General features: G+C 33.2%; 24 protein-coding genes, 1 long non-coding RNA gene and 1 other non-coding gene across 41 annotated transcripts; 11 read left to right on the top strand and 15 right to left on the bottom strand.

Moving 5' to 3' along the window:
* Positions 1-4,136: 4,136 nt before the first annotated feature.
* On the bottom strand, positions 4,137-6,832 carry LOC126843673 (complement component 1 Q subcomponent-binding protein, mitochondrial). The gene is made up of 5 exons (XM_050581344.1): positions 6,453-6,832; positions 6,237-6,390; positions 5,511-5,692; positions 4,581-4,669; positions 4,137-4,509 (listed from the first exon to the last, which is right to left on the bottom strand). Exons 1-5 carry the CDS (start codon positions 6,619-6,621, stop codon positions 4,369-4,371), a joined length of 735 nt encoding a protein of 244 aa, XP_050437301.1. The 5' UTR covers positions 6,622-6,832; the 3' UTR covers positions 4,137-4,368.
* A 5,472-nt stretch (positions 6,833-12,304) lies between these two features.
* On the top strand, positions 12,305-23,631 carry LOC126842788 (sialin-like). 4 transcript variants are annotated; one of them, XM_050579936.1, is made up of 10 exons: positions 12,306-12,395; positions 12,503-12,833; positions 20,092-20,273; positions 20,490-20,720; positions 20,803-20,887; positions 21,006-21,226; positions 22,006-22,152; positions 22,259-22,547; positions 23,158-23,243; positions 23,311-23,631. In XM_050579936.1, exons 2-10 carry the CDS (start codon positions 12,827-12,829, stop codon positions 23,485-23,487), a joined length of 1,425 nt encoding a protein of 474 aa, XP_050435893.1. In that variant the 5' UTR covers positions 12,306-12,395; positions 12,503-12,826; the 3' UTR covers positions 23,488-23,631. The 4 variants fall into 4 exon arrangements, with proteins under 4 accessions (XP_050435897.1, XP_050435893.1, XP_050435894.1 ...); XM_050579937.1 differs by having other exon boundaries at positions 12,339-12,395; positions 12,506-12,833; XM_050579938.1 differs by having other exon boundaries at positions 12,382-12,443; positions 12,506-12,833.
* Positions 23,632-23,965: 334 nt separating this feature from the next.
* Positions 23,966-26,995, bottom strand: LOC126842789 (glucoside xylosyltransferase 1). Its single transcript, XM_050579941.1, has 7 exons — positions 26,032-26,995; positions 25,819-25,975; positions 25,627-25,758; positions 25,362-25,554; positions 25,140-25,289; positions 24,894-25,066; positions 23,966-24,808 (listed from the first exon to the last, which is right to left on the bottom strand). The coding sequence occupies exons 1-7, from the start codon at positions 26,187-26,189 to the stop codon at positions 24,671-24,673; spliced, it is 1,101 nt and encodes a 366-aa protein (XP_050435898.1). The 5' UTR covers positions 26,190-26,995; the 3' UTR covers positions 23,966-24,670.
* Positions 26,996-28,398: 1,403 nt separating this feature from the next.
* Positions 28,399-30,012, top strand: LOC126843635 (cytosol aminopeptidase-like). The gene has a single exon (XM_050581282.1). The coding sequence runs from the start codon at positions 28,399-28,401 to the stop codon at positions 30,010-30,012; it is 1,614 nt and encodes a 537-aa protein (XP_050437239.1).
* Positions 30,013-31,267: 1,255 nt separating this feature from the next.
* Positions 31,268-40,279, bottom strand: LOC126842645 (lysocardiolipin acyltransferase 1-like). Of its 4 annotated transcripts, none has more exons than XR_007686369.1 (8): positions 39,627-39,985; positions 34,371-34,551; positions 33,939-34,256; positions 33,707-33,857; positions 33,473-33,590; positions 33,167-33,365; positions 31,853-33,044; positions 31,268-31,541 (listed from the first exon to the last, which is right to left on the bottom strand). XR_007686369.1 is itself a non-coding variant. In XM_050579699.1 (7 exons), exons 2-7 carry the CDS (start codon positions 34,530-34,532, stop codon positions 32,883-32,885), a joined length of 1,110 nt encoding a protein of 369 aa, XP_050435656.1. In that variant the 5' UTR covers positions 34,533-34,551; positions 40,009-40,279; the 3' UTR covers positions 31,268-32,882. The 4 variants fall into 4 exon arrangements, 2 of the variants coding, with proteins under 2 accessions (XP_050435656.1, XP_050435655.1); XR_007686368.1 differs by having other exon boundaries at positions 31,268-31,538; XM_050579699.1 differs by lacking the exon at positions 39,627-39,985 and adding an exon at positions 40,009-40,279 and having other exon boundaries at positions 31,268-33,044.
* On the bottom strand, positions 35,520-41,966 carry LOC126842646 (regulator of microtubule dynamics protein 1-like). 2 transcript variants are annotated; one of them, XM_050579700.1, is made up of 8 exons: positions 41,840-41,966; positions 37,816-38,020; positions 37,450-37,608; positions 37,224-37,377; positions 36,575-36,689; positions 36,289-36,503; positions 35,974-36,207; positions 35,520-35,874 (listed from the first exon to the last, which is right to left on the bottom strand). In XM_050579700.1, exons 2-8 carry the CDS (start codon positions 38,004-38,006, stop codon positions 35,809-35,811), a joined length of 1,134 nt encoding a protein of 377 aa, XP_050435657.1. In that variant the 5' UTR covers positions 38,007-38,020; positions 41,840-41,966; the 3' UTR covers positions 35,520-35,808. The 2 variants fall into 2 exon arrangements, with proteins under 2 accessions (XP_050435657.1, XP_050435658.1); XM_050579701.1 differs by lacking the exon at positions 41,840-41,966 and adding an exon at positions 41,190-41,207.
* Positions 41,226-44,706, top strand: LOC126842647 (programmed cell death protein 2-like). Of its 2 annotated transcripts, XR_007686370.1 has the most exons (7): positions 41,226-41,444; positions 42,400-42,571; positions 42,632-42,789; positions 43,054-43,342; positions 43,599-43,831; positions 43,892-44,347; positions 44,407-44,706. XR_007686370.1 is itself a non-coding variant. In XM_050579702.1 (6 exons), the coding sequence occupies exons 2-6, from the start codon at positions 42,467-42,469 to the stop codon at positions 44,163-44,165; spliced, it is 1,059 nt and encodes a 352-aa protein (XP_050435659.1). In that variant the 5' UTR covers positions 41,226-41,444; positions 42,400-42,466; the 3' UTR covers positions 44,166-44,706. The 2 variants fall into 2 exon arrangements, 1 of the variants encoding a protein (XP_050435659.1); XM_050579702.1 differs by having other exon boundaries at positions 43,892-44,706.
* An 8,420-nt stretch (positions 44,707-53,126) lies between these two features.
* On the bottom strand, positions 53,127-62,785 carry LOC126843077 (uncharacterized). The gene is made up of 3 exons (XM_050580389.1): positions 62,506-62,785; positions 62,231-62,380; positions 53,127-53,396 (listed from the first exon to the last, which is right to left on the bottom strand). Exons 1-3 carry the CDS (start codon positions 62,570-62,572, stop codon positions 53,179-53,181), a joined length of 435 nt encoding a protein of 144 aa, XP_050436346.1. The 5' UTR covers positions 62,573-62,785; the 3' UTR covers positions 53,127-53,178.
* Positions 62,786-62,977: 192 nt separating this feature from the next.
* On the top strand, positions 62,978-73,807 carry LOC126843283 (uncharacterized). Of its 2 annotated transcripts, none has more exons than XM_050580700.1 (9): positions 62,978-63,144; positions 70,120-70,264; positions 71,130-71,209; positions 71,328-71,511; positions 71,574-71,632; positions 71,870-72,032; positions 73,096-73,154; positions 73,214-73,415; positions 73,635-73,807. In XM_050580700.1, exons 2-9 carry the CDS (start codon positions 70,201-70,203, stop codon positions 73,739-73,741), a joined length of 918 nt encoding a protein of 305 aa, XP_050436657.1. In that variant the 5' UTR covers positions 62,978-63,144; positions 70,120-70,200; the 3' UTR covers positions 73,742-73,807. The 2 variants fall into 2 exon arrangements, with proteins under 2 accessions (XP_050436657.1, XP_050436656.1); XM_050580699.1 differs by lacking the exon at positions 62,978-63,144 and adding an exon at positions 69,758-69,937.
* A 798-nt stretch (positions 73,808-74,605) lies between these two features.
* LOC126842940 (uncharacterized) lies at positions 74,606-78,808 on the bottom strand. Its single transcript, XM_050580183.1, has 3 exons — positions 78,561-78,808; positions 75,622-75,894; positions 74,606-75,535 (listed from the first exon to the last, which is right to left on the bottom strand). Exons 1-3 carry the CDS (start codon positions 78,607-78,609, stop codon positions 75,318-75,320), a joined length of 540 nt encoding a protein of 179 aa, XP_050436140.1. The 5' UTR covers positions 78,610-78,808; the 3' UTR covers positions 74,606-75,317.
* A 2,555-nt stretch (positions 78,809-81,363) lies between these two features.
* On the bottom strand, positions 81,364-85,432 carry LOC126842941 (uncharacterized). The gene is made up of 3 exons (XM_050580184.1): positions 85,278-85,432; positions 83,891-84,073; positions 81,364-81,931 (listed from the first exon to the last, which is right to left on the bottom strand). The coding sequence occupies exons 1-3, from the start codon at positions 85,360-85,362 to the stop codon at positions 81,720-81,722; spliced, it is 480 nt and encodes a 159-aa protein (XP_050436141.1). The 5' UTR covers positions 85,363-85,432; the 3' UTR covers positions 81,364-81,719.
* A 3,304-nt stretch (positions 85,433-88,736) lies between these two features.
* LOC126843305 (uncharacterized) lies at positions 88,737-91,971 on the top strand. The gene is made up of 5 exons (XM_050580730.1): positions 88,737-89,026; positions 89,779-90,523; positions 90,557-91,180; positions 91,423-91,563; positions 91,786-91,971. Exons 1-5 carry the CDS (start codon positions 88,737-88,739, stop codon positions 91,912-91,914), a joined length of 1,929 nt encoding a protein of 642 aa, XP_050436687.1. The 3' UTR covers positions 91,915-91,971.
* Positions 91,972-92,685: 714 nt separating this feature from the next.
* On the bottom strand, positions 92,686-94,833 carry LOC126842989 (WD repeat-containing protein 18). The gene is made up of 5 exons (XM_050580262.1): positions 94,422-94,833; positions 94,254-94,347; positions 93,749-93,966; positions 93,042-93,668; positions 92,686-92,969 (listed from the first exon to the last, which is right to left on the bottom strand). Exons 1-5 carry the CDS (start codon positions 94,740-94,742, stop codon positions 92,775-92,777), a joined length of 1,455 nt encoding a protein of 484 aa, XP_050436219.1. The 5' UTR covers positions 94,743-94,833; the 3' UTR covers positions 92,686-92,774.
* Positions 94,834-95,120: 287 nt separating this feature from the next.
* LOC126843338 (ER membrane protein complex subunit 1) lies at positions 95,121-99,547 on the top strand. 2 transcript variants are annotated; one of them, XM_050580780.1, is made up of 16 exons: positions 95,121-95,370; positions 95,440-95,555; positions 95,614-95,935; positions 95,999-96,296; positions 96,443-96,644; positions 96,729-96,845; positions 96,929-96,952; positions 97,168-97,349; positions 97,426-97,599; positions 97,662-97,716; positions 97,785-98,011; positions 98,080-98,272; positions 98,330-98,527; positions 98,626-98,754; positions 98,859-99,083; positions 99,195-99,547. In XM_050580780.1, the coding sequence occupies exons 1-16, from the start codon at positions 95,273-95,275 to the stop codon at positions 99,353-99,355; spliced, it is 2,721 nt and encodes a 906-aa protein (XP_050436737.1). In that variant the 5' UTR covers positions 95,121-95,272; the 3' UTR covers positions 99,356-99,547. The 2 variants fall into 2 exon arrangements, with proteins under 2 accessions (XP_050436737.1, XP_050436738.1); XM_050580781.1 differs by lacking the exon at positions 96,929-96,952 and having other exon boundaries at positions 95,123-95,370; positions 99,195-99,546.
* A 2,163-nt stretch (positions 99,548-101,710) lies between these two features.
* Positions 101,711-108,156, top strand: LOC126843061 (syndecan). Its single transcript, XM_050580367.1, has 4 exons — positions 101,711-102,449; positions 103,047-103,532; positions 106,480-106,678; positions 106,772-108,156. The coding sequence occupies exons 1-4, from the start codon at positions 102,396-102,398 to the stop codon at positions 106,939-106,941; spliced, it is 909 nt and encodes a 302-aa protein (XP_050436324.1). The 5' UTR covers positions 101,711-102,395; the 3' UTR covers positions 106,942-108,156.
* A 1,995-nt stretch (positions 108,157-110,151) lies between these two features.
* On the bottom strand, positions 110,152-121,158 carry LOC126843108 (uncharacterized). Of its 3 annotated transcripts, none has more exons than XM_050580434.1 (19): positions 120,911-121,158; positions 116,571-116,923; positions 116,293-116,480; positions 116,126-116,219; positions 115,885-116,050; positions 115,550-115,790; positions 115,356-115,403; positions 115,067-115,266; positions 114,656-114,942; positions 113,825-114,100; positions 113,510-113,743; positions 112,951-113,433; positions 112,707-112,864; positions 112,217-112,643; positions 112,005-112,143; positions 111,714-111,922; positions 111,162-111,647; positions 110,697-111,075; positions 110,152-110,607 (listed from the first exon to the last, which is right to left on the bottom strand). In XM_050580434.1, the coding sequence occupies exons 2-19, from the start codon at positions 116,898-116,900 to the stop codon at positions 110,414-110,416; spliced, it is 4,539 nt and encodes a 1,512-aa protein (XP_050436391.1). In that variant the 5' UTR covers positions 116,901-116,923; positions 120,911-121,158; the 3' UTR covers positions 110,152-110,413. The 3 variants fall into 3 exon arrangements, with proteins under 3 accessions (XP_050436391.1, XP_050436389.1, XP_050436390.1); XM_050580432.1 differs by having other exon boundaries at positions 110,153-110,607; positions 112,930-113,433; XM_050580433.1 differs by having other exon boundaries at positions 110,153-110,607; positions 112,023-112,143; positions 112,930-113,433.
* A 5,610-nt stretch (positions 121,159-126,768) lies between these two features.
* Positions 126,769-129,918, bottom strand: LOC126843302 (uncharacterized). Its single transcript, XM_050580726.1, has 5 exons — positions 129,728-129,918; positions 129,212-129,404; positions 128,698-129,005; positions 127,036-127,144; positions 126,769-126,880 (listed from the first exon to the last, which is right to left on the bottom strand). The coding sequence occupies exons 1-5, from the start codon at positions 129,835-129,837 to the stop codon at positions 126,806-126,808; spliced, it is 795 nt and encodes a 264-aa protein (XP_050436683.1). The 5' UTR covers positions 129,838-129,918; the 3' UTR covers positions 126,769-126,805.
* Positions 129,919-131,678: 1,760 nt separating this feature from the next.
* LOC126843778 (zinc finger MYND domain-containing protein 10) lies at positions 131,679-134,906 on the top strand. The gene is made up of 11 exons (XM_050581536.1): positions 131,679-131,860; positions 132,314-132,422; positions 132,762-132,875; positions 132,935-133,068; positions 133,313-133,456; positions 133,644-133,765; positions 133,847-133,995; positions 134,059-134,196; positions 134,252-134,355; positions 134,417-134,536; positions 134,600-134,906. The coding sequence occupies exons 1-11, from the start codon at positions 131,778-131,780 to the stop codon at positions 134,646-134,648; spliced, it is 1,266 nt and encodes a 421-aa protein (XP_050437493.1). The 5' UTR covers positions 131,679-131,777; the 3' UTR covers positions 134,649-134,906.
* LOC126843779 (uroporphyrinogen-III synthase-like) lies at positions 134,651-136,869 on the bottom strand. Of its 3 annotated transcripts, none has more exons than XM_050581537.1 (5): positions 136,618-136,869; positions 136,094-136,288; positions 135,560-135,760; positions 135,044-135,291; positions 134,651-134,837 (listed from the first exon to the last, which is right to left on the bottom strand). In XM_050581537.1, the coding sequence occupies exons 2-5, from the start codon at positions 136,275-136,277 to the stop codon at positions 134,715-134,717; spliced, it is 756 nt and encodes a 251-aa protein (XP_050437494.1). In that variant the 5' UTR covers positions 136,278-136,288; positions 136,618-136,869; the 3' UTR covers positions 134,651-134,714. The 3 variants fall into 3 exon arrangements, with proteins under 3 accessions (XP_050437494.1, XP_050437496.1, XP_050437495.1); XM_050581539.1 differs by lacking the exon at positions 136,618-136,869 and adding an exon at positions 136,456-136,531; XM_050581538.1 differs by lacking the exon at positions 136,618-136,869 and adding an exon at positions 136,371-136,483.
* On the top strand, positions 136,669-142,776 carry LOC126843777 (palmitoyltransferase ZDHHC8). 2 transcript variants are annotated; one of them, XM_050581535.1, is made up of 10 exons: positions 136,669-136,776; positions 136,838-137,550; positions 137,617-137,735; positions 137,803-137,960; positions 138,042-138,214; positions 139,068-139,262; positions 139,333-139,504; positions 139,575-139,765; positions 141,307-141,456; positions 141,598-142,776. In XM_050581535.1, exons 2-10 carry the CDS (start codon positions 137,459-137,461, stop codon positions 142,157-142,159), a joined length of 1,812 nt encoding a protein of 603 aa, XP_050437492.1. In that variant the 5' UTR covers positions 136,669-136,776; positions 136,838-137,458; the 3' UTR covers positions 142,160-142,776. The 2 variants fall into 2 exon arrangements, with proteins under 2 accessions (XP_050437492.1, XP_050437491.1); XM_050581534.1 differs by having other exon boundaries at positions 136,708-137,550.
* Positions 142,777-142,868: 92 nt separating this feature from the next.
* On the bottom strand, positions 142,869-145,820 carry LOC126843780 (derlin-2). Its single transcript, XM_050581541.1, has 6 exons — positions 145,455-145,820; positions 145,305-145,370; positions 145,047-145,214; positions 143,525-143,647; positions 143,208-143,371; positions 142,869-143,131 (listed from the first exon to the last, which is right to left on the bottom strand). Exons 1-6 carry the CDS (start codon positions 145,545-145,547, stop codon positions 143,011-143,013), a joined length of 735 nt encoding a protein of 244 aa, XP_050437498.1. The 5' UTR covers positions 145,548-145,820; the 3' UTR covers positions 142,869-143,010.
* Positions 145,821-148,454: 2,634 nt separating this feature from the next.
* LOC126843634 (uncharacterized) lies at positions 148,455-156,098 on the bottom strand. Its single transcript, XM_050581281.1, has 11 exons — positions 155,639-156,098; positions 155,220-155,358; positions 154,731-155,116; positions 153,029-153,382; positions 152,649-152,917; positions 152,272-152,497; positions 150,630-150,822; positions 150,145-150,530; positions 149,725-150,072; positions 149,362-149,630; positions 148,455-148,688 (listed from the first exon to the last, which is right to left on the bottom strand). Exons 1-11 carry the CDS (start codon positions 155,699-155,701, stop codon positions 148,457-148,459), a joined length of 2,865 nt encoding a protein of 954 aa, XP_050437238.1. The 5' UTR covers positions 155,702-156,098; the 3' UTR covers positions 148,455-148,456.
* A 2,258-nt stretch (positions 156,099-158,356) lies between these two features.
* On the bottom strand, positions 158,357-166,192 carry LOC126843214 (innexin inx1). The gene is made up of 3 exons (XM_050580590.1): positions 165,208-166,192; positions 159,919-160,271; positions 158,357-158,876 (listed from the first exon to the last, which is right to left on the bottom strand). The coding sequence occupies exons 1-3, from the start codon at positions 165,715-165,717 to the stop codon at positions 158,672-158,674; spliced, it is 1,068 nt and encodes a 355-aa protein (XP_050436547.1). The 5' UTR covers positions 165,718-166,192; the 3' UTR covers positions 158,357-158,671.
* LOC126843215 (uncharacterized) lies at positions 161,772-165,197 on the bottom strand. Its single transcript, XR_007686398.1, has 2 exons — positions 163,555-165,197; positions 161,772-163,493 (listed from the first exon to the last, which is right to left on the bottom strand). It is a non-coding gene; the product is annotated as an uncharacterized LOC126843215 (long non-coding RNA).
* Positions 166,193-177,154: 10,962 nt separating the features above from the next.
* On the top strand, positions 177,155-179,370 carry LOC126842856 (innexin inx7-like). The gene has a single exon (XM_050580052.1). The coding sequence runs from the start codon at positions 177,319-177,321 to the stop codon at positions 178,480-178,482; it is 1,164 nt and encodes a 387-aa protein (XP_050436009.1). The 5' UTR covers positions 177,155-177,318; the 3' UTR covers positions 178,483-179,370.
* A 24,367-nt stretch (positions 179,371-203,737) lies between these two features.
* On the top strand, positions 203,738-203,810 carry Trnak-uuu (transfer RNA lysine (anticodon UUU)). Its single transcript has one exon. It is a non-coding gene; the product is annotated as a tRNA-Lys (tRNA).
* The last annotated feature ends 6,556 nt before the right edge of the window (positions 203,811-210,366 follow it).

The following is a 210,366-nucleotide window of genomic DNA, read 5'->3' as shown; positions in this document are numbered from 1 at the left end:
ATAAAAATTAATAACAAAGTTGCTCGACTTAAATCTCATCGAGAGTTGAATTCACTCGTTTTTTAATAAAAGGGTCGTTTTAATGATAATAATATTTCGTTATTTTTCAATATAACATCCTATAATACGTTTTTAACATTAATCGTGACAAAATAACAACTTTATTTTTATATTAGGCATGTTTTATTTGTTGATTTTTGTCATTTTTAGCTTTTCAAGATATTTTACCCGGATAATTGTAGCTTTTTGATTTGGCTCGACATTTTTACTCGAGTCGGTGGTTCTTCATACGGGTGGTTTTTAACAATTAAGGCGATTATCGAATTTCGATTTCATAATCGTATTGCCGCTAGCAAACACTACAAACGACAAGACTAGAAATGTAGAGGAAGTTTTACTCTCGATTTTGTTAAGGAGTTAAGTATAGGCAATTTTGTTGCAAAGTCTTAATTTCCAACGTTAAACTATGGTGTGTATGATGTGTTCTGGAGTAATTAGGACTGTTTTTTTTTTTTTTTGTAGTTAAACTCAGGCACGTGTGTACTCAGGTGGGTGTGTTTTGGGTGTTCAATCACCCCCCCCCCATCCCATCCCTGAGATTGTCAGCTGGTCCTGGAGAAGCGTTAAGTTGGATAATTTAATAAAAAAAAATATGTCTACTATTAAAAGTTTATACCAACATTTTTTATCTTTTGAAAACTACCATTTTTTTTTTTAATAATTCTAAAATAATATACTATAACAATTTTTATAGGAAGCCAAGCTCGTTAATGATAATTATCAGGGAATGGCAACGTTACCAAACTAAAATTTACATTAATCGTTTTGATGACTACGGTACAATATGTTAGATTAATATAATATTATATTCTGATAAGTCCGAGTTTGAACTTGTAAAAAATACTCAATAAAAAATAGTTTGCAATTAATTTATGCCGTTTGGAACGGTGTAAACGTGTAATTATAAAAAATTTTTGACATTTTCGGTGTAATTTTGAAATTGCACCATTTTTGATCTTTTTATATTTCTCATCTTATTCATCTTTTTTATCCGTTTTATATTTTCACATCATCTCTGTACTGTCTCTGTACACAAAATTTAGAAAACGAATTATTAAATATTATGCCGCAATTACTAAAAATGTTTTTGAAAAATAAACCAACCCGAACTGTGCGAGATAAAATTTCGAATTTCGATTCTTTAAAGTGCTTTCAATACTCCATGTTATAATATAATTAAAACAAATTGTTACATTTGATTATTATTAGTACTTATTTACATTGTTATCGAGAAAGCTGTTTGACTAAATACAAATGTGCCTACAATAAAAATGTGTGTAAATAATGGAGTAAAGATTTTATAGTTAAAAAATGTAATTAAAATATAAACTATAAATCAAATCATTTCACTTGTACAAATTAGTATTGTTATCAAAATATATCGATAACAATGTATCCATATTATTTAATGGCAACTAATATTGTTATCGAGTGTATATTTATTAAATCTGTGATTTACAAATTATGACTTCTTATACAGCGCTTGACATCTTGTTTTCAAAAATTCTGATTCTTATGGTGATAAAAAGCTTTTAAATACTAAAAATTTTATTTAAGCAAATCCTAATGTAGTAAGTTACTTTTTTTCAAAATAATTAAAAAAAAATAATTACTTATTTAGAACTAAATATATATATTATTTACACATCTTTGTCTGTCAATTTCAATTAATAAACCTGTTATTTTAAATATCTATTTATAAACTGAAACTTTCTTTTCTTTTTGCGTTCATTAGTCGAATAAGTTAAGCCTGAAATAATTAAGTATTATTTCCATTGGAAATAAATTGCTGTTTGATAGAAAAATAAAAGTAATCCATTATATTATTAGTATATCATTTTTTTTTTTTTTTTTTTAATAACCAAATTATCACTCAACAAATTTCGTCGCCTTTCAACACTGTATTTTGTAATACATTTTATAGCAAAATAAATACATATAAAACAATTGAGGATTACAAAATATAAAAACGACAATTTCTTAATTACATTAAAATATAATATTAAGAACAACAAATATAAGTATTGAACTTCTGTGTTGAACATTTATTTTTTGCTTTTTTAGTCGACTTGAAATACATGTTATTTTTGTGTTTTTTTTCTGAAAACGTTTTTTTTTAAATTAGAAATTATGATGTTGATGTTGTTTCCGGTTAACAGCGAGGAGGAAGGCGGAAGCCATAATAATATAGTAATAAAAAATATGTTTTACAGTGACTTACCGCATTGATCTATGATAACAAGAGATATTTTACATTCTGATCAGACTTTTTTCCTTTTTTGGAAATATTTCATGGTCGTTGCGTTACAGTGGAAAAATATTTGTGATTTTTTTTTTGCCATTTATTTCCCTTAAGGCCAATATAATGTAAATCGCCCATCTATTTTTCGTGGCTCTCAAATACTATTTAAAGTACACCGAAAATACCTGAAAATAAAAATTTGACAGACCCAATAATAATAATAATAATTAGGTATGATCGTTGAAATACACTAATAATGACAAATAGAAGCACACTGCACGCATAAACCTTGAAGTCTACTTTCGTCCAAAATACCGATTAGCATATAACGCTGTCTTTGATAGTGTTTTTTTTTTTTTTTTTTTTTACCATTTAGATTTATCACGTAGGCAGTATGTACAACAATATGTTTATACTTACTTCCGACAAGCAATATTATAAAAATTAAATGTAGGTATGACATGAATATGAAAATAAGTGTATAATTAGGTATTTTATGACAACTGCGTTGGATAAGGTTGCCTACTTATATATATATATATATATACGTTGACTTATGACTTTGGCACACTCGTTTAATATTCATACCGAAATCTTTTAGAAAAAACTAAAAACGTATTAGGTATTGTAAAATTAGTATACTTTAGTAGCATAACGTTTATTTCGAAAAATCAAACCGTAGGTACATATTAAGACGAAGAGGTTAAGCCTCAACATTTTTATCTTTTTTTATTGATTTGTATTTTTTAAGAAAAAAAATACTACTTACAAAACTGCTAATAGAGACTTAAACAATATTGTTAGAGTTATATTAATGAAAATTGTACTTTTTTTTTATTTTTTAAATTAAATTTCAACAAAATTTATTTGGGAATAAATACTATATAGAGGTTGTGTTAGTATTGTAAACTCACCAATTTTCATAGAAAAATTATGACCAATATTCTTTTGGTAAATCAAAAGGATTGTATTCTATGAATTTTTATTATTGTTCAATAAATTATAAAAAAAAATTATTAGATTGAGTTTTAGACATTTTTAAGCATACGTAGATAAAGTTTTCCTCTGTTCTGTGTTAAAAAATACAGTGATAAAAAAAGTATAGCCAATAAGGAATCTTCACTGCTTTAATAATTAGAATACACAATATTTTACTCATTAATAAATCGACAGTTAGCGTACTCTACAATAGAATTTATCACGGCGCATTGTATAGGCAATTTTCAATACATCCTCAATGTTAACTCAAGTTTCACTTGTGGGAACAGACATTTTTTGATTTAAAAAAAAAAATGTAGTTTTTCAAAATATGTAACGTGTTTTATTGTCGACTTCGTAGTGTGTTTACTAATAACTTGTTATACCATTTTATACTTAAAATACTAAAAGATAGGCAATTTCACCATCTAATTAATTTATATTTTATAATACACCATAACTTTTTTACACGCGAAAACATTTTTTATACTCCTTGAAATTGTGAAAAAGTACATATTTTTTAATAATCTTACCTTTTTTTACATTATATAATTGTTACTTGGGGTTACATCGAGTGTAATACAGTATATAACAAGAATAATTATAAATATTCATAGTATATTTAGTAATTTTAATTTCTTAGCACTAGTTGTACTAATAAGATTTATTTTACCACTTATCATGGTATAAATCGCCTGCAAAAAAAAAAATCAATTTCCAAAACATAACTTATAATTATACTTCTACTCAAAATAAAATCATACTTGTAGTATTAAAAAAAAAAAAAATGGTTTTTATTGTTTACTTATTATATGAATAACGCTAATCACTAATGAGAATGAACTAAAGCCACCGCTTACTAAAAGTGTTTAAGAAAACTACTTGATAACTGATTTATTAACATAAATACACATTTGTAATAAAATATAATAAAATAACAAATTGCATTTGCACTTTACATTTAAGTGTATCTGCATAAACCAGTCAAAACGGCTATAAAGTTGAATAGTGCGTATGTAAATATTTATCAGACTATAAGTTTACAAAATAAGCAATTAACAATCGGCATAGGAATTATAATTCAGGTATTAGAAAAATTTTTTCAAGTCGTTCAAGAAATTAATATAGACGCTTTGTTCATATTGTGTGCTTAAATCTGATAGTTTCTCAACAAATTCGCTGGTAACTCCTTTATCGGCCAAGAATGACATTAACAAGTCGTACAGATCCTGTCGAAATAAAATTATACGTAACATGTATTTTCGCATTCAATTTATTTTTATTTATTTCGTAAACTCACAGCATCTAACGTATCGCCACTCAAAGCGTAATTATTTTCGGGAAAATTGTTTTTGTACACGGTTAATTCATCAATGTGGAATACATCGTCTGAAAAATATTTGAAACATTTATTTAAACATTTTTCTATTAATAATTTAAATAATAGTTTTGTTCGTTACATCTGAACACGGATCTACAAACAGCACTTTATGAAATGGATGACATTTTTTTTTTTTTTACATACAAATTACATATATGTATTTATAAACAACTTTATTTGAAAAAAATATAAGCGGACTGCTCGCTTTGCGAGTTGCCTTTACCACACAGTTTGCCCTTATCAATACACAGCGTACATAGTAAACATAGAATAGAATAAAAGTAATGGTACGTAGTAAACAAAATGAACCCCTAATTAATACATCCCTTAAAGGAAACAGAATATAGCAAGTAAATCAATTTCAATATTTGGGAATCATAATAAGCAATGATGGAAGATCAGAAAAGGAAATAAAAAATAGAATAAGACAAGCAAAAAAGGCATTTCTATTTAAGAGTAAATTACTAACATAAAAAAATGTGGATCTAAGAACAAAAAACGTTTAATTAAAACTTATGTACGAAGTACAGTATTAGATGGTAGTGAAACGTTGAACAAAAAAAGATGAAACCACTCTAGAAGCTTTAGAAATGTGGTGTTGGCGAAAAATGGACGGGAATGAAGACAAACGAAGAAGTGTTTGACTTAGTCAAAGAGAAAAGAACCTTGCTAAGTACTTTAAGATCAAGACGATGGGTCATACTGTCAAAGAATCAAAGATGCAAGAGTCGATTCGTACAAGCAACTCAAGGATAAAGCGCAAGACTGTAAAACATGGAGAGAACATTTATTGTAGACCAATCTACGGATTGAATATTAAAAAAAAAAATTATTAATATTTAATTTTACCATTTGCTTCTTCTAGTTCAGCGCCATCAAATCCACTGGCGTATGAACAATTAAAACCAAGCGTAACATTTCCTCGGATAATATCTACTTCAAAATCTGGCTTAGACCTCAGTGAAATTTTTTCTGAACCTTCAATTTCTTCTTCTTGTACTGAATGGTTTATATTGAATTTTACGGTTATGCTATAAACAAAAATATCCAAATAGATAAGACGAGTTGATTGGTTCGCATGTAAGGTTTTGGTGATGGAATTTTCATGCCAAAGAATAAGTACGTAATAAATCTATAAAATTTGTTTTGTAATTATTTACATGCATCGTCATATTAAGTACTACACGTATAAATACTTGTACCATAGGCGTAAACGTAGTCGTTAAATCTATATTTGACTAAAAAGTAATTCAGTGTTTGTGGACATCCTCTACAACACTCTTTCAAATCCCACAATTATTTTTATTATTAAACGTACCAACTGCTATTTTTATATAACTAGTAGAATTATATATATATTTATTGGTGTAAAAACTATAAGCCTTAACGTTGTTAATAATCCAAGCATTATAATCTGTTGTAGTCATAACATTGATTCATTATATTTTAATTAGCCATTACTTAAATGTTTTTCGCCTTGGCGTTGTTTAGTTAAGCTTATTAATCTGCCTAAGAGTTAACTATTGAAATTAATATTAATTAGAAATATAAACTAGTTAATGTGGCAGCTATTACGTTTCATCATCGAGCGTTTCCTTAACAAGTTCAACTTCGGCAACGTTGAATAACACTTTAAATCCTTCGAACGTACTGGGAAGAGCTCTTTTATCTGACGTCTGTTCTTCAGTTTTGATTTCATTGTCCAAAAATTGATGGAGCTCTTTCTCCACTACAAACCCAAGCCTCACATGAATACAAGTAGGTAATTTTAACAAGTTTTAACTGACTGACCTGACGAGTGTGCGTTACGCGCGCCGTTTCTTTGTAACTGGACTAATCGGCTAGCGTTGGTCCAAAGTGACTGTCTAACGGTAGTTGATGACATTTTTCTGGCGAAATTATTCGTTACAATGTTTGACATTTGAGAGACACGTCCTAGCGATTTGATAAAGTTGTTCATGTTTAAATACTTGAAGTGACAGTTCGGGAGAGCAATAAAGACAACAAATTACAGATTGTATTTGGTATGTAAGAAGTAAAAAGTAAAAAACAAATTATTCAAAACGAGATTTCCTTTGGCAAAGAAAACAGTAATTCAGAGCACTTGCAAGTGAAATGTGTGCAATACAAATGTGATTTCGCAATATACGCTAACTAAATGGACAGTGTTCATGGTTTATCAACATAACCTCAAACTGTTGTTGTTAGGGATGGCAACGATATATCGATATGTTCGATATATCGATAACTCTTTTCGATATATCGATATTTTTTTATCGTTCGGGGACTTAGGTTAAATATCGATTATCGATATCATTTTACGATATTATCGATATATCGAAATTCGCACATGTTCATAAAAAAAATTTATTTCATATTAATAACATAATATGAACTTTTTTTTTAAACATTTTAGTGGTAAAATGAATTTTTGTGCTCTCTGCTAGAGATCATAATATATTGATAAGAGCCCTAGTGATAGTGCTTTTTGGTTTCATAAGTAGCGGAATGGTGTTTACGAGAAATGGCCACACTGGCCCGGAGTGTTTTTAAATTTTAATTTATAGCTTTTTAAGTTAAATAAATACATTTGAAATAATGTGAACTATGATTAGTAGGTGTAGATATTAATAAACGATGATGTATGATGTTTTCAATTATTTAGGTCGAAAAATATTAGGTAGGTACTCATAAATTATAACTATTTTTGAATTTCGGAGGGCTTTAACAATGCCTATAAACAAGAATACACGTCTATGGCAGACGGTTATTACGTTACACAATTATTCTAAATTGTCAATTGTCATTGCTCATATTTCAATTTTCATTTTCATTTAGCACCGTTCGGGATGGTGTGCATAAATTATAATTTTTTTTACGCGTTATAATATATTTTTTTCCAAAAACATTATGATGTGGACGTACCATGTATGTACTTACATGATACAGACTGGTAACTGGTAACAAGTAACTGGTCAAGCTTCGGATTGTCGGTCGGTTTGGTCGCGGGACTCCTCTTCGGCCTGTACGGTGGTAGACTCTGGTTGGCCATTAACCACCGTGGTCATGTTAAATTGTTGGAGTGGGGAGGATAACGGGTCCGTCATGTAGAACCTCCTGCTCCTCGTTGATAGTCAAAAAGGGTAATTGGTAAATAACGGCTTATAAATCTCACGTCCTTACAAAAAAAAAAAAACATATTAAAATCAGTGTATATTTTCATTCAGTTGTACAAAGATGCGTTTTACAAATTATATTTGAATAATACTTTTTTTCAGATAGATAGTTTGGTTAGGTTTTGTCAACTTGCGACATTTAAAGTATTCACTACATGAAAGTGCGACGTTAATAATAAAAAAAGTGTCTGTATTTTGGGAGAAAGCACGTATACCGACGAAGGAGTCCCATCATTGTGTTACACAGCTAGACAAATTGTACAATGACTTGAGAAATTTATAAAAAAAGTGCTTTAAGATCCACTAATTCTCAGAAAGAAAATGTATTTTCTTCGAGACTCAAACAATTACTCGATGTGGCTCGCAAAGATGCAATGGCGATGATAATAGACGATAAAGGGAAAAAGTTTTTAAGAAACCAACGAAAGGATGTGCGACTAGGATGTATCGGTGACATCGAGTCCTGGTACGATGTAGAAGAGAATGCCCGACTCCAGGGGGAAGCTATTGAATTGGAACGATTGGAAAACAGGAGAAAAAGGCAAAAACTTATTCAGGTAAGTTTTTTAAAATTAAAACCATAAAAAATAATCATCTCTGTCAGCAGAAATCTACTTAAACGGGCGCCCTTTTTTTAGATTTTTATTTTTTTTGAAACCTAAGTATTTCAACGTTTTAAGTACGATGACGCAAAAAAAAGTTGCGGAAATCATTAGTTTTTAAATTACACGACTTAAAAGTTCAATCAATTGAAATTATTTTATGTTAAATACCCAAGAATTACCACTCCAGTAAGTACGTTTAGATAGCGTAATGGTCAATAACATGTGCTATAGATCAAGATGTTGATGGTTCATCAAACGAGGGGCAATTCAATTTTTTTGCATTTTTTTTTTTGTTTTTATGCAAAAAACACATATGTTCGAAATAAAATGCAACTTACATGGGATGAGGGCTCGCACACGATATTTGGTATAGTTTTTCTACATGTTTCATAGGGTTTATATTTTATTGTATTAACGAATGTCACTTCAATTATCTTTGTATATCGATGATTATTGTTAACTATTGGGTATTGGAAGTATTTGCCTGTATACAATTAGGTTATGCCCGCTCGTGCGTTTTCTTTTGAATGAAACGTTTGCCAAATTTCTACCGCTGTCGAATATGTACCTATTTCAGTATTTGATTGTTAAATTGTGCTAAGCCCGTACAACTAGTGCATCATACTATATGATCTAATTCTGTACAAAAAATTTCAAGTTTCAAGTGTGTCTAAAATTCGTACACAACGTGTAAGGGGCTCTATCTATTGCTTTATATAACTTAACCTAGAATACCTAGAATAAAAAAAAAATGGGTTTTTCATCATCATCTAGCTTAATAAAATAGAATGTGAGTACCTTATCCTAACCCAATTCTGATCAAATATCTTAACAGCTTTTATCTTTTATCGTACACATTTAATGTACGTTGACATTTTCACAACTTTGAATTGGCCTTAATATTTTTTTATTGTCTATTTTGTCCCTCTTGGTGAACCATCAACCGATTTCGACAACATTTGTTAATGATTTGACTGATCGTTAATTATATTTTACAATAAGTTAGTGGAAATCGGGTTTCGCCGAAATTTGTTAGCCTTAAGGGGGGCTCCATACAGACCATTTTTAAGGAGTTTTGTATAGGCAATATTTAAGAAAAAAATTGGTTTCAATACATTTCGACCATGTCAATAAATTTACCGGTTAATTTGTATAAGCTTCGAGGTATTACTTTTAATTTAAATCATTTTGTCTATGAGTAAAAACCATTTTAGTTAATATAATAGTAAATTTTTTGTCAGGTTAAGGGGATTGCATGCAGTTGGTTTTTAAGGAGTTTTGTATAGGCAATATTTAAGATAAAAGTGGTTTTAATACTTTTCGATCATGTCAATTAATTTACCGGTTAATTTGTATAAGCTTCATAGTATTATTTTTAATTTAAAACACTTTGTCTATGAGTAAAAACCATTTTAGTTACTATAACATACATTTTTTGTTCCATCGCACAGGCTGAACCAGTGATCCGATAAGTTATCTGAAAACAGATTTGAATTCGTCATGAAGTTTACTCATTATCATCGGCCAGGGTGACTTTTTTGATATCTTATTCCTACCATGTATGATAAAACACGTTTGAACATTATATAAAATTTCAAATTTGGAAAGGGTTAAAGTTAAAAATTGAAAAAGTGCACTGACCGATCACAAGTAAACTCTATGGTGAATTCAAATCTGTTTTCAGATAGCTGTGCAGTGGAATAAAAATGATGTGTTTTGACTGAAAAAACCGACCGCGTGCAGTGTATTCTGTTTTGTAAAATAAGTTTTTATTCTATTATCCTACCAGGATCCTAGAGGCTAAGAGCCGCCGGACCGCGGCTGCGGGCCGCCGGGCCGAGGCTACGGCCATCACCGCCGCTGCGTGCTGGGACCCTGGTACCGCGAGCCGCAATGAGAGAACATCGGGCTGAATGTTGAAAATTTCATTCACATTGATACAAGCGACGTCGAGAACAAAAATCTTTACTTTTTTTTCGGTTTTTTTTTTTTAATTTTTAAATTTATTCTAAAATTTAAATTTGACTGTGACGTCACAGAAAAAAAAATTAATTTTTTCTAATTATTTACAATATTAATCCTCACGGTATAAGGTTTCGATTATGCAGCCCTTTGTAAATCTAACGGTTCGTCGTAGATCGTGTATTGTTTCTTTGTACCGTACGAGTATTGTATGAATTACTTTGATATCGCAGTTTATGCATGTCGCGCATCAATTGCAATAGCAAAAGCAGCGTGACGAACAATAATACATATATATATCTTTTATCGAATTGAAACGGCAGGTTGTTTTCAAATGCACGGTAAATTTCGGATAGGCGATTGGGTACCGGCCTTAATTAAGGAGTTGTGGGTAGGCAATTTCTGGTTTTTTTTTTTCTGTTACGCGTTGTCGTTGTGCATGTAGTACATGAACATTAGCGCGAGTGTTGTTATCTTAACCTCCCGTCCTTGCACCCGTCTATTGATGCGATAAGACTTTTGAAAATCAATTTGAGTTCAGCGTCAAGTCTACTCGAGATCGGTCAGGCCACTTTTCCAGTATTATTTAATAGTATTTTTTCAACACTACTACAAGGTTTAACGTTTTTTTCAAAAAATTTAAATCAAACTTGTGGAATTTTGAGGACAAAATTAAAAAATGTAAGCCGACCGATCTTAAGTAGACTTCGTGCCGAATCAATGTATATTTTCAGAAGCCTTATCGCATCAATACGACGATCGGACTGATTGAAGTAAAAATGGGTAGTTTTTGACGGAAAAATTGGCCGGTACCCAATGGCCTTAATTTCAACGGTATGTCATAATATCACTCAAAATTATATTGAAACGCGCCGTTTTGTTGGTAATATTCAATAAATCGAAAATTTATCTAAAAGTTAAGGCTTTTTTGGACAGTTTGATTTGAAGTTTTGGATGATAGAATATGAGTTTAGCCATTCCGCTAAACTGTGTCTTTGATTCTCTTTCTGTATAATACTATAATGATTTCCTGATTTCTATTTAACTTTATTTGTTGTTCAGTAACTATACACTATACATGTGTATTTTACTCGATATTTTAATTAATATAATTTGTATATATTAAAATGTTTAACAAGTCACCCGCCACGTATGTATTTATGTGACAATGTATGTATAATGCATAAATTTATACATTCATAACTTAAATTATATGTAATAATGAGAAGGATAATGTTTTCAATGTACCTACCTAATCAGCGGCGTCAGGCGTTTGTGTAGGTAAATATAAAGTTTACAATTTCGTATTTTATCTTAACAATCAAATGCAAAACGTTAAGTACCAGTTTAGAAACGGATCTTTGTACTCGAAATAATCGCCCGGCCAATTTGTCGGCGTTCGTGCCAATTATTTTATTATTTTATTTTCTTTACCTAGTCCCCCAACACAGGTCCAAAACGAATGTAAATATTTTGCTTTTGACCCAGTTGCCACCACAATGTTTGATTTCTGTAATATTTCCAGACAGATGCGCCAACGATTTCAAAAGTCCGCAGCTTTCAAATCGTTCGATCCAAGTGCCTGCATATACTTCATATTGTGTTAGAGAAACTTATGTTTTTTTTTTCCCCCGTACAATCCTTCTGTGCTCGTGTCCACATACGACTACCGGCTGACCATTAGCCTCTCTTCTTGGCGGGTAACCGCGCATTAGGTACGCGGTATCACTACCTATTATACCATACTTAAACATATGTTATAAACTGTTCTAAAGGCGCGGGCCTTAGAGATTATTGGCCGTGGCACCGGGTATGATTAATATTGCACAACTCATATTATTCACTCACTTAATATCCCCTCCACCTATGTGTTTTGTGTGAAGAAAAAAAAGTAATAATATTGAATGCTGTTATCGGAGTTATTTTTAATCTATAGTCCGTTCAGTGTTTGAACGAGAAACGTACACCATCGGCAAACACACACGCACAAGGTACAGACGTTCAATAATTATCACTTGTGTCGTCCACACTGACTTTCCGTGTGTGCTAATAATTGTGTGTTTATTTATTATTATTTTTTTTTTTTGTTCAATTACAGCAGCCGCCGCCGCCGCCGCAGTCGTCGTCGTCGTTTTGATTGAGAAATAATATTGTTATTATATTGATAATTATATACAACATCACACACTTCGGTCTCGGTCGCGATTCGATAAAAAACCAAACCGAAAAACCAAACCGAACCGACGACAAAAGTATTAAAACAACACCGTCGTCGTCGTCGACACTATGAGAGTTTTTTTTGTTTGTTAATTCGCTGGCATAAAAAAAACACCACCTCCCACGTGGTTTTCGTTGCATACAGGACACGACGACGGATTATTCTTGATCTTCTTCGGACAGGTGGAGAGTGAAAACAACAAAAATGCGAGGTAAGTCGCCGTAAACGTTTTTTTTTTAAATTATTATTATTTTCCAATAAACGACCCATCGAAAGAGAGCGAAAAAAAAAACGGAACGCGTTCATAAAAAAAAATATTTCTAGTAAAGCGCCGCCGGTAGATGTTTAGCAAACGGCACTTCTTTTGACGGGCTCCACTTTGTTACTCAAGATGAGAAAAAATTCTTGCAATATTATATCGATTCGAAAATGTTTATATTATTTATCAACAAAATTACCTTTTTTTTTTTTTTTTGTTTTCATTCGCTTACATCAGATATCCTGACAGAATTAGATAGAATATTTCTGCCGGTTCAAATATTGACTATTTTACTTATCATCAAATTACCATGCAATTCGCTGCAAATTTTCACTTCCTAGTCTTTGTCCGGCTTTATTCATTCGGTAAACAAGTTTTGGCCAAACATATTTTACCTGACCATTTTATTTGTCAATTGTGTGTGTGTGTGTCAATTTAATAAAAATATAACAGTAATTATATTTTTTCTTATTTTATTGCTTCGATTTAAAGCCAAAATTTTATTGGTTTTAGTAAAACTGCAATATTAAAAAAAAAAAATAAATAAATAATGAAACATTATAAGCTGTTATTAAAGAGCAAAATATATAGGTGACATTAGATAACAAAATGAAGTATTTTTTCTAAAATTTATATTATTATTTAATTATATCTCGTATGTATATATATATATATATATATATACATTTTTTGTAAACTTAATTTTCTAAAGGGTGCATAACTTCATGAATATTAACTTTTTTGAATTTTTTTCTCCAAATTCGTATAGTTATTTACGCTTAAAAGAATTATGAAAACAGAAATTGGATACATGGTTACTTTTCACTTATTCATATACTTTCAACCTATTCATTACAAATTTGAGAATTACAAAAAAATATTTAACATTAACACGCCTCATAAACTATTTTCTTAATTACATTTAAACGTCCTCGATGAGGTGTACGCAACACTGAAAACACTGGTGGTATAGATTAATTGCATTGTAAACAAATAACAGTTCAGTGTACAAAATATTCAGCTAATAGCTTTATATATTATTATTATTGTAAATATAAACTTTACACGTTGAAAGTTACGGGCTAAGCACGCAAAAGAGTTTTAAATCAACATCCGCATTGTAAAATATGCTGATGGAGATCAACATCCACAATGCGGATGAGTCTACACAGTTTATTAGATAAACATTAAAAAAAAAAAACCAATAACGATGATAAGCGTAAAGCAATAATTTCAAATGTACGTCGAAAACGTCAAAAATTATTTTCACTGAACACGATAGCGGTGGCGCATAATGTGTACAGACAGATATGAATTTTGTGTAAGAAATAAAATATACATTAGCATAATATAGAATTAAAAAAAAAAAATATTCAAAAAATTCGGATATTCTTGAACAATTTTGACATTTTTGTATAACAATTGTGGTGCAAATCAAAAGCAGACGATATTATATCGAGTGTTGTTTTTCCAAATTGCATAAATTACCAATTTCAACGTTTCTCATCGGTGGGCGAAATTCAAACCGATAAGGACCGTGTGTCACCGGCTGTGTTGGGCAGTCGCTCCGTTAAACATAAAATATCTTAGGTTTGCGGGCTACACGGTCTAGAAGGAGGTTTAAAGTTAAGCTAAAAAAAAAAAAAAAAAAATACACTATAAGAAACTTATCATTGCAAAAAAAAGTTGGAAAAAATGGCCCTTGGTTCGCCGTATATGTTTAGTGTCAGTTCAGTGCGCATAAAGGTAAATCTTAAAGGCATTCGAGCTTTGTGCCGGTAAAATGGTATAAATATGGTTAGATATTGTTGGTTAATAGATATTGTGGTTAGATATAAAATGGTTAGATATTGGTTAAACCTGTTTGTAGGCCGAGTGCATTTAAACGTCACGATTGACGATTAGGCTTGTGGTGACAAACTGGCCGGGTTACAATCTGTGTGTAATTTATATTAATTAAAAAACTAATAATAATTGTTCAACATTCTGAACCGAAAATACTTTGATTTTTCGCCGACCGTCTGTTCAATCTGGTTATTATATTGAAAGTCGGTGAGTCAAACCGGTGATCTCGCTCATGGAAATATTATATTATAATATAGTCTATATATAATTGAACTACCAATGTATTAAGAGTGTGCCCATTTCCAAGTACTGATAGCAGCGGCAGTACCTACCGTAATATTAAGTATTGTATAAAACGTGTTTGAATGGTCAAATTTGTTCTATTGTACGGCTAAATTTATTAGGTCATAAATACACCGAACTTCTAAAATGTTTTATTATGGGTATGTAGATTATTTTTATGGTTATCTGAAAAAACCAATACTGTACATTACCATATCGGCTTATCGGTTAGTAAAAATATATATATTTTTTAATTTAACGATAAGGGGAATTCCGAAGTTTTAAAATTTATCACGTCTTGTTACCCTCATTAAAAAAAAAAGTCACTGTAATGTAGGTTTTATATGGAGTGGAGTCATTGTAGAGTTTATAAGATATTTCATAAAGTTCTCAGATTTTATGAAAAACACTTGCCCTTCTACCATTTGTTAAACGGCGTTGTTAGTTGTTTTCAGGTTTTTTTTAACCAGTAAAATACAAGGCCTTTTTCACGTGTAGTATTAATTTAGAGCTTGTATAGTTTAAATTATTAATGCTATAATTGGTAGTTATTTTTTTTTTTTTTTCGTTAGACTATTACTATTAGTATAGGAATTTCTTTACCCATAACACCATGGTCCTGTTTAATGTGTTGTGTATTTCTGATTAGACCTACGACAAATTACGTTTGAAAAAAGGCCTAGTTTACTAATGTTAATTAATCATGTTTCCATGAGTCATTTTTTAGTAAGCATGTGTGTGCTCTGTGAAATCAAACCTGAACCATAAAGTTGTCTTTCACGTTTTGGTCGGTGTATAATAACAAGTTTTGAAGAAATAAAAAATAATTTGATAAGATACAATTCCTTTATGCAAACCGTGTGAAGTATTTTTACCACTCGTTTGAATTTGTGTTTATTATGATGACACATACTGCCAATTTTTATTTATTAAGAATCACGTTTCTTGTTACACGTGCGTTCATAATAACAACGCTATGATTGTAACAAATTTCATTTTACAAAGCTAAATAGCTTTAATATAAAACCTCAATAAACATCTTATGAAACTATCATTGAAAGAGAACTTGTGCCAAATCAACGGATTTGAACGATAAGAACGCAGCGACTTCAAAAACACTCGAAATGCTATCTATTAGCTAAATAAAAAATTTTAATCAGTGATTTAATTACAATTTTGTTGGATATCGTTTTATTTGAGTATAAGTAAACATTTTAAAATTATGGGACCTTAAATAAAAAACCGTGTGAGCCGTAAAAAGTACTCACAATAGCTATGTGTAAACATCTTATTTCGGATCCTACATAAAATACAAATTAAAAATAGAGCTGAGCTTATCATATGCGAAGAAACTGATTTTGACGTTAAAATGTCCACTGATTAACCAAGGCGGAATGTGATAGTTATTTTTCAAAATACCTGTCGCCTCTTTTGTGTGTGACAGTACCTAGTACAAAGTGGAGAAAATGTATTACTGATTGTACATGTTGGTTTAGGGAAATGTATACAACAATCATAAGTATTGGTTTACCATTTATATATAGTATACACATATAGCTAATAGGCCTTATGGCGCTCTTCATATTCATTCTATTTAGTTTATAAAATAGGTACTTACTTATATTATAAGTCTTACATTGTAATAACAATTATAATTATTAAATAAAAAAACTTTACACTTAACCCTAGTCTCGTTGTCCGCCGTGGTCACTCAACATACACCCCTAGTGCCATTGGACATGTATCCGAAATGTTTACTTCAGTTTGCCGGTCAAATTCAGCTCCGTCAGTCCTACTTCCGTTACCCTTACTTCCGGTATTTGCACAAATTTACTACTGCTAGCCAAAAAATCATACATCAAAAATAATAATAATCAGGTTTTAAGTTAAATATCAAAAATATGAAGAATCTATTTTTATAATAATTATTATTTTTTATTTTAAATGGAGTAATTCTAATATTTCTAAATTATCTCAAAGTACTGTAATAAGGAATAATTAAAAAAACTTTTTTACTAGGACTTGTGGGTTTGACATAAATGAGCACAGAATGCAACAATTATATTGAAATCCCGTGGGAAAACTCCTACTAGAAATACAAATTGAGGATTAATTTTTTTAAATATATCAGTCCACCAGATACTAATAATAATAATAAATTAACACCTACTTCTAATAAGTTATAAATTTTGTGACCATTGTTTGCAACATTAATAGGTCTAATTGAATAATAAACTTATCACTATAATTTTGTTATAATAATTTGTATTGCTTTAATGGGATCTATTAGAGTACAGTACATCATATAAGACTATAGTATTTTATTTCTCGTTTCAGAAAATTGCTATTAGGCACAGCAAATTGCAGTTAGATAAGTGATTTTATTTATTTATTCATATAAACACCCGCAAGTACAGTAAAACAAAATTGGTAAGCACAGAAAACAAACAAAAAAAAAAACAGTATGCAATAAAACATAATTTTTGGACATTATCATGAAACAAATCAAATTCAGAGCAATACTCTTACAATATTTAGGCAGGCGATATAATGCCTTGTGGACTATTTTATAGGTAAATAATAGAACAGCAAGGATTAGCTTTAGACTTGAGGTAAAGTTGGGGATTCTAAAAGCAATTTTTGAGAGAAGCTCGAGAATCAATTAATTCATTGATTAGTTTATAGATAAAGACCACATCAATAAACTTAAGTCTCACAGTAAGAGGTGAAAAATCGCAAATTTTTTTTGATTTATATGCAATTGTAGGTTCCCAGTTTGGTTTAATACTCTTTGTTTTAGGTATTATCTCAATATCACAGTAAAGATGTAACTATTTTGTTTTGTTCATTGGAGACAAATTTTCGGATATTTTTTAGGTCTGTTCAAATGTTGTGTGTGAAATTCTTAAAAATTTCATATTGTAGTCGCACTTGGCTTGGAACAATACAAATTTGAATTTCCACAAGACTCATTATTTTGGCAACATACAAGTCTTATTACAACTCATTTTACATCCAATTTTTAGGGTATGTGTGCATTTAAATTGAACATGTTTAGGTACTGTACACAATAATAACATATGTAGTTACTTGGGCAGTCAACACCGCAGAGTAGTTTGAAGGATAGTTTTGTATTTTTGGTTGACAGTTTTTTTTCAACAAAATTCGGGTAAACTCGTTTTGGTCAATCTCGAGGAGGCTTTAATACATTTAAATGTGCTCCCGGCCTTTTTAATTGGTATTATTTTATTTTTGGAGAGCGGGCAGGCCAGAGCCTATATGGGTATACTCAATTCTATCAAGTGGCGGCTATATGACACTGAATGGCTAATTGTTTATTAATTGCGCGTTAATTGTAGTGTCAGAAGTCAATATAAATTGGCACAAACATTACCAGCACTCTAATAGTATCTTAAAAAAAAAAAAAAAAAAAAAAAACGATAGTAGAATTCCTTTTGAATTTATGTTCATTGTAGTAACGTTTGGATGTAATATTTATCTCTTGTGATGGTAACACTAGGCACCGGAAACTTGTATAGGTGCAAATCAGTTTTAATCCTAGTCTCGATTATGTCAAGGTGTGTCGAAAATTATTGTTTTGTACCAACTGTATACACATTTTCTATTCTATTAGTCATTGTTTAACTTATAAATGGGATTATTGTTAATTCGCAATTATATAACACGGGTAGTCAAATAAAATAAGTATTATCTACTCCTTACCTAGCAATTTATCTCTTTTATTGTTCTTTGTTATTAAAGTGTGACATTAATATATATTTTTTTCATTGTGTAAAAGATTAATTTATCGAGTGTGATTTATGTAATCAAGCGAAACTCATTATTTGGATAGATAAACTAATAATAATGGTAATAATTGTTTTTGTAGAATACCTGTGAGTTTACCTTTAACGGTTTTCAAGTGATATTTATTAGTCAAATACCAAGTGGGTTCCGGTAATTTTTATCTGTTTACATGTTGGCGAATAGTGTGCGTGTGTTAATATAATCTATTTTTTTTTTTTTTTTTTAGGTAATTTTATTTCACTTGTCTACTTAACACGTAGAAAAATAATTACGCAAGCAAGCACTGATTAAGTACAAAGTACCTAATCTGTAGTACTAAGTGTTGATTCCACTTTAATTTCCACAACACCTTAATCATATTACAATAACATCCGATTAAGTGTTACATAACATTTGAGCATTTTCGTGAAAAAAATTCAATTAAAAAAACCCAATAAAACAACGTTATCCAACTCTGATTCAGATCTGATAGCAAGAACTATGGTTATGAGGAGCACAATATAATATCAAAAACTGCTTATGTACCAAAATCTAATATTGATTTTGTGATCTTAATGTTTTGTGATAATAATATAATGCTTTAATTTTTTCTGGAAAATGTCAATTTATAATAATTTATTTAAAAAAATAACCCGCGCATTATTTTCCAACCAAAAATATATTTAAAATGTAACCTTATTTATAAAAATATATATCTGATTATGTGCTCGTTTTAATGTTAATATCTGCAACCATAATTTTACAATACTAATCAAAATGTATTGTCTACATTTCATCAACATACTCTATTTTTTACCTGCAAATTAATTTCGTGTAAGATAAATATATATATACTGCCTGACTATTTGATCATGACATCATAAAATCGTTCGTAACATTAATTATTATTATTATTACTTATCGAAGTTGCAACAATAGGAGTGAAATTTAATAACCAAAACGTTTACCATTAATAATTATTATTGGTTTATTTAGCTTGCGTCCGACTGATGGGTTTCAATAACTTGACACAACATCATATTATAAAGCACTATATAACAACATTTACCAAATATAATTCTAATTTCTATAATTATTATCGTAATAATTAATTTGTTGTCGATAGAGATAAACTGGAAATTTTAAATAAATATCCGAAAAAAAAAACAGTTACCTATTATATTTTGTCGGCGTCTAAACGAAAACAATGTCACTGCAGGCATAAAACGTGTTATTATTTTAAATATCTTATTTGTGTGTGTGTGTGTTGTGTGTTGTTTTTTTGTTCGTCTATTAGCTACCTTGGCATTGTGGTTCCTGGTGTTCTCCGGGTTTGCGTGCAACTACATGATCCGCATAAACCTGAACATAGCCATCGTGGACATGACCACGGTGCGAAGCAAAACCAGCGGAGCGCACATGTGTCCAAATTCCACGGCGTTCAGTAGCATTCGCCCGGCGGATTCGTCAAGTCGCAAAGTAATATTTCAAAGCTATCAAAAAAAAAAAAAAAAAAATCGAATAACATAGTCAGTTGTTAATACAGTTTGTATCAGAAATTGATACCGTGTCTCTCGGTTGGGCCTGTCCAAAGAGGGGGGGGGAGAGGGGGGGAGAGAGAGAGAGAGAGACACCTCCCTTAAAAACGAGTGCACACAGTGGACGGTGGACTTAGATATTTTCCATTGTTGGCAGACAGAATTTCAATGGACCGACCGAGAGAGAGCGATGGTACTGGGCTCGTTCTATTGGTTGCACTGGGCAACTCAACTGCCGGGAGGCATACTGGCACGGACTTACGGTGCTAAACGGATTTTCGGGTTCAGCAACTTGTTCATGTTCGTCATGTCGTTCGTCATGCCTTTCGCCGCTCGATGGGACATCAAAGCTCTGGTGGCCGCTCGGGCGTTGCAAGGTCTAGTCGGGGTAACGTGTGTCAACACAATCGCGGCTAAATTATAGATTGATTTAACCGGTGGTTTTTGTTATTGTTGTTGTTGTATTGCAGGGCATGGCGTGGCCGTCGGTGCATCATCTGACCGCACACTGGATACCGCCGAACAAGAGGAGCAATTTCATCACCGCTTATTTGGGTCATTATTATTATTATTATTATTTTCTGCGCCGATATCGGTTACGCCACCCGACCCGCGCTGTACGTGATAATCGTATTTACTACGGCGCTTAATTTGTATTATCTCGATTTAAAAGGCAGTTCGATCGGGGTCGCTATCACGTATCCGCTGTGCGGTCTCATCATGGAACAATGGGGATGGTCTTATGTGTTCTACGTGTCGGCAGTGGTCGGCGTGCTGTGGTTCCTCGCCTGGTGGCTGCTGGTGTACGACACGCCGGCCGAACATCCGTTCATTTCCCCAAACGAGCTGGCCCACATCACCAGCAGTCTGACCAGCATGGTGTCGGCAGAGCCGGTAAGTCGATTACGTCCGGTCTACCCTTTCTGGACGACGGGCGAGACGGTGCGTTTTTATAAAAAAAAAAAATTCTTGATTTTTCGAAAAGTCACAGTCGTTTGAAAATGTCAAAATAGTCGTTATTCCTAAACCACGTATTGAGCGTTATACTTGGAATAACGATGGAAAAAAAAAACGCACCCGGTCTTGCCCTCCGAAATATTGTTACCTTTTAATTTTTACAACGGGCGCTTTTATTCTAAACCCAAAATTATTGTCGACTTATTTTCAGTCTGCTTAAACACGTCGAGACGGAAAAAACAATTTTTAAATCGCTTTCGAGGATGCACCGTGATGGTGCAAATAATAAATTGACTACCAAAATTGGAGTCCTAGTCGTTGAACTAATAATAATTGCACATCGCGGTTTAACGTTTAAATTAAGATTTTCTAAAAAATTGCCTATACTTTACTCCTTAAAAATGGGCGCTGCGACGCCGTACAAAAGTCAAAACTGTATGCAAAACGCTCGATAATTGAAATATAATTAAAAATAAATTATTATTTATCATATTTCGTTTACTTCAAGTTTGTAAATTACTTCAGACAAGTAACGTTGTAACAATTATACAATAATAAACCTATAATATATCGGTTTTTCGCAATTTTTTCTTGGCTCGGAGGGGCGAGTGGGGGGGGGTTGAACCCGAACCCCCCCCCCCCCCCCGTAAGTACGCCACTGCTTAAGGGGGTGTGAAATCTCGCGGTCTTCTTTATCGTGTTAATTTTTTTTCCAGTTGCCGATACCTTGGAAGTCCGTTTTGACGTCTCTGCCCGTGTGGACGGCCCTGTTCGTCCAATGGGGAACCGGATGGGCTCTGCACACGCTCATGACACAAACGCCGACCTACCTGAACCTGATGTTCGGCTGGAGCCCACAAACGGTCAGTCCGTCCGTCCGTCCGGCCCGCCCGACTGGAGCGGAATATTTTTTATTTTTTTTTTTTTTTTTGTAAAGCGTAACGACCACCGGTTCCGTGTGTTTCTCAGGTCGGCATGTGGTCGGGAATACCGCATTTCACCAGGTTTTTCTTCTCGCTGTTCCTGTCGTTCGGCATCGACTCGCTCATGTCCACCGGCCTGTACAGCCGCACGTGTGTCCGCAAAATATCCACCAACATATGCACCGTGGCGCAAGCCCTACTGGTGTTGGCCGTCGTGTACGCGGGCTGCGATCAAATACTGGTCAACGTGTTTTTGACGTTGGCCATGACCGCCAGCGGAGCTTCGACGTCCGGCCCGTTGTCGATGATGGTAGACCTGGCGCCCAATTTCGCCAGTACGTACAGAGAGAGAGAGATTACCGAGTTTATTATTATTTCCGTGTTGTAAAATATGATGGCAACAAGGGGTTGGTCCTCCAAGTGGGGGGGGGGGGGGAAGGTGCTGGTCAGGTCAGTTAATTTCACACTACTTGTCTATAGGCAATAGGCATGACAAGTAAGAAGCGTTGAAAACGGTATTTTTGAAACGCTGTTCGTACCTCTAAAAATTAGATTCTTCCAGTTTATATTATAAAATAACTAATTATTTTATGCTTTTTTTTTACTTATCGACAATTAACCCGATTGCTTTGGTCAAACGTTTATTTTTTTTTTTCAAATAAAAGATAGTTTGATTAGGCTGAAAAAAGGGTTTTAACGATATTTTTGTTTTCTAGTAAACATAAAAAAAAAAAAAACCAAAAAAATCTACAACACGAAAACCGACAACCTTAACTTTTAGTTTAAAGGAACAGAAATTAAAATTTTTGTTCAAAGCCCCCTTTTTGTTGTTTTTTAACTACTGCGAAAGCGCGCCGTACAAACAGTATTTAGCGTTTTGTACGTACGATAAAACAGTATAACAACGTCAACTATGACAATATCGTTGGGTATTCTGCCACACAGGTGTATTGCAAGGTTTCAGCGGCATAATCGGAGTAGTCCCAGGAATGATATCGCCGTTCGTGCTGTCGTACTTCACCAACGATAACGTATGAGTCCGCTTCAGTGTTAACCGTTTAACTAATCGCCCACTGACAATGCGTTTTGTTTGTACAGAACACGGTCGAGTCTTGGCAACACTTTTTCGCACTCTCGGCCGTCATCATAGCCATGCCAGGATTGATGTACAACTTTGTCGGTTCCAGCGAACTCCAACCGTGGAACGCACCCAACGGCGCCGTGGTCAACCAAGAGCTGGCCATCACCGCCAACGGGCTAACCACCAAAAAGTGATTGTTTAATATTTATTGTACTTTTTTTGTTGTTGTTAATTTACACTTTATGTAAAAACAACGTTTATATTTTGTATACTGTTTGAGTCGTCATTTTAAATTATTGATTTTTATCCAATAATAATTGTTGACGTTTTGTTTCAAACCATATAATTTACTTTCACACCTCGGGGGGGAAATCTGCAGTATTACAATTAAGTTAAGTTTACGAGTCCACAATACAAATACCGAGAAAGGGTATATTATTTAAGATAAAGCGAAGAGAAAAAAAAAAAAAAAGATAGTTAGGTATTAACTCTTATCGGGTCTAAGTATAAAGTGTTTACTACAGCAGATGTTCGTTTTTCGTAAGTACAAGTGATTTTAAAAATAGTGTCAAAATATAAATTACAAAATAAAAGAACTTTAAAATACAATTACAATAAGATGTAAAAAAAAAAAAAAGTGTAATAATTTATTAAAGATATCTTTACAAGACGTATTATGTATAGTGTATATATAAAAAATGTAAACATGAAAAACGGTACAAAATCAAACAACATTTGTGCATATAAAATATATTTACATTAGCAGAATATTAGTATATTGTATGTGTTAATTATAATAAATAAATTATTATCACAGAAAGATAAGTATAGAATAAAAATTGTAAATAATTTACCATTAAAATTAGATATAAATAATTTCAAAATAAACGCATCTAAACGAAATAAAATTTTAAAAAAATAGTTGGTATAACCGCCAAAAGTAGGTTTTTTTTTTTTTTGTTTAAGTCCAGCAAATTTGGTGTTCAACAAAAAAATATAGGCGGCTTACTGTTTTGCCAACTCCGCGGCACAATACCAATAACAATTGTAATAAAATATTAATAGATTTGTAACAAATAAATATTAGAATTAAAAAATATATAATAAAAGTCAGGTATAGATCTTTTACACTGGCCGTTCAAATTTGTTCAGCGTCAACACAAATGTTTTTTAATCTTTAAATAGTTCTATGTAAAACTAAAACAATATAAAATCGTCAAAAATGCAATCACGGTGGTTAATGATTTTCTCATGATATGAGATCTTAACAGAGTTGTGTGTTACAACACAGCGGCGGCGACAATTACAAAAATCGTATACACTGTAACATCAATAATTATTTGGTATTTTTAATCGATTCTCGAGTCATGACTTCTGTCATAGAGTGCGAAATAAAAGTCTCATGTTGTGCGTGAATATCGAAGCGAGACGACCGCAATTCGTATTGATTGTCCTGTTTAATAGGCTCGCAGTCCGTTCCAGAAGGTATTTGGACGGGTCACTACCGAGTTCATACTGTAATACGTACAAAAAAAAAAAAATACTTTAGATGACAACTAGCGAAACAATTAAAAAAAAATAAATCGTTATTATGACTTACCTGGTACATGGCGGTATACACAGCTCGGAACGCGGGTTGTTTGTCCGTCCAGAATGTAGATCGAGAACCGTGGAGAACGTCGATGCCGTTTTCTTCAGCCGATTTGCAATTGCTCATGTACATACAATGATCTGATCGGTAATTGTAGCGACACGGATACACGTAAACTTTATCTAAGATAATAATAACAATAATAATAATACGAGTATTTTTTGTGGATAGATAATTCATTTGGAAATTCACTACCTGGATGGTCGTGGAAAATTATATTAATAATGTCCTGATCGCCCCACGTAAGTTGTTGTCTGTATTTTTCTAAAATTGGAGCCAGTTTACCGATCCAATCGAATTCTCGCATTCGCGTAAGGTTCATCAACATGACGCCGGAATTAAGTCCTAATTTTTATTGTTTATCGTTATAAAAAGTAAATTATGCCAAGTTGTCTACAATCATGTACAAGTAAATACCTAATTTTCCGTAATAAGGATGTTTAGCAAATCGATTATACCATCCAACATTCATATCCTCGTGTTCCGGCACTAAGGCGGCCAATTGAGAAGAGTTCATCAGCGTAAAATGTCTCCAAACGTCTGCTACGTTGTTCAAAAACAATGTATCCGTGTCTACGTATAGAATAGAATCTAAATGGCTCAGAACCGACTGCAACGTTTTCAATAGATTTATAATCAGACGACGTTATGACTGCGTGTTACTTTGTTTTTTATCACTTACTGGTAAAAAAAGTCGTTCTGATGCACATGGTTGAAACAGTTTTCTCCATTCCTCCGAGTGTTCTTTGGGAAAAGTAATACTGTGTATCTCGTACGAAAACGAATCGTTTGTCAACAGTTTCCATTCCCGCAGCTAAAACGAGTAATAAAATTAATAAGAATTCACAATAACTTTGGTGTAGGTAAGTAGTACAGTTTCATCGAATTCTTGTTGAATATTTTTTTCGGCAATAATCACTATCTTCAGATCCGAATCACCGCGAAAAACTATAGCGGATTTAATCATGACCAATGCTTCGGTTGTTAGACTACCGCACACGACGACTGCCACGACTACTTGGTCGTTTTTCCTGTAGAATTTAACATTTTATAAAAACACATAAAAAATCAACTGCAATCAACTTACTTAGTTTGGAATAGCTCGACAGAACGATTCAGTGGCGTCAGCACCGACTGTTTACCGGTGTATCGACTTAGTGATTTTTCAGGTAGACGTAGAAAAAATAGAAATATTATAAGTCCAATCGTTAGAGAGAGTATGTACGAACATTTTATTCGAACCATAGTAAATAATGGAAATGGTCATACATATAAATTGCAAACAATCAGATCCGATCGGTTTACAGACTTTTCAGATTAAAATATACAGATCAACAATGTAATATGTACAAAACGTATTGAATATTTTAATTATTATTTGTATAGACATTTTGAATATTGTTTCGATTTCGTCAACAAATAAATTATTGTGCACAAACTACAAAGCGTTTAGAATAATGATAACGTACCGTTTGATACGGCCGTCTGATAACGTTAACCGTTAATATATAACTCTGGTTGTGGTCATGCGGGGTAACCACTAACCAGAAAAAAAACAATTTATTGAAAAAAACTTCTGTACAAGCTATACCCATATCTTAAAGTGAATTTATTAATTTTATACATATAACCATATGTAGAAATTGCGTTACGAATTTTTGTGTCTTGTCCTACCTCTAACTTGTCTGCTGCGAGGTCTTTTTCAGTCTTAAAAAGAGTCAAGTCCTATTCGAGATCAAGTACTACAAACAAAATGCTAATTCTTTGGCTGTTTTAACTATATAGTCAGATTTAACAAAGAAGTTAGATTATGATGATATCATTGATACGCTCGGCGTAAATTCTACTGCTTTTGCTCGCCTTTTAATGGCGTTTTTTATTGAAAAAGCTCGTCGTAAACATTTTTAATATTCTTATACATATCGGGAATTGTATACATTAAGGGATTTTTTTTCTAAACGTTGTCATTTAACCTATTACATTTAGGTTTTTTGTATAATTAATAATAAATATACCTACTGTAATTATGTAATATGTACTTCAATAAATGTATTTTTACTTGCTTTTCTTTAGCTCGCTAAGCACGTACGTTTGTACGGGTATTTTTCAAATCTTGCAAAATTAATTTAGTAATCTATTCAGCAGTTATTAAATACCTTAATAGGACTAAAAAGTAAAAAAATAAAATAAATAAATTAAAAAAAACTTTTTTAAAAATAGTAAAAAGTGAACTAAAAAGTAAAAAATAATTTTATTACAAGAACAGTTTACCAATCGATTCTAGCATATTTGATTTAAAATGCCAATTACTTTGAAAACAACCGAAAATTAATTTTTGACTAAAAAGAAAAGCGTGGGCCCTGTTCAACAAAGTCCCTAATAAATTTATCGGATAATGTTTTTTGTACTGTAGGTTTTCTTGTAATTTAAATTTGGTTGAATATTAGTGTGTGACACGTACATCTCTTAATACTTAACTCAATAAATTTGGACTTTGTTGAATAACGCCCACGCTTTTCTTTTTAGTCAAAAATTTATTTTCGATTGTTTTCAAAGTAAATGACATTTTAAATAAAGTATGCTACAATTGATTGGTAAAAAAATGTTCTTGTAATAAAATTATTTTTAGTTTTTAATTCACTTTTTACTACTTTTTTTTTTTTTTTTTTTAGAAAAGCATGTTTTTAAAAACTTTTTTTTTTTATATATACCTAATATATACCTTTCAGATTATCTGCGAACTTCAAACGTCCGTAACTTCCAAAGTAAGTGCGAGCGGCCCAAAATTTTTGCAGATTCGATTTAATCACAGCATGCAAAATACTATCGATTAAAAAAAAAAAAAATCGAAAAAAAAAAGGTGTCCGGTAAAGTAGATTTGTTCCTAACTTTTTATTAACGTTTTGTAATAAATATGTTTGACGACAGTTTATGTATCAGTGTAAAAAAGTAATATCGGTGTAAATTACTTGTAAGTTTTTATAATAATAATTTTTTAGAGTAATTTTAAATAGATTTTGTAAATAGTATAGTTTGGTTGATAACTACTAGTATTCATACGAATAAAATCTTTTTAGATAAGTACATATCTATATATTTTAAAACTTTGTGTCAAAAGAAAAATTGCTCGAAACGTTTTTGCACGTGTCTTGAGACGGATGCTTTTTCACTGTAAGTATTTCCGAGAAACCAATAAAAAAAAAACGTTAAACGCACGAATGCGCACAAGAACGATTGATCTTCTCGCGTCCAACACCTTCGTATCACCAGCTCGAGAAAACACGGTTTTGTTTTATTATTATTATTATTATTTGCTGGCCAAGAAAAATATTTTATAAAAAATCGTTTAATACACATGGGCGCCACTGACCATTCGAGTAGGACCCGTCTAACAGACGACAGTGTCGGCATAATTTTAGCGAAGTATACATTTTTTTTTGTGACTTTTATCGACATGATTTTAAATAAATTGTTGCCTAAGCACAAACGGCTATCGACAAAACAACAACTCGTCCTCCGAAGATTATACGCCGACCTCATTCCATGCAGCCCGACCGGTGTTTCGCCGTCTCTCCGAGGTCTCGTGCTCGGGTGTTTCGCCCAAAAAGGCGACACGACCGGCGAAACTCTGACGTTCACACCGACGGCCAGCAAGTTCAACGATTCGCTCGGCGGCAAGTTGATGGAACAATTGCGGTACGCCAAGCCGCCACCGGCCCGCGGAGACGTGCGCACTTTCTACGGGCTCGACCAAACTTACCCTTACGTGTCCGTGGTCGGTCTGGACGACGGGTGTCTCGGCTACAACGAAAAGGAGGGCATAGACGAGCAAAAAGAAACGGTGCGCAACGCCGCGGCATTAGGTATCAGATCCCTGCAAAATTTCGACGTGCAGAAAATCTACTTGGAAAGTTTCGAGTCTGCGGAGAGCTCTGCCGAGGGCGCGTCGATGGGAATGTGGGCGTACCAGGACCTGAAGTGTCGGCGAAATTGGCAGAATATGCCGAAGCTCGAGCTGTACGACAGTTGCGACTGGACCGGTTGGCAAATCGGTCTGCAAAAGGGCTCTGCGCAGAACTTGACGCGGCAGCTACAAGAGATCCCGGCTAATCTGTTGACGCCCAAAGCGTTCGCCCGAAACGCGGTCGCGCTGTTGTCCAACCAGGGCATCGATCTGCAGGTCCGCGGTAAACACTACATGGAGTCCCGGCACATGAACGCGCTGCTTGCCGTGGCCGGCGGGTCTTGCGAAGAGCCACAGCTCCTGGAGGCTACATACGAAGGTTGTGACATCGACGTGCCTCCCGTGGTGCTGATCGCGCCGGGTCTGACTTACAACTCGGGCGGCCTGGGATCGCCGAGGTCGTGCGAAGACCAGAGACACTCCCGCGGTGAAATTTCAGGCGCCGCCGCTCTAGTGGCCGTCCTGCGGGCGGTCAGTGCGCTCAAGCTAGACATCAACCTTAAGGTGATCATACCCTTGGCCGAGCACGTGATCGGTTCAGGCTCGTTGGAACCGGGAGCGGTGTTGATGACGAAAAGCACGAAGACCGTCCTGGTGACCGACACTGTAAAAGCTAACCAACTTATCGTTGCCGACGTCATGTCCATGGCGGGCATGTCCGACTGTTACAACGCCAAAATGATAATCGACATCGGCCCGTACGTAGACTGTTCGGAAATATGGTCTTCCCTGGCGTTGGGAGTATTCACGAAAAATCCGTCGTTAATGGAATCTATAAAAGCGGCGGCCATGCACACCGGCGACCGAGTCTGGAGACTACCGCTGTGGAAACAGTCGACCGTGCACGTCCAATCGGCGGACCAAGCGGACCTTGTAAATTCCAGCAAGCATTTTGGCGCAAACTCCATGCAAGCCGCGGCTTTCTTGCAAGAATTCGTGCCCAGAGACGTGCCTTGGATGCACCTGGACATCAGCGGGCTCCTAAAGACAACGGGTCGCGATGCCGCGTATCTAGCCGAAGGCATGTCCGGTCGACCCACGAGGACGCTTATAGAACTGTTGGCGCAGATGACATGCCAGACAGCGTCTTCGATAACCGCATAAGCCCGAGCCAAAATTGTCGAAAACAAAATTGACCCAAATATAACCGAGTGTTTTTTTTTTTTATCATTATTTGTTGGCGGGTTCAAATATTTCTAATCGAAAATTTGATTGAAAAACAATTTCCAACATTTCGGTTAATGGTTTTTGCACTAGTCGCTACCCAATGCCTCTGAATGAACTGTTTATTTACAGCGAGAAATATTATTAATCAAATCGACCCGCACAACAGCCTAGTAGCTAACAGCCTGACAACAGCTGTTGTTACACGTGTACTGTTGTCGACTAAGTGATTAGTACTGAACCGATGGACTTGGGATTGAAAAAATAGACTATTAGTCCGTTTTGCTACGTGACAAACACGTTTCAAGAACGACCCCCACAGCCATAAGACATGTCCCAATGTCAAAAAAAAAAAAAAACTCCATTGATATTAAAAAAAAAAAAAATACAGTCAGAACGATTGAACCTGGTAACTAATAAAACGAACCCTAAACAGAGGGTGGGCAAATAATATGATTTTTTTGTCAGACCATCACAGCCATGTCTATAGGATAAATTACAATATTTTCCCCATCAAAACTGATGGATTAATTTTTCTCGAGCTTCGTGCATAGTTAAGGAAAGAAAGTCATACGTATTATTTATGACATAATTATCTGTGTTTCATCGTCCGTATTTTTTCGATATACCTAATACAACCAACGCTGTATAATTTTTAAAAAGTCAAAAAGGTTTTTTTTAAATTAATTAATTATTCATCAACTGGTTGAAATATTAATAAAAGGGCAATGGTAGAACACAGACTATGTTGTTGTCTATATTATGTAAAAATTTGGTTTCTTAATTTTTAATATAGCCTTTGTAAAATCAAGTCAGAATGTTAATACTGTACGCGACCACTTTGGGAAAAAACTAGGACAGTTATTTAGTATTCATTTATTTTTACTCCATCGAACAACAGTGTCCAATTAAGAAATATAATAATAATTATCATTGTATTGTTTTCACATTTTTAATAGTGACTAAAGTATATTTTATATTCGTTTGCAGTTGGAACCAGAATGAGGCGGAGTTGACAATTCTGAGTTTATGAATTAAAATATGTTTATGCATTTTTAGCGCGATTGCCGTTATGTTAAGTTGAAAAAAACGATTTACGAGAAATTAAAATCGTTGTTTGTCTATTTCAACTATTATATTGATATGCTTCATTCCAATATTTATAAAGCATTAGTTTTAACTTTTTTAAAAAAAATCAAATTTTTTTCTATAATTTAAGTAGAATTACTTTAGCTTACCCGATCTTCGGTTTCGCCCATTATTATTATTATATTTTTTGCATACGCTGCCATCGCCATATTTTGTTCTCCAATTATTCCAGACCTATGGAGTCTCTTTGCACTTTCCTTATGACCGATTCCCCAGGGCAACGTCGAAGAGAATAGGTGCATCCCCTCGTCTAGAACCAGTTTCTACTGGAAAATCTTCTGACATTACAGAGTTGAATTTTACTTTACATTCCATTCCTTCTGGGAAACAAAATGTTTGTCAGCGCATGTTGTTAGCATTATAATATCATACACAAGTTTGGAAGTAATTGGGATAGTTTTTTTTTTTAAAATATAGTGCGCCGCAATTTTAAATAGAAGTATTTCTACATTTCGTGGGGGTTCTTTTCGATTAAATTAGGGTCTTGGGCTAATAAGCTCACCATTCGGCTTTCTAGGTACGATCATTAGTTTATCGTTTATCGAGTTTCTACATAATTAAATCGGTTCAGCGGCCAGGAGATAATGGGTGTGGGTGCAGACAAAAAAATAAAAACATAATAAACAATTACCATAATAAATAGCTAGTAATAGCTATGGCCAATCAATCGAAGCTAACGAAATAAATTACAATTGTTCTTTTTCAAAAATATTCGTCCAAACACTGTGCACTTATTACAGGGTGATCCATCTGATGTAACATGTTTGTGTATACAAATTTAGTTATTACGGATATTTTCTATACGGTAATTATTCTTTGTATTGTTTTTATTTAGTGATAGGTAAGTATTTATTGTGTTAACTTTTGAATTGCGAAAACTGCGCTTTTAACGGCATTAAAGTGAATATTAGCACTGGTATATACTGGCTTTCGTTATTAATTAAATGAAAATTTACTCTGATCTAGTCTTTGTCCGTCACCGAGGACAGTTATTACTTATTTACTTGGTTATTTTAGCTACTCTGCGAATATAAAGTGGTATATACCAATACTGATTTACTCGTCAGTATACATAGTCATAATTTCTAGTTCTCAGAGAATAATAGAATAAAACAAAACGTAAAACTGTAGTAGAGCAATTGCCAATAAATCTAAAAGATCTACGTTAATCAACGAATGTCACTCGTAAAAATGAATAAGATCAACAAATGTAGACGCAGAATATAACTAATTATTGGTCATGTAAATATCATCCCTGGGAACACACCACAGTGTAGAGAATATACTCTTGCTCGTCCCTAGCAATTTCTATGTATGGTTGGGCTTGAATTGGGAGGTTCATTAAAGTGAATAATAATATCCACCTTACACGAGCGATGCTTATTTTTCTGTGGACAATTTTCAATGGAAAAATAATTAAACGTCCATGGTAAATACAATAACGACCCTCTCTCGATAACAAGACAAGAAAGAAAAAAACATACTTCAGACATATTATATATCAATTTCGAAGATCACGTATTATTTTTTATTCGAATTAAATCTAATTGGTTTTTGGCAGCTATTCGTCGACGACGTAAAAAAATCCGATTAGAACAGTTGAAATATTTTCAAGGTTTTAAAATATGAACTATGTAAAAAAACTTAAACAATAAATATTCTCATGCCGGCTTCTTCTTTGGGTTCCTCGTGTAGTTGTACAATTTCACTTCCAACATCTGAAAACCGTCGTCGACAAACGACAGTCCTACAAACACAACACAACAAAATAAACACCAAAACCGAAACAACGTCGACGTGACGAGACCGTAGACGGCGATGAACTGGAAAAAAAAAAAAAAAAAAGTTAACAAACTCAATTATACTCGACAAGTCACACACTTTTTTTTTTGTCTGGTATTAAAATCGATATAAATAATAGATCAATTCACAAGTTTGTGGTCACCTCGATCAGTGTCCAGAACAGAAAAGCCAAATACAGAGCGTTGTGTGTTGGCGTGTTGTTGTCATTTACAGATGTGGGATCGCGTACAAAAGACGATGTAGCCGCGAAATCGGCTAGTCTCGTTTCTTTTTGGCGCCAAACGTCCATCAACCAAATTTTCAAACCCTCTGCACTTTTTGGCAATTCGGATACGCCGTATCTGCAACACGACGGACATAAACGTCGTCATATATATATGTTTAGATCAAATACACTATAGCCGCCGTCAAAAGGAATCGTGAAAAATGTTTCAAATCAAACACACACCGTTTTATGTGAAAGTGTACGTTTCTAGGAAAGACGCCGCACAAAGCGTCTAATTCGTTTTGGGGAATTGAATCGGGATAGCCGATCGTTAAGTCGTACACCGCGTCGATTTGTTTGTCTAAAAAACAAAAACGTCGAGTTTACACGTTCAACGAGAAAAATAGTCAAACGATTGAGATAAGTCAAACGATTACACTCTCGTTTCGTCGTTGTTATATTGATTTGTTTTTTTACTTTTTTTCATAATATCCGTGAGAAACACAAAACCCGTGGTTTTCGGATGAAGAACGTGCGCGTACTTGGGAAAACCGTTTTGCTCAGCATATTTATCGCTGCGCTCCACGTTGCCACGTGAAAGGTCCGTCCCTTCCGGGAACAACAGTATCTACGGGCGGCACAATGTACGTTAATTTAAAATACCATCGACCGCCGTTGACAAAAAATACGCGTGCGTCTCAATAAATACTTGGTTGGTGTCGTTGACGTTTTTGAAATACTCCAGTTGGTCGGCCATTGAACTCTGATCGTGATCCCAACGTCGTCGGATGTACAGGAATCCCGACATCTGCATCACCCAGCCGGCGAACGGAACGTGGCGGATGGCCGATTTCAGTACCATTTTCAATTTGTGCGCTTTCGGTTCGGTGCCGTAGTACATACCGGCCCACAAAAAATTCCAATCCAGCCGGTTGCGATGATTCATTATCAACAGTGCGCCGTCCAGTGGATTTATAAGGTCGCCGGTCACGACGAAACGCGTTTTGAACAGTAACCGCATCAAGATCTTGGTAAAAATATTAAAAAAAAAAATTAAAAAAATATATATATATATATATATATTACTCGGTCGAGTACAAACGAGTAGACGAAATATCGAAATGAACGTGTAAAAACTCACAGTAGGATACATTTCCCACGCAGAGTGTACGACGCCAATGGCGTAGCGAAAAACTTGAGGACACGCAAACATCAACGGCGTCATGGGACAACACAGTACGAGAAATCCGCTGGCTATGCTCAAGTACCACAAGCCGATGTACGCAAATCCTCGCCACTCCATCGTGTTCGTTTGGTTTTCACTGAGAACAAACGTTCGTACGTTTACAACGATGAGCGGCGTGATCGTCGGGTATAGCCGAGTGTGTACCCTACGACAACGCCACTGCATACGCTGTGTACACAATTATTAATTAGTCAATGGTACAAAATTAAATAACTAGTCGCAAGCGTAAGAATATGACACCGGAACCAAATACAAAAGCAGAATTACAAAAACACACACAGGTTAGATACAGCAAAAAAAAAAAAAAAACACAATACAAAGGTTTGACCATTTAACGCAAATAATCGTAATCGACTGTAAATATTCATATACATTATAAACAGCGTTAGTACTTTTAAAGTTTTTTAGTTAAAAAAAAAAATTACAAAAAAATATACCAGGTGACATTTTTATTTGTACATAACGTGCAAGTTAAATGTTCATCAATTAATTAATAACACAATTAATGAACATTTTTATCGTCTCGATTCCTCCCATTCTTCTCTCCCTTCGCAAGCCTTATCTCAGTTTTGCACTGTTCTACCCATTTATGATAAAAACTGTTGGATACAATAAATATTTGATGACAATATTTTCTTCTTTTGAGTAATTTTTATGACAGATAAAATCGAATAAAAAATGACATTGTTTTACTCAAGAAACCAAAGACTAAAATGTAATATATATATATATATATTAACTTACAATAAGACATGGTTTACAATACTATTTTTTTTCTTTTAATATAAATGCATTTCAAAAAAAGGTAACATCAAAAGGGTTCTTATGGTAAATTCTGACCACTGGAGAGAAAACAAAAAAAATGAATTTACATTAAGTTGTTTTGGAATTATAATCACTTAGTACCTATAAGTTAATAAATAAATATTTTCTATTATAATCAAGCAATAGTGTTTAAAGAATTTTCAATTCAAGTAAAATAATTAAATTTTTACATAAACAAAAAAAAAATATATATATATAAAATTACATTAATAAAACCCAACGTCTAGTTTTTAAAATATATAAGTAACTTAAGTCTAATATTGTTAGAGTTAACGTGTATAAATAAATCATACATACATATATTATATCCTACTTAGGTTTTTCAAATAATAAATTGAACTCCACTTTAGGAATTTTATTTTTAATTAAAAAAAAAAAAAAAAACGTATCATTTAAACTACACCAAAATATAAACAGATAACATGTCTGAAGAATTTGAGTAAAAAAAAAAAATCACATAGTTTAAATGAGTATAGAAAATACAAAAATTTGAACACATAAATAAAGCCTACGATTTCTTGTATTTTAAATACTTCTTAAGCAGTTGATCAGCGTCTGCATCAATTTCTTTGTCCTTAAAAAAAAAAAAAAGTGACGATATTGTAGTTAATTAAAAATGTTTTTTACTATATAATACTCATAAAAAAAATATATATATATGTATATTATTAACCTCTGAATCTTTCGTAGGGAGTTGTAATGCTTGTTCCAACCACTGTACGGCCATTTCGTATTCTTTCGTCGCAATAAAACACTTGGCAAGATGGAGGCGACAGTCTTTTAATTGAATCGGCGATTCTTTTTCAAATTTTAAGAACAATTCAATCGCTTCTGGCACTGTACCTTTGGGAACTTCTCCGTACAACCAGCTGGCGATACGCCGTTCAAACGAAGTCAATATAGCGACCTAAATAAAACGAACAATTAACGTTAATTGAAATTACTGAATATTTGCCATAAACTCGCATAAATAAAAACAAAATATTACTTCATATTCGAGTTTTCCTTTTAAAAAATACAACGTAGGATCTTTAGGATTAATTTTTATGGCTTCGTTAATATGACTCTGGAAAACATATCCACCTTCAATTCTTTCTTTGGTCGATCCCAATTGTCCTCGTGCTCCGCTGCATATGGCAAACCATTTGTGAGCATTACAATTTCCTGGATACATTTCTAAGGCATATTTGGCCCATTTTACACCTGAAAAAAGACACAATTTAGAAAAAAAAATAAACGTTTAAGAGTAAATTTTACAGAAGTATAAAAATTACCTTCGTCAATAACCATTTTGCTTTTTTCCAAATCCTTTTTTGCTGCGGTATAATACTTGGATACAAATTGGCAAGATTTCGCCAATCTCCATAACACTTCGATATCATCGGTTCTCTAAAATTATATTACTAGGGTTATAGTAAAAATCATATAGGGTTTATATATATATAAATCTTAATATATCTTATACATAACTGTCTATAAAAAAATGTTTTTCTAATTAGCCCCTTAATTGATAGTAGCCTATTCAAATAATACATCCCTAAAATTTCAGTTATAAAACCAGACTAGGGAAATTGTGAGTTTCGTGTGCCGCAAAGAATTAAATAAACACGAGACGACAACAAATTTTTTTTATTAGATTTCTATAAAATACGTCATGAATAATCAGAAAATATACACACAATGAGTATGTAAATAAAGTAAGTTGTTTGTGTTTAAACTTTTTGTCTGTACTGTATATACATATAAATAAATAGGACTGACTCAAATTTTTTTTATTGCAACCCTCTCATTTATTTTATTCTGACAAATAAAAAATATTCAGGAAATGGCAAAAATGTTTTCTTCTAGGAAGGTAATAATAATGTATATAGATATATGATAATACATAAAGAAATAAAGACAGTATTATAATATAAAATTTACCTCTTCGTTGAGTTTTACTAAGATGTCATAAGCCTTAAGTTTGTCCTCGTCACAACCTTCGAAGAGTTCATCGACTTGATTAAAAATATCGTCACACAACAACGTAGCACTATAGTTAGAACTTAGATGCGTTTCGGACATTTTTTCATCCAAACTAACAAATATTCAGTCAGATTGATATACTTTTTTTTTTAAAAATTAATTAAATTTAATATTGTATCAGTACTTGTCGGTGAATTGAGGAGAATTCTGAGAATCTTCGTTTTCAGATGACATGTCGTGAAATTCGTCGTCCGTTCCAAGAGCTGTATACAAACTGGCTTCGCTAGTAACACTAGTACAGCTAGACAAGGTTGATCTACCACCAGCCTTTATGACCTTCTTTCTATAATTAAATATATATATAAAAAAAAATATATATATATATATATACTTTTGAAATGATACATCACAGTTATTAATATTTTACTCTATTAATTTTGTTATACACACATATACATATATAGTAGTAGTTGTTACGTTTATATATATATATATATATATATATAAACGTAACAACTACTACACATAAACGTAATAACTATTAATTTACTTTAACGCTTTCAGTTCCGTTTGAAGATCAAGGACCGCAACGTTTAACTCATCGACTTCCTGTTTAAGTAAAATTTTTTCTTTCTTTTCCAATAGTCGAGTTAAAAATACAACACCGACCGAACCGACTGTAATTCCAATGCTAACAGCGACAGCGATTACACCCCTTAGCCAACGCGGATCTGTTGACATTACATTCGGCGCTCCTATACAATAGAACAATGACAAGACAACAACAATAATGATTTCTCTTTGGCATATTGATAATTAAAACTCTGCAAAAAGCTCTCTCCGATTTATTAATGTAGAAATGAAATTTGTTTGAAAATTTTAAACACAAAAGTATTTATTGGAAACTAATTTTTATATGACGTAATATAATTATTACTGGACACAAAACATTTAAAAAAATGTCAAAAATATTTATATCGATTTCGGCCTTGGCCCGAATAATAAGTAAACAAACGAAATGTTGCTGAACTTGAGAATGCAAATTAATAATCTCAAGAATGTACTTTCACTAATTTGTATCAGTAATTAAAATCATATTTATTCAGTATGTTATAAATAATAATATTTTATAAATAAAAATTACATTTAAATATTACAAGTAGTGTAACTATGGTGTTATGGTACAACTAATTTGTATTATTTTCTTTTACGATACATAAATATATTTATATTCAACTATTAAGTTACAATGACAAACCGTTTACATAATAAGTGTAAAGATCGATTTCAAATTTCATCCAAATTAAAACAAAATAATCTATTTAACAACTTTTAATGTTATATAATTTAAATATATATTATGTAAGTCACACAAAAAAAAAACTGTTATGCAATAATGAAGTCTATTTTGAGTTTGATAATAAAACTAAAAAGGTGAAGAGTTTTTTGTATATATAAATTCATAAAAGAGAATGCTGGCACGTTGTTTATATACCAAAAAAAAAAAAAAAATGTAATAATAATATAGTAGATCACTTGAACTTCCTATATAAATTTAGAGATCAAATCATCGACTTAAACTTAAAATGAACATTAAATGTATTTAAGCAAGTTCAGACAAAAAATAAAATGTTAGTATGCAATTCTTAAGTAATATTGAGTCGATCAAGAACGTTAGTATTGATGTCCACGCAATTTGTTATGCTAGAAATAAGCCAAGTCAAATCACCAAATTATATATAAATATGAAATTTTTAAAATTACAACAATAGTTTTAAAGCAAGTACATAAATCATCAGTAAAAGTATACTTATTTTTAATTAATCGATACTCACAAATGTTAACATTGAAATAATATTATTAAGTATATAATATATGTATAATACCACATCCATAGACAACACAAAACATTGTTACAGTTGTCGCCAAATTATTATTATCACAGTATGTTAATTATTAATCAAATAATAATACTGCATTGGTATACATATTCTAAATTCCTTTCCGCCTAACTACCATACTTAATTTTTATCAATCGATAAATTTAATCACTTAGATTTAGATCAAATTTGAGAGCGTACTTTAACATTAATACGTTAGTCCTTTAACTGCTAATCAGTTTTCTTGTGAAATTTAATAAATTTAAAATACGATAGAGCAGTTTATTTTGGTTTTCTATGTTGAATAGATTTTGAATTAGAAATAACGTGTTTACACATCTACATCATTGATGTCCGTACATGTTTACGGAGCTGAAAGGGTTAATTTATTTTGAAGCATGCGCATAATTTACTAATTAACATGTGTACTGTAAAATATGCAAATGTATAATAATAGTATATTAAAAACAAAGGCAACTACCTGTTCAGCATAAGTTTCCCACGCCACCGACATGGTAAAGTCGCTATTAAAATACTTTTGGGTAAATACAAAATATAGCAAAAAAAAATTCTCAATAGATTACGATAAACAATACCTAGAGGTTAACGTATAAAGCTACTGTGGAAAAAACCAAAACGAAACGGTATATTATAATAGTTGGTTATTATATAAAAAAAAAAAAAACTAATGGTTGGTTAATTATACAATTAAATGTTCCGATAGAAAAAAAAAACAATGCGTCAAACCGATTACATTATAAACGTTAACTGTTGTTGTGTTTATGGTGTTGTTAAAACTTAAAAGCCAAATTAGAAATAGACAATAGTTTTATCTGTGTGTGTGTGTTTGTTTGTACACTTACGGTAACGTCCGTTAGTTGAAACGTCCAACGGGCCAAAGGTCGGACCGACACAACAGTCAAGTGTCGACGGGAAATTTGTATTTTAAAAGACTATTTTAAACGAAACAAATCGGGATGTGTTGTAATAAAACGACGGAAACTATCGCTTTTGGCTGCGGATAATCACAACTGTGGCTAAAACTGAAATATCTGACGGCTGACCAATTCCGATTTCTGACTGATAACAGCCGTGATAACGACAATGGCGGTCTCATGATACAATACCATATTGCCCGGTCACTGACCACTGACCAGGGGCTACCGGCTCCCCTCCCCCTTTCACCGGGCAAACGGTTATTGTTATTTAACCGTGTCAGTTGTCACCTGCTCGGCCGGTCAGTTTAAAATTTAAAAGCAAAATGCGAAATATTATTGTTTGGCCGAAATCCGCAGAAATTTGTAAATAAAACGAATTGTAAAAATGCGCCGGGCTGCGTTAACCAACGATAAAAATACAAACGGCGACAAAATACATTTTTCGGTTAAAAAGCTCTCTCCACTTACCGTGGGAGAAACCCCTGTTAATAGTTATGACGACGAAATACAATTTTAAACATATATTATGCAGCTCTGCGGGCTACGTGTAATTAATTAGATAGTTGTCCTTATCCGACGTCAAGATTGAGCTGTAATAAAATATAATATTCAGTATTTTGTTTCGTTATAAGTTTATAGCGTGTAAATAGTAAACGTTGTTTTTTTGTTTACATTGTAAATATACAAGTATTGATGACTATTTAACAATTAAAATATTATAATATATTTTAATGTCATTTCAACTCTACGAGAATAGAATAGAATAAAATATGTAAAAACCCTATTAGTGATCGCACTTTTTAATTACCACATTGGGTATAATCGGATAATATTTTACATAAAACAGTTTTGTTTTCCAAGGATTTTCTTATGACAGAAGCAAGTGTTGTGTGGTAGGCGGTAGCCAAATTTAAGGGTAATTATAGTGGTAATGTTTCTTGCTGTGAACACGTCAATAGGAAAAGTAAAACGTGTACAATTATTATTTGGGTATTTTATTTAAATTAATAATTACCAAACGGTCCACCGTGTGAATTGTAAAATAAATGAAAAATATTTTCAAATTAATAATACTGTTAGTAGCCACCACTTGGAGCGTTGCTTACCCAATAGACGATAAGACTGAAGTGATGATGACACATCTTATCAGGGTAGTCCAATTCCTTATTGTGTGCTTGTCTATATTGTGCTTACACTGCTTAGTATGCTTACAATATTGGAAATCGTATATTTTGCTACTTGCTAGTTTATAGACAAAACTCAAAAGTTGGAATAATTAAAAATCCTGTTTGGTTACATTGGACGTGACGTGCAAGCTACTTTGGAATTACAATGATTATTACTTAAAAGCTGTTAAATAGGTGCGTATTATAATTTTTTTTATTGGCGTTTTATGTTAAATAATACCGAATTGTTCTAAAAGTTATTCTCTCGTTAAACCAGTTTTGACTTTTTACTATAAAATTATTTGCCTATTATTTTTTTAACTACTTACAATCGCAGTTATTAGGTCTATTAATAATTATTTCTTCTAAAATGTCTTCTACGTTAAATTATTTTTCGCAGTTTCAATTACTTGTTTTTACACAAAAATATTATACATTTTATCTGTTTAATAAAAATTATTATTCATTGTACTTGGTCAACTCGTTTATGGGTGTGTTTTCAACTACAAATTTTCATTATTAGGTGTATTATTTTAATTTTAATTAAAAACGCATTTTAGTGTAAACTAGATGAATAACATTATGCTTACCATCTGAGTCATTTTCGGTGATAATTCCTCAACTATTGGTTGTGTTTAACACGTAAATAAAATTATATACTACACTGTCCTATACTGTAGTACAATATAAGTAACACACTTCTTAACAATACCATAGAAGTCTATGGTTTAATAATAAACATTTTGATGATGTACAAAGTAGACGTCCTTGATTTCTCACACTTATGAAATCTTAAGTGGTAGATGGTAAGGAATCAATTCCATAATGAGTTCAGTTTATTTTTTTGCCAATGAAATCTACGAGTCAAAACAGTTGTTGCAATTTTTTTGTGGCATTTTTAGCGATTAACAAAATAATTAAGTTTGTTAAGAACTGCTTAAGCCAAAATAAGTCCTGTTTTTTTGAAGGGGCATAAGAAAATAAAACTTAATCGAAAAAACAATGCTTCAATAGGACATGTACGTTATGTGTGTCGATAAAAAATATTTATGATAATCGATAAAGATTTGTACCTGTTGGCTCCGTTTGTATAGGACAAAACAAAAACAATAATTTTTGTTACATATTATATGCTTCTTTTTTTTTTTAGGTGTTGAATAATATCAATATAATTTATTTGGTATCAAAGTACAACTTAGTGCAAATATATATTATCAATGGCTAAGGCGACGAATAAGATTTTACTGGGTTTCGTGGACGAACCGATTACTGACAATAATTCTGACGATTCATACACGATCAATAAAATTGGAGGATTGCCCGTAAGTTCATTAAGTTGTCTTTTATAATTTCGGTTATTTCATAATACATAATATTTACAGGATTCATCGAATCAGGTTACTTTGCCTGAGTGTTCTCTGTGCGGTTTTCAAACGCCTCTCTTAGCTCAGATCTACGCACCCCTTACCAATTCTAAATATCATCGAACGTTGTATATACACGCTTGTGTAAATCCTGCGTGCTGGAACAAATCCGAAAGGTAAAGGAATTTATTTTAGAAACGTGCAATGAGCCGAAAATTGCATCGATTGGCGGATCGACGGAATGTTAACATGAGTGTCCAAGATGGCATCACAGGTTGCTCAGTGGTCAGTGCAGCTGCCTAGCAAGCCGAAAGTCTGGGTTTGAATCCCAAGGCCGGGTGCTAAATTTTCGACTTGTTTCGGCGTTTCTTACATGTATTATATATATATATTAATTTTTAAAATCGGATTTATATAACAGCGGTTATACTAATTTTTAGTTGGCACTGCTTGAGAAGACAATGGGTGGCTTTGGACAGCGATGTCGAAACCAAACAAACTTCGACATTTATTGAGTGGTGCGACGATGCAGATGATTGGGGCGACACACCTATAGTCGAAGAAAATGGAAACGTCAACGGTGTAAGTCAAGCAGCAGTTGAATCATGTGCAACGGCGAGTGCGGAATTAGAAACTCCTGATGGAGATAACAATGTCGTAGTCGAGAGTATAGAAACTCCAGTCGTCGACGTTCTCCAGTTATTGGATACCAGAAAAGAAATACCGGTTGTAAGTATATTAGAATTTAGTTGTTACAATAATAACTAACATAACTTGTATATTTGTTACTCATTATTTATGAAAATGTATGTTGTTGGCCTTGTTATCCGAATTTGTTGAAAAATTGAAACTTTGTGATATTGAACGATCAATAGTGTAAACTTGTATTCAAGACATGTGCATTTGAAAAAAATGAATGTTTAATATGTAATTTACTATTTAACTATAAGCGTTTAAATAAAATTAATCGTACGCATATTTATAGGCGTTCCACAATGATGTAATGCAATTTGAGCCTTTTTACATATCGGTGGCTTTTGAAGAATCGACAGACACAAAGAAAGCATTGACGGAAAATACTTCAAATAGTATAAAAAATAGTCATATGCTTGTCGAAGACAACAATGAAGGATACGAGAAAAGTGTACCCATACACGGTGACAAATTATTTGAGTCGTTTTCTTCTGCAATAAGAAAAACTCCTGGTCAAGTATTAAGGTAAACTGTAACAAATAAATTTAGCCAAAATTAGTTGAACTTATCTAATGACTTTGATAGGTATTGTCGAGATGGAGGAAAACCATTATTTTTATACGAACAAGAGGAACCACTGAAATGTCGAAATTGCCAGGGAAAATTGAAGTTTGAACTACAAATCCTTCCGTCGTTGATTACGTATTTAAAACTTATGATCGGAAAAGACCAACACGGGAGTGGCCACTTGGAATTTGGAACTGCTTTAGTATACACTTGTGAAAAAAGCTGTTGGACAGAAACAACGGATACATTTAAATACGAAACAATTTTAGTTCAAGAAGAAAAACTCTTTTAAACCTTGTTTCAGTTTGTTCCTAGTTACTATTATAGCACTAATGAAACGTGATATTTCTATAGCATAAGTTATTGATTAAAATAGGCACTAGCGTCCTAACTTTTTTATTGTTGTTTATTTGTTGCAGTTACTTATGAAATATATAAATTATGAAAAAAAGCATAAAGTCATTTTTTTACACCGTGAGTGATTTATTATCTAAACAAATTGTTTCACAGAAAAAATAATATAGTATTTCTAGATAATAAATATTGCCAAGTGACAAGAGACGATTCTCCTAATCATTTCTTGAAACATAACCGACTGTCGGAGAAAAACATCAGCTATGCTTTTGCAATGTTGTTACACTAAACAAAGTACAAAACGACCATTCGCCTGTTTAATTTGTCATCTAGAATAATTTTACACCGAGATATTTTTATTTTATTTTAAAGAAGTCGATTAAAATTGTACTTAGTTAAAATGATGAATCGTATAACTCGAAAGTATATTTTTAGTAACAATCGCATGTTATTATATCAATTTTCTTTTTTTATTTAAATTGTTTATATTGTATTTTTTTTTTTAAACTATCATCAGGTGTTATATACCTTTTAAATACCAAGCAGATCAACAGTATTACTTTTTTTTTGTACATGTAATTGAGACTTCTGTAGTTTTTCATCTGGCAATACGTACGTTATGGTCCTGTAATCATTTAAGTCAAGTATATCGTGTAAATTATAATATTAATTACATATTTAATTAAAAACAAGTTAGTAAAAAGTGACCACATTAACCTCGAATATTGTCATTAAATATTACATCAATTGTGAAAAACAAAATAAACTGTAATATGTGATGGTTTAATAAAAAAAAACTACTATCTATCAACAGAGAGCGCTCGCTCATTGGTGTACTTAAGAGTTAAAATGTACGCTTTTAAGTTTAAATTTAAAAAAAAATTGCTTTTATCGAGCGCCATAACAAATTTAAGGACTATGGTCCTTAACGTTAAGCTTTGATGATGATCATTTGTACCTACAATTTATAGATATGTATTTATCTAAATTTAAAATATTTTCTGAAAAAGATGTTATAAAGTTAGAATTCAATGAAGAAATCTATAAAATTCGAATTGCAACGATTTTTCCGGGTCGGTATAAATTTTAAAACAATCATGTTTGTTTCATATTACTATTGAGGCATTTGCTTAGTAATATTTCATATTTAACTTAAAAATTTTAGGCATTTACATCAGGTTACTCTCGATTTTAAAAGTCCCACCTTAAACCCTAAATCTTAATCTAAAAAGAAAAAGTTTCCACCCCAAAATATATTTACACAAATACCTAATAATTTTGGTCCAAATGCTGTTTATTCAACTGTTTAGGATCCTAATTAAATTACCAAAGTAGTGTTAATTGTAGGTATTACATATGTAATTATTATTGTTGTTACTATGGTAGGTACTAGTTCAATATAGGACAGTATGTATGCAATTATTTTTATAGTAAAATTGTTGGCTAGTTCAAATAAAACATTTTTACTAAGAACATAATATATTAAGTATATTTTCTTTGTGATTAATTTGTCAAGAAAGAACTTTAGCGAGAATGTGCGGTGCTATTATTTACAAATATATAAAGATACAACAAACAGGCGATGAAAGCAAATCATCAGACGCATATACAATTGTGGCGCAGTGATTTATAACAAGGTTAGATTTTCTTTAAGCTTCTAGTATATTTCAAATAAGTAAAATTTGTAATTTTGATTTAAATGACGGTAAGAATTCTACCCTGGAAAGCGATTATCTTAACAAATGGTTAATAACTTTTTTGGACGCAACACCGTTTGGCAAATGGTTGTGGTCACTACAACATAGTAGAAACATTATTTAAATTAAAAAAATGTAAATGAAATCTTTTGTGTTCAAAAATTTGTGCGTATACCAAATTAGTTTACGATTTAACATTTGTTTTATAAAATTCCAATAAAATAAGTCTCCTGGAAAGAAGAGAGACAGTTTATGTTAGGCGGGGTTAGGGCGAGAGTTGAATTTATTATGAAGTTTAACATTACCTATTGTCAAATATTAGTTACTCGATATAATTGGTAATAGGTAACCGAAAAATGCACAGTGATTTCTCTAATTGCTTTTGATACTTATTTCTGTTTTCCTGAAGCACTATTAGAAAGATAAGTGATTTGTAATTTGTTAAATAATTATACCAACAGCGCGCGACAGAATACATAAAAAATTGCAGACGATATTCGAGTTCCAAAGACGCTCTAAAATTCTATGCTGTTTAGTTCGTTTCCAAGGAGATACTTGTTAGACGGTCAAATGTCAGCATATTCTGTGGATTTTTCGTTTTAATATAACACTGTTACCAATAAATACATTTTGTTTGATTCCTAAAAATTAATGACGTTTGGTTTTGATTTTGTGACCAAAAAAAAAAAAAAAAATTAGCTACGCGAAGAAAATCTGCCACCGACCAATAAACTTGTCTTACTTGGTGAAAGATGTGGAAGCCAATTTGCGTTGAAGAATAATTATACGGTAGTTGTTCTACGATACAATTCGAGTTCGATTGTCAGGTCGGATTTTTGTAATACTTAATATTTTTTTTCTAATTTAATAAGATCAGAAAAATTCAGAATTTTAAACGTTAGTGTCTACACAATAATTACATATATTACCCGCTTGGAAAATTGATGTATTCAAATTCTAAAAAATCGTAGATTGAAAAATATATTCTTTCACAAACATACAATTTTAGAATTTTTGTGCACAGATATTTTATAAATAAATATTTTACAACTGACGTTTTGAGTATTAACTAAAAAAATATGTCAAATCTTTTATAAAATAACGTGCAAGAAGTATGTAAATTGCACACGTCTTTTTTTTTTATTAAAAATTGAATACATTTTGTTTTTTTGACCATGCCGTGTACCTAATAAAATTTTAAACAATTGTGAATTTTTTTTTATCTGCTTAAAAACAAATCTAGGTAAAACAGCATTTTATACGAAATGTCATCTTTTAAAATCCCAAAAATCAAATACTCGCAGATTTTAGTTTTCGAGTACAGAATTGTTTTTTTTTGTAAATATATTTAATTGTTGCTATGTTTATTCTCAATATATTATATTTGTCACCTTAGTAAATCGTCTTAAAAACGGGTTGTTTATTTAGAGTTGTATTGATGTTTTGTTTGCAATTTTAAGAAAATTATTATTTTTATTTCTCAGCGATTTTGAACATGATATTAATGCTTAATAACACGGTCAAAATGATAAATTGTATTGGATTAGAAATAAACTAATTCAAACGCGATGTATTTGTTGAACAAGCAGTTAACACAAAGCTTTAAAAATAGTTGTATGGAATAATTTAGGTTAGTTTAATAAATATTAATGATATTGATAAATATTAAGATAATGTTATAGCAAGGCGATTAAATAGTGTTTTAAAAGCCATTTTAGTTGTTGTTGTAAATAATATGGTATATACCTAAATATATAATCATTTATAATACATTTTTATATTGAATTTGTATAATTTAATTATTTTTATTTTAAATGTGAGCTAAGTGAACACAAAAAAACAAATAAATGTTGCCATACTATTTTTGAATTTTGGCGGGCTCGGCAAGTCATCGGTAAAATAATTAGTCATCTTTCCGATGACTTCGGTTAGGCTCGTCTGGTCTATGGCAACGGTTGCTACGTTTTAATATTAATAAATTATAATAGTTCTCATTTTGCATAGTGCATTTTCATTTCATATTTTGTATATGAATGGTGTACATTTTTAAGTTTTTAACTTATTTCAATTTTTTTGTTTTTTTCCCAAACGGAATTATTATCGATGTCTATAAATCCTATACTATATCTTAAATTAAACTTTTATACAATTAAACTGTTTGTCACAATTGACAATGTTTCTCTATGAACATAATACATAATAGGTACTTATTAACCAAATGTATCATTTGTATTTTAAAAATTTTTTATTTCGACCGACTCAACACCGCCCCATCGCCAAATACCAGAGAAGATAAAATGCTGACTCTTCGAAATGGCATAATCGCAAAAGGAGAGCTTTAATCGTTGGTCCCTCTCAAGCCATCCAACAGTAATTTAATTAATATCATTCTATCACTTTTAATTTTTATCATTACATAATGAATTTTACAAATTTCTATAATTATATAAGTCTTATTTTAACGTAATATTGTAGAAAATATTAAATTACCAGCTACTTTCTAACGTGTTATATTATACTAATTACTGAATACTAACTTACTTTAATAAACTGTCGTCCCTTATGGCTATCTAGAAATACACACAACAGACTTAAATTAGTAATTATTAATGAGTGTTATTTTACCGCCAATTGAATATGTTGTATTATATGTTGATTGATATGTATTGGAACCAATTATGACAAATTTGATAGTATTTGTGGATAGAATATGGTTGTCAATTTGAATACAATTTCAACTAATGTTCTTAAAGTTTGTTAGAATAGAAAAAAAGGGTGTTAGATAATGTTTTAGAGTAACCCATGAGTTTTTAAAAAAAAAAAAACAATCGCTTTGGCCTATGTGGGTTTCAGTCTGTAATATCGAAACTAATAAGCTATAGAGTCTGTTCCCCGGGGTAATTGTTACAATTTAGACAAATTATTCAAGTGCAGTTAAATTTAATAAAAAGGTTCATCGGTTGTATGTATTTTTATATAAGTACTTATATTTATGTATGTATAAACTTTTACCTTTTAATTTGAAAGTACATGTTAATGTTCTAATTAATAATTTCTCAGCTTCGCATCGGAGCCAATATTTTTTGGCTTCTGCGTTAATAATTTACAATATTATAGGTGTACACAATAAATTTAAATATATTATATAAAATATACGGTCATATTACGTAATTATATGTTATTATATTATGTGTTTCCTCGTGTTAAAAACATTGAAAGGTGTATGTAATAAAATATAAAAAAATTTAAAAAAAATTTCAAAACCCTTTTATTAATATTAAAATTTGCACAACAATATTTAAAAACTTTACAATCTAAACAATTTATTTTACAGTAATAATATATAATATATTATATTATTCAGGCCCTCCAAATGATTGTTGATAGAAATTTGACATCTTCGTTCTGATTAGTGATCCTTTTTGTGCCATTCCAATACTTAGAGTCAATACTTATAATACCATACAAGTGCGCTAAGCTCTTTTCTTAGTAAATTTACTCATGTTATGCGATCACATATACACATATCGACGGAGAACTCTTCCTCACAGCTCCGTCTTCTCCAGCACCGCCAGCGCACTTAGAAGGGTGACAGACATTGGTTTCATAGAAGCCAGTCTCGGTTAGGTTGGATACTCACTTCTGGTTAAAGGCAAGTTTGATTGCCTTTAAAATGTTATATACAATCTTTGCGGGTTTGATTGGTTTTCTAAATTAAAAAAAAATCACAAAATTAATTATGTTATTTTATCTGGGTTAGGTTAGATACTTACTTCTTCTGAACTTCATCTCAATACATTTATTCATCGATGATAATATGGTACGCAATATTTCAGCTGATGTTAACGGTTTTCTAAATTAAAAAAAAAATCACAAAATTAATTATGTTAACAAAAGATGCGCCAAATTGTGCTACCAAATCGACATTAAGTACAATTGACTTCTTGGATAGCCTCAATTTAAATTATACATATCTCTGGGCTGTCTAAGGATTACACGGCACTGAGAAAACGAAAAATTGAAATCCGTCCAATAGATTTCTATGCTAACACGTACATTGAAGGTGCAACATGGTATAAATGGTAATAAATTGTCAAGTTTTAATATTACATTAGTCGGCAACACGTGGAGAATGTCTTTATTTTATTAAATATCAATTACACACATTTGGGGTTTTCTACGAGTCTATAAGACGAAGATCTTATAGGGTCATAAGTTTAATATGTTTGTTAACGGTTTTTTTTTTTAAATTGAAGTTGCTTAAATGAGTTAATAGTTGTTTAATACTATAAAGTTTACAACATAAAGTACTATTGTAAAACGCAAAAAAAGCTGGCAGTATTTGGTCAGGTATGTTGGAAATACATACCGTCCGATGCGCGCTGATTAATTTGCTCAAATAAAAACATCACAAGAGTAATTATGTTTTTTACATAAATTTTATTAGTTTATATTGTGGAATACGAATATTGTTGAAAAAAAAACAAGTGTTGTATACATCCGGTCATTTATGTTGAAAAACATACATCCGTTGTAAGCACGCAACAATTATTATTAATTACTTCCATACATTATTGGATCTTTTCGGCAATAACTAGTCATCCTAACAATATAACCACTAGAAAATTCAAAAATCGCATGTATTTTAAATGGAAAACTCTAACTGCTTACAGCAGAGCAGGACACATTTCGTCATCCACTCTTAATTCAGTCGAGCCCAAAAAGGTTGACCTATTATTATACATAATATTTTCATATCATCAGTAGAACTGTAATATACTTACTTAACTAGACATATACAATTATGCTTGAGTTATTCTTATAAATATAACTTTATTAACTGCCTTCTCTTCGTAGATATGACCCCGTAATAGTAATGGACAAACTGTCTATTACCGTAGATTAAAGTTAATTTGTATAATAATCATTATTCACTGTGTCTCCTATTATTTAATCGATGGGGCATATCATATGGGTAGTCATCGTTTTAATTTCATAATATCAAACAGAAGGATATCATATTATTATATGGGCGCTATTAATATTATTAGGAGGTTAACGTTGTTGGTAGATGTAAAATAACTAATAACTCTTCAAACCATTACACATTGTGTATAGTTTCCAAAAATAATAGCAATTATATTTCGAGTAGAAAAAACACAAAACTATTACTTACCCCTTGCTTTATAAATATAATAATTAATAACAAATGGTACTCGAAATAAAATAATTAAAAATTAACATATATATTTTTTTAGAAACTGTTTACATAGGTGTAGACGATATGAAATGTTTTTTTATAGTAAACTGTATGCTACTTCCTGATCTATCTAAGTAAAATACTACCCAGTGCTCTAGTGTATTATTTACTTATTAGATAAGACAACAATAAAACAATCGTTTAGCACACAACATAACTGGCGATTAAATTATTTTGTCAACTAGATTAAAATGATTAATAATAAATTGTAAATTAATATTAATCAAGAAGAAAATAACAACTTTTTGAAATTTATAATAAAAACAGAACAAATTTTTTTTTTTTTTGGTAATTGTATATTGTAGGTTAGTGTAGAACATAAAAGTGCATTTTTGCTGCAGGAAAATACTAAGTTATAAAATTTATTAGGACATAAAAAACCGGTCTCTGTACAGTCATAAAGTCAAAAGTCCTTATTCATAAGATAAATTTCAAGTAAAATATAGTTTTAACTTTATTTTAAATAATAGGAAACAATATAATATGTTGTATGAAAAGTACCTAATTGAGTTGTCTTCAAAAATCGCTGGTTATCTCGTATCCTCAATGCCGTCGGGCTTGTGTTCTTGAAAGCATAATAATAATAATAATAATATGAACGATGCTAATGGTAATTAACATTATATTATCGTAACGTGCATGTCATTTATAATGCCTATTATATTATTATTTGGATATATTTTGTTTTTGTGTAGGCGCGACATTCAACTTTTTGAATACATTTTTTTTTTCTACACAAAACCAATGTACTTTAATATGCTAAAAACAGTTTACACTTATACACAATACACAAGCGTTAGGAATAATGATTTTTTTCACACACTTTATTTTCTATACACAATTTATATTATATCAAGGCGCTTCTGGTCGACATAAACATATCATCACCGGTAGCACCCAATAATGTTTTTGGACGGATATCTGATAAAAACGGTCACGGCTCTCTCTCGGTACGGGAAGAGACGCGAATATAATAGTATATTATAAAATAAAAAAAAAATTACACGATATATTTATAAGACAAAAAAAAAAAATGTATAAAAATCAACGAATAAAATAAACGAAAGCCAATTTTAAAACAGCGGTACATTACTACTATAATATGAGTGTAGCCAAAACATAATTGCCGTGGTCCTATTATTTATACACTTAAACAGGACACATTTCGAATCGGATACACTTTCCCTGCGGTTCATAACGATTCTGCGGAAAAATTAGAAAATAATTGATCAAATAACGCTGTAATAAATAATCGTTGGTCGAAGTAATATAATGTCTTATTATACTTCTTGACGCAATAACTAAATTTCAGTCGGTTCGCTCGACTGAACCGTAAAATCAAATGATAATATAAATTGTTCGTGAATCAAAACTGAAACCTTACAATACTTTGTAATTCGGACAAACAGAGAGAATATCATCATAAATGTATAATTTTTAATTTAATAGACAAACAAAACGCAATATAAAAAATATAACTACATATTAACACACATTAAAAAAAAAAAAGGTTTTTATAGCTACATTTTTTTTTTTTTTTTTTTTACTTAACCGACTATAAGTTTTATGAGATAATTATTGTATAAAAATAAAAACATGGTATCGTTTTTTTATAATATTATATAGCTTAACTTAAACGCGAAAGATATTACATATAGGTGTATTGTAGGTAGGTGGTCTCTATGAATTATAATAATATATTATGGTAAATTATAGTGTGTTGGTAATTAACAAAAAAAATAACAAAAAAAACGTTACTCGTTCGATAAACCTTATTAATTACTTTAACGCACACAACACGACTCGTCGACGATAAAAAAAAAAAAAACGGATACCACGATAATACAGATTTATATATTTTATTATATTATTGGTATTGTGTATTGTGGATTATATCTTAGTGGGATTTTTTTTTTTTTTTCCCATAAAAAAAAGGAATATTAATTCGACAATTAATAATAGGATATGCATTTCTTTCGGGGGGGGGGGGGTTATCAGAACAGTCGGGGAATGAGTTTCACCGATAAGGCCATTATCGAGGACAGGAACACCGTGCTTCCGACGTCTGTGGCAGCGTTGCAATAGTCTTGGTCGCATGTGCTGCAGTGTTCGATGCGGATGTGCGCCGGTGTGTTGATGGCGCAAGGGCCGTCGTCGTTGCGGCTGTCGGCCGACCAAGCGCACGACCGCATGATGACCAATTCGCCGTTGACTGTAACCAAAAAAAAAAAAAAAAAATGATACCGTACTTAGAACCACGCTATTCTAATAACAAAATATGTATTTACTCGAACAATCTAATGACGTAATTAATAAAAATAAATGGCATATATTGGTATCAGTTTACTAAATGCCAAATAATGTAAGCCACTACTTAATATCAATAATTTTTGGGCAAACTAATTTGTACGTGGTCGGTTAGCGTAAGCCACAGCGTAACCCTACAGTAATTTTACTCGAATACATAGTTTTAGCCTCTTTACGAAAATTCATAAATTTTCATTGATTTTAATTACAACGTTTGTTCAAATTAAAAAAAAAACGTATATTTGTTGGAAATTAATATTTAAACTGCAGTTATCAATGTTTTTTTCAACGTTGTGGTTACAGTTTTCTGTCAACAAAACTTTACCACTAATTCTATCTTACCTATCACAATAAATTAAAAAAAAAAAAAATTGTTTTGTTATAGTTATAGTAGTTAAACATAAAAAATAAATCGTATGTGTTTTCGGTTTTAGTTTAAGACGCAGCTTTAACAAAATAAGACATTCATATTGACTATTTTTATGGTGTGATTTTAGACATTGGGCATTATTAAAACATAAAAATCAAATATTAATTTCAAATCATTTTCTATTTTTGTCGTTTAATAAACGATTAATGTGTGAAAAATTGAATCTGCGACCCACCCGCCCGACTCTAGTTTATTAAAAAAAAAAAAAAAATTAAAACCTAAAACTGGTACTTAAGTACTCAAAACTTAATAATAGCATCACTCTAAATAGATGTCGATTGTATTTTTTTTTTTTTTTATCACTGATGTTTAAAACGATGCGTTTTTCATTTTACCGAACAATGAGCATCGTCGGCGCTTATCGAGCTACCAGGGTCGCATGTCGATGGCGCACGTGCAAGTGATTGCCGCCGTTCAACGTCGGTGCCGCGGCGGCGGCGGCGGCCACAGAGTACAGCCACAACACCGCCGCGCCGCTGACCGCGTGTTTTCTCATACATTCCTGGTACCTTTTATACATGTTTCGTAATCGTATGGTTTTGAAACTGCACATGCCGTTGTCTAAAACTGCACATGTCGGTTTTTGTCGAAATCTTTATAAAACTTTTTTGTTTTTTTCATTATGATTAATTTCAGATACACTTTTTACGATAAAAGACGATCAATTTTTTCTTTTAACTATATCTTTTTCAATTTTGAAGCTACAAAACTGAAATTTCGTTTCGGGCTTGTTGGAAAGATGATAAAAAAAAAAAAAAGTATTTTTTATGCGGTCGCTATTCGATGGTTTGCAAGGCTCTATTTACTTTTGCAAGTAGTACATTAAATTATACTCAAACTATTTTTGAATCTATTAAAAACAAATTTAACTTTTTAGTCCATAAAATCAATATGCACATGCTATTTTAGTGTCTCGTGTAAAATTTTAGTTTTGAGGGTTCAACCATCGAAGGAATTATTAAGTTTAAAGTGTAAACAACAATCAGTTTAAACATTTTCGTAGAATATGGCAAATATAAGTGAATTATACTTTCAAGTGTGAGGCGTATACGCTATAAAGGGATGAGATTGTACAAATTTGAACTTTATAACAGTCATCCAATAAAGGAATTGATAATACTACTATAAAATAAAGCTATTGCAAAATTGTATGTAATTAATATTGTATTAATTCAAAAATTGAAAGTGTTATATTTGATGACGTTGGTCCAGTTTATACAGTGTACCTACTTTTGCCCATATTATATTCCTACTATATGCATATAGTCCCCAATGTACACAATACCGTGCGGTGTACTTTTCATGTACTGTCGTCGGTACCTAGCACACCAGAAATACCGTATATTATTTCAGAAACACGACTCACCACGGTCACACCGGTATGCATAAGGTACAAACATTATGAAACAATAAGGTTACACCTATTTATGATTTGACTATACACAAGTTTTTTGGGGGCAATGTCATAACCGTGGCTAGAATAACTGAATCACATAATATAAAAATATCTTTTGCTCGCTTGAAGGTATTATAAACACGAGGCGCGCCATTCGTGCAACACGAATCTGCCGCTCTACTGAAGTCTGGATACTAATTTATACCATTAATAGTATTACAAAATAAAGAACACACCGTAGTATAGAGTTTCAATAAAATATTTCATTAAAAAAAAAAAAACCTAAACAATTAGAACAATATACCTATATATATATATATATACAAAATAGTAGGTAAAATATACTAATCTGTGAAAAAGTGCAAAACTCTATAATCACAATTCACTTTTTCCGCAATAAAAAAATATTGACGTTCTTAAGCATATATTTTTAAATGAAAATCAGCGTGTCGCTTGTCAGACATTAGCCAATAAAATGCATTTTGTTCCATAAAAAAAGTTTACCGTCATTCAAAGAAAAACTGTTCTAAGAAAAATAATATAATCGCGGTGTACCTACAACACCTACTTTGTACCGTTTTGCCGTAGACAGTTTTTTCACTAGTCGAGTATTTTTTATTTTTCACTGTAGTTAAAAACGGTGTATTTCAAAACCAACCAAATAAATGTATGGCATATATTTTTCGTTATTATTGTTTTCAAGTAGAACAAAACACGTTAATAGAAGTTAAATACACGCGTTTTGCCGAGTCCCCTTCACAATTGGCTCTATAAATCAAATAAGGTAGACTTATTCAGTACACCGATGAACTAATTATTCCGATTTGTGTAATTAGATTCGTGGGATACTTTACTGTGGTGGGTATTTTGTGCGTGAATAATTAAAACAAACACAAAACGGTAAGGTAAGATCTATGTAGCGTGTATGATCAGACATCACCGAGCAGTTTTTTATGATATATTGATTATTTAAAATATCTTATTTCCCGGCGGCGAAGGTTATACCTATGTATAGACAGTCGTATACGCATCAGTGGATTGTCTAATGACCAAGAGGTTTCACAAATCTCGGACGAACACAAAAACAATGAAACAAAACAAACTGTGTGCCTGTATTTTTTTAGTTTCGCTAACCATATACAAGTTTACAAGTTTATAATAAGTATCGATGTCAGAGAAGTAAGATAATGCTTGATTTTGAACAAGCTAGCATAAATGCTTAAACAATTTTATTTTCTACTGCACGATTAATTAAAGGATGCTTTTTTCACTTTCCACAATCTGTGCGGCGTTATATCAGAGATTCCGGACTTGCAAAACGTTATCGCGAAGACCAAGACTTTGCCTTAAATTTAAAAATGTCAAATGCCTTAGCCTATGTTCCAATCGATTCTGTGGTAATTGCTTCGAAGCACTCTTAGAAACATATTTTTGTCAGCAAAACGAAGCAATCGTAACTCCGTTATTAGATTATTTTGAAAATACACATTTAAATGGAAATAGAAAACGGCGAACTCCTAAATTCCCAATAATATTATGGAACTGTTTTGAATGAATTGAATGAATTAGACACGCGCTCAGGTGTCGTAGATCCACACGGTGGCCGTTATGGGGTTAAAACTATTAAAAAACCTGTACCATATAGGATCAATAATTGAACGCACATTTTTTATTTTTTATTCCGTTAGCTATGTCGACACTACGAATAGTTTTATTTATTTTTTCTCGGCGAATATATAGAACGTTAAAAAAAAAGAACTTGGAGAGAGACGGCCGGTGAGATTGGGCTATCGAGTTAGTCGTTTCGGGTGAATTATTTTGAAGGGGCATGTGAATAGCCGACTCCCCCCCCCCTACTTGGCCAGTTTTATCTTTGTCGGATTTTCTTGTGCGATGCACCGCCGTGTAATCGACCGACGGTTGTGCCGCAGCCCAAGACTGGTCTGTCCGCGTCTAATCGATTTCGATGGAAACGGTGTGAAGAAAAACAAAAGGGGAAGGGAATACTATGTGCAATAACCCAACATCAAACACCACCACGGCAGACGCGCAATACAGATATAATAATAATATTATGGCATTTTTTTTTTGGGCAAATCAACACCGTCGTCGTCGTCGTCCAAGTGACTGGGCGAAATTTATCGTATCGCAATAACCCGAGAAGGAAATGGAGTTGTCGCTGGCAAATCGAAATCGGAGAAAGCGCCGCCGTGATTCCGGAGTCCCGGGAAATCCCCGGGGGGGGGGGAAGGGGGTTTACCCGCCGACAGTTTTGCACTGAAAACCCGGCCGGTGTCTCTAGCCAAGCGATCAAATGAAAACCATAATAATACCTGTATGCGTTACTTTGTTGCATATCTACAAAGTCTCATATTGATGAAATATATTGTATTATGGCAGATCTACGCCAACGGTTTTTGTCTGTCTAGACTCGGCATGGATCAGCGGCACCGTTCGATTTTCATCATCGTTAAGACACGTTGAAAAATGTGCAGTTCTCGATTTTATAAGATCCGTCTTGGTGCCAGAAAGCCAAGCTATTCTCAAATTTTAGTGTCTGGTACATATATGTATATATTCATTATTCTTATATTAATGTAAAAACTGATTTAAGCTTTGTGCGGTTACTAAGGTTTTGTACAGGTTTTGTATCATGTAGTAAAAAAAAAAAAATACCATCACAAATAAGAAAGTAGCCAGGTTTTCTGTTACGTTTCGAAATTGTTGATCTCGTCAATGAAAAATAAAAAAAAATAAACGATGGAGGTTGGACACAATGCTCGACAAACACTATTTATTATAACCGCTGTAGACAAATATACATGTAAAATGTCAAATGATCTGACCGTCACCCTGATCGTCTCCACACGTTCATAGCACCACCTCTTAGAACTAAATAAAAATGTTTTATCGTTTTATTTGTTAGAAGATGTACCTACAGCTTTGATCTCTTGTTTTTGGACCATGTCCGCTGCCCATTCCTTTCGCATATCATAACACTGCTTGCCATAAAAGCGATTCGCCGCATTAAATCTTCTCTATCACTGTAAATATTTGTACCCTATCTTCGAAAATAGCTGAACCCGACTACCGACCATATATGTGTGTGTGTGTGTGTGTGCGAGAGTCATGCTTGTTGCACTTGACGGATTTGAGTTATCAGCAGAAAGATGTGCACTAGTGGTCAGGACTCGAGTGCACTGAACAGGATTGCATAACGTCGCTCACGTACCGTGGAGCATGCTAAATCGAAAACTGTTACCCAAATACATTCGATTTAACAAATGTTATTACATCAAAACCGCTAAATCCAAACGATTTACCATGCGAAGCGCACGCACAAAAACTACTCGTCGATTTAGCGGTGTCTATATTATATAGTTTGGTAATTAATTATAATAATTAACATAGAAACACTGTAATGAACGTCCGACACGGTCTTAGATAGAGGTCCAGTCCGAAAAAATGCAGGCCTATCTTTTTCACGGTTTTCGCGATGGATATTTTTTCATAACGTTATGTGGTATACATATCATGCTAATATAATGGCCTATTTTCTATGCGCTTTTTTTTTTTTACCATAACAATGGAAATCAATTCCGATTAGTCGGTCGGATTAGAAATTTTGCATTTTAATATTATTATTATTATTATTCCCATGACGATTCTTGTAAAACACATTGAACGTATTTATATAACGTACCTATGAAACGATAAAATGTATGCACGTTTCAACCGTTAACAACGCTGTTGTGGTACACAATATCTGCTTAACTGGGAACCTAATATAATAGGTATAAATAATATTACACAAAACACGTATAATATTGTGGTTAATTGATACAAAAAATAACTAATCTGTTCTTACTGGAACAAAAAATTAGATCATGAACATGTCTTTTGGCGTTGCAGTGATCATCACAAAAAAAATGTACACACATTTTTGATAAACATTATCACGTTAACGGGCACATACAAATTGCCTCCGAAAAACTTTGAATTGCCTCCCTTTTTTATCGTAACTTTTAGGGTCATAAACTACTAGTTGCCTCCCAATGGTATCCGAATTGCCTCCGGTAACCTTTATTTCTTTCGAATAAAATGTTTTAGTTGCCTCTCAAGAATATCTGATTTTCAAAAAAATGTCTACTAACAATTTGTTTATAATAATAGTATTTTATACTGTAATATTTTTTTAACCCAACAATTAACAAAATATGACAAATTAACCACGTTTGACGGCTGTCGGCGTAAATGTTATTTGTGAGTACTGAAGAAAGCATGTCGGATCAAAATCATAAAGCTCTGTCAGATGAAGTATTAAAAAGACAAATCATGAGAAATTTTCTCAAAAGAAAAGCTACGTCGGAAATGGTAATATATGAAATTTTGCGCCCATCAAAAAAAAGGTAACTTGTATTGCGTTAAAATAAATTTTAAAAAAAAACTATTATTTTTTTGATAAATTAATTTTTTAAACTTCAACAATTGTGTCGATTGTGACAATTTTTTTTTAATTTTTAACTTATTTTGTGTGATACAAATATTGTTATGACATCATTGTTATAATGTATATATAATAATAAAATAATATTTTATTTTCTTACAACAACCGACAACACTATTGTCTATCGGTTAAACCACGACTTGGTCACCGCCGTTGTGACAAAAAAAAAAATTTTAAATATATTTTTTTGACAATCGACATACTTGATCCTGAAATTGAATGTAATAAATTATGTCAAGCATAATCTATTAAAATAAGTAAGACTGCTCCCAAGACCTAAGACCGAAATCTCTCACTGTAATAGTAATTCTTGTGTCGTTCGTTGTAAAAGTGAATTATCTCTTTGTAAATGAATTTTGAAACAACGAGCTTTTTGAAAATTAATGCGTAGCAAAAAAAAAAAAAATAGAAAACACTGAACAAATATTTGTACCTATTTTTATTTTGTTTATTACAAATCAAAGGTTATACAAATTTATAGTGACTTGTATATTGAAACCACTACATCACTTTTACAACGAACGAACCAATTTGTAATACAGTAGAGTAAAATAATAGTATGCAGATTTCGTGTAAATGAACACTCCTTATCAATTTAATCAATAGTCTGACAACTACTCGCACCTTAAATAAGTGTGCCTAATGAGTTAAAGATAAATGTCATCGTTCTCATCATCGTCACCGTCGTCTACTTAGTTATGACAAGTAAAAAAAACGCAAAATCTATACACGTAAATAATGAAACAAAACAAAAAAACTTGTCAACAATGATATTGTATCACACTGCGGATCACAGATACAATGGGTTGATAATTTACCTTATATATATATATATTATTATGTACCTCACATAAGGTATTGAATGTTAACTACGCATTATAATTAACAATATTATTACCCATAGATTGTCATCCATACAAACCGAAAACCGTTTTGGTCGTTAAACGGCGACGATACACGCCTTATACATATTGAGTATGGATAGTTTCTATACTCAATGATATTATATTAACAAGTTGTGTACAATTTAAATGGGTTTTCACGATCTGAGCGCAAAAACTGAAAAATTAGTTTTACACTTTAGGTATACCAAAATAAAAACAATCTGATGTATTTTTCATAGACAATTTTTAATTAAAATAAACCGAAGAACCAAATTAATCCGTGCTCGCGACTTCCACCAGACTTTTTGTTTATTAAGAAAAAAAAAAATACCTAAGAGTATACAAAAAACGGCAGGTCTCATGTGAATAATAACAACAATTAAAGCATAGCGTGCGGGCTGGGCACAAATTCGAATTTCCGGTATGTCTCATCTGTTGTCTTCGCAGAACCACAAAGACTGTGGACCGAAAGGTTAATAACAATTAAACGAGCAATTAAACGATGGCCATTATATTCCAATTCTCTATTGAAAGAAGAATACACCGTTGAAATGCAGTGGCGCTGCAATCGTTTTAAGACGAAAACACCGCATCTAAAGAATCACGTGTGTTGTCCGAAACGTTAAAGGATGATCGAATTAAGATCTTAATTAATTCTCCCTTTAGGGATACTATAGGTCCCCTAAAAACAAAATGTCTATAGAATTGAAAATATATAATAACAGCTAAAACAAATTATGATTATATTCCAAATGTTTTCTCATTAATACTTATTTCGACTCAATCTACCATAAACCAGACAAATTTTACTACACACGATAAAAAAAATGGAAATCAGTTAAATAAAAATCGCGTTTGATTTGATACAATCATCATTTGGTATTGGTCCTATACATTTTTTCATTACTATAAAGAATTTTTAATAAACTGACACATTATTTAAACACTTGATAAAACATTTAACACGTTAATTAATAGTACATACTTCTACACTTTATAGTAATATACCTATTACTAATTTGTTTATATTGCAATAGCAATAGCTTAGACGATAAAATTATGTGTACAAATAATACGTGTGTATTTATTATGTTAAACAAACCGACAATAAAAAATTGATTGTGTTGCTAAAATGCGTAAATTGCATAAATACAAATTTGATAAATATTTTACTCGACATAGCACACATAAAATTGGGCATATTAATAAAATATGTTTATTAAGGAAAACATATCAAAGTGGGTTGAAAAAATGGACAAATCATTTTTTACTGGGTATGTGTTATTATAGTACAATATAAACCATGTTGGCTCTTAAGAGTTATGGCCATACAACAGGTGATGACTGTTTTTTAACATCAGAACACATAGATTAATTGACCGATTACCGAGGCTAGTAATATTGACTATCACTATAGTTGCGTGATATCTCACGTATTGTTAAATGCACGCGGTTTATTATAGTATATAATATACATAATAATATATAATGTCTCGAAATGATGAGCAAATATTTTGTTTACCTCGCTGTACTTGTTTCTTGCATACAGGCTGCAAAAACGCCGAATGCGGTGCCCTGCTACAGTCTTCCAACGCTCCTCTGGACATGTTGAAAGGGTTTCCACAACGAGGATCCGTGTCGGTGGAACACACCCAACAGTTGACGGCTTGTCCTGTTTTTTGTCAACACAATGCGTTATTATGGAGCGACTTTATTTTAATTGTAGGTGCACGCGTACAAAGTGCGTGTAATCCGTTAAAATATAATAATAATAATAATAATGAAATGCAATTTTACCCGATTTCGGCAACAGCGCCAGACAGCCGAACACGGCGATTGCGATGAAAACTTGACGGCGGATCATGATGATGGATGATATGTCGTCGTCTGTGTAGTGTTCGATATATAATATACTATATAAACGCGGGTCTAAAACCGACTCGAGACGATATATCCAACAGCCGAACGGCGGCGATTTTCGAGATTTGTTTAAAAAATGATTATTATTATTATTCTTCTACACAGACACTGTGACACACTCACTGGTTGCACTCGGCGCAAGACTGATCGGTGACAGTGACAGTACACAATAGCGGAGATGGCACGAGAACCGCGGAGGAAAGCTCTTCGCCGACTCCCCACCCCACCCCACCCCCCCCTTCCGCCTTCCACTGACCCCTTTGTCCCCGTCGACGACACTGACCAGAGTCCTTCGGGGGTATACACCGGCCACAGCGGAACACGCATTTAATATAATATAGGACATGGGTGTATACGATATCGGTACGCGCTGTACCTGTGTGTTTTTGGTTTTTTTTTTTCTGCGATGTGGTCTGTTCAAAACGTCATGTACACGGCCGCAAAACCGTTTTTTAACCGGAGCAACGGTCTTGAGTAGAAGTCTGCCTGCGTCGAAAACGTCCAACGGCATTAACGGTAACCGCTTGTTGTTTGCATTGGTTTTTTTTTTTTTTTTTGCATCACCTTTTAAATTTCAAATTCGGTACAAATGAATCAACACAATACAAACGACAAAGTACAATATTAACTAGACGGCAGACGGCGGGCGTCCGGGCAAATATAGCTAGGTCGCCGGCTAAGACGGTGTACTTACATTATACATATAACATGGTCTGCACGGCACCGAGAAAGGGATGAAATATAATTGAAAATTTCAATTTGACTCTGATCGGCTTTTATACAATTTGATCACAAAATACCGTTATAATTGTTTTAACGCGCGTTGGCATACACCGTACATACAATGTACACGACGCAGCGTTTATACAGTTCCACCTCTTTTTTTTTTTTTTAACGCCTAAAATGTTTCAAAACATATGTGTTAACATTGTAATGATGGAATATAATTAAGCTAAGTAATTTGTCAGTGTGTTGACGTTAACTGTCAATTTTCAAGAGAGATTACAATACAACACGGTAGTTCGGTAAACATAATTTTTATACGCGAGCACGTATAAAAAGAGAAGTTACCTTTGCGTTAAATTTCGTTTTCAATGAAATATTTACGAGCACGTGTATTTTTTGTTTCCAGTTTCTTGCACATTATTGTATTATTATTATTATTATTTGTCTCTTTTTACGACGACGCTGTTATTTGTCCAAAGCCGATAAATACCCCTATGCCGGGGACACGTGACGAATTATCCCCGTGGTATTTAAAAGCGGTTAGGAATAATGTACATAGTGTAATAAAAATTCACCGTCTAAACGATACCCGGGTGCTTGTGCACGGTGTAAGCGTGCACTAGATAGGAATACGGGCACCGCAGCTATATGCAACCGTAGAATAACAATAATAATAATAATAATTATTGACCCTGCCCAATTGAACCCAATCGTGAATAAGCTACCGGATCCCAGAGGTGCGTCTTTTGAGTCATACATAAAAGCCGTTTAATTTCCATTAGCATTGCCCTAATTAAAAACACTCTTACGTCCAGGACTGGGCGACTAATCTGTATTATTATTATTATTTCTTTTTTACAAGAGGAAACTCGACTATACACAGAATGCGCGTTTTGACCGCTCCGTAAATGATTCCTTACAAAAACACTATTATTATGTGCATGACATAAAATAGTACAAAAATATATGCACTTTTTTAAAAATATTTCCTAGAAAAACGTTATGGCTGTTATGAAATAAATGTTTTTTTTTTTAACATTACACATCAATCTTAACAGTCGGTTATTGTCTCCAAAATGTCATCAACAAGCATTGGGGTAATGGCGTAATGTATATTAACGGGTTAATCTGATATTTAGCAACTTTCGGTAGGGTTAGATTGAAAAAAAATTACATTTATCAGTTAAAAAAAAGGGTATTAACGTTAGACTCTCGTTGTTATTACTACTTCAGAATACTTCTGGCGTTGCTAGCCGAATGGAACTGTGCGCCAAAGAGTTTCTAAACAAGTACATTACATATTATACAAATATTAATGCTTAGACCAAACGAATTACCAGAGATTAGACATAGATAAAAATATATGGAATATGCCGAGCATATTCTAGGTAGTGTATTTTTTGGTCCTCGAATTTGTACACTACAATCAACCCACAAACGTTTCAAAACTAACAGGTTCGGCTTTCATCACAAGTTGAAAAAATAACGTATGCGTTTGCTAACGCAGGAGACGTTGTGTGCATTCCAAAAACAACACTTGAGCTACTTGGCATACATATGCATAGATAATATACTAACTTGTCTTAGAATATTTTACAAAACAGAGCTTTTTACAAACATCGATTTGTTTGTTTTTTTTTTTTTTGTCTTTTAAGAAAGTCTTCGAAAAGTGTATAATATTACCACCAAACCGGCGTCTTCGGTATAATATTATATTGATTGATTCATTGTTTGAAATATTTTTCCTTCCTTCGCGGCTTTGTACTAACGTTTGCGCGACGGCGGACGTGATGATGACTAGGACGCAACAGCTGATGATCCGTGACAGAATCTTTTTTCTTTTGCTTTATTGTTTTACTGCTGTCACGTTTTCACACATTTGGAATACTATCTACTGAAGCCTAGTTTTTTCCGAACCCACCGGACGTGAGTTGTGCGTTTATTCCAACATAATACAACAAAAAAAAAAAAAACCGTCATCTGGGGCAATCTTCGCCTTGCTAACGTTTTCAGTTAATTATCCATGGTAAAAGATGATCGACGGTGTATTTCATATTTTGCAGATTATTTTTTTTTTTTTGATTTTATTCATATCAAGGCTGTAAACGAATCGCACTATTTATTATATTTCCAACGTCATTAGTCCTTTTTAATTGGAAATTTTGAAGTGAACTCAAAAGTAAAGGTGGATATCAATATCCAGGATTAAAAAAAGACAACTGCTACTGTCTATAAATAGATTGGATCGAATCCAACAATTACCTTTTACGTAAAACAAATTTGCTATAACAGTTTATTTTTAATATTAACAAATAAAAACTAACGTTGAACTTAACGTTATTTTTTCTTGCAATTCGTTTGAAAACATATGCAATTCTATTAGGACTTTAATAAGTACAAATAATACAATAACGGTCATACAGGGATTTTTTACTTTTAAAAATTGCTTTTTATTTAAAATTATTTATCACATTTTTTTTTAATGAAAGTTATTTTAGGAATTATTATAATACCTAACGGAACTTATATTTTTAAAAATTCTTAAATAATAATTGTTTTATTTGTTCCTATAGAGCCATTAAAATTTCTGTAAAAAAAAATGTATTTTTTTCTAGGATCTTTTAGGGCAGTTGAAATGAAAATTTTTAAGACATTTCCAGAACCTCAAAAGTCTTGAAAAATGACAATAATTAATAAACAAATGTCCAATTAGTAAAAAAAAAAAAATACCATACAATACTATAGTTTGAAAATCCGTTTTGTAAACATTCTGCAAAGTCACTTATAGAGTTTTACTATATTTATTATTATGTGGATAGTTTAAAATGCCAATAACAATATTATACTATAAGACATTATGAATTATCAAACATCGAGTATAATATATAAGTATATAAGACAATATTTAAAATATGTACAAAAAATAAATAAAACTCACATTAACATAGACAAATAGGTGTAATTATATTTCATTGCTGTGAAATTCAACAAAATATGAACACTTCGACGGTGTACAAATTAGGTATTAGGTACACGTCCAAAATTTTAAGTAGTCAATTTTAATGGTGACACCTTTGTGAGTTTTGAATAATCAAAGTATAATCAACGCTAAGAATGTACCTAATTTATGCTTTTGTTTTACATGAACACTCGGACGACTTAATATTTTAAATCTTTATGGTTGTCTGTATAATGTTTCCGAGGTACTGAAGTTTTCGGCCAATTAATTAATTTTGTATTCCCAAAAAAAAAAAAACAGATCTACAAGACAACAGAATACGGCCAGTAATTTCCAAAGAATTATCATTATAACTTAATTTATATTTCGAACACTATTACTATTATACTAATAATAGCATTGCTGTTATATCCATTGTTATGGCCTATGTCTACAAAAAACTATTTTTTAAGCATTTTTTTAGATGTAATATGATTATTGTAGAGCGCTTTTTTATTTTTATGACGTTGCACCTGTTGTTCACCCCGCCTTTAGGACATGACTGCACGTGTACAGACATATTTTATATTGTGTGTACAAATCTAATTTGACATAATATTTTGGGACTTAACCAGCGTAGGGCGGCATTAAACGAACCAGCCGGTATATAGTTTTGCCTTTTTTAAATAAAAAAAATATAAAATGATTATTCACGTCTCATCTAGATTCATCGACTAATAAGACAACGCGGTTTCGAGTCCTTGGTCACACTTAAATTGTTTTCTTATTGTCCTTCCGCCATTGACCACAACGCGACGTGTTCAACCTGTAAAACTACAATAATATACATAAAGGACAAACCCATTTGGTTGTTCTGGACCGAAAAATGGTCTTGTAAAAAGATCAACCAAATCACATGACATGTTTGTATATATTTATGCGTTTTTTTAACTAAATAAATTTGAATAACCTTATCGTAACAATAGCTTTAAAAAAAAAACATATATAATATATTAGTTGCTGAAATAGGTATTAAACTTTCTTTTCATAGCTGTAAAATCAAATTCTCCTGCTTCTCATCCACTGTCTAAATCATTGTCGTTATTTGATTTGGATTTACTTTCTTGAAGTTCAACGTCATCCTATAATGGAATGGTTTGTTGTTAATAGTAAAATTTTCAGTAATTTTACATCTAAATAAAGTACTGTAAAAAAATAAAATCGAATGAAACTCGAGTAGTCTCGGTCCAAAGTAAATACATTTGTAATGGCTCTTTCAAAAATTAATATTATTTCAAATGAAATCTAAATACAAAATAATTTGTTTATAATTTTTTGTTTAAATAATTAATTTATTAAAAACATTATGTCTATTTGTATTTAAATTAAAAAAATAACTTAGTTAAAATCCAAAATATCCTCCTGTTGGAGAAACTCCCAAACTGTCTATGTAAAATGTATATAAATTGAATTAATTTAACCACATTTTATTTTCAAAAAATTAAATGAGTTGATCAACAAAATGGCGTTAATGGTTTTTGGTTGTAATCGTTCCGTTCTGTCTGCGTTTTACCTGCGTTAATATCTAATTGTTTTCACGGTGATTCGGCAGATAACTTAAACACCTATTGTCGGAAAAACTGATTTTCCTAAGATTAGGAACATTACAAAAAAAAAAAGTTAAAAGAAAAGAAAATCTAAACAAATCCTATCAAATTATTTTCACACTTGACCGTACACTGTGATCACACACACAATGATCGATGGGTGGAATAAAAAGTTATGTAACTTATTACAATATCAGCAGTTTTTCCACTTCAGTTAGGTACACTAAAACATTGTAAACAGTGTATTTCGAATACAAGTAAAATACATATTTTAGTTTGTAACTGCTGTACACACTCTCGACTGTTGCACCGACGGTAATAACAAATTACCAAAATAATTATGAACTTAACATACACTTCCAAAAAAAAAAAACAAGGCCACATCACTGGGAAACAACAATAATGTTCAAGTACAACAAAGAAAATTATTAGCTGTACTCAATTTAATAACCGCGTTGTTTTTGACGAAAATCAAAAAAACAAAATTACCAAATAGGTAAACCAAAAAAATTGAACAGCCAAACAAACTGAAAGGTACTCTACTTGACACGCCATAAACACTTAAAAACTAAACACTCTGATCTGTTGTTCTATAATATATTATTATGGTAATTATATCATTGTTGTTTTTGAAAATACAGACTTTAGATGACAAAATTTATATTTTTGAAAAGTAGCCTCGACACGTTGGTAATATTTTTAACATAAATCATTTATTATTGCACGTTTTTATTGCCTGCGGTTAGGTTTCCACAAGCTCATGATTTTCCTGCTCATCGAGTCGGTTGCTTATGCAAATATTTATGCACGTTGGTTTATTTATTGCCAAATTTGAAGGCGCAAAATAGTTATCAAAAGATTGAATGTATATTCAATCTTTTGATATCGACGAGAAGACCTCTCAATCGAAAGAGATATTTTCAAAGTTATTCTCATCGAGATAGATAATAATACAATATGGCGCATAGTTATTTTACCTATTTTTGTTTAAGCTGATGTTGATAAAGTTAGACAGATTTCAAAACCTACCGTTTTCCTGTGTGATGTTGATTTCAGACATTGGATATTATTAAAATATTAATTTTTAATCAATTTTATTGAAATCAATTTTGTATTAAAATAAATGTTTAATAGTATAATATATAAAGCACAGCTCATTCGTCAGCTGTCTACAATTGTTATTATCACAATATATATATACATAGTAAAAAAGTTAAAACTATATAGTTTTTTTTTTTTTGAAATTGACAAAATTATTTTACTTTTTCAAACTTGACATTATTATTTTAATCATTTTCATTTAGTAGGATGTATTTTTAGTTACCCGGCTATATCAATATATGGATTTTTAACTTTCCAATCGATATGAATACATATAATAATATTTTATATATTATTTTAAGCGAGTAACACCGCAGACACTCTGTTTTTTAGTCGGTCATTTCCGTGTAGTAATTTTACTAGACTATTTTGATCCGTTTTTGCCGGCTGCCACCTGATTGATTTCAACTGGAAATGCTCTTCAACGCGATGCTGTTGATGGTAGAATAATTGTTAACATTGAGCATTGCAAAAGGCAATAAAGTTATTAAAATTGTATTTATTTAACGGGTTTCCTCAATAAATATTGTTCTCGTTGTTGTTATCCGTGTAATAAGCAATACAATAAAGGTTTGTTTCAGATACATGTTCAAGCTGTTATCAACAGGTAAACAACACAAAATCAAAAACACATTTTTTTGTAAACAAGAAACCAACCAAAAAAAAATACGTGTTAATGTATAAATATAATAAAGCTGCAAAAAAATCTGCAGTTGTGTGTATCCAGCAAAACAGCTCTTCCACCTTGCACCAAACATTGTTTTTTACACTTGCACCAGAATCCGAAAAACATGTAAAAAATACTTATTTGACTGTTTTGACCCGTAGACGTTTTATTTTACACGTACTCGTTTGGATTTTAATCGTCTAAAAAGTTACTATGCATTTTAAATGTGCCGTTATACTGTGCGCGTTGCATCTCTTAACGTCAGCATGGGTAAGGGTGTTCAGATATTTAATTATTTATCTCAGTTGGAATGTCTAAAAAATAAATATATACCTGTGTAGACTATATTATAACGTTGGTTTGACACAACGGCGTATAAAATATGTGTAAATCTGCCACGTCGTCGCAACACACGATTAATTGTAACTGTAACTGATTGTATTTTATTTTAGAGCTTTGGACTGAACATTAATCAACTAAATGAATTTATTGAGCTGGGCAAAAATCCCCATGTGCTTGCAATCGCACGAGTTATGCAAGAATCTTTTGGAATCGAAAAGCCCGAGGCACTTTTTCATAGCGATTCAAGTAACATAGGTAATATTGTTTAAATTGTCCATTCATTATGTTATTATCTACAGGCAATCAAAGTAGATTGTCACTAATTATTATTACTGAGGTACACATACTAAGATACATTATAGCACGTCAATGATATTCCATAAAATTGAGTGTATTACAGTGTACAATTAACATTCAACTGCTAAGTATTGTTGGAAACTTTTATACAGGGTGATTCATTTCGGGCGAGGCACTCATTTTATCATTTTAATATGAATATTTTGAAAAATATTTATTCTCAATAGTCTATATATGCAGTATACACGTATTTTACTATACCTATCAATACTTAGACAATTTTTTTCTCCATTATGAAAACTAACAACTTTTGTAGGAAACAATTTTCGGTAAAATCGCATAATTTGCCAGTTAAGTCTGTTAAACTATTTTCGGTTTTGTTATTTTATTTTGATGCATATCTTGTTTTATTATGTTATGTATATCTGTGTACGCGTGAAGTATATCACCAATATGTGTTATCAATACTCAAACTTTAGTCAGTAAAAACCACCGTTACAATTTTTTATAATAATACCAACACATATTATTATACTATTAAAGCCTGTGGTCAATACATTTTGTATTATTCAGTTAGAATTCAGAAATATAAACAAGTTCAAAACGATACGATACAGATGTAACTGGCTATTGCTATTAATTAGCTATTTATATAATATAATATACCGAATTAAATTTTTAAATGTTCAAATTTTTGCCCATTCGATGATGAAATACAAAATTCTACCTCTTTAAAAGTTACATTTTTTTTTTTTTGCGAATTTCACGATTATCCATAACGGATCACTCTGAAACGAATTGTGTACTCAATCAATTTATATAGATGGGGCCGATTCTGTGGATTTGAAGAACCTACTGTTGGCGTTGTCGTATAACGATGAGAACAGACACGAATGCTTCAAGGTAAATTCGGTGTGAAATATCTTTTTAAAACTAAAAACAAAAAAAATCTACATCAACTGTAATTTTAAATATCATAACATTCTAAATGAATTGATTTTGTGTGTACATTGGGTCTTAGACTGAAATGCTCACGCCTTTGGAAGTGGAGTTTTTCCTCAACGTGTTCGTGGAACACGCAAACGATTCTGACCAAGATGGATGTCTTGGTCTTGAACAGCTGCGAGGTGTATTGAAAGAATTAAAATTAAACGATAGGGATATCGGAAGAGTAGTCGGCAAACTTCAAGCTAAAAAAAAAACGGGTAAAAAAACGTATGCCGGTACTTTAAGGCGTCGATAATTTTAATTTTCAATTCAATTTTAGACGAATTTGCTGTTAAAGAAGCGGATTTCTTATGGACATTAATGGAAATTAAACCAAAAGTAAGTAAATTATATTATGGGCGAAAAAATGGAAAAAAAAATAATCTCTAGCGGATTAATAATAAGAGAATAATGCTAAACAAAAAATGTTTTCAAAAAAACCAAATTCCTTGTTTTCTACATAATATGCGAATTTCCATAATAATATTAACAGTGTACTATATATATATTTCTACCGGTGAGAATGTTCATCTTTAAGTTGTCGCTTTCTCATATGAATACTTATACATATTATAGGGTAATGGTCTAAGTCTAGAGCAAATAGAAGAGTTGAATGATGTGTACAATGGTCCCAAAACCGATACCGGTGGTATTGAACCCGAGGAAATTCAAAAAATCTTCATAGAGTTCAATATGGCCGACCCGAAACATGAATCGAAAATGCTTTTCAAATCCAACCGTGAGAATATAATATTATGTTAACATTACGATGAATCCGGATTTTACGACGGAACCCTTCAACTAAATTACCATAAGTTTTATGTTTCTAGTGAACATATTAATTCTGTAAATCTATATATTAACAGTCGTACACGATACGAACAAAATAAAGCGAGTTATTTTCAGTCTGCTTAAAAATGTACAGATGAAAAAACATTTTTAAATCGCTTTCGAGGATGCTGTGATAGTCCGAAAAATAAATTAACTATCGAAATAGAGCCCTAGTTATTGAACTAATAATTACACATCACAGTTCAACCTTTAAATTAAGATTTTATTTTAAAAATAGCCTATACTTTACTCCTTAAAAATGGGAGATGCGACGCCCTCTGAAACAGAATATAACAAAGCGTGGTCGAATAAAAAATTATTTTACTTATAGAGGAATTGATTTATTTGTTAATTAAAGCAAAAATTGAAAAAAAAAACTAAATACACAGAATACTGGATGATTCATTTAAGGCGCTACACTAGTTTTCTCTTAAAATACTAATAAATTTGTAGTTTTTATTTTTTTACAATATTAGGCAATATTCAAATTTGTATTCTTTTTCTAGAAGTCTATCGACTTTTAAACCTTAACTGGCTAATTAAATTAAATAAATTAATAATTTAATGAAAATTTGACTGGTCGATAACTAGTTACGGATAATTATTTTTTAAGACTTAGAACGGGAGTAAACACAACCGTGGTAACCCAGGTAACAATCATTGTGATAACCTAAGTAACCACAACCGTAGGTAACCACTACTGTGGAAACTACGGTAACCATTACCACCGTTGTTATGTTAACTTTGGTAGATAGTAAATTGTAACCATTGGTAACTTTGGTAAATGTATTGAAAATTTAGCCGTACGCGTGTACGATTAAATCTACGGATTTCTAACGAAAACTCCCAAGTCCGGTTTTCGGAGTTTAAAACTCCGGTTTTTTGAACTTCGCAAAATCCGGATTTTCCCGGATGTCTATTGTTAATGCACATTCGAAATAACGCTAATATATTTAAAAAAACCTGCACAGGTGTCGCCGAGAAAGAGCTGATGGAGTTGGCGTTGCTTACGGCGGAACGCGGTAGGAAGGTACGGTTAACCGGTCTTGCCGGTCTGGACAATTTGTTTTTACTTTGAAAATTCTTCAGGTACACGTTGAAGACAGCGAGGAAGACACGGAAGGAAAGTTCATGGACCCGCCTTTAGTCCGGACTTTCTTGAGCGATTTCGTCAGCTATGACTTGAATAATGATGGTTTCGTTTCCAAGCAAGAGTTGTCTACTTGGTCGGAACTCTTGAAATCTATTTCGCATCCCATGCCAGATTCCGGATATCCTCAGAACGACGACGGTAATATGTTTCTCCGATAATTTGTACAGGATGTACAGTAAAGTTCTACCGAATTTCAGATTTTATATTAAATTATAAATTATCTATTGTACCCATAGAGCATCCCGGCATGTTCTCATTTGAAGCTCGGTAGAACTCAACTAACACCCTCTGCGTGTTAACCGCAATAATTATATTGACCGCGGCTCATTAAAATGCAATTTTTTTTTTTTTGTTTAGATAAAATAAACTTTGCGGAATTCTTGAAAATGATGTTTTTATACTATAAAAAATTAGAAGAGGAAACTGAGCCAATCACTGTTGACGCTGATAGTGATGACGACTGACACGGTATTGTATTCATTTTATCTTGTGCATCTCACAATAATAGTAATTATATTAATTGAAATTTCAAAATAAGGAGTACCGCCGCTCCTTTATGTCGAATATAATTCGAATTTTTTTTTTTGACATGAAACTTGTAGTAATATATAATAACAGTTGAAATATTTCTGTAGTAAACGTTTTATTATTTCAATCACAAACCCATTATACACTGTTAACACGTTTAACCACACAGACATGAGTGTGTAAGCTCTTCTAAGCAGTTTTACTCATAATATACAATTTATAAATCATACATTGAACGCTATCGAAGACATTAGGCGTTATATAATATATTATTATAACGGCTTCTGTGGATTTTTTTTTTTTTGATATGTACCTTCTCCAGAGTAGCATACTTTCAGACAAGTAATCTTTATTTTCTATAATTTTTCTTTTCTTTCTCTCGAAGAAGTTTACACGGCGCGCTAAACAAGTAAACATTACCGTTTTGAAACAAAATTGTTAAGACATATTGTTTTTGGACACCGTTAGTCTCATTATAATAACATCACGGTCGGTCGTTGTATCTATTCAAGTACATTATTTACATAGGTATTGTCTTATTGGGATGTTCCGCCCACGACAAGGTGTACGACCGAAATTTTCAACGTTAATTGACAGGCCAGTCAAAGTGTTATAATTTATGCATACCCATTAGCTTGGACATGTTCAACACCACAAATTTTGCCATGTAGTAGTTATCGTTATGTTTATTAAATTCTAATATATGTTTTTTTTTAATATTGTTCATACTCGACGTCAATCAAACGGCGCTGAAAATACATAAAAAAACAAAAGTATGTTTCATAATAATTTTTATTAGAGTGCAACAAACGTAGAGAATTTTATTAAAATAAAAAAAAATTAAAATATATATTTAGTAACTATTAAACAAACGAAGTATAATGAAAACTCAACAGCGCGCTTTTTCGTTTTCTCATAAATTTACAACAAAAAAAAATTCTCATAAATTTTATCAGTTGAAATAAAAAAAAAACAAAAAACTTATAATAACAACAGTTGTGCTAAAAAAAAAAAAAATTGATTTTCCCAACTATAAACAGGCGAGCGGATTGCAATTTAATGGTAATGTGGACATAATATATTATATCTGTTTAGTAGCAGAAACACATAAGTGTTGATTAACAATATCGTGCGAGTGTACTTAAGACTTTTTTCGATTTTGACATTTTGTGCACAAATTGTTTGTTTTTTTTTACAAAATACTCGAATGTATATATATATATACACATATATAATATCAATTATTGTTTAATATATTTTCATGTGTATTACATACATGCTTGCGCACACTCAGTATAAATCATTATAATTATAACATACCGTATAGTAATATAATATATTGAAATAAAAACAGAGTACTTAAGGAAGAACATAATAACTTAACAAAAACAAAAACATAGGATCAGGTACTAAACGTAGATTGTATATATAGGTATATAGGTATTGTGTGTGTGTTTTTTTTTTTTGTTTTCTTTGGGGGAACTTTTTTTTTCTCTCTCGAAAAACCACCCTTCAACGGAGTCCGTAAAACAAACATGTGGCCGCGGTGGTGAAAATCATGGCCACGGTGGACGGCGATTGCACAGACTCGGCGCCGTTACAGTAGTCGCCGTCGCAAGTGTCGCAGAACTTGAGCGTTTTGATCTCGTCGTCGATTCTTTGCATGCTCCTGCACAAGTCCGCCTTGTGGTACACGCATCCCCGGGCCACCCTGACCCTGTTCTCGCCGCCTAACGCAACGCAATAAGATATATATATATATATGTATAAAAATGTTCAGGATCGCGGTCGGTGTACTATTGTACACTGTACTTACTTTTCAATACGATTTTGGCGCAGCCCACCGAATCCTCGTTGATGTTGGGCAAGTTGAAGTTGTTGTTGCTGTTTTGATTGTTGAAGTTGAAGCCCACCTGGTTGGCGAAGTTCTGCAGGGCGTTGTTGGCCGTGTTGACGGCGTTGCCCAGGCCCTTGTTGAAATCGTTGATCGTTCTAGTGTTGCACTCTTCCAGTATGGAGTCGTGCTTCACAAAAGGATCGTCGCAGTTCTTGCTCCACCAACTGCAAGTGTAGCATTTCAAACCCGAGCCTGAAACGTCAAGCATTGTCAATGTTGTGTGTCGCTTGGAAAAAAATAATAACCTAAAGGGGCCTGGTTTGGTTATAAGGGTACACGGGATTTTTTGATTTTTTTTTTGAAAATGCCATTATAGCTGTGTTTTTTTTTTTGATCGGTTCTAATTAAAAAACCCATTAAATCACGTTGATATTATAAATCACCTGTCAATATGTTAATTTCATCCTTTTGCCTATTAAAATAACAGTTATTTATTTATACAGTTAATATTGATTTTATAAAAAGCTCATAAAATTACACAAAAAATATGATAGCTCGACGATTGTACAATATTACATTATAATATACGGTAACAAACACTGATAATTTTAATGAATAGACTATTTTTAGCATGTGTGTCATACGCTCTTCACAACCCCCGTCTATCTCTTGTACACATTGGTAAGTATATTTTAATATAATTTCAACGATAAAATACTAAGTCCTATTGTTATCAATTGGCCGTTGACTAATAGTAAGTAGTGTAAACACAATAATATGTAAATCTCTATGAAAGTTTGTATTTTGTCACATTTTTAAAAATTTCAAACACAATACGAGAAACAACGCTAATTGTTATTGTTATTATTATTATTATTATTATTCATTTAAGCTGTTGTTTCGCATCCAAGGACATGCCGAAAATTAACAATAATATATAATCTCGCCGAGCAAACGTCATTCGACAATAATAATTATAATTTGTTTTTCAAAGGTAAATTTTTTACGACACGTGCAATTTCATTACCGAACGTTTTTGTTATGTATTTTTGGGCGTGAGTGAGTGTAAAATTGTGCGTTTTTTTTTCACTTTTTATGAACGTTTACTGTTACTCATGAAAAATAACGTCCTCGACACACCGCATACTGAGACAATATAATAATTAATAACGTACCTACTACATACAAAATAATACGTTTCAGTTTATTACACCCTAGTTGCGCCCATATATATATATATCACTCACTCACACTTATGTTTAATACTGCCATTGCTACAACGGCGACGAAATCCAAATTAATTACTGCTCCAATGTTCTCTTGTTCGGTTTGACTGAATGTATAACAACAGTAGTAAAACAACATTTTTACATTTTCGTATAGCGCTTAAAATAATATTATTAATACGAGTGGCGTGTACCAAAAAAAAAAAAAACAACTTTAATAAAAACACACAATTTGCACGTGAAATTCTCCAAACAGCCATAAATTTTTATTACTTCTTTAGGTACGACTATTTGACGTTTCGAAACAGAACTGGGCAAAATCTAATGAAAATATATATAGATAATTCTTCAATTCTTTCGCTATACAAAACCAATTAGACCCGTACACGTGCACACTTCATTCGAAAACAATAATTCCAGTGAAATTGCACAGCGACCGTAATATGTATACCTATACCGTCGTGTACGCAAGCGTTTCTAAACGCATTTAATATTATCACTAAAAATTAAAACCTACAACAATGCAATAATCGGTGGGTTAACAAATTAAGTCGGGTCGTGCGTTCCGACACAGTGTTAATATTACAAAAAAAAACCGTTATTGGAACGCCGTGGGTACCGTGTTGTAATTACCAAGACGGTAATACGGATTATGGCGGTATTTAATTTTGATTTTAATTTTTCATCACACAAAAATAGGTCAGAACACCGTGAAAATCGCCGTAACCGACCATAGCCTTCCGCAAGACCTTGTCAACTGTGCCCACTCGTCACGGGTCCAATTACAAAACAAAACAAAACAACAACAACAACATAACCTGCAGATTATCAATATTGGTATACTCTTTATGCGGTGGGTACCTGATATATTATAATATTATATGCAGTCACGGTCCGTGGCTGGATCGCTCGGCGTGCAAGTCTGTGGATCTGTTATCTGTTATCGATCATCATTAATCATTAACCCGCCGGCGGCCTATATTGTTGCAATTGATTTTAGACACTAGCGTGTACAATGATAACATGCAGATCCCGCTATAGATAACTATATGTCGTAACTCTGCTGTGCATTCGTCCAAACTCAACGCAGAGCTGTTGTTTTGTTTTAACAAAGTAATAGAGATTAAGTTTCTAGATACCCGGAGAAAACCACAGCGAGAATCCAGTACGAATACGCACATTTGCCCAAGAACAAAATTATTTAGGTAAAAAAACGGCAAAGAAAAATCGTCAAAATGTATTGTCAAAATACATTCAACGCGAGAATATGACAACATTAATGTGTTAAATATAAGATACCTTCTACGCCGTAAGATATTGTCGGTGAAAGTCAAAAAAACAACCTGCACCTCACGCCGTTAGTCTGGTCGGTGTACACAATAATAATAAAATATACTCCGTCAGGTCACAACGTAACTGTACATAACACATGTATGTACACTATAATATTATAATTGCCATAATAATATTTAAACATATTTACACGCTGGATTTGGATAAAAAAAAAAAAAAATTGGCAGTCCAAAGAATAATCATTCGGCGCGATAAAAAAATTGTTGTACATTAAATTCGAAAATTGACAGATACGATCAATTTGGGAATAGTTAATTTAAAAAAAAAAAAATATATATACATATACCTATTACAGTGCATTTGCACTAGTATTAATTAATTAATTTTCGTTGTACTCACTGTATCCGAAAACTGCGACGAGGCACACCAACAGCGTTGTCGCTCTCATATTTTTCGCTTTGGGTGGGTGTTTTTTTTTGTGTGTGTGTGTACTTAAAGACACGAGATTTGAGAGTGTAAAAAAAAACACAAAAAAGCAAAGTATAAAATATATATATATATATATCCACAACAAACTGCGGTGTGCGGCAACGACGGTGTCGACGGGTGGACGTCTGTAGCGGTTCTGGCCGAGTTCTGTGCCTGACTATAGTATACCTACTACATCATAGTACACAGCTGCTGCTGCTCTGCTGGCCTTGGGCTTGTCCGCATTAAAAAAAAAAAACATAATACTCGAGAGTTGCGTTTTCACGGAGATTTTTTTTCAGGTTCCTCAAGTATAATGAATAAAACTAAAACATTAAATTTAAAAAAAAAAAAAAACCGTCTATCAATACACGGTGTACACGTACAAATTCGCGCGTTAATGACGTTTAATAAACTCGACACAATATTGTCCGTATAATACATATGTAAAATACATCATACAACTTCATCAGAGTATAATATAATACTTACCTGTGTGTGTGTGTATGTACAATACGTTTGGGACAATGCGGACACGGATTGTCTAAGGACTAAGGAATTAAGTGAACACTACTATTAACTCGGCAGAGGAGACCTTGCTCGATAATAACGGCAAAAAAATGAATATATACATATTATATATTTGCACCGGACAATAAAATACATATATATTTGTTGGTTGTTTTTTATTTTTAATGTTTTTTTTTCCCAAGTTTTTTCCTCGATTAACCGTCAGAGGATGTGTTTGTAGGAAGTCAACACGATTGTGAATTTTCCAAGGACTGCGAAATAAACAGTGTAAACCAAAAAACGGTGAGAAATTACAAAAAAAAAAATAATTTGTTTTTTATAAAAAAAAAATATGTATATATTCTATTATTGTAATATTACTTACCAAGCCTGAAGGTTATAGCAGCTACATTTTTAAATAAAACTTGGAACCCGCCAAAGTCGTCCGCTAACTGCGCGGAATAATTACCTATTAGCATTGTTATAAAAAAAATCGTCTAAAATAAAATTTTAAAAGTAACAGAGATCAAATTTTAATTTCTAATACAACTTTTACTATTTCAAATTAGCCGAAATCGAACGATCTGGCAAACTTGTTTGAGTAAATAGTACAATTTTTATTTTTTTAACCGTTTCTTGTTTTTTTAGAACTTTTGTGATCTAAGTTTCCGCACAACGGTTGATTGATTAGAACGTCATATTTATCATTTACAGTTGTAGATTACAATATATAGTTAACACTGTACAGTTTTAGTTAAACTTATTCAGGCTAATTTATTTTAATGATGATACAAAATAAAGGAATACATCACAAATACATAGGTACATTTTTCTTTTCTTTATTGATTTATTAATGCATGTTTGCATATTTTATCTCCAACGTTTTTTTAGAAATTACTATTCCAATAAGACTTGTTAGAATTTTTTTTTCTTTTTTGTCACTTTTATGAACAATATATATATATAGTAGTGCTACACAACTACATAAGTAGTTAAAATTCAAATGGCCGTAAACAACAATTATAGTAGGTAATTACAATTATTCCAAGGCAAAAAATGATATACATAATTAGTTCTAGCACAATGAGTGGAAATCGTTTGTATTCCGAGGACACGATGAAATAATTGTATCGTTATACCGCAGGGTGGCATCACGGTTTAACAGTGACTGACGATTAATGATTGTAAATAATAGTTACGGTAACGATTTTTGGATAAATCAAAACAATATTGGAAAAAAAAAACAGCCAGAACGAAAAAAAACGTTGAACATTTTTGTCGACATTTGCGGCAAGACGCAATATAATTATTATTGTTTCGGATACTCGTGTGTTCGAGTATGAAAAACCCCAAAGTAATGTGTCCCAATTTGGGAAATTTGGGAAATTTTATGAAATTTGTGTGGCCACTATTTGAAACAACGCAGTAGCTATATTGCCTATTCAAACGCACTGTGTGTACCCGCAATAGGTGTTTTTGTGTAATATATAATTAATATTGTTGAATGTTACAATAATGTAAAATAAAAACGTTTGGCCAATTAAAAAGATATAAATCAAAGAAGAACGTGGGGCGTTATTGTTATATTTTTTCGCGATTAAAACATTAACGTTATTCCTTATGACGTACGTAGTTCTTATATACTTGTAATTTTACCAAAAAAAAAAAAATAATAACAATATTAATTACACTCGGTACAATAAATAAAAAAAATGTGTACAACTACTTAAATTTTCCATACATTCATCGCAAAGTCTAACTATTGACTTAAAGTGAACAAAAAAAAAAAAACGTTTCATACTAAGATTAGACCTGGGAAAAACGGTTGCTTAAAACTGCAGAAGATGTTACTATATTGTAATCGTCTAATTCGCTGTCTTTTTCATAAATATTATAACTACATCATAAGCGAATAATGTAAAATGAGTTCCAGATAATATGCTGCTGATCTGTACGTTGTTTGAGGGTATTCTGCGATGTTCCTACTGGAATACACGGATATGAGTGACGACAATCAATTTCTTATTATTAACACATGATACTTGGGCCATCAAACCAAGGCCTAGTGTGCTAAAACCAAAAAAAAAACGCCGTGTAAGCCACGTTATGTACGCATAAGATCAAACAATCTATAAAATTTACATTTGCAAGCAGCTGTGGGTATTGTATACCCACAACGTTATTATGCGTGTACACCGATTAGGAAAAATAAATCAACAGAGCGTTTTTTATGGATTATAAATCATTTATTTACGGACAACACACAAACGCTTTAGCACGACGTTTAGGTCATCCTTTTACAGGCAAATTTTGCGGTTTTTAGACGACCACGTGTACAACAACAACAACGACGGTTAATAGACATGATAAATAAATTAATACCTTATATAATTAAATTAAAAAAAAAAAAAAAACTGTCGTTTTTTACCCGACGACTTCGCGGAACAGTTTTATTCGTTTTCCGGCGTACCTAATAATGTACACGTTGTACGCGTGGTCGCACGTTCGTTACGGTTGAAGTGTTTAACGGTAAATTATCTTATATTTATATATATATATATTTGTTTTTTTTAAAGCTCATTACAACATTGAAACGACCAGCAAGACTGCTGCGGACAGAGCCGAGGCGAACATCACATTCATCCCGGCCTTGCCGGCCGCGTTACAGAAATCCGTCGAACAAGTGCACACGTCCTGCTTGCCGCCGAAACCAGATCTATGGTAACACTTGTCTTTGTAGTTGGAATCGTCCCAGCCGCAGGTCCTGATGATGCGGTTCTTGTCGGCTTTCACTAGAACGACACACGTATCATTGTGAAAATCTCTTTAAGAACATTTTTTTTTTTTCTTTTGAACATTTCTCTTAAGGTTTAAAAAGTTAAAAAATTAATCATAGGTAAACTACCGGCGCGACGGCGCGTTCAAAATGTATATGTTTGTTATTTTAAACAAAGTAAATTAATTTTGTTGAAACACACAGGATTCCGATTTTAAGGTATAATGTAATATATCAAATATGTATTATTTGTATGCAATACGCATAAAACTAAAAAAAAACGTGCCCAAGGGAGTAAACTCTGTAGTCTGTCTCTAGAACTATATTGTTTATTTCTAAAGAGTAAATATCCAATTAAACAATCGACTCTAATTAAAAATAAAAAAAAAAATTGAATTGGTAAGTATTTAGTAAATATAGGTAATATATTTTTTGAAATTTCTACCTAATCATATAATATATATATACTATTAGTATACTACTAAATTTTGTTTAAAACGTTCTAAATAAATATAAAAAAAACAATGTTTTTAACACGTAGTTTTTAAATTATATTAAAAACAGTTTAAACATTTTTTTTTTTTGTATTTTTTTTTTAAAAAAACTGTTTATTTTGCCACTCTGCCGCACCCCACCCTCTTTAAGCCATTGTTGGCCAAATGTCATATTATTATCACATTCATATAGTGTGTCGCAACTGTGCACACATATTATGCACTTGGGGGGCTGTTAGCGCGTGCCCCGCCACAACGTCACGGTTAGGTTTAAATGTCAATGCACTCTCATTCGCCTTTCATGTTCAAAAAAAAAAATAACGTTCAGACTCATATATTGTAAACGGGTTTCGACAAAAACAATGTGTTTTTTTTTTTTACTTTTAAAAAATACTACTATTACCCAACCGTACGTACCTACAATGTACCGACTTGTGTTGTAAAAAAAAAATAAATAGGTATAGTTTTTACTTGGCCTCTCTAGAAAATCTACCGAGTTCGGAGGCAATTTGAAAAATACCTAAATGTGCTAGCAAAAAAAAAAAAAAATAATAAAGCCCTAATAAAATATATCAAGTATTTATCATGTAGCTCAACATGCCTTATAGGCCTAACGATGCCATCGCGGTGTGATTAATACTGAACGAATTCGGTACATTTAGAAATAATAACTTAAAAAAGCTTAACTATTGATTTTCCTTTGGTCGGCGAACACATAAACCGAGTAAACGAAATTAGTCGCGTTTTGCGATTGAATATCCCCAAAAATGTTATCTAATTTGTTTTAACGATAATATTATACATGTTTCGAAAGCTTTGCTAATTATTATTATAGACTATAACCATTACCCGAGCGAAGAGAAAAGTTATTGCGGTGTAAACACAATATCACCTGGTTTTTTTTTTAAAGCCAACTGTTGTAAAAACAAAGCCTAATGGCCAGTCGTTGTTGACTGATTTGATCAATGTTAGGATTTTACATTTTTTTTTAAAACATTTTTTGGCTAGCTCTCAAACGGACGGCGACCGTTGTGTGGCGAATGTGTGTTGCTGCAGTCTAAATTTAAAATTACACTCCAAACGTCGGATGAAAAGCAAGCAAATTATTTTTCATCTAGTCGCGTTCATAATCCCAAAGTCGAATGTCAAACTAAAAAAAACCAATCGGATATTTTCAATATATTCCCTAGACATATGAACCGTACAGCGTTCATGGTATTGTTTCAACTTTACAGTTTACGACACATCGATAAGTGAACATTTTTTTATTGTTATTTTTTTTTTTTTTTTGGCTACATTCTGACCCATTTATGAGTGTAGGACGCGTTCTCGACGGTATTGTATGTTTGAATTATAAAATTGTCTGCCTGGATGTTTATTTAAATAATTGCCAAACGAGCTCGACCAATAAATAACAATCTGATCTCCCCTTCTGAAAATTGAACACCGGTTTTTATTAGACAACATGATCATTCGCTTACATCCGTTGACCTCTTTTTCAATTGTCTGTATGGTCTTCCTGCACAGAGTGTAGTTTTTAGTTTCATCCTCTGGCACGCCGTAGTTGAGTTTCGAACACTCGGTTTTCAGATATTCCGGAAGGGCTTCTTGGGCACAGGCCGTGTCGTTGTGACTGTTGCACACAAAACATTGTATGCTTTCCACTGTAAACAACACAAAATGCAAAACAAAAAAATATACCATTTATCAAAAGTCGGTTAGCGAGCAATAAGTCTTCTTATCGTTTCTCTGTATTGTGCTTGCAATTTTTTTATTTCGTTACCTTGAAAAATTCAATTTTTTTTTGAACCTAATCATTTTTTTTTTCCCAATGCGATTTAGTATTGTCATGGTAAATGATGTCTGAGAACGAATAAATCCTAGACAAATGTTTAACATTGCCACAAATGTCTGTGTAATGATGTACTATGAAATGGCATTTTTTATTTCAGTTGTTTCAAATTCATAAAATTATTTTTGTTTACTGTTAGTCGATTAATCTTTTTCAAATACAGTTTAAAAAAATTAAAAACCTTTCACACGCTCGCCCTCGTTACACATAATTTCTCAGCTTTATATAAATATTATACAATATACATGATCGATATAATATTGTTATGTCGTAGAATAATATGAGAGAAGAGCTGTTAGACTTTTACCGTGTAATTTACAGGTTTTCGGTTACTAAACTTGATTTTGACCTGTTTAGAGTTTTTTTTCCCCGGATCAAGAGTCTAAATAATTAGTTTGAAGGTAGATCGAGTTTGTGGCTACAATGTGCAGGTATATCGCACATGAAAATTATACCGTTGTAACATAAATTGGTAGAAACATATGTTTTGTAAAAGTAATGTTTTTGTTTCAAAAATTGTTCTCAAAAAAAAAAAAAGAAAGTATTTCAAAGAACTTTTTAATTTATTAGGCATACCAGTGTTTTTTTTTTTCACAAACTAGAAACTTTTTTTCACTAGTACTTTTTGACACATTTCCACAACTATTTCGAACCCTGATTTCAATTTCCATCAAGTGTACAACACGATGAACCATTATTGACAAACAAACAGAGACTCGACACACCGATCACGTGCTTGCTGCCACCAGTTTTTTGGTGGACGGCCAATATGCGGTGTGGACCGTGCATGGGGCTCAAATAAATATATTTATTATTTCAATTTTGCATATTTTTTATTCTACTGACAAATTTTCGAAGAGGGTTTCAATCGAACGAATGAATGTACCTTTTTTCGCTAATTTACGGACATTCACGTGGGAATACTACATTAGAGGTGTTTTAGAAAAACCAAGAAAACCCCAAGGGTGGGTGGGTGGGTGGGGGGGGGCGGCGGTCACTTGCACTCGTGCACTTACCGGTGTGTACGTTGGACACGACGATGGCGACCAGCGCAACGGCATAGCAGCAGACGGCGGCGGCGGCGGCGGTAGACGTGAACATGGTACGACGGTGTGTGGCGTGGTCGGTGGCGAACGACGGCGGCTGCGGCACGACTCGGTCACCGGGACGGCGGCGAATCTATACGCGGGACGCGGCGAGCGCGCAAAGGCCCCGGATCCGGAAAACCAATTAGGCCAATTGGCCGATGCCGTCCGGCCCCTCCTCGGCAAACCGTAAACGTGTATATATATATATATATATACACACACAAGCGTATATTTTGCGCTATTATTATGATTGCGTTTATCCTGTGGGTTCTACCGCGGGTCCCCCTTTGGCCGCATTCGCCCACGACAAACAATATAGTACATTCAATTCGTAACAGTCACACCGTGTCGTTTTTTTACAGATATATATATATATATATATATATATATATATATATATTAGAATCGAGGACGCGAACCGTGTGATGCGACGGCGAGGAACGCAAACGACGCTTTTGGCCGCGGGGGGGAAGTGTGGACGGTTTTTTTTCCGCTAGACCCTAATACAATATGTGGAAGGCAGAGGGGGGGGGCTAAGACCCTGAAATTAAATTCTATTCGTGTCCGTCATGGAAGATCTGGCACGCGCGTACACGGTCCGAGGGAATGGGCGAATTTCGCTTGTGTACGGTATTTTTTATAACAAATACACACGGGAGGGCACCTTAAATCTAAACACGACCAAGCCGTCGTACAAAATTCCCCCAATTTTAGCTTCTTATTCGCAAAGCTGATGATGCACGTTGACGGTTATTGACGGTAAAAAGATGCCTGGAAGTTTCTGAAAATAAAAGCACCGTTTTATTTGGAGAACATTCGACAGCAGTTCTCGAGTACATTAAAAAAAAAACAGTCTCGCAGAAACTTTTATTGATAAATTAAAAAAAAAAAAAGAAACCAGTTTTATTAATAATATCTAAAAAAAAAGTATTTTATTACACGTGTTTTTTTTTTTTGTGAAAATACAAATTTCTTAGTGTTAGTATAGACAACGTTTATTAATACAAATTCTATCCGGAATTTCATATTATTCTCAAACATAATTACTGAAAAAAAAATATTCCGCTAGCGTCTATTTTTTCAAATAAACGAGTTTAAAAAAACTTAATACAGTACACTTTTTTATAAATTGCGCATACATAAGAAATAACTATTACATTTTATTTTTATATATATGTATATGTATAAACTTTTACCATTTAATTTGAAAGTACATGTTAATGATCTAATTAATATTTTTTCAGCGTCGCATCGAAGCCAATGTTTTTTGGCTTCTGCGTTAATAATTTACGATATTATAGGTGTACACAATAAATTTAAATATATTATATAAAATATACAGTCATATAACGTAATCATATATTATGTGTTTCCTCGTGTTAAAAACATTGAAAGGTATATGTAATAAAATATAAAACAATTTAAAAAAATTTCCAAAACGCTTTTATTAATATTACAATTTGCACAAAAATATTAAACTTTACAATCCAAACAATTTATTTCACAGTAATAATATATAATATATTATATACCATCAAGTTTATAATTTTTATACTTATATACTTTTACTAAAAAAAGGTGTGGGTTGTCTAATATACATTAAACACCTCAAACTGGCCCTGGAGACCCTTCATCATTAACTTTATTAAGAAGAGGAGTTCTTTTTATTTTTATTTAAGGGCTTCTTCTCTATTTTCTAATGTAGAGTCAATTGTTTCTTTTGTAAATAGATTTAGCTTAGTACCTGCGGTGTCTATAGAATAATTAAATTTTCAATACATATTTTATAAGTGTATCTTATTTTGTAAATATTAGTAATAGTTATTTTTTTTAATTAATAACTACTGTATTACTAATCGGTAGCATACATTACATACGAAGTGTGTTAAAAAAAAACCCCAGACTAAAATTCCTACCAAAAAATTATTATGTTATAACACTCTTATTTTATAGAAATTAGATAGAGATAATTTTCAATACTCAAATGTATAACCAAAGTCATTATCTCAAACAGAGCGTATTTAAAGTTAGTCATATTGTACAAAACCGCGATTCTATATTGTTGGTTAGAAGTGTTGATCACACATAAATAGTCAACTTAACACACCATTTTAGGGCACATCGTTATTTTGATTTCTCGCTTAGGTATATAGATGTCTTATATTTTTTTTTATTCAATCATTTTTCTGATTTTATCATTTGTTTTGCTTGCCCCACAAAGAGTTATAATATGTTTATTACAAGTTCACAATTGGTTAACAGTTAGTATTTATAACAATAAACGAATATGTTTTTATTTTTATTTTAAAATATCACCAAATAATTGTAATTCAATGTTATCCCTTAAAATACCTTTTTTAATAGGTACCTAACCTAACCTATGTAAAATAATATTATTTGTATTAGTACTATAAGCGTTAAACTCTTCTTAGTCGCTTTGAATAAAGATGCTAAATTATTAAGTACTTACTTTTTTTCGTTCTTCGGGTAAACTCTGAAACAAATACACGCATACAGAATGATTGACATATTAAGTGTTTTTGTTATAAATTTCTTGGCCTATCTTAGACTTCAGTAGAGCCGCTACCAAAAGCCTCATAATCTGGAAAATAAAAACACGATTTATTTTAACACCGAAAAATAATAATACATATCAATTCAACGAGATTTTGTCGGTATAACTTAACATTACACCCTGTATATTAAAAAAATAGTTAGTTAATAATTTTTAGGTAAAAATTAAGTAAACCAATCTAAAGGCAACATTCATAACCAAATTGTGTTGTTCGATACGGTCGGACGCGTTATCGTGTATCGATGGCCGGCGGTCAACGCGGTCAACAGCTGTTTGTAACGTCTTTGACACTCAACGATGGATCGGCCATCTGACACACCGCCTTACCTGTTGCGTACCGTACGGCGGCCATCGTCGTTCGCACAGCTCAATCGCCAATCCCTGGTTTGGGACGATTCCATTTATTTTGCCATCGCGTTCCTGTCGAAAAAGTCAAAAATCATTATTGCAAAACACTCATTCTGCGCGATTTCGTTCACGTGAGTACCAACACCGATTTTGCCGACACATTTTTTACAACACCGCCAGTCTTGCGCATCTAGCGTTACATTTTTTTCTTCATTAAAAATGTCCGTCGTTTTATCTATAGCCGCCGCCGTTGTTGACTGCGGTCATTGAAACCTGACAATACACGCTAATTATTACAACCCGTCGGGAATCGTCGTCGTTTTTTTTCAATTCTTTTTTTTTTTTTTTATACAATATCTCGATTATTGATAACTTAACTCTACTATACACCGCGGTCGCCGTATCGGTATTGTGCATTATTCAACGGTAATATATAATATTTTTTTTTTTTATAGTCGACTATTATGACAAAATTCAACATGAACGTCGTTTCGTCCGACATGAGAGCTAGACTCGAGTTCATGATGAACATTTACAACCGACTTATATTGTCGAATCCGGGTGGCGGCGCGACCACCAAAAACGGTACCGACTATTGCTCGTTGAACGGTTACATAAAACTCATGCAATGCGCGACCAACAGCAAGAAACAAAAGAAACCCAACAAAATAAGCCGTTCCAGTCGTCCGCTGGCCTACAGGAACATCAACATCACGTCCTCGACCAGTCACAAGAGCTACAAGAATTACAGCAGGTAATGTTTGTAACCGACATGTCAATTCGAGTAGTTTGAATCATTTTGTTTTAATTTACCATTTAAATGGTCGGAACCAAAAAAAGGGAGTAAGTGAATTTTTATAAAATTTCATTGTTCTAAGTTTAGTTCTAATGTTGGCTAATTTTTTTATTTTCTCTACGTCTTAGAAAATGTAAGAAAAATTGTAAAACAAATACAAATAGAAAAAGTGTCGATTGACGAATATTAATAGGGAACTATTTCATTTCTTCAAAATTAAAAAAAAAAATAACAGTAATCATTTTTAGCATTCTTTATAGAAAATATACGTCAAATGTGAAACTGTCAATAGTATACATATAAAAAATTATATAATTTGGCACTATCAGACAGGTTCACGAATAATATGGAAGGCTAGTTTTTTTCTTTAATAGTTTAGCAATGGGATAGAATTAACAAAAACCGGGTTAAATGAAATAACAAGAGAAAGCATTATTTTTGTGTTGAAAAATGCATTTACTATTTTTTAAAAATCTTAAAAGAAATATTGCAACAAAGGAAAAAAAAATTTCCAAGCAATAAGGAAATTATTAAAAATTAATACAATTCTACACATTTTGAAGTTTTAGAATAATTTTATTGATTTTTTTACCACACTTACACGAACCGCTTATTTTGGAATGATAATAAGTACAAATGACAACTCCTCCTGTTCTAATTTGTACGAATATAAGCAATTTAAACCAACTTTTTACGGTTTTTTTTTTTAGCACATCGTCTTTGTCTTCGCGTCCCACGATCAGCCGTTCACCGTCGTCGCTGCTGTTCGATTTCGAGAACAACCCGATGTCCACATGTTTCGAAGAAACCAAACGGCTGCTGTGGATGGGTTGCAAAACGGTGGACGACGCGCTGGACGTGAACCGCGACCTGCCCATGTGGGTGCAAACGGTCGATTCGAACAACATCGTCAAACAGCTGCTGGCGTCCGTGGACGCTGGCCGCGTGGATAAAGGCAACGTGCACACGCTGGTAGCCGTGTTCATAAACTTCAGCATCACTATGATCGACATGTTCGCGATGAACGCTAACGTGGACAAACACTGGTGGAAGCACTCGTACAAGATTATGGAGCAGCTGATCGACGACATTAACGTGCACTGTCGGTCTAAAGAGCCGCTAAACGGTACGCTGAAGGTGAAGGGCAAGAGCGGCGACCGGATGCTGAACAAGGCGCTGTCCACCATCACCCAGCTGAAGAAAATCATCCCGTCAGACAAGCCGGAGAACGGCGTACTCAACAGCAACAACAATAACAATCATTTCTTGCACAACCCCGTAACGCCGCTCGTGTCGCCCGTATCCCAACAGCCGGCCGCGTACCAACCACCGCCCATGCCGCCCGCACCCGTCGACTTCAACGGCCCGGCCCAGCAGTACGTCAACTACAGCTACAGCCCCAACCAGAACTACATGAACGGCGGCTACAACTACCCCGGCCAGTACCCGACGCCCGCCCCGCCGCCGCCGCCTCCGCCGCCGCCGCAGCAGATGAACAGACCTCCTTACTGCCCGTTGCAGTACCGTCCGCCGTACCAGCCGCCGCCGCCGCCGCCGTACCAGCAGCAGTACGCGAACCAAGTGCGCGTCAACCAGCCGCAGTATTATCAGTACGTGCAGCAGCAGCAGCAGCAACAACCGCCCAACCCGTGGCCGAACAGCTACCAGAAGCCGGCGTATCCGCCCGTACACAACAACACGCCGCCATTCCCGGCGGCCCAGTTTGCGGTGTCCAATCCGCAGCCGAAGCCTGAAGCCAAGTTGGTCGAGGTGGTCAAGGAAGACGACGAGAAAAAGTGGCTGGAAGCCCAGAAGGACGCCAAACAGCTGGTGAACAACGCCATCGGTCACAGCGCGTTGACGACCCGGTCGACGACGGACAGCAGCAACACGTCGCACGAAAGCGAGGAAGGCCTGATCAACTTGCATGCGACGTTCGAGCGCGTGTCCGACCGGGACAGCGGTAGCGCGCCACTGCCCGACGACACGGACCGCATGTGGAACTTCCTGGCCAGAGAAGTGGACAAGAAGGTCCGGTACAAGTTCCAAAAGATGATCAGAGAAATGCAAGACATACCCAAAGACGAATTCAGCAGAGAACCCGAATTATACGTAAGTTAAACGAGTTTATCAATATTATGCGTTATGATTTACGAATGTATCAATTACGTTATGAAAACGATATTATATTTTTAAAATTGTTTATTTATAAAAATAAAAATATGTTCGCCCTCTCTAATCGAGTGACCGGCTTTTGACAAATATACATATCAATATATTGACGTACATGAAAAATGATAACTTGTCCTCTCGGACTCGGAAGTATAAAAAAAAATGCTGTGTAATTTTTTAAGGACACTACCTACCAGAACGTGGTCAGAATACAACTGTTCGAGCCCATTAGATGTAAAATGATCAATAAAAAATACGAAAACGTCCAGGCTGTCGTCAGAGATTTTCGCTTGGTGTTCAGCACATTTCGTCACATATCTCAGGTACTATAAAAATCGAAACGTATTATGATATTTCATCATTTAACCGTATTGAATTTTTTATCACCGGACCACCGTTTGTTTTCGGTATCCAGTCGTGTCAACTGTCACGTATTTATCTACCTCCTTATTAAAAAAAAAAAAAAAAAACAATAAGAAACTTTATAGGCGATTCGTTTTTAACTTAAACTATTAATAATTTTCAATTTGTTTTTCCCCCGTCAGCAGTCCAACGACATTAAATGTAAACTTATGATGGACTTTATGGAACGCTACTTCAACGAGTGTCTCAGAAAGTATTTCCGCGGATGGAACTTGGACAAGTATCGTCCAGGTGTGGTTGATGTTCTCTGACGGTACAAGTCGAAATGTTAAACTTCCTGTTAAAATAATTCATGTACATTAATAATTTCAAGATGGTTCAAATCTGGATGTATAATATTTCAATTTTTGTATATAAAATAATTAGTGTTTAAGAGTTAGTCAAGAAAAGACACACTATTACTGTGATAATTTTTTTTTTCTTTATGAAATTTTATATTTGTTTTATAACGAACTAATTGTGTATAAATGATGATAGTTACTATTCTTCTTTATATATGTTTTATACGCACTGTTGTCTGTCAAGACAAGAAATAGTACAATTTAATGTACGTTTTTATTTTTTACAAACAAAATTTGTCTCTTTTATTATGGAATCAAATTCATGTAATGATATCATAAACAGTTTTTTTCTTAAATGTTAACAGTTTGTAAATTTAATCTACTAGTGTTCATAATTGATGAATTGTTTTATTTTTTTTGTAATGGAAAAATTTAATTAGTAAATATTATAAAATAAATCATTAGCTGGCATGGTATACTTTGTTTTGTAATTTCAAGTTAATTATTTTAGTCTTTTAACCAAAATGTATGTAATTGTCATTTTAAGCAACGCTATGATCATTCGACAATTTATCCCTTCAATAGTTTTTAACGATAATAAATAACATCTTCGTTTAGTTTCCTTTTTGAGACCATTAGTTCTAAAATCGAGATGTCAAAATTTGTGTAATTAAAAGTTCTTTAATAAAGTCTAATAATTAAACATCTTATATATATTAAATATCCAATAAAAATTATAACTTATACAAAACTTAAGTAAAAAAAAAAAACAATTTTATTCTTTTCTTACAGTACAAGTTACAAGTACTTATTTTCAAGCACAAGAGTTATCAAGAATATTTATAAATTGTAGTATCAGCCTTATTTTTCCTGCCGCTTCTTCTTCTAGATTTTTTCTTCTTGGGTGTTGTATCGTTTGCGTCTACTATTGACGATTTGTCTTCGTCTTCATCTACATTGTGATATCCATTTTGTTCTTTCACATCATCGAAATTGACCAACGAAAAACTGTTCATATCGATATCCTAAAAACAACTATAATAATTAAAATCTCACAGATATTTTACTCCAGTAGAGATTATAATGACAAAAATTACCTCTTTTATATTCAGTCCGTCGTCCTTTAAAATATTATTGACGGCAAATTCGTAAAGCCGTGCGTTAATTCCTAATACTTTATCTAATTCTTCACGCACAGTAAAATCTTCTTTCGCAGTAAGTATTTCATCTTCTTCGTCTTCATAAAGGTCATTATTGCAATACACTTCAATTGTATTACTCTCTTTTTCTTCTTCTTCGTTTTTTTTGAAACTCCTAACGATTACACTGGGATCTAGTTCGTTGGCTGTTAACTGACGAGGGATCAACGTCAAGAACATGTTGACTACAGGGCCTTTGAGCTGTATGGTGCGCAAACACTGCCGACTAGCTATGTGCCACGTTCTCACCGTACTGTCTGTAGAACTAGATACCAACAAATCACCAAACACGGATACACACAGTGACGTCACCGCCTTTGAATGGCCAATAAACTTGACGGCGCTTTCTTTGTCCGACAAATAACATTCACGGGTGCGTGGTGGTGACGTCAGATCAAACGATCGAATGGGACCCAAAGTGGTACCGACATAAACCGCTGTTTCAACAGAATCTACAGTAAGACTCGACAAAACAGCATCGAAAGCTACTGACAGCAACATTACACCCGTTGATAGGTCGTATATCTAAGCAAAACAATTAAAAATTATACATGCGACATTTACATGACAACCATTTTTATAGTATAACTGATAATATTGTTTACTTTGCATGTTTTATCGACGGACGAGGTGAACATTCGTTCACACCTCGTCGTGTTACCAATGTAAATTCCAGTTATTCGAACAGAATGATCAGAGAAAGTGAATTTAGGTGCAGACTGATCAGTTTGATCGCCAGAACGAAATACTTGAGGCATCAAAGTCTGAGATGTACTGACTAATTTTCCTAATGACCAAACGCAAACTAATCCATCTTCTCCACCTAAAAATAACAATCAACAAAAATTTAAATAATAAATCTTAATTTAATGTGTCAATGTGTTTGGTGCAGTGGTACAAGACGTCGTACTCTGTACTAGGGGTTCAGTTCTTGCACCACTGCGAAACATAATATGTTGTCTGCCTCCACCAATCGCCATTTCTATTGGCTATAGGAGGAATAAATAATTACTAATGAACCGATAAAATATGTGCATATTCATCCTTGGACACTCTTACGTGTGTTCTTACGCATAAATAATATGTAAATGTTCAAAACGAAAAATTTACCTGTGACCAAATAAGACCCGTCTGGTGACCATTTGACAATAGTAATAGGCTGGAAATGCCGACTCACAGTCGTCAATAATTTTCCAGAGCAAGCCTGAAATAGGTAGATAAGCCTGATCAAATTGGGTTAGTGAGTGGGTTGTAAGAAAAAACAAAAAATGTACTCACCAACCACACTTGCAGTTTTTCTGCAATCGCTACGGCTATGTAAAGACCATCCGGACTTGCAGCTAATGCATTTATTTTCCCTGAGCAGAGCATGCGCACCTGATGAGTTCTCTCTTGACTGTTGATCGGCCATGTGTGTATTAACGGTCCCTTGTCGGCGGCCAATAGGTAATCTGTTCCTAGCAAGCTCAAACTGTTTTGACCCAAAGATGACGTGTGCCTGTACGTCTTGAGCATAGTACCATTTGCCGTATCCCACACTGAAGCCCCCGTCGTTCCATCGGATACAAAGGCTACCTCCAACGTTTCAGAGAAAGACATAACTGTTGTACAGAAAACGGAACATCTGCAAACGCCAAAATCCAAACAGCAAGCACGTTGCACTGACTTATCAACATTAATTTAAATTTAAATGTTGTATACTTTATAGTACATAAAAACATAACCTCAATTATGACATATGATAACAGAAAACAAGTGCTTAACCATGGTATAGGTTTGCCTAATTGATAACACATAATATTATTGATATTTCTCAAATCTCAATTCCAATTATTGTTATCATCATCATTCATCATTCCGGTTTTTACTTTTTACATCTCTTTACTCATAGGTAAATTCTACTTCTTACTTTTTCTTTAAATTTTGGCTCTGAAGAGCATATATTTTTAGTATACATTATTTTGTATTTATATACTTCATAATACATAGTTTTTTTTTTTTTTTTTTAATTATTGGAGAAGTAAATAATTTTCATTCCATAGTATATTCCATATATTTTTATTATGCTTATTGTGTGCTTTCTTTTGCTTTAAATCTCTATTACTTGTTAAAAATAAAATAACATCAACATGGTTAAAATAAAACCTATGAACATTTTATTTATATTCTTGTCCTCGTTATATTTCGCTCATGGTCTGTATGAAGACCAAGTGGGCAAATTTGATTGGTAAGTTGAAATTATTAAATGAGAAGTTGTTGTAAATTTAATGTACTATAATTAAATATGATTTTTTAGGAAACAAAGTTTTCTAGGTGAAATCAAATTTTCCTCGATTGACGTAGATGTAACGTCTAAACGTGTATATGTAGCAACTAAACAAAATGTAGTCGCTTCTTTAGCTATAGATACAGGTAAATTTTACCATATGCTCCGAGTAATCTTAGTTTACTTATAAATTGTTTTGCATAGGTGATATTGTGTGGCGCCAAATTTTGGAAAAAGGATCCGATGGCGATGTTCAACTCATTCATCCGACCAAATCTAAAATTGTTACTGTTACCGGTACTAATGTAATTAAAGTACGAGGCTGGGATGTCAAAAATGGATACTTAAATTTTGAATGGAGCGCTGAAGTTAATGATGTATTATACTGGTTTGTTTATAATGGACTCCTTCACAAAGTTTACACCTCGGACAATTTAATTGCTGTGGACACTTACTACTTGGAAACTGGCACCAAAGGAAAAGCTACCTTTACGTTTCCAGCTCACACCTTTACTGGTTATGATCGGTAACACAATTTAATAAAAAACATAACATTATGAGATCATCATTTAGGTAATTTAAATTACAGCTGTGTAATGTCGGCCGCAAGTTTGGCTTGTCTTGATGTTGTTGGGAAATTAAATATAATAACTATGACCAAGGCTTATAAAGATCAGATAAATGTTGACATTCAAGGAAACCAAATCAAAGCGGTACCAGGAAGTCCCATACCTGCATTTATTGTAAAAGATAAAAATATTAAAAAATTAGTTTATGTAAAAAACAACAGCGCTCACATTAAGACCTTGTCAAAAACAGCTTCACCATTCATTTACACCTATATGGCCGACAGGCACATTTTGCTACAAGTTTCATCTCCTGCACAAGTTTGTTATACTTACATATTATATAAATTATGATTATTCTATTTCAGCAGTGAAAAGTGTTAATTTGTTAAAACTAAATTTTTCTTTTAATTTATAATTTTTTCAATAACGTTACTATGAATTTATTTACATTCTAAAATATTTAGAACACCGTTGTGACTGAAGGATCAATATTAGAGGATTCCACTGCCATTGAAAGCTTATCATCAAAGGAATCATTCGACTCATTAAAAATTATCGATCCCAGTGTTTCTTCAGCATTTTGTGGACGCAGTAAAGCTAACACTGTAAATTGTGTCGCTCTAGTTACAACTCGTGATCAAACTTTAATGCTTTTAAAAATGCCAGGTAACATTATTATAATCATTTACATGTGTATATGTGTAATATGTTTAAAACATTTTTAAATATACATTTTATTTCTACTTTTAGGGTCGATGAAATGGCATAGAGAAGAATCGTTAAGCGATATTATAAGTGTAGAAATGATCGACTTGCCAGTATCGGATATCGAAGCAGCGATTGAAAAAGAGTTTGGAAACAAAGACTGTAAGTAAATGTTTATTAGCCTAAAAATAAAAAAAAACCTTGTAAAATTATAATATGAATATTTTTATACATCTTTTCGCAAGCGTTTTTGGATCATGACGTATCAAGTGAGTCTTATCAGTGATGAACAGTTTTTTTTTTTGATTTTGTAGAGCCGGTTTCGTTTGTTACATTTATTACTACCCAATTAATAATATTATATACATTTTTGTAGTTTTTCCATATCAAATATTTATTTAGATGTTTTTATTTATGTATATAGTTAAATTAAAAAATGTAAGCAATAAGAGTGTGTCAATAAAAATGTATTTATCTTTTGTAGCCAGTCCGATCGGTATGTTTGTTCGACGTCTACACAGTCAGGTACAACAATTACAAACCCTTTTTGCTACCGTTTTGGGGCTCATAGAATCACCGTCTGAAACTACTGGAACCAAAAGCAATTTAGTTCGAGATCAATTTGGCTTACATAAAATAATAGTTGCAGTAACTAGTGCTGGAAAGGTATTAATAGATAACTATTATCTATAAAAATTACGTACAGTATATTAATAATCTGTCATAATTTACATTGTATCAGGTTTTTGGCATTGATAATTTAAAAGGCGAGATCTTATGGTCTATGTTATTAAGTGGAGTCGGAAAATTCTACACTAATCCAGTAAATGGATCGCCAACGGTTCCGATATATTTACAGAGAAATTCCAAACATTTGTCGTACCCACCGATGTGTACACTATTGTTGAAAAATGAAGTGAATATATTCTTATTTTATTATGTTAATTGGTGTATAATTTTAAACAATTTTGTTTGTAGAACTCCGAAAACACAGTACTACTTACGTTCAACCCGATAAACGGTGAATCGCAAGGTATTAAATTCGAATAATTTATCATTGAAAATATTACAAAGTTATAACATATTACTTGTATTCTTTAGACGTCATTAAACAACTTCAATATCGTGTAGTACAAGCTGTTTCTCTTCAAGTTCTTAACGTTGAATCCGTCCGTAGTCTTATTTTATTCGACAATAACAATATAGCGCATTTGTATCCTGAGAACATTCAACTGTCTTCAAAACCTTCTCCCGTTTACATTTACGTGGCCAATCCTACCGACGGTGTGTTGCGAGGATTTACTGTTGATGTACCGATTTCAGGAAAGGTTAGTTAGTAGTTCTTTACGGAATGCACAAGCCATTTATTCATATTGGTTTTCATACTTATTTCTAGGACATAACCACCAAAGAAGTATGGAAAATCAACTTCAGCAGTCCAACTCGAGTCATAGCTATCGGGTCGAAAGATGCGATGGAACATGTGCACTCTCAAGGCAGAGTCATGAGCGATCGTAGTGTACTGTATAAATATATCAACCCAAACATGGTCGCTGTTTTGACTCTGACACCGGACACTACACATAAAAGTGAGTTTCACTATTAACAAAAAAATACATGTTTATTAAAAACAAAAATTGTTTAAGGTGTTTTGACGCTTCATTTACTGGACACTGTTAGTGGAATAATCATCTACTCTGTAGCCCACAACCGAGCCACCCATCCAATACATTTGATTCACTCAGAAAACTGGCTGCTGTGCTCGTATTATAACGATAAAAACAGGCGTACTGAAATTACATCGTATGAACTGTACGACGGCAATCAGATGTCCAACACTACGGGTACTGTATTGTTTCAAATAACCGTATATTATTATGGTGTTTTTTTTTATTAAGTTACTGCGCTATTTTAAAATTAAATAAATACATTTATATTTTAGAATTCTCTTCAGTCGGAGGTAGTCTGATCCCGCCTATAGTCGAGAAGCAAGCATACATATTCCCTGGATTTTTACAAGCCATGAAACCAACGATAACCGAAAAAGGAATTACAAGCAAACACATATTGAGTAAATACTTTTCATGGTTTTTCTGTATTTAAATTTTATTTCTATATTATAAATCATCATGTATTATGTAATCAACTTGATTCGTTGCATTGATTGTTCTGTAGTGTCTACTACGTCTGGCCATTTATTAGAAGTTCCTTGGACGTTTTTGGATCCTCGCAGACCGTTGGGCGAACCTAAGGAAGAAGGAGCTATACCATATGTTCCCGAACTTCCTACGCCAACCGAATCTATGATCAATTACAATAAAAGTCTGATGCGTGTACAAGGCATTTACACCACTCCTAGTAGCTTAGAGTCGACTTGTCTTGTTTTCGTTTACGGATTAGGTAAACATTTACTAACATCGGGTATTAAAATATACTGCTGATGAACAACATCGATGTATAATGGGTAATGTTATCTCATCAAAGTATACAATTTTTTGAATTTTTTCACAGATCTGTTTTATACAAGAGTCGCACCTTCCAAAACGTTTGACGTGCTTAAAGAAGATTTTGATTATATGGTTATCATTATTGTGACCACTGTGCTTTTAGTGAGCGCTTACGTTACGAAAAATCTCGCTTCACAAAAAGCATTAAAGCAAGCGTGGAAATAATCAGAAAAGCTCAATATAAAACGATTTTGTTTTTGCCAATCTTCTACAATTATTAATTGTAGTGTTTGTTTTGAATATATTTTCATACTTAGTAGAACTTTGTAAATACAACCACCATACTTTGATTTTCTTTTGTTAAGCATTATTATAATTTACCGTAAATTGTTTAGGCTAATTATTTACGGTTGGTATTGTGTGTTTTTAATAAATTTTGTTTTATTATCGAGTGTAATTATTTATTACCAAACATTTTTTTTTTTTTTTTATGGACGATTTAGCTGTAACCAATCAACAAATGTATTTAAACAGCTACGAAGTAGCTTTCTTTTCAACTTCTTATTTATTTACTTTCTATAAAGCATTAACATGAAAAGAACACGAAAAAAAAAAATCCTAAAATGTTAACTAATCAATACAGTGTGTTAAATTTATAACGACAACAATACCCGAGTAGAAAGTTTGTGGGAAATCTTTTGTGAAACTATCATTGTAATTTTTTTTATTATTATTATGGATTTTACATTTATTGTTATAATTATTACGTCCTCTATAGGTACTGTATCAGATATTATCTTATCACCAACGTTATTCGTTATTCAAACAACATTGCTATTTTAATTACCGTTTTAATCGATTATTATGTTTTCATAATTTTTTCTATACATTTTTAGCTAGGTAACCGTACAATTTTATAAAATACACCCAGACCGTAATGTTCAGATAATAATAATACCTAATTGTCATCTATAAAACACTGCTGCTAATTTTTAATGGACACGTTTGACAAGTGATTCAACATTCTAACGGTAATTCCGTTGCTCGAAAATTATAAGTTATTGAACCGTTTTCGCTTAAAAAAAAAAAAGAGACTACTCACAATTTATCACATTAATATACTCGAGTAGAAGCTATAGTGTCGATAGTTTAATCGGTGGAAAAAAAAAATCGTTCCTAGACCAGGAAGGTGTACGGCTGTGGAAAACAAATTTCAGACAATGGTCACGTACATTTTATTACTATATTATTGTGCGCCAACGGTCGAAACGTGTTATAATTTCAAATTGACTCGGCTACAGATGAATATCGCCAAACAGCAGCGGTAATGTTATTTACTTGTCTGACCACACAATTGGCTAGGAATTTTGTTATTTTCCGGGCAGAGTTTATAATTATTATAATGGAGCCCTATTTACAATATTGACCCAAACTTATCCGCAGGGTAACACGGTGCCTGTTTGTAGCTGTTATTCTTCTGACGATGCTCTATTGACACCCTATATGCCGCCCCTCTTCCTTAATTGGGCGTCGAGACTACTCAAACGTTAGTATAATTTGTATACGAACCTAATAAGATTTCATTTCATCTGTTGTTTTAATTGGCGGCAATTGTGGCCGTTCATAGATTGAACGCCAATGCCGAATATTTACCAAAGATCCGTTTCACCAAAGTCTCTCGAGGCTGTGTTTTTTTTTTTTTTTTTTTTTAAATCTCAGATTTTATTTTCCGTTTAGTCGTACAGATTTGCAGCTGGTGTTGTACCAGAAATTTGTTGAATTGTGCCCCAAAACTAGACTCGCGTTGGATTGTTTTCTTGGAAAACCGTTTATTCGTTGTACTTTCGACGCGGCCGATAAACAAAATGGGAATTTCGAAATCAATCGATGAAAACCGGCGAAAGCAGGTTACTTGCGATTTTTTTTTTTTTTATCGTCGCAGTCACATTACCCGTACTCGTTACGGACACGTCCACTTGCAAAGAACAATGCCCTCCCCTCCCCCCTCCTTTGGAACAAATTTTTTCATTAACGTCGCAAGTGTATAATATTGGAAAAACCGTTCTTTTCCCGTCGGAAAGATGGTCAGATTTTCAAATATGCCACCTGTGCGTTTTCCCAGCAACATCCTGACCGCCGCGCCGGTTTTATGGGGGGACCTCCTGATCTTTTTTTTCCAACCAATGCCAAACGATTTTGTCGTTGTCCACCGCGGAATCCACAGCATAACATTTTTATTATCATTAGGGATATTATAGGGAATAGGGACGAGTACTGTACATAGGTAGCCGTGCCGTTGTCGGCCACATGTGCCATCAAATGGGCGGCGGCGGCGGCGGCGGCAGCACCTGCAGGGGTTCGCCGCACGGGCGACAGTCGACACGCGCATATCGGCATATGGGTCAAACAATGCAGATGACGGCCTGTACGTGAAAGCCTTGTGCTCGTTGCACGGCCAAACGGTGGGCGGGGCGCACACGGACGGCGTGTAGCGCCGCCGACGTCGTCGTCCGGAGTCTCGGCGGCCGCCGCCGCCGCGCCGCCGACGTATAGTACCGGCAGCGTACCACACTGTTTCGATAGTGTTCTGTGCTATAGCCGCCCGCCCGTTCGAGTACCCGTACCGTGTACGGAGCCATAGGAGTGAGCGAGACAGAGCGGACGGAGCGGAAAGAGAGAGAAGGACGTTGACGGTCGTCAGTGCGTGCGAGCGAGAGGGGAAAAAAATCCACCTCTCCGTTCATTGATTGAGATTGACATTCCACCGAGCACCAGCACTCGGTAGTCGCTAGTAATAATAATAACCATAATCTTAATAACAGCGTAAAATCGTTTTATTATTTATTATTATCATTATTATTTTTGTTATTGCATTTCGACATCGGTGTACCGTTCTGCCGTGCTAGCTAGCACACAAGTCACAACGTATCGTCGCCGTTGTCCGCACACGCGCCCGCGCCCCGTTTTTTTTTTTTTTGCACACACGGTAAATAATATTATCACCGTCATTGTCTCGGCGACATCATCGGTGTATTGGACAATACGCGCGGACGTGTGTTGTGTGTACTCCCGTGGCCACCAAATAGCGTCCATGACAATTCCGAAGTGCACCGTCGTCGACGTCCACACAACGATCGCATCACCGCTTCCTGTTCCATCGTAGGCGACAGCCGTCGCCGTCCGCATCAAGCTGCAAACGGCATCCAGGGCTTGCCGAACGTCCAGTACAGCTGCATCCGCCAACTACCTGAGAGCAACCGTCGCCATGCAGCCAACCATCCTGTGTCTGGCGCTCGTTTGCGCTACCCTCGTACCTACGGTAAGTGGCCAGTCGTCTCCGATGACCGATTCGTTAGGGACCGCTGTGGTCTATGACCAACATTAGATTTACCCGTACTTCAAATAACATTGACTGATCGAGTTGTATCCTTACTAAGTGCGGAGACGTTGGAAAATAATATTAGGTTGTTGTGCTCCTAGATAGGTAATATGTAATATAATAGTTGGAACTGTGCTATGTGTATGTGTTTTTAGGCTTCGTCAGTCTTGTTATAAATTTGTCCATAGAACTGTTTATAATTTTTGTTCAACCCGTAACATGAATCCACTTAATATTCAAAGCCATACTTTAGTGTTGTAGCCATTGTTTCTACCAGGAAAACTACACATGAAAATTGTATGAGGTATTGAGTATTAAAAATATATTTATGTTACCTTTAGAACCTTTATGTTACCTGTAGGCCGCTGGTTGGTATGTATAATAATTAATAACAATAAATTTAAAGTAATATTTTCTGGATAGAAAACCATTATTTGAAATTTATCAATGTTATTATTTGTTAGTTATCTAAAATAATATATTTTCAAACCAATATATATATATATATATATGTCAATATATTGGGTTTGTTTATAGGTACTAGCTGAATCTAGTAAAAATGTTTCATCCAATCCCATACCACTGAAATCGGATAAAGATGATCTGTTTATAGACGATCCATCAGAGCACGGGGAAGATACTGATACTGACAAAATAGAAGCTGATGATATGATGTTAGGTGAAGAAGGAAGTGGTAACGGTCCTGCCCCTAAAGGAACTGGCGCTGAAGACATGGAATCAAGTGGCTCAGGTTACGGGCCCGACGATGAAGATGCTCAGGTCGGCAACAAAGGCAAAGGAAAAGCTGGACCTGATGCCGAAGACGAAGATGAAGAGGAGGACGAGGACGATAAGGAAGATGAGGATGAAGATGAAGATATAGATGTACCTGATGACAAAATATCGGTACATAAAAGTAATCCTACAACAAGTTCTACATCAACTACTACAACTACTACCACCACAACAACAACAGAGGATCCTAACTCTGAGGAAGAAGAATCAAGAATATTAATCAATAAGGTATGTATGACAAAGTCTAAAACAAGAACTAACATATTAATATTAAAAAAAAATACATCAACATCATCATGGACAATTTAGAGATTGAGATGTCACATTGTTAGGTACTTTTTAAAAATTGAGTAAGTGGGAGGATCTATTTATCGATACGCAAACCTTTGCTTTATGGTTAAATAAAAAACCTATGCTTAGGTTGTTGAGTATTGGTTTTAAATTTAAAAAATATTAAACGGTACCAAAACCTGATGTGTCTCAAAAATTATTTTTTACTTTCCATAAGCGATTAAATCAATTGTACCTATTCATTAACTTAAAAGTAAACACAAGTTGGCTTACAATATAAACAACATTGTTCATTTTAATAAAAAATAAAAAATTGTATTTTGTAGTAACATTAAAAAACTGTAAGGATATTAGATAAATTTAAATAAATAAAGTGTTGACATATTATGTGAGCATATTGTATAGAGTTACGAATGAAAGAAAATGTTTTACAGTATAATGGAGGAAAATGTAGATTTATGAATTTAAGTAAGTAGAGTGAGGAAAAGTAAATAAATTTATTTCAAATTCAAACTAAGGTAGACATTTTTTTTTTTTAATAATTATAGTTTAAAAAAGAATGTATACCCACTAATTTCCACCACTGTCTATGAAGCATATACATTATTATATGAAGAATGTCATCACAATAGTGTTAGTTAAAATGAAAATAAAATATGCAAATTCAGTAGGTGGTTATCAATATGAAGATAACAACATAGTTGTCCATATTCACTGTGAATTGGTGTTTTTTTTATAACGTTTTTATGAACTCACAATCTTGTTTATTATTAACTATAAAATGACTAATTTTTATAAATAAATAATAATAGTAACTTAATGATAAGAATCATGATGTCAGCGTTGGGCCTTCGTGGCCTGTTAAGCTACATGATGATGATGATGAATTTAATGATAAGAATACATTAGCTTTTAGCTAATAAATTCTCTCCCCAAACAATAATGTTTGGGGAGAGAATCTAATTGGTTTTTATAGTTTTATGATAATATTCTTTGTGTTGTATATAGAAAATAGAAATTAGTGTTTTTAACACTAAGGTAATTTTTTTTATGGAATGATAACGGATTAACTCATTTAAAATATTGTTGATGTACTTTACATAATTATTGAAAATTGATACGTATAATAATATACATACTGGTGGTTTTAAGTTTTTAATCAAAGGTTTACTACACGAGCTGTATTAATAATAATACGTAACATTTGTTAGTAATTTTATAACACCTGACTGCAATAAAAAATTCTCTTAAAACGTTAACATAAAGTCATTTTTCCGTTATCTAGAATTGTACGTAGGATGATTCATTGGCGCAAATGAAAATATTTCACTTATCTAATCTAAATAATTATGAACTAATAAAATTTGCAGACAAAATACATTTATACTAAGCTAGGAGGCATGTTAATGACTACCTGAGTTATTGTGTGAAGTGTAATAACTTTTTGCCTACAAAACGTATGTATACTTAGAAAATAAAGAGTTGTTAAATTAAAATAGTTCAATTATTAAACTCAATAATTTTTTTTTAATAGGGTTTAATATTTACATTTAGTCATTAAATGTGTTGAACAGTAGATTTAAAAAAAAATGTATTAAGTGATGATTTTGTATCAACTTGAACAATAGCACACTACATCCCTTTTCCATCGTAATGTTTGTCACTGCATAATTGTTCAGGTGCAAGATTTATTTTATTTCGCTTGTACATTTGTGTAAACAAAATAATATGTTGAATCATTGTTTGACGGGACTATAGATAAAATATAGTACAATATTACAGACAGAACTCTTGAAATTATTAAAAAGAAAAACCTACACAAAAATGTGTATATCAACGGGGTTATATATTACCGCCGTAAGAATTATTATGGAGATCCTTTACTATTAGTATAAATGTATCTACTTATAACTTAATTGTAATGAATACCATATTAGAAAAAAAATATTCTTAAATAGCTGCTAAAATATTTTTGACATACTTCGATAAATTTGCTGTATAAAAAAAATTAATAATAAATATAGATATATATTTATTTTTTTTATTATAGCACATTGTATTATTAAAACATTTTTTTTTTTTTATAAAGTAGCTAAATTTTATAATTATTCCTGATTACTAAAAGTAATTTGTGGCGCTGATAATGTGATATGAAATTAAAACTATATTAAGCTATTAAAAAAAATTTATATATATTTTTTTTTTTACTAGTTTCGTTTTTAAATTATATAGTATTTATTTTAAAAGTACATTGAACTTAAAATATAATTTACATTGAACAATTTATTATATGTCAACTCTACAGTAGACGTGTGTAAGGAATTTTGTATTTGACGACGGTTTTTTTAAAGAAATTTGATTACGCATCTTTTTTTTATATTATGTACATATGCTGTGCCCATCGTTATAAAATCACCAAGAACTTTATAATTGAACAGGTTGCATTTTTCACCTCTTCCTGATGAATTGCACTTTTTATTTTGCAACGATTAATCTGACGCCTTATTTCTTATTTTTATATATTTATTTATGTATTTAGAACTTTATTTGGTTATAGTTTGCAGTACACCTCAGCAAAATATTACATTTTACTTGATAGCTAATTTCTTTGACCATATTATTAAATATGTACATATTTTTGCACTAGTCACTTTTTATTATTAAACGTATACTATGTACGCCATAGACAATGTTTTCGATAAAATATTCGGAATCAATATTTACTTAAAAAGTAGATTTTATAATAGCTTACAACACTTCTACCAATTATTATCATTTAGTTTTAGGTATTATCTTGTCTAATCATTAAATAATTATTGTAGTATCGTTGAACGGAAAAATGATCTTTTTATTAAGTAATTTAATAACTCCATTGTAATTTCAGCCCAAACCGAAATCCAACTATGATACCGTGGAACAGCCTAGTATACCAGAAGTACCTCAGACGTCTACTTCAACTAGCACACTTCCGCCACCGCCGTCAAACGGAATCGATGAGCATTCCAGCAATGGCGTTTACATCAGTCCAAACAGCCATCCGGAGCGGACGACCTCGTTTTTCGCACAACCTGGCATACTTGCGGGTAATGACCAAACACGAATAACTGCTATATTGGAAGATGCTCGTTTATTTATTGTTATAAATTAATATTTGTTTTATTGTGTATTTATTTCAGCGGTCATCGGAGGTGCCGTTGTGGGGTTGCTGTGCGCCATTCTTGTCGTGATGTTCATCGTGTACAGAATGCGTAAAAAAGACGAAGGCTCGTATCCACTTGAAGAAACGAAGCGTTCGCCGGCTACCAACCCATACCTGAAATCCACACACCGAGAGTTCTATGCATGAGCACACGTTCATGAAGAAGTGTGTTTTATTTATGAGCCTTTGAACATAGTATACGTTATCATATTGTATAATCCACTTCCACCACCTTGAAACCCATACATATTTTTGAAACTTTCGGTTATACGCAGTTAACGCGACAATGTTGGCGTGCACACAATTTATTTATTGTATTTTTTTTTTTTTTGCTGTGAATTATACACGTCGCCAAATTTGGTACTAGTTGTTCAAAAGTAAGCTTCACTTTTCAATCAAATTTACTTTAAATAAGTGTAGTATAACTGAATTTTGACTATCCCATGACTTCAAAAAAAAAAATATATATATATATATATATATTACGTAAATTATTGTACAAATTACTATCGCTACTAATGATTTATAGCCGGAGTTTGTCTCACTGTTTCTTTGTGTCTTCCCAATTTCATTTGGAAAACTAGTAAATACGTAAACAAAATTCTATATTGTATAAACTATTAATATTATCGAGTTGGCGTACCATAAAAAAAAAAAAAAACGATAGCCAATAATAATTTATAATAATATCGTCCATCTCGAGTCTTGTTCTTTCAATGAAAAAGGATACTTTTATTCGACTAATTTTCTCAACACGGAGAATAAGACTTAACATTAATATCATATGAAAATAATAGAGGATTTATAATTATGTCGTATTGGTTTGGTACGGATCGCTTTCTATATAGTATCAAAAAAAAAAAAAAAGTACTGATTATCGCAAATTAATTTGAAAACTCAAGTTTTATTATTATTTGTTGAAATCCATTTTTAATTTTTTTTTAATTAAATTTAAGTTTATAGGCAGTATTAAAACGAAATTTTTAAAATTTGTTCATTCAAAAGACCAATTTTAAATGGTTTATTTTGAAAACCAGTAACCATTTAAAGAATCTTAGCCGACACAATTGTGTGCCATCAGTTTTGTTGGTCCTTGGGCCCTGTTTATATATTATATTAAAATGTTTTCCATTTTAAAACACTTTGTAAATAATGTTTAGACATAACAAATTATTATTACTACTTAATAGTTTCTAATATTTTTTATTATATATTAATAATTATATTTATTTAGTTTAGTGTGAAACTAACTACAAGTATACTGTACCCCCACTGCGTTTTATATTCTTTTTTTTTTTATTTTGTACATATATATTTTTACTGATGAAATAAAATCATTACCTAAAATTGGAAAACTACCAAGTATATTGTTTTTTCTTCTAACACGGTTAATATTTAACGATACATTATGTTATTACTTTAATAAACTTGTATTATTTATAAAACTTTAAATAGTTTACAATTTTTTGTCATTAGTTTATCTAACGCTTACAGTCTAATTTGCCTAATTAAGTTTTGACACGATACAACCTTATTTTTGTTCGGCAACATTTTTTTTAATTGGTAATTTTTAAGGCATGAAATTTAAATCATCAACAATTGGCTAAAATAAATAAACGGAAACATTGGAATCAAGTAACCAATACTATTCATGAGAATCTCGTATTTTATTTAGCGTTATTAAATACAAATGTACTATGTATATAACTAAAATTGTCTAATAAAGTGTAAGTCTATAAAAGTCATAAATCTAAATAATATGTATGCTATATAACATTATTTAATCAGTCAATATCATTTGATTTTCAGTATGATAACGCTAAGTAAATAAAATTTCAGCTTTTATGTCTTATAAAATATAAATTAAATAAAAAGTCACTAATTTTTACTCATTTAAATCAACCTATCTCTGGCATAGACTTAGTATTGTATGTTATTCATTTCATGACATTATGGTTTGGCTCCTTTTGCCCCTGAGCACAGTATTAATTTTTAGTACTGTATTTTACTAATGTAAATTTGTATTTTATTTTAATAATCAATTAATGAAGTTCAATCACTACTGTTATTTTTATATTAACAAAATTAATACAAATTCGAATAATAGGTGTAAATTAAAGTTTTAAATATTTATATGTATTTCTTTGGTCCTAATTTTTTACAAAATTTCAATTTGAGTTCAGCGGCTTTTAAAACTCGTAAATTGATGTGAAATATTTAAAAAAAAAAAACGGTAAAATTTATTAATTTATGCGAGGTAATTTTCATATCAGCACACTATGTTGTTGCGGCTGAACGACCCTCACACATGTCGGATATCTATAATATATTATATTAAAATATTATTATATTGTATCTATATACGTACGCGACAAAAGTATAATGCACGCAGACATACCTGCGACCGTCAAAAATCATAATGGAATGAAAATAATGGCTTATAATTTATTGTACAAAAATTAAATTAATTAAACAAATTATAAAGTAATAGCGTCACCAGCGTAGGAAACCCCTAGATAATATTTTTTCGATATCACATAACCTGACCGATGTGTGACCCGAGATTGCACACCCAGCAATAACCGGTTACAGTGAACTTAATCCCACAGCCGTTTTACTCACTCAGCCACACCTAAGACAATTACCAGTGCCAGGCATTCACAACACATCGTACCTTTGGAAGACGCCGTGTTACGTGTAGGATCTGAATTACAAAGGCAAACTGGACATAGGCCGCCATGGAATTACGATAGCTACCAAAGCAAACACAGTCGGGGCGTCGAGATCCACCCGACATAGGTGTACACAATAAATTTAATTATATTATATAAAATATACGGTCATGTTACGTAATCATATGTTATTATATTATATGTTTCCTCATGTTAAAAACATTGCAAGGTATATGTAACAAAATATAAAACAATTTTAAAAATTTTTCAAAACGCTTTTATTAATATTAAAATTTGCACAAAAATATTAAACTTTACAATCTAAACAATTTATTTTACAGTAATAATATATAATATATTATATATCATCACGTTTATAATTTTTATATTTATATACTTTTACTCAAAAAAAAATATTTGTATTTTACATAATTATAATATTTTTAAATAACATATCGAGTCAGAAAAATAACTAATATACAAACATAGATAAAAAATGTATATTATAATTTCTTTAGACTTATCAATAATTTGAATTATAGTATTCAAAAAGTAAAAACAGCGACCTAAATAATTAAAATATATTACATGTTCGTAAAGCATCTGATCATTTAAATAGTTCTATGTAACAATTTTTTTTATAATTTTAATTTTTTATTATAAAATTATAAATAATAATTATAAAAGTAATTAATTTAAGTTTACTGTTTGATTTCAATTCTTTCAAACTGAAAGCAACGAAATATCAACAAAAAGATAATGGAAGGAAAAAATAAACCTATTTACATTGAAAACACCACTTTGGCATTTTTAATTTAATGGAAAAAAAAGACTAACAAAATGAGTATGTCATTAAATTTTTGATTGATTTAAAAATAATCTATTTACTTATTCATTAAGAATTAAAAAGACTTATCAATGTAATTATAATTAAATGCTATGAACGATCAAACCGTTGGTGGGGGAGGCGGTGGTGGTGGAGGTGGAGGTTGTCTGAAAAACATAGTTGAGAAGTACGCTTGTGACGGAGGACTAAAAAGTTTGGGAGGACCGTTGTCGTGGACAGCGGCTGTAGGTAACAAAATGTCTTCTTTAGCACAAGAATAGAGCTGTTCGTTATCAGAGCGTTGATAATATGAATCTAAAAAATGCATACAATACAAAATTAAATCAATAAAAAGTTTAGTTAATTTGACATCAATCATCAAATATTTATACTAAACCACTTACATCGTGCGACGTCTACAGGTGGTGGTACAAAATCCGACGGTGGTGATAATCTCGGATGTCTCTTAGGTAGATCTTCGGTGATGTTAACACCAAATTGTCTCCGCAATCTATCGTTAAGGTTTTCCCATTGTTTAGGTTCTTCTTTAGATATACTAGTTTCGAACAACAATGGTCCAGTCGATTTTTGTGCTAGTTTAGACTCCAATTCCAAAGATTTAGCAATCACTTGTTGTGTGATCTCTTCGTAAGCCGCGAGAGAGGTATTCGGCGATACAGAAGGTGACGGCCTAGATACGTCGCTAAATCCAGACTGAATTTCTTTTTCTTTGGTGGTGGATGCTTGCGATTCTTTACGACGTCTATATTCTGACAATGACAACTGAAAATGCATTTGTTTAGTTAATGGAGTTGTCATATGATCACATACTATTTATATCACATGGTTAAAAAAGAACAAAAAAATACCTTTCGTTTCACTGGCGGTGGTGGTGGCGGCGGCGGCGGAGTTTTTTCAACAACTGGCGGTGGAGGAAGTGGAGGTATTTCAGTAGCCGACGGTAGAACAATGTTCTTAATGTCGTGAGTAGCTTCAAACGACTCTTTGTTCCCTGACACAACAATGTCGGTAATAGTTGTAGTAGTAGCATTATTGGTTTTGGTAGTAATAGGGGATGATTGATCTGTTTTAAAGTCATGCAGCGGAAGTATATTTTCTGACCGAACCGGGCTCGTTTCTAAGTCATCGATCGGTTCATCTTTGGGAATTACAACTTTTGATTCGACGACAAATGTATCATCTTCTGAAATGGTTGGTTTGATGTCAAGTTGTTTTTCTGGTGTGGGTGGCTCAGAACTACCACCTTCATCGTCTGGTTTGAATTCACCCAAGAATGATTCCACCAAGGCAACAGTGTTGGACTTTTGTAAATCTAAGAGCGGCATGCTTTTGTTCTACAATATAAATGTGTTAAAAATTAGAATTTGCTCAATTACTCCATAGAATAAATAGTAACTTACCTTAAATATAGCTAATTTGGAATCGATAGACGCAATATTACGGGATGCTTGTTCAACTTCTTCGTCTTCAATTACATCTTCTTCGGCAAAACTTATGTGTCCCGAACCCGGGACGGTTGGTGACGGACAATCGGACATAGATTCTCGAGCCATTCTTCGCTTTTTTAATGGACCTACTTGCTGGTCTCCGTTGCTAAACCCAATTGAATCTGAAATTCAATATGCACCATTAATTTATATATGTTCATTTATATTTATAAGAGATTATAAAAGTAGTTCGGAAATTATTACTATCTTTGCCATTAGTACCTTGTTCACTAATAGCTTGTTGTAACCATCGTTTTTTAGCACAACCAGATTCACCGACTTTATAATCTTCACTGCCTGTCGGAGAGTTTCCTTCAGATTTTACCCATGAATTAACAAAATCCTATTAAAAAAAAAAAAAAATGTATAAATATTAATGAAAATTCTTTCAAATAGGGTTTTAATTGTATTATTACTTTTTTAGTATTAGGAAATTTAAATCCGGGCGCAAGCGGACCAACAGCCGCTGCCACTAGCATGCAAGTATTGGACAGCGGTGCCGTTGGTGTTCCTTCGCTTCCGCTTGCATCTTCACTATCCATTTTGACTGGTGTATGGGGTGCATTGTTATGAGGCGATCGTCGAAGCATCGATCGTGGGATAGACGATTGGGTCGATGGCCTGTGCTGAAAGCGCACTGAAAATTTACAACGATTCTGGATACGCTTCCTAGAATTCAAGCGACCCTTTCGTTCTTCGTCGTCATCACCATCATCATTGTTGTTGTCGTCTTCGTCAGATGAACTATTATAAGAACGATTTGCAATAGCTGCAGCTCGACGTTGTGGCCTGTTGGCCCTAGTAGATTTTGAACGACTATTTTTTGACGGTCTCTGTTTTCTTCTGTAGACAAATTTAACATTATTAGATATATTTGAACACATTAAATTTGTTTAAATTACATACTTGACAACACTTTTTCGAACCCTATTCCTGTTTATATTCTGCGGAGAGTTATTACAAGAATCATCTTTATGCGACCTTGCCTCTTGTTTTCTAGCTTCTTTTTTTTCCATTCTTTCAAACGCTTTCATAATAGCCACCATTTTCCTTTCTTCTCTAGACTAAAGGTTAAGAAAAAATTGATTTAATCATGAATATTTAATAATAGTTATATTTGATATATTACCATCTCGCTAAGTCTTCTCACCATTTTATTATCATTGTTGTTGGATTTGTTTTCTGGTTCTGGACTTGTCTCTACCTTTTTTACAGGACTTTTAGGTCGCCCTGGCCCATTAGGCTCCTTAGTTTTAGTTATTGGAGGTGGCGGTGAAACGTTAGACTTGGGTATTGACCTTTTAATCATTTTTTTATTTGTCTTTTTAAGACTTCTTTGTTGCCTCGTTCTTTTGGTTCTTTGGGGTTTGTTTTCTTCATCCTCGGACGAGTGACTAACAGTAGGGTCGATAAGTGGGGACGAAGAAGAACTTTCAGGTACAACTGACAATGGCGGGGTTGCAGGAGGTAACAAATTTATTGAAGCTGTACATGTAGACGAATCTCCACAATTACAATACTTCACAGGAACTGCTGTTTGATGATGATTTATAGTAATTTCACTGTTTTTCTCTATATACTGATTAGCCACAATGTATAAATGTATAGAACCTTTTTCGATATAATGTTTCAACTAAATAACACAAAAAAAAAAAATGTAACCGTTAGAAATTACTATCATTCTACCATTATTTACACAAAAAGCTTACCTCAGCATTTGGTTTACATGATCGTCGAACAAAACGAGCATCATTGCCATACGTGCGACAATCCACACATACCTCAATGTCACATTCTGCTGAAAATCGAACTGTATAAAAAAATACATAAGGGTCGGTTCGATTTGGTATTAAATCTTTATACGCCGAGCCGGTCCACGTAAACTTTCCACGGACTTCAATTATAGGTTGGTTATTTGTCAATACCGAACTACTGACTAACATCTGAAATAGAACATTCTATGTTATACAAATTATCCAAAAGACGTAACAACAACCAACATTGCAATAAGAATGAATACATACCTTAATGCCACTGGGAAGTAACGAAATTTTCGTCCTGCTAATAGGTATTTTAACTGGCGTTCGAAGTTCTCCGATGGCTATACTGCCATTAGGTTTAATGGACGACAGCCGAGCTCGGAGTTCTTGAGAATAATGATTGGTTACGGCTTCTTCGTATTTATCAATCCAGTTCCTTAATAACTCGACGGGCTGTTCAGTATTTGACTTGTATTGTTTAGATGATGGTTTGTCAGTTTTAAATATTTTTGGCTCGTCATCAGAAGAATAGTCAATAGTCTGAAAAAGAATTGAATTTCAACTGTTATTCATTCGGAATAATTTTTTTATTTAGTCAACCATTGAAGAGATGGAAATATTTATACTTATCCATTTAATTTTGTCATGCTAAATTATAATAATGTTAAAATAAATTTGGAAAATACAAAACTTTCGACTTGCCTAATAGCAAGATTAACAAAGACAACTAATGGTTTGGAAATAGATATAAAATCTTTTAAAAAAAAAAACGTACACAAGAACCATCTTTAAAATAGTACATATAATTAAGTATTTCACAAAAAAAAAAAAAACTGAGGATTGTTTAATAAACTAAAGTTGTTGGTTTAAATTTTAATTATAACTTATATATATATGTTAAATATTTAGAGTTGGCAAAAAAACACAGGAAGTTATTTTGTTATATCTCCGCAAACAAATTATAAATATCAAAAACTATAGGTTTTATGGGATGTATGCATAATTAAAAAAAAAGGTCAGGTTTTTTTTTTAAAGAAACGTAAGCTACTATCAACTATTTCATAAATTTAATATAAATACATCAAAATTAATTACCTTCTTTTTGGGAATAATTTTTTTATCTTGGTTGACTTTTTTCTTTTTATCCATGGCTGCTATTCGCTTTTTCTCCAACAACATTTCTTTGCGTCTAATCAACATTTTCTTGCGTTCTTCAGCTATTGCTTTTTTCTCGGGCGTCATAGAGCCTTTCTTTTTTGAACCTAATGGAGGTCCGCTTTTTCTACGTTGTTTCATAGGAGGCAAACCGTTGGACTTGCGTTTTTGTGTATTCTTCTGACGACTTTTATATTTTTTCCGTTTAGTTTGCAAATTATTTTGATCTATTAGAAATAAATTGAATTAATAATTATACTATACTAATTTATACCAAAAACACACAACATTGTTTTTTTTTTTTTTTTTTTTAAATATATTTTAATATTACTGTAAAGATTTTAATTTTACCTGGTTCAGAAGAGAGATCAGAGTCACTTGAGTGACGTAAATGTGAAGCAGAGCTCAGAGCTAATCTCTTGGCTATTTTCATATGCTGTAAAGCTGCTGCTGCTTCTTTATTAAAAGGCCTAGGTGAACATCGTTCACATAAATATTCTTCAGGAAGGTTAGTTCTACTTTCCAAGACACAATCAACATGTTGCCAAACACTGAAACAGTTGTTAAAAAAAGAACTTAGTCATTTATTTATATTTGCCTTTTTATTATTTACACAATTTATAATGCAAGTAATACTCACAAACATTTGTCACAGCTGATCATAAAACCATCATCGTGTTCCAATTCACTATTAAAACAAAAATATATAATATTTAAACAATAATAATATATATATATATATATATATATGTTTGTATAAAAAATTGTATTTGTCAAAAGAGAATTACTATAGATGTAAAATACAGGCTGTTTTTTTTTTTTTTTTTTACTCACCAAATGCATCTAGTAACAGCGGGTTCTTCCGACTTGTTAGTCTCTTTTACTTTATCTTTTCCTCCTTCTGCTACAGCTTCTGGTGCTGTATCAGTTTCTTCACCTTGACCGTCTGGATCATGATCACTTGCACTTAGTTCGCTTTCTATTTGAATTGGAGGTTCATGCTTGATTACCGATTGTAAGGACTCGGTAGACATTTTTGGCACATTGTTAGGAATACTCGATGGCTTTTGTACAACTAAACAAATATACAAACATACATATTCAGTGAAATAAGATTATTTTTTTATTTCATAAATACACTATTAAAAAAAAAATGTAGTCTGTGTTACCTCTGTTATTATTGGTTATATTGAATTGATTTTGTATCACTGTGGGCGATACTATACATGATGGAGCAGAGTCAATATTCAATGTAGATACCAAACCATTTATTTGGTTAGGTTTTTGTGGAGACGGCCTCGGGACAAAACAATAGTTATGTTCCACTTTGATTAACTAAAAATAATAATTTAAAAAAATAAGTAACCATTTAAGTTGAATATATTTTATTTAAAATATGAAACTACGTACCTCAGCTGGCTTCTTTGCATCATAAATTGGTCGATGCTCGGTCACTTCCAACAGTTCATCATCACTGGGGCAATTGTCTCGCCTTAATACAGCACTAAACAACAGTATAAAAAATATATATTAAGTTTGTTTTAACAGAATTTAAATGAATATTTCAATATACTTACGCAGAACGGCTTACAGGAACAATACGAGTTCGTTGGTTATTTCCCAACCGATTACGAGGTGGCATATATGTCATTAACATATGAGGTGTTAGACCAACCCGATTGTACGGCATCTGAGGTTGTACAACCGGTGTTGAAACAAAAACATTCTTTCGAACGGATTCCATTTGAATGGAATTGGCGTTTCTCTGCAAAATAATTATTACATTAAATTAACACTTGGATATTATATTTATGAAACTACAATATTACTACATAATATAATAACATAATGGTACCTGGTAAACTGGTATTTGTTTGAAATGTTGATTGGGTGACAATATGTGATTGGCGCTGGCATGATTGAGCTGTAAAGGAAACCTGTGCATGGTAACCGGTTGACTTGCGGTGCGCAAAACAGTTGCACGCGCATGGTGATCTTGCGTTTGACTGCGTGATGGTGTCATTTGGACTATTAGGCTTGGACCTGAGACCTCCTGGCTGGACACAGGGCGACCAACAGGGATGGTCAGTTGGCCAGATACAGCTGGACCACATGGCACGCGACTTGAACCTACAAGAAAGTAAGCAGCGCTTCCCGGTGTCCTGACGTTACCATCCGATTCCATTACCAACCTACTTTAGCTCTATCCTAAAAACAAATATTAACAAATAGTTGTTAATTTCAAATTAATCAAGACCGCCCAAAAAAAAATTACTCAAATAAGCATTCATTATTGGTCATCGATCATAAGGTTTTTTTAGTAATAGCATGAGTTTTAGTTGATTTTTCAACTCACATTAAAATGTGGACAGTTGATTAATCAAAACCAATTCATAAAAAATACATTAGAAATTGGGTACAATATAGGGAGGTGCCTGAGAGACAAGTTTTGGCGGGAAACGCCATTATAACATAAAACATTATTTATTGGAATCGTAGAATTTAATAAAATCGACCCATGAACAATCCAATCCTACTGAAATAATGTAATAATAATATTTCACATTCAGAGGATTATCAACCGGCCATTTCCACAACAAGACAATAATCGTCATCAAGAACATAACCTTGAGGGTCACGATGACGAGTAGTGTAGTAATAATAACAATATTATAATATTTTCGTCCATAATCGGTCAATGTAAACAAAGAACGAAAAGTTTTATAGGGAAATAAAATGAAAAATATCATGACGGGTTATTACTATGTTATTAACTTGGCCAATGAAAAACGCGGAAGTTCGTGTAAGAATATAGGAATAAGATAAGATAATTTTAAAAACAGGAACTCAATAAAAGAAAAAGTAAAAACCGATATTTTTAATTACAATTCTAAATTTATAAAAACAGTGTCTCCAGTTAGAAAAAAAAAAACATTACATTTTTAGCTGTTATTTTCAGAAAATAAATTATCGTATTCCACCCGACTCGAGTTAGAGTATCAACATTGTTCATGGCTTTTATCCGATCAACAGAAACCTTTGCGCCATAACAATAATATTACATTGTATTATTATTATTATACATTTGTCAATGTGGCCGAACAGGACCCACGATTACGTCAAACGTGTATCGTCCGGCATACGGTATGCTAATACATAAAATATATATATTATGTATGTATGTGCCGATATAATAACATGTAATGAACGTGATATTATTTTATCGACTGGGCGAATGAAGTTGGTGGTCGGCGGACAACGCCAAACGTGAATATGCGCGCGCGCAAGTCGCGACTAACCATCAGCGACGGCAACTGGCAAGGCCGAATGAGCGGGCCGCGGGAATTGGGGGCCCCTCATGGGGAAACGCCGCCACCGGTATACCACGCCACGCCGGGGTGCCGGTAAAAGGAGGGAAACGACGGCGCCGCGGCACGGCACGAGTGCGCACCGCGAAAACACAACAATACGGCGTTGTGTACACACACAAATACAATCGCGCGCGCGCACACACGCATAAAAAAACAAAAACAAGATAGTGGAACGTCATCGCCGATAGTAACAAAAAAAAAAATAAAATATTAAATATATAAATAATATAATAATACAAAAACTGTCGTGTCCCGGTTTTTGCCTCCCGTAATGTTTTATTATTGTGACGGACTATACAATAATAGTATATATTAATATAGTATTGCCCTTCCAGGCTTTATTATAACATGAGAACGAGGTAGGGTGATCCCCTCTAACACAACGTTACATCCAAACTTTACGGGAATAGGGGACATTCACACACAAGAATACGCGGTTTTCGTAACGTACGTGTCCCACAATTTAAATTCAAAAATAACAACACTGCGTTTCGCATAATTACTGTACGGTTTAATACATTACATCAATATAATATTTCAAAACAAATATTAATATTTTTATATTAAGGAGTTCTTGTTTTCTTAATTACATAAAATTAAATCGATTTGAGTATAACTGCAGTAAATGTTTGGCAACATGAATTATTAAGGTAGAATCGCTTTGGGAACTTATTTATAGTCAATAAAAAACAATTAACCCTATTTGGCGGGAAAATAGAAATAACAATATTACACACATAGACGCATACAATATTGATAAGGCAGTTCTATAAAATTTATATCTACTATGAATTATCCAACTAAAAACAAAATTTCAAGGTCACTCAGTCAAAAATAAGGTATTTGAAAAAAACTATTATTAACATTTAACCGATAATAACAGTTATGACAATAGTCAGTTGCACAAACGGAAATTCAGTCGTTATTTTATGGAAAAATGTATAAAATAGTTAGATGTGTTGGCACTTGGCAATAAAATAATTGTATGTTATGGTAAGTATAAAGTATGTATATCATAACCATTGTACAATATTAAAAGTACTTTATTCGCGTTAAATTAACAATATAAAAATATGATTTATAATAAAACTATAGTGTTACGATACTTAGCTAAATCAAATTTTATGAATATTGTAATGGTCAGATAAATAAAACAAACCGAAACATAACTGACTATGCCTACATGATAAATAAACTAGATTACACGAGTATAAAAAAAAAAAATAATAATATTGCTGTGACCTATGGATAAGGTTTCTTGAACCTAATTAATAATTCATAATGTGCTTTGAATACTTCAGAATACAACAGTCACCAGTTGGAATTAATAAATATCAGAACTTTTACTTATTTCAATAAACGAAATGTGTACAACAATTACAATAATAAATGTTAATAAGATACATATAAAATAACATCGAAATACACACAAATCACTCGTATTACTTCAATCTACGATAACCACAAATCAATTGGACTCTATAATATCAAACAACACAAATGGACTGAAAATTTAGATTAAAATTGAAAATTGGTTATTTCCACTCAAATTGAAAAAAGAAGTTCTTAGCCCAACGCTGTCATTATGATGATGATGATTTCTAGACGGGTTCGCTGTCTTGGACGGGAGGTCAGTCCATCACCAGTGAGAGGGATGGCGGCTCCTTTTCACCAGACGATTGCCTGCCTGGCAAACTAAGTGCACACGACCAAATTTCGAACTAGGCCACTTTTCCTTCTCTTAGTAATAATAATTAAGTATTAAGTATTGATTTTTTTTTTTTTACATGAGTAGTTATTTTGAAACGAATCAAACAAATTGTATGAAAAAATCCAAATAAACATGCTATTCAATTAAATTCAATAAAAGTCTAAAATATACAAAGAAAATTTAACTTGTACCATCTACAATATTAAGTACAATTTATAAAAATTAAGTAATACTTAATATATTGCAGAAGAGTGGAAATATCCAACATAACAACAATAAAATATGTGAACTTGTAAGGAACTTTATTTAACTGATAGTAATAAGTGTTTACCAAATGTTTGATTAAGGCCAAATCATGATGCAGAATCATGAAAATCACAACAATAAATGTTTACAATTCTAACTTCGATTAAATTTCACTATAAATCACAATGTTATACCGCACAAGAACAAGATTATGAAAATAGGATAAACCTATGAAAATCTATTAATAAAAACAAATATATTTAAAACCCAAGTAGCGTTTGATAGTTTCCAAATTGAAACCGTTATTCAAATTATTGAAATGTTGTATTGTAGTTTCTCGTAACGGGCTTAGTTTCAACAATGGCCTGTATCAACAGGCTCAACGCCGATGATGTCTGTCTACTGAAAGGCGATCAATCAAAATATATGAACACAAAAACGAATAATTCGTGAACTATTGACTTTAGGTAACTACCCAGTGTTGTAAAGTGGAGTGAGCACTTGGCTGTTTGGGGGTAATGTTAGATGGGTTTCGATTTGTGGTCGGTGGCCGAGATTTAGTGTTGTTGCGAGAACGTAAATAAACAGCACACAGTGATCGCGATAAACGGAATCAAACAAAGATATTTACATGACCGGCAGACGAGTGATAAGCCGAGGGAAAAGTTAAGTGTGAAATACCGCCATTTTAGAGTCTGTCAAATGGACTTTTGCAACGCAAACGCCGGTGTCCGGCGGCCACCGAGTTGCCGAGCTGGCCGGCGGACGTCGCCTTTGCGTCGGGCGCGCTATCCGACGGAACAGAGAGCGGAAAACTCACAAACAGCCGAGTAAATATGATGTAAATAATACAATTTGTGCACGTACCTGGAACGTAAACATTACAGAACGTGTCGGTTTGTAGCGCACGGCAAAAACGAACGCGTCGGCCACGGCTTTCGTCGAACGGAACACTTGATCGCCGGTGATATGCACTCCGAAATTTCGTTCAACATTTAATTTAAAACGCGTACGGCGACGGGTTATCGACATAGAAACGTTAAAAAACACTTGATTTAACCTAATCGGCCATCTTGTCCGTGTTCTCGAAGAATAACAAAACATCATCGATTCGGGGGTAACGAGCCGCCAGAGTGGGGATGCGCTGCACGGCCGGCGCGGCGCATGGAATGTGCGAATGGCGCAGCATTAAATCGTATCCTCCATGACTGGTTGCGGTTTTTCTCTCCATGGCCGTGTTGTTTATCCTCATTGCCAGAACCCGGAACGGCGGACTTCTCCGGTTTAAATTCGTTTTTCCCTCTTACCGCTTACATTTTAACCCTTTCGTTCCTGGGAATTTTTTTTTTTCTCGAAAAAAAAATCAATTTTTTTACGTATCGGATTGATTATCAATATAGCTGTGTCGATTTTTTTATCATCAATCTGTACTAGAACTTGTGTTTAAAGACATTTTCGATAATGATGGTACGTTGTTAATATTTTATTCAATTTTTTAAAGTTAAATCCTCGTACGAGGATGTCAGTAACGAAAGGGTTAATAATATGTTATGTTTTAAGGGGAACGGAAAGCGTCAAGTTTTTTTACAAAGAAAGACTAAAACAGAAGTCACTTTATGATTTGTCTACCGGACCGATTTCAGACAATGTTATTTTGTTATATAGTTTAGTATCTTTTCTATACGGGCTAAAATGCCGATTTTTTATTTTCGAAATAATTTTTTAAAGCGTTTAGATTTTTACTCAATTATAGTTATTTCTAATACATCTTAACTAATTTTCTAATTGCTTAATTAAAAAATCAGTCTAGCCCCTATAGAAAAAACAGTAAGCAGTAAGCTTTACATAAGAAAAAAAAAATTGAATTCCGTCCAATAAATACGTCAGAAAATGACTTCTAGTTCTACGAAAGTCATTTTTTATCAAACTTTCACCATACTCGGAAAAAAATAACTTTAAAAGTATTATAACTAGAAAAACTTAATATTTTTTCACCTTAAAATTGGTCGGCATTTTATAAATGGCTTCTAGATTAATTTTTGTCAACTATTGCTATTACTCCTTAATAAATAGCGCTTCCCGTCTCCCTTAATATTTTATCATAATTTATATTTTATTTATAATTCTTATTTTTGGTCACCAATGTCCGGCCGGAAGTATAACATGCGACCTACACTTTATAAATTAAATTTAAAACTTATACTCAATTCCAAGGTCACGAAAAACCGATACGATAAAAATACAAGTGCGGTTATAATTGGATAAATACAATTTAGATGAACTTTATTTTAAAGGTTCAAATCATACTTGTTTCAATGATTCAAATGAGCCAAGAAAATATTCATTGTAGAGGTTCACATATGTTCTTCCAAAATGATTAAATGATAAAAACTAATAAGTACTATAATAAATTATTAAACACTGTGTACAAAATAATTGCAAATATTCAGGGAATTTTTATTTAGAAAAATGAAGTTTGGGATATTCAATAATAATCAAAATTAAAATAACTGTATACTTATTACCTGGTTTATACTTTTTGACATCATCTGTTGTTAGAAATGTGGTAACAAATAAAACAATTTAGCACCAGACTTGGAATCAAATTTAAATCTTCCGCATGTTACCTCTTGAACTGCTAACATTATAAAATGTATTTTACTATAAGAAGAATATATAGAAGTATCCTGTTATATTTTATGAATTTGGGTAATATACATTAATAGTGAAATTAACGTTGCCAGTCACTGCTAATCAATTGCCTACATTTTCTGAAAACGCACTAAATATATTTTATGTTACACTACTTTTTATCCACATTAGCCTGGTGAAAAGATCGACGAGCTTAAATATTTTTACAGAACTAAAGTCCAATCATTCTAAGTAGACGTAATTTTGTCAGACTTTTAGGTCTAAATTGGTCTCTTATTAGAACAACAAAATGGCTTTTACTCGTAGAAAAAATTGTCATGTTATAAATTACACCCTAAGGTTTTACAAATTATCTTAAAAATAAATTGATATGGTGAAAATTCATTATATCCACCTTTTTCTTGAATATTTCCTATATAATACCCCTCGAAAACTGCACGCTTTCAATCCCCTTAATAATATAATATTTGTCTGGTCTTACAGTTAGGTATTTGATATTTCATTATATATATTGGTTATTATAAGTGTGTTCTTTAATCGTAGTATTCATAAAACAAATATTTTTAAACTATAAATTTAATCCTTAGTATTGTAATAATTCAAAATATTATGAGTAAAACAAACAAATTATTAAATAGAATAGAAAGAATATTTTAATACACACATTACAAAATAGGTCTTATCTCAATTTTTTCTAAAAATTTCAGAAAGTCAGAAAACTTAAGTTGGACAAAGTAAGATAAAGCATTTTTGTTGGGAATGTTGATTTGATGTTTAGTATGAACAAAATACAGAAATAAATATCAGGCTAAAAATAATACATACAAAAAAAAAACAATAATTAATAGTTAGAATTTTATAAAGTCTTCTAAAAACACATTGAATAAACATATCAAACATATATTTTTTAATGCTAAAAATAATATAAATAATAAAAAAATTTAAAAAAAGGAACTGTAATGTTTGTTTTTTAAAAAAAAGGTAATACTATATAGGAATATTATTAGTTAAAAATTTGCCGTGCAAATGGTGTAGCTGCCCTAGCGAGCCATAATTTAAAGGGGAGCCAAATTGTATTATAATGACAAAAAAAGGGAGTTTGTTGCATAGGGTAGGTAAAATAGGGGATGGTTAGCACGGCAATAGTTAAGTAAAGACTTTAGTTTATCTTCTCTTCTTTTTGTCTTGTTTTCTTGCTCTGTGGTGAGAATTTGGACGGCGCTGAGTAGCAATTGTACTTCCATCCGAATCATCCTCACTCACATCCCCATTATCCTATACAATTCAAAATATTTTCAATGAAACATACAATAATATAGTACTCAGCACTCAAAATTGCTACATTTATTGTTGTGCAGGCAAACCATCAGTTCTACCAAAATTAAATAATTTAAAGAAAAAAGATAAAACTCTGAAGGTTTCTTTAGAAGAAGAAAAAATACATTTGGACAAGACACACTATTAAAAACAGAATCAAAGAAAGAGTAATTGGAAAAGAGGTTAATAACAAAGGATTTATGTGATACAACAATATAATTAAGTATACTTAAAGGTGTGTTTACATTAGGCTGCGAACAAGAACGAGTGCGAATGAATGCTACCGAACGAATTTGGCCGCCCCGTGCAAACTACTCATTTGGGTTTATTCTCCGGCATTCACCAACCTGAATATCATTTCCTTTGATTTTACTGCCACCGGTCTGAACCGCCATGAAGGCGAACGAATGACACGAACAGCCATTTGTTTGCATTCGGCTCGCTGTTTACACTTACATTTTGAAGTGCCGAATTCGCATTCGCAGCGTAATGTAAATACATAAGTTAAGGAATCATTTTTCAGTAAATAGTAAAGCATGGCAAAATAAAGAGCGCCATGTCGTTTGTACTATTAAATCGTAGAGTAATAATATTAAATTGATACACTACATGCGTTTTAAACAATTATTATCACTAATTAATAATAAGTACATAATGTTAAAAAAAAAAAAATTAAATACACAAATAATTTATAAGCATTGTATGTTCTATATTTTTACTGTTTTTTTTATATACATACAGTAGCCAACAAAAACTCATGGTAATAAGGCATGTCATACATAGGTGCAAATACGAGGGGGCTAGGGTGGGCTTAGCCCCCCCAATGCTAGACATAGCCCTACCAAAAAAATTAGGTTATGCATAAAATTTTAAAATACAAAAATATATTTACTTATATATATATTTTTAAAAAAATGTCCAGGCCCCCCAAGTTAAAAATTGAAATTACGCCTATGATGTCACATTTTTTTTTAAGAATATTGCAATAAAAATTTAATTAAATATTTACTCTACCATAAGTTATAAACAAATTTATATTTTACTAGCTACTGATCTCTTCAATAAGTTATGTTTGATGGAGACAATATATAAACATTTTTGTCTGTGTATTAATATTGCACTATTTATAAATAATTGTAAGTAAATATATTGATAATAATTAATAATGATACATACTTTAGTATTAGGATTCTTGTCAGCATTAAACCACAAATTTGCAATGCACAGTATCTGAAAGAAAGCTGCGAAAAGTAAAGTGGAGCGTAAAAATGTAAAGTACCCTAGGTAGTTTTCTATGTCGAAAAAACTTTTTTCTTCGTTGGTCATCCTTAACGTTTAAACGTTACCTATAAAATAAGAGGATTGTTAATGGCGGTTAATCAAAAAGCCTCGACCACCTTAGTAAGCCAAACATCAACTGCAACTTTGGCATGTTACAACCAAATGTCACAGTAACAAACAAATCTAAGGTTCACCAGAATATCGACATTAGGTGGATCAGTGTGCAATATTTTTCAGTAAGGGGTTTGGTACGCAAGGGTGGACGAGACTTGAAGTATTAGGTTTATAGACAATTCATAAGCCAATGGCAGATTTATAGGATATTCAGTGAAGGCCACACCGAATGAAGTTACAGAAAAAAATAAATCAAATTTAGTCAAGTACTTTAAGGGTGGCTTAATTTTATTAGTTGATTTGTTTTTTGAATCGAGGTGAGGCATTATTTGCACTAACGCCTTTCCCATCTCAAATCTGCCATCGTCGTCCGTCATGAACAATATTTGAATAAAATAATCAGTTAAAGAGTATTTACCAAATGCGCTTACAGCAACAACACACTTCGGTAACCGATCACGACGATTACGATTCAAAAATATTAATATGATGATTGATGAAGAAATACAAGCAATGATTTAAGTCTTGAAAGGAGAACAACATACAAATACAAGATAATAGTTAATACCGCATAATATTATGATGATAGTACCAAACAAATATTATGTACATATATCCCAAACTGCACAGCTGTTAACTGGAATCTAATCAATACAACAGAGGTCAGAGCAGCTGCGCAGAGCAGTCCGGTCACAGCATTATGTATTACTATATCCATGGCTTCGTGATGTATCATACATGTAAGTTGAATATCATCTTATATAGCTGTGGCGCAGGTGCGAGCATCTTTGCTTTTTCTAAGAACGCACTGTGTCCGGGCGAGAGCGCAATTTCAAAATAAGAATAATCAATATATTACTATATACAAGTATTCCTGAGACTGTTAAAATATATTAATTATCGCACTGTACAACACGATTTTAGAACAAGAACCAAATTAATAATTATAATACATCATACACTCTTGTATATTTTATTTCGCTTGAAACGACATTTTCTAGCAAGACTAGTGGTTATTAAAAATTGTCTCCAAAGCGTGTGTTTGGATAATAATTGTTTTTAAATACAAATTTTTTGCAATTTTTATTGCTGAATTCATAACTAGACCCTGCGAATTTTAATACAATTTTTAGTTATATTTTAAACACAATGGGAAATTAGAAAATTCCGATTTACAAACTCAGGGTTAGATTTGATGTGAACAAATCCTATAAAACGTATATCTTGGAGTTTTGTTCCAATAAAAAGACGACATTTTGTTGTGCGGCGGTATAAGTCATAAACAAGTGGTTTACACAAATGTTTTGATCCTTTTAATAAAAAACATAATATATTTTTTTATTATAATCAAACATACAATTGTTTCCATAATAAATTGTAACTATTGAACAAATTGAGTCACGTTATTGGCTTCAATGTTGGTTTACTTGATGTTTTCTTTAAAACTGCAGTCAAATCTTCCACGTTCAGATTCTACTTAAAAATTAAATAAAACGTTCATTAGTACATACTAATTAACAAAAAAAAAATTGATAGATGTTAAAAATGTGTTTAAATTGTATTAAATATTCTATTTAATACAATTTGTTGCATATTTTAATCAGTTATATACTTTTAAAGGTTTTTACCTTTTCGGCAATTTTTAACTCGTTCCAACTGATGTCTTGTACTAAAGCCGAGCTAAAACTTTCTTGGTTAGTAATTTTCAAGAGTTGCAATAGTTTTTTTGACATGAATCTATTGGATTGCAAAGTTAAAAGTTCACAAATAATTATATTTAAATCCAATTCCGTCAAAGTTTATAACCATCCGTTTTTTATAGGTTACCTATTATATGAAATCGGAAGCCTACTTGTTGACCGGAATGCTATAAAGATCAGTACCTAATCCATACAACATAAGAAGCAGGACGCTCAATATCTCTTAAAACAAATGCAGTTTTGTAGTTTTTATTTTTGTAAAATTCAGACATTGTTTGTTTGGGTTATTTTACAATATCATAAACTAACCAAATATTTACCATTTTAAGTAATTTCCAGACATCTTATCAACTTAAATGGTAACATGTAATTAAGTTTTTAAATTAAGGATAATTTTCATAAAATGTTGACTGGTCGATAACTAGTTTTAAAATCTTGCTACAAAATTGCAATTATATTTAAGAAAAATGAGTGTCTCACCTCTTACAGTTAATGAATTACCAGATCACGCACCTTGTACACGGTGGTTTAAATATCATCTAAAAAAAACTTTTCAACAAAGTAAAAATGCATTTTTTTAACGTCAAGGCCTCTACACTAACGTTTATTAAGGCGTTTTGTATAGGCAATTTTTCGCTAAGTCTTAACATCAGACTTGACATTAAGATTAAGGTAAAAATTTTAAACATACTTAGGAAAGAATTATCTATTTTGATAATTATTTTTTTTAAACTTTTGTAACGCATATATAGAATCTATTTTTGTACAAAAACATACGTTTCTACTTCAAACGTAAAAACATATTGAATTCTTCATAACATTTTCAAGGCATCGACTGTGGCACAATTTTAAAATTATTTTTAGTTAATTAATTTTTTTAATGTAAAAAACTGCAATTTTTATTTTTTTAACTAAAATAATTAATTAACTAAAAATAATTTTAAAATTGTGCCACAGTCGATGCCTTTGAAAATGTTATGAAGAATTCAATCATTTTTTCAAAACTTAAATCGGAGTATTTTCTTAGGAACAATACGTTTGAAGTAGAATGAGTTGTTTTAGACCAAAAATATACTGGTGTAGAGGCCTCGTAAATACAACTGAAGTGATTCGAACCAAAAGGATACAAAATACAAGTGACCATTTTTTTTTTATAAATAAAAAGAGTTTTTTTTATTATAAAGTACTTGTCAATGGACGCTATATCTATCAGTGTTTGTTTTATTTTTATCGACGATTATTGTATGGGATATTGAAACAACCGGTGGATATTATCTCCCATACGAAGTAAGAACACATTAAAAAAATAATTTCCAATATGGTCTCCTGTAGAATTATATAAAAACAACTACCTACTACTCTTTTTAGTTTTCCGCTGTAGATCCCCTTCGACCCCTTAAGCTTGACGCAAATATTTTTTAAACTGACACCACCTGGCACCAACATTATTTGCGTTTCTTACATCTTTATAACCAGAGACAACTATAAATTAACAGTTTTTAAGTTTTGTCCCTCCAATTTGTCCCCCCAAAAACAGTCGATTTTCACTCTTCAGCGAATGCTGAATGGTGATTGCTGTGACCGTTGTACCTGATGTCTGCGTTAGCGTCTTCGACGGCGGCCACGCAATTATTGAGCACTAGACGTCTAGCCTCTCTCAGGCCAGGCGCAGTCAACAGCTTTATGGGATCGACTATGGCCGTAACGCAATGCATCAACCGTAACTGAGCTATTTTGACGGCCGGGTTTTTGTGTCGGCAGTTGGCCATCGCCTTGATGGCCATAAGCGACGGCACGCTCATCACCATCTTGTCCAATGCCCAATTGGCGTCAATCCGCAACTGTTGGTTCTTATCCGCGGTCCGATACATCAGTGCCACAACAATATTATCGAACATCTAATTTATTATACAAAGGCGGTCCGGATTATTATAAAATATATTATATCCGTCCAGTATTCTCAGGACTCAGCTACTCGGTAAGCCGATTGTATACGGAGTACTTAATTATAGTACAAATAACAAATGTTGGTAAAAATGTACATTTTAGAAAACAATCTCATCGAATTCGATGCCATAATATAATCCTTAAACAATAAACTTGCCGGACGGTCTGTGCAACGCATTGTCCTAAACAGTTCCCCAGCCGATTGGCACGCCAGTCGAACATTCTGGACGCGCTGGTTGTTGAGAAAATCCACCAATTTCATGCTGATCGCGTTCAGATGAGGTCTCAACACATCTGCATGGTATCGTGCTATCTGCACGGCATCGCATAATGCTCTTTTATGATCTTCTCTGCGGGCAACACACATTAGCGCGGATTATTGAACAATATCATGTTTGGGATTTTTCAAAATCTCAATAAACTTAATAATAATAAATTATAATAAATATAATTATATATTGTAGCACCGAGCTAAGTATTAATGAAATATGGATTTGTGTACAATCAAAGGAGAAAGCAAATAATAATAATCGGTTTGTACTTAGTAATGTACCTGTGTCTATATATATATATATATATTACCTGTGTTCTATGGTGTTGAATTTAAACATATTTTCGGTTTGTAGAAATTAGAATAAACATTAAATTAGGTATTTAAGATAAATAGTCTCACATATTAATGTTTCGGAAGCGGTTTAAAACAGACTTCATAATTTCATTGGGATTGCCCAGCGCAGGTTTATCTGGCAACAAGTCCGTCACACATCCAATAACGGTATCCATTTTCGATAAAAATTTTCTGCGAGCATGGCGGAATAATAACGAAAGGCATGATTAATATCATATTTTTTTATATACATTGATATGTTTGTGCACAGTGGCGTACATGAGCACCAAGAGTAATTTAGCGTGGACTTAGCAATAATTACCCAGTATAAATAAAATAAAACAAAAATTCTGCTTAATCTTTCCTTAAACATATTTTAGTATGTAGTAGACGTTAACAAAAAAAAAAAACCTAGGAAGTTATTCCCAGAAAGATGTTCATCTATAATATGTTGATTATTATAAAATTTCGCTGGTTTTCGTTTGATCATACGATTACCACGATTCCTTCTAGGTACTTGATCGTTTGGGCAAGTCTTTTATAAAAATCAAACATGAAAATCATAGTGTAATTATTTTTAATGTATAATATTTAGTCATTGATCGCTGCTAATTTAGAAATTTACTCGATTAATGATAGGTGATAAGCGTTAAATGGTAATTTTTCATTCAAGTTTACAATAAATTGTGTCCGTTGAAATAAAAAAATAAAAATTAACTATGTAGACCCGTGGGAGGAACAAAATAAGCGCAGTCATTTCGATTTTCTCAAAACTGAAAGTTGGTAGGTATATGCACGCCACTGCTCAAAGCATAAGTATTACAATCAAATTTAAGCACAAGTTATTAGAAGTCGACGATAAGTTTGCATTATCTGCTAATGCTTGACACTGGATAACTGAGGACTCCGTAGACTTGAGACTTGAATAGTTTTCCACACTTTTATCAGTTTGTTTGGATTCTAAATATTATTATTCGATGTAGTTTAAAATTGAATCGGATTGTACAATAAACATTATCCTAATGTTTAGGGGATTTTATTCGTATCTTGTGGAACTTGAATGATAATAATATGTAAATTACTTTGCAAAGAAATACGACCAAGGCCATTGCAAGTAGGACAGTCGACGTAGTCATTTTGTTCGGAAACCTTGAAAACATTTTTTTTCTTCAAAACAAAAAAAAAAATGTATTTATAATCAATTTATTTTACAAAATCTTACGTTACCATCATTTTAATCCTGCTCGAGAAATAATAGTTAAAACTATATTACATAATATAGTCGGCTACGTATAAAGTTGTAAGCACAATATGTATTTGCTCGTATATAGGATTTAATAGATTTTAAACAAAATCATCTCATTTTGTAGTGTTGATGTAACTAGATTCAACATGATATTATCGTTATGGCAATATCATCCAATGGACGAGTAAAAGTATTAGTAGTATAAATAATATATTTTTAATTATTTTTACCGTTTACCAGTAGGTACCTACATCTCTGACAATACTATTATTGCGAATCTTAATTTTCTCATGGATAAATATTGTCAAAACGTTTTGTCTTTGTTACAAAAATGTACTTATTTTTACTTTGTTTCACCAAACTTTAAAATATTTTGTATACCTAATAAATTGTTGTGACGTGCAATCGGTAGATATATTAAATTTTATACGATTGTTTAAAAAGTAACACTGAAATCGTTTAAAAGCTGTATTTTTTTTCTGTTCGCAAGTTGTAACAAAGACTGATAACAATAAAATTGGCCTTCAAACCGTTTAAAATCCTTTTCGACCTTGGCAGTGACGGCACGCAACACTTATATATTTTTGTTATTACCATAAGAATTTTTAGAAACGCCTTATGTATTAATTCGTTTTAAGTCGTGTTTTATAAAAAAAAAACACCCGAGACCAGAGTTCATAAATTAATACAATACAATTAAATAAACCCAAGTTAGTACTTATAGGAACGGTATGATCGAATTGTGGTTACCCGGGATACACGACCAGTCGTATTTAAATATTGATCAAACATAATATTTTGCGAAAAAAGCTGTAATTTGTTTACCACTTTTATATAGTTTCCCAATTAATTATTTTGTACAATTTAAATATGGACGTAGTATCGCAAGGCGAAGTGGATTTGTTTATAGATTGTATCAGCGAATCCAAGTTGGACGAATTGGGCACAAAAAAGTAGGCTGCATATTTTACCTGTGTTAAACATTTGTTGGTAACCCAGAGACATGAATACCTAGGTTTAAGTAAAATATACTATGTATTTTAATTTTTAAACTTAGCTGTAATACATAATTTATAAGTACATACATGGAAACTAATGAGCATACTCGGGGATGATTAATATTTCTTTACAAAGGCTTTATCATTGCAACATAATCATTTTTTAAGTAGGTACCCAATTGTAAATGGAGTTAGACATGGCTTTGAAATTAGCTACCTACTTAAATAATATGAAACTACTTACGATTATTTATGAATAATTGATCAGATAACTGGCGGCATGACCGATCTAACCATTAAAAATTATAAAAATAAATGTTGTTTGGATTTATGATTTAATGGCATTATGCTTCTTATATATATATATATATGTATGATCTAACATTGTGATATTATTTTCTTTTGCAGATGGTTCGAAAACCACGATCGATTGCAAAAACTTAACCAGCAGGCAACATTGGAAGCGACTGAACATCGAGAGGAGTACATCAAAGATCAAATCATCAGTCGTGGAAAAGTAGTGTTAACTAGTCTTTAATAGGGGAGGGGAGGGGCAGGTTGCACCCTGTCAAAAACCAGCAACCAAAGTGACGAAGCACGCCCCTTTATTGTTAGGCTTTGACCACGCAATTCTTTTTCGATCATATCAAAAGTGGAAAAAACTCAATTTTTCCAAAAGTTTAAATTTACCTCAATTTAATACTTTATTAAAATAAAATAAGAGTAACGTTTTTTTTCTTCAAATGTTTACAATTAATGCTTCTTTTAAAAAACTACATTGGGGTTGGCGTCGGACCTGATATTATAAATTGCTCATTTATATTTATACACATTATATATATATATTTAAAAAAAGGTACCGGTGTTAGTGTATGAAGCCGTCTGCGTATCACTGTGGAGGGAAAAAGTGCTACCAGAGCTGTTGCGCATATCGTCAAATGCTGATCAATCGTTTACGGTCTACTTTGTTGTACGATCATAATATTATTAACTATTTGTACTTCTACTAAAATCGTGTATTTCCTATAGCTTTTTCATGAAACCGTTGCTGTAGGATTGTTGCAAAAGATATTGTTCCATGAAGACGGAGTTCAAGCTCTTGGCAACAATGCATTGGATTTATTCGATCACGTAATCATGTCGATCACTCACTTAGCAATAGGGTACATAATTCCTATGGTTATTCTTAATATTTTACAATAAGTCTTATCTCTCGTCTAGAGTGTAGTTGAACACATACGTACTGTGGAAAAAAATTATTGCACAGGTGGTTGTTCCCCAAAAGGTGGGTGGGTACAACTGGGTTGAAGGTGATTATGTCTTGATACCAATATTGTAGCTCACACAAAATGTTTAAACTCAACACATATTACTATTAATTTAATGAAAACAATCTGTATTGGTTAGGGACTCCAACAACTTCTGTATTGGCGTCAAAATGAGAGATGCCGAGGTCAAAGACGATATAGCAGAACAAAAACACAGAATACAATTTGACGTAGGCATCGAGTGCATTGGCATTATGTTCAACATGCTGCTACATTTAAAAAGGTATAGTAAATTCCTATTCCTATCTGTATTTAGTTAGTTTCTTAATAAATAAATGTGTTTTAGAAAAACATTTGTGATGGATTAATAATTTTGAAAAATAGTATTTTATTATTTTTTTAAGTAACTTAATTTAAAACGGGTAACACCTAAAATCTATTTTAAATTGTATTATGACACACTGTTACAGCTTGTCGTTAACTGTTGCCGCTCGGATGACTATGAACAACGACGTGCCAATGTTAATTTGCCATTTGTTAAATACAAAGCCGTGGGTCAAATTAGAAGGTGACAAAACGTACACGTTTCAAGGTAGGTATATACCTATAAAGTAGGAAGGTAGGTCAATAGTTTTAAACTTTGTTCGATTCAGCATGTTTATAATTGATTTAGATAACACATGGAAAGTTAAGAATAAAATTGATAATCAAATACCAAAACATGAAGCTCATTTGTGGATGAGTCTTCACGAATTTTTTATGGCTGAACAATTGCGCAATAATTATGAAATCACTCAGTTCAGGAAAAGAAATCTTGCCCAAGTAGAATCACAAAGATATTTGATTTATGTGATACACAATAACAATCTCTTTATTATTTTACAGTTACAAAATTTGCTCAATGACAACATTTTGAATCAAATATCACCGTTAATAAATTTAAAACAATGTTTATACCGATTAACACTCACCGATGCCCCAACTACTACTAAGCGTCCTCTTTTTATAGAAATTACAGCTGAGGTAAGTCATTATTTGATTTGGGTAAAAATCCATTTAACTAAATGTACGTACATAGATAAGACCTACTCTGCTGAATGCTTATTCTAAGCGATGGAAAAAAATTGCAAAATCACAAGTGTTGCATCTGTTTGGAAATGATTCTCACGATATTGCAAAGTCGTAAGTAAAGAAGTATGAATTAAGTTTAAGCATAATAATTTTGATTATTTTTTAATATTAGATTAAGTGAAACTTATGAGCATATAGCAATTTTCGAAGTTCAAGACAACGTTTGTGCCAACTGTCGACAACCAGCAAAAAATCGTTGTTCTCAATGTAAAAATCAGTGGTACTGTAGCAGGTATATAAGAAAAATAAGTATTTTTTAAATAATTTTTCACCCATAATCTCGTTATGTTTTTAGGAAATGTCAAGTGGGCGATTGGCAACAGCACAAAAAAAACTGTCAATAATATCAACCGATAGCAGATTCGTAGTTCGTCTATTTTCTATTATAACAAATTTGAAATTAAAATACTTCATTCAATAAATTTATCTATTATGTCCATCATCGACTCTGGTTTTGGTTTGTCACATATTCCAGTCAAAGCATATCCGGCTTCTTCAATAGCAGATGCTGTAGTTGGGCCAATAGAAAATATCTGAAAATTGTTTTTTTTTTAATAAATAAAATTAATATAAATTTGATTGCAATATTTATTTTGTATCTGTAAACAATCTGGTTTCACAAATATATACTCAGTGACACATGAAAAACTAACACCCCCAAACAGTCCACTACAAAAATAATTTTTTTCTTTTTCTTCTACAATTAACAACTGAAATTATTTAACAGTTAAATACTTACGTGTAATTTGTTTACAAATTCTTTTGGGATCAGTTTAATGCAAGCTTGAAAACCTGACGGACTGAAAAAAACTAATCCTATCCGATATTTTATGGTATCAAAAGCCAATTTTAAGTTTTTTTCCAGATCACTATGTGGTACTGTTCTGTATATTTCGACATTTTCTAATTTAACTGTGTTTAAATTATCAGCCAATATGTTGAGGTTTAAATTTCCACACGGGGCTAACAAAGGTTTGGATAATTCATCTGAAATAAGCAACGTTACACTATTAATTGTGTTTTTATTACATTAAATATACTTAATATTTTTCTGATAAAATTGTATTTACTAACACTCGAATATATTTATATAAATATATTTAAAAACCATGTACTGGCCATTGTAACTTGAGAAATTTCTGACTAACTAACACCTTTTACAAATTTTAAGAATTTTGTAAAGTAAATAGATATTTTTTATCATCATCAAGTTTATTAACTTTTACATTTATTGTTCTTATGAAAGACGCTATACATTTTAAAATAATTGGCACCAGTGCCGTGGCATTTCCAGTGTTTGCTCCAATGGGTTTCTGATTCAATTCTTTAGTTACTAATCTGGCTGTTGCTTCTCCAACAACAAAAATTGGCTTATTATGCCAATTATTATTTAATTTACTATTGTCTAAACATTTTAATACACCTCGGACACATCTTGGACTAGTTAACACCAAACCTGTCAACAAAAATATGTATATTTAATATGAGTATTCTTTCAAATGGGCAAAATAAATCAATAGGTGATTTTTAAATAGCAGTATTTCAATGGATTCTATCTTAACATAAAAAATCACAGTTCCCAGGTTTATCGTGTATCAATGTTACTAAATGAATGCCAGGTTATGTCGAAAAATTGTTTATTGTAACAGTTTATTCAAATTTAATCAACCAACCGCTAGCCACTATTTCATGTTAAAACAAACAACTTAAAAGCAACCGGACATTAGTATGAAATATTTTAACTAATAGGTAAATCATGTTATACAATAACACAAAATGTATCACTAACCCGAGTAGTCTTGTGGATTTTGTAATTTTTTTCTTAACTCATCTAAATTATAATACTCAAATTGCAGCGTAGGAACAAAATGAGCGTCGTATCCTTTCTCGTGTAAAACCTCAATATACGGATCTGTCGATTCGTTCTCTTCGTTTTGAGCTTTCAAAATGATGAAAGACATCTTTCCAGTCATGATTTAACAACCTATGATAAACAAATTTAATGTAAACGTATAGAATACACTTAAATCGAGCACATTATTATTCTTTTTAATTAAGAAGTTTACTAATTTTATTTTTTGTAAAATTATTTTTTACGAATTATGTTTGTTTGAACGTTTTTATTTTTTAGTCTTGTAATTTTTATCGTACAGATTGTAATGACTAATCACAACGTATGAAAATAGTATGCCGTATGCGGATAGTCTGTCTCGCTTAGTGCACGTCGCACGATGACCTTCTTATCAATTACTATACTATAAACTCAGAAGACATAATAATAATAATAATAATACCATATGGCAGGTAGCTAACCTGGTAAATTGTGAATTTTTTTTTTATGATAAAAATTGAATTACTAATACAAGCGACTAGTCGAGCCGAGTCCCTGTGTGAGGTGTACTCAGTACCGACTACTAACTTTGAAGTGATTAATTCGAGGCTTCATTATAGCCAATACTACTACTTTAATAGGTATTATAACATAATATTGTGCACTTTGTATGCAAGTCAGCTTATTTATTTATTTTTATAGTGTAAAAAAACTCAAGTGATTATAGTGACTTATCCGGAGTATTCTAAACTCTAATCAGACGGCACATTTGCTCATCAGTCATCACGGCCTATCCTTCGCAGACACAGTGTCTTTCTGCTTTCCGTCATTTTGAAATATTTCCATTTGGTGTCATGGCCATACTGCTTAAACCAAACCACATTATCACAGACTAGCTGCAGTAGCCAGTAGCAGACTGCAGAGCATACATTTTGATTTTCAATCATAATACATTTTATTTTCATAATATAATATGTTTTCTTTCGGTTCAGTAACTACTAGTTTTAAAATATCAACTTCGGTGTATTGCACTGTACACAAGTTATAAGTTACATTGTATTTGTTCAATTATGATCAGCGATTGGCGAACACCGACGTTGGCCACGGTACAACGACACTGTGAATTGTTATAGAATAGTCAAAATTCAACCACAAGTATACAAAAATGAGAGAATACTGCACTTGGTCGTGCGGCTTCAACAATAGCAATATCATTTTTCTGGATTCGACGTTTTCCGTTGTTTGGGCGTCAGAGAGGATGTAATAACCGAACAACTGTATTCAAGTGGTGTAGGTTTCTAGTAACTTCGAGGAAACTGCACAATGCCAAAATGCGGCTTGCACACAAAGTATTTGCCGGCGACTTTCGCATGGATACTATTGCTCGGTACAACGGGTGCCTTTTTTTATTACCCGTAAGTTGTTTGTAATTGTACCATTTTTTATGTATAATACGTCATGATGGTTTTTGTTGGTATCAGATGTAGATTTTTTGCTCAAAAATATCCATGGATACCGATCGCCCATGCAGTTATAACGTTTTTTGTCATAGCTAATTTTACATTGGCTACTTTTATGGATCCTGGAGTTATACCTAAAGGCAAGTTAAGCGAGTACCCACAATTAAATAATATTTTGTTTAATAACAATTGACTGCGCATGTTTAGCACCAGAAGATGAAGATACTGGCGATGACTTCCAGTCTCCACTGTATAAATCTACAGAAGTAAACACTATACAAGTGCGAATGAAATGGTGTGCTACATGTAGATTTTATAGGCCTCCAAGATGTTCTCATTGTAGTGTCTGCAACTGTTGCATAGAAGTAAGGCGTACATATATATTTATTATTTATTGCCACATTTAAGTTTATTAATGAAAAATGTTTTTTTTTTTATATATATAGACTTTTGATCATCATTGCCCTTGGGTTAATAACTGTATTGGGCGTCGCAACTATCGCTACTTCTTTTTCTTCCTTATATCACTCAGCATACATATGGCATCTATATTCAGTGTATGCTGTTTGTATGTTCTAGTCCACAAGGAAACAATCGGAGATGTCGATACATTAGTTTCGTATCCTTTTTTTTGGACAAAATGTTTTATTTGTTAAAAGAGAACAAATTATAACCAATAGAAAGAAATTGAAAACGGCCATTCATTAAACTATGAAAAAGTTTATACATTGATAGCTCTACTTTATTGGGTAGTATTTTAGCCATTTGGTTCAAATATTATTAATTAAAAATGTATAGTTTTTAAGCGGTGGTATTGTATTTAGTATTGGTAAAATTTAGTAACTTTCAATAATTAAAAAAATTATTATCGTCTTTATCAAACTATTAGTTATAAAGAAAATAGTATTTTTTTTAGCTGATTATTAATCTTAGTTGATTGATTTTTTGGGCTCTATAACTTATTATGTTAAGCCAAACAAGAAGTGTTGTAAAAAGTTTAACAGTTTATTTATTTATTGAGTGTACCAAGGTTGTTCGGCTTGTTAATAAAAGCCATTAATGTAGTACCAGCAGATTCTAAAGTAGATAAAATCATATTTTGTATTAAGAAATAGTAAATATTTTTGATATGAAGTGTTATGTTTTTTAATATTCTCTTAAATTTTTTTACAGTAAAAACACTTGCTGGATCCCACAAAACTTTATTATTTTCGTAAACTGTGTTAGACTTTTTACAATGCGCTAGTAGGACACACCTAAGGCAAAAAGCACGTGTATAACATATGCTCGATGTAATATGTGAGTAATTTATTTTGTTAAGCAACATAAAAATATGCAGACATGAAACGGGTCCAAGGGTTTATGGAACAAGTGAAGTTATGTGCCACTCAACATTAGTACATTATAGCAATAATTTTATAATAATAATAATAATAATAATATAAGACGTTTATCCTTAACCAGCTTATTAGGTTAACATTATGTGGCTTGGTAATTGTTTTATTTATACCAATATTTGGTTTGACTGGATTCCATGCTGTACTAGTGGCACGTGGTAGAACAACCAATGAACAAGTTACTGGTAAATTCAAAGGAGGTTACAATCCATTTTCACATGGTTGTCGCTTGAATTGTATATTTATTTTATTTGGACCTCAATTTCCTAGGTAAGTATAAGTTTATATAATATTTATGATAATACAACAAAGTTTGGTAATTATAATATTTGTTTGATAGTTTGTTAAAAGTGAAAAAGTCTAAGTATCAAAAGCATAAAAAACAAATTCAAAACAGTTTTAATGTTCCGCCACCGTTGTTAACTAAAGAAGAAAATTGTGGGCCACCAGTTGCCAAAACCTATTTGGATAACAGTAATGGCTTGCATCATTCCTCTAATAGTTATAATAAGGTAAGAAAAAAAAATATTTTCTTTGAAAAGATATGCTAAGCCGAGTAATTATTTTTTTTATTTGTCATAGATGTCTCCCGGGAGAGATTGTCCAGAATTGGATATTGAACTGACTGCTTCTCAGTCTCAAGACTGTGAGCCAACTCCACCACTACAACGGCAAGGATCAAAAAATAATTTTTATTTGCCATCGTATGATACAACGGATAGTACTAGGATGAGTTACATGACACGCACAGCCCCTCATCCTACTAGGCCACGGTAATTAAAATATAATTATTGTTTTTCCTAATTTGGAATTTCCTACATTACATGCTATAGCCAGTGTAACAGTTACATTTAGCCGCCCGTTACCACTCGCCTCCAAGTATGCATTAATAGCAGTTTACCCCGATTAGCATGTAAGCCATTATAGGTAGGGGAGACAACAGACACACGGGACAATGCCAGGGGCACCGATGCCCAGTTAGTTGACATACTACCATCTTCGGACCGCGACCTAATTATTCTAAAGCCATTACTTATTATTTCACGTTACATTACTATTTAATATTTCTTTTAACTTTACCCGTACTCGTGTGTCCGTTCAACTCCGCCATTACCTGGACTAACTACAGAGAACGCTTTAGGATCCATGTAGAGGTGTAATATATATGTACATACCTTTACTTATTTAATAAACCTGTTTTCGTTTCTTGGAACACTTGAGAGTTAAGTTATTTAGAGGTACGATCGCCTGTTAAGGAGACTTTATGGATATTTGAGTGTACATACGGCCTAGCCATCGTCCCGTCTTCGGGTCCACTAATTTAACCCTATACTCTGCGCCATGAGAGAAGTAACCCGTTTCGCGCATCACGACTGACGGCCGCGACTGTTCCGAGGTCCCATTTCCCCCACTTTGTGCCATTCAGTGTCGCGCTGAGGCGTGCATACAGCGCGAAACAGGCGATATACAGAGTGATTGTATATAGAGTATATTATTTATTATAATTGTGAATGATTATATTATATTGTCATTTATCAATTATATATATAATTATTTATTTATTTAAAACACATACGATAGTATAACATAGGTAATTAATTTATATATTAATAATATAATATTAATATTAATATTTATATTATTATATTAATAAACTAATATAATTTATTATATTAATTTATAAATATAAATATAATATGTTATTATTATAACATATTTTTACAACCAGGTCAAGTGAGGTCAGAGGTTATTTTAAAATTAAAATTAAATAATATTTAAATTAAAATTAAAGCTAAAACATATTTAAATTAAAATTAAAACTAAAAAATATTTAAATTAAAATGAAAATAAAATATATTTAAATAATATTGTTATATTATTATTATAATAGTAATAAAATAATGTAATAATTCAACAATAAAAGCAAGCGCGTGGTTCAAAGACGTAAGACGTGAGTTTTGTGACTTGTGACATACTGTATCGTGTTTACGTTATGATATACCCTATATAAGCAGCGCCGCCGCTGCCGCCGACCGTGGGTGTGGCCTATCGGTGGTGATGCGCGGAATCGAACGCGTTTCGGTCGAGCAACGGGTTACTTCTCTCGTGGCGCAAGGTATATCGACGGTCGTTTCGGCTTAGCCTAGCCAACTAGCCAAACAGACACGTTACACCAGTATATCAAGTGATTAAAAGGACATGATGTGGTCAGCCACTGCGGCTGAATAATCTCTATTAATAAAACAACATAATTGTAAAAAAATAACCAGTTAATTATATTGGCAATAATAATTTCTAAAATTGATTACTATAGAATGGGTGAAATTGGTAGCAGTCTTTCAAGAGAGACCATGTTTGATCAAAACCGCCAGCCAAATATAGTAATGCAAAGTCCGACTATGCAACAGAGAATGAAAGCAATCGGAGTACCAACGCCTTTGACCATGTCCAGTCCGTTAAGACGGTAAATTAATATTAATATTAAATTCCAGACCACTAATAAATTTGTAGTTCAATTTAAAGATTATTAAAAACAAATGATAGTAAAATTAAATTAATGTAGTAGCATTTAAATAATTTCTATTATTCTTGTATTGTATTTAAGATCAAACCCAGGAACTCCTACTCAGATCAAACGCCCAGACTTCATAGGAGTTGGAACGTCTTCAAAGCACTACGACTACCAAGAACGTAGCCCTCAGAGGCGTTTCCTGTCTGAAGGCGATATTTTGCGTGAACACGACAGACCCCCATCGTATCCACGTATAAACAACACTGTAGACAACATCCAAGAGTTAGCGGGATCACCTCAACGCGGTGTATACACGTGGAAAGACACTCCTGGAACTACCGGTTCATACTATGTTCCTAGACAAGCTCCATCATTTAACTACTGCGCGGCTCATAACGACTATCGATCTAATCCGACCAGTCCCACTACTAAGAGTTATTATCCCGTTCGAGGCGGTGTGCCAGTATACCCCCCACAACCTTCGCCTGTAGGAAAAAAGAAGCCTCCCCCCGTGCAAAACAGAAGACCAATGTCTTTTGCCAGAGCTTTAGATCACGATAATATGGAAATGTCAATTAATAGAGGAAATAACACTGACAGCGGGAGCCCTGATAGAAAAAGTGCGTACGACAAAAACTATGAGATATCCGTGTAAACGTGTTGTTTCCAAATAACTTTTTGTATATTATTATGTTAGGTTATTTTAAGTTATGTGCATTTTGTACAAACTAATGTTGATTGTAAATATATACATTTTTTTTTTTAAATAAAAAAAATTACAAGTTATTGCCGGTAAAGTCGTGTGTTACAGGGTGTTAAAAAGAAAATTATGTTTCATAGCGAACAATTATTATTTAGTTAAAATTACATTTTTATATCATCATAACTAAAGACTCAATCTATGTATAAATATATGTATACATCATAATATATTGCGGCTAATCAACTTAAAGATTTTTGTCATAGTTAAGCATTTAAATAATATTCTAAAATGATTTACTATGTACAGAAATATATATGGAACAAATCTAATTGGTTACAATTTTAATAATAACTATAATAAAAATAAAAATTGTACTATCCTATAATTATGTTACAATTTAAAAATATTTTTAAGTTCATGTTTGACGAGTATTTATTGTGTAAAGTAAGCGAAGTTCTAATAATTTGCCGACACTTCTGTAAGCACCCTGTACTGTTTTTATAGTTTTTACTAACATTGCGAAATTTAGATAACAATTGTTTTCCTTCTCTTTTTGTACTTTGAAAATTGTGTGAAAAAAAAAAATAATAATAAAGAATAGAAATAAATATTATTAGTTTATTTTTTTTTTAAATAAATAATTACTTAATTAGTATCTCAATAAATGCATACTTAATGACCAATATTTATTATTTTATTATTGATCCATTTAAATTAAATCCACAAAATTGGTTTATTTTTATAATATGTACATGTATTTAGATTAACAGTAAAATAAAACGCTCAATTTAACATACTTAAAATTAATCATTACGATCCACTGGCTGATCATCGGCTTGACCATTACCCCAATTGAAACCACCTGGACGAAATTCAGGGGGTGGTACGTGATCGTCCTCCGGTGCTGGATCAAGAAGATGTTTCCTAAAATTGACAATCATAATTATAGTTTTAGTTGTTGCATATTTTGTAATAGTAATTATAAAAAAAAAATTATTACAAAAACTGTGGTGTTTTAATGACTTTCACGTTTGACCGGTGTTGTGGAAGAACGTCTTCTAAATAATAATAACAGTGACCAACGACAATGCCCATTAAGTCAACCCAAGGTGTATTTCCCAACAAGACTGAAAATCCCAGTAATACCCACGGTAAATATGGAGCCTGCGTCAAATAATAAACACAATTTAATTTTTTTCATAGTTATAAAAAAAAAATGCAACATTGCATTTGTTTTTCTGTACGACATTGTACAGAAAAACTAATAACAATTTTTTTATTTCCAACATGCCATAAAAATTTATGTTGAACAGTTACCTGAAAGTTGAGTACACCAAAGAAATTCATCCTGATATAAGGATTTCTTCGAGACCATATATATACCAACATGATTGTAAATGCTTGTCCCAGAAATAATAAATTTATGAAAAAGGCCCAAATCTATTATTGTTTATTAAGTAAAATGTTCCTTAATAAACTATTAAAACATTCTACAGGGTGGGGCGTAGCCGACTGACGAGTTTTGAGGGGCTATAAATTACGAACAGCAAAACTTAGATAAAAACGGTTTGTTTTATTAAAATCATTAACAAATCCCGTTTTTTAAGTTACGTTTTGAAAATGATGTAACCAAAATGGCGGCCGTCATTAGCAATACATTGTTGTAAGTGATTTCCAAAGTTTTCGTACGATCTTCGGCACGTTTCGATGGGTATGACCACGATTTCTTCAGTAATTCTCTGCTTCAGGTCTGTTAAGGTATAGGGTCGATGTTTGAAGACCCTATTCTCAAGGAAGGCCCAGGGGAAAAAAACACACATGCTAAAATCAGGGAAGCGTGCCGGCCAGCCCACGTCACCCCTTGAGAAACCAACCGCCCAGGGAACATTTGCGAATAAAAATCTAGCAAATTTTGAGCTGTGTGCGCTGTAGCCCTATTTAGTTGAAACCATACATCCCCCAAGTCATATTCTTCATCCATTTCCTCCAACTAGTGCTGCAGTTAAGTTTCCAACTTTAAAACATATCGCGCTGAAGTGACAGTCGGATGCGTTTTTTTCCCCTGGGCCTTCCTTAAGAATAGGGTCTTCAAACATCGACCCTATACCTTAGCAGACCTGAATCAGAGAATTACTGAAGAAATCGTGGTCATACCCATCGAAACGTGCCGAAGATCGTACAAAAACTTTGGAAATCACTTACAACAATGTATTGCTAATGACGGCCGCCATTTTGGTTACATCATTTTCAAAACGTAACTTAAAAAACGGGATTTGTTAATGATTTTAATAAAACAAACCGTTTTTATCTAAGTTTTGCTGTTCGTAATTTATAGCCCCTCAAAACTCATCAGTCGGCTACGCCCCACCCTATATAAATTAATATAATAAAACCTTAAAACGCAATTTAAAGTTTATAGCATTATAATAATGTGATAAAAAAATGTTGTACAAAGTTAAATTGCTTATTAGAATTAAATATAGTATGAACTATTCAGTTAAAATAAGTTTAGCTCTAATCGCGTTACAAAATATTATTTTTTTGTTGAAATTTGAGTTTTAAAAGTTATTGTTTGTTAAAAAAAGTTGTGTTGCCACCAGTTTCATTCTGTTATATATTTTCAGCTATCTATGTATAGCAGCCGTGTTGAATTAAATAGTGAAAAACTTCAGTTGGCGTCCAAAACCTTTGACGCATTTTGTTATATTAAAAAAATTTAAACTCGCTCGAAAATGAATATTTTATAGTGCAACTCCCTTTTTGTTCTAACAAAGTTTGTACTTTTTATATATTATAGAGGTTTTACGTTGTTGACATTGTTTTAGAAAAAAAAGGATACAATCATAAGACTAGCACCAAAGAAAAACATCATGACAAAATCGGCAGTCCTAGAACGAAATGATCCTTCTTCTAACATTCGACAGTAGCGATATGTGAAGATCATATTGAATAGGAAGTTGAAGCCAATGTTTCCGAAAAACAAAAATGTCGTAACCAATCTCCATAACTGCAATGGGGATAAAAAAAAAAGAAAAAAAGGTTGAACGTAGCTATAATATCACATTGACGACGCTCGTTTATATCTTTCAACGCTTACCTGAAACTGTTTAAGTATTAACAGCGGATTGAAGTACAACTGAAACGGCGAGACAATTTCCAATTGCTACAAGGCGGACAACGAAATCAAACGTCAATGGATTAATTTTAATTGCGCACATACATGGGTTAGAATTATATGGTAACTTACGACCGCCAAAGTGGTGAGCACGCAAGCCGTGGTGTAAGCTCTTGTAACGGGCGGCATTTGCAGGTATTCCTGCCGTAGTGTGTGATACGCCATAGTCGAGGTGTAAGTTACTATGTATATTTTGGTGTCGGCACCGCAGTAAGTATTCTTGAAACGGCAGCTGCTAATATCGATGTCATTTGACGCTGAACGAGTGCAAGTCGCGAGAACACTCGAAACACTTATTTGTCGGCGAATTACGTGACATCCTAAGACAAACGAATGCGAATCATCCACATACGCAAAGTCAACAGCGGAAAAATCACAATAACAATACTATAATGTAGGTATACACTATACCTACATTATCCATGATAATAATATAGTATTGCAATTTCACACGACTGATAAATAGTGATAAATGATAATGGAAATTATCGGCTGATTATAACCCGTCCAGTTTTCATCTAGACGCCTGGCGACCGTCACGGTACCCCTGATTTGTTCAGACAAATGACGTCACGCAGGAACTTCCAGGGTTATACAATTGATGTGACACAGTTTCCTATAATACCTATTTACTTATTTTACCCTTATTATATAAAATTATATAATAATTATATATAAGCCGTTATTTTTTTAAACCATAAACATTTTTTCCATTTACCATTTGTTCTAAAATATTATAGGATGAAATGTTTGTTGGGACAAATGTATTGTGGAACAAACTCATTTGAAAAAATCGATCGTGGGCCAAATGTATATTGGAACACTCACAAGTTGGACAAAACGTCCGTTGGCATAACTGTTCGGCGGAAAAAGGTGGTTGGAACAATTTATTAATGTCCATTGGAATAAGCCATAATCTTGGATAATAATGTCTTTGGAAGAAATGTCTTATGGAATAAAAAATTTGTGGAACAAAATGTCGTGATTACTCATTTTATGAGAATTACGTTTTGAAAGCGTGGCAACACTGTCCTATTATCGTCCTAGTATTGTATCCATCATAGATATATATAATAAACTAGATTGCTAACTGTACATGCCACCAATAGAGAAGTTTGAAGCAGCCACTTTCCGCCATTTCGGTGGGAATTAGATCACATATATAATTAATATTGATAGAATAATATATACAGATATATATTATATGCATTGATAACACACATAAATCCCACCAGAATGGCGGACCGTCGGCTTCAATTATTCATATCGCTAGTTAGCAATCTAGTTTATTATATATATCTGTGGTATCCATTGACATTATGTGAATTCTCTGAAATGAACTTCCTTCCATTTTGATACAACTCTTACTTTAAGAACTTGAGTTTGATCACATATTTTATACTCTGCAATCCAACTTTCAATATCTTTATTCATATTTTTCTACCAGAAAAGATTTCTTGCAATTATCTTTAATCTAACTTTCCCCTTAATGATGATTCCTATGCAACACGTCCAAAGCGTTTTTGACATTTTCATGTCTTAGCTCTGGCATATAACCGAAAAAAGCATTGCGGACACGGAGATGGGGTTGGGGTTGGAAATGGGGATAGGGTTGTGGGTGGGATTGGGGTTTGGGTGGGAATTAGCTCTGGCACATAACCGAAAAAAGCGTTACGCTGTTATCTGATAGGAGATAAGAGATAGGAGATAAGGGGTAGGGCATGGGAGATAGGGGGGTAGGAGTCAGGGGATAGGGGTAAGAGATAGGGGGTGAAATTTATTCGGTACTACAACGAGACACGAAAATGCTCTATCGTGGTTGCAGAATCGGCTGAAAAACTTTTTTGTAATATTTTATGTGACACTGACCCATCCTCAAAAAAAAAAAGCAATCATCCTGAGTGTTTGATTTTTTTATTTAACATAATATTTGATATTCACTTCTCCGTCATTCGGCTAATCCGTCTTTACAAATTTGTATACTGTAAATAATTCTTTGTCAATCATTAACGCCTCTTTTATTTTCTATAAACTTATGTCCACCTCATGTAATTAACTGAATCTATTTCCACCAGAAATAACGTCGGTTGGACGTTTATGTGCTCGCCGCCAAGGCAGCCACGGTGGTTGCACTGTGGCAAGAGGTCTCCAACTTTTTCCGCGCGGCGCTTGGTCACGGCCGCTCACCATCGTCACATGTGTTAAACGAGCAGTCTGCCCGCTCCGAGAAGTAAGAACCTGACCTAACCTAGATAAACACCATAATTACTTTTGTGCTGTTTTTCGAATTCAACAGGAATGAAGTGCAAGACGCCGACCAGGCATCTCAGGACCAAGTGGTTGACAATATTTACTATGCGGCGTACGCGGGAATAAGATCGTCCAGGATGAATCGTCATCAGGATACAGCAGGGGTGGCTTCGGCGGGGCCAGTTATTTCGGCCCTTCTCCGCGCGTTTGTCAAGAAGATGGAAACGCAGTGTGCCCGCTTGGAGAAGTAAGGACCTATCCTAGCCGAGATAAAAAACATAATTCCTTTCGAATTTAACAGGAATGAAGTGACAAGACGCCGACCGGACAGTCGCAATTCAGGACCAATCGTTTAACGAATACCTGACAAGACGAATGACCAAGTTGCAACGTCAGAACCAAGTGATTGCCGTGATTCTCCATGCGGCGTCCATGGGAATAAAAAACCAAGATTTGGACCAAGAATACCAGCTCCAAGAATACCGCACAGGTGAATTATTATTTGGACCCAATGGTTGCCGTTATTTTTTATAAGTCTGCCATGGGGATAGACGAGCTTTGTGCTCGTCTATCTAAGAGAAAGAGGTAATTTTATCGTTGTGTAGACACTATTAATCTTATAAATATTTTTTAAATAATTTGTCTGATAGCTTTGTCATCGAAGGCAAATCCATGTTGTGTAAATAAATTTTTTATTGAGAAATTGGTAACTTTATCTTTGTATTAAAACACAGTAGACATCTTATACATTTTAATTGTTTTTGTTTTTAATATTGCCATTGAAACAAACAGTAATAATAATAACAACAACAATTTGTTGACATCTAATGTACTCTTTTATTTAGAGTAAAAAAATCTTCAATTTCTAATAACGTTTTATTTTCCGTTTCCGGTAAATAATAATATAAGTATACATTTCCAATTATTCCAATTACGCCGAATAAAATCATAGTATACTCTTGGAAGGTTTCTTTGACGGTCAAATATATACTTGTCGAAAAAAAAATTAGTAAATACGAAAAAGCAGCAGACGCTCCGGTTGCAACTCCTCGGATTCTGTCAACAAAATTAAAAACGAATATTATCGTACTAAAATTTAATAATAACAAGTTGACCACAAACTCCTAACATATTTTTATAAAAAAATAACTAAATATTTGTACCCATATACCAAATACTGGTTGAAGTCTGTACAGGGTATAAGTTTGAATATTCATTGGCAAGTTTTTAAATCCATACAATATAATATATAGTATGCGATTTTGATCGGTGATTCGTTTAGGTTATTTGTGTTCGTGAATGGTTATGCAAATAACAAAATAAACATAAGCATAAGTATATAATACTTTAAATAGTTTTATAGATGATTTCATAAGCCCGCTCTATTCTTCAAAACGTTGTGTACACATTAGTTTTCATTTAGTACACAAAAGGTTGTGTATTTAGCTCAATTTTATATACTATTCCATTTATATCCGTTGGATTTTAGAGACTTCCGTTAAGCTATATTCCCAATACATTGTAATTAATGATAATATATAAAATTAACTAGGTTTATAAGAGTATTTGCTACCTGGAAAAATAATTAAATGTTATAATAATTACCCAGTATTCCCAAATAAGCAAAGTATGTGTGAGGTGGGGTTTTTGTTGATGACTCGGGTAATTGAATCGGCTTACAACACGGTAAATGACTTTTTATTATTACAAAAACGCCTTAGATACTTACTCGTTAGGATATATTTCACTTATGAGCATCCACGGGACACATATAACTCCGTAGGCCGAGAAGAAATATATCAAACAGAGAAGCGTTAACGGTATCAAAGGCAACGGACTCGTGTAACCGTTTTTGATAGCCACCGTGTACCCTCCAAAGGCCAATATGGCCACGGTGTTTGTCGACAATGTGAACAGAGCCAGAAAACGTTTACCAAATCGTTTCAAAGTCACTATTGTTAGAAAACAAGGAGTGATTTGAATAACGGACAAGAGGGCCTAAAAATAAAAATAAATAACATAAATCATCTCAAATTTTCCAGGCTGTACCTATAGCGGTTGCAAATGTATTTGCTCTGAAACTATTATCTACCAATATCCGGTCTTGGTCGTCCACCAGCCCAGCTTCCGTCATCAAGTTCTTCACATACGGCCGGCACGGAATAACGCTGACTATCTGAGAAAAGAAAAAGAAAATCAACACCATTCTCAGTGGCCTATACACCAAAGGGTTTTTGAACATTTTTATCTTGCAAAACATTCCGGTGTTGTTTCGAGCGGTTTCGCCGTTTCCAGTGCCCGACACCTTGCTGTAGTGAACCAAATTTCGGAATTCTTCTTCTATGACCGGCTCTTCCACCCAACCTCTTAGCCAACGTAAAGATTTTTTAGCTTCTTCGGTTTTGCCTTGGGTTATCAGCCAGATTGGCGATTCTGGAATCTATCCAAAATGGAAAAGACGATACGATAATGTTGCAGCAAGAGTGTTTCCGAATAACGGTAAATTACTCACAACGAGAACAAGACATATGCACAGTAAAGGGCACGACGCACTTAACAATGCAATGTATTTCCAGTGATAGAAGCAGCCCAGGATTGAAATCAACACCATTCCAACGCTGGTGCCAGTGTTTGCAACTGAGGACAGAGAACCCCTAATACGTGGTTCGGTTATCTCTCCTATGTATGAGAATATCGGGGCCTCGCTGAACCCTATACTCAGGCCCATCGTCAGTGTAGACGAATAAAGCATCGTAGGCGACCCTGCTAAGTGCAACAGTATCCATCCAATAACACTGGGAATATTCGCCACTATCATGCAGCGCTTTCTACCGAACCTTTCTTGCAAAAACCCCGAAACGAGGCTGCCCGGCGGATGGCAAATGAACAAAATGCTACCTACAGCGTTGTATGTGTAAATAAAATTACATTTGAATTATAATCTATGACGTGAAATGTGAATGTATCTGCACTTTGACGACCGCAATTCGTACTCACCGTACCAAGAAGCTTGGGATATTGTCAAGGAGAAACGGTCTTTGTCTTTGCCGTTGTACAAGTCGCCTAGGACCAGGGAGGATATCATCAATTCCATTCCTAAATTAATCAGTAGGAAACTCTGTGCGACGATGGCCACGGTCTGTACAGAGGATTGTTTAATCGAAATGAACAACACAACGAAATGGCACAATATTTAAAATTTACACAGATACGACGAATTTCACTAAAAAAAAAAATGGACAGGGCACCCCCTCCCAGTTTTTCCTATGACTATCTCAACAACTTGTCATTTGTGATTTAGACGACCGTTTACTAACGTTGTAGCTTTTTTCTATATATTTTTACACTAACGGCATTTTTAAAACGCATATTTTTATCTATGCTTTAAATTATGTAAAATTATTTATTATATACAATTTAAATAGTTATAAATAGTAGAAAAACATATTCACCGATTGATCAATGATTTGTTTTAAATTTTATTTCATCTATTGACCAATAAACGAGCTATACTATTATGTACTCACTTGGGCCAGTGTTGCTCTATGGCCATAATTCAATTTTGCATTTGTATCAGCGAGTTCTTCTACTTTCATGGTGAAACGTCCAACTTAACTATATAATTCAACTATACAATAGCACGTATTCATTTAATAATAATTCTTTACCAAAGTTGTTCACGCAACATCCAACTATAGAACACTGTTGCTGAGTTAAACTTTTGGAGCTCAATAACAATGGTGGCTCACTAATTTAGTTTGACGTCAGGACCACTTAATTATAATGCTATTGTACAGTTATATAGGCGTCTATTGATTCGCAAGGTCATAAATATATTTATATATATATTATATAAATATATATATATTTTTTTTTTATGGTAGTTATAGTCTTTAGAGATAATTATACACAATAGTAATACTTTTTTAAGAACAAAACATACATTTTATGATAAAGATGTTTATGTTAAATATTTATTAATTTACCCATATCTATTTAAAGACCATTGATTAAATTTAATCATTAACTTTCCATTATAACGACGACAATTTAGATAATAATAGATCGTTTACTACTTCGTAAACGAGCTCTAGATTCGTAACTAGGTTGAATTAAGTAATTTACACTTGATACAGTTTTTTTGGCCAATATTATGCTACACTACAGGCGTTATTGAAGAAGTGGCATATCCAGAAACATTTCGTGGTAAATTATCATAAAAAAACGAAGAAGTACATATTTTATAACAATTATTACATTTTCAAACTATATATTTGCTGACAACATTTTTAATTTAAAAATAATAACTGTATAACTACTTATGTCTAGAGGGCGAACCACTAGAATAAATATTTACAATACATTTGAAGTCTGGATAGTTCCAGAGAAACACTGTTTGCCATACACCAAAATCTTACCAAAATGGGCAAGATAAATTTCGGTAGTACACAAAATACCTTCTGCAGATTACGGTTTCCACAAGTCGGGTGTGAGCTCTAAGACAAATATTATGCACTTAAACACTAATCGCATACACGCATTCCCGGTTGAAAATAAATAAATACAATTAATTTTTGTTAAACAAACATTTACATTCACTAGTAAGTAATTAGGTAATTCCAAACCGTCTTCAATGTACTCTTTTATTCAATAGGAAAAATTCTTCAATTTCTAAGAACGTTTTGTTTTCCGTTTCTGGCAGATAATAGTACAGGTATAGTATACCGAAAATTCCAATAACACCGAACAAAATCATCGTTAACTCCAGCGTTAGATACAGTTCAACGGTTAAGTAGGATTTTGTCAAAACAAATATAAGCAAATATGAAAACGCTGCTGACGCGCCAGTCGCAACGCCTCGGCTCCTGTGAAAAAAATTAAATGGCTGCAATTAAATCCAAAATATAGCTATATATAAAAAAAAAAAATACAAGCTATCAATCTTTTGTCGACGGACGAAAGATATGCATATCAAAATCGGTAGCTTCGAATTCTCAATGTTAACTGCGTACTTACTCGTTCGAATAGATTTCACTCAACAGTATCCACGGCATACACGCAATGCCGTAGGCTCCAAAGAAGTAAATCAAACTTATTAACGTGAACGGCATCCACGGGGCCGGGCTGATGTAATTGTTTTTCGTGGCTATTATGTATATGCCAAAAGAAAATATCGCTATGGTGTTTGTGAACAGCGTCAACATGGTCAGACATCTCTTGCCCACCCGGCTGACGGTCAATATGGTCAACGAGCACGCGACGATTTGCAGAACCGACAGAAACACCTTGAGGACAACAATTTATATTCGAGTTGACAAGCGTCGATATTATTAATTTTGGGTCACGGGTCATTTATCGTTATGATTATTATTACTATAAGGCAGTTGTTACAATACCAATAGCAGATCGTGGTGTTCGGTCAGACCGATGTTGATAAATATGCGGTAAAGAAACGGACGGCATGGCACGAGGCAAAGTACTAACGAGAAAAAAAAGAACACCATCACCAGTCTGAGCGGCCTGTAGACCAGCGGGTCTTTGAACAGAGCCAGCTTGTGAAATAATCCGGCAGGCTTAGAAACGGCCGGGGTTTCGCCGTTTTGAGTGCCCGACACCAAGTTGTAGCGGACCAGCTCGTGAAATTCGCCTTTGACAACGCTCGGCTCCACCCAACCTCTTAGCCAGCATATGGCTTTTTCCGCTTTCTCGGTCTGCCCCTGAGCTATTAACCACATCGGCGACTCGGGAATCTATAAATAATCACAAGATTATTAAGGCTTAAATCGTTTAGACTTAATTAAAAAAAAAAAAAAAAAATTTCTCATGAAGTTTCATTTTCAAGAAACGTCAAAGCACAGTCTTTTTGTTATAAATTATGATCGATTGTCGATCAATAAAGGCCAATATAAAGTTGCTTACCAAGCTCCAAGTATTATTTTATTTACCAGCTTCGTTTTTTTTTGTACACAATTTCAATTGATTTTCAGAATTATTTACAAATTGTCTTGTAATACGACAAGGGAAAAAAATTACCAACTATGCCGTATGTACTTTCTCATAAACTGATTAAAAATTTAATTTTTTTTCAAATAAATCAAAAAGTATCGACTAACAAGAATAAAAAGGGCTTTGTAAAATTTGAAACCCTTTTTAAATTTATTCCAGTCCTAAAAATGTCAAACTGTAAAACAAAATAATATTATACATATTAAGAGGGCTCCATACAGACCATTTTTTCAGTCAAAACACATCATTTTCATTCCATCGCACAGGCCTAACCAGTGATCTGATAAGCAATCTAAAAACAGATTTGAATTTGTCATAAAGGGTTCTTAGGATCGGTCGAGGTACTTTTTTCAATTTTTAATTTTAACCCTTTCTAAATTGTATTTTAAAATGTTGAAATTTTATAAAATGTTCAAACGTGTTTTATACATAGTAGAGATAAGATATCAAAAAAGTACGTCAACCGATCTCAAGTTAATTTCATGACGAATTCAAATCTGTTTTTATATTACTTATCGGATCACTGGTTAAGTCTGTGCGATGGAACAAAAAATGTATGTTACATTGACGAAAATGGCTTTTACTCACAGACAAAATGATTTAAATTAAAAATAATACCTTGAAGCTTATACAAATTAACCGGTAAATTTATTGACATTGTCGAAATTTATTTAAACCAATTTTTTCTTAAATATTGCCTATACAAAACTCCTTAAAAATGGTCTGTATGGAGCCCCCTTAATTAATCACTCCAGAAAGAGTGTACAGTTTTTTAACACCGGATATTATTATTTTCAAACTAAACAAAGTGCCTGGCAAATGGTGATAATTTATGCGAAATTATTGCTGTCAATTTATAATACATCTCATAGCTGTGGTTGTTTGTTCAGGTTTGGTCGTATTCATCAAATAAAATTGTAAAAAGGGAAAAAGGTATTTGAAACATTATTAATTTTAGGTGCACCGCGTCAAGAGTCAATAAAAGTTAAGTTTTTTAATGCCTCGTAATGTCCTTGGCCACATTACTTGGCGATTGTCGTTAAATGTAATACTTCTTTTCGAGTAAACGCGGAGGACTCGGTATTTACTTACAAACGAGACAAAGCATATGCACAGGACCGGACACATGGTGCTCAGCAGCGCTACGGTCCTCCACGGAAAGAAGAAACCCAATATCGAGATCAACAGCATGCCGATCATGGACGACAGACTAGCTATGGAAGCCATCGAACCCCTGAGCCTGGGCTCGGTGATTTCGCCGACATACGACAGTATAGGAGCCTCGCTGAACCCTATGCTCATCCCCATTGACAGAGAAGCCGCGTACAGCATGGTCGTGGACTCGGTAAAGTACAGAAGGATCCATCCCAGAATGCTGGGCACGTTGGCCATAAGCATGCACCGTTTCCTGCCGAACCGCTCTTGCAGAAACCCGGACAAGAAGCTGCCGGTGGGGTGACACACGTACAGGATGCTGCCTGTAAGTAAGTAAATAGAAAAGCAAGTAAGCAGGTAAATAGAAAAGTAAATACACGTTGTCGGCCGGGCAAAATATTCTAATGTGGCAAATTTCTCGCTTACCGAACCACGAGGCTTCGGTCGTGGACAGCCGGAACCCCTCGCTTTTGTCTTGGTACAGATCTCCAATCACCAGTGTAGGGATGGTCAGTTCCATGCCGAGACCGATGAGTAGAAAACTCTGGGCGATTGTAGCCAAGCTCTGCGACACGAATGCATAACGGTATTAAGCGTATTTCGTATGTTATAAACCTATGTTTTTTTTATAGAATTTCAATAAAAAAAAAAACGAGGGTGCTTAAGCTCTGCATTTTCTATGTATTATTAATTTTACGAGGTTAATACGAGCAACGACGTTGTTTATCTATTTAACATTAAACATTTTAGTTTATTGGCATTTTTATTTTACAACAAACGAGAGTTGATATATTTTACAACCTAATGCCAACCAAAATAATAATAATACAATGTAAAACACTCACTTGGGCCAACGTCGCTTTCGGGCCGTAGTTTTTCGGTATAACGTGGGTTTTGTTTTCCATCATTGTAACAATGCGGCGATCGGCTTAAAAAAAAAACTTAAAAAAATTAATTTTCAACCGAACGAACGAATCCTTGTGACGTCCAGTTCCGGCAGCACTTGTAATTAATATATTACGCCGCGTAGCGTTTACACCTATACCACAGTAATAACAAATTGATAGTTTGACCAGATAAGACGAGAATCGAACGAATAAGATAAAAATTCGATACGTTCAACAAATATAAATACAAAAAAAAACACAATGCACTTACAAATCCGTATTTATTATATAAATCATTCGGACCGACAGAAAACTACACAAGCGAGTGTTACTACAAAATAATTGGACGTTGGATTTGTAGTTTTTTTTTTATATATTAATCTCGTATGGACCAAACGCTAATTATTTTACGAACCGTGTGTTATGGCCTATCAATTTTGTACACTATTATGTTATAATTCTTTATTACCAGCCCAACGTTTCATTACTCGTATAACAATCATACTATTATAATATTATTATAATTATTGTGCTTGTACAATAATGTCAATGTATATTTTTAAATTAATTTGACAATAATTATTGCTAAGTGTTTTATAAAATATTTATCATTCGACGCGTTAAATGCCGGTTTTAATTTCGTTATAATGTATCTTAAGAACATTTTAAAAATTTCCAATATTTTCATACTAGTACCTAATTTATCGTTAGTGAACCGCTTTTAGTTACCTTCAGGTTAACACACCGCTGGTGAATGTTAATACATATCATAAAAATATTTTTTTTTTTTTAAACACACACACTTATACGACGATTGGTTGATTTAAGACATCCGTTGGGTTGCGTAAATTAATATACAAGATGATATATTGTTTATACATTATTCAACTAAATTCTGAAACGCCCAAAGACAATATAAAGCAGGTCTGTGTTAAATAAAATTAAACTGATCGTTTGACTAGACTGAGCCCGCAGGGCTTACATACATATATGTTTTTACTCAACGATAGTTTGTTGGACAAAAAATTTAAATTGTATTGTATAGTACTTATGTGTAATTTGGCCTAAGGGTTCAGTAACAATATTGTACCTATAATTTAAATTATAACTTCGAGGTCGCGGTAGTAATAAGAAAAACGTCGTTGTTGATTTGATTCTGTATGGCTTTTTTTTCTTTTTTGAACTGGGTTTCAAGAAGAATGTCTTCAGAAGTAAAATTTGGAATTATTTTGTCCATTTTTGGGATGTTATAACGTTTAGCGATCAAGCAACTAAAAATTATATTATACTGTTCATTTTTACGAAGCAGTCATCTTTTTTGATTTGTGCACTAATAAAATATTTCCAGTATACCAACACTGTGTTTCTATTGACTATATTATACATGACGGATTTAATCTTGAAAACTAGTGTAAAACCACATCGTTTTAAAGCCAATTAAAAAACAACGTTAATGTTTCTCTTAAAACAAATAATGTATGCATCGGTGACTAAGACTCATTACTATTATTACTTTATAGACTTTGTGTATTTTAGTGAAATCTCAAATGGAAACAAGTGTTATAAATTTTAATAGATAACCAGTAACGACGACAGGTCACAGTTTATCAATGTTCATCGTTAATAAGGTAGTAATCAAATTATTATTTTTATAAATGTATTTAGGTCGGCTAAATGATACATTTGTTAACGACTAATTACAAAGCATATTGTAGTATTACCGTTTGGTGCTACTGCGTTTTGCTCATTACATTGCAGTAGATGTTTATACTCGATAATTATCGTCAAAAAAATTACATGTACTTAATAGTTTATTACCGTCTAAGGTTTCGCATCGAAGCGTTTATTTGAAAGTGATTATCACTTTCAGTTACAATAGCCGTTGAAGACCCTTGACCTCTCTGTGACGGTTTTTTTTAGACTTTTATACTTTTAGTTCATTTGTATGCGGACAGCGATGCATGTCTGCGCCGAAACTCAAATAATAATAACGTTTCGAGATGTAGAGGCAACGGTTCATTGTGTTCCACAGAGGTTGGGCCAACTTGAATGGTCGGTCATTAAAATGGTGTTTCGAAAGATATGGTTTCAAATTATTCCAATAGTAATTGTATTATTTTTACCTGTACAAAGTACATTTTTTTATAATTAGAACATTGTACCACGTTTATTCGAATCTATTGCTAAAGAGTTATAAAAAAAAAAATACCTTTTATGTTTGTTCTATAATCTATTGAATGCAGTGTTCGGTTGAAGCCTATGTATATTATATTGTACAGTTGTAAGGCATTACACTACATTACACAGAAATACAAATTGTAAAAAAATTGAAAATAAATCCTAAACATTTTATTTTTTTTAGATATTTTAGTAATATGAAAACCCTTTTTCTATTTTTCTTCCATTTTTTTCAGTAAGATCACTTAGGTTTAAAATGATGTACCTAAACTATGACATGCCAGTTTTAATATCTAATATTTTAGAAGACGGCCGGTAATTTCATAGCATAAATACTCAATGTTGCAAATTAAATGAATGTGGGATAAATCAGATTTTTTAATTGCAACTGAAAACTATGTCAACCTAACCTAACCTAACCGACAGTGCAAGGAATCTATTCAGTTTGATAACTCATATTGGGCGGAGTTGATTTAAGTTGAACAATAACGACATTCGTTTGAAATCGTGACATATTTTTATACGTACAAAAAGTATCAAATATACACATATGTTTAAAAAACCAATAAAATAATAATAAAATTTAACATTATAAAATTTAGTTTTAAAAAAAAATCTACAGACTACATTGTAGGAAACATGAAACATTTGTTCACGCCACAAAAGGTGTACAACAAAATTATTTTGTTGTTTTGTAATAATAATAATAATAATAATAATGTGATTTATACAAAAATAGGAGTTTCAAATAAATATTTATTTTCCAATGTCCAGAGCCAGTGTTTCAGTCGATGCGATGCACGACCTAGTCTTCTAGAGGTCTGCTTTCTTGGCTATCTCACGAACCACTTCCCTGTAAATGAGCGGATCCAGATTTTTGCCGAGCACGTACAGTACCCACCAATCGCCTATTGACACTTTGTCGGTCACCGCTCTGGCCACGTCGTCGGTTATCAGCCTGTAGTGACGGTACCGCAGCGCGTTCTTCCTCAAGTTCTTGCTGTACAATATCAAAATCCTGCACAAACGGAAAAACATTTTAAAGAAACTATATCAACATGAAAAGTCTCTCCCGTAAGCCGCCCTAGAACGGCAACAGGATAGTGTGGATAGCCCGTGGGAATACAAGAGGTATGGTGAGATGACCAGACGTCCTCTTTTTAGTAGGACAGTACTGTTTTTTGATCCTAGTGTCCTAGTGTTGTCCTTGACAATAGTGTTAATTACATGAAATTGTATTTATTTTTTTTTTAGTAAGTATTACCGACTAATACATGTTTATGATTTTTTATAATTTGATTATTTTATTTATATAATGTAATAAAATGTTTTAAACTTTAAAATCGGATATTAAGTCACTAAAAACAATTCACGGATCTCAAAAAATGTATATGACTTTTTTATTATGTTAAAATTAAAAATACAATTAAAATTACATTTTAATCATGAAGGAAGCGTGTTATTATTATTGTTTTTTATTTATTTAAATGTTACCTATGTTCTGATATTATACAATTTCAAATGTTATTAACGTTAAATATTTATACTTTTCAATAATCGTATATTAGAATATTTCTTATATTTCCAATGCATTAAGTTTCCAAGTATTTTCATCATAAATACTCACACCTAACGAGCTGACATTTTAATGAAATTATAATTTCAATTAACTAGTTTTTTTTAAATGTACTTTTTTTTTTGGGGATTTTTATATCTGGTCACCTTGCCGGATATAGGTGGCGGCAGCCTTATAAGTCGAGCCTTTCGCAATGCGCGCGTCCCGTGGATCTTACATAAGATTACATCATACGATAGTTTATCCGGTCGTTTATTCTCGGCCACAGCACAGGCTGCTTCCGGTGGTTTTTATATTGTACACATAGGTACACACGTTTTACACTGTACACCTACCGCCGCCCATTCGGACGCGATCCAGTTTCACAAGATCACAATACACACAGTCGTTACACACGTCTGTGTGCAAAGACACGTACTGGCGGGGGGGGGTGGGGGTGGGTTCGTGTACAAGACAAATGTAGAAGAACCGTGTGTTTTTGTACCTGTGACCGACGAGCAAGACCAGCGCGGCCAACAGGAGCATAAACCAGAACCATATGAATATGTAGGTCTTCTCGTTGAGTATGTTCAGCGGCAGTATGCACAGCGAGTCGTGCTTCTGCACGGTGCCGGACGGGCCGAACTTGTGGAACGTGCACTTGGTCACCCGGGGAAAGATGAACACCATCGGGTCGATCCGGTCGTCCTGGTGTTGTTCGGACAGGCCGAGCACCCTTAGCCCGTAGGTGAGGAACTCGCCGCCGAAGAACTTGTTCATCCAGTAGATCTGAAGGACTATGTTGGCGAAACACATGAACTCGCACATCCAATACTTGGCGGCGTACCAGTTGTGTTTCTGGAAAGAAAAAAAAAAGACAAAATATCGTATTTATTATTTTCACCGTTCGCGACAAACGGGCAAAACCCGAGTGAGTTTGATTTTTGACCCGCCCGCTCCCCCCCAAGTCTCCTCTGGCTACCCCCCGAGACCCTGTTTCGCTTTTATAACACCGTCCCCGCTGAGATGTCTTCTCGCGGACTGTGTACACGCTCAATTCCGATTTCTGTCAATGCCTTCTTCGCCACGCGTTTACTTATTTCCTCAAACCGCGTTCAACGACCTAGAAACTCTGCCAGCCGTATTGTTCTGATTTCCACAAGTGCTGATTTTTTTTTCTAACACAAAAAAGTGTACATACATCCGAGTTGTCCTCGGACGAAATGTGTTCCATTGAAAATAATGTTTCTCTGCTGCAGTCTTAACACACACCACACACACACACACAGTCTTTCCGTGTTAATCTAAGGTCGTTGAAACATAATATAACATATTATACGGTCTCAGTAACACAAATAATAATACATTTTTATAAACTATATCATTAATGGACCGAGACGAATAGTTGACCAGCAAGTCTGAATATAAAATCAATAAAATAAGAAAGACATCACTCAGATCGTCCGATACACTTCCGGGGGAAAAAAAGTACCTTCAGGAAACCCAGGTCAAAAATATTTAGTGCCTAACAAATTATTTTTCTTCTTATTGTATGTTATTGTTTTGTATAGAGATAGACAATGAACAAACCATATTTTATAAAATATACAAAGTTATTGATTGTTTTGCAGAACACAACCGTTTTAAAATCTATGAATTAATATTAATTCATTCACAATGCGATCACATATGTACGTCATAGTGTTTGTGTATTGTACACGAGTTGGGTACAACGATAAAGGCTATAATATATGGTTTCAAGGCCAACTGATTTCTATAAGCAGACTTTGTTTTATTTAAATACAAATAGTAATACAAGAAGTTTATACGGTTTTAGTTTAACCGTACAAACGCTTGCATTTGCTTAAAATACCAAAAACCCCAAGTAGATAATAATATGAATTTTTGTTGCGATTCAATCAAACTTTAATCTCTAAAACGATAACTTATTCGATAAACTATTAATTTCTATAGAAACGGCTGCGGTAGTCTGTCAAAAACATAACAACCAATTAGTAATCCACACAACACACGACTGTATGTATTATTAAGTAAACATATTTTGTAGTTTCAAATTTTAATTAAGATTTTGCTAAAAAAATTGCTTATACTTTACAGATCTTCAGAGTCTAGAGAACTTAGACTTTGTTCGACTAAGCCTATCCTTCCCTTCCTTTACGATTAATATATTGCTACATTTTGTAGATTTGTATCAATAAAGATTGGCAAATGGATATTTCTTTTGCCTTTGCTAAGGTTCTATTGCCTTTGAGTGTTGTTGAAAATGTTTATTGTCCAGTGTCAAAAACGTTTACCCTGCGTGTTGGTTAGTGAAACGCGTTTATATAACGACAGAAAGTGTTGTAGATTATTTTTTTTTTTTTGAATCGCAACGCTGTAATGTACTGTTATTATTGTGTTGCACTGTATTGTCATTGGAGTCTACTTGCAGGAAACGAAGAAACACACTAAAGAACGTCAACGTCTTGCGGTACATTTACCGAACGTTCTGCTTCGGTGTACACTTAGGCCTTAGACACTAACATAATGTTATAATTTAAGTCGGACACGACGGTTACACAGTGTGCATACAGGATGATACAAATAGAAAACTGGTGTAGGTCGGCGTCAAAAGAATCACCCGGTATATATTATATAGGTTGGTGCGATTCGATGTATATATATATATATATATTTTTTTTTTTTATTGTTGCTCAATGAATTACTCTCAAACAAGCGGCGTTGTTAGACGGTCTATACGGTTCGTGGTAGAATGCTGTTCGATTGGGATCACAGACACAATCTCGGATGATGAAGATCAAGAAAAACTAATACGAGGCGTGCACAAGCGCATATTTTTGAGCTCACACTGATTTAAGATTTTCTTTAGCCTCGTGTTCGGGGTATATCACCGAATACTGTCGAGCCGTGTAAGGAGTTGCTACGGCAATTATTACACGGCTATGTACACTGACCGACCGACAAAGAGTATTTTTTTTTTATTATTATTATATTTTTTTTTTGTCTAGCGATCGTGATTCACACTAAATACAATAATTTCACGTTGATATTATTAAAAAAAAAAAAAACGGCATTCCGAAATATAGATTAAAAATTATCATTTATTTACTTCATAATAGAAATGCCTACTGTCGTGCTGATCGAACGATTTGTACGTTATTCTATTGTCAAATAGAATATATTTACAATAGGATCTTAATTGTTTTGAGTTTAGAGAACGGCATCTCTCTCCTAGTCGTTGTTGTTGTTGTTGTTGTTGGAGGCCTTCACAATCAAGAAGTCGTCTAGACGGCTGTTTATTGTCCGACAAATTGTATTTGGAATTAAAATCAAATTCAATAAACACCATTTCACAAAACCGTCAAACCTAATTTACCACTAATTGACGGATTAACATATTATTATTATTATATTATGAATATTGTCACGTCGACGGTGTGTTAAAATAGCCATTAAAATATTAATTTATTACCTGTTTATATTAAACGTAACGTGTGTTACTCGTTGATATTTTAATTGCATTTATTTCCGTGTAATATAATTAATGTACAATAATAATAATCGATGCTTGATAATAACGAAGAATGTTTGGGTTGGATTTAAAATCGATTTGCTCGTCTTCCATTCGTTTTGGAGTACCTGCGCCAGAATCGATTTAACGAACAGAAAGGAAAAGGGCGACCGACAAATAAAACGTACACCATATTAATAAAATATTTTAAGTGTATCAGGACTTTTATTACGGTGCAATGGTTTTATCTCTAGAACGTATCTCTACTATCTTAACGTGTACTTAAGGATCGGTCGTTGTAAGTATACCGTGTGTTAATGATTTTTGTGTTTTTTTTTTCTTTCCCCAAGATAAGTATTAGGGTGAAGTTATATTTTCCAGCCGGCTGCAGCCCCTCCTGCTATCCTATTATTACATATTATATACCGGTGGCGAATACCGACAATGGGTTGCCAGTCTATTCCGAAACTAAGTATGGCCAAGGTCTTTGGGTGCACAACACATCCGGCTATCGCAGTGGTCGTCGTTAATTATTGTAATATTGTCAGCTACAAAAAAAAGGTTTGTTAATTCATTACAAAACAGAATAGAATACCATATGCGACTTACTCGAAGAACTACAACCCAGAAGAATGTTCAACTCACCAGTCTCGGTTAAAAAACCCAAACTCGGTGTACTGTAATTTGTTATAGCAACTGCTGGATTTTGAGCCATCGTATTATCGAATAAAAAAAAAAGAAACTGGATTTTGGACATAAGAAGCACTTTGTACAGACCAATTAAACAGTATCAGTTATATTACCTACTTACAATGAATATAATCTATTCATAGTGATACGGTTGATAACGATGATACAGAAACGATAGGCTGTTGATTTTTGAACAAAATGTACTACAAACGACCGGTAAATAATGTGAACCGCATTTTAATAGAAAGATAAAAATGAATAGATTTTTTTTTCTTTAAATTTTAACCGAATTAAATCAAGCGAGCCGTTCTCGGTAGAAAATATAATAATTTTGTTTTTTTGTTTTTCATTCACTTATGACAAAACGTTTGGGCGAAACGATACCTTATTAGGATATCGCAATTATTGTGTTTTGTACACAGTAAGATAACGATATTTGTTTAACTTTTGGTCTCAAAATCAAGACTATGTTCTTAGGAAATTTGCAAAATTCCTATATCTCTCCCGTATATTGAGCCGTTCCCACGTCGGTATCGCATGTACAAACAACCGTCGGTAAGCAAAACAAACGAGCACAATAATAATATAGTGTTTAAGACAAACAAAACATATTCTGTTGCTTATGACATAATGCTGATAATAATAACGATTCGTATTCGTTTGTTTCCCATGCCGAGCCTACGTTAATACATTTTGGACGTTATCGAAGAGCCCGTTTGTTATTAATAATTACCAATTACAACACACCACGAAAGAGCTGCCATTCGAGTATAATATTATCAAGAAAAACGAGTACACCACCTACTCTTATAGGACTTGTTATACATATATATATACACTAGGCGGGATGAGATTCGAATTTCGACACAGAATTCCACCCTCGAATACATTAAAATAATATCTTCTTCGTTTGAATGTGTTGGGGGCATAACGTTTAATATTTCTTTCACCGACGCTCGTGTGATAATAATTACAAATGGAATATTACAATATACAATGGCATGCCTCCTCCGGGCAAACGTTCAAAATCCGCCCCGTTTACAATTATTATTACTATCCGTCGTGGTGTAGGATATACAATCACATCTTGAAGATCTTTACCGGTTTTTCTCGAGTCTAAACGTTTAACTCGTTATTATTACTGTCGGAGAAGTCCGGTCGGTAAAAAAAAAAAAAAACACCCTAACGGCGCGTTCCGACGGTCATAATATTATTATTAGGTACTGTTATTAATACACGTCGGGCACGTGAATCAATTATGAACTTAACAGACGTTGTGGTGTATAATATTATATTTGATTATATTTGATTATTCGTATTATAGTGTGTGTCACGGACCGGAATACAAACTGTTTATATTATGCTTTTTGGAATTTGACCGTTACGATAAATAATAATACTATGTTCCCTATTACTTAATTGATGTCGGTAATTTTTAGGCATAAGGTTTTGTTTTTCCATTGTATTTGCTACCGAAAACCGATAGACAAAACGGAATTTTACTTGAGTATATTTTTCTTCGGTATTGCGTTAAGAGACTTAAGTCAAGTGAAGTTTTCCTCTGCGACTTACCTTGATGTGAGTGAGCAGGTAATTGACGAGTATGGTCTTCTGCTTCTCCTTTTCCTTCTCCTGGCCCAGCCCGTAGTGGAGGCCCATGACCAGCGTGGACATGAGTCCGCCCTCTTGCATGTCCCACACCCATTTGGGGAAATAGCACATCATGGCCTGGAAGAACAACGCGAAGCACACCCACTGGTAGTACGTGTAGTACTTGGCGGGCTCGTCGCCGCCCTCGGGGCCCACGCCGGGATGGGCCGCCCCTACGCCCTGTTGCCGGCGGAACGCGTCGGGCATCGTGAACGTGGACATTATCCAGCAGTACGTGTTCACCGGCCTGGTGGGCAACCCCTCGACGATGCACTGCATGGGGTTGCCCACGTACTGCGTGGCGGTCACCATCAGCGAGCACGCCAGCAGCACCACCGTGGTGAAGGTGACATGCACCCGGAACACGGTGCCCTCGGTGGTCACCTCTTGTCTCTTGACGAACTCCTTGAGGCCGCCCAACAGCTTCAGCATCCTGAGGGCTACTTTGTTCGGTCGACAGATATCACCATGGCCCGCCGCTCAACAATGACCCCGTCCACGGCGGTCGCGCACCACAAAACACCACAGCGGATACGCACGGTCGCACACGACAACAATAATTATTATGGATAATAATATACCTATACCTATTGTTACAAATATCAGCACAACGACACTATGTTTGCGACGAAACGGCGCGCGTGCACGCACCACTACTACTTCTGCCGGTGCTGCTGTTACTACTACTACTACTACTATTACTACTACTACTACTGCTGCTGCTGCTGCTGCTGCTGCTGCTGCGGTTGATACTACCGTCTACCATAGTACTGCGCCACCGTCCTCCCCCTTTTTAACGGTGTCGCGCGAGCGGGATAGTAAAGCAGGACCTCCTGCAGTACTGCCAACACTGGACGAACGCGCCGCCGGATCGTATCGCGGGGCGCATCTCGAAATATACCATTCTTGAACGGCGGCTATCGTTGTCGCCGGCGTGTTACATGTCATAATATGCGGCATAGCGTGTCATGCGCGACCGGCGAGCCCTGCACGGCGTCCGTTTGGGAACCCTTGCGTTGCAGCGGACAGTGCAGGGTGCAGTCGCATACCCACGCACACACACCCCAAGTACGGTAAAGCGCGCGCGCATGCCTATACTGAAGTACATTTACATGTATAGGGTGTAGCGTTTCAGCGTTCACGGGTATTACCCCGATCGATCGGCCAGAAAAACCGACAGTCGGTGTCTTGCACAAAGATCTTTTGGATCTAGATGATCGATCGATCAAGAAAACAAACAAACCCAACGACACACATGGAGTCGTAAAAGACAAGACAGTCAATAGCCGGCGGTTTGATTGATTTTTTACCCGGTTCGACGTATAGCTCTTTGTAATGAAAATTTCAAAACCACCCTTATATACATTTTACAGCGATTGTTTCCTGATCTACAGCAAACTTCAGGTTTTCCTTCTTCCTTCGTTCTGATTTTATTAAAAAATTATGTTGATTAAACTCTCTTTTGAAAATCGACAAACGATTGTAAGACCAATTCAATACTACTATACCTTAACTCATTACGTTGACTGTAAGGTCAACAACTTTTTCTTTTTAATGTCACCTGTACCGTTTGGATTCTCATCACTTAATTTCCAACTTTACCTCACACGTTTCCGTGTCTTTATACGTAACATAATATATCCAAATACTTTTTTTAATGTTTTTATTAGCTATGTAGTGAATACATGTACCTTAAAATAACATATCTCCTCCAAACTCGGTCTATTACCAGTCAAATTTTCAACGAGGATGTAGGATGGTTAGCTGGTTGGCTGTCAGATTGTCTGTATACTATAATATAATATATATATATATCTAAAATGATCGTTGTAACCGAGTGTAATTACATGTTTGGAATTATTTTTGGAACGTTTTTCATTTACCTTACATGAAGTATAATATCTCCGTCGCTGTATACTGTATAAGGTAAAGTGTTGTAGTCAAATAAATCTATACCGTTATAAGTTATAAAGCTATTTGTGACTAATTTGGCCCAATAACAACAGAATGTAGAGGATTTTTTACATTTTTTCCAAGGTTGGACATTTGTTGGGCTAACTGTAAATTCTGTTAATGTAATAAAAAAAAAAAAAAAGCTTTAATATTTTCCTATTGTATAATATGATAGACGAGGACTAAAGGTTTGCCAGAAACGCTATAGAAAGTTACTAAAAGTCGCTAGCGGGGGGGATTGGTAAGGGGGAGACCTAGGGACAATTCCCCCACCATGATCCAAATGTGGTTGCATTTTTTTACTTTTGTTTACACGATTTTTTTAACAGCCTTGATTTATTTTATCTCAAACCGATCACAAAATGTTCTAGATATTGGAAAATACGGTTATTTTGTACGTCATGTATGTACTTACTTATTGGACATTTTTCTTTAAAATTTGCCAAGAAAACCTGTTGACGTATTCTAAGACTATTCCAATTCTAAAACTACTATTTTTTGTATTTATATATATATATATTTATATATTTTTTTTAGGTATTATAAAACGTTTTACATATTTTTATAACAAACAGATCATACCTGTAGCTTTAGCAATTTTCCACCTTCACTTATCAAGGGCGGGCGTTAGTATGTTCAATATGCTAGAACTTCTTGTCCAAATAGTTTGATATCCTTATAAATGACACAGTATATATTAATTATTTAGGTAATCTGACAACTAGACGCTACTCGAAGAACGACAAGAAGAGACAAGTTACTTGGACACACGCTTCGCCACTACTCGGACTACATAGCAGAGCAATAGAAGACGCCATAGGGGGTAAAACGGCAGAGGAAGACAAACACTCGTGTCTACATTGGCAAACATTGAATGATCTGGATTCAAATTTGTATATTTAATTATTATGTTCAGAAGACATAAGCCGTTGCTTCCCAGTAAAGTCTTATTTCCCCGGACGACGGTCGCACGTCCGGTGTGCTTTACCTAACCGCCAAATCAAGACAAACGGGGTTTATGATTTAACGGTAAACACTATTACACTCATCACGTGTGCTCGTTCACGGGCACGGCTGATGTCGTTTATTGTTGCAATGACAAAAACAATTGTTAGAATTATTCTTTTTTACAGGCTTTTACAGCAAAAATCTCAGTCTAAAGACCAAAAAAAAACTTTAGCCAAAAGCTACACATGGAGTATTTTGTTGAATGGTTTTGAAACTTAGGCCTTGACAGTACAAGATAATAAAAAAAAAAAATTAGAAGCAATGGTAATGTGAACCTGGTCCAGAGTATAGGTTGGACTGAAAGGAGCGAAAATAACCCCTGAACCCAAGAGTCGGATGCGACACTCTACGCGTCCATAAGGTCACCGTTGAGCTTCGAGGGCACTTTGGATGCAGCCATCGGTGGTGGAGTCTTCTTTAAGTCGGGGGGGGGGGGTGGGTGTACTTAAGGTCAGTGTCGTGGCGGTGCGGTTTGATCGTAGGCGGCCGCAGGAATCCCGGCTATGATTTTTTTTTTCCCTTCCACGTCTTGGGTTTGAGTTTTTTATTATTATTAGCCCGTTATTATTATTATTAAAAAAAAAAAAATAATAATAATATCTGTTTGTATATTATAATATACCTACTCGTGACCGTGAACCTATATATTATATAAGTGTGCTTTTGTTTTGTGTATGTGATGACGGTCATCGTGTCTAGCACCCGAAAACCGGTTTTCCAGCGCAATCATATCGTTCCATATTGTATTATTCGGTGTGTGCACCAGAAAATTCAATTTTATCGTGGAATCCGAATTAAAAAAAAAATAATAATAATAATAAAAAATCCGAAGACGGCACGGGTCGACCGAACTATACACAACACAACACAATTTATAATATAGCTCTCTGTCTATATACTTATATATATATTGTATTATATACTATAGGCAGACGCTTTTTATAGGTTTTGGGTATAAGCTGTTGTCCGATTTTAATCGATTATATTTAAAAAAAATATATATTAAAATCCACGACCCTTTTTGGGTTCTATCCAAACGACGACGACGACAATCGGCTCGTAAACTACCAGTGTTTAAAACAATAATAATTATTAAGAACAATACAAACACATCAGACAATAGACAAACAAGAAGGTCGCGTCCAAAAATCCAATACAGAGACTCTGCGGTGCCACTAAGTACACCACAATGTGCATACAGTATACAAACCAGAAAACGGTTCATTGTTTAGTTGAAACCTATACAGGGGTTGATAAAATTTCTTGTTTTCGATCTGAACATGGAAAAAAAAAAACAGTTATACAACAGATTACAACTGTCTTGAAAACCTGTCGTAATTGATGATAGCTGATAATTAATTCTAATTAAAACCGATTCAAAAAAAATACCATTTTTTTTTTTTCCATTTAGTAACCTCAGCTTATCCGGGTTTGTTAACGTTTAAACGGATCGTAGCCTACTTTCGATTATTCCTGCCCATGGTCGAGCACACTCACTCTTTATTATCTACATCCCGGATACATCATCAACCCACATTGACATTGTCATACAACAACTACACGTCAGCTGTCCGCTATACACTAGAGCGAACCATATATATATATATATATATCAAACCGAGCATTTTTTAAATTGTTTTATTATATTAAATATTCTGTTTATGTTGTAGGGCACCACACACGAGTATGCAAGAACGTGTGTGAACGGACAAAGTATTTTCTTCGCCAAATTCACTCGGTCAAACTGAAATAATTCACACTTTGATGCACTTACTACACTGTCTTGATCAAATTTGTATCCATGAAAATGGCGAGTACGGATAAAAGAAAATACAATTTGTTTTTTCTAACCTTCTGAGAGATGCCCTTGGGTTGTAGGTTTCCTTGGCTATTATATTATGTCTACTTTAAATTGAAAACGCAAAAAAAAAAAAAAAACAATTCCAAATTCTCGAGACGGCCAATGGGTAGATTTTTTTTTTTAATCTTAATATTAGTTTCGTTCGAAATCTGATAACTCTTACACAAACGCGCCCGATGACTATTATCGATGCTAAAACAAGCAACAGTAACAATCCCGGCACGTTCTGTTGCGGTTTATTATACTTAGTTTTCCGGTAGAGTTGTAATTTATTTCATACACAGTTTTCGATCACAGTGATATTCGCATTTTACTCATGGAAATTTAATCAAAATTATTTAAGTACAATATCACACAACCCGAATTGGATACCGACCGTTTCTAAGGAGTTTTGTATAGGCAATAATCACTCTTATCACTCTCATCACTCTCATCACTCTTATCAGTAGTCATTAAATAATCTATGTATATATCTGTAACAACTGTGAATAAGTGTGCGAGTCAATTTCAGTGATTTTTTTTTTCTGAGCGATTTTAAGCTTGAAAGAAACCGCTCGAGTGCCGCCTCTGAAGTATTTATCATTATAAGAGATCATCAAAATGATCTCTGCTGTGGTAACGGTCCAATTGTTTTTATTATCGCGATGAAATCTAATACTAGGTATAAATGATAATACCGTAAAGTCAATGTTAATATTTTGTATTCAATCAGAATTTTCAATAATGTTGTGTAAAAAAAAAAAAAAATATATCTAGCCGAGCAAGACATTGGTCCATTTAAAATGTTTACTACACGTTTAAAATCTAAAAATCTGCATAATGATAATGTTTGTTTGGTCATCAAAAACAATTTTCGATGACTAACGCATCTGCGTTTATCATATTTTATCAAGAAATTATATTTTATAGTCACTGCTCTTGTAATTGTCTCTTATATAATAGAATTAAAAATTCTATTGTATTCCGTATAATATCTAGACACAAAATATACTTTGTACACACTTCCAAATGAAGTATTAACAAATACTAAATTTACCAATTTTTTTTAAATACATTAATCCACGAATTAAAATAATTTATGGATTTGTCTAAAAATAATCGAAGGTTTGCTATTTAATCTAATATTAACACCAAAGATGCACCTTATGTATCAGTGACCGGCTTTTGAATTAAAATGTGTAGGCTACATTCGGCTTTTTGTATTTTCAATAAATTACCAATATATTATGACGTTACAATTGCATCTCTTGATGAGTTCATAAGCCGAGGGATGCATTTTAAAATAACTCTACACGACAAATTCCAATTAAATTCCAATAGCTGGTTAAATAACTCAACGGCGTACTTATTTAAAATATTCACACTAACATAAATCCATTAAAAGTTTCAACCAAAACAATAGGTATACAGAATAATATAATATTCTTAAATAATAACCTTACACGTTTGTGGTTGGGTGCTTCGCTCTAGTGACTAGTCAACATATCAGACTGATCTCGTTGGTCATCACGTAGATGGCGCTGGTTGTTGGATTTTGAGAATTCATAATAAACGATACAACGCAAGCAGCCACTTTTGGCAAGTAACTGTGTGTACCTCTACTTGACTTTTACTTTACGGTTTTATTGGTTACGCCTACATAGGCGACCGAACATGGCCTTCCAAAAAAAAAACCTCCTTCGAGCTGATAAAAGTCATACGCGAAATTAAAATAATAAACAACAATGTCATGTCCTGGGCTTGGGTCAAGTATTACTGTCGAGCTTGGGTTGGTCACACGGGTCAACCCACCAAGCATCTCAAGCATAGACGAACTGCTAGTAAAACGAGTAACGCTCAAAACACACATCTTTACAATCATAATTTCACCAACTTAAACACGGCTAAAACGTAGATTTTGACTTTTCGAATTATTGTTTTTTGCGTAAAGTTAACGTCAAACACAATGCAATTCGGACGGTACAGGCAACGTCTGACCCAAACGGTCTTGAGCACGTTTGGTGACGTTTGTAATGAGTCAAGTTCTGTTGTGACTTGTGATAACGGATGTTTTATGTATTCAGATTTTCACGTTCGAACAATAAGACGTGTTTGTTGCACTCATAATGTTGCCCCTGTGTATATATATATATATATATATATATTATAAATATAGCTGATGATATGATTTGTCAGCAATAAAGAGTCGTCCGACAGCAATCTCTGGCTCTCGGCATACACTCTCTATATTCCAAAGGCACATGTGTTTTTCCCTTTATGGGCGTGTACAACGTGTACTTAAACCGAGTTCAACATATATATATATATATATATTTACAACGAATAACCTCAGTACAGTCTACACTCTACAGATAGTGTCGTACTCGAATGTCACATATATGTTGTTGAAAAAACAAACAGCGAGCAAACTCAAGTTGGCATTATATTTGCTAGTGTCCGTGTAGAGGCCTAGTGAGTGATACCTACCCATAACAAGATCAACTACAGTAGGACTTGAAAGAAAATTTGCAAAAAAGTGTCCCAAATATTATCATATCAGTTTGCAAGTGATGTATTTTTGGTCGTGGCTTTGTTTAGTTATTATTAACGCCCTGTGTTTTTATATGTTATGGTTAAAGAACGCGGACGAAAACGTGCAAAACCATACTGTTTTCATTGGAAAATAATACATCATAATAATGTAATACGGAATCGTCCGTTTTACACAACTGATAACCTCATGCCTATTACGCTAATAATCGAGAACAGGTTACGTTGAAAATAAATCCAACTAATTTCAAGATTACAATATAATTATTACAATATCGACCGAAACACGCGAGGCAAGCATGCAGCACACATCACAATTCACTATTTCCTTGAAGAAAACCATTCAGAGTTTATCGTTTTTTATAAAACTATCTGAGGTTTTCGCAAGCACTTACTAATATAATTACAAAATACATTACATTATTATTTACAAGATCAAATTTGAAGTATAGTCTTACAGTAAGTTTTTACAAAAATCCTTATTAAATAGGTTGGGAGACCGACTCGGTCCTTTTAATCCGTTAAGTAGGTAATTATTAAAAAGTCGGGACTCAAGTCTGGATTTTATTGATTAATTTGACTTTTTTGACTTCAAGTTAAATAATAACACTTTTGTTAAAAAACTTAGCCACCTGCGTTTATATTGTTTGATTAAACACAACAATTGTATTATTCAACAACAACTGCGACAACCCTAACAAACCTAATAAGTGTTGACATGCATTTTAAAAATTAATTTCCCCTAATAAATAATGTTCATATGAAATGTATAAAAATACATTCGTACAAAAACAATTTGATAAAAATCATATAATTGGTACTTTTATATTTATCATTTTCTTGTTCTAATAGTAGTTAGACCAGTTAAAAAAATAATATTAAGTCACCAAATTGTATGAAATTATATAAAAAAAAAAATTAAACATTAATTAAGTATGAAAATTAGCCAATTTTCAAACACTTCTGGTTTTATTTTTTTAAACAATTTTGCTCAATAGTAGTAAATTATTAACTACTGATAAATTATGCAGTTTATAATGTTTCCATGTATTTGCAACGGTTAACCTCACATTGTTCGCCGTGACTTTGAGGCAAATTAAAAATACAATATTTAAAAAAGAAAACGTTTCGCAAACACCACGACTTGTATGTATTTAAGTAGGTAATTGCCACTGCGGCGATTACCTTATTATTATTATTCATTAATCCGCATTAGACATCCTATTTTTTATTATGCACTGCTACACGTGCGATATTATGCTAGGTATTTTACTACTAGTACCTATTTTTATGCGCCATGTTCAATGAAAAACAAATACAAATCGTTGGCCAACATTACTCACGGTATTTACCCGTTTACTGTATATTATAACAATTATATATTGGTACAAAATAGCCGGCGTCACGCACTTGCACTCGCGCACACCTTAGTCCTGTCTCGAGTTTAGTATTGTGTCTCTAATGGGGGAAAAAAAAAACGTTTTTAATAACAATACAATGTATTAAGTCGACCAATAGCATAAAATATTATATGGTCTGTACTACTGAACTGGTAACGCTACCGCACTTGTGTTGTCTACCAAGAAGGTTTTGGATTTGGTAAAATTACTACTAATATCTACAATTAATATGCGAGCAAACACAAGTTTATAGGCAATAAATGTGTTTTTCCCGTTTCCTCAATAAAGATTGTGCTCGACCCATATTTCAAAATTTGTTTATAATTAATAATTGTTCATATCACATGTCGTTTTTAGTTCATATCATACTAAATAAATTCGAGCACTACACACACACGCACAAAGGAGAATTGAAAACACTATTTAGTATAAAGTGCTATATGTGGTGTGTGTGTGTAAAGAGTACATCAAACAAGTGTACTAGACAATTGACTGTAATTAAAATTTAAAGCATGCCGTGCCGTAATTTGAAGTACGAAAAAAAATGTCATTGAACAGGTGTTTTTATCAATTTTTTTTTTTAAATCGAATGGCTGAAATTTTCAATTGTCGGTCTTACATTTAGTGAACGGTACAAGTCGGTTGAGTAATTAAATAGTTAGATTCACTAATACGATTTTCAACGGTTAGTGCGGTAGCGTTTTTTACAGCAATACTTCTAATTTTTGCTAAAATTTATTAGATTTTTCATTGTATTATGAAATTATTTGTTCCTGGCAAAAATATACCATTTAAAATTACCCGTCTACTATGGTTTTAGACTAGTTTGTACCCAAGTAAATTCACTATTTGATTGAATGTGAAATCAAATCCCTAATCGTGATCTGGCGACGGATTTCTATTTTTACTTAGGAACCTTAGTGCCCATCATGTAGTGGTCGCACAGACTTTCCAGACTGGAAGTCCGTAATAAATTATCATTTTATATTATATAATATACATACACCTAATGCACACCATATGTGTGTCTCTATTGTACTTCAAGTGCTCGCACAGTGTGCCTTTTTCAACGTGTGTACAATACCGATATGTGATAGTGATAAATTATTATGACATTTATGGGATTAGATGCACGTTGGACGAAAGTAGAAAAAATAATCTTTCCTTTACCGTTTTATAATGTGAACATCTTCAAAAATGTGACAAGTTCTGCTCAACGCCCGACTTTGCCACGTGGAACGATTTTTTGGCGAGGAAGTACAAGTTTGGTGGGCAAATTAAAAAAATAATAATGATAACTTGTGTAACCGTCTTTGACAACACGTTTAAAAAAAGTGTGCATGTTTTCCTTGTTGTAAAAGCACGTCTTATTGTACACACAGCATCGAGCCCAATCATCAGATTGTTGTAAACGATTTACATCTCTAAGTAAAACGAACGTGTCCGCCGGTTGCTTGGTAGGATTTTAATTTATGATTTTTTTTTTTAATATATTTTTTCCGCTCAAACGTCGTATAACTGTAATGATTTATAGACAAAAGCTCAGCAGCTAAAACATTTGCATATAATAGTTGTTATCAGTATTTTCCGGTAGGTACCTACAGCGAAAACAGTCGAGATGGAGAAAAAATATTACAAGGACTGTAATACAATAATATTATAATTTTAACATAAAACCAATAACCGTTTGCCATAAATATATCCTCGTAGCAGTATGTCCAACAGCGTTACTGAAGTGACTGGCATGGCCTAAGACTCACAATATTTATTAATATTATTGTTGTTAATATTTAATATGATACTAGACGATCTTCACAGTAAGGTCGTTTCTCGTGTAAAAAAACAACAAACTTGTCAAGTGTCCTTTGATTGGTACCTACCTAACAAAAAAAAAACACAATTGTAATAACAAGTAATAACACATTTTGTTGTTTGTTGCCAGCAAATGTATACGGTTTTTTTTTCATATAAAAAAAAAATTTAACGTCACGAATTGAAGCTGTTGACGAGAACCGAGTTAAAAAAAAAAACACTAAAATAATAATATACACCATGTATGATAAGAACATGTAACTAATTTTAAAGCCACGGCCGTGACATGATCCGTCTTATTTCACTCCACCATTAATGGGTTTTGCCTTGCAACGTTTTTTAATGCATTTTTTCATTTTACCGGTAACAGTAACGGCTAGAATTCTATACAGGGTGTGATTCACGAACCAGTCAGTATATCTTATACTATAGACTTGTACATTGTTTGTATAGTTTTCATTGTCCTATGTTCAGGAAAGGCGCAAGGCAACATCGACATGATATTGTCTAGGGCGGTATTTTACAAAATGCAACTTTTTTACAAATTAAATGTATTTATATAAATTAATAACAATTGAAAGGCGGCAAATTTGGAGTTTTCCTAAGCTGAACCACAGCCAATTATCTAGATAATTGAGATGATTATCGTTTAGCGCTGGGCCTACCTATTTTTAAAGTTTAGGTATAGTATAATTAAGTGTGACTTTTAGCTGACTGGACAGCTCTTTTATACTGTACAATACAATTAATGGGAATATAAACATAATATACTATTATTTTGTACCATTTTATTAGATTTGTTTTAACAACCCCAAGGGGGGGGGGGGTTTGAATTAAGCACTTAACTGAGATCAAATCACATAGGCGTTGTTGTACTGTTATACTTGACCATGTTTCAAAATTCCACGGGGTAGTTTTTAAGGGCGGGTCGACATGTGCAACGTTTTCCGGAAACCGATAAACTGATAATTCCATATGGCCCACGGTACGGTGTCGGCCCGTGTTTAGTCTGCGCGACATCAGCCTTCGCCGTGTGTGGGCCTCCGCCCTCCATATGGCCACGTTTACGGGCCCATGCACACCCCGAGGGAGGAGGAGGGACGACATTTGGCGCGCAACAAACACGGGACAATTCGGAACGCGACAGCCGACACGACCACGTGGTCCGCGCGACGGACGACGGCGGACGAAAACGGTTGCAGGCGACGCGGCTGCCAAACGGTCCCGTCGGCCAGCGGGTTGAGCGCGGTGGGGGCCACCGCACCGCCGCGCCACTGCCGTTGCAACCGGTGCGTCGGTCGCGCGCGCGCCAGTCGTACCTAGTGTAACGCGCGCACCCGTCTGCGTATTTGCCGTCCGCGCGCCTTGTCAATGTCGTCGAATTGCCGCTGGTGATTATCGTTGTTTTTTTTTTTTTTTTTAACAGATTTTTCTAATTATTATTAATCGCGTTCGGCGTAACCGACCGGGATGATCCGCGTGTTCAGCGACGTGGTCAGCCAGGCCCGGCTCACCCGGGTCCGGTTGGTCACCATCGACAACTCGGCGTTCCGCCTCCACTACAGACTGTCGCTGGCCATACTTTTGGCGAGCACCACACTGGTGTGCAGCCGTCAATACATTGGCGAGCACATCCGCTGCATCGCCACCGGCATACCCACCCATGTAGTCAACACCTTCTGTTTCTTCACCACCACGTACACGGTACCGGGCGTCAACAACTCGGCGCACCCGGGCGTCGGGCCCATCCAGTGGGACTCCAAGCCGGTGCACCACGCTTACTACCAGTGGGTGCCGTTTGTGCTGTTCTTCCAGGCGATACTGTTCTACCTGCCTCACTTGATATGGAAGTCGTACGAGGCCGGCACCATTTCGCTGCTCGTCGACGGCCTGCAGCGGCTGTACCTGAAGACGGACGGCGACCAGGACGTGGTGGCCGGCAACCGGAAGATACCGTCCACGGTGACCACGCGGGCCCGGATCCAGGAGGTGATCGATCACTTGGACACGGTGACCCGGTTCCGGGTGAACCGGCACTGGGCCACCGCCCTAGTCGGCTGCGAGGTGCTCAACTTGTTGAACGTGCTGCTGCAGATCAGGATCATGAACAATTTCCTCGGCGGCCAGTTCTACTCGTACGGCTGGAAGCTGTTCTCCGTCGAAGACGATACGTTCGACCGGGTGTTCCCAAAGATGACCAAGTGCGACTTCCACAAGTTCGGTCCGTCCGGCACCATCCAGACGCACGACGCCATGTGCGTGATGGCCCTAAACATCGTCAACGAGAAGATCTACGCGGTGCTCTGGTTCTGGTTCCTGTTCGTCTTGTTGCCGGTAAGCGTGGGCGCCCTCGTTTGGCGCTTCATCCAGTACGCCCTGCACTCGCGCGAGTCCTTCAACCGGCTGGTGCTGCGCGAGTCCTCGCCCGGCGCCCGGCTCGACCCGGTCGACCTGGCCACCGTCGCCAGGCACACCACGTACTCGGACTGGCTGTTCATGTACTACCTGGCCGGCAACATGGACGGCGTCGTATTCCGCGACCTGCTGCACAACTACGCCATTGGACTGCGCAAGGAGCCCGGATCGCAGGCCAGCGACGACGACCTGGTGCCGCTGGGCAAGACGCCACTGTGAAAACGATAAACGCCATTGGACAACATTTCCTCCAATCGGTTGTAAATAGAAACCCTTAGCTTTTTTTTAAAACAATTTTATTAGGGTAAAGTCAACCCCCTCCCCATCTCGCTATTTTTTTATGTACTTTTTTTTTTTTTATTACACACTGCCAACCCCCAACGGTTTTGGGCGGTGGTTGAAATCATGTTAAGTAGAATTTTTTTGCAAAAATTGTTCGGTCCCACCAAATGTATTTTTTTTCTATCGTCCTCGTTTACTACACCCAAAAAATCAATTTGTAAAGAAATTCATCCGTCGTTAAGGCAAAACGACAACGCGATGGACAACTAATATTATGATATAAAAAATAATAATTTTTTTTTTTTTTTGTAAGCATATTATTATATTTTATATTAGCTATAATATTATGTACTTAATTCGCCAACGACTGACTGTTGTGTTTTTTGATACGTGCCAAAAAAAATAAAAAGAGCTTTTATCAAGGTCGACCGACAAGGCCTTACAGCGGCACATACATAATACATGTAATATAATATTTATTGTGAACATCTATAGAATAATATTTTATTATATATATATTTATATAGATAATTATTTTACATTTTAAATCCAATTATATAATATTGTACCTATATAGTTTGATTGAAACCAGTAAAGCGTCTTCTGAACCAGTAATACTATTGCTGCTATTGATTTTCATTATATTATGACGTATGTTCTAATTAGAGTAAAATAAAACAATGCAATTAATGTAAAACGTAGGTAGGTATATAATTTAAAATTAAAAAAAAAAAAACGACGGAAATCGTTACACTAAGATATATTATAATAAGGACTTTGTACTATACAAAATTTATTAATAGTAATAAATTATTATAATTATTATTTTTAATTATTTTTTTGCCGATAATATTATACGAACCATGATGATGATTTTATATATTATTATTATTATTATTGTTTCGACCAATACTATATGATGTAATAAAACAAAGGAAAAAACAACTCTTCTGGTGTTCTTACTACAATTATTATTCTTATTATATTTAATAAGTCTCGTTACGGTGTATATTATTAGAAGAGACGGTCCTTTTAATTTTTTTAATTTTAACGTCAACTCTGCGAGTTGTTAAAATAATATATTATTATTATTATTACATGAAGTTTGACACGTGACGAGGAAAAACAAAGTAATGCGACGTTATTTTCTTGTTTTACAATTACACAATTAATATTGTTAGTGTTATTCTCATTATCGTCGTGCACACGGTGGTATTGCTGACGTACAGTGAAATGCAACAACCGTTTAGTCTAAGCAGAGTTTTTTTTTTTTTTTTTAATGCCAACAACGATAACGATAATGATAATCGTGTGTGATAATTTCAATTTTTTTTATTGCTGTTGAACACTCGAAAAAAAAAAAACAATATGCACATAGTAATACTCGTGTTGAATATAATAAAAATAATATTACAACGACGATATAGAAGAGATAACGACAAATCATTCCATCGACGTGTGGTCGCATATTAATTGCGTTACAGTGGCTTGGTAATGGTATTTCGGTTTTTTTTATTATTAACCCAGGTCCCAGTCGATAATAATATTATTGTTGTTTACACGACGTAGCCGTTATCATATTTTTAATTACTATTTTATTATTTGACATGTAGTACCCGCTGCGATAGCCGAAAGTTGTTAATGTGTATGTCTGTCTGGAACTGGTAAAAAATGGCTTTTGAGTTATTTTCCTTGGATACACAGCTGCTGAAAATCGTCGACCTAACCTAACTTTTCGAGTACAATTTGATTTATTTAAAATATAAAGCGGACCCACTAGGCACGACGCCTCTGGGAATTCCCCAGCCAGACAGCACATGACACACGGTAACCGCCAGTATACGGGCTATTGTTGCACCATATAATGAAACGGTCCGTGTCTGATGCCAACAAACAACATGGGTGATATCCGTCTGCAAACGACGGCAGCAGCTATTGAAATCGGAAATAATCATTTTCAAGACGACGCTGGTCCGAGGCGTTAAAATCAATAGCGCCGGCCTGCGATATAGGTAGCTACTATGTTGTATAGATATTATATACCGTTTTCCTATATATTTTCATTATCGGACCGTCGTTTTCGGTAGAACGGTCGTTGCGGCGTTTTGGATTCCGGCAACGGCTGCGATAACAACAATGAAAAGGGTATACGTGGCCAAAGGGGAGAGCTCACACAATAGACACCCGGTACCGGTCGTTCCCCCTCAGCTGCAGCGGAATAGAGGTATCCACGGTTGGCACTACTGGGTGACGGCCCCGAATCGAATTTTAAGCTTTAAGGTTTTTAGTATCCCCCTCCCCCCCCCCACCACCAGGTCCTGACCTAAGGTTTTCGGTAGTCTAAGGCGGTCAGTGGTGTGGGTTCGTGCGGGTGTAACCGAGTACACATTGTTGGTCCCACCGAGTGTTTACTACAGTGTGTAGTAATATTATAATATTGAACCGTGTTAACGAGAACAACCCCGCGGTATCTCCTAATTCGACCCATCCGGTTACGGCGAGCACAGCACACCTGGGCGAATACAATTGGCGGAGTTGTGCCGGTGAATATTAAGTGTATTTAAAAAAAAAAAAGGGGTAACCGCACAAACGGGGTTGACTTACCGGAATCCTGTAGTAAGTACACGACGGAAATCAAGTCCGAGTTGTTCAGGCGTATAATGTTGGTCTACTTGTCAAGGTAGTACACAGAATATGTCGCCGGACTCGATCTCATCCGAAAAACGGTTTTAGGGTACAAAACCCAGTAGGATGGGTTTTATACACACGGAATATAATGTAAAAATATTGTCCCAGACGGCTCGCTGAGAGACGGTTTATCGAAAATTGAACGTGATGTGGGTTTGACATTTTTATCGATCATCCCGAATTTCGGAAAAAAAAAACCGACAGAATTGACCGGATTCAATATATAGGTACCTAAAATATGCTGTTTTGTGTGTCATGACTCTCGTGTCCATGATTTTCGAGGTCTAACAAAGCGTTTCCTCTTTTCGTCCACAATATGAGTTACGCGTTTGAATCAACACACACACACAATTGTATAGATGCTGTAATTGTGTGTACTCACTTATAATTAACACACAATATATACAACGTTTATAATCGTCCATTGGACACTCCGACTGAACAGTGAACTCTACCGTTTGGATTTAAGTCGGTATAGTATAACTTACTAGGCTCTGCAACCGAATATTCTATTAAAATGTTGGTTAAACAAGAAAACCGTCACTTGTTGCATATTGTACTTGTTTATTATAATTTATATAATGCCATTATGGTATAGTTGAAACCGAATTACAGAAAAATTCACTCATTTTCACCGGAAATGAAATGCTGTACGTTAATTATAGATTTTGGGTATTGATCTATTCAAATAAATAATGTATAGTAAGTGTTAAAATTGGTTTTCAGTATACTATCATACTTTAATTTAATTGGATATTTTCAAGAAACATAAAACGGATGCATCTCATACGTTTTTATCCGAAAACAGAACGACTTATAAAAAGGACTTTTTTTTTCAAATTTCAAACTTAGATAAAAACATTTTTGAAAGTTACTTTATTTGATTGTGCAATTTTTGGGAATGAATTATTTCGGTTCTACAAGCTCTTCGACTGTTATGGTTAATGATGAAAATACATGCAAAATAGAAATGTCTATTCAACGTTTTTGGGTTTTTAAATAATTTGAGCGTTGGTGAAAACAAAAATAATAATTTGTGAATTACAAGCGGCTTTTAGACGTTTGGAATGCGATGCAAGTTAACAAAATATATGATAATTTTGCGCCTTAAACCTTGTACACGCATAATAACCATTTTTTTTTCTTTTAAAACGCCGGTTTTAAATCCATTGTTTTATACTTACTATTTAACGAATGTGCGCCACATATTGTACAATATCGTTGCATATGCTGACAAACAATATATTATGTGATCGCGCACTCGGACACGGGTAATTTCGGTTATGCGGTTTAGTTAGTTATATTACATTACAATGGAAACAAGGTTTAGGTGTTTCTCTATACTTTGTCACATTGTCAGCGACACCAATCAACTGTATAGCTGTACCTGCGCATAATCGCCGTACCTATCGGTTAGGTATATAGCTGGTGACTTTAACGACCGGATCAAACTCGCGACTTGGCCTTTTGGATAATTATTTTTCCACCAAACTCTCGCCAAACGCTGACCGAAACCGCATTAACATAATTTGGAAGTGATCTACATACTATTTGTAATTATGGTACACACGCCGAACCAGAAAAATCAACAATATATGGAATTGTCATGATTTAACACAATAGGGCATTATCGTTAAAATGGGCGTTATGTGGTACATTGTACAAAATAGAAACTCTCAGTCTCAACAAAAATGTTTGTTATTTTAATAATGACAATATATTATTGAGTTGATCAAGTCAAAGTATAAAAATCTTCTAATTTTTTTGTATAGTTATTAAATATGTATTTAGGAAAAAAATCGTTGAAACATTTGTGTTGTCAGTATAGTTGATTTTCGGCGAAAACATCATGTGAAAGTAATATAATGAAATAATTTATTGAAATACATTATTGCCTACTAAATTTGACTAATTCGGTGAAATCAAATTTCTCCTGGCGACAATTAAACCTAACCTGAGACCACCAAAATGTAATGATTATAATAAACCTTTTAAAAACCAGCTAAAGAAGTAGATACTAGCGCTTCAATCTTGGATACTGTGTATATTATTTTGTCTGAGCTAATATTAATCGAAAACAAGTAACAACTATCTATAGACACGGTGATTATTTACTAATTAGCAAATGAGTTTTTTTTTTTTTTTGTTACTTCGGTGTTAACACGTTTTGCGTCACGGTCGACGTTTACAATTTGACGGACCTAAAATGGAATAATAAATTCACTCCACTATTATTAACGACTCAAAAATGTTGAAGTCTAAATAAACAGTTTAAATCTATATACATTAGATCTTAACGCTCGTTATCCCTATGTATGTATAATTCAAAGAGAATTATACTACACGACAATAATAATACAATCTATGACACATTACTGTATTATAGTCATCATTGTGTGTACTACAACTATTATATTATATTCACATTGTCCGTTTTATATATTCATATACTTCAATTCGGGCAATAGTACAATGAACGCACTGCCGCTGAAGCGTTTGTATATAATAATTATACTCGGGACCGTGACAGTTGAATAAAAAAATCGTGGTTTTGACAAAGCCGCAATTAACATATAAAAATACGCTGAACTATATAGAAAAAAAAAATTAGAGAAATTAGTAAAAAAGTGCATGTTCTTACTATGTCTTGGCACACCGAGTGTATAAGAAGGGCTAGTCACTAGGCCAGGGGTAGGCAATTCGTTTTTTAGGAGGTCCGGATAATTTGAAGAAAAAAAACAATTTTCGAGGTCCAGAAAATATTTAAATATTAGTTAATAATTTATTTTTATAAAACACGCAGTATAAACTTTAAGGTAAATTATTTAGTAGGAAAAGTTTCATAATAATAATATACAATTTTATACTTTAAAGTTTAATGAGAGACATTACATACTTTGTCTTGAGCCAGTTTTTTTTTTTAAATTTGGTACTCTTGGAGAACAACTAATGCGCAGAGTGTTTTCAAGGTGGAGATAAGTTAATCTTGAACGATATTTGTTCTTTAAAAAGGTCATTTTGGCGCCAAACATGGTAGCTAATTTTATTGGCAATTTTTTACAATTCGTATACTTATCCAAAACACTATTTGCCCAAAAATCTTCAGTAGATTCAGTTTTGTATATTTTCAATGAAATATCTTCTTGCAAGTCAATAATTTCCATTCGAAGTAAAGATTTTGGAAGTCTGAACAACTTTGAAGGCCTAGCGTGGCAAGTGCCAAGTACGCCCTTAATGTTGGCTTCACATCAGCAGAGGCATATTTTTAGTCACACAAAAAAAAACAATATGTGTTAATTTGTTGTTATAACGAAAAAAGTGTTTTATTAGTCAATCATAATACAAGTTTGAATTAATGTAAACATATATATATAAATGCTGACACAACAGCAGTCCAGTACAACATTGGTATAAGATATCTGGAATTGGTTAATAGAAAAAAAAAAGAAGTAAATATGTTTTGAAAGAAAGGGTTAGGTTAGGTCCGCTAGCACTCGGGGCAGTGTTCCTACAGTGTGTATCGTGTGTGCTGTTTTGGGTATTCGACGATTCCCTTCGAGTGGAACCGCATTCGAACACAGCTGTGACAGGATTTTCCCGGAAAATCGTTTCGTTCACGGCGCGTTATAAACGTGTAGACCACGTCGTCCAAGGTCTTTGGTCGTCGGCAGCGGCTTTCGACAAGGGAACGAGACAAGAAAATGAAAAAATAAACAGAAAAAAAAAAATTAGGTAAACACAAATGCCGCCGACGGGTATCCTTGGACGCGTGAAGGATCTTCGTGCGCGCCCAAGAGGAAGTGAAAGTCGACCACGTCCATCGATCGTGTACAGATGCCGCGCGATACAGATCAATGGGCAACAACAAAAAATAATAATGATTTTTTATTCGCATGCTGTAGTGTCGGTGAATCGAAAAGGAAAACAAATAGCTCATAAAAAAAACATCCACCGCACAGGGTCCTGTCCTCTTCGAGATCCTTATCACTACAGGGTAACTTCCTGTCTCTGCTAAGCTCCTCTGATTTAGTACTACGAGACTTCCGGTCGGTCGTGAGTGTGATCCATGATCGCCGTAGCACATTATTGTCGTTGAGTTATGAAATAGTGCTGGCCAAAGCACTCGACCAGCGATTGATGATAGATCACTGGTTCAAATCCAGGTTGTCTACTTACTAACTTTGTTGATGAACTTAATATAAGCTCTATTGACAATGCGCCAACGCCCATTGGGTGGGTCATTTCGTGGGTTTTTTGTTGAATCAATCCCTTGTCAATAAAAAAAAATCGTACAAACGTCAAATGTAATATTGCGCAATCTCGCAGATACCGCATAAACGAGGTCGACGGATATAATATACAATACCTACAGCGTACCTATACCGCTATACCGATGAATCGACTTTTCTGAAGAACTTTCACGATACACGGTCGACCTTCCAACGTGCATTTTAGAAATTCGTCACAAGGATTTCGCATAATTATTCCATTTAAATTGCATGTATCTACTGCTATAGGGTTTGCCCGCAGCAACGCACGCTTTATCCGTGCAGTACAACACACCAAGCGTGGCCTTAAACAACAATAAATAATCACAGTAATAATACGGTTGCCAAACTGGACCCAGAACCCAGATCCAGTCGTCGTCCAATTAATGATTTAATTTTGCAAAAACAGAAGGCTTGTTTCATTGGGTGAATACAAAAATTACATGAAATCCAATGACTAAGAGTAATTCCAAGAGAATTTCAGTGGAATACCCTAAGATTAACCCGCAAATCGCTCAGATACCCTGAAACAATAAAATTAAGAAAAAAATAGAACATTATACAGAATGTATTATTTTAAACGGGTAATGTAACTTTAAGTTAACTTAACATTACAGTTTGTGGACATTTGTTCGATGGACGTGTAACTCGACTACTATAATAGTTGTATGCGGTTTATTTGAACCGAACGCAATTGATTTAAAAGAAATTCGCTTAACTGACGGACAGATCTGACTTGATTATGATGTACATCCAATTAAAATAAATTGTAATGTATATCTCGATTTGCATACAGGCGAACCGGCTCGCGCTACCTATCTCGTCTCGGCGAGCAAAAACGATAATATGAAACTTCCCCGAAGCCATAGTATAATATTGTATAACGAACGAGGGCTGCTGTACGTGCGATCATTGATCTAGGATATCCAGTGTACGTGACCTTGTGCCCGTACACTGGAACTGGCGACGGTTCCTACTTAACAGTCGCCTGGCGAAAGTTCTGCTGTGAATTCTATAGAAATCCTGTTTTTATACCCTATTCCCCACTTCCTCTCCTCCTTGTCCCGTCACAAACGAAATCGGTTTCGTATGATTTTTCCTGGTTTTTAAACCACCTGCGGCAGTAGGTTATATGCGCCCAAAACCGGCCTAATGCGAACACGGCAGTGATATCGAGATATTATACATTTTTATTATATGTGTGGTTCGTTGTACAAATGGTGAAAAAAAAATATTATCATCGACAGTTATTTTTGTTGGCGGTGGACCGACAGTCGGCTTAACTGCCGGACCGTTAACCCCGTTTGACACTTGGCCCAATCAATTAACGGAGCCAGTATTGATTCAGTATATTAAGAATTTTTTTTTTTTTTTTCGTATTAACTTAACGACGTCGTGCGACAACTTATGCACATAGTTTGGTACAAACCAGTTTTCGTGTACGTTAGAATAGGTATGTTCGTCGCTAAAAACAAACATAAAGGTCAACAGCTACTTTTGAAGCTCAAACGTATTGTTTTTGTCGGTCATAAGAAACCTACATTTTCCAATAGTATGCATTGAGACTCCTTCTACCCCCCCTCCCCCCTCCTAACAACCTCTTTCTCTTACTATGTAATTATATTTTTTAATCGCTATTCAATTATTGTAAGTCGGTTTACCGAAGTACATGTATTAGTTTTTTAGCTTCGATGCGAGACTGGCGACTGCAATTGAAAGGTATTATTGAACGACTCGCGTTACTTTTTGTGGTCGTGAACAATGTTCTAGTAATAAAAATCACTAGCAAACGAGTGGAAGTTTTAACCATTACACTGCGACGATTGTGTCGACCTCGAAACGCCTTAATACGGACTGCGCAAAAGTGATAAGACTTGACCGTGGCGTGTTGGCGAGGGTCCCTGGCGGAATGAAAGGTACAAAAGCTCGTGGCACAAAAACCTCCTATCTTCGAGTCGATCGTAAATCCCGTGCTATCTGTTCCATTCTATCTACGACAAATAACACAACAATAAAGTAGTAATTAGTAGTGACCTACCCGAGACGTGTTATATAGTGGATACAATGGCAAAGACATGGTGGCGGACACACACCACGCCGCTGCTGCTGCTGCTGCTGCTGCAGCTATAATCCAATTCACGCGGTGACGCTGCTACGGTGTTTTGTCTCCTTGGCCTTATTAGCAGCCGGTGGTCACGATGCTTCTAATGTTCGACGTCCAAATAAGGACTACACATTGATGATGCGTTATTGTGTTTTAATAGTTTCTGCTGTGCTAACTCTGTTGAGCGTGTGCGCACAATATCACCAGACAATGGGCAGCCGCGATAACAGATCGGGATCAATGACTACTAGATGAGTGTCCCCGGGGCATCTAGCCCGCAGGACTCCGCCGGTCTTCTATGCTGTGTTGTGTGGTGTAGGTGCTTTAATTATTATTATTATTATTATTATGCTATTGCAGCCACCGCCTTCGGCTGAGAGGCAATATCTGTGAGAGCGAAACTCGATTGGAGTCGTCTGTACGCGGCAGAAGACACCCTCGGTCGTAGGCCTAATAGGTCTAGTCTCGGACCGATTTGCACTGTAAATAGAACAAAACGTGCATAGAGTTACAGAGGTTAACTGGTTAGTCATGTGTGAAAACCGCATTAATACCGTTGTTGAACGACGCCCGCAAGGAGCTGTGGAAATTCGATCGACATAAGTGCTATATAGCGGCAAACGTGATCGGATTGTGTTTAGTCAAATACCTATTATGCGATTGACTCGATACAAGATTGTCCAATTCAAACACTAATCTCACGGTGTGGAATATGTACCGTTTAAATAAATTATATTAATGTGTAAAAATGTGTAGTCTTAAAATCGATTTAAACAAAAATTACCTATTGGATCATCTATTAAAAAAATATCAATATAATATTGATCAGTCATTATCTACTATATTAATTAAAATCTTGTGTATTAATAAAAGCCGTTTTGCTTTATGATTTATAAAAATGCATTAAAATTGTGTCCTTGTGAATTTAGACAAGCTGAATTTGTTCGGATCCGAAATACTCGGAATCCCCTTGGACACGTCTTTGACGTTGATTGACGCACAATCATCTATGTACAAATAGAATTACAAGACTTACAATCATCATCAAACTGAAAAACACAATACTCAGAATCATGTGTGTTTCGTTTGCTAAAAGCTACACTAAGACGTTGTTAAAGTAGAAGAAACTTTTTTTTTTTTTTCAATAGATATCTTCTTCATAGTTTATAATGGACTATTTATATCCTTAGTCGCTTCTACTATTCCTTTCCATTTTTTCTCTATTCGATTTAGTAGTTAATATATTCTTGATTATGAACTAATTTTGTAACTAAAAATAAGACGTATTCTTATCGTGTTAGATAAATTAAAAAAAATTAAAACAATAATAAGGATAAGGCAGTGTGGAGACTTCAGACATGACCTCGACAGTGTCAGATAAACGATTGTTAAATTTGGATTTCAAAAGCAACACGGTATATGACTTGATGTCGTGTACCATGTAACGTTTGCCATACATGGAATTTCAAGTGTTGATTTTTAGCTCAGATGACAAGCAGAACGTATGGCCCAAAATGTAGTTAAGTAGAGGTGTACTATATATAGGTAGTAGATACTCGACAAAGAAGATTGTACTGTTCACAGTACAACGACAAAATTTTCCATCGCCAAACTATTTATGCAACCGACTTAGTAACTCCGTTGTTAAATAAACATAAGTTTTTTATTTCCATACTAGATTGTAGTGTAAAAAAATTATCTATTCCATAAAAGGATGACTGCGTGATTGAACAGTACGGTTTGTGCGCACAAACCGATTAATAATTATAAAGACTTGTTTTGTAATGCGCACAATACATCAGTAGTGACCCGTGACGGTATTGAAAAGTATACCGGTATTGTATTTTTTTATTGAATTCAAATATAGTGGCTTAGATGTATATTATGTACAAGATACAAACCGCAAAATATTCTAAAATTACCATCTCCGGCAGTCATTTACCCTTTTTATTTTTCTGAGTGCTGGTCCGGGCTCATGATTGCATTGGGATTTGGAGTCTGAACTTATTTATAGGTTGTCCATGTAACACCGACAATAGACACTATACACCAAGATTTATTTGGCATACTCTTTGAGTGTTTTTCGTTCACTGAAACAAAGACTGTTAGCTACACGAAACATGTTGGATTGCCCGTTTGCTGACATGAAAGGAACCACAAAAAGATGATATTTTTATTCATTGAGTATCGGCTTAGTAAAGTATAAAATACTATGTAGTGGTATATTAAATATAATTTTGTGTAAAACATAATGAATGTTACATATTTTGCAGCTAAACCCGTTGCTTCAAATAAATCAATAGCGTCTCATTTTGTAACTAGTTAATGTTTATAAAAAAAAAAAAAATACAAGTACAGAAAGACCTCGAATGATTATCGCGCTATAAAATATAAAACATAATTAATACTACTTACAATGTAATTAAATTTGGCCGTTTGCTTAAACCCCGATTGATACAAAATATATTATCATGCATTGTTGGTATATTGCACATACAAAATATATATATATGTATATATAGGTATATGACCAAATATGGCTCATGTTTATCATAGTTGGTTTGGCAGTTGTTTTTTTAAAGAGTCAACTATTGTGCGGATATAATAACCGTTAGTTATTATGTAACACAATAAAATATACATAGAAAAACAAACATGACAGATAATTTTAAATGCATAACAAATGCATTCAAAGGAAATCGCAATATCATTATATTTAGAGATACTGTACGTGCGTCATTCATTTATATTTATTTATTACCCAATAGTTTTTTTTTTTTTGCGAAGCATTGCACGGTATTATAGGTGGCACTTAGATTAACAACATTAATAGTAAAAAAAAAAAAACACTTTAAAAGACCAACGAGAAGCGGAATTTGTTTTAAAGTTCAATAAAAAAAAAAAATGTCTATTGTTCCGTCCCTCGACTTGCGGCGAAAACGTTATAATAATTGGCGGCTCGATAATCAATACAACTAAGTTCGGTACAATGATATAAGGTCAGTAGTAGTATACCTACACAAATAAAATATATTCTAATTATCATTGTGATTACAGCTGGCATCGAGCTAGAGCTTCGGATAATATGTATAGGTCTGCTCGCAGGTGCAATGATGCAATGCTGCGGTAGACACAATGTGCGTTCAATGGGTAAAAAACCACACACACAGCTTTCGCTCCACGTCGCCGTCACCGCAATGGCAACACAAAAGCGATATACTTATTCAGACACAGAGAAAACAAACAAAAAAAAAAAAAAATAAAATTATAAAAAACGTCAACGCACTCCAACACACGAACAAAAAACAAAAAAAAAACAATACCTATCCGGGGCTTTTATAGAGAAATTATAATTTCTTGTCTCTTCTTCTTTGTTGCGATTGGTAGCGAACGCCATATAATTTCTCAGGTTTATCAAAACAAAAATATTTACACCTAAAGAGCAGAGTGTTGATATGTAAGTAACTCGTTAACAGACGAAATCGACCGTTTGATCTTGTTAAAACGAACAAAGACTTTTCATTATATTTTACTGGCATAATATATAAGAATATTATATTCATTGTTTATTTGTAACAATGAAAGCTGATTGCCTAAGTCCGTATGAGACAACCTAGTGGCACGGTTTTGCTTGTCAGAAATTTCTTACAGTACTGGAAAAGCTAAAAAAAAAATAGTTCAATTATAAAAAATGTACGTTCACTCCAAATATCTCACTCGTTTTTAGTTAATTTCCAAGTTATACTGATGAAAATATGTAAAAATGTATCGGAAAATAGGAATTATACCACAAAGAGTGTACTTGTATACAAATAGGATAAGGAACGGTTGGAGAGGTTTGATTAGCCAATTTTGAAGAGATTCGAAAATAGCACCAACCCTTAAAGCGTCAAAATTGTCCCTCAAGTGTATTTATTTGAATAACGTACTGAAAAGGTAATACACTATATACAATCAGTATTTAATTGTAACAAGTAAAAAATACATTGTATAATACTTTATAGATAATTAATTAGTGTTTATATTTATTTAGATAATAGGCATCGTAAATCTAAGAAAAAATTTAACTAAATCGTGTACGGTAAAATAAAAACGCATGATGAAAAACTACAATAATGTATAATACTAATAATTATTAGGTGTGCAAAAACTTGATAACTTCATAGTCATAATCATATATATTTACCTAGAAGTTTATTTCTTGATAATTTTATCGTTATAAATTACATTTGCAATGGTCATAATATTATTTGCTAATTTTTTTTTTGAAACCCTTTAATCAATCTATACAATGAGACTTATTATACTTTGATACTTTCTATATATGTAAAATGTAGGTATTATTAACACCAATATATTTGTTGAAGAAAAAAACACAAATTACCCATAATACTTACTTCATTCGCGTAAGTACCAATTTTGTTTGAAATTCGATAAGTTAGTGTAGTACCTATATAATATTATATAATATATTATTTGAATTTCGATTATATTATCATAGCAAGTATAACTTCTTTAATAATAAATTACTCGAATCATGTGATTCTATAAATTCCACGTTGTACGTCACCAAACATGAAAATAATAACATTATTGTTGTAAAATCCCATTTGTTTTCTTCCAAGGTAAGTTAGTGTTTTTGCACACAAACTGGATTTTTTTATTAAAAACTCTACCATAGTTAACTTAACACATTATGTAATCTTATTATCGTTGAAAGCTATCATAAAAATTGAATTTTTATTTTAGTTATTTAATAAAGTTACTTAATAATACTAAAACTCTGTTAAGTCGAAAAACGAGAATACTCGTGTGGCCTGTGCTCTTTTTATTATTAGGTACTAATATTGATATCACTTATCTGTACTGCACTGCTGAGCAGTGGCCAGTGACATGCATATATTATTAGAATGATTAATTGACAATTGATTTATTCGAATTGGGTCTCTAATTTCCTTCGCATCAATTAAACCAAACAAATTCCAACCGTCTCGACTATTATAACATGATCAATGACCTTTATTGATCATTACACTGTGCAGCGATTATCCATGTACAATTATTGTTAAAACAAGAGACGGCTAACATAAGATGCAATTTGCGTTCAAAAATAACATTTGTATAATATGTACAGTGTACACTGGGACAAAAATCAATTATAAAATGTATAATAAGAATCAAAATAGTGGTTATTGAAGAGAACAGTGGCACAAATAGTTTTACTTATAAGATGTTATTAATTGCAATGAATAATTAAATAAAACACAAACATTGTTTATTTTTTTGTATGAAAAAAATCGATGTACAAATTATGATTTTTATGCTGTAAAGATAATTAACTGCAATTATTTTAAAGAAAGGTTGAAATCTGTACAATTGTACAAAACCTGTTTCGCCCTCTTTGGCATAACCGAGTTGTAATTTAAGTGCAAAGATGAGATGACCAACCAAAACGATTTACACTCATAAGAGAACTTCTGTATTCATCATGTAAGTCTAAAGATGTAGACCAGTAGTCTCAATAGCTTGGCAAACGTTTTATACCCATTAAAATATTTATACCTGGAAAAGTCATAATTTCTTGTTTATCAGTAGGAGTATAATTTTTTCCAGTTTTCATCAGTTTAATTGGTGTGCATACACATTCGTTTGGTACACAAGTAAATCTAGTATTTCATTTGAAAATAATAATTGAAAGGTTGAAAACGGAGTGTGTTCCTGTGAAATACAATTATTTTTTTACCATATTGGAGCAGTAAAATCAAAATTATTTGATGCTTCATTGTCATTAATATTGGGTTCCAATGTATTTTCAGGTGAATCATTTTCGATAATATTGTTTTCTAATTCAGGGACTTTAAGTAATTGATAATTTGGTTCCTGATTCATTGGCGGAAATAAGGGGTGACGAATACAAGTATGGTCAGTTCTAAGATGTGTTAGTGTGCCACATTTTCTGTCGATACTGTGATGACACCAGATTAAAACATAATCGTTTTTTTCTTGTAAGCTGATGATAAACAAGGGTGTAAAATATTAAACGGTAGAGACAGCAAAACATGGTTTATTAAAAAAAAAAATATCTACATATTTTAAAATGGTGGGTTATTTTTCGTCCAGCTATGCCTCAAACAGTTAACCGAGTAGTAAATGTTTAATATATGTATATATTTCAGTGAAATCAACAAAATATGTTGAAATGTGATTTGAATCGTTTATTTTTGAAAAGTTCAAAGCACAAGCAGTCGATCTTTATGAAAACGCTTTTTATTACTTATAAATTACACATATAGAAAACAGAAGTTAAAACATAAGACTTTGTATAACCTTTAAATATTAATAAATTATTTTTCTGTATTTAAGCGGACTCGCTCTATCATGGTTTTACACTGTTGTTGTGTTTCAATGTCATTTGCTTTTTATGCGTGCACCAAATATTTAATGGCGTAGTTAATTATTGATAACTTTTAACGATTACAAATATAATAATGACACGTGCATTTTACACATTATTAATATATGCAAAAAAAAAAATGACAGTCGGATTAAATCAGAAAATTAACACCGATTCGTTTTTCAACTCATTTAAATCCACCCACCAAAGATCACAATTATTTTTACATTTCGATTATTAATATAAGTTATAACATTATTACAGCCGCTTAAGCACTAAGCATTAAAATTTTACATATAATTACATTTCCATATCTTAACCGTATCATGTACAAACCAAACGTAAAACCGTTTAAGGAAATTCAAACTTTAAATTAGTCAAATCTAACGAAACCTTATATTTAAAATACTATTTTTAATGTCAAGTTAAACAATTATAACTGCCACTACTTGGCCAAACTAATCAAATAGCTGGTAAAAAAACATTTTTACATAAATATATAGCATGAGCTAGATAAGACTTTAGTCTTGAGAAACCAAAACAACAATCGAGTCTTGTTGATTTTAACGTTTTCAACATACATCCAACTATAGGTGTAAACGATTAAAAATGCATTGTCAAAATATATTATAATAAAAAAAAGAGAAAATGTTAACGGTTTTATTGTTGTATTGGGTATTAATTATTATACTAACACTTGATGTACACCGAGACCTCCGTGTTAGAAGATGTCGTTCTCTCTCATAAAAATCTCAACACTAGAAAATGTCAATCGACCATACTAGAAATTATCAGTATGATAAAAAAAAAAAAAAAAAGATTGTAAATCAAGTTCTCAAAACCAGAATACATACATAAGATTACACTACAATGTATACAGAGCGAGCAGACTAGCCGAGGAAAAACTTTTGCGTGTAATAGTCGCACTCCACACAATAAACATCTGACATTACTGTAATGAGTTTATGGTTATATTAATTGATCATTGATCATTTATAGTCACTTTTGTTTTTTTTTTTTTTTATGTTATGATTGCATGATTTTTTGCTCGCACACGGCTCAACTACCAACTGTTGTAAGAAATCTGGTTTCATATATATTGTACACGAGCAGCACATAATAAATGATTAGTACACGGTTAATAGATTGAGTTTTGGGATTAATAAGATGTGATTACAATAACGATATGTTCAATACACATAATTTAAACTCGAATGTAAATTGCCACCTAATTAAAAACGATAAATCGTTAAAGCATTATGAAAGCGGGTTTTACATTGATCTTATTGCTATATTATATCTATCGCCGTTTGAAACAACTTATGAAATATCTGTGAAATAAATTCATTTTTATTAATTAAATGACCTTTTTTAACGAATAAGCAAGGTCTTGGAGTAATTTTTTTTTTATAAATTCATTGCATACTTCAATCTTTGGCCAAAAAATACTACTACCCTTGTATTATTGTTTTGTTTAAAAATCATATTCTACTAGTATGTTAACCAATACTGTATATTGATAAATTATACGTTACCGTGTAAAAAGCTTAAGTTCATACGATTAACACATGACGGATTGGGTTATATATTTTAACTTTAGCTATAAAACTATAAAAAAAAAATATTTTTAAAAAGCCTTATATCTGTTAAGATAATGACTGGGTCCTATATTGTGCAGTAAATTACATTATAATAATAAATTAATAAAAAGTTAAAAACTTAAGCTATATATTATATGTTGTAGTAATCATAGATAAAATTTGTGAATTTACTTTGATTAATAAAAAAGTTTTTATAAATTTTATTTTGCTTTATTAATATCACTTACAATTAATTTCGTGTGATTTTTATTAATTCTATGTTATATTAGTATTGTTTATGTCAATACTTAATAAAACTACACAAAAATATGTTCTGAATTAAATTTTTACAATTAGTAAACTGTTTAGCGTTTAATATATTTGTTTTGATTTCAATTTAATAAGTAGATTATCAAAAATATCTAAAACCAACAAAAATATACAACCGTATTAAAATATACACCCAATATAAAATATACACCCAATAAAAAATATACACCCAATATAAAATATATAGAAGAAAAAGAAGTCATAATTTATAATTTCTTTGAGATAACTTTACCGGTTGATCCATTTAACGCAAGACGCTCAATTTTCTTGAAAAATAAATTACAATTATTTACAATTAGTTTTTCTTGGTAAAAAAAATTGTATATTTATGTTATTGTACAATGAAAAAAAACTAAGAAAAACTACAATATTACAATTATTTCCAGAGCAAAATGAGCGTCTTACGTTAAACGGATCACCCTGTATAATATAAAAAAATGCAGTGTGTCGTGTCCACTCTGTATGTACCTACAGGTTACACGGGAATCGTATAGAACGAGTATGGCCTGTCCGTGCAACCTTTTTTTGTTTTTTTTTTTTTTTTTATCCAGGTTTTTTTGCTTCCATGTGGGAGGGCTACGGCGGCCAGCACAATCTATACACAATGGTCGTGCCTCGGACGCAAGTGTCGGTGGTAAAAGAAAAAAAAAAATGTTAAAGACTATAGTGGACAAGAGGGAGTGCAGAAGAGGTGGATCGTAAATCAATCGAAGAGACTTTGTGCACAATAGGTAACCAGACTCCACCACCATCAGACAGCGCCGAAGATAACGGCGGTGCACTGTAAAAGGAAGCAGCGAGCGCACGTTTGAGAAAAATGGAAAAAGACTTGTGGTGCACCAGAAGAAGAAAAACCGGAGAAGGGGCACGTGGAAGAAGAAAAAAATTTCATATATAATATAATGTCGCAGAGAGAGAGAGAGAGAGCTGATGTTGTATACATGATATTGTACCTCATCTCCAGTGGTGTATATACCTATTGGCCATTTATGGTCGTGTACTTGTGCATGTCTTGTAATGGCTATAATATGTACGTGCACCGCAAATGCACGCATTTATTTAATATGTACACAGGTAAGTGTATAATATCGACACTGTGCAAATACCAAGTATAAGCGATGAATCTTAGAACGTTCTTACTTCTTTCCAATAGCCAATTCCCGTCCACGCACCCAACGACAATCCAGGTATATTTCCCTACATGATAAGTCTGGGAATGGTACGTATAATATTACGGTTAAAGCTCGACGTTTTTCAGATGTGGTCATATGAAATTAGGCCGCTCTTTATTGGCGATAAGAGAGGGATTGCTATTTTACAAATTGAAAAAAAAACCTACAAAACTACCCAATTTAATCAAATTTCAACCGTCTTGGGGCCAAACGTAACGAGATTTGTTTTTGCCAACGATGACAAAATGGAAAAAGACCGTTGCAGCTCAAAATCGAAAATGTGCATTAAACGTGGATTAATTTTCTCTAGAAACCGAAAATTGTCAAAAGGTTAACTTTATTTGTTACATAATATTATTTACTTAATACACAAGAATTAGTTAGGTATGTCGTGTTCTACGTTATTAACGTGGCGTGTCGACGTGAAATCGACATAATGGTACCACGAAAATCGTATCGAGGTGTGTTTATTTAACTAGTATTGAGACATATTTTTATATCAATAAATAATAAAGATAACCCGAGAAATTAGACACTCTAACCACTTGGCATCGACTTTATGTTGTAGTATAATCAAGATACAATAGCAATTATAAATTGGAATGTTGGGCGTAAGTATCTATGCTATATATATATATATATATAACACAGTGATATTTGTTCAAATTCTAACAACTAAGTCTTAACTGAAAAGTGAATGACCACCCTCATAATCGTCCCTATAACACAATACCACCATTAACATCAGTGATTTAAATAGACACATCGAATATTGCTTAGTCTTTACCACATGCACACATATATAAGCCTGATCATCACTAACTGCTTGCGTTAAATACAGTTTCCAGTCATGAATGTTTTTTTTTATAAAAAAAAGAAATCATAATCGCAGATCAAATATGTTACTGCACTCAAATCACATTTTTTTAATTATAATCATTTATACTAAAAGTATTGATGGTGACGTTTTCTAGGTTAATTTTTCCAACAAAAGTCCACATTAAACTGTTTTGAAATAAATGTTAACAATTGGCAGTTAAACCCTAGCTGTTATGACCTAATAAATAATGAGTAAAATGGCTATGCCATATTTTTTTTTTTCAGTCTTCGACCGAAAAGTGGTCCAATATGCAATTCCTATATGCGATTTTCTACGTATGCGTCTGTGTATAGTTTACTTTCTTTATGGAATTCTTTTGGAAACCTGAATAGGCGACGAGAACGTGATTTATCATACATTTGTGTACAGAAATATTCAGATAGATATACTGGGTGTACAGTACACTCATATCCAAGTGATACATGATCATATCACACTGCACAGTACACCTTGTGACATAATTATAGAGTATAAGGAAAACTGATTAATATTTTTATGTTCAAACTTTTTCAACAAATTTTCATGTATACATGTTCAGTTTTGAACTTTTAAAGTTACATTTTATGTTGTTTCTGAATAAGTTCGACAAATTAATTGTTAAATATACATTTTTACTTTCGAATATCTAACACAGTTTTAACTGGGGCATCGCATGTAGACTGACAATAAAACAGAATGAAAAAAAAAAATTAACTATCAAAATGGATATATTGTACGCAATTCTTAGTATGATTTTCTCGATTTTTAAAGGAAATGGGTGAATATTTTAAACTTTCAGCCCAAGAGGTACCTCCGGTGTACGCTACAGAAGAGCTAAATAAGAAATTCATATGTAACAGGCTATCGTGCTTTCAGAGACACAAAAACCCCCATTGTATAACCAATGGCTTCTTGAAGCTAAAATGAGTTTTTAATTGAAACTAAACGAGTCTGTGTAACTATTTATGTTTAACATTTCAAGCATTACTGTTGTTACGTTGATTGTAGAATGCGCTTTGAAATTATTTCTATCTTATTGTTTTTTGTAAACGGTTAACATTAGCAATGATCTGTGACGCGCACAAACCTAATAATATGTAAGCGTTATCGACAACATTAATAACGTCCCGGGTCGTGTATAAAGTGCACACTATTATAACACAGGTGCGCATACATACAATTGAAATTTGAAAGTTTCTAAACAAACAGACCTTATACAGATCGTGCAGTGCTCGTGCACACAAAGCGCCAGACTTTTCAAATCACCTTTATTATAAGCACGTTGTTTTGTTAATTGATTAAACGGCCATGATAATTATTATGTGTCGCTTCTTACCCGGTTATAGGTACGAGTGTGTGTTTTAATCGTTTTCAAAGTCTTTGTCTGTGCCTCGAAATCCTTTAACGAGGCCTCGGGCAACGAAAGCAATAGTGTGCACAAAAAAGAGGGTATAGGCTATCTCTAAATTTGAAATATACACCATACATGTACCTTAAATTACCTTTAGTGTGCTATTTCTGTGTTAGGACATCAATGTTAAGCGTACGCCGATGGTTAATGGGGCAATCGCTCCTTAATCAAGTGGAAAGGATAAGACTTTTTCAACGTTTAACCTTTAAGGTGCTGCTAATCGGTCATTAATTGAAAAAATGTTATCTAATAAGTAAACCGACGTTGGTAAGTTTTAAATATTCTAACTAATTTCTACTAAAAATGTGAATGCTATTCGTTTTGATACAATATAAGCGCTTCGCTGATTTGACATACACTCAAACTCCGTTTACAGATTGTCTATGCGTGTATTGTGAAACGTAACGCAATAATTAGCTGTTACAATTGGTTTAACAACACAATCGACCAATTTTTTTAATGGACGTGGCCCGAAACAATAAAAATTTTGGGTTAAGGTCGTCGCAAGTGTCCGCAAGAGTCAACATATGGTTGTGTTATTAAGTTGTCACGTTCTATGATTTTTGAGCTGTGTGAAAAAAACATTAAACGAATAGTAGGTGAGTATAGATAAAAAAAACGCCGTACAATATTTGAAAATACATCCTCGCCCATTTACCGTATGCGACCCTATGTAACTATTCGGTTGAGTAGGCCAAAACAGGGGGGTCCTCCCCTTTTCAAAAACGACAAACCAGCTGCCCAAAGACAAACCAACGTCACTATAGGTTAGCACTGTCTACAGGGTTTCAACGTTTGCAAGTATCAGCGTATGGATGCAACATGCATTCTATATGCGTACCGAAATTATACTAGCAATGTAACTAAGCATACATTACACAAGTCGCTAGAAAACAAATGTCGATTGTAATTATTGTAAATGAATAGTAATGACTATTTGTCCCAAACAAACCCACATAAAGGCTGTCGAAATACTAACAAATGGTGGCCATACGAGTAAATTGAGAGGAAAAAATCGTTTGATTTTTTTTATATGGGTTTACGTTATTTAAAAGAATGGGGAAAATAATTAACAATTTGTTTATTTTAAATGTTATTTTGGTACAATCAATTGGTGGAACAGTAATTCCTGAGGTTTTGCAATTTAAAAACACAAATTTTTTTTTTATGTTTTTGGTGGAAAATCTTAACACATATTAATATTTGTTTGAGATTTTCAACATTTAAGATGTTCAATAATTATTTAATGACTAAAATATTTCAAGAATTATGTTCGCCATGTTGCAATTTAAATAGTTTTAAATATATGACAATACCAATTGTTGGTAAATACTATGTTGTGTATAAAAGTGGTAACCCCAAGAAAAAATTGTGCTGTAGGAAGTTATAAATAAAAAATTTGAACAGAGCTTATTGACATAGTAGTGCAAAATTCAATTAAATAATAAATAAATTTAATTAACGGATAATTGATACAAATATATTATTTTATTCGATGATTAACAACGACAAATTTGTTATTTTACAAACAAACATGTTTGAATACCACTATCTAATTACAGCTGTTACATTGTGTATTGTTAAGAATGATAATAGTTAATATTTATTGAAAATGTCGGTAAAATAATTTAAAAAAAAAATTAATTTTATGTTATATAACGTTTTAAACAAATTTTACGCATAGTAATTTTAATTACTATATTCATATATTACCAATAAATATTTATTTAAACGAAAATGGTTATTGCATAATTATTTAGCCCAATTTACAGTTTGAATAATAAATAAATTATAAGGTTCATTTTTTTTTCTCCAGATAAATTACAAATAACTATATTGGAAATATTGTTGATCTATAACTTCGAGACTATACAATTATGCCCAATTAAATTCGGCCGTTGGAACTAATAAATAATTATATTATGCATTTTAAGACAACCGGTAATTTAAGGACCTTGTGTGTTCTTCGGGCTTTGGCAATATACTATGCTATATATTTATTGCTCAAGAGAAAGTAAGACACATCGGGGTCCTTAGATGAGCAAAGCGTTGGGGACATGACATAGATAAAATGGTTATAAATTTTCAATAATTTTGCATATCGAATATCGAAAATTATAATAAATTATGAAAAAACGATGGCGTTAATAATGCGTTTATATTTATTTATGTTCTTCCATAGTAAAATAATATACTTCAAGAGTGGACAATATTATTAATACTGAAAGTGCGTTTGTGAAGCATGTTGTCCGCTTCAAACTTTTATATTTATCTGGTTAAGCATGTCTCGTATAAGAGCCCAAGTCAAGTCAACATTCGCCTGTCAGCGTTTATAACTGTTATCACATTTATCTTTAGAACATAATATTGTAATGAATAATTGTCGAGTGAACAATAATTATTATGAAATAACCGACTGCCGTTTTCGACTATGATTGCGATAGAACGCAAATAGAGTTAATCGATTCGTTTTTATTTGATGGATTTTTAATGGTGCACTTATAAAAATAATTAGTATTTATTGCCGTTTGTGCATGCACACAAATGCGTTACCACTGCAGAATAGATAATATTAATCCACCGTATTACCCTGTAACTATACTCGATATTAATTATAATAATTACCTTGTGCGTTATTCAAATGAACAATTATTTCAAATGCCATATAAATTGTTCATCATCTCACAGTGAAAAAATGTTGTAAAGCAGCAACACAGCCGTGCTGATGTATTTCATTTATAATACATAAAAAAATCAAATAAGCTTTTTAAATGAAAAGTCATTTCCAAAGAAGATAAATCTTAGACAAAACAGAGGTGAATTCGTTTTAAAATAAGATTTATGGTTGTAAAGAACAATGTTAGTTTTTTCAATGACTCAACATAACGCTTTGATATAATATAATATTATATAACTTTAAATGTATTTTGTCACGTTCGACGATTTAAAGAAATTGTGCGATTGGGTTTACAAAATGAAATTTGTTCATAACATATCTTTTGTCTACTCGATGGTACTCAATTATAAGTTGAGAAAAAACTATTAAGTCAACAACGTCGATTGTGAAACTCAAAAGCAAAAAATTTGTTTCTTTTGACCATGGTTTATGTCAGGGAACTTTGTGTACATTGTCTAATAGTATTTTGTTGTCAAACTTACTGTAAAACTATGCGATACTTCCTAGTCCCTATCCTATCACCTATATACATTAGGTACGTTATTGTGAAATTATTGTTTGAAACAAATATGTAGTTTTTATACACAATGGTATAAACAATCATATTGTAATATATTTGTGGTAAAGTCGACGGCTAAAATATTATACTTAGTAAGCACAATATTGCGTCATACATTTTATTTTTGCTAAAATAATACGTGATGTCCAACACATATTCAGTTTTCAGAGTCATGTTTAGAAACTTAGTCATTTTTTTTTTTACAAACTGGTTTTCCAGTGTATTGAGCTATATTGTGTAATGTTCGGTAAAAGTTAATAGGCACAACGTTTATTTCGGTTAAATAAAAAGAAACTGTACGAACCAAAAACGTTTTATATTCATATATAATTGATAGTAGTTTATTATCCATTGTAAAAAAAAAAAAACAATACAACGTGTACTGACTATAGTGATAAGAGATAAGATTTACTAATGAAGAAAATGAGGCATAAAACAATTTTAATTTTATAAGCTGTTGTCGAACTCAATTTGCACAACAATTTTAATTGTCCCATTTGGATTACATCAGATTACAAGAATTACAGCCGATATCAGATATTAAGTATAATATAATCATCGAGATAAAGATACATACATATTCTTTATCTTCATATTCTTTATGGAATATAATATATTAATTGTATACAGTCTTATGATTATGAAGTAGTAGATAAGAATCAAATGATGCGCAAAAAGTGATTATTCTAAAATTTTACAGAGAAGCAAAACAAATTTGTATAACTACTCCCAATGTGTTTATATATTATGTGATGTTCATTGTTATCAATTCATTATTATAAAATTAGAACATCGTAAAAACTTGTTTTTTAAAATCTAAAAATCGCAAAATTTGAAATAAATAGCAACAGAAAAAAAATGTACTGATTTTGTGTTAAGTGACTTAGTCCTCAAAGTCCAATTACACTCGGTTTAATTCAGTTTTATATTACTGTTGTTTGGTAACGAATAGTACAATTTCAAAAATTGTATATCGTCAGATTGAATTTGACTTAAATTTTAATTCCAAAAATAGATCAACATTATTACAATTATTAATGTCAAACGACGTAAAATTGTAATTTTCGTCTAGCCAATAATATTGGCGATTGCCAGTCGCATAATAACATTATCTACTTAAATACCGCCGATTCCCACACAGCAATCAACAGCCCGGATAGCTCAGTCGGTAGAGCATTAGGCTTTTAACCTAAGGGTCCAGGGTTCAAGTCCCTGTCCGGGCGGCCACACTTTTTGCATTTTTTACAAACAAATATCACTTGCAAAGCGTTTTTTTTTTATATATTTAACTACGGTTTAACAGCAAAAACAATTTTGTCCCGACGAAAAAACGCCAAAATTACCTTTTTTTAATTAGAAAAACACCCATCGAGTTTAGCTCCAATAGATAGCGCTCGTTATACCTTAAGACGTTCAACTTCTTTATTTTATTAAATAGGTATTAACAACACATTCGAATGTTCGTACACCCTATCGGTATCCCGTTCATGTATAATTTCTCAGCAATTAATCTTAATCGTATTTACAATGGAAAATAATAATATTATGCGTGGTTAGGTCAAGTAGGCATACTGCCTCCCGAAAAGGAGGTTTTTGAAGACCCGACACTTTTAAGGAAAACCCTGTCTTTCTTTAAGTACCTAATATGACGCTTCTTCGTAGTCGTGAAAACAAAGTAATAACATTTTTCCCTTTTTCGAATACAAAACAATTAGTACTTATAAATAGACAATTAGTAAACAACATAATTGCAGTGATGTTAGGCGGTTCGCCGTTTTAGTCAGTACTTAAGCCCTCGGGCGAAACGATTTCGAAATAGACAATATTCTATTTCAGCTGTTCAAACAGAAAACTACTAATTTTCGGTTAATTATCTAATACCATGTTAATCCGTTACTAAATCAACACTGTTGTACTGAGATTTGAAGGCTTAAGTTTGAACAAAAAACGTTTCACTATATTTTTTTGGGTGTAACTTGATGTTTAAATGTATTATACTAAACATATAAGTTTTATCTGCTAAATCTCCTTAACTTAATCTTCATACCGAGTTGAATCGAAACAAAAAAACCTCTGTTTTACTATTGTGTGATGTCCTCTTTAGAAATGATCAATGGAAATATTTCAAAACAAAGCAAATTAGCTCTGTTGTCTAGTTTTTAATATCAATTGAATTTTGAAAGAACACGTTTTGTCGGATAGTTCACTCATTACCACAATATAAATTATAATCAATGGTAATGCTAATTAATATAATACCATTAAAGTAAACATCAAAAGATGTACGGTTTAAACAAAAAAACCCATTTACCTACTTTTATTATTAAACGTTTTGTCATAAGTATCAAATGCAAATGATGATGCAAAAATTGATAGATTAAGATTATCCGTTACTCTACTCTGTTTAGACCTATTTAATTTATACTTATTATATTTTATCCCGTCGACACGGTTACGGTTGGACTATCGTATTCAACGCGGAAGCAATGATTTCATATATAAACCAGTAAAAAAATCCAAATGTATTTTTATTAACATGATTTGTTCGGGTCAAAAAAAAAAAAAAATAACAACAATAATAAGGATTTCATATGGATTATTGTTAGATACTACTATTGTTAACGAAACATAATTTTAAAATAATATTACAATATATACTATACGTCTTATTTTTATTGTCTAAAATTATTTTCCAATACAAGTGTAGTGATAAAACGATAGTGCGTTACAAGTGATAATTAGTATTAATAATAAGATGTACAAATCACTGGTTAACCGCAGTAAGGTGTGAAACTAACGTCAGACTATTAAGTTAAATTGTTGCGAAATATGATATGCTAACATTTTTAGTTTAATTAAAATACATAATAGTACAGACCTTGGACACATCAACCCACGACGTGTCGGTGATAAATAAATAACTGTTAATTAGATACTTTTATTATAATTTATGTTTTAATATATAAAAATAATCGGTGTACTTTGGTCTTTGAATTTTAAAAAAAATATATCTAATAATAAAAATTAACTAGAACGACAATGCCTTGTTTCTTGCGATATTCTTTGTATTGAAAAAATTAATACTCAGTTTTATTTTCCCATATAATATAATACACACAAACTTTCTAAAACCTGTAAATAATAATTTTCAAGTTTTTAACGCCGTTGTGCATAAAACATTGTATGAACATTTTTAGATGATTAAAACCTGTTTTTTTTTTTTTTTAGAAATTAGTTTATTGTTTTTATAAGACACACTGGAATGTGCGCAACAATATAATAATAATAAAATGTATAGCCGAGTAAATGTGAGACTGTAATAAGTTTAGGCTATAACTACTTGTGTGCACTTGGGTAAGTTAAGTGGTTTTTTTTTTTTTTTTTAAGAAAACCTATTGTTTCTCAACACTATTAAACGTTGTTGTTTGTTCGCTTGTTTTCACACGATATACACCTATTAACGTTTTCGCCATACCAAACGGTTTCTGTGTAACAGACACTACAACGTGCTTGTGCGATTCGCGTGCAATTAATTTCTACACTAATTTTACGGTCTGATTGTTGATGGGTTCAGCCGATTACTATACCAACACCCAAACGGAAATGGCTATTAACCAATAGTGTCCACATCGTCACAGTACAGTATCGGTATGGGCGATTTTAGTCAAATCCTACACCGCGGGTACTATTTGCCAAGGCCAAAAGTCGATAAAGTCCAACACTTCCGCCACAAAAAACTCCTAAAAAACTTACAACTGCTTAGGTCTAAGAGACCTATGCTCTTAACGCTTTTTCAATATCCAAACAACAATTTCTACTTTTTCTAATCATACACTTACTACCTAACTTTTGGATCACGATCAAGTGGACCGGATAGTGTATACCGTAAAAATCAAGAAAACCAAACACGTAGTAACAACACACATTTGTTACACACCGCTTTTGACGTCGGACACGTTTAAGCTCGGCTTGGATTGTAAAAATCGTTCAGTGTATGCATTGCGCATTAACATGATAATGTATGCTTAATGGGATTTTACCACAACAAAAGCTGAACGTTTCAAAACAAAATACAACCAGTTATTATATTTTATTGAAACAATAATAACACCTAACGCCGGCATGACAAACAGACTGATTTGGGTACTTACATAAAGTGGAACGTCTGCGAGGCTATTATTGTGGCAGAAAACGGTGAAAGATTTATTTTTTACTCACGTTTAATAATATTAAATTTTTTATGTCAACGCTTTTTTACAACATTTTTTTATAATATTATATTGACATAGTTATCAAAATTGTTAGATACGCTGTGATTCAAATCCTCGATACTTAAATACTATATAACTTATCCATACTCCACAAGCGTGTGTAGCCCGTCAATAGTGTAATTGAAAAGTCGTTAAATTTAAACATCTTTAAGTATTTGAATCGTTAACAGAACGTTATACCCCTTATTTATTAAGGAGTTAGGTATAGGCAATATTTTGCAAGTTTGTTAAACTGTGATGTGTAATTATTAGCTCAGTATTGTTGGCCAGGTTAAATATTGACATCATCAGAGTACGACGAGGTTATTAAAAAACGATTGCGTTTTATTTGCATGCAAGTACAAAACAAATAGTAGATATAATTAAACATTTTTAATAAAAATAAAAATCGAAGATACTATTTTTTGACAAAATTTGTAAGTAGGTATATATTATTTTTATTCCTCCATGCAAGTATTCCTAAAATCTCCTTGACTTTATATTATATTGTAATCTGTAGCTCTATGTGAAATTTGTGATTTAATAAATAATTTCGCTCATAATATTGGCTGGCCAATATATTCAAAGTTGCTAAGTAGTTACTTATTGTTATTTACTCATGTATTTGATTCGTAGCAATCTAAGTAAAGTTTCCAATGCACAACCGGATCAAGTTTACATTCGAAACTTGTTATCTTTCGTTTCCCTTAGAAGTGCTTTTGTTCTAAAATCCGAAAATTGTCATGTGTATAACGTTCTTTTAAGAACAAAATATGTAACATAGAAAATTTCGTTGATAACAATATTTTGACAATGTTTTAATAGCAGATAAAATCATAAGTTTCCTAATTTCACAATTATTGGAATTATACAGAAATTCGAATCAGTACGCCCAAAATTGTATTAAAATTTTAGTGGTTTTTAAAATGACCGTAAAAGATATTATATACATTTATGTAAAACATTATTTCACAATTTAACCGTGATTTTGACCTAATAATTAATGCATGATAACAATTTCATTTCCCCTTTCCCCCGTCCAATTAACGATATTTAACTATCTATTTTGTTTCTGCGATATGAATATACAGCTTCTGTTTGCATGTTAATTTTTAAGATGTTGATAATGAATTATTTCAACAATTTTTTTTATCATTTCAATATTTTTGCTATTGTCTACATGTATATTATCAAGTTGAAGTATTTCTGTATACAAAGCTGGCATACACGTTAAGTAACGCTACATGGCACTTGTATACATTTTAATATTATACAAATGCGATACGCGTAGGCCAAGTTCCCCTCAAGTCAATTAAAAGTATTACGGTCAAATTCATCAATGCGACAAGACGATGGCGGTCGACGCGAATGTAGGTTTCTACACAGGCGTTTTTGTTGTTATTAATTTCATCACTGTAATAATAATTATTATAAGCCAAGCACAAGAGACGACCACGCTATCTGTGTAGTGTGCAAGTATAAGCCAATTTTTTTAAATATTTTTTTCACATCTCTGTAATTCAATTATAATACACCGTCGGTCTCTCGTCGTTGGTCGTTTGACTTTCATTTACACACTCTCTTAAACGCGGCACGCAATCAGGTCGTTGTCGGTGCAAGTCTAGATAACTTTGTTCAATGACCGAGTGTATCATAATTACACATTATACTAAAGTACAGTCTGCTTGCAAAACGATAAGACGTGTACAGAGCCACAGTGATCGTCCGATGTTATTATAATTAGGTAGATTAACGCAGCACGTGTAAACCGCATTCGACAAAACGGTATGGTTTTTTGCGGTTCTCAATGCATAATATATTATACAAAAAAAATATATATATATATAATAACGCATATAATATCAACGCATTAAAATAATACCTAATGTTATGCACGGTAGACATTGTTTTTGCGACCTGCCCCCGAGGAATTCGGCGTGTCTGCGATGAGTTTTTTGTATCTTTCATATCTATTCCAGTGCCTTCCGTATCTTGAAAAAAAAAAAAGACCAGTATAAAAAGACCAGAAGTCATCCGCCACCGCCATCGCCGCTGCCACAGCCACAGCCATACAATTTCAATCTGTTTCCATCACTTCATTTGTATATACTCGTGGTGTGTGTAAAGGTGGTATATATATAGCGTACCTACCTACCCAAAGAGTAAAGTAGTATACCTATATAAATTATACAATAATAATATTGTATGTATATAATATATAATGGGCAATGGCGGTGGTAGGAATACGACGTACACCTACCTATGATAAAAAAATAATAATAATAATAATATAAAAAGAACCGAATACCTACAAACCGGTATTACATGTCTGCTCGCCAGACGGCCGACAGATAGCACTACGAGGATGCAGAGGATAATACAGAGTGCTACCTTTACCTGAACACAAGGGCCGGTATAACTTGATATATGCCTTTGTGCGTAAAAAATAATAATCTAACGAATATAATGTCATTATTTGGACTGGCTAACTGATTCGCAAATGAGGTTGAAAAATTCTTGAATAACCTATTTATCAGAAAGAAAATATGTCTGATGAACGATGAAACAGTTGTTTGGTAAGGCAATCTGTAAAGGCAAGGAAAATGCCAAAGAGAACGGAAACTATATAGGTACACATAAAACTACTTACAATGGAGATTCGAGAAAAGATTGTGGAATATCAGGAGATCAGTTTGGTTGCGTGTCAGGAATGTCGACTACGCAAAGGGGACAATTGGTAGAGGGCCTATCAGTTATAGGTTGGGAGAAAAGTCAGAGAAAGAAAGTAGTTTCACAAGTGAGTATTTTTGTTTTTTTAATTCAGCCAACAAATTCCCAGTATACTTTCTTTGAAAAATCGTTCCAAATCCTCAAATGTGCTATCATATCCTCTTTTAATTATATCCATACTTTATTCTTCATAGTTGTGTATGCATACAACACTTAATACTTTATACACACTTACAAAATGGTCGTCACTTTTTTGTTTACATTGAAAGCGACCCTTCTACTTTTATCTATTCTTTGGTATAAGTCTTTGGTGCATTTTCTTGTAGCTTGTAATCTGTATTACAGTAATTACATTAAAAAAAATGTATATTATATGAATATATATATATATATATATATATGTAACGGCGGACAAAATCAACAGGAATCTATTGGTGACAAAAATGTACAATTGCTTTACAATGGCCAGACGTGTGCTCTAATTAAGTGTAAGGTGGTACAGCTGTTGGACGTGGAAAACAATTCATTCCATGCATATAAAGGTCGAATTTCATACACAAACGGCGTGCCGCCTATTTCTCGGGTTTCGACTGCCATCGCAAACCACATTAAGAGCTTGGAATTTTAATTGATCTAAAACACATGTATTACAGAACAATAAAAATATTAGGCCAAGGCGATGCGGCAGTCCGTATTAAACATGATCGATGTGCCGCCTTTAATCACATCTGTCGATCGTGCTGGAATACAATGCAACAAGTTATGATAGTGTATAGTCGACGAACTATTGAACACACTA

The sequence above is a fragment of the Adelges cooleyi genome, unplaced genomic scaffold (assembly GCF_023614345.1).
Source record: "Adelges cooleyi isolate 19-005CV unplaced genomic scaffold, UGA_ACOO_1.1 ACOO_flye_CR_arks_rails_tigmint_CR_PRNA_574, whole genome shotgun sequence".
In the NCBI taxonomy this organism is placed as follows: domain Eukaryota; kingdom Metazoa; phylum Arthropoda; class Insecta; order Hemiptera; family Adelgidae; genus Adelges; species Adelges cooleyi.
Note: the sequence above shows the minus strand (reverse complement) of the source record. Positions and strands in the feature narration are given on the sequence as shown.

Coding starts and splice junctions, on each gene's coding strand:
- LOC126843061 (XM_050580367.1), top strand. CDS start 102,396: ATGCAGCCAACCATCCTGTGTCTGGCGCTCGTTTGCGCTACCCTCGTA. Junction 102,450..103,046: donor GCGCTACCCTCGTACCTACG/GTAAGTGGCCAG, acceptor GTTTGTTTATAG/GTACTAGCTGAATCTAGTAA. Junction 106,679..106,771: donor ACAACCTGGCATACTTGCGG/GTAATGACCAAA, acceptor TATTTATTTCAG/CGGTCATCGGAGGTGCCGTT.
- LOC126843673 (XM_050581344.1), bottom strand. CDS start 6,621: ATGAACAACTTTATCAAATCGCTAGGACGTGTCTCTCAAATGTCAAAC. Junction 5,693..6,236: donor GAAACGCTCGATGATGAAAC/GTAATAGCTGCC, acceptor TTTTGTTTATAG/CATAACCGTAAAATTCAATA. Junction 4,510..4,580: donor GTGGCGATACGTTAGATGCT/GTGAGTTTACGA, acceptor TTATTTCGACAG/GATCTGTACGACTTGTTAAT.
- LOC126843338 (XM_050580780.1), top strand. CDS start 95,273: ATGGTTAAAATAAAACCTATGAACATTTTATTTATATTCTTGTCCTCG. Junction 95,371..95,439: donor CAAGTGGGCAAATTTGATTG/GTAAGTTGAAAT, acceptor ATGATTTTTTAG/GAAACAAAGTTTTCTAGGTG. Junction 98,273..98,329: donor ACCGGACACTACACATAAAA/GTGAGTTTCACT, acceptor AAATTGTTTAAG/GTGTTTTGACGCTTCATTTA.
- LOC126842789 (XM_050579941.1), bottom strand. CDS start 26,189: ATGGTTCGAATAAAATGTTCGTACATACTCTCTCTAACGATTGGACTT. Junction 25,976..26,031: donor GTCGAGCTATTCCAAACTAA/GTAAGTTGATTG, acceptor TAAATTCTACAG/GAAAAACGACCAAGTAGTCG. Junction 25,555..25,626: donor CAGAACGACTTTTTTTACCA/GTAAGTGATAAA, acceptor AAAACGTTGCAG/TCGGTTCTGAGCCATTTAGA.
- LOC126843283 (XM_050580699.1), top strand. CDS start 69,881: ATGCATTTTAAATGTGCCGTTATACTGTGCGCGTTGCATCTCTTAACG. Junction 73,155..73,213: donor CGGCGGAACGCGGTAGGAAG/GTACGGTTAACC, acceptor AAAATTCTTCAG/GTACACGTTGAAGACAGCGA. Junction 73,416..73,634: donor ATATCCTCAGAACGACGACG/GTAATATGTTTC, acceptor TTTTTTGTTTAG/ATAAAATAAACTTTGCGGAA.
- LOC126843634 (XM_050581281.1), bottom strand. CDS start 155,701: ATGATGGAAAACAAAACCCACGTTATACCGAAAAACTACGGCCCGAAA. Junction 155,117..155,219: donor GACCGAAGCCTCGTGGTTCG/GTAAGCGAGAAA, acceptor ACTTACTTACAG/GCAGCATCCTGTACGTGTGT. Junction 152,918..153,028: donor AACACCACGATCTGCTATTG/GTATTGTAACAA, acceptor GTTGTCCTCAAG/GTGTTTCTGTCGGTTCTGCA.
- LOC126842856 (XM_050580052.1), top strand. CDS start 177,319: ATGATCCGCGTGTTCAGCGACGTGGTCAGCCAGGCCCGGCTCACCCGG.
- LOC126843635 (XM_050581282.1), top strand. CDS start 28,399: ATGATTTTAAATAAATTGTTGCCTAAGCACAAACGGCTATCGACAAAA.
- LOC126842989 (XM_050580262.1), bottom strand. CDS start 94,742: ATGTCTTTCTCTGAAACGTTGGAGGTAGCCTTTGTATCCGATGGAACG. Junction 94,348..94,421: donor AAAAACTGCAAGTGTGGTTG/GTGAGTACATTT, acceptor TACCTATTTCAG/GCTTGCTCTGGAAAATTATT. Junction 92,970..93,041: donor ACGGACTGAATATAAAAGAG/GTAATTTTTGTC, acceptor AGTTGTTTTTAG/GATATCGATATGAACAGTTT.
- LOC126842645 (XM_050579698.1), bottom strand. Junction 33,858..33,938: donor ACGTCAACGACACCAACCAA/GTATTTATTGAG, acceptor TGCCGCCCGTAG/ATACTGTTGTTCCCGGAAGG. Junction 33,045..33,166: donor TGTTCTGGACACTGATCGAG/GTGACCACAAAC, acceptor TTTTTTTTCCAG/TTCATCGCCGTCTACGGTCT.
- LOC126843305 (XM_050580730.1), top strand. CDS start 88,737: ATGACAAAATTCAACATGAACGTCGTTTCGTCCGACATGAGAGCTAGA. Junction 90,524..90,556: donor CCGGCCAGTACCCGACGCCC/GCCCCGCCGCCG, acceptor CCGCCGCCGCAG/CAGATGAACAGACCTCCTTA. Junction 91,564..91,785: donor CATTTCGTCACATATCTCAG/GTACTATAAAAA, acceptor TTCCCCCGTCAG/CAGTCCAACGACATTAAATG.
- LOC126842788 (XM_050579936.1), top strand. Junction 22,548..23,157: donor CCTGGCGCCCAATTTCGCCA/GTACGTACAGAG, acceptor TCTGCCACACAG/GTGTATTGCAAGGTTTCAGC. Junction 23,244..23,310: donor CGTACTTCACCAACGATAAC/GTATGAGTCCGC, acceptor TTGTTTGTACAG/AACACGGTCGAGTCTTGGCA.
- LOC126843214 (XM_050580590.1), bottom strand. CDS start 165,717: ATGCTGAAGCTGTTGGGCGGCCTCAAGGAGTTCGTCAAGAGACAAGAG. Junction 160,272..165,207: donor ACCTGCTCACTCACATCAAG/GTAAGTCGCAGA, acceptor TTTTCTTTCCAG/AAACACAACTGGTACGCCGC. Junction 158,877..159,918: donor GTCTTGCTCGTCGGTCACAG/GTACAAAAACAC, acceptor CCGTTTGTGCAG/GATTTTGATATTGTACAGCA.
- LOC126843108 (XM_050580432.1), bottom strand. CDS start 116,900: ATGGAATCGGATGGTAACGTCAGGACACCGGGAAGCGCTGCTTACTTT. Junction 115,267..115,355: donor ATCAGCTGTGACAAATGTTT/GTGAGTATTACT, acceptor CAACTGTTTCAG/TGTTTGGCAACATGTTGATT. Junction 112,644..112,706: donor GTTCGAAAAAGTGTTGTCAA/GTATGTAATTTA, acceptor ATTTGTCTACAG/AAGAAAACAGAGACCGTCAA.
- LOC126843077 (XM_050580389.1), bottom strand. CDS start 62,572: ATGATCCGCCGTCAAGTTTTCATCGCAATCGCCGTGTTCGGCTGTCTG. Junction 62,381..62,505: donor GGCGCTGTTGCCGAAATCGG/GTAAAATTGCAT, acceptor GACAAAAAACAG/GACAAGCCGTCAACTGTTGG. Junction 53,397..62,230: donor CAAGAAACAAGTACAGCGAG/GTAAACAAAATA, acceptor TTTTGGTTACAG/TCAACGGCGAATTGGTCATC.
- LOC126842647 (XM_050579702.1), top strand. CDS start 42,467: ATGGCTAAGGCGACGAATAAGATTTTACTGGGTTTCGTGGACGAACCG. Junction 42,572..42,631: donor ATAAAATTGGAGGATTGCCC/GTAAGTTCATTA, acceptor TAATATTTACAG/GATTCATCGAATCAGGTTAC. Junction 42,790..43,053: donor TGCTGGAACAAATCCGAAAG/GTAAAGGAATTT, acceptor ACTAATTTTTAG/TTGGCACTGCTTGAGAAGAC.
- LOC126843777 (XM_050581535.1), top strand. CDS start 137,459: ATGCCAAAATGCGGCTTGCACACAAAGTATTTGCCGGCGACTTTCGCA. Junction 139,263..139,332: donor TTTGGACCTCAATTTCCTAG/GTAAGTATAAGT, acceptor TTTGTTTGATAG/TTTGTTAAAAGTGAAAAAGT. Junction 139,766..141,306: donor CCTCATCCTACTAGGCCACG/GTAATTAAAATA, acceptor TGATTACTATAG/AATGGGTGAAATTGGTAGCA.
- LOC126842646 (XM_050579700.1), bottom strand. CDS start 38,006: ATGTCAACAGATCCGCGTTGGCTAAGGGGTGTAATCGCTGTCGCTGTT. Junction 37,609..37,815: donor ACGGAACTGAAAGCGTTAAA/GTAAATTAATAG, acceptor ATTTAATTATAG/AAAGAAGGTCATAAAGGCTG. Junction 36,690..37,223: donor TAGTAAAACTCAACGAAGAG/GTAAATTTTATA, acceptor ATATAATTTTAG/AGAACCGATGATATCGAAGT.
- LOC126842940 (XM_050580183.1), bottom strand. CDS start 78,609: ATGAGAGCGACAACGCTGTTGGTGTGCCTCGTCGCAGTTTTCGGATAC. Junction 75,895..78,560: donor CGTCGCAGTTTTCGGATACA/GTGAGTACAACG, acceptor TTGACGTTTCAG/GCTCGGGTTTGAAATGCTAC. Junction 75,536..75,621: donor CGCCAAAATCGTATTGAAAA/GTAAGTACAGTG, acceptor GCGTTGCGTTAG/GCGGCGAGAACAGGGTCAGG.
- LOC126843780 (XM_050581541.1), bottom strand. CDS start 145,547: ATGGCGTATCACACACTACGGCAGGAATACCTGCAAATGCCGCCCGTT. Junction 145,215..145,304: donor TAATACTTAAACAGTTTCAG/GTAAGCGTTGAA, acceptor TCCCCATTGCAG/TTATGGAGATTGGTTACGAC. Junction 143,648..145,046: donor TTGGTGCTAGTCTTATGATT/GTATCCTTTTTT, acceptor AAACAATAATAG/ATTTGGGCCTTTTTCATAAA.
- LOC126843779 (XM_050581537.1), bottom strand. CDS start 136,277: ATGACTGGAAAGATGTCTTTCATCATTTTGAAAGCTCAAAACGAAGAG. Junction 135,761..136,093: donor AAATCCACAAGACTACTCGG/GTTAGTGATACA, acceptor TTTTGTTGACAG/GTTTGGTGTTAACTAGTCCA. Junction 134,838..135,043: donor AATTTGTAAACAAATTACAC/GTAAGTATTTAA, acceptor AACAATTTTCAG/ATATTTTCTATTGGCCCAAC.
- LOC126842941 (XM_050580184.1), bottom strand. CDS start 85,362: ATGTTCACGTCTACCGCCGCCGCCGCCGCCGTCTGCTGCTATGCCGTT. Junction 84,074..85,277: donor CGTGTCCAACGTACACACCG/GTAAGTGCACGA, acceptor TGTTGTTTACAG/TGGAAAGCATACAATGTTTT. Junction 81,932..83,890: donor TGAAAAAGAGGTCAACGGAT/GTAAGCGAATGA, acceptor GTGTCGTTCTAG/TGAAAGCCGACAAGAACCGC.
- LOC126843778 (XM_050581536.1), top strand. CDS start 131,778: ATGGACGTAGTATCGCAAGGCGAAGTGGATTTGTTTATAGATTGTATC. Junction 133,457..133,643: donor ATGCTGCTACATTTAAAAAG/GTATAGTAAATT, acceptor ACACTGTTACAG/CTTGTCGTTAACTGTTGCCG. Junction 134,197..134,251: donor TTATAGAAATTACAGCTGAG/GTAAGTCATTAT, acceptor GTACGTACATAG/ATAAGACCTACTCTGCTGAA.
- LOC126843302 (XM_050580726.1), bottom strand. CDS start 129,837: ATGGATACCGTTATTGGATGTGTGACGGACTTGTTGCCAGATAAACCT. Junction 129,405..129,727: donor CGCTTCCGAAACATTAATAT/GTGAGACTATTT, acceptor TGTTGCCCGCAG/AGAAGATCATAAAAGAGCAT. Junction 129,006..129,211: donor TGCGTTGCACAGACCGTCCG/GCAAGTTTATTG, acceptor ATAATAAATTAG/ATGTTCGATAATATTGTTGT.